Here is a 288,358-nt window from a genome sequence, read left to right as displayed (position 1 = left end):
ATAGCTCAAATGAAACTCTACTATTGCCCGACAGATTGCGTGCTTAATCAACAACTGCTTGATAGCTCAACTCAAACTGAATTCCAACGCCTCTACATTTGCTGCTTTTATACTCTCTGATTTCAACGTTCCCATCTTCTAGGCGCTTCCATTTCCAGAATCTACTATTTGCCATCAGCTCTCAAATTTCTCAGCTGTAACTACATTTGCACGATTTTATAGCTTCTGTCATTGCATACTTTCAGGAGTATCTCAGATATATGCATGTGTTTGTGCATTGATTCTCCGCTGCTCGTATACGTACATGATACATGTGTGTAGACGCAATTATTGTTTCGTTTATGTAGATACATAATGATTGATCTATGGATGTGCATGATATCACTGTTTAGCATCGGCTTAGAGATAGCAGCACCCCTTAGTTTGCTAATATTCGTAACAATATTATACTCACACTATGCTCTTCCAACTGAGATAGTTGTTCTGCTCGCATCCCTTCTATTCTCCTAGATTTGGCATATTCATTTTTCTAGCACAACAAAAATTTAAAAAGCACATCTCATTTTTTGTTAAGACATCGAGGAGTAGCGGTATCAGGTAAATTGGCTCATGCTTTATATGCGTTTTGATGCGGTGAATCCGGATAAGATTTGGCCCAACTGGTCATGGTATGGCCTTAACCTCAAAACACGTAAAAAAAATCACTGCAATTGATTTTTATATAATGTTAGGGCCAAGCCAAGACCTGCTAGGCCAATTCTGTTGCCGGATTGGGATTCGGAGCATCACAGTACTTGGGAAAACATCCGCGGCTGTGACTTATCGAAAGTATGTATGTAAATGAAAAAAATAAACGCATTAAATTCAATTTCAATTATTGCAAACTTAGAACTTGTTCTTATTTTAATCAGAATCAGAATCTTCTGTAATGTTGGGTTCGGGTAAAGCGTTGCCCGCTGGGGTTTTATAATAAGAACGATACTCTTGGTATAACCAGTTTTTCATACATTTTTTTCTTTTCGTTTTGATTCGGGAAGAAGCAACGGCTTCGAATAAAACCTGTTTGCCTTCAATTAAACAACGACCTTTTCTTGGATATTCAGCTATTAAAAATTCTTCGTCGGTATACTTTTTTTTGAAGAATGCATTATACAGCTCATCTTTTGTGTATCTCAACTAGCATATATATCGCATGGGTAGTTTTATAGCTCCCTGGGTAAAATATTATAAATAAAAAAATCGGCATAAAATTGTATGTGAACCTCGAAAAGTTTTGGTGAGTTACTAGCTCCTCTAATAACACAGGCCGACCGCATCTCAGACCCAGAAACCGGACTATATATCTTCGAAGGATTTTCATGCCATGAATCGAAATCTGGCCTCAAAATTGCTCTATCAGCTCTGGTTTTCGAGATATCCTAACCTAAAAGTGTAAAAAATACCGTTTTTGCCCATATTTGAGGTTATGTACCCTTGCATATCTTTTCTTTCACCAAAATAATAGGATGTCATCTTTAAACACAAATCTTCTTCTTTCAAATGGCGTTGAGTGTGCTCAAATATCATTTTGTTTTGCTGAGATATCGCATTTTGAAATTTTCATCTTTTTAAATTTTCCTACACCTGAAAATCGATTGAGATAACATAGACATCATATAGTCGGTTACTAATTTTCTTGAATTGAGTCTTATTTTTCTTAAAATTTTGTCTCACACCATAAGTGTGCTAACTCACCACACCCCTACACTATCTAACCCTCGGGTACCAAGTCACACACAGCCGTAACCCCTCGAAACCACCCCTACCACACCACAAGCAGGCAAACCCACCTGACCTTGGGAACAGCGAGTTTAGTCACATATTTTAAGAAAAATAAGACTCAATTCAAGCAAATTAGTAATCGACTATATGATGTCTATGTTATCTCAATCGATTTTCACGTGTAGGAAAATTTAGAAACATGAAAATTTCAAAATGCGATATCTCAGCGAACAGAAATTAGCTTTGAGCAAACTCAACGCCATTTGAAAGAAGAAGACTTGTACTTAAAGATGCCATCCTACTGTTTTGGTGAAAGAAAAGATCTGCAAGGCTACATAACCTCAAATATGGGCAAAAACGGTGTTTTTTGCAAATTTAGGTTAAGATATCTCGGAAACCAGAGCTGATAGAGCAATTCTGAGGCCACATTTAAATTTAACGCTTTATAAACCTTCGGAAATATATAGTTTTTGTCGGCCTGTGTAATTTGTGCCAACCTTCAGGCACGTATACCGGAACATTCGAAAATACGAATGTGTCCTGTTCTTACTATTTTTCAAAAATTGCTGAGCAATATCAGCGAATGTGTCATACAAACAGGAAAATCATTACCTTGTTACCAGCCAGAAACATGAATGTGCTACATTCATTTTTCTAGCTCAACTTTGTGTGATTGAATTATACATTCGTGAAAATGGCACTGCTTATTATTGGGGTTTCCATGTGTGTAGGAAGTTGATAGATTTAAGTAGAACCTAGAACGAGGCCTATAACACAAAATCGGAATAATTGCACATTCGTGCTTCTGGTTAAGGGTGGACCATATGGAAGTCGCCTGAGAATCATCATCATTGTGCTTTTCAAATCGAATCGAATTCAATTCCATTTTGCAGACTCGTACTTTTTGCGTATTAAGTACATGAAAGGATTTCAAGTCAACAAATTTAATCAACATTTTAAACCCCACCATCTCAATACTTCAGTACATGCGTACATACATACATAGTAATTAGGTGTATATGTATGTGTAGCAAATATTTTAATTAACTCGTCGTTAAACGCTCTTTTTTTTGGCCACACAGCTCGGTCTGGTCCTTAGCTTCGCTCCGCGTCTGTCCGTTGTCATTAATTTACTCTACTTTAAAGCTGACAAAAACAATAAATAATTAAATTTTGAAAGTAAATATTTTCTCAATAAGCAAAGGAACTGTAAAGAATAATAACAACAACAAAACATTAAAAACAAATTTAATAATATCGGTGTGAGGCTGAGTTGGAGTACTCCTCTACACTGCTGCGGTAATTATGTAGGCACATATTTACTTTGATACTTATACATACATACATATGTACATAGGTAAAGAAATATACATAGCTACTTTAGTGTGTAAACAATATGGAACAAGTAAGGAAGTCTAAGTTCGGGTGAAACCGAACATTACATACCCAGCTGTACACTTGAAATGCTGTTGTTGTTTGTTTTGTATGCTAGCTGTGTTTTTTTTTTACATCTATAGACGTTTACGCTTAAACTTTATATGGACTGCTAAGCGGTAAACTTTAAATACACCTCTGAAATTGCTGCGCATAAAATTTGTACTACTAAATTTCAATATGCATTATACTCAAATGCAACTGAAATATGTGTCTATGTTTCACCTCTACACTAATTCTATGTATCACTTCTAAACAGGGGCGTAGCCATAAAATTGCCTTGGGGGGGTTCAAAAAAAAATTTTATTTTTTTTTTTTTTCAGTTAAATAAATAAAGAAATGTTGTCTTAGCTTTAACATTAAAGTACGTGTATTTAGAATATGATATGAAAATTTTACATTAAAAACTCAAGCGCATGCGTCGGCTTTTCTTTGCCATTTTATCTAAAACTTCATCAACGGTAACAATTTGATCACGGTGGATGCTTAGTGATGCACAGCCATTCAATCGATTTTCACTCATCGTGTTTTTCAAATAGTTTTTAATCAGCCTAAGAGTTGAAAAAGATCTCTTGTTCGTTGCCGTTGTTACTGGAAGCGTACACAAGATTCTCAACAACATATGAACATTAGGAAAAGCCACAGAATCGCATTCCTGTAATATTAATCATAGATAAATCGATAAAAAAAAACCGAAGTACCTCCTTCAGGAATAAGTAGAATTCATGCTTTTTGAGCCTATGCATGAGATCTAACGTATACGTATATAAAATTCAAAAGAAAGAAACTGATCGAATAGAAAAAATTTAATTTAAAAAAGTCATATCTACACGGAAAAAACACTAATGTGTTTTTTACATTTTAAAATGTGAAAAACACATTACTTTTCATTTATCAAATAATTTGAATTTTACATTTTTGAAATGTGTTTTTGACATGCAAAAAAATGTAGATATTACATTATAATAATGTGTTTTCCACATGGAAAATAATATAAAATTTGCATTATATTTCAAATAGGAAATGTGTACTTCAAAAAAATGCTGTAAATTTAACATTATTTAAATGTTAAAATTTTTGCCTTTTCATTCCGATGAATGTAATCGCTATTGAGGCAAACGAGCAAACGCCTGAATTGATTATATTCACGCATGCAATAAGTTGGTTGATTTTAAATCAATGACCGATTATGTTCATTTAAGCAAGTTGGATCATTGAACACGATCATGTTGCCGTTGTTGCCGAACGTTGTTGTGTTCGATTTTTGCTGTTCTCTGATATGTATGTAGATGGTCGTTAAGCAAATTTACAAGGAAACTTCTGTATGAAATTATAGTAAAAGTTAACATGTGCATTTGTATATTTAATAAATTGCAGAATAATTATGATTAAAATATATAAGTTCTCACTTCGTACATACATATGCTTGCATATTAAAAATATCATATCACCAACAAAGTAAATACGTAGCAGAATTATAAAGAAATTTATTAGCATAGACATTAAACATCAAATATTTGAATTGTAATGATCTAAAAAATCAAATGATCCGGAGGCAAGGGGTGTTTAAACCCCCAAAACCCCCCCTCGCTACGCCGCTGCTTCTAAAAATGGTGTGTGCCCGCTATTCATCGCAACCGATTCAGCTATAGGTTATACGCAGCCATACAACAGAGGTTTATGTCTCCGCTTTTCGGTACAACATGCTGTGTAGCTATTTGCGGCTAGTTATTTGCCTCTAGATGAGTCTCCTAAGCACTATCTAAGCGAGGATAAGCGTTTTTTTACGCGCAAACTTAAACGTATAAGCGTGTAAAAAAACACGGCTAGTGTTACAAGGCTGCGCAATAATACATATACATATACATATACACATCTATTCTGAACTAATTTTTCTTCGAGTTATGGTTCCAAAATTTCTTAGTCATAAAAGGGGCGGCGCCACGCCCATTTTTCTTTTATTTAAAGTTTTCCTATTTATTGTTATAAATCCACTTGGGAAATGAAATACCATTGATATAAAGCTGTTTTTTGCAAAGATATAGCTTATTTTATTCGTTCACGACCCTTTTAAATATCTTTTATATAAAAGTGGGCATAGTCCTTAACCAATTTCGTTAATTTTTCTTCAAAGCATTCCTTATAGTAAAGGCAACCTCTCTGCCGAATTTTGTTACGAGAGGTTTAACGATTCTTGATTTAAGATTAAATTTTGTAAAATTGATTTTATCACAAGTCAGCGGTGCCACGCCCATTTAAAAAAAAATTTTCAAACTTTTATCGAGAGTCTCAATATCAGTCTACACGTCAAATTTCAACATTCTAGGTGTATTATTTAAAAAATAATCAGGTTTTTTGTGTTTTCCAAAATGTTATATATATTAAAGGTGGGCGTGGTTATCATCGGATTGCGCTCATTTTCAATATAAATCTATTTTTGGTTCAGATAAGCTCTTGTACCAAATTTGGTGAAGATATTTCAATATTTACTCGTTTTACTCGTGTTAACGGACGGACGGACGGACATGGCTCAATCAAATTTTTTTTCCGACACTGATGATTTTGATATATGAAAGTCTATATCTATCTCGATTCCTTTATACCTATACAACCAACCGTTATCCAATGAAAGTTATAATACCTTGTGTACAAGTACAGCTGGTTATATAAATTTGTGTTCGCAATATGTACCCAAATACATACGTCCGTCCGCTTTTTCCTTACGAAACCTATATTTTTTTTCCTCAGTATGTGCATTGGAGTGGGACTTAGATTGAGAAACTAAGTTAGTAGGTTGAAATTTCATTTGTTATCCGCCTTCAATTCCTATTAGTCTAAAAGCCCGTGACTGCCAAATCTTCGTCATTTTATAATAGGTGAAATTTCGTTAGCGCATACTTCCACCTGAAGTAGGAATGTTGGTATACGATGAAGCTGGAGTCACATTGGCTTTATCGTGCAAAAAATTACTGCACATTTTACATAGATCTTACTTTCGTCACTTTCGGCTACCGTGGCGTGATGGTAGCGTGGTCCGCCTACCACACCGTATGCCCTGGGTTCAAAGCAACATCAAAATTTTAGAAATAAGATTTTTCAATTAGAAGACAATTTTTCTAAGCGGAGTCGCCCCTCGGCAGTGTTTGGCAAGCGCTCCGGGTGTATTTCTGCCATGAAAAGCTCTCAGTGAAAACTCATCTGCCTTGCAGATGCCGTTCGGAGTCGGCATAAAACATGTAGGTCCCGTCCGGCCAATTTGTAGGGAAAATCAAGAGGAGCACGACGCAAATTGGAAGAGAAGCTCGGCCTTAGATCTCTTCGGAGGTTATCGCGCCTTACATTTATTTATTTATTTTACTTTCGTCATTTTATTAAAGCTGATTTCCATATATGTACATATCATCTTCGATATTAGAAATCACTAGCCAGCTTGCCAGAGACATTCTAAACTGGCTTTCTCCAGCCACACTGACATGTTCTCAAAGAACTAGAATCATCATAGTTGACATCGATTAAAATATCATATCCACTTTCGTCATATATGAAAAATGGAATATGGAAGAGATAAATTGTGGACGGAAACATAACCTCCACCATGGATCAGCACTCGTAGCGCTTGACTTATCAAAGGCCTTTAATACAGTCAATCACAGCACCTTACTTCAAGGCTTGGAAGGTTCACCATTCGTCCCAGTCTATAAATGTGAACAGCAAATTATCTATGGGTCGTCAGACGACGGTGCAGTTCAGGAATGTAACATCAAACCCCAGAATAATTAAACAAGGGGTACCAAAGGGTGGTGTTCAATCCCCACTTTTTCTTTACCTTTACATATCGAAACTCATTTCCCCACCAAAAGGAGCTACCATTGTGTTCTATGTCGATGACTGCACTATAATGACAACAGGTGCCGGCCCATACATTGATGAGCTATGCTACAAAATTAACAGCGATCTCCCAGTTTTTTCACCTCGCGAAATCTGACACTGTAACCGACCAAAGCCTAGCCTTATTTACAACGTACACAAAGCAAATGTTAACCATATTGGACATCCACGTCGATGGCATTACGCAACCGACTGTCTTTTATCCAAAAATACTGGGTGTGACGTTCGATGAGAATCTAAATTTTGGCGAGCATGTAGTTGGTTCTAAAGTCCAGAGCCGTAAAAAAATCCTCAAGTCTCTTGCCGGCAGCACTTGGGACAAAGATACAGAAATGCTCATGACCAACTAATAAGCAATTCCCGGCTATGCGTCCCCAATATGATCGCCGAGCCTGAAAAGACACACTAGTGAGAAATGCACGCCTCTTAAAACATCGCGCTAAGAACCGCCACGCGATGTCTTCTTGTGTTTCTAGAACATCATCTACACAGTGAGGTGAGAATAATCCCCATAAAGGAGAGAAATGAAATGCTGAACAAACTGTTTTTCCTGAATACCCAGAAACCTGGGTATCCCAACAGACATCTGATTCAATAGGACCAATCTCCCAGGAACTTAAGAAGGCATCTCCGTAAGCAAGTAAAAAGGAGCATGATAAGGCCCTCAGACAAATCAATAAAAAAGCGTTGGACTACTTTGCCAGGGATTGGCCTGAGAACCCCGTTTTTAAAGACAAATACTTTAAAGCCGTAGTTGAGAAAAGTAACCTCCCCAGCAAGAGGCGCGTCACTCTAGCTCAACTTCGATATGAATACTGTAATAGGTTAAATTTTTACTTATCCAGAAACAACCCCGACATATCGAATGAATGTCTCGCTTTTGATGAGCCCCTACATGACACCAACCATCTTTCCAATTTCAGTGTTCAACCAACGCCTTAAACACCATTATTTCCAACAGTGGTTGGAACTGCAAGTTTCCTCGGACTCTCGTTAGAGGATATTGCTGAACATTAGTGACTGGTCGTAGCTATTGGATGGGGCGAAGCACTATTACAACAACAACAACCACTAAAATACCATTCAAACAAACGAAATTTGAGAGAGCTAATAAAGCCCTTGCACATCTTGATCATCTCTGATACAGAACGTGTAAGCAATTACTGGAATTAGGAGCAGGTAGGATGGTCGGGCTGGTGGTGCTTGTTACAGGAACGTACCGGATCTGCATTCGTAAAAGGACGATTAACATCGATAACACTCCACAAGGCCTTCTTGGAGTGTCCTTATCGCTACAACAACAACAACAGCAACAACAACAAAACAAAACGATCGTTTCCTCCTCTTACCCGCACTTCCTACATCTGCTATCATTGACCAAGTCTAATTCAAAGGCATGTGACGCCAGAAGGCACTGTCCAGTCAGAATACCCGTCATGAGTCTACATTCCTCTCTTTTTAATGATAGAAGCAACTTTTTTAGTCTAAGGTTGTAAGACCTACACATAATCTCCGACACTTTACAGCCCCGCGCTTGAACCCACGCCTTTCCCGCTTGGTCGATCATGTTCACCTCTCGCCTTCTCTTAATTTCGCCCAATTTAATTGGAACGTCTACGGAGCAAGCTTTAAGGGATGCGCACTTTTTACCTAGTTCATCCCTTTTTTCATTCCTATCTTTTCCCATATGCCTTGAGACCGAGTATATATGAATGTTTTTCCCCGTCCCGATTCTTTCCAGGGATTGCTTACACTCTAAGACACTTTTAGATACTGTGCTATGCAAGATTATTGCCTTAATTGCTGCTTGGCTGTCGATATAAAAGTTGACACGGCTGTAGTTTAAGCTATTTTTTTCAGTGTTTCTACTTCTTTGGTTAAGGCTACTATTTCCGCCTGAAAACGCTGCTGAGATCTGGCAGCTTGTAGGATCTGTTTATTTCCGTATCAGCACAGTATACCGCAGACCCTACACCTTCCACTACTTTGGAACCATCTGTGTACACATGTATTGCCTCGTCCGCCATTTGGGCACCCTTGCGCCAATCGTCCACATCTATTGTGGCATTAAGAACCACTTCAAAGCGCAGATAGGGAATCAGGTAGTATGTTCGTCTTGTAGGTGATTACGCTATACTACTATGTCCAATTGGTAGTGGTTTTTTACCCAGTTAATTCAAAAATTATGTATGTAACTACTAATTATAGCCAAGCTAAGGGGCGGCTAAAACCAAGAAACAAAAAACACAAGGAAAGCTAGACGTCAAAAAGCTTCAATCACAACAGACTGCCAATGATTTCTCAACTCGACTCTCACACGTGCTCTCTGAGAGCACAACTCATCCTGAAGGAATACAGGAGCACTGGGAGCATATCTCCAAAGCACTTCGTACTGGCGCCGAGGAAAAAATTGGTTACCGGCGGCCACAAAAAAACAACTGGTACGATGAAGAATGCCGCGTTGCAACCGAAAGAAAAGACGCTGCCGACAGAGCTACGTTAAAAGCGGGCGCGACAAGAGGAGTGTGTGAACGCTATCGTGAGCTCAAAAGGGAAGCGAGACGCCTTTTCAGGAAGAAAAAAGCAGAAGTAGAAAGGCGTGAGTGCGAGGAGCTTGAGCTGCTATCCAGCAGGAATAACGCCCGAAAATTTTACCAAAAAATATGGCGACAGACGGAAGGTTTTAAAACCGGGGCAAACTCCTGTAGGAACCAAAACGGCAACCTTGTAACTGATGTTCAGAGAGTACTTAGATTATGGAGGGAACATTTCTGTGCTCTCCTAAATGGAGGCAGCGATTCACTTCGCAGAGATGAAGACCAGATCCCGCAGTCGATGATGATGGAATATATGTCCCCCCGCCCGATTATGACGAAGTTAGAATAGCAATAACCAGATTGAAAAACAACAAGGCCGTGGGCGCTGATGGATTGCCTGCGGAGCTATTCAAGTACGGCGGCGAGGAGTTGGTAAGGCGCATGCAGCAGCTTCTTAGCAAAATATGGGCGGACGAGTGCATGCCCGACGGTTGGAATCTAAGTGTTCTTTGCCCAGTCCACAAGAAGGGGGATAGTGCAAAATGTAACAACTATCGTGGAATCACCCTTCTTGATATCGCATATAACGTTCTTTCAAGTGTATTGTGCGAAAGATTGAAGCCCACCGTGAACCGGCTGATTGGACCTTATCAGTTCGGCTTCAGACCTGGTATATCTACCATCGACCAGATTTTCACAATACGCCAAATCTTAGAAAAAACCAATGAAAAGAGAATCGACACACATCACCCCTTCGTCGATTTTAAAGCCGCCTTCGACAGCACCAAAAGGAGCTGCCTATATGCCGCTATGTCGAATTTGGTTTCCCCGCAAAACTTATACGGCTGTGCAAAATGACGTTGAGCAACACCATCAGCTCAGTCACAATTGGGAAGGACCTCTCCGAGCCGTTCGAAACTAAACGAGGTTTCAGACAGGGTGACCTCCTATCGTGCGATTTCTTTAATTTGATGCTGGAGAAAATTATACTAGCTGCTGAACTTAACCGCACTGGAACGATATTCTATAAAAGCGAGCAATTACTGGCATATGCTGATGATATTGATATCATCGGCCTAAACACCCGCGCTGTTAGCTCTGCTTACCCCAAACTGGAAAAAGAAGCGGTAAAATGGGTTTGATGGTGAATGAGGACAAAACGAAGTGCTGTCATCGAGCAAAGAGTCAGCGCATACGCGCCTTGGCAACCACGCTACTGTTGGCAGCCATAATTTCGAAATAGTAAAAGACTTCGTTTATTTGGAAACCAGCATTAACACTAGCAACAACATCAGCACTGAAATCCAGCGAAGAATCAATCTTGCCAATAAATGCTACTTTGGACTAGGTAGGCAATTGAAAAGTAAAGTCCTCTCTCGGCGAACGAAAATCATACTCTACAAGTCACTTATCGTACCCGTCCTGCTATATGGAGCAGAAGCATGGACCATGACAACATCAGATGAAGCGGCTTTGGGAGTGTTCGAGAGAAAAGTTCTTTGAAAGGTTTATGGACCTCTACGCGTTGGCGATGGCGAGTACCGAAGAAGATTTAATGATAAGCTCTACGAGCTATACGCAGACATCCACATAGTCCAGCAAATTAAAACGCAGCGGCTGCGCTGGTTAGGCCATGTTATGCGAATGAAAGATGATGCTCCGGCCAAGAAAGTTTTTCTATCGGAACTCACCTATGGAAGCATAGGTAGAGGGCGGCACCCACTCCGTTGGAAGGACCAGGTGGAAAACAATTTAAACTCCCTTGGTGTGACCAATTGGCTCCGGTTGGCGGAGCAAAGGAGCGACTGGCGCGCCTTGTTGGACGGCCATAACCGTTTAGACGGTTAAGCGCCAATTAAGTAAGTGAGTAAGGGGCTTCATAATGAATTAAGAATTACTTTACATATTCGCGAAATTTACTTATACGCAATATAATTATGTACTACATTACCGCAGGGGTAAGTTTTTGGCAGAGGAAAGTCCAATTATCGAATAATAAAAACTATAGTATGCACATGACTGTAAATACTTTAGTGAAAGGTCATTGCAAAAAACAATTTAAAGCTCAAAAGCGTAAAAAGTATTTGCGCAAAAATTAAAAAACGGTTATATGGGCATATCACCACCCCCTTATAAAAAATCTGAAATGAAGTTGTGATGTAGAAAATAACACAAATGCTAACTAAAACCAACAACAAAAGTATCTATGCAAAAAAGCATAAAACAGTTAAAACAACATGGCGACATGTGGCAAGCACGCGAACGAATCACACATACATACATACTTATGTACATACAAGCTGCAGAAAATCTTAAGAATATCTAAAATTATGTAGCTGGTGTACGAGTTGAAGCGTTTGCGATTTTCCACGCTCAATTTGCAAGTCAACACTCTGGAACGCGTAACAAAATGTTGACATTTGTGTCGACACTGACGGCTCCGAAAGTTCGTTGCACTTGAAATTTGAATTAAAGCGTGAATAAAAATTTTAATTGAAAATAAAAACAAAAACAACAGAAAAATAAAAATTATAAACTAAAACAAGTAAGGAAGTCTAAGTTTGGGCGAAAGCGAACATTACATACCCAGCTGTACACTTGAAATGCTGTTGTTGTTTGTTTTGTGTGGTTAATAGTGTTACAAGGCTGCGCAATAAATACATATACATACAGTGGCGGATCTAGGGGGGGGTAGGCTATGGGGGCTAAAGCCCCCGCTCCGTTCGAACTAAGTCATTACGTGCAAGGTTGATGTATCATACGTGCGAGTTACGTGCATTTTGCACGTAACGGCATACTGAGGACACACGGTATTGTTTTAAATTTTTTATGCCAAAAATTGTCTATTTATGTTAATATTTTTACCGAATGCATCTCGGATTTTTTACAGAAATTGAATTAAACTCACTTTGTTATGGTTAGAAAGCTCTGAAAGATGAAATAAGTGGCATAGAGGGCTCTACTCGTTAAAAACTTAACAGCATATTGTCAGCCCCGTCCTTACTTGTTATAATTCTATTTACATTTTTTAATAATAAAAATACGTTAAGTAAGCAGTAATTACCTTGTTCTGCCAAATATAAGAAAAAACTTAACGCCGGCACATATGGCTCGTCTTGTCATCGATTGCTTTTTATACTCAGTTGAACAGAGCTCACAGAGTATATTAAGTTTGATTGGATAACGGTTGGTTGTACATATATAAAGGAATCGAGATAGATATAGACTTCCATAAATCAAAATAATCAGGATCGAAAAAAAATTTGATTGAGCCATGTCCGTCCGTCCGTCCCTTAACACGATAACTTGAGTAAATTTTGAGATATCTTGATGAAATTTGGTATGTATGTTCCTGAGCACTCATCTCAAATCGCTATTTAAAATGAACGATATCGGACTATAACCACGCCCACTTTTTCGATATCGAAAATTTTGAAAAACCGAAAAGTGCTATAATTCATTACAAAAGACAGATAAAGCGACGAAACTTGGTAGATGAGTTGAACTTATGACGCAGAATAGAAAATTAGTAAAATTTTGGACAATTGGCGTGGCACCGCCCACTTTTAAAAGAAGGTAATTTAAAATTTTGCAAGCTGTAATTTGGCAGTCGTTGAAGATATCATGATGAAATTTGGCAGGAACGTTACTCCTATTACTATATGTACGCTTAATAAAAATTAGCAACATCGGAGTAGGACCCGCCCACTTTCAAAAAAAAAAAATTTTTTAAGTAAAATTTTAACAAAAAATTTAATATCTTTACAGTATATAAGTAAATTATGTCAACATTCAACTCCAGTAATGATATGATGCAACAAAAGACAAAAATAAAAGAAAATTTCAAAATGGGCGTGGCTCCGCCCTTTTTGATTTAATTCGTCTAGAATACTTTTAACGCCATAAGTCGAACAAAAATTAACCAATCCTTTTGAAATTTGGTAGGGGCATAGATTTTATGACATTAACTGTTTTCTGTGAAAAGGGGCGAACTCGGTTGATGCCATAATTCTATACCAAATACGAAAAAAGGGATGAAACATGGTAAGGTAATTGGATTGTTTTATTGACGCGAAATATAACTTTAGAAAAAACTTTATAAAATGGTTGTGACACCTACCATATTAAGTAGAAGAAAATGAAAAAGTTCTGCAGGGCGAAATAAAAAACCCTTAAAATCTTGGCAGGTATTACATATATAAATAAATTAGCGGTATCCAACAGATGATGTTCTGTGTCACCCTGGTCCACATTTTGGTCGCGATCTGGAAAACGCCTTCACATATACAACTACCACCACTCCCTTTTAAAACTCTCACTAATACCTTTAATTTGATACCCATATCGTACAAACAAATTCTAGAGTCAGCCCTGGTCCACCTTTATGGCGATATGCCTAAATGGCGACCACCTATAGAAATATGGCCCACTCCCTCATAAAATATTCTTTAATACCTTTCATTTGATACACATGTCATACAAACACATTCCAGGGTTACCCTCGGTTCATTTTCCTACATAATTATTTTCCCTTATGTTGTCACCATAGCTCGCAACTGAGTATGTAATGTTCGGTTACACCCGAACTTAACCTTCCATACTTGTTTATTAAATATTGGATAAAAAAAATTCTTTTGTGGCGTTGTATGCAAAATAAGTGTGTAAGTGATGACACTTGATAATCGATTAATGTTTCATTATCAGCTGATTACCAAGCTGCCACATCATCATAACGAAAAAAATAAAATAAAATTTCGATGTCATTTGATACATACATTACAAATTTCACAATCCGAGTTGCCCAAATAGATTTGGAGCCAAAAAAGGGCAAACATTTTAAAGAGGGCCAAAAAAAGGGCTAGGGGCTAAATTTGAAAGTGAAAAAATTTCCAGCCCCCCAGTACCAAATCCTAGATCCGCCACTGTATACATATGGTTCTATTCTAAACTAATTTTTCTTCGAGTTATGGCTCCCGAAACATAGAAAATTGCTTAGTCATAAAAGGGGCGGTACCAGGCCCATTTTTTATATTTATATTCCGCGACCCTTTTAAAAAATCTTTTATATAAAAGTGGGCGTGTTCCTTAACCGATTTCGTTAATTTTTCTTTAAAGCGTTCCTTATAGTAAAGGCAACCTCTCTGCCGAATTTTGTTACGATAGGTTTAACGATTTATGATTAATAATATTTGTAAAATTGATTTTATCACAAGTGGGCGGTGCCACGCCCATTTAATTTTTTTTTTTTTTGTTCAAATTTTTATCAAAATTCTCAATATCAATCCACACCTCAAATTTCAACATTCCAGGTGTATTATTTACTAAATACCTAATCGGGTTTTTTTGTGTTTTCCAAAATGCTATTTATATGAAAAGTGGGCAAGGTTATGATCCGATTTCGCTTGTTTTCAATACCAATCTATTCTGGGTCCAGATAAGCTCGTGTACCAAATTTGGTGAAGATAACGCAATATTTACTCAAGTTATCGTGTTAACGGACGGACGGACGGACATGACTCAATCAAATTTTTTTTCGATACTGATGATTTTGATATATGGAAGTCTATATCTATCTCGATTCCTTTATACCTGTACAACCAACCGTTATCCAAACAAAGTTATAATACCCTGTGTACAAGTACAGCTGGTTATAAAAATGAAGACATCTAAGCTTAGTGAATTACCAATAGGGAAATCAGTTGGCTTTGATGCATTTGACATCACTTTGCTGGGATTTGCTCATATGCTATCCAGAAACACATTTGAAATTGTGATCCTTTGGAACTTCTATTTCGATTTCATCGTATTTGTTTGTTACACACTTCAAAACACCCTTGCCCTGAACACCGCGCAGTAAGTTTTGCTTACTCCAAACTGGAAAAAGAAACGGTAAAAATGGGTTTGATGGTGAGTGAGGACAAAACGAAGTACCTGCTATCATCAAGCAAAGAATCAGCGCATTTGCGCCATGGCAACCACGCCAGTGTTGGCACCCATAATTTCAAAATAGTAAAACATTTGGTTTGTTTGGGAACCAGCATTAACACAAGCAACAACGTCAGCGATGAAATCCAGCGATATGCAATGTATGTCCTGCAGTAATGTGTCCCCTCATGACACCAACCAACTTTTCAATGGTAATCTGAAAGCAACGCCGTTAATACCCAAGTTTCTCTGTTCCAGCCCAATTTAAATTACAAATTCCCGAGGACTCCCTTGAGGATTAGAGCTAGCAACTTCTTGACCATTAGGTATAGGACGAACGGACTACATGGTCCTGGCCTGAGCTTCAAAAGACAGCTTCGGGCAACAATGGAGGCAGAGCGCTGTCGCAAGAGTGTAGAAATGGCAGAAAATACTTTACACTCGTATGCCGATGATTTAATATTAACGGAAGGGGTCGGGTCTGCTGTTTACTCTGTCGACCCAGAAATAAGTAGATCCTCCAGGCGGAAATTGTAGCCGTAAGGAAAGCAGCAGGAATTCTGTCGCGTCAATATATAAATTGGTAGCTGAAGTTAGGCCTCGTCAGTAACAGCAAATATAGGACGAGCGCGCTGCAGGAAGAAACGCTTGAACACGTTCTATGTCTGTGTCTGTGTCCTGCGCTCGCGAGAATAAGTCTGCAGCTGAGTTGCCATATCTGGGAGCAGCAATTAAACTAGGGCCTTGAAAACTTCAAGTATTTGCCAAGAGGTCGCAGTAATTTTTTAACATAAGTTCTGGTACCTAGTTGGGGGTTTTTCGCTTGGTCGTGAGATTTGAAATTTTTATACACCGAACAGTTCAACCTTAACTAACCCGTTAGAGGATAACTATAGGAAATTGTGAGTGACGGACCTATTGTATAAGGTGAAGCACTGCTACAAGAAGAAGAAGAAGAAGAAGAAGGCAATAGACATGTTATGCTCTCCCTGCCCTTTAAAGCCCATTTTTTGGAATGGCTATTATTGCTCTACAAAATTGCACCAAAAAGTAGTTTTTGATAAAAAGGGACTTCGCAGGTTTGCTTTCTGGAGCATGAAACAAAAAAAAAGACAAGCAAATAGTAAAATGGTGAACTAAAACACAAAAAAGGATTCGGTTTTGTGGTCATTTGACGTCATTTGGTGGACAATAAAATATGTTGGCACGGAAGTGTGACAAGTCGAAATTTTTCTGCTACTTTTTCTTTATAATTTAACAATAATATTTATTTTTAAGGCCTTGTACATACATATATACCTGCGTTCATATTTTCCATATGTTCAAACACATGTCTGCATGAATATATGTATATACAGAGAAACCTCTCCTAACGTACATCTTCCTTGGCCGGACAGTTTTTCATGTACTAAGTTTTAGGTAACATTTTTAGAACAAATTACTCCGGTTAGGCGGACACTCTCTTGGTCGGACGCGGACCGTTATTTGCTGGAAAATGGGATGAAACCCCTCTATTGAGCGGACACGAACTTCTTATCGGCGGATATTGAGCCCTGTTTTCATAACAAATCAATCAAAAACCTCTCTTGGACGGACGCGAACTCCTCGTAAGCAGACAAAGTTTGAGTCATGCTAATCAATGTATACGGGGTATTCCATCCCATTTCGACCAATTTTGAACCCGACCCCTTTAGAAATGGCTGAAACTTCTTCTTTTTCTAGCTTACGAATGACGTTTTTCAGAAGTTTTTCAAATTTTTTCATCCAACTCAAAAAAAGTTATGAATTTTTAAAAAACACTGTTTTTGTTTTCAAAATGCTATAAGTTTTTCAAAAATTGGCCGGAAAAAATTCAAAAAAATGTTTAAAGTTTTTTTTGTTAACAATTGTTTTTGTTTTTTATCGGCCTATTGATAAATCATCCAAGGTTCGAATCGAGCTCAAGGCCAGAACAATAATTTTTTTCCAATGATAATTATTGTTAATTTTTAAAAAAAATAATAATATTTAATTCATTTAAAAAAATTCATTGGAAAAAAATTATTGTTCTGGCCTTGAGCTCGATTCGAACCTTGGTTTTTTTTGTTGTAATTTTTCAGTTTTTCGAGATTTTTCGAACTTCGCCTTTTTTTCTCATAAAAAACTTCAAACAACTCTGCAATCATCCCCACTAATCCCGGAGTGGGCCGAGAATTTTTTTTATTTAAATAAAAAAAAAAAAAACTAAAATTTTTTTTGTATTTTTTCCGAAAAGTACATTTAAAAACATATTTAAAAAAAAAAAATGATCCCCAACGGTCAATTTTTGACAAAGTTATAGCATTTTGAAAACAAAAACGGTGTTTGTTTAAAAATTCATAACTTTTTTTGAGTTGGATGAAAAAATTTTAAAAACTTTTGAAAAACGTCTTTCGTAAGCCTGAAAAAGAAGAAAAGCTTTCAGCCAATTCTAAAGGAATCGGGTTCAAAATTGGTCGAAATGGGATGGAATACCCCATACATATGTATGTACCACCGTGTTGTGATGGTAGCGTGCTCGGCCTATCACATCGAATGCCCTGGGCTCACACCCCGGGCAAAGCAACATCAAAATTTTAGAAATAAAATTTTTCAATTAGAAGAAAATTTTTCTAAGCGGGGTCGCCCCTCGGCAGTGTTTGCCCAGCACTCCGAGTGTATTTCTGCCATGCCGTTCGGAGTAGGCATAAAACAAGTAGGTCCTGTCCCGCCAATTTTTAGGAAAAATTAAAAAATGAGCACGACGCAAATTGGAAGAGAAGCTCGGCCTAAAATCTCTTCGGAGGTTATCGCGCCTTATATTTTTTTATTTTTTTTTATGTACTTATGTACCTACATATTTTAAATAATATACCTAGTAATAAAATAGTTTAAGGATTGTGATAGTGTCTATGTAAATAACTAGTAAATCTCCGGATTGCCTGAAGTTAGGTTAGGCTGAACTGGCCAGCCCTCACATAAACTGAATATGTCCACAGTGTTACCAGATATGACGACCAAAACTGAAAATCTCTCCTCAAGAATCATGATCTAGGTACATCATATGTTATATAATAACTACGGGTTGTTGGAAAATTCTAGAACCCAACCGACTAGCTGCTTCTGGACCAGAAAATTTGGTTTGATATAATTTTTGATACCTTGCAGCAACCCTACGTTTGGCTTCACACTTCCTTGCTTGGTTGATAATGTGCAGCTACTGTCTCCCTGTCAAGTTCATCCGGCTTTTCGTTACTATCTGACAGAGGCCTTATAAATATTGTAATCTTACCTGTGTTTCAATCCTTGCAAGTCCCTTTTTTGCACTAATACATCTCAAGTTGTTGTGCTATGCGTGGTTATCGCTACAAAGACCGCCTGGTTGTCAATAAAAAAGTATACGCGACTGCAGTTTCCACAGTTTTCTACCAGCATATCTGCTACTTTGACCATAGTTTCCACTTCCTTCTGAAAAACACTTTAGTAATCTGCCAGCTTGTGCGATCTTCTTATTACCGGATTGGTATACCAGGGAGCATCCCGGCTCCATAGTTTGGTTCCACTGACTTATAGGTGTATCGTAGCTTCCGACATTTTCGCGCCCTTGTCCCTCCCTTCCATATCTATTCAGGTCCTAGGATATCCCCGAAGCACAAGCTTACTTACGTTTACTGAAGTTCACAATTTTTTTATGGGATGCTGTCAGTACTAAATTAAAGCAATAACGAAAGAATTAAAATAGCTACCCCCTCTCGTGAGTGTCCGCCAAGGCCGATTCAAGAGAATTTGTGGCCCTAGGCTAGTTATAATTTGCGGCCCCTTTCTCCCGTATTTATAGAAAGAAATTGGAGATCAGAAAATTAGAGATCAGAAATATTAAATTCAAACTTAGTGTCAACAAAACAAAAAAATATTTCTTTTGCATATTAAATATATCTTTTTTTTCAACAAAAGAACGAAAATATACACACAAAAGTATTTTTAATTATCTTAGAGTTTACCAAAACTTAATTTTCCGCGCCTTCAACTCAAAGAAATTTCATATAATTTTACTTAAATCTAATTTTTGCGCAATTTCCTGCTCTATTGATAGCAATGCTAAACCTATAAGCCTTTCTTGTGTCATGGCCGAACGCAAGTACGTTTTGATTAATTTCAGTTTCGAAAAGCTACGCTCGACACTCGCAACCGACATTTTTTCCCGAAATCAATATTTTCCAGAAATCAGTTATATGAAATATACAAATTATCTAGAAAGTTCTGCTTTGCGGACGATTTGCAGCCCCCCCCTGTGAGTAGCGCCCGGGGCAAGATGTCCCCTTGTGCCCCCTCACTACGCCACTGCCTACCGAACACGAACACAATATCGTCGCTGCGCCAACAAAAAGAGCTATACGTTTTTCAGCAACTTTTCAGGAGAGCAAAAAAATCGTTTCCTGGTGATCCTAGAGAATATTTTTTTCTAGTTTGCATTGTTAACTAATGATACTACACAAATGTAATAGACTTGTACAATTTTTTTTTTACTTTTTTTGACCAACCACTTCGCATGAAGCATTTGCGCCGTTTTACAGCACATAGCTCTTTTTACAAATTATTTCAATTTGCTAGTGGGGGTAAGGAATCGTGAAAGATGTGTATACAATTCTTCGCTAATTCTTGTAAATGTAATTAAAAATATTAAGGTTATAATTTTAATAAGCAAATAATTCAGTTTTATTAGATACATATGTATGCACGTATATGCATACGGGTCTTAACATAGATTTATAGTTTAATAACAGATGCGTAACATAGTCAATTGCATAAAATATTAATACAAAGTTTTTATCGAGGTAAACTATCATAAAATGAATGGAAGTCTTTGTGCATGTATTGTTTTAACGATTGTAGGCTACTTTATTTAGATTGGTCAATTTTTATTGGACCATCATACAACGACTTAGGTTTATCTTGAGTCTGCAAGGCAGGTGGTTTTTGGGGAAACGATGTCCAGCAGTCGGTATGACGCAACTTAAACTTAACTTCGCCATTTATATAAAGTAATCCTCTGATATTGCTGACAGTGGCTTCCCCAGATTTTTTACCTGGTCTTATAGTTGAAAGCTTACTTGGAACTTTTTCATAATTTAAAAAAAAAAAGTGTACTCTAAATAATTAACTATATAAGGTTGTGAAGGCCTTGCCTGCCTCATACGACTTACATAGTCCATTGGTGAATAAATGGGTGGCTTAAACATGCTGTCTAATGTAGAGTGGACGCTGTCAACCTCCATCATAGTATGCCCTTTTACTAAAATTATTTGCTCTACTTCCAAGCCACCTGCTGATGATAGGTTTGCTAAGGCACTGCTAAGTATTCTATTTTTGTTCTGGTACATGCATCCATCGGATATCATGATCACTTTTTTATATGAAGTGCAATATTCCTTTAAAAAGTGTACAATACAACTCGTTATATTGTTAGCAGTTACACCGCCGTCGCATTCATGCCATACGTACAAATATACATCTTTGGTATTTTTTAAATAAATCGAAAAGTTATGTACTGCTAGCTTCATTTTATAGTATTGTTCTGAAACAAGGAGTTTCGGACAGAGCAACACACTCTGCATGTCCATTGTCCATACTAAAGTTTCAGCTGACATCTTTCCTAAAGCCAAATTTTTTGCTTCCCTAGCTTCATTTTTTTGGCAATATGTAATTCATAATTGGAAACGGTAACATTGACCTCTTTGTATCCAACACAAGTGTCGCACTGGTCCTTCCTGGGCTTGAATATAGATATTTTATTGGAGTTTAGAACTTCACAAAACTTTTTTCGCATAACAGCAACCTCTTTATTGCTGCTACACCATTCAGTGTATATTTTATGCATATGCGTTTTAGATTTAAATATATCCTCCACATAAATGCGATTAGACGTTGCTCTGCAATAGTGATTAGGTACCTTTGGTAGTATATCCAGCCACTTTAAAACAGAATCAGACCTTGTTGGTTGGATGAAGGTCTTGACTTCTTTGGCAAGGATACTGTATTATTTGTTCCCACCCAATGAGTAAATACATTTTTGTCTAAATCAAATGTAGCTAGAAAAAACTCTTTACATACACGAAGCTTGTTTCCATTAGATGCTGTCAAAAAGCAATCAAATCCAAATATTTTTCTTTGTTTTTTATGGGAAGGGTTTCGCTTGATTATTTTGCGAGTTCGTACTAATCCATTAAGATAATTAAAAAATAATTAAAATACTTAACTCGTGCATCTTCGTGCATCTTCGTCCATTGCCGAACAAACAAAACTTCGTTCGGTTTTTTTCTGCCAGGTGCTTACATGTTTGTTTCCTGATTTCCCTTCCCTTTTTTTGAATAAATACAACATCGTTTAAATTCTTTTCACTTTTTACTCATTTCAGTCCTTCATATTTTTTTCCTAAAAGTCTCAATCTCCGATTTTTTTGTATTCGTTTCCCCTTCCCTATTTTACCTTCTGACTCAATTTCTTCGCTATCTTTCGGGTTATCCTCTGGTATATAAAATAATCCAGTCTCTTCGTTAAGGAAGCATCCCGTTGCTTCCATATTTTGACCGCTATCACTGTTGAGGTCCTCGAATAAGCCGGTTTCTTCATTGAGAATGCATCCCATTTTTCCATATTTCAACTGTCCAATTCTATGACTCTTTATCTGTTTTAAAGCTTGGATTTCAATAATAGGATGGTTAATATCTATGAATAGTCTTCGGGACACCTGAACTATATGTACATAGCTTTTTTTAAATAATTTTTTTACACAAAAATAAAAGCAGGTTCGCCTGCAATCAAAAACAATTATACGCAAGTAGATGTATAACTGATTTTACAGAGCATTTCTACTACTGAGAGCATATAGCTGTTTTTGATAACTTCTAACCAAAGAAAGATATCAGAAAACGGCAAATGCAGAAATGTGGCTAGCAGATAGTGCTAAATAAATATGTAATAAAAAAAAAAAATTGAAAAAAAAAACATTTAACTCAATTTGTTAGCGCAGCAACGATATATGGCTTTCACAATGCAATCACGATAAAATTTTTGTAGTTGTAACAGCTCCCGAAACAACACAAATGTGCATGTCTGACCAAGTCGAAACTTGCGAGAGCTGGAGAACCACACATGATTGCAAGTTGCGCAGTGTTGTCAGTTGACTTCCAAGTCTTTGTGAAGGCGCGCTGCTGCACATTCTGGAATGTGCGCGAAGATTTTAAATTACGTTCAGTCTCCACTAGCGTTATGTTGAAAATTTAATTTTTTTTATGAAACTAAATATAGGGCCCCTACAAAATTTCTTTTTTTTTTTTTTTTGCAAAAAGATTTTTAGTACAAAAGTGTTTATCGAATTTGGTGCCCCATAGAACTTGGTGCCCTAGGCGGGTTGCGTAGTTCGGGTTATGGTAGAGCCGGCCCTGGTGTCTGCGCATGGGAGGTTTCACTTCATATTTTCCACTGCATGAATATATGAACGGAAAAAAGATTTAAGCTTATAAAATAATAATATGTAAACGTAAAACCATTTTTCGGAAACGTAAGGCAAAAAAAATATCAAAAAGAATCAATTTTGTGCTAACCCAACACGAAGAAAGCATCATTGTTGAAATCTTTAACAGTTGGTTATTGAAGATATGCAGCAATAGTAAGTGAATGTATGCTTCACCGCACCGTTAAACCTGCCTGAGCACGCCAACACTCTTTGCAATGTGCGACAATTTCATGAATATGCATTTTTAACAAATTTCCATGAAGCATACACGCACACACACACACTCCACAGCCACATAAAAACGTAACACACCACCCACTCTAGCTATGCTACGCATGCAAATTAATTTCATACAACATCATGGATTGCGCACGCAATCCCAAGCATACACACACGTGCATGCATTAAACGCCAACCGACATTACACTGCCAACACTAATGCAGTAAAGGCGTTTCCGTTATGCGCTGAAGCCACATCCCATTCTTATCTATGGCGGTGTGTTTCCCGTTAGTGTTATCAAGTATTGCTGTGTTGCTACTTTGTGCTGCCACCATTATAAGTTTTGTTTTTGCAGCGCAGTAACCGGTTTCGTTTTTCTCCAGCTTTTATATATATATATATATATATCTCTTTTGTATTGTTGCTGCGTTGCTCTTACTCTTGTAGCCAAATATGCAACTACCCCTGTATTTAATTCACCACAGTGGTTGGTGGTGTGAAATGTTGAATTTTATCGATTTTTAAGATTTTTCGTACCTCTGCAGAACATACACATACATGCACACAATAACAAATTGCAAATGTGAAGCAGTGAAGTTTTTCTCAAGTTCCGATAAGTTAAATTGAAAATTTTCGATTAATTTGACAAAAGGCCTAATTGTGGTTTTAAGCCAAATCTGCATAATATTAAGTTGAATGGAGTAGAGGAGAATTATTTTGATGCATTAGTTTGCGTTAGCATTGACAGCTGGTGGCTAATTTTGGAAAGCTTTGTAAAGTTTGCACCAAATCCGTACCGATATAGCTACATAAATATGTGTATATGTACATATGTATCTACATTTGAGTGCCTTAAGAATGTTGTAGGACCTCTTATAACATTGGAGACATTATATATTTAATCACAATGATCTTATCTTGCGGATTAGGTAGAGAACACATAGACTCCTGCTGTCAGATAGGAACACGTCCGATCAAACATTATCTCAGCTGGCCATTCATCATCATCGCGAAGTCCGGTGGAGGAACATTAAATCCATCATCCTTGAATATGAGTTCTTCACCATAGAGAAAAGTTTCACCGGTGAATCCATTGCGCGCTTCGAGTGTGGAGTGCATTGAAAACAGTATCAGACGAGTCATCGCTGGCGTATGTATGAATGTACATATCCAAGACAAATGTCGACGATATTAGACATCCACGTCGATGGTATTATGCTACCGGCTGTCTTACATTCAAAAATACCCAATTGTATCTAAAATCCAGAGTCGTAATAAAATGCTCAAATCTCTTGCCGACAGCAGGGAAAAGATAAATAATTGCTTATAACCACCTAAAAAGCATTTTCCCGGCCGCTTGGACCTATGTTACGCGTCCCCAATATGGTGCCGAGGCTAAAAGTTACTAACTGGAAGAAAACACGGGCCTGTCAAAACACCGCTCTCAGAACCGCTACAGACTGTCTTTTTATGTCCCCAGAACGCCATCTACACAGCGAGGCGAGAGTGCTCCCCATTAGGGAGAGAAATGAAATGCTGAACAAACAGTTTCTGTTGAATACCCAGAAACGTGGACATCCCAACAAACATTTGATTTAAAAGGCCCCGCCTGCCAGGGGCTTAAAAAGTCATCTCCGCAACCATTAAGAGGAAATACGGCCACTGAGAACTCAGCCGTATGTAGAAGAAGAACACAAAAATGTCTTCAGTGATATCCACAAAAAGTTGTCAGACCTCTATGCCAGGAAATACTCGGCGAATCCCATTCTTAAATTTTAATACTCTGAACTCGCAGAAGAGGGAAAAAATCTCATCATACATCATGTACATACATATATCCTGCTTGCAGCGTGTCCCCACATGGCACTAACGCCCCTAACAATCTCTCTGGCACGCCCCTGTTGAAACTGCAAGTTTCCTTGGACTAGCGTTAGAGGGTATTGATAACAATCTGTGAGTGGTCGCACCTATTGGATGGGGCGAAGCCTTGCTACAACAACAGTTAGCGCTGGTAATAACAGGAGTGTAATCAATCGACATACAAATGACCCCAAGAAGCGATATGCATGCTCCAGGGTACAAGAAATCCGCATGCAAATCTGGCGGTTGAGATAGATTAACTCGACAAAGGGGCAGTGAACACATTGGTTCATCCGTACTTTGAAACGTTGGCTATCACGAACGCACTGCGAACTGGATTTCTACTTAACCCAGTTCCTAACAGAGCACGGATATTAGAAGAATATCTTCTTCGGTTCACACACGAGGAATATAACTTATGCAACCACTGCCTTAGCAATACAATACAATAGGGCATTTATACCATATCTTTTTTGAATGCCCGAGGTCCTATAGCTCTAGATATAGACTGCGCAGCTTATTTGGAGAAGATTACTCTCCTGGAACATTCATGGATCATATGCGCACATGTCACTTAATGTGGACGGAAGGGGGTAATGTTATCGCAGAAATAGTAAGATGGTGAAGAAGTTAGAGAAGATTCGCCGCAGTAGTAACGATTGGGCAACTGAACTATAACCAAATCACGGATTGGAAAAACTGCCTTTACAACCGCAAAACAAGTCATAGGCCTGATTCTTTCCCTCATAGGCTTAGACATGGATAGGAGAAATGGTATCGTCAACGTCCAAACAGCGAAGTGATGCACACTCCAAGGTACTGGAAAAAATCATATAATATGAACAATATGGAGTGGCATTACACGCGAAAGGTCCTGTTTTCAAGACCTGGAAACAGCAACATAAAATATTTTTAGAAATGAGTTCTTTGAATACAAAAAAAAAAGTGTTCATAGCGGGAACGCTCCTCGGCAGTGTTTTGGCAAACATTCCGAGTGTATTTCAGCCATTAAAATCTTCTCTGCGAGAATTCATCCGCTTGCAGATGTTGTTCGGATTTGGTACGTCCCGGCCCGTCTGTTTGTAAGCAAAATTTAAAAAAGAGAGCGGCGCAAGTCCGAATGAAGCTCGACTTAATTCTACTTCGAAGGATATCGCACCTTACATTTATTATACTCTATGTGAAAAGCACGCTTTGATTGGATAACGGTTGATTAACACGATAACTTGAGCAAATATTGAGATATCATCAACGGACGATAACCACGCCACGCCCACTGAAATGGAAAATGAAAAAAATGAGATAATTCAAAAACGAATACCGCTAAACTAATGGAATTTTGTAGGTGGATTGGTTTTATGAGGCAAAACATAACCTCCAAAAAACTTTTGGGGCTTAGGATGAAAAAGGGTTGGCCTACACAACGCCTTGAATCAATTTGCTATTTTAGTCGCCTCGCGAATAATGCCTAACATCCGCGGCCCATACGAAGCTACCCGTCAGTTATTATCTAACGTAACTAGCTCGATAATATTATATGCAGCACCTGTATGGCACGGATCTATGATGGCCCAATTGGCACCAGTTAAGTCAACCAAGAAGCGACTGGTGCGCCTGTGTTCGACGGCCATAACCGTTTAAACGATTAAACGTCAATTAAGTCAATAAGTTAGCACAGCCTTTAGCATAGTCAGTAGGACTCTCAGCTACAAACTTCTTTGCCATGACAAAAAGAAACTTCCCAAAAGCGTTGAGGACTTCTGGCGGAGTGACAACCTTTTAATGCGCGGTCGGACTTCCCGGAATTGTCCTCTTTATCTTCACTCAAACTCTCTTTTTCACTGAAGGGATAAAACATCAAAGATCTACATATATACCTACATATGTAGTCAATCCGCTTTGCGAGTTCTTTCTAAAAAAAACCACCTAACGACACATTAAGTTGCTGGACTTAACATAATCTGAGAGAGTTGCTCGTTTATAACATATTTGAGAATTGCTTGAACAAGTCAAATCGTCTACTGAAATTTATGAGCGTTAAGATAGGCTTCCGGTACAGTCAGTCATTAGTGATTCAGTCACTTTACTAGTTCTAACTAAGTAATTTTTAAAATTGCGTAATCCCGTATTTTCCCAACATTAAGAGCTTCTCACTTTACTGCAAAGGCTGCTTTCTTAAACCCAGCTTAATGCTGCTAATGGCTAGTAATCCCATAACCGATAGATTATTATTATTGGCATGTCGCTGCATGGTTTATTTTAACTTACGTATATCCTGTCTACCAAATATGCCAATATCGACAACAGCTCGCGGGACGGCAGCTCGCGGGAATTTCCAATCATGGCGCGACTCATTTACCTGCCATAAATGCTTAGGCATTACTCTTAAATAGAAAATCCGGAAGTTAGTAAATTTCCATGTTGCGTCCAGTTTTGTGTTCGTAAGCATAAAATGCAAATTTTTGACTCACCTGCAAAGCATTAACGTTTGTTTACGTCACGATAATTTAGTGTACGTAAAGTGCCACAACCTTAAGCCGTAGTGGCGCTAAGATCCTTTAGTATGTACATTTGATTTGGCGCAATACCTGTAAGTAAAATGTGTAGGATTCTATTTTAGCAGCACTCACGTTATTATCGTGGATTATTGATTAACGAAATAATGAAGTGAACATTAGGGTGGGTCGATTTGTTGTTTTTTTTTACTAATCCAAATAAATCAAATTTAAACCTAATTATATATAAAGCCGCCAATTGTCTTGAAACTCAATATATTTAGCTTCCACTTTGACAGTGGCGAATCCACTGGGAAGAGTTACAAAAATTCACTTAATAAATTGGAGGAAAAATTGGAAACTCATAGTAAGCATCTGTTATGGTCAAGACTAGTTTTGCGATAAAAATTAATAGAAACGGGAGTAAAGAGAAACATTTACCATATTTATTGGCTATCAGTCAACAAATGCACTCTTCCATCTACCACTTTTTATCACAAAAATTCAGTCGTTGTAAGCCCATGGGATGTATTCAACACATCTACAATTAAGCCAATCATTCCGACTTCCTGACGCATGCAGTGTATTCCAAACCGAAGTCTATGCTATAGACAGAGCGGCAAAGCTGCTCGACGATAGTGTGGTCTCCAACACCGACGTAACAATCTTTGTTGACAGCCAAGCCGCCTTAAGGGCATTAGAGTCCAAGATGATAAAATCGGACATCGTGCGGAGGTGTAGAGCCTCTCTGCCTTCTATAAGTCAACTCAATGTCTCCCTTTGCTGGGTTCTTCGGCACAGCGACATTGAAGGCAATGAACTCGCGGATGAGGTGGCTAGGAAAGGTTCCGACTTAGACATAAGTGAGGTGGACAGCTCCGTCCAATCGCCGCTTAGTTATCTCCTAGGGAGAATCGATGAATATGAGAACAAGGCAACGGACTTGCTATGGACCAATATGGTTGACTGCGACGTCTCAAGGTTTTTATGGAAAGGCACCAGCTTCCTTCTCAAACTGAACAAATCTGCGGTGAGGGTACGTACGGGTGTCATCACAGGTCATTGTGCCTATCGCACCAATGCTTCGATGGTGGCGAATACTAACAAGCTCCCTCTGCAGAAGCTGTCAGGATGAGGAGGAAGAGGAGTCGATCTACCAGTAAACTGCGTTGACTTTTACTCCATTTGAATTAGCCCTTAAAGTCATAAAAGTGGCAATTAGTTCTTACTGTTTTAAAGAAATTTCGGCTACAACTTCTTTTTTTAGAATAGTGGAAATGTGTCCAAATATATGCCGACTCGGCCCAATAGATTTTGCAGCTCATTGCTTTTATAACCTTGAGCAATGTAGCCGGGCATTGTATTACGTACCAACTCTTGGCCAACCGCTGAAACATACCCCGCGTAAATCTCCTCAGGTATATCGCGCTAAGTATTTCTTTTCGGCCAAGCGCACAGCAAGCAGCACTACAGTTCTAAATGTCACATAATACTTGATGGGTCAAAAACTTGGCCAAAGCTCTGAATAAGAGAACCGTCCTCATGACGTTAAACTTTTAACAATGTAATCATTTAAGCAACGGGTTTCTCACCCGATTTTCTTTGCCCCGTCTATCGCATACAGATGTATATGGAATGGCGATGCTTTCATCGTTTTCTTGCTGAACACATTAACCAGCAGGGCAGAGCTCAAATTGCATGGGTTAAAATTTTGTCGTGGTCAGCACCAATAGTGGTTTTTGGTTGTTTGCTTGGTGATTTTACATGTTTCCATAGAAAACCAATTGCAATTGGAGTTTTCTTGAAGTTGGGGAGTATGTCACCCTTTTTTGATGAAAACAGTCCCGTTACTGCCACATAGATGTCTAACGGTACACCAGTACGAACGTGTTAGGTAAATCAATCGCTCGGTTGTCTGAGTATAGACATATCCTACCGCCGCTTACATGATTCTCTAATAGGAAACTACACGCAATTTCTAAACAACAACGTGCGATGTATAATGTAGACGTTAAGGCTGTGACACAATGACATTTTTCATATAGATGCGTTTAACACAAGCTTATGCATTCCAATAACATCGCCACAATCAACCAAGATGTTGCATTTGTAAATATGAAGGAACTTCAGACTTGGCAATTGTAGTTTATTACGCCTTTCCAATTCACATACAAAATTTCGCGAAGCACTGTTGTAAACATTCTCCCTATACAACAAAAATACTTGCTAACATATTTGGTGTCGTATTCGATTGTTAATGACAGCTGTCGAGTCTTCCTCCACCTTCTATCATTACATTATGCCCATATCTATAACCTACAAATATTTCATTTGGTGAATTCCTCAACTTTTTGAATATTTTATTTTTTGTTTTGGTTTCGGTTTGACTAAAAGACTTATTATTTGTGGAATTTGTTCGTAATTTGCTGCATTTTTTTCTTTCTTATGAAATTATCATATATTTTAAGGCACCAATAACCGATGCCAGTTGATATGGATAGGGAAAAATATGGTCATGACTTTGGCGTTATGACTATGTCAACTTTGTCAGGCCCTTTATTTACAAATTCTTTAAGCGGGAGTCATTGGTGCCGCATGTCGTATCGCTGTATCCGTATCCCTAACGTAATCAACTGTTTATCGTTACGACGGTAAACCAAAAACCAATTGGTTGGCCACGATACGGTTACGACCTTAGCGGCACCAATAATCGATTGCATTGATTCTCATAAGTTTGGTCGAATCAGCTGTTAAAAGGTTACCGATACGGTTACCGCTAAAGCACCAATGTCTCCAGCTTTAGATAATGGAAAACCAATGTTGCCATACAAAAAAGCCAACCCCAAAGGCCGCCGTAAACTATGACTGAAAAACTGCTCTGTAGTTTAACTGGAGTTTGAATTTGACTAAAGTTTAAGCAAACTCAGTTTAAACTTACCTAATTCAACTACTGAAAAACCGGGCCTTAGGCCGTATTTTTAAGTACCAATTCAAACTATAATTAAAGTTGGCTAGCGTTTAATCTTGCAACTTTGTTCGGTAACATAAAATTTTGCTGCTCATCTCATCTTAACCGATTGAGGTGGCAGGGTTAAACTCTAGTAAATTTTAACTGAAGTTTAAACCTGCACCGAAACTCAAAACCGCACCATATTTTCAGTACAGTAAGTTTACAGTAAAGTACAGTGTGACAAATGCTAAACCTTCGTCAAGTATTCATATTTTTACAGGTTTTAAAAAACATGCATAGCCAAATAATAGTTCTTTGTAAAATTATTTGAGATTATTTTTCGCAAAATTCTCTATATAAATATTTAAATAAATATTTTTCTTGATAACTCAGCAATATTGGCAGCAATGACCAATCAATAGAATTTTGGGTGCCAAAAACCCATTTTTTTATTTACAAATTAAATATTTATTTTTGATTTTTGCAAAGCCAATTATTATTAAATTTTCCCCATTAACTTGTACTTTGTTTACACAAGACGCACAAATCCTACCACCTACCTTATGTACCAATGACATATTTTTTTGCCTTTCATGCACATATCCCTGCACTTCAATTATACCCTGCCTCTGCCACTGTTTTTTCTTAAGTGCGTATATACATGCATACATCGATATGAAGATTTTGTATCTACGGCCGTCAACTGTCAAATAATTGCAAATGCATTTCACCAATAATACCAGGGCCGGATTAACAAGTAGGCAGAATAGGTAGTTGCCAGGGGCCCCCGTTTTTAGGGGGCCCCCTAAAAGTGAAAAAGGCTTCTAAAATTTTCTTACAAACATAAAATTCTAGAGAGTGAAAGAAAAATATAATCAGAACTGAAAATAAATTTTACTCAAATAAAACTGAAATGCGGTCATTCAAAAGGCGACGACCGACAAACTAGATAAGGTTCCTAAAAAGGACCTTTCCGACTCATTTGACAAATTGTATGAGCGTGCAAAGAAGTGTATCGAAGTGAAAGGAGAGTATATTGAATAATAAAAAAGGTTTATAACTTTTCTTCAGTTGGAAGGTCATACTGGTGAAAGTCTAGCGAATCAGACTTTAAAGTTTCTTACTGAAAACTGTGGTTTAGATATTCAAAATTGTAGAGGACAATAATATGGCATCGCATTAAACATGTCCGGAAAGTATAAAGGTGTGCAAGCAAGAATATTGGGTTTGAATGACAATGCGATCTATGTTCCCTGTTCCGCGCATTCCCTTAATTTGATTGGAGAGCATGATGTGAAGTGCTGTTTTTATGGACTAGATTTTTTCGCCATTATGCAGACATTATATAATTTTTTTCCGGTTCCACCTATCGTTGGGGCGTATTAAAAAATAAAATAAACAATGAGAAAACTTTGAAGACATTGTCAAATACACGATGGAAAGCACATTCGAATGCGACAAATGCAGTTTATGATTCATTTGATATCATATTAAAGGATCTAGAAATCATTGCTGATGATGAATCACAAAATACTGATACTCGATATGAGGCGACGTGTATCGCGAATAAAATGCAAAAATTCGAATTTGGTTTCATGTTGATTTTATGGAACTCTGTTTTGTCTGCTATGCGTTCAGTGAATAAGATTGCAAAGGGAAAAAGCAGATTTGCAAAGGTCTGGTTTTTTGTACGGATTATTAGAAGAGAGTTTAGTTTCATTCCGTGAAAAGTTCAATGATTGAGGAAAAAACAAAACACTGGTGTAGTTTATACAGAAATCGTAAAACGTACTCTTCGTAGAAAAAACCAAACTAATGACGGAAATGCTCCAGAAGTCCAGAAGTAGATTTTTCGCCTCGCGATTATTGTAGGACTAAACGTTAACTCGAAATCATCGACAATCTTCACGGTGAAATCAAACGACGTGCGAAAGTGTATATGGAAGTTTCAGAGAGATTTGCATTTCCCATCAACTTTTCTCCAAGTGATGGAGACCTCCAGAAGCTATAAATAACTTAGTTTTTTTTATTCTAGAGATTTGGAAGAATTTTTATTGAAATGAAAGAATTCCAAAGTTACGTGAACTCCAGATACACTGATTCACTAAAAACTCATAGTTATTTGTATAAGATTCTAATGGAAGATCAATTAGCCGATGTATATCCTAACACAGAAATAGCTCTTCGGATTTTTTTAACATTAATGATCACAAATTGTTCTGCCGAAAGATCCTTTTCGCAATTAAAAAGAATCAAAAAGCTGCTGAAAGAGCTACAACGCGACAAGAGCGACTCGAGGTGTTAGGTATACTTTGCATTGAGTCAGATTTATTGAACAAAATCGATATTGATGATATAATTGATGAATTTGCCGAAAAAAAAAATGTAGAAAACGACACCTTTAAAATGTAGATAGTAATTTTATTGATATTATTACATTTTGACAATAAAATTTTTATGAAAGATATAAGTTTGTATTTTTTAATCGAAAAAAGAGGGGAAGGAACGTAAAAAAAGGTTCTCCAAATTGATGGATGCCTAGGGCCCCGTTGAGGGTTAAACCGGCCCTGAATAATACCCTGACCAATTAAGCATTATCCTTCGAAGCGTTCAAAACCTGCTGCCGTTGAAATCTTTTGGCTGCTCTTATGTAAATATTTTCATAATTTTCATATTCGTTTTCCGCACAATTTTCCATTTCCATTGTTGTTTCTACCGTTGCCGTTGCCAGTCTTCTCCTTCGCGGTCTCGTATGTTGCTGTCTCATTTGGTAGGTGCGTACGTAAATATTAACTTTTAAAAGAGATTTAATCCTGATTATCCTTTGACTGTGCATTTTTTCGCATTCTCAACGGTCTCATACAAAATTATTCTGCCTTTTGGCTGCCGCCTATCCATAACTACATATTGGACTTTGGTCGTTTTTGTTGATTTTTCTTTTTTCGTTTTATTTGGAAGATAAGATCAGATCATCTATCGACTTGCTAATGAGCAGATCCGGCTTCGTCGACTTTTTGATGCGATTTTTATTCTCATCTTGCCTGACAATGGCTATATCCGTTGGTCATTTTTGAATATGAATCGGGTGTAGAATCTTTTGACTTTTTGAGATTTTAATTTGTTCACAAAGGTGAGACAATTATGGGCATAATTGGATTGAGTTCCTTATACTTTTTGTATTTTGCTCGTATCCGCTTAAAAGAATTGACTGGTGATCTACGTGTCATTTGGTGTAAACATTGGATAATAAGGATCTGTCTAGAAAAGATCTTAATTTCCAAAAATGAAACTTGTAGCTAGATTCCGGTTGATTCGTGACCTTTTCAAATGACCAGGAGCCAACACCCAATGCATATTAAACTTGTTCGGAATATTGTACCTGATGGCCGCTCACTGGTTGATTTATATTATATTCGCATGTATATATTAGACTGGCATGATCCCCATGTGAAAAAAAAAAAACAGTTACCAAGGACTGACTCTAGGTGAGGTTAGGCTGAACTGGCCCATCAATAAGGATCTGACATAGACTCATATGCACTGACGAGACCTGAATTAAAAGCATGTGACACCAGAAGGAATTGTCTAGTCAAAACACTAATCATAAGTGATTAGAGTACCTTTGTTAGGCTAATGTCGTACGACCTGCACATGATCCTTCCACACTTTGCAGCCCAGACCTTAGTTCCACGCCTTTCCTACTCTTGCCCTTTTTTTGCCACGCCTAATCTGATTGGAGCTTGTTGTTATATTTCATTGGAGTATGGTTTTACGTGGCGGGTCCCAAGCCCAGCGCACAACCCGCTCAGCGGGGGTGAAAATATTACTTGCACGTTTATATAGCGAGCCGCTTGCTCCAAGACAGACGCCCGCTTGCAGCCGCACCTAGAGGTGTACAGACGCTGCCGATGAGATCTCCCCCGGCTAGCCCTTAAACCGATTATGTCAGAGTGGCCTAGCCAGGTTGTCGCCTTCTCACATTAGCTCACCGCTAAACATCCGTTTAGCGGCTACCCAGAGAATACTTGGCCGCAAGCGACCGGCAGTAGTGAGCTGCTTGAACCGCATGCAAAGAATCGCTCTGGTCATTCCCAGGTGAATGGCGGTCAGAATCTTTCCCCACTTTCGTGGACTTCTACACACGGCTCCACCCTCCATTTATGGATCTCTACGCGTTGGCGATGGCGAGTACCGAAAAAGATTTAATGATAAGCTGTACGAGCTATACGCAGACATCAACATAGTCCAGCGAATTAAAACGCAGCGGCTGCACTCGCTAGGTCATGTTATGCGAATGAAAGATGATGCTCCGGCCAAGAAAGTGTTTCTATCGGAACCCGCCTATGGAAGCAGAGGTAGAGGGCGGACCCCACTCCGTTGGAAGGACCAGGTGGAAAACGATTTCAACTCCGTTGGTGTGACTAATTGGCGCCGGTTGGCGGAGCGAATGAGCGACTGGCGCGGCTTGTTGGACGGCCATAACCGTTTAGACGGTTAAGCGCCAATTAAGTAAATAAGTACTCTGATTGGGACTTATGGGGTATAAACTTCGAGGGCTACTGCTTTCTTAGCTATTCCCATATGCCCGGTGACGCAAGATAAATATCAGTTTCTATCTATCCGGATTCTATCTAGAGATTGCTTATGTACACTCTAATACACGTTTAGATGTTGTGTATTGCCACTTGGCTGTCAATATAAAAGTTGGATCGGTTGCTGTTTAAGCCGTTTTTTCCCTATACTTGTATTGCCTTGGTCATGGATACAGATAACAACCAAGATGGAAACACAGTTAGAGAACAGAAGACATATATGGCTGAGCAGATGCAAGCACAAGATACTCGCATATCCTCGCAGCTGGAGGCACAATAAGCAAGGGTATCATCAAAACTTGAATCGCAGGATGCAAAAATCGCACAATTTCAGGCAGAAGTCGATGATTTAAAAGGTCGTATGGAGCAGTTGCAACTAAATCACCCAGCAGTTTCAGCAAACAATCCAAAAGTAAAAACACCATCCTTTGACGGTTCTGTTCCTTTCCAGGTCTTTAAGCTACAGTTTGAGAAGACCGCAGCAGTGAACAACTGGAATGCTGAAGATAAAGTTGCTGCACTGTTCATGGCATTGAAAGGGCCTGCAGCTGAGATTTTACAACCATCCCAGAGGGCGAATGGACTGTTATGAAGCATTGATGGGTGCTCTAGAGAGACGATACGAAACTGAGCATAGGAGACAGGTATACCAAATGGAGTTACTGAACCGCTTCCAGAGGCCTGGTGAAACATTGCAAGAGTTTGCTTCGGATGTTGAAAGGCTGGCACATTTAGCGAATGCGGACGCACCCGTGGAATACACTGAAAGGGTAAAGATTCAGAGCTTTATAAATGGCATACGGGACGTCGAAACAAAGCGAGCTACATACGCAAACCCAAAGCCAACATTCGCAGAAACGGTTTCACAAGCTCTGATTCAGGAAACAGTGTCGCTTCTGTGTAAGCCAGTTTTCAAATCACGCCGTGTGGAAGTAGAAAGGCCAGAGTGGGTAGACGCAATATTGGAGGCGCTGAGAGGATCGCAAAAGCGGAGTGAGAGAGTTATTAAATGCTTCAAATGCGGGAAGCCCGGTCACATTGCACGTCATTGCGATCTTGATCCTAGTGGCTGCAACAGCATGAGTGGTTTTAATAACAAAGCTGGAGGGGATGAGCAAGAGCGAGTAAGATGTAGAGATCGAGAGCTATCTCCAGCTATTGAATGTCCTGTGATATCTGTGTCGTAAATTGGAAGGAAATCAAGCAGTCTTACCTTCAGAGGGAATGTCGATGGCAAGGAGCGTGTACTGACTGTAGATACGGGCGCATCTCATTCCTTAATCCGATCTGACTTGGTCAACAGGAGAATAAAACCGTTACCTGGAGCAAGGTTGCGTACGGTCACAGGCGAGTATAACCAAGTCCAGGGAGAAGTGATATGTGAAGTCTTAATTGGGAAGGTCATGGTTCTACACAAAGTCGTTGTGGCGGAGATCGTTGTTGAAGTCATATTGGGAGTGGACTTCCTGGTTGACCATGACATCAAGATCGATATGCAGAAAAGGGTGATGCGTTATGAGAACCAGGATGTCCCACTTCACTTCATTTTGGAAAAGGGTTCAGCAGTAAGCGAGTGCTGGTGGAGGAGATTCGACAGAGACCACGAAAGTTAAGGAAAGTAGATCGAGCAAAGATTGATGGAACAAATGGTCCAAACAAATCTAAACCGAAGGTACCTGTGAGAGAAACACTGGCATTGAAAAGCCCTAACGGACGCACTAAAACGAAGGAAAGAATTTCGCAGAAAGGATGCAAGGCTGGGTTCAAGCCAGGGCACACTACTATTGTGAAGCGTCGGAACGATACTGATTATGCGAAACCAATCCGTCAAGCGCAAGCTTAACGAAGTAGTTCATTGGCCAAACAAAAGAGTGTGAAGGAACGGCCCAGCGTAATGAGTAGTAAGATGAAACACAGGTACGACAAGGAAAATAATTCGGAAGGTTTCCGGAAGGGATATTTGGTACTGCTATACAACCCTCACCGGCGGAAAGGTGTTCCATCCAAATATCGGTGAAGTTGGGAGGGCCCGTACAGAGTTGTGAAGAGGATCAGTGATACCATCTACCGCATACAAACCATTGGGAAACCACGAAGTAGAAGAGTGGTACATTTGGAGATGCTAGCGGCGTTTAGATCGAGAGGTTTGTCTGATCGGGACGATCAGACTTAGGTGGAGGGCAGTGGTACAAATATTAGCAACACTAAGAGGTACTGTCATCTCTAAGCGATGCTAAGTAGCGACTTGCATGCACATAACCAAATTAATCATTATGTCTACACATATGTACGTACAAGCAGCGGAGAAGCAACGCACAAACACATGCAGATATCTTATTTGAGATACGCAATTATAATTGTGGAAGTGTCGCTCACAAACACACGCGCATATGAGAGCTATACACGTACATCTGTGTTTATAATTATAGCAGATAACCAACTAGTAGATTGTAGAACAGAAGCGCCTAGAAGATGCAACGAGGAAATCAAAGAGTATAAAAGGCAGCAACAACAGAGGCGCTACAATCAATTTGAACTAAGTACGCTATCTGTCGGGCAATAGTAGTGTTATTGTACTTTAGTAAAGGCCATTTTGCATTATTGAAAAGTGGAGTTATTTATTCAACAGTTTAGTTATTCGAACCTTAGTAGAAGATTTGAAATAAGCGAAATTGCAGTAAATTCGTTACAGTATATAATTTGTGATTTATTGTTTATTGTGTTTCATTGTAAATTGACTTGCCCTATTTAGTAAGGCATAGAGGCATTTGTCTAAGAGTATGTTTGTATTTTTTCTTTTTTCAACTTTTGGTTCAAATTCCGCTCGTTGTTATATTTTATATCAATTGAAAACTAGGAAATAACACAGGACTTATGCCGGTCTTACATAGAACAATTTGGTCGCTTCAAGGCAAAAAAGGCAGCAAGGCGTCATTTTCGCAAAAGGGCGTTCAAGAATTTTGTTTTATTTTCTTATTGAAAGCCAAACTTGAAAATTTTTTACTAGAAACTATGTATTTTCCTTTGTTATTTTTAAATTTTTTTTTTTTTGTTAAATTTTCTCCTAGATGGATATCTATTGCAACCATAAATGCCTGCAAGTATTTCTTGGACTCTTGGAGAAGAACTCGTGCGCAGCTCCCCATTCAAATCAGCGGTGTGCACCACTACATACATATGTTCGGTAACCAAATTGAGAATGTGTTAGTATACACGAACGCTTGGCGCGCACCATGGTTCAACTATATACAGGTTGGCTCATCTGTAAAGCAACAAAATATGTCTGTCAAAATTGTCAAAATCTGTGTATTGGTGTTGGTGTGAATGGTATGGAATGGAAACATAAAACTTAGCAGTTTTTGTAAGTGTAAGTAAAATGTTGCCAATGTGTTGGTTTCATTTTGAGTTTGCCATCTGCTTTTGACAATCCCTTCGACCATGCAATGACATAAATGAAATCAGCTGATGAGATGAGCCAACCTGTACATAATTGAACCATGGCGCGCACGAATATCTTATCTGTCAACTATCTGACAGGATATTATGTGGCTACTTTTTAGCGTTTTGACAGGGTGGTCAATATGGAGGCACATATGGCCGGCTATCTTCAGCGGCTGATAGAAACAGATACAGAATGAAACAGCGATAGTATATTACAAATGAGTTGATCCCGGGCAAAACAACATCAAAATTTAGAAATAAGGTTTTTCAATTAGAAGAAAATTTTTGTAAGCGAGGACGCCCCTCGGTAGTGTTTTGCAAGCGCTCCGGGTGTATTTCTGCCATGAAAAGCTCTCAGTGAAATCTCATCTGCCTTGCAGATGCCGTTCGGAGTCGGCATAAAAAATGTAGGTCCCGTCCGGACAATTTTTAGGGAAAATCAAGAGGAGTACGACGCAAATTGGAAGAAAACCTCGGCCTTAGATCTCTTCGGAGGTTATCGCGCCTTACATTTATTTATTTTTATTAGCAGTATCATGCGGTCATATAGAATTACTTAAGTTTTATATTTTTCCCTGCGGATTGTTTTGCGAATAATAAACTCTGCGTAATAACAATTGCTTAATTCTATTGTTATTTAGTCGCTGCTTGAGTAACTTGCTCATTGTATTGGTTCATAGCATAGAAGCGATTTGTTCCTGTGATGAGAGCTATGTTTGAGTCTGTGATTGGTAACTGGAAATAAATGCTGTCACAGGCAATCAGTCACGAATACCCTGCAAAAATCGTTGGATCATGTGGTCCACTGGAGTACTTACCATTATGTTCCACTGTAATGCAGCAATGGACCAACTCTTGTTTCTACACGAACATATTGTAAGCCGATCATTGCTCGTTTTTAACGATTGTAATCACTATACGACGTTTATTGAACTGTGGGTACTCCATGGATTACTCTGATGTAAAGCGGATCTGGAGTATATGGTCCAGTCCTAGGACATCGCAATGTTAATTGGACCATATTTTTTGTATGAATTGTGGTTAATTTTGGTGCACTCGGTTGGTCCATAGCGAGTACTCCATACATGCATGCATGGGGTACACGCGACTTTTGCTGGGTATTCCTTGTAAGCTGTCGCTGAAGTGTGCTGTGATATTTCAGTAGCTGTGACAAAATCATAGGTACACGGATATTTGCCAACTCTAGTATATATGTCATTACTGTAAAGAGTGCTTGGAAGCACTGTTTCGTAAAGCTTGTCAGCAAATTCAATTATTAAATTATTCGCGAAATTAATGCAAAAATACAAAAAACGGCAGCTTTTATAAGCATTTGCAAGGATAAGTAACAATAACCAGTAGTTTTGAAAGTAAAACGGCTTGTTGCTCCACATATTTTACACGCTTTCCTTAATGGGAGTTGGGCAGTTTGGGTACGTTTTGTATTTCTAAACGATGACGAATACTTTAAAATCTAACAATTTTATTCCATTTTTAGGTACATATCGCTTTATCTCTATGGTCTATAGATTAGTTTAATTATCCAATTAGTGTTTGTTTATCAGTGAAGAGGAATTCGCGCCTTTTCGGGAACGCGTTGTGGAGGCCATAATGTCGATGCCAATGAGTAACATAAACAAAGGTGGCTACATGCCGTCTGGGTTTGGTGCTGGATATCCACCACCAGGAGCAGAAGCCCCTAACATGCCTCCAGCACACGGATATCAGCCTTCAGCGCCGGGTGCTTATGTGAGTATGTGAACATGTATGTATTTTTACTAAGAGGGGCGTTGACGCATGTCACTGCTTCAAGGCTGCTAACAACAATAGTAAGATCATAAGAAATAAATAGTTTATCATTTTTATAGTTATGCGCATACATACTTAATTTGAATTGTATTATTTTAGTTATATGTATATATGTTTTATGGGTAGGTACTTGCGATTTTGTCTATAGATATTGTAGAAAATGTATGGGATATTTGTGATTAGATCCGTATATAGAGCAAAAACATAACATAGTCAAGTTAAAGCACTGCAGCATCCTCCATTCATCTCAGGACTCTAAGGACAAGCTCTCCGTTCTCATGGGTAAGCCATGATCTACCTTTTATTTCTTTCCCAAACCGAGTTTTCCTAAATACTATGTTCCTCTTACTTTTGGCAACCCCATTCCCTACGTCTGAATGCTAGTAATCATTATATCTTACTTCATAGAAAAGATCATTACAGATTTTAAATTCACATAGAAAGTTGAAGAGCTCTTCTAAGAAAAGTACAAACCTATGTATGTATAAGGAGTTGCAAACTAAAACGCAATAAGTGACTTATAACAAGTTCCAAGATAAAATATAAGATAGTGTAGCAGTTATAAAAATCAGCCAAATCATTGTCGGACATCTAGAATTGAAGTTCAGTCAGATAGTTGTTCGTGATTATGGTGTTCAAAATCTTTTCGAATTATTGCGTTCGGAAGTGATTGGATTTAGTAGATTTGGCACCATTATTTCAGCTATCCAGGAAATAATTGGTGGATCATCTGTACCATTTTTGTCAAATTAAGATACCAATACGAAGTACATGGCCTACCTCTAGCTTCGCTTGGGAGTAGCCTATTAAGCAATTTTTTGGTAAGTTCTTTCCTGCAATACTCTGCAAGAGTATTCCGATCTGAAGTAGTTGATCCTGGCCTATGAAATCGCAATGTTAATTGAACCACATTTTGTATTCTTAAGAGAATCAGATGTGGAGCACTCGTATACTTAAGAGAGTCAGTTGTGGAGTACTCGTATAATCCTTAAATACTCCTAAAATTACACTTAAGGTGTATACCAGTACGCTACAACTTATCCTAATTCACATCAACATAACATAATTTTCAACTCAAGCAGTTGTTAAGATTTGAGTTATTACCGTGGTTTCCAATATAAATTTGATAAGTCGTACATTCATACATACTTAATATATCACTCATTTGCTGCAACGTCGTCATAACTCAAAAAACACAATTTTCCAGGAGAGCAATTCAAAGGTTTTAACTGCCATATGTTGCGCATATAAAGGCATATTTTCATTTTTAAAACACGTGCTAAGTTTTTAACTGATCACGAAGATTTTTTTATATAACATAGATCATGATATTGGGTACGTTTATATGTTATTAACTCAAAAGTCATGTTGCAGCAAATGAGCGATATGTCCTGCTTGCGCAGTGTCGCCACATGATACTAACCATGTTTGCTTTTATCTGCTATGTCGACTCTTAGGTTGCGAACGACCCGGATAATCATTGGTGCAACCAATTTTTGGGGACAAATTTTTTGTTTTACAATAACATTGTAAATTATCTTAGCAAAACGTTCTTATCAAGAGTCATATACTTCATTACTCTACCTCATATTAATTTGCCAAGTGTATCCGGTTATATATACAGTCATCATTATGTTTTTAAACAGTTTTATTTACCTTGACTGCGTAGCGAGCGCTGTTTACGAATTTTGTATTTGAAATTTAAGTAACTTCCCGATAAGCTACTAGCTTATTTGCTTTTTGTTTTAGTATAAACACCTAAATATTATTTACTTGATTATCCCTATTTGTCCAAAGCAAATAAAAAAATTTTTGATACTTAGTAATCTTATTATTTTGCCTTTATTAGGGATTTGTAACACCACAACCGCAAGGCGGCTATAATCCAGCACCACAAATGCCCCCATATGGAGAGGCGCCACCGAATTATGGCGGCCAACAGCCTCCATATGGTGTTATGCCTCAAGCACAGCAACAGTACAATGGTGGTGGCGGATTCCAATCTGCTTCAGGATATGGTCCACAAGTTCCTATTATGACACAACCAGGTATGCCGCCACAAGGACAACCGATGGGAGCAGGAGGTGAGTTGAAATGTCTATATGTTTTGTGTCCATTGTCAAGAGATGGCATCGCGAAAAAAATCAGTTCATAAGTTTTACATTTTAGAGCCGATTATAATTTCCATATTGATTTATAATTCAAGTTAAGTTTCGATCCTACGAAGGTTTAGGTCTAAATCGGTCGTGTCCGAATGAAAATTCGGTTCCCTTATATACTTTGATCTTGGTTAATCGGTGTCGGGTTGGTTTTTTATTTGGAGTCGTTTGCAGCATAACATTCTGTTCGATTTTGCTTTCAGGCGCGGCTTTGGTTTCTGTTTCGTTTCCTTTTTCGGTTTATTTCTTTGGTTTAGGTTTAGGTCTCGGTTCCAGATTTTATTTCCGGTTCGTTTCAGTTTAAATGTTCTTACGGGTTCGGGTAACGGATCCGACTTCGGTTGTGATTTCTGTTCGGACTTTCAGTCCGGTATCGATAACGGTTTCAGTTCCGGCTTCGATTCAGGTCACTGTTACGGTTTGCTTTCGGTTTCGAATTTCAGTTCCGGCTGCGAGTGCGGCTTCTGTTTGCTTTCTGATATCGGTCCCTGTCCACATTCTTTTTAGGATGGCAGCGTTGTGGAGCATTATTATCGATAATACTCCCTAAAACTTTCGCGGAGTATACAAGAAACATACTACGAATAGAACAGCTAGTGAATTCCAAAAATAAATTATCCCATGTTTGCTGCTAGATAATTTTTATTTAAGTGCGGGTTCGGTTCCAGTTCCAGCGTCGAAGATAGGTTTCACATTTTAAATCTGATTATAATTTCCATTTTTAATTATAATTCAAGTTCAATTTCGGTCCTACGAAAGTTTCGATCTAGATTTTGATTTCGTGCCCGACTAACAAATCTGTTCCATGTTACACTTTGATCTTGCTTAATCGGTATGGTGTTGGACATTTTATTTATAGTCGTTTCCGTTCGATTTCGGGTTTGTTGTTGTTGTTGTTGTAGCAATGCTCGCCCCACCCAATAGCCGCGACCGATCACAAATTGTCATCAATATCCTCTAACGGGAGTCCAAGGAAACTTGCCGTTTCAACAGGGGTTGACCATAAGGAAAGGGGTGTTAGAGGCGTTGGTTCCACATTACAATTGAAGAGATGGTTGGTGTCATGTGGGGACACATTGCAAGCGGGGCATACATTTTGTATGTCAGGGTTGATTCTGGATAGGTAAGAGTTTAACCTGTTACAATATCCAGAACGAAGTTGAGCAAGAGTGACACGCGTTTCCCTGGGGAGTATGCGTTCCTCTTCCGCAAGTTTTGGATAATTTTCGTTAAGTACTGGATTCACCGGGCAATTCCCGGCATAAAGGTCCGACGCCTGTTTATGGAGTTCACTAAGGACCTGCTTGTGTTTTTTCACTTCATACGGCTGGGTTCTCAGGTGCCGTATTTCCTCAAAATGCTTACGGAGATGACTCCTTAAGCCCCTAGGCGGTGGTGTTCATCAATCAGATGTCTGTTGGGATGCCCAGGTTTCTGGGTATTCAACAGGAACTGTTTGGTCAGCATCTCATTTCTCTCCCTGATGGGGAGTATTCTCGCCTCATTATGCAGATGGTGTTCTGGGGACATAAGAAGACAGCCCGTGGCGATTCGGAGAGCAGTATTTTGGCAGGCCTGTAGTTTCTTCCAGTGGGCGTAGCACGTAATCGGCTGGCTAATTGCTTTGTATGTAGTCATGAGCGTTTCTTTATCTTTTCCCCAAGTACTGCCAGCGAGGGATTTGAGGATTTTGTTACGGCTCTGAATTCTCGGAACAATTGCGGCTGCGTGCTCACCAAAATGTAGATCCTGATCAAACGTCACACCCATGATTTTGGGGTGTCGGACAGTCGGTAGCGTAGTGCCATCGACGTGGATGTTCAAAATGGTCGACATTTGGGGCGTCCATGTTGTAAATAAGGTCGCGGAAGATTTAGTCGGTGATAATGCCAGGTTTCGCGAGGCGAAAAAACTGGAGAGATCAGGGAGGTAGCCGTTTATTTTATTGCATAGCGCATCGATCTTTGGGCCTGGGCCTGTGGCCATTATTGTGCAGTCATCGGCGTAGGAAACGATTGTGACTCCTTCCGGCGGTGAAGGTAGCTTAGATATGTATAAGTTAAACAAAAGTGGGGATAGGACACCACCCTGTGGCACCCCCTGTTTAATTCTCCTTGGTTTTGATGTTTCGTTTCTAAATTGCACCGATGCCTGCCGACCACCCAGATAATTTGCGGTCCACCTTTTAAGACATGGGGGAAGGGTAGACCCTTCCAGGTCCTGCAGTAACGAGCCATGGTTGACCGTATCAAAAGCTTTTGATAGGTCTAGCGCTACGAGTACTGTTCTATGGTGGGGGTATTGATTTAAACCGCAATTTATCTGGGTGCTAATGGCATTCAGCGCGGTGGTAGTGCTATGGAGTTTTCTGAAGCCATGCTGATGAGGGGCTAGCTGCAAATTTGCTTGGAAATAAGGGAGCAGAATGGCTTCAAGCGTCTTTGCCACTGGCGATAGGAGAGATATCGGACGATACGACTCACCTATGTTAGCTGGTTTCCCAGGCTTTAGTAGCGGGACCACCTTGGCCATTTTCCATTTCTCAGGTATGACAAAGAGACAGATTGAAGACATGTGCTAAATATTTGAACCCCTCTTTCCCTAGGTTTTTAAGCATCGGCATGGCTATGCCGTCTGGGCCCACTGCTTTGGATGGTTTAGCACGACCAATGGCGTCCTCAACCTCTTTAGCGGTGATGGTGATTGGTGACGCGCTGAATTTGTGTTTATGTGCGCGTCTATTGGCTTTCCGTCTATCTTTGTCGACCGTAGGATGCATTATATATTGTCTGCAGAAAGCGCTCGCGCATTTTTTTGCGTCCGACAGCTCTTTGTCGCCAAAGGCGATGGAAACTTTGTCTTTGTGCTTAGTCGGATTCGATAGGGACTTTACGGTGGACCAAAGTTTACCCACACCGGTAGAGAGGTTACAACCTCTTAGGTGCTCCTCCCATTTCGCCCGCTTGTGTTCATCTACAAGCAATCTGATGCGTTGGTTTATATTCCTTATTTGGGGGTCGCCTGGGTCAAGCTGTCTGATAAGGTCACGTTCTCTCGCTAAGTTTGCGGCCTCCGCCGGGAAGTGGGGCCGAATTTCGGGAATTCTCCCGGCGGGAATGAAATGTGCCGAGGCGGATTTAATGACCTTACGGAAGGAACGCTCCCCTTGGCGGGCATCAGTCGGGATAGGGAGGGCAGCTAGGCGGCTGTCTGTAAAGGATTTATATTCTTCCCACTTCCCTTTTTGAAGTTTATGAAGGTGCGTTTTTCAGTGACGATGAAGTCGGCGTTACGCTCAAACGAAATAAGTATGGGCAGGTGGTCGGATGCCAATGTTACCATCGGCTGCCAGTTGACGCAGTTTACGAGTTCTGCGCTCACGATTGAGATATCTGGCGAGCTGTGACAGCTTCCTACCATACGTGTGGGGGCGTCTCCGTTTATTGTGCAGACGTCGTTTCTTCTATTTGATCCGCCAACATCTCACCCCTACTGTCCGCCCGCAAGTTTGAATGCCATAGATCATGATGGGCATTGAAATCGCCTAAGATAATGCGATTGTTGCCAGTGAGTAAGGCCCTGATATTAAGGCGGTATCCACTGGGGCAACAGGTGGCAGGAGGGATGTAGATGTTGATGATTTCTAGGTTTGCATCGCCTGACCGGACAGATAGGCCTTGACGTTCTAAGACATTGTCCCTGCGGTCGATGCCAGGATCAAATATACAATATTGCACAGAGTGGTGTATGATAAACGCGAGACCGCCTCCATTTCCGCTTTCGCGGTCTTTCCTGTGGACGTTATACCCAGAGCAGGTCTGCAATGCAGATATTGCTGTGAGTTTAGTCTCTTGAATCGCAGCAATGCGGATGTTGTGCCGCTTCATGAAATCGACTCTCTCCGTAATCTTCCCAGTTAGTCCATTACAGTTTAACTGCAGAATTCTGAAGTGCATAAGGGGAGACGTCGCCACTCTGGGGGTAAGTGACGGGTGACTACGCCTGGGTTGGGGAAGGCCAGGACGCAATTGCTGTTGTGGCCCTAGGACTGGGCGTCCTTGGGCAAGCATTGGGGTACCCGGATGATTTGGGTTTGCGGCCTGGCAACATGGCGCGATGAAACCTGTCGGGGAGTTGCCTTCGCGGAGACCAGAACATCTAGGGAAGTGGCACCACCCAAGGCAGGAGCTGCATTGGGCGGATGTCGCAAACATATATATTCTCTGCTGGCAAACGGTGCAAACGGAGGTAGGGACTAAGAGTCTGTTTCCCTGACCTACACGATTGCTGCCGGAAAAGAGGGGGGGAGAAGACGGGGGCAGGGGCTGCTGCTCAGCATTGCTTCTGACTCTACAACGAAGATTGTAGTTATGAGTGATAGCAGCTGTTTGAGTTGTTGGCGCCGTGGGGCGCGAGCAGCAGCGGGTACTTGTTGTGGCTTGCTGAGCAGCTGGGCTGCTGGAAGGTAGTGGGGGGGGGGCGCTTAGACGTAGACTACGGGACGCCCTTGGGCGTGAACAGTATGGAGCCACAAAAGATTTATAAAAGTTACGTGGACGTCGGGTTTTGGGATCAAGCCCAGAACAACCTGTCCGATGCAACCATCCCTTGCACGAGACACACTGAACAGAGTATGACCGTCCTAAAAAGATTCTTTTCCGGCAGATGCAGCAAAACCATTTCTCAGGACCGGGGTCAGGAGACGGACCCGGATTGGATTCGATGCCTTCCCGGAGTAAGAGAATATGGAGCAGTCCTGCTGCAAGGAGCTGCTGGGAGGATGACAATTTGTGGGAGGGACGAAACAAATTAGATGGGGTCACACTGAAATGACAGTCCTTGGTCGGGAAAAATCCCGAGTCGCTCCGGTACATAGAACCGACTGCCTTGGGAAGCGCCTCGGGTTTGTCTTCGGCCCGAGTTCACTTTTAGGTTGGGCTTTGGTTTCGGACCCGTTTCCATTTCCGGTTTTTGTTTTTGTTCGAGTGTAGGCCTAGGTTCCAGATTTTGTTTCTGGTTTGTTCCAATTTAAAATTCCTTTCCGGGGTTGGAAACGGCTTCCGATTACGGCTTCTGTTCTGAATTCTGTTCAGAATTTCAATCCGGTATCGATAACGATTTCAGTTCCTGCTTCGCTTGCGGTTACTATTTCGGTTTGCTTTCGGTTCCGAATTTCAGTTCCGACTTTTTTCATTCAGAGTCGTTTCTGTTCGATTACGGTTTTGTCTTCGGCCCAAATTCGCTTTCTGGTTCGTCTTTGGTGTCGGTTCCGTTTAAATTTGCGGTTTTTGTTTTGGTTCGGGTAGAGGCCTCTACTTTAGATTTTGTTTCCGGTCGTTCAAATCTAAATTTCCGTTCCGGGGCTAGTAACAGCTGTTCTGAATTCTGTCGGAATTTTAATCCGGCATCGTTAACGGTTGCAGTTCCGGCTTCGATTCCCGTAACTGTTTCAATTTGCTTTCGGATTCGAATTTCAGTTCTGTGCTATTTAAACGTTTCCTAAATTCGTAAATTTGTTAAGTCGACTTAGATTATTAGAAAAAAACTTTCATAATTTCCATACAGTAAATACCAGGTCAATGACTATGCTGCACTGAGATCATACATATGTATGTATGAAGGTTTATCTGTGTTAATATATTTTAAGTATTTCATGCCAATACCATCACCTATTATTGTGGTGATTCTTATCGCAAGAAAAGAAGAGATTTGCTTTATTTAGCTTTAAAAATAATGAGCAGTAGTAATTGATTTACATCCATATGTATTGTTGTTGATTGTCGGCCGGTTAATTTGAAAGATTATGGGTTTAAATTCGAGCACAAGGCTTTAACAATTTAGACCTAGTTTACAATACAACGAGATTGTCTTCATTTTCGTACTTTACTTCAAATCGTTAATTAAATAACTAGGTCTCATATATCAATTATTCCCTTTAATAATTGATGATTATGAACAAATTTTACGAGATGCCGATATTTTCGTAGACAAAGAACCACCTCTAGGATGGAACCGATAAGTGAAAACATCGGGTTAAAATATACCCGCGGTAGGTATGCCCAACACAATTGTCAACCTCACCTATCTGTGGCGAATCCTGTTTCATTAACAGCCTAGGCTCTGGTGACCCCGAACTCCTCATGGATCTGGGGGGGTGGGTCATGTCATGTGGTCCTACCAAATCGTTCTCGAGATGGTCGGGCTTGGTACCTGAACGGGATCTGCACCCGACAAAGGATCATCAACATCGATAAGACTCCCCAAGGTCCTTATCTTTTGAGGATTTATTGTATATTAGTGCATGTGAAAACGTGGTCTAAACAATAATTTTTGTGAGTACAATGGGATGCGCCTTATTTAGCAATATTTTTCCAGAAACGTGCGCTTTTGATAATGTAATAAACGCAGAATCCAACAAATAGGGTGTGACCTACTTCAGATGAGGCAATTGACATTTACGTGATAGGTTTGTTTTTGTTCTTGCTTAAAGAGGAATGGCAGCTACCTCAGAACAAGGAATATAATGTAAAATTGGCATATGACACACAAATACTGAATATTATTGGTCTGGGTCGAATAACTCACAGTTTTTAAAGAAATTTGTTCCCGGGGCTAGGAGTAAGTGAAACGGAAGTGGTCCCGAAAAAAAATCCTGAATCTGTATGGAAATAGTTGCAAAATAAATAATAACCGGTAGATGTTCCAAAATGATGCGGGAATGTACCCGAAATTATCCATAAAGGAATACCGATTTTTTTCCGAAAAGCATTAAGCAATCTCAAAATAATTTCGATAAAAGTTACGATAGTCCCAAAGTCATCCGGGATGATCCCGATATCGATCTCGAAATATTCCCGAAATGATCAAAAGATAGCGCGGCAGCAATTCCAAATCGAACCCGCAAATAGTCCTTATATAATCCGGACATAGTACAGAATTGATCCCCAAACCAATATGAAAATCATCCCGATGGCAATCCCGAAATTATCTGGAATCAGTTCCGAAATGATCCCGGAGGCAATCCCGAAATTATCTGAAATCAATTCCGAAATGACCCAGAAAATATCTCGAAATGATTCGAAAATAATGAACCCATAATAGTCCCGGAAATCAAAAATCAAAATTTTAGAAATAAGATTTTTCAATTAGAAGAAAATTTTTCTAAGCGGGGTCGCCCCTCGGCAGTGTCTGGCAAGCGCTCTGATTGTATTTCTGCCATGAAAAGCTCTCAGTGAAAACTCGTCTGCCTTGCAGATGCCGTTCGGAGTCGGCATAAAACATGTAGGTCCCGTCCGGCCAATTTGTAGGGAAAAATCAAGAGGAGCACGACGCAAATTGGAAGAGAAGCTCGGCCTTAGATCTCTTCGGAGGTTATCGCGCCTTACATTTATTTTTTTTTATAATAGTCCCGGAATAAACACAAAACAATCCCAGGATGATCCTTGTATACTCTCGCGGTCCGGGGGTACGACCGAATGTATTTTTTTCAACGTGGACATCAAACGGAAGTTATGGACAGGAGTTTTTCCTACGGTTGTTTTCAATGCAATGTTTTTTTGTCCAATAGGTGCCACCGTGATCGAGGCATTTTTGAAATCGTATTTAATAGCTTCTGTAAAAAAGCGGTTGATTTAGAGTCTGGAGGTAGATACAATGGCAGAGTTAAAGATAAAGGTTGCGGTAAGGGGGTAAAGGTTGAGTTAGAAATATAAGTTGAGATAGTGTTAGAGATAAGCCAAGGGAAGACGAAGAAGAACAAGCAGATGAAGACAGGGACAAGAAGGGCACAACGGCCCGCGGTAAGATACGTCTGTGGGGAAAGGTGACTAAAACTCACAGATCCGAAACATCTTTTAATAAGCATAAGGTGCCGCTATACGTCAAAAAACTACCAACGTCCGTAACTTTCTCTAATGACCGACCCAATTAAATATAATACGTCACATACGTAGCGGAGAAGGAGGAAAGAAACTGCTAAGTTGTCATGCTTTGCCAATATTCTACTTTTTACAAACGTCAGCCCCTCACATATACATATTACTTACTTAACTGGAGCAGTTTAAACGAATATTTCCGCCCAACAAGGCGTGCCAGTCCCTTTTTCGCTGGGTTAACTAGCGAATTGGGGCCGTCCTCCTCCTCTGCTTATATAGGCGGCATGACATAGTCTAGCCAGCGTAGCTGCTGCGTTTTAAATCGCTGGACTATGTTGATGTTTGCATAAAGCTCGTGAAATTTTCTTCAGTACTCGCCGTCGCCAACGCGTAGAGCTCCGTAAAACTGTCGAAGAACTTTTATCACCAAGAAGAAGATTACTTCACAATGGGAATTGTATGAGGCCAGTGTGGGGCGTTATCACCTCTGCTATGGACGCTGGCCATCAACCAACTGCCCAGGCGGCTTACGGCTTACGCAGATTACGTTGCAACTGTAGGAAGTGGAAAGTGTTTTTCAACGATTAGCTCTTTGATGAATAGGCCGCTTGGGGACATTCATACCATCTAATGTCAACAGCCAACGTAGAGAAGACGGATGTGGTCTTGTTTACTTAAAGGTACAAGGTTCCAAATTAAACCAGGTTTAAACTAGGAGGAGTGAGCCTACAGGAGAAACCTTGCGCAAAATATCTAGGAATCATTCTAGACAGTAATTTGTCGTGGAAGCTCAACGTGGAACAGAGACGAAGAAGGCCTCGACAATACGTTAAAAGAATGCTGGGGTGTACGTGGAGTTTATCGCCCTCTCTCTCATTGGCTATTTACAGCGATTGTAAACCCTATCCTATACTTTTTAGGTGGCCAGCCGCAAAAAAAGAACCTTCCCCAAAAATTATAGGTGGCATGCAGGCTATCAATGCTTAGGATTACAGGAGCCCTGTAAACAACCCCGACGGCTGCACTGTATGCTATTCTGTACATTACACCTGTAGACCTGGTAGTAAAGAACATAGTTTTAACAACTGTAACAAAGCTCAATGCCTCGGGGCAGCTTGAGCGCATACCATACGGCCATAGTAGTATAGTACCTGATTCCCTATCTGCGCTTCGAGAGGGCTCTTAAAGCCACAATAGAGGTAGTATGTACTGTGCTGATCCGAGAATAAACAAATCCTACAAGCTGCCAGATCACTGTAGCGGTTTTCAAGCGGAAGTATTAGCCGTAACTAAAGCAGTAGAAACACTGTAAGAAAATGGCTTAAACTGCAGCCGTGTTAACTTTTATGTTGACAGTTAAGCGGTGCCTCGGGCCACACCTTGAGCGCAGGCCATACGGCCATATCCCTATCTGAGCTTAAAGCAATAATCTCGCATAGCACAGCTCTAAAGGTGTCCTTGGTCGGGAAAAATCCCGAGTCGCTCCGGTACATAGAACCGACTGCCTTGGGAAGCGCCTCGGGTTTGTCTTCGGCCCGAGTTCACTTTTAGGTTGGGCTTTGGTTTCGGACCCGTTTCCATTTCCGGTTTTTGTTTTTGTTCGAGTGTAGGCCTAGGTTCCAGATTTTGTTTCTGGTTTGTTCCAATTTAAAATTCCTTTCCGGGGTTGGAAACGGCTTCCGATTACGGCTTCTGTTCTGAATTCTGTTCAGAATTTCAATCCGGTATCGATAACGATTTCAGTTCCTGCTTCGCTTGCGGTTACTATTTCGGTTTGCTTTCGGTTCCGAATTTCAGTTCCGACTTTTTTCATTCAGAGTCGTTTCTGTTCGATTACGGTTTTGTCTTCGGCCCAAATTCGCTTTCTGGTTCGTCTTTGGTGTCGGTTCCGTTTAAATTTGCGGTTTTTGTTTTGGTTCGGGTAGAGGCCTCTACTTTAGATTTTGTTTCCGGTCGTTCAAATCTAAATTTCCGTTCCGGGGCTAGTAACAGCTGTTCTGAATTCTGTCGGAATTTTAATCCGGCATCGTTAACGGTTGCAGTTCCGGCTTCGATTCCCGTAACTGTTTCAATTTGCTTTCGGATTCGAATTTCAGTTCTGTGCTATTTAAACGTTTCCTAAATTCGTAAATTTGTTAAGTCGACTTAGATTATTAGAAAAAAACTTTCATAATTTCCATACAGTAAATACCAGGTCAATGACTATGCTGCACTGAGATCATACATATGTATGTATGAAGGTTTATCTGTGTTAATATATTTTAAGTATTTCATGCCAATACCATCACCTATTATTGTGGTGATTCTTATCGCAAGAAAAGAAGAGATTTGCTTTATTTAGCTTTAAAAATAATGAGCAGTAGTAATTGATTTACATCCATATGTATTGTTGTTGATTGTCGGCCGGTTAATTTGAAAGATTATGGGTTTAAATTCGAGCACAAGGCTTTAACAATTTAGACCTAGTTTACAATACAACGAGATTGTCTTCATTTTCGTACTTTACTTCAAATCGTTAATTAAATAACTAGGTCTCATATATCAATTATTCCCTTTAATAATTGATGATTATGAACAAATTTTACGAGATGCCGATATTTTCGTAGACAAAGAACCACCTCTAGGATGGAACCGATAAGTGAAAACATCGGGTTAAAATATACCCGCGGTAGGTATGCCCAACACAATTGTCAACCTCACCTATCTGTGGCGAATCCTGTTTCATTAACAGCCTAGGCTCTGGTGACCCCGAACTCCTCATGGATCTGGGGGGGTGGGTCATGTCATGTGGTCCTACCAAATCGTTCTCGAGATGGTCGGGCTTGGTACCTGAACGGGATCTGCACCCGACAAAGGATCATCAACATCGATAAGACTCCCCAAGGTCCTTATCTTTTGAGGATTTATTGTATATTAGTGCATGTGAAAACGTGGTCTAAACAATAATTTTTGTGAGTACAATGGGATGCGCCTTATTTAGCAATATTTTTCCAGAAACGTGCGCTTTTGATAATGTAATAAACGCAGAATCCAACAAATAGGGTGTGACCTACTTCAGATGAGGCAATTGACATTTACGTGATAGGTTTGTTTTTGTTCTTGCTTAAAGAGGAATGGCAGCTACCTCAGAACAAGGAATATAATGTAAAATTGGCATATGACACACAAATACTGAATATTATTGGTCTGGGTCGAATAACTCACAGTTTTTAAAGAAATTTGTTCCCGGGGCTAGGAGTAAGTGAAACGGAAGTGGTCCCGAAAAAAAATCCTGAATCTGTATGGAAATAGTTGCAAAATAAATAATAACCGGTAGATGTTCCAAAATGATGCGGGAATGTACCCGAAATTATCCATAAAGGAATACCGATTTTTTTCCGAAAAGCATTAAGCAATCTCAAAATAATTTCGATAAAAGTTACGATAGTCCCAAAGTCATCCGGGATGATCCCGATATCGATCTCGAAATATTCCCGAAATGATCAAAAGATAGCGCGGCAGCAATTCCAAATCGAACCCGCAAATAGTCCTTATATAATCCGGACATAGTACAGAATTGATCCCCAAACCAATATGAAAATCATCCCGATGGCAATCCCGAAATTATCTGGAATCAGTTCCGAAATGATCCCGGAGGCAATCCCGAAATTATCTGAAATCAATTCCGAAATGACCCAGAAAATATCTCGAAATGATTCGAAAATAATGAACCCATAATAGTCCCGGAAATCAAAAATCAAAATTTTAGAAATAAGATTTTTCAATTAGAAGAAAATTTTTCTAAGCGGGGTCGCCCCTCGGCAGTGTCTGGCAAGCGCTCTGATTGTATTTCTGCCATGAAAAGCTCTCAGTGAAAACTCGTCTGCCTTGCATATGCCGTTCGGAGTCGGCATAAAACATGTAGGTCCCGTCCGGCCAATTTGTAGGGAAAAATCAAGAGGAGCACGACGCAAATTGGAAGAGAAGCTCGGCCTTAGATCTCTTCGGAGGTTATCGCGCCTTACATTTATTTTTTTTTATAATAGTCCCGGAATAAACACAAAACAATCCCAGGATGATCCTTGTATACTCTCGCGGTCCGGGGGTACGACCGAATGTATTTTTTTCAACGTGGACATCAAACGGAAGTTATGGACAGGAGTTTTTCCTACGGTTGTTTTCAATGCAATGTTTTTTTGTCCAATAGGTGCCACCGTGATCGAGGCATTTTTGAAATCGTATTTAATAGCTTCTGTAAAAAAGCGGTTGATTTAGAGTCTGGAGGTAGATACAATGGCAGAGTTAAAGATAAAGGTTGCGGTAAGGGGGTAAAGGTTGAGTTAGAAATATAAGTTGAGATAGTGTTAGAGATAAGCCAAGGGAAGACGAAGAAGAACAAGCAGATGAAGACAGGGACAAGAAGGGCACAACGGCCCGCGGTAAGATACGTCTGTGGGGAAAGGTGACTAAAACTCACAGATCCGAAACATCTTTTAATAAGCATAAGGTGCCGCTATACGTCAAAAAACTACCAACGTCCGTAACTTTCTCTAATGACCGACCCAATTAAATATAATACGTCACATACGTAGCGGAGAAGGAGGAAAGAAACTGCTAAGTTGTCATGCTTTGCCAATATTCTACTTTTTACAAACGTCAGCCCCTCACATATACATATTACTTACTTAACTGGAGCAGTTTAAACGAATATTTCCGCCCAACAAGGCGTGCCAGTCCCTTTTTCGCTGGGTTAACTAGCGAATTGGGGCCGTCCTCCTCCTCTGCTTATATAGGCGGCATGACATAGTCTAGCCAGCGTAGCTGCTGCGTTTTAAATCGCTGGACTATGTTGATGTTTGCATAAAGCTCGTGAAATTTTCTTCAGTACTCGCCGTCGCCAACGCGTAGAGCTCCGTAAAACTGTCGAAGAACTTTTATCACCAAGAAGAAGATTACTTCACAATGGGAATTGTATGAGGCCAGTGTGGGGCGTTATCACCTCTGCTATGGACGCTGGCCATCAACCAACTGCCCAGGCGGCTTACGGCTTACGCAGATTACGTTGCAACTGTAGGAAGTGGAAAGTGTTTTTCAACGATTAGCTCTTTGATGAATAGGCCGCTTGGGGACATTCATACCATCTAATGTCAACAGCCAACGTAGAGAAGACGGATGTGGTCTTGTTTACTTAAAGGTACAAGGTTCCAAATTAAACCAGGTTTAAACTAGGAGGAGTGAGCCTACAGGAGAAACCTTGCGCAAAATATCTAGGAATCATTCTAGACAGTAATTTGTCGTGGAAGCTCAACGTGGAACAGAGACGAAGAAGGCCTCGACAATACGTTAAAAGAATGCTGGGGTGTACGTGGAGTTTATCGCCCTCTCTCTCATTGGCTATTTACAGCGATTGTAAACCCTATCCTATACTTTTTAGGTGGCCAGCCGCAAAAAAAGAACCTTCCCCAAAAATTATAGGTGGCATGCAGGCTATCAATGCTTAGGATTACAGGAGCCCTGTAAACAACCCCGACGGCTGCACTGTATGCTATTCTGTACATTACACCTGTAGACCTGGTAGTAAAGAACATAGTTTTAACAACTGTAACAAAGCTCAATGCCTCGGGGCAGCTTGAGCGCATACCATACGGCCATAGTAGTATAGTACCTGATTCCCTATCTGCGCTTCGAGAGGGCTCTTAAAGCCACAATAGAGGTAGTATGTACTGTGCTGATCCGAGAATAAACAAATCCTACAAGCTGCCAGATCACTGTAGCGGTTTTCAAGCGGAAGTATTAGCCGTAACTAAAGCAGTAGAAACACTGTAAGAAAATGGCTTAAACTGCAGCCGTGTTAACTTTTATGTTGACAGTTAAGCGGTGCCTCGGGCCACACCTTGAGCGCAGGCCATACGGCCATATCCCTATCTGAGCTTAAAGCAATAATCTCGCATAGCACAGCTCTAAAGGTGTGTGTGAGTGTAAGCAATCCCTGGAAAGAATCGGGACAGGGAAAACGTACATTTATATTGCGATTAAGTGTAGGTCTTACAACCTTAGGCTAACAAAGTTGCTTCCATCATTAAAAAGAGAGGACTGTAGACTCATGAGGGGTATTCTGATTGGACACTGCCTTCTGATGTCACACGCCTTTAAATTAGGTTTGGTCAGTGATAGCAGATGTAGGAAGTGAGGGTTGGAGGAGGAAACGATCGAGCATGTTTTGAGCTGTTGTTGTTGTTGTTGTAGCGATATGGTTATTTTATAACATAGGTATTGGTTTTTGATAGGGGTTTTCAGTTCGGTCGTTAAACAAACTTCCGGTAACACTACGGAGTCATTCAGTCTATGTGTGGTCCTCATGGACCGGTCAGTTGAACCTAACCTGTCAAGAACACTCCCAGAGCCGCCTTTTCAGATGTTGTCATTATCCATGTGACTGCACCATATAGCAGGACTTGTATTGCTTGGTCAATCAATTTCGCTCCACCTTTATATTTTTACTTCTCATAAATATTTTTGCAATTTCTGTGGGCTCATTCAATTTCAAGACACCCGGTCGGCGCAGGACATGATTATTGATTTCGATGAAATTGTAAATGTTATTCTTTGGTCAAAATAATGAAACACGTGTTTTTTTTTTTTTTGAATTCCATAAAACATTCATTTGTTATTATTTTTCAGTATATGGCAAAATATTTCACTAAACCTCCAATACCGTCACAAGAGCCTTTGCCATGTCCTGTTACAAAATCACTGTAATTCTTAAAAATAACAACAAATGAATGTTTTCAATAATAAATGTGATATTTTAATTAATTTTAAGCATTTGGCATTGATCGCCTTGTATGCTGATATGTAATGCATCAATATATGGCGAAAAAAAGATTAATATTCAAAAATTCATATTTCGAAAACAACAAGTTTTGGCTAATAGGCATTTAGCCAAGTTGAAATATGAACTGTTCACTCAATATAGAAAAAGTTTAAACCACAAAAAAGTAACGTTTTTTGAGAAATTAATTTTTGAAAAAAAGTCATAAATTTTTACTAAATACTAAACAAAATTTTTTTTTTTAAACTATATGCTGTTGTTTATAAAGTTATAGAAAAGTAAATATAATAACAAACATTTCAAAGAAAAAGTCATGAGAATCGGTTAATTTTTGACAAAGTTATTGACAGTTGAAAAAATAGGTAAATAAAATACCGATTGCATTTAATGGAATTCAATTGCCGATAAATCCGAAAAAAAATTGTTTGAGGCAAAAAAAAAAAAAAAAAAACACGTGTTTCATTATTTTGACCAAAGAACAACATATTAAAATTTCATCGAAATCAAAAATCACGTCCTGCGCGGACCGGGTGTCTTGAAATGGAATGTGCCTATGTCAAAATTTAAAAATCAAAGTTTAGCAAGAATATGTCTTTATATAAGGAGACATTTTTCGCTGATTTTTGTCCATTTATATAAAGGAAGTGCTTAAAATTTGTTTATTTTATTTTTATGGACATATCAACTCTTAAATCAATAAAGATAGTCAATGTTTTTCAAATTTTTTTGTATCTACACAATTAAAGATATTTGTTTGCTAAAACGATTAACCTTTTGTTACTACGAATGACTCTTACATTTGAATTTTTCCATTTTAGCGCGCCTTCTCTGCTTAAGATCATAAAGATGTTTATAAAAGTACATATCGTCGCTGCGCTCACAAAAACAGTTATGTGTTTTTCAGTAAATTTTCAGGAGATCAAAAACACATATTTCTGGTGTCCATTCGCAAATTTTTGCAAATGTCGTATTTTTGAAATACTTTATGGAGAGTATGTTATTGATATGTAAAGGAAAAAATCATGTGTTTTAACCCATTACGACGTGATAAATGTTTGCGCCGTTTTATAGCACATAGATGCTTTCAAACATGATTCAAATTTGCTTTTGGCGGCAGGGAAATGTATGAAATTTTTGCCGTATTTCCTCATAATGCTTACGGAGATGACCCCTTAAGCCCCTGGGAGGTGTAGCTTCATCAATCAGATGTCTGTTGGGATGCCCAGGTTTCTGGGTATTCAACAGAAACTGTTTGTTTAGCATTTCATTTCTCTCGCTAATGGAAAGTACTCTCGCCTAATTGTGTACGTAGTGTTCTCGGGATATAAGAAGACAGGCGGTAGCGGTTCTGAAGGCAGTATTTTGGCAGGCCTGTATTTTCTTCCAGTGAGTAACCTTTAGGCTTGGCGACAATATCGGGAACGAGTAGCATGCAATCGCCCGGCCAGTTGCTTTGTAAGCAGTAATGAGCGTTTCTTTGTCTTTATCCCAAGTGTTGGCGGCAAGAAATTTGAGGGTTTTCTTACGGCTGTGGATTTTCGATACAATGCGGTTGAATGCTCTCCAAAATGTAGACCCTGATCGAAAGTCGCATCTAAGATTTTAGCGTGTAAGGCAGTCGGTAGCGTGATACCGATGCCGGGATCAAATAGATTATATTGCACTGAGTGGTGAGTGATAAACGCGAGACCGCCTCCATTTCCGCTCTCGCGATCTTTTCTGTGGACGTTATGTCCAGAGCAAGGCTGAAGAGCAGATCTTGCTGTGTGTTTGGTCCCTTGGATCGCTGAAATGCGGATGTTATGCCGCTTCAAGAAATCAACTTTCTCCGTAATCTTCCCAGTTAACCCTTTACAGTTTAACTGCAGAATTCTGAAGTGCAACGGGGGAGACGCCGTCACTCTGTGGGTAAGTGATAGGTGACTACGTCTGAGTTGAGGGAGGCCAGAACGCAATTGCTATTGTGCCCCTGGGTAAGCATTTGGGTACCCGCTGTAGGTGGGTTTGCGGGCTGGCAGCATGGCGCGATGAAACCCGTCGGGGGTTCCCGTCGCTGACACCAGCACATCTAGTAAAGTGGCACCGTCCAAGGCTGGAGCTGCATTGACCAGATGTCGCAAACATATATATTCTGTGCTGGCAAATGGTGCAAAAGGTGGTAGGGACTAAGAGTCTGTTTCCCTGACCTACTCGAATGCTAGTGTCGGGCTGAGGGAGTAGAAGAAAATGGGGCGGGGGCTGATGCTCGGCATTGCTACCGACTCTACTACGTAGATTGTAGTTATGAGTAGGAGCGTTCGTATGAGCTGGTGGCTCCGTGGGGCGTGAGCAGCAGCGGGTACTTGTTGTAGCTTGCTGAGCAGTAGGGCTGCTACAAGGTAGTGGGGTGCGCTAAGGCGCAGACTACGGGACGCCCTTGGGCATGAACAGAAAGTAGCCACAAAAGATTTATAAAAGTTTCGAGGACATCGGGTTTTGAGATCTAGCCCAGCTGCCTTGGGAAGCGAAATGGTTTGTAATTATTTTTACATTGAAATCAAATCACTTTCGCCAGCGATTAAAAAAATAAATTTTAAACACGTACATAACCGTTTTTCAGATTACTTCTATTACTGTGAGCACAGTCACTTCTAAACCAAAAGAGATATAAAAAAACGGCATATGCGGAAATGTGGGCTCTATATAGTGATAATAAAATATGCAATACAAAAAATTTGAAAAAAAAAACACATAACTGTTTTCGTTAGCGCAGCGACGATATGTAATGATAATAAAATAAGACCCGAGCATTACGTTTGATATTGTAAATTCTACGGTAACGGTACCTTCACATCTTATCACTAAGTTCTTTAATTGACCAAATGAAATGAGAGACAAACGCTGTGTATTACAACAACGTTATAGCGATTGTGATGGTTCTACGGCTTTGTGCGACAAAAATTCGTCCACATCAATTTAGTATTACGGCAGCGGTCCAATTGAATGAACGAAATTTTACTTGTGTGTAGTTAATAAAACTAAGTAAATTAAGAACCAAAAAGACTGAGATTCATATGCAATTAAACTAATTTCGCCAAGTACTATGTGCGAAGCACCATCTAGTAAAAATTTATATGCTTCCACTGTAGAGTTATATGGTTCTGCTGCAGCTTCTAAAAAAACTTGTAACGACAATGACGCCAATAATCACGGTCCGAGTATCGGTAACGTGGGAGCAAATGTGCTGCGCATAATTTGGCATAATTTATATGAAAAATATGAATATTTGCGCAGACGTAGCAATACATTAAAAGTTCTAGTCGAACGTGAGAGCAATAAACCGTTGGCGAAAAAATTTCGACGTTCGTTGCGTTTAAATAAATCGGCAAAAAAGAAAGGATATGCATTTTTTTTAAGTGATGAGGATAAAAGGTGAGAATGAACTACTGAAGGAGACATTGTTCTCGATATCGAGAAAAAGGTTAGAATGCTAATCCAATTCTAACGAATTTCTAATTGCTGTTTAGTGTGAATTTTCAATTGAAGTGCAATTGTTTAAAATCTATTTAAATTTTCATTGTTTTATTATATCAAAAACTTTTAATGGGTTATTATAAGCTTATATAATTTATATGAATATATTTCAAAGGCTCCTTATAATAAATCAGAACATAACTTGAATGATATCATAAGGCCAGTGAAATAGCATGCCACAAGTTTGCTCACTTTCCCCGTTTAACTACTTTTTATTTTTTTTTCTCTTACTACTTTTAATTATCACAAAACTGATTTTGGAACTACCAATGTTTTCGCGCGCAACTTCTCACGATTTTTTATTCTTTTGTATTACAATAGGACAGCTTTTACACATGCCCTCATCTACAATAAATCGTCAATAGATAATCTGGAACTAGATCATTTTTATTGTTATATCGGCCTACTGATTTTAAGATCGCGGGTTCGAATCGAGCTCAAGGCCTAACAATAATTTTTTATCATTATTACTGTTATGATAAATTTTTTCTTAATTGAAAAAATTTTTAAATTAGAATAGAAGAAAGAAAAAATTTTACAAATTCTTTCTTCTATTCTAATTTAAAAATTTTTTCAATTAAGAAAAAATTTATCATAACAATAATAATGATAAAAAATTATTGTTAGGCCTTGAGCTCGATTCGAACCCGCGATCTTAGATCATTTTTATTTTATTTTTTTTTCCAAATTTTCACGTTTCCCTTTGATTTTGTGCTTTCAATTAGAGATTACACTCTAGAGGTGGAGCCTTTTTTATTCAAAAAAAAAAAAATAAATAAAAAATCCGCATCGCTAAAATTTTATCATAATTACCGTTTACCGAAGGGAAAAATTTATATGGGAAATCTAGTTATTTAATTAACGATTACACTATGCGACAAAATCAACTTTTTTCTGGGTATTGGACCAAACCCACTTTTTTGTAGAGATTGAGGCTTAAGTAGAGAAAGTACTATCTCCATTTTTCGAAGTTAGCCTCCAAAAAATAGATATCGGCTTTCGAAGTTCGGAAATCTACATTTCGAAATTTTATTTTTTTTCTTAACGCGTTCAGCAAATTAAACAAGTAAAAATGTGGCCGTCGTCCGCTCTTTTCCCTTATTTGAAGGGCTGAATTCTTTCATGGCTGCACATACTCTCCACTGGAATTGCTCGTACTGTAATTTTTCAAAAAAAGAATTTAGCCATTCAAATAAAAGAAAAAGGCGGACCACGACCACATTTTTACTTTTTTAATTTGGTGAACGCATTAACAAAAAAAAATAAAATTTCGAAATGTAGAATTTCGAACTTCGAAATAAATAAATAAATGTAAGGCGCGATAACCTCCGAAGAGATTTTAGGCCGAGCTTCTCTTCCAATTTGCGTCGTGCTCCTCTTGATTTTCCCTACAAATTGGCCGGACGGGACCTACATGTTTTATGCCGACTCCGAACGGCATCTGCAAGGCAGATGAGCTTTCACTGAGAGCTTTTCATGACAGAAATACAGTCGGAGCGCTTGCCAAACACTGCCGAGGGGCGACCCCGCTTAGAAAAAATTTCTTCTAATTGAAAAACCTTATTTCTAAAGTTTTGATGTTGCTTTGCCCGGGGTGTGAACCCAGGGCATACGGTGTGATAGGCGGAGCACGCTACCATCACACCACGGTGGCCGCCGAACTTCGAAAGCCGATATCTATTTTTAGGAGGCTAACTTGGAAAAACGGAGATAATACTTTGTCTACTTAAGCCTCAATATCTACAAAAAAGTGGGTCCAATACCCAGCCGGCTGTTGCACAATGTTAGGAGTTAAGAACGAAAATGGAGATAAATGCCGTCTTCCAGTGAGTTTTACAGCTCCGGCTCACGCTCACTTCTCACGGGAATGCTCTGGACCATTGAGAGACTTGAAAAGCAGATGTGAAATTTTCGCACACGTGAAATGTGATAGGCAGATGTCGCCGCTGTTTTTCATTTAACTCATACGGCGAAAGGCTAAGCAGCGACATCTATTTTTGAAAAAGTAGGTATACTAAAGGCCGCGTTGCCAACCTAAAAAGAAATAATTAACAAATTATCTGGCTCACAAATTGAACCAGACTTCTATATGGATTTATCTGGCTCAATCCGTTGTTGTTGCATTTACGTGCAAAATTATTTATCTGGCTCAGGATTTGGCCACCGGATGGCGGCAAATATCGTTATATGTCTACGTCTAAGGATGATTGTTCATGCCCTACAAATAATCGATAACTATGACGCCCTCGAATTTCCAGTATTTCTCAAATCGTTCATTAATCGAATTCTAACTAACACCCTTATTATAAACGATAAACGCTTGCAATCTGTTATACCGTATTATGAAATAAATTCTAGCGTGTGAAACCCGATCGTTAGCGTTTATCGTTTATCGTGATATTGCCATACGCTAACTATCGCATCAGCTGTTCAATTTTCTACGCTAGCTATCGTTGATAAATGGCACAAACCTTCAAAATATTTGGGATGGATCACCTATTTTTACGGGCGCGCAAACTGCCTTCTACTTCTGTTAAGACATACTTTGAAATCTATTTATTTACTTCTAGTATGTCAAGTACTTACAGTGTAGAGTTCATTTTAAGAAGATTGGAAGCATCTCTCAATTTTCTTCTTTCTAAGGCCTTTATGCGAGTTTCGTCAATTTGTTCATGTGAGTTTCCATAAAAGGCAACAGAGGTTGCAGAAAACATGTTATTATTACAACTTTTAAAAACTTTTGCCACTTTTACGTACAAGACAATTGAATTTTTAGTATTTGCGTTTTGTTTTTATATCTTTTTCGTATAATAATTTGTAAAAAAAAAAACTCTGCTGTCATTCACAGTAGTACATCTATCGGGCGTGTGGAAATCGCAATATGAAATCTGATTTTTTACGATACGCTAGCAAGCGTTTATCGTTTATCGTATGAAAATTTATAATAGTGGTGTTAGTTCTCTAACCTACTTTTCGATTAGAGGTGCACTGGAGAACTATATTAGAATTCTAATGTAAAATTACAACATTTCTCTAAAGCTAAAAACTGTGCTTGCTTGCAAGGCGTTCTTCAACCAAATTCTGAGATTCGAAAGCGAACGGCATCCAAGATATTCCCCTCAGCCGTCGATGCTTGATAAGAGGTAAAAAGCTTTTTTACACAGTGCCCGTCAATCGAACTTTTCCGTATTCTTCAATACCATAGCACTCTACGACAAAATCACTTGTTTTTTTTGTGTATTGTACTAAACCAATTTTATTGTAGCGATTGATAAATAAGCAAACAAATAATTTCGCCGTTTTTCAAAAATATAAATATTAGCTTTCGAAGTTCGATATTAGACCCATCGTAATAGATTTTTTTGTTGTATATTATATTTATCAAGTTAAAGAAAGCCTTTTTTTTTAATTTCACTAAATTTCTATGTTGCGTTATCAAGACACTCCACTAATCAAGGTACAAAATTTATCGGGTGTTACTCATGAATTATCGAATTTTTAAATTTTTTGATATCGAAAAAGTGGCCTTGGTTATCGTTCGCTTCCGCCCATTTTCAATGCCAATCCCTTATCGTTCCAAATGAACCAGTGTAAAAGACGACGGAAAGATATCCAATTTTGGACGATCGCGTGGGTATGTGAGTGGGTAGGCGGAGAGCATGTAAGTGGAAACGGGAGAGGGGTGATAGCCAATGAAAATGAGAGAAATGGGTAGATGAGAGAGGAGAAGAAATACATGAAATACATGGAACATTTTTTACAGCGGTACCAAAGTAAAGTTATTTAGCTTCAGAGGTTACAGATACATGCGATATGAAAATTTGTACTTTTATACAGGTGCCAAGACCCTTTTTTCAATATGTCTACATATCCACACATTGGCAGATCTGCCTCGTACAGTATTTACTGCGACTTGAACGGTTAAGGTTAATATTGCAGAAATAACTAAATTTGTATGGAAGGTGCCGCACCCCCTTTTTCAATTCCTATTTCTTTGGAAGTTGGAGAATATTGTTATTATTTAGAAACGATGTAATCTCTACAGGAAACGGTTATTATAGCCCTTGCTGCTACAATGTATTACTGATTACTATGTTTCTACGAAAATAAAGTTATCTACGATTTAATTTAAGATAAGGTGCGTTTTAATCAAATACATAGTTGGTGTCGAACCATGAAAACACTTTAGAAGAGTCATGCAATCTACGTCAAAATTAGTACAAACTCCCAAATACGAGGTATGCTCAAATAATATAGGGAATGGTAACTTGCATTTAACGAACACTTAGCTTAGATTTTCAAACGAATTTGAAACGGTTTCCTTCAAAACTCGTGTTTTCAATTTAATTCAGTTATGAACTAAACTAAAAGTTGTTATCAAGATCCCAGTCGGTAAATTAATGCGAAGTCGGATATATATTTCATATTATTTCATATATATTAGTAAGATCTTACAGTTAGAAGTTCAGCTTAGTTGCTCTATATGTAATATTAACGACTTAATTAATTTTTTTAATGCAATACAGCGACCGCCTCAAGGTTATGATGCCACTGATACTTAGAAGCAGTACTCGTATGAATATTCGAATTGAAAAATCTTTGTTGTCCGAATTAGAAAGGTACTCGTATTGCATCGCACACTTTATCACGTATTCAGCTAAGTATGTAAAAGTTATACATGCACATTAATATCTATATTTCTGCAAAAAGTTATGACAAAAGTCGCACAATGGGATATTTTAAAGAAGCTTGTGTTAAGTCAAATAGATTAGCTAATCAGAAATGATTTTATAGTGTAAATATTTCATAATATCAGGATCATTTGGCTTTAGTAAAGGTAGCTGTAACTCAAATAGTAATAAAAAACCAGTAAAGGTGTCTTAAGTTCGGGTGTAACCGAACATTATATACTCAGCGTCAGCTTCAATTGTACATTTCATTTCAGATAAATTACTTTTCTACATAACAGGCCCGTTTAAAAAATGTCTCCACATTTCCTCTTACAATAAAACTTGATAAGTGAAATATCATTGATTCAAAACTATTTTTTGCTAAGTTATAACTTATTATTCTTCTCTACGACCCTTTTAAACTTGTTTTATATCTAAGTTGCCGTGGTCTTTAACCGGGCCCGTCCATTTTTACTAGAAATATTTTCTCCTATAAGGAAAATATGTGTAAACAACTTCATTACGATATGTTAATTTTTCTTCGAGTTATGGCTCCCGAAACATAGAAAATTGCTTAGTCGTAAAATGGGCGGTGCCACGCCCATTTTTTTTAATTTGAAGTTTTTCCTATTTATTGTTATAAATCCACTTGGGAAATGAAATACCATTGATATAAAGCTCTTTTTTTCAAAGATATAGCTTATTTTATTCGTCCACGACCCTTTTAAAAATCTTTTATATAAAAGTGGGCGTGGTCCTTAACCGATTTCGTTAATTTTTCTTCAAAGCATTCCTTATAATAAAGGAAACCTCTCTGCTGAATTTTGATACGATAGGTTTAACGATTTTTGATTTATGATTAATAATATTTGTAAAATTGATTTTATCACAAGTGGGCGGTACCACGCCCATTTAAAAATTTTTTCCAAATTTTTATCAAGAGTCTCAATGTCAGACCACATGTCAAATTTCAACATTCTAGGTGTAGTATTTACTAAATTATCAAGTTTTTTGTGTTTTCCAAAATTTTATATATATGAAAAGTGGGCGCGGTTGTCATCCGATTTCGCTCATTTTCAACACCAATCTATTCTGGGTCCAGATAAGCTAGTGTACCAAATTTTGTAAAGATATCTCAATATTTACTCAAGTTATCGTTTTAACGGACAGATGGACGGACGGACATGGCTCAATAAAATTTTTTTCGACGCTGATGATATTGATATATGGAAGTCTATATCTATCTTGATTCCTTTATACCTGTACAACCAACCGTTATCCAATCAAGGTTAATATACTCTATGTGCAAAGCACGCTGAGTATAACAACCAAACAAATTGAGGAAGATGTATTTATGCATATACAAACCATTAGGGTGGTCCATATGAAATGAACGATTTTTTCAGTCTTCTTCATAAAAAGATACACCAATCTCCTAGGCCGTCCCCTGACCGAAGAACACGAAACTAAATTGATCACCTAGTGATCGACGGCGGACATAGTTCCAGTGTCCTAGATGTGCGCATTCTACAAGGTCCAAATATCGACGCGTACCACTACGTTATGACAGTACACCCCTCTGTCCAGAAAAGAAAGTGCGAGAAGTGGCACAAGGAAGTTTGCCGTCAAAAAGCTGCTCACGAAACACAGCTGATGATTTCTCCACTCGGTTCTCAAACCTGCTCACTGAGAGCAATCTACGGCCTGACTTTGTGACCGAGCAGCGAGGCCGTATTTCTCTCTCATTACGTACCGTCGATGCTGACACCATAGGCTTTCAGCGAGCCCTCAAAAACAACTGGTATGATGAGGAATATCGCACTGCCTCGGTAAAGAAAGATGCGACCAATAGGACAACTCTGCGTACAGCTGCGGTAGCCTGCGCTATGCTGGAGCGTTATCGTGTGGCGAAGAAGGAAGAGAGACGCATATTTAGAAGAAAAACATAACGTGAGCCAGAACAGCGTGAGTGCGAGTAATCTAAGATTCTGGCTGATAGGAATAATGCCGGCAAGTTAAGTTAAGAGGCTCCAGGTAGGAGGCAAAGAGTTGGTAAAGAACATGCATCATCTATGCAAAATATGGTCGGATGAGCGCACGCCTTTAGATTGGAAATTAAGTGTACTCCGGCCAATGAACAAGATCGGCCATCTAGTATACCGCGCCAATTACCGCGGAATCAGCCTGCTTAATATCGCATATAAGGTTCTATCTGGCGTCCTATACGAAAGACTGGAGCCCATAGTCAACAAATTGATTGGTAAATCTACTATCGACAAGATCTTCACATGCGCCATCTCCTGGAAAAGACTCTCGACAAGAGAGTCGACATTCATCATATTTTCGTCGACAACGCGAAAAGAAGCTACTCGTATGCTGCTATGTCTGAATTTAAGTTCCCTGCAAAGTCAATAAAGCTCTGCCAAATGACGTTGAGCAACACCAGCTCCGTAAGGATTAGGATGCACCTCCCTAAGCCATTCGAAACGAAACGGGCTTCAAACGAGGCGAGTTCTCTTTCTTGCGAGAAGAGAAGATAATTCTAGCTATAGAAGTAAACAGTGACATGGTACAATCTATTTTAAGGGCGTACAATTACTGGCGTATGCCGATGTTATTGATATTATTAGCCTAAATAGAAGCGCTGAGAGTTCTGCCTTTTCTGGATTTGATAAAAAGGAAAAAAGTAGTTATTGCGGTAAATGAGAACCGGACGAAGTACTTGCTGTCATCCATGAAAGAAAAGATGCATTCGTGCCTTGGCAGCCCCGTCACTGTTGGCGGATATAAATTCGAGATTTTGAGGGTTTCGTCTGTTTGGAAATTAGCATTAACAGCAATAACAGTGTCCGTTTAGAAATCAAACGGATAGTATTGCTTGCCAACAAGCGCTTCTTTGGACTGAGTAGGCAATTGAAAAGTCCTCTCTCGACGAATCAAAATAACGCTCTACAAGTCGCTCATCATACCTGACCTGATGTATGGCTCGGAATCAGAATCGGACTGTGTCGAGAGTAGATAAGATGGCTCTAGGAGTGTTTGAGAGAAAAACTCTTGGGACGATTTATGGTCCTGACCGACGACGAGTATCGATGGAGGTATAATTATGAGCTGTATGAGCCTTATGCAAGAATGACGATATTGCAGCGTATAAAAACCCAAAGGCTTCGCTGTCTAGGTCATGTTATGCCAATGGACGAAGATGCTCCGGCCAAGAAAGTATTTCAGTCGACACCGCAGTTTCGAAGCAGAGGAAGGGTGAGACATCCTGTAAATGGGGGAGGCAGGTGGAGGAAGATTTGACCTCCTTTGGTGCTCCCAATCGTCGTCAGTTACCTCGAAGCAGGCCAAAATCGCTTAGGCGGTTAAGTGCCAATTAATGAATGATGATGATTTGAGGCGATTGAAGCGTGTCGCCCATAGGTCAAAGTTCAGGTCTCGTAAGGGAGAATCAAATATTAATGTAATTTTTGGTGTGTAGACATCTTTGCTCACATTTTGAGGGAATCCAAAATGTAAGCGTAAAGTAAGAGTGTAGGCGTAGTGTGCGGCATAATTATGTAAGCATAACTAATCACTACAGTGTAGCATAATGTAGGAACTCTATACTTAGTAAAGTTAATATGAGGGAAATCTGACAGCAAATCAAGGCAACGCAAGGCAAGGAAAGAAATGTAAAGGAAATGAAAGGAAAAGAACGGAAGAAAAGGAAAGGTTTATTATATAAATTTGCGATCTATAACAACGGTTTTGCTATCGAGAAAGTAACGATTTATTATTGAAAAGTTATCGATTATTTATCGAGAAGTTTTTGATTTATTATCAAAAAATTACCGATTGGTTATCGAAAAATTATAGATTTGTTATCGGCGTGTTATACAAAAGTTATAATTTGTTTATCTCGGCGTGTTACTGATTTGTTGACGACTCATCGCTTTGTCGTGAAAGAAACCGATGAAAGCTCAAAATAAATTCGATGACACACCTCAAACCCGCCGATAACATTTTGATAACTCGACGATAATAGTTCGCTATCGATAATAAGCCGACAATAAAACAATAGCTTATCGGTACCGGTTGCTACCGTTATGAGGCCGACGAAGCTCTTCTCGAAAATTGCGAAATTATATATTTTTGGTAAAGTTGCCTCTGTTGTCCTGTTTATCTGCTCGAACCCTGCGCGAGCTCTAATAAATATAAAAGCAACTTTGCTAGACATAACTGTATCTGTGTCTCTACATATTGAAATTTACGAGTACTTGTTACTCACACATTTTTTCATCTAATAACCAAAGTCTTGTATGCTAGATGGTCCTCATTCAGTAACATGGACTTTGGCCCCTGTGCGACACGCCTTAACCGCTTCCAACACTTATGTTATATATTTTGCCGTGGTACAGGTGATTGAAGGGGTAAGACAGCAAAAAATTCTTAATTTTATTAAGGACCACACTAACAAACATACAATGGTAACGACGGAGCGAAGAAGCCTCTCTGCACCGCCATCAAACAAACTAAAGTCACATATTGGAGAGTGCGATGAGAAGAAGTATTTCGAGACCCATGGAGACAAGCATACTTAAACCAGGACACAACGATAAAGCTCTTAGCCTCTCATTTGCTCACCTCGATATTCTGGGGGTGAGAACATTGTTTAAAAAGTCCACAACGTGAAACTTTTTAGAAATAATTACTGTTCAAAGCTTTTGTTGAACATGACCAAACAACTTCCTTGTAGCAAGAATCTTACCCAACAAATGAAAGGCAGTACGGTTAGTTCATTCATCATTTGGTGCAACCAAGCATGACGTAATGTTACTGGTCATCTAGGAGGTAAAAAAGGGCTTTTTAATAATTTCAATATACCACAATATCTGATAAATATCTTAAGGGATTACTTAGCTCAACAACGTTAGGTTAGGTTGAACTGGCCGGTCCATAAGGACCTCGCATAGACTGAATGAGTCCGTAGTGTTACCAGAAGTTTGTTTTAACGACCAAACTGAAAACCCCTTTCAAAAACCAGGACCTATGTTATAAAATAACTCCGTCCTCTTGGCAAATACTAGAAGTTTCCTAGGACTTAAGCCACTTGCTGCTTCTAGATCTGACAACTGTATCACTCCTAATAACTAAAGTCTTAGCCTGGCAAGCGCAGGGCGCGAGCACAGAATGTGCTCGATCGTTTTCTCCTCTAGCCCGCACCTCCTACATCTGCTATCACTGACCAAGCCCAACTTAAAGGCATGTGACGCCAGAAAGCAGTGTCCAGTCAGAATACCCGTCATGAGTCTACATTCCTCTCTTTTTAATGATAGAAGCAATTTTTTTAGTCTAAGGTTGTAAGACCTACACATAATCTCCGACACTTTACAGCCCCGCGCTTGAACCCACGCCTTTACCGTTTGGTCGATCAAGTGCACCTCTCACCTTCCCTTAATCTCGCCCAGTCTAATTGGGACGTCTACGGAGGAAGCTTCAAGGGATGCGCCCTTTTTAGCTAGTTCATCCGCTTTTTCATTCCCATCTATTTCCATATGCCCTGGGACCCAATATAGATGTATGCTTTTCCCCGTCCCGATTCTCTCCAGGGACTGCTTACACTCTAATACGCATTTAGATGCTGTGCAATGCAAGATTATTGCCTTAATTGTTGCTTGACTGCCAATATAAAAGTTAACACGTTTTCAGCTTAAGCTATTCTCTTCTAGGGTTCCTACTGCTTTGGTTATGGCTAATAATTACGCTTGGAAAACGCTACTACAGTAATCCGGCAGCCTGTATGATCTGTCAGCAAAGTTGGTGTGTACAAAAGATATTTGGCGACCTATCCCCGAGCAGTGCTAGCCTTAAGATAGTTTGCGGAAGAGACAGATAACACAAAACGCGATTTTGACACCGATAGAAATTACCGGTGATTTGTGCCAAATTTTGAGACAAGTTTTATTAAAATAATCCATAGTGCGGTGTCGTATCTAATTCAATCATTGTTGACTTCTAAATCGCACATCAAGCCACACATTCACGTCTCAAGTTCGTATGTTCAATTTTTGCTTAATTGACGAGAGCGGTTTTAGTTCAAATGGCAAAGCTTTCAATTTTGTTTCTCTAAACTAGCTGAGATATACCCATGTATGTATTTATGTATATATGTATTTTGATTGGGTCATTGTGAAGGTTTAGATAATCAGATAGTTTTAAATAGTAGCAGCAGTAATTGATAACAGTAAATTGTAAATTTTTTGTTTGTCATGTAATTCAAAGTAAACCTTTTTAATTTCTTGATAGTAGTTCTACGCAGTTTCGGGAATGTTTTCGGTACCATTTTGTTAATGTTTCGGGATTGTTTTTGCGATACTTTGGTACTGATTTGTTATTTACCCGATAGATGTGGTATTAATATGGGCCCATTTCGGGCTTGTGTCCGGGCTTATTTATTTACAATTTTATGGTCGTTTCGAGACAACTTTTATTCGTAATCATTTTGGAGCATTTCGGGACTATTCCGAGATGGTTTAAAATTCACTTATGTAGGTGCAGTGTGGGGCCATTTTAGAATTATTTTTAAGACCATTTCGGGATTTTTTAAGGATGGTATCGGGCATATAAATTGGGATAATGCCAGAATCAGGATTGAGTTTGGAGACTATCTTGGGTCATATCGCATCTATATTCGGTTAGTTTTTTGTTCATTTCGAGAAAATATCTCCGGATAACGTAGGATTTTTCTTCGGGTTGATTTTGAGACTGTTCGGAGACATTTTGGTTAGGTTTTGGTATAATTTCGGTATTAATTTCAATAAAATATCTTCGGATAAATTGGAAATTTTCTGCGGGATGACTTGGAGACTGTTTGCAGATAACTTTCGGGTTGTTTTTGGTAAAATTTCCGACTATATTAAAGTTCATTTCAGGATAATTTCGGCCTCAATTGAGAATGTGGCCTGATAAATCCGGTTTGTTTATGGGATAATTTTCGTATAGTTGTAAGAATTATTTTAGGAATAACTTCAAGACTACTTCGAAATCATTTAAGGACCATCTCTGAACTTCTTTTCTTCGTTTAGCTCGTTTATTTTGGAACTCATTCGAGATGATTTGGGGGTCTATTTTCGGAATTATTTCTTATGGAAATTGTTTTAGGAATAATTTAGGGACTTTTTTTGATATGTGTTCAGGCTAGTAACTTTGCCGTCTGTTCACAGTTAACACTGTTTATTATACTCAGCTGAGCAGACCTCACAGAGTATATTAATTTTGTGCACATAACGGTACCCTGTAACGGCATAAACTAATCGAGATAGATATAGACATCTATATATCAAAATGATCTGGGCGAAACAAGAAATTCATTTAGCCATGTCCGATCTCCGTCCGTCCGTCTGTTCGTGAACACGATAACTTTAGTAAATTTTGAGGTATCTTAATGAAATTTGGTATGTAAGTTCCTGGGAACTCATCTCAGTTCGCCATTTCAAATGAACGAAATCGGACTATAACCACGCCCACTTTTTCTATATCGAAAATTTCGAAAAACCGAAAAATTGCGATAATTCATTACCAAGGGCGGATATAGCGGCAAAACTTGGTAGGCGGGTTGACCTTATGACGCAGAATAGAGAATTAGTAGAAGAACCAATTTCAAACTTATAAAATTTGTATGATTTCGAAATGCTGAAATTTTATTTATATAAAAATAAGCAACCAATTTATGAGAATATCATAGATTATAACTTATGATGTTATTATGCAGCTTCGATGCGGACAATAGCCATCTTCCAGTGATATTTCTATTTCCGTATAACGCTGAATTCTCCGGTAATGCTCTAGATCAATGGGTGACTTGAGGAGCAGTGTTTGGTGATTTCTGTACAAATGAGTTGTGATAGGCAGATGTCGCTGTTGTTTCATTTAAAAATTAACAAATTATCTGGCTCACAAATTGAACCAGACTTCTCTGCTGATTTATCTGGCTCAGAATCTTTGTGACCGAATGATGTATAAAATATTACAAGAATCCAGTTATTTAAATGTCACTTATCATATTAATAGCACATTCAAATAATCAATTAAATTTTCGTATATTTTTCAGGCGATTGGATGAGTATACCTCAAGGTATACCGAATTGTCCTCGCGGCTTGGAGTACCTTACGATGGTCGACCAGCTTTTGGTTAAACAAAAAGTTGAATTACTTGAAGCATTCACCGGTTTCGAAACAAATAATAAATTCTCAATAAAAAATGCGCTCGGTCAAAAAGTTTACTACGCTGTAGAAGATAATGATTGTTGTACGCGTAATATGTGTGGTCCAGCTCGTCCATTTGATATGAAAGTTTTCGATAATTTTCGTAATGAAGTTATACATATGCATCGTCCATTAGCTTGTTCGTCATGTTGTTTCCCCTGTTGCTTACAAACTATGGAAGTAACTGCACCACCTGGCAATGTTATTGGTACAGTGGAACAAGAATGGTCGATATGTTCACCATCATTTAGTATTAAAAATCATATTGGTGATACAGTATTACGCATCGAAGGTCCTTTATGCACATTCACAATGTGTGGTGATGTAGAATTTCAGGTAAAGTTATTCTCAAATTATTTGAATTTAATGAAAATAATAAAATTTCTTATACTTTCAGATTCTTTCCCTAACCGGTGAACATATTGGTAAGATCTCAAAACAATGGTCTGGTTTAGCGCGTGAAATATTTACCGATGCTGATTTCTTTGGTATAACTTTTCCTATGGATTTGGATGTGCGCATGAAGGCGGTTTTATTAGGCGCCACTTTCCTAATTGTAAGTATTCAATTGCTAGCTAGTAAATATTTTAGAAAAATTGTTACGACGAGAATAGTTTTTCATTCACATATGCATGCATATATGTACATAATTAAATAATTAAGAGATATGGCGTTAAATTTTATCGTTTAAAACTGTTAAAACGTTGCCGTCGAAGAATTTGAGAACGAAGGTAAGATATAAACTGTTCTGAAAAATTTGAATGTAAGGTAGTGAGCCAGTATATAGATACGGCTCGTTAAGAATACAATTTTTTGGGACCGCTTGGAGCTAGGCCAGAAATAATAGCAATACTTTAAATAGCTCCACGAAAATAAAAGTCGAAGGGATCTACAGTTACGATAAAAAAAGTCCCTACAGCTGCGTAACGAAACTTTTTATACCTTTCATGAAAATGAAATGGTATATTAATTTCGTCACGAATCCCAAAGTTGTAAGTGCTTAAAGGAAAATAGATAGACCCACCATTAAGTATACCGAAATAATCAGGATGAAAAGCTGAGTTGATTTAGCCATGTCCGTCTGTCCTTCTGTCTGTTTGTATGCAAATTAGTCCCTCAATTTTTGAGATATCTTGATAAAATTTGGTGAGCGGGTGTATTTAGGTTTCCGATTGGACATTTGTCGGAACCGGCCGGATTGGGCCACTATAGCATAATACCTCCATACAACCGATTTTTCAGAAAATTGGGATTTTTCTCATATCTTCCTCAATTTATCAGATTGAAGCTTCAAACTTCACTAAATTCTTTCGTATATTGCACATATTGTCTGAAAAGATCATAGAGAACGGTGGTATATATAGTATATATCTCATACAACCGATTGTTCAGATAAAGAACTTTTCGCAATTTCTGCCCCATTTTAACAGCTAGAAGCTTCAAATTTCACCAAATGCTTACGTACATATATAGCATATATTGTTGTCTGATGGATGAGATCGGTCGTATACATAGCATGTATCCCCCACAACCGATCGTTCAGATAGGATACTTTTCGTAATTACCGGCCCATTTTAAGAGCTAGAGGCTTCAACTTTCAACGAATGCTTACGTATATAGCATATATTGTTGTCTGAAAAAATCATAGAGATCGGTGGTATATATAGTGTATACCCCATATAAACTGCCATTTTTGCCCCTTTTTTACGACTAGAAGCATGAAATTTCATCAAAAGCTTACGCTTACGTCATATATTGTTAAAATAAGTGATTCGTGGTCATAGCTTTTACATGCAGACCACAAAAAACGTGATACTTTGCATCCTCACACAAACTACCTATCTATTTTTATACTCAGTTGAGCAGAGCTCACAGAGTATATTAACTTTGATTGGGTAACGGTCGGTTGTACAGGTATAAAGGAATCGAGATAGATATAGACTTCCATATATCAAAATCATCAGGATCGAAAAAAAATTTGATTGAGCCATGTCCGTCCGTCCGTCCGTCCGTTAATACGATAACTTGAGTAAATTTTGAGGTATCTTAATGAAATTTGGTATGTAGGCTCCTGAGCACTCATCTCAGATTGCTATTTAAAATGAACAATATCGGACTATAACCACGCCCACTTTTTCGATATCGAAAATTTCGAAAAACCGAAAAAGTGCGATAATTCATTACCAAAGACGGATAGAGCGATGAAACTTGGTAGGTGAGTTGAACTTATGCCGCAGAATAGAAAATCTGTAAAATTTGGATAATGGGCGTGGCACCGCCCACTTTGAAAAGAAGGTAATTTAAAACTTTTGCAAGCTGTAATTAGGCAGTCGTTGAAGATATCATTATGAAATTTATCAGGAACGTTACTCCTATTACTATATGTATGCTTAATAAAAATTATCAAAATCGGAGAACGACCACGCCCACTTTAAAAAAAATTTTTTTAAAGTCAAATTTTAACAAAAAATTTAATATCTTTACAGTATATAAGTAAATTATGTCAACATTCAACTCCAGTAATGATATGGTGCAACAAAATGCAAAAATAAAAGAAAATTTCAAAATGGGCGTGGCTCCGACCTCTTTCATTTAATTTGTTTAGGATACTTTTAATGCCATAAATCGAACAAAAATTTACCAATCCTTGTGAAATTTGGTAGGGGCTTAGATTCTGGGAAAATAACTTATTTCTGTGGAAAAGGGCGAAATCGGTTGAAGCCACGCCCACTTTTTATACACAGTCGACCGTCTGTCCTTCCGCTCGGCCGTTAACACGATAACTTGAGCAAAAATCGATAATCTTTACTAAACTCAGTTCACGTACTTATCTGAATTGACTTTGTATTGGTATAAAAAATGGCCGAAATCCGGCTGACCACGCCCACTTTTTCGATATCGAAAATTACTAAACACGAAAAAAATGCCATAATTTTATACCAAATACGAAAAAAGGGATGAAACAAGGTATTTGGATTGGTTTATTGACGCAAAATATAACTTTAGAAAAAAACTTTGTAAAATGGGTGTGACACCTACCATATTAAGTAGAATGAAATGAAAAAGTTCTGCAGGGCGAAATAAAAAACCCTTGAAATCTTGGCAGGAATACTGTTCGTGGTATTATATATATAAATAAATTAGCGGTATCCAACAGATGATGTTCTGGGTCACCCTGGTCCACATTTTGGTCGATATCTGGAAAACGCCTTCACATATACAACTACCACCACTCCCTTTTAAAACTCTCATTAATACCTTTAATTTGATACCCATATCGTACAAACTCATTCTAGAGTCACCCCTGGTCCACCTTTATGGCGATATTTCGAAAAGGCGAACACCTATAGAACGAAGGCCCACTCCCTTTTAAAAATACTCATTAACACCTTTCATTTGATACCCATATCGTACAAACAAAGTCTAGAGTCACCCCTGGTCCCGAAAGGCCCACTCCCTCTTAAAATACTCATTAACTCCTTTCGTTTGATACCCATATTGCACAAACGAATTCTAGAGTCACCCCTGGTCCACCTTTATGGCGATATCTCGAAAAGGGGTCCACCTATAGAACTAAGCCCCACGCCCTTTTAAAATAATCATTAACACCTTTCATTTGATACCCATATCATACAAACAGATTCTAAAGTCACCCCTGGTCCACCTTTATGGCGATATTTTGAAAAGGCGAACAGCTATAAAACGAAGGCCCACTGCCTTTTAAAAATACTCATTAACACCTTTCATTTGATACCCATATCGTACAAACAAAGTCTAGAGTCACCCCTGGTCCACCATTATTGCGATACCTCGAAAATGCGTCCACCTATAAAACTAAGGCCCACTCCCTCTTAAAATACTCATTAACTCCTTTCGTTTGATACCCATATTGCACAAACGAATTCTAGAGTCACCCCTGGCCCACCATTATGGCGATATCTCGAAACGGCGTCGACCTATAGAACTAAGGCCCACTCCCTTTTAAAATACTCATTAACACCTTTCGTTTGATGCCCATATTGTGCAAACAAATTCTAGGGTCACCCCTGGTCCACCTTTATGGCGATATCTCGAAACGGCGTCCACCTATGGAACTAAAGATTACTCCCTTTTAAAATGCTCATTAACACCTTTCATTTGATACCCATATCGTACAAACGCATTCTAGAGTCACCCCTGGTCCATCTTTACGGCGATATCTCGAAAAGGCGTCCATCTATAGAACTTAGGTCCACGCCCTTTTAAAATACTCATTAATACCTTTCATTTGATACCCATATCGTACAAACGCATTCTAGAGTCAACCCTGATCCACCTTTATGGCTATATCCCTAAATGGCGTCCACCTATAGAACTATGGCCCACTCCCTCATAAAATACTCTTTAATGCCTTTCATTTGATACACATGTCATACAAACACATTCCAGGGTTTCCCTCGGTTCATTTTCCTACATGGTTATTTTGCCTTATGTTGTCACCATAGCTCTCAACTGAGTATGTAATGTTCGGTTACACCCGAACTTAGCCTTCCTTACCTGTTTTCTTATATGGTCCCCATTTTTAAACGGTTTTATTTAGCTAGACTTGACAGGCCGGCCGTCCGCTCGGCCGTTGTGAACGAATTTTGTAATTAAAATTTAAGTAACTTCCCGATAACCTACACGCTTGAAACTTGGAATATAGTTCAGAACCCGATGACAATGCAATAATACGAAAAAAACTCCGATTTGTGGTCCGAATTGGCTCATATTTGGAACACATATTACATACATGAATAGAAAGTGACATATGAAAAAATCGCCCCAGGTGGCGCAAGGATCGTATTTTGGTCCGAATTGGCTCAGATTTGGATCACATAATACATACATGAATAGAAAGTGACATATGAAAAAAATCGTCGCCAGGTGGCGCAAGGATCGATTTATTCAAAAAAATCGTATTTGTGGTCCGATTAGGCTCATATTTGGATCACATAATACATACATGAATAGAAAGTGACATATGAAAAAAATCGTCGCCAGGTGACGCAAGGATCGATTTATTAAAAAAAATCGTATTTGTGGTCCGATTAGGCTCATATTTGGAACACATATTACATACATGAATAGAAAGTTATATATGAAAAAATCGTATTTTGGTCCGAATTGGCTCAGATTTGGATCACATAATACATACATGAATGGAAAGTGAAATATGAAAAAGCGCCACCAGGTGGCTCATGGATCGAAATATTTCAAAAAATCTTATTTGTGGTCCGAATTGGCTCACATTTGGATCACATATTACATACATTAATAGAAAGCGACATATGAAAAAAATCGTCGCCAGGTGGCGCGAGGATCGATTTATTCAAAAAAATCGTATTTGTGGTCCGATTAGGCTCATATTTGGAACACATATTACATACATGAATAGAAAGTGACATATGAAAAAATCGCCACCAGGTGGCGCAAGGATCGATATACTAAAAAAATCGTATTTTGGTCCGATTTGGCTCAGATTTGGAACAGATATTCCATACAGTCCGGTAGAAGTGACATCAAAATATTTTGGAGTTCGAGGAGGGACAAGCATACGTTGCGCCGAGTAGAGTAGAGCCTTTGGAAGGATTATGTGACCTAGGTCTTAACAAATTGGCAGGAAGGAGTCCTTGTAACAATCAGTCACTAAATGAACTAAATAGAATGAGAAATAATAGGCGATTAAATAAAGAGTGAAAACTTGAAAATAAAACAATAAAAAAAATGTTTAAGTTAAACTGTTTTATTGAAAATAATACTTGCATTAAGTAATAATAATACTAAAAGCTAGAAAATAATTAGGTAGGTCCTAGATACTAGTCATCACACTCCTCATCAATCTTGATCAGACAATTAAATAAAAGCGTTGGACTCTTCAAATTTCTATTGATAGTCATATATAAGACCAACTGAACCTTATGCCCCTATTACCGATTACAACTCAACTCTGGTTGGGTTGAAATTTCGCAATTTGGTATTACAGATTACAACTCAACATGTCAAAAAAATTTCGGTTGAGTTGTCTAGTCTTACAACTTTTTGTGGCATTGCCGTTTACAACCTTGTGTTGGTGTAGTTGTCAAAGACGTCAAAATCTTACAACTGCTTACTAGCAGTTGTCTCATGCAATTTTTCAGTCGTTTTAAAAAAATGTTACGTTTTAGGAGACGGTTTACCACCTAATTTTTAACAAAAATGTTCAAAGTTGGTATCAAAAGACGTTTCGACCTCCGATTTAAAAGAATCCGACAACAAAAATTGTAATTCTTTGCGACAGCATGACACTGGTAATACGCATCCAAAATTATTGAGAGAGGTGTCAAAACACGCGTATTTATCTCGAGAACAAGAAAAGAAACATTTTATCTCTGTCCGGAGATATTTGCAGTTGAAGTTGGCGATTTTCATGTGGTTGTTGTAATGTTGGTGTCTTTTTTCGGTTTTTGTTTAATATCTTTTGAACGAGTTAAAATTTTAATTTTCTGCCTTTGGATTATTAATACTGATGTCAAGACGCATCGTTTAATACCTCTCTCGATATTTTTGGACACGTATTAGCAGTGTCATGCTGTCGTAAAGAATTACCACAAAAATTAAAAATCTAATTTCATGTGGTTGTATTTTGCCAGATTTTTTGTACACAGCAATGCAGAAAGGTGTTGGACCCAACCAGAGTTATTTTTACGAATCGCGGCCAAAGGCCCCCAACGCAGAAAGATGTTCTGTGCAAAAAAACTGTGGAACGGGCCTCATATTTCGGACCCTCTCGGGCCATTTTGTGGGTCTTTGTAAATATCTTTCGAAAGAAATAAAATTTTTAATTTCCGCTTTCGAATCCTGAAAACGGAGATGGAAACCCGTCTTTTGATACCACCTTTGATAAGAGTTAGATGGTGCACGGGCTTATAAAACGTTACCAAAAAAAAGCAAAAAATTTAAAGCCTGTAGTTAAACCTTTTTTAATCAAAAAACAATCAACAATTTTGTACACATTTCTAGAAAAAACATCGTTTAAACGAATTACATTGAATAACTTTTTGACTTTATGTAGCGACATTCCATAGTTGGACGAGGCTGGCCGCAGTTCGGATGCAGCCAAAATAGGTGAAATTATGCGAGTCCCATTGATACTTATCACTACTTCTGGAATCCTATTTGGGTAAAATACAATTTTTTCTGTTTGGGTTTTAATCTACTTCGCACAAGTACGCTCCTCAATAATATCTAAAACCAGTCCAACACCAAAATCATTTCCACATCATATTTGATAGCTGCCGTCAGCAAGGAATCGGAGTATGGCGCATAATTTTAAAATACGAACGCGTATGCGGAAATGGTCCTTAATTTTGTTTAGTACTTAGTAAAATGCTTCCTTTCAAATCTGCAAAATAACTTCATATGAAACTCATTATTTGTCACTTAAACATTTTCTTACTTGGTGCTTGGTAGTTCCAAGGGATTGGAATGATCACGCGAATGTTTTCCGTATTCGCGACATGTAAATCACCAACATTTTTGTCATTATAAAATAGATTTCATATAATATTAATAAAAAAATCACATTTGAAAATGCTTAAATTTCTGCCACAAATTGATCAGCTGTTTATTTATCTGTCAAATCATCACTTTCTGAAGTTGGCAACTCAATTCAATTTCAACTGAAATAAGTTGTAATTCGTAATACCAAACAGGAGTTGAGTTGTCTTAAAGTTGAGTTGTTTTAATTACAACCCAACTAAGTTGAGTTGTAAACGGTAATAGGGGCATTAATTAGGTTAAGCTACGCCTCATATTTTTAGAAATTGCAGCTTTTGGTATTATTATTACTTAATGTAAGTATTGTTTTCAATGAAACCGTTTAACTTAAAAAATTTTTTTTATGCTCAGAGTGCTAATATACTCTGTATTAACTTTGATTGGATAACGTTGGTTGTACAGGTATAAAGGAATCGAGATAGATATAGACTTCCATATATCAACATCATCAGTATCGAAAAAAAATTTGATTGAGCCATGTCCGTCCGTCCGTCCGTCTGTCCGTTAACACGATAAATTGAGGAAATATTGTGATATCTTCACCAAATTTGGTATACGAGCTTATCTGGACCCAGAATAGATTGGTATTGAAAATTAGCGAAATCGGATGATAACCACGCCCACTTTTTATATATATAACATTTTGGAAAACACAAAAAACCTGATTATTTAGTAAATAATACACCTAGAATGTTGAAGTTTGACGTGTGGACTGATATTGAGACTCTTGATAAAAATTTGAAAACATTTTTTTAAACGGGCGTGGCACCGCCCACTTGTAATAAAATCAATTTTACAAATATTATTAATCATAAATCAAAAATCGCTGAACCTATCGTAACAAAATTCGAAAGGTTGCCTTTACAATAAGGAATGCTTTGAAGAAAAATTAACGAAATCGGTTAAGGACCACGCCCACTTTTATATAAAAGATTTTTAAAAGGGCCGTGGACAAATAAAATAAGCTATATATTTGCAAATAATAGCTTTATATTAATGGTATTTCATTTCCCAAGTGTATTTATAACAATAACCAGGAAAAACTTCAAATTTTAAAAAATGGGTGTGGCACCGCCCCTTTTATGACTAATCATTTTTCTATGTTTCGGGAGCCATGAGTCGAAGAAAAATTAACGGATCGTAATGAAATTTGGTACACAAATTTTCCCTATAGCAGGAAACATTTCTGGAAAAAATGGAGGAGATCGGTTAAAGGCCACGGCAACTTAGATATAAAACAAGTTTAAAAGGGTCGTAGAGAAGAATAATAAGCTATAACTTAGCAAAAAATAGTTTTGAATCAATGATATTTCACTTATCAAGTTTTATTGTAAGAGGAAATGTGGAGACATGTTTTTAAACGGGCGGTGCCACGTGTTTGTAGAAAAGTAATTTATCTGAAATGAATTGTACAATTGAAGCTCACTCTGAGTATATACACACCAATTTTAAATATTCTCGCGGAATTTTGCTCTCGCAGATTTTTTTATTCCCGCGGAAAAATTCCTCCAATTCTTTTCTCCCAGGGAGAAGAATAATTGGGGAATAGGAATTTCGAATTTTCGAAGTCAGCTGTTTTGTCAATTGAAATTTCTTTGCGCATTTCTTATTTTGTTTAAAAAATTTAAAAGTTTAATTATTGTTACAAATTTCTTTGAAATTAAGAAATAAAATATAAACAATGCAGTGTTGCATTTCTTGTGGTATTCACTAAAATGAGTAATTAATTGGTGCCACAACAACATCAACAGAGGAGCATACGAAGAAGAAGACGGCGGGATAACACAAATCCGCCGGAGTTGCCTGCTTTCATTCAGTAAAACTATTTTCTGGCGGCCAAGTCGAGTTGAATTCGTCTTTCGTCATATGCCAAAATCTTTTTAAGCCTTCTTAAAAAATCCTTGCGCAATTTCTGGATGGCTGCATCAAATATACGAAGAGCTCTTTCGTTGCTTATGATATACTTTTCGACTTAAAGAATATTGTGGGTGTTGTTGTTGTATTAACAGTGAGAATATTGTGGTAGAATGTAAATACATATTTTAGCACAAATTTGTACAAATAAGTGTTCTTAGAAGAACCAATTTCCTTTAACTCTTTTTATACATTCCCTTTAATTTAACTAGTGAAAAAACTCCTATGAAATGGCGGAGAAATCTCCCTCTCCCTCACATTCATAACACCTACTTTTCTCGCATAACCGGTTTCCGCTTTTTCCAACATTGTACAGAATACGAGGAAAGGGAGTAGCGAAAAAGCTCATAAGAAATTTTTATTTAGAATACGAGGAATGGGAGAAAGGAAAAAACTCGCACGGAATTTTCGTTTAGAATTGGGCTGATAATGTTCGGTTACACCCGAACTTAGACACCTTTACTTGTTTTACTTGTTTTAATAATTTTTTATTTTTCTAGTTTTCAAAACTTGATATTATTATTTAGCTTATGTTCATGCCTTCTATCTTTCTCTTGGGGGGAAGCACATCAGTAACGCTAGTTTGCATATATGTATTTATGTTAAAAGTCAGAATAAAATAGAATGCTGCGCTATTTCCGTACACTCATGTTTATGCAAAATCAAAATTAATTTATTTGTATTATTTTTAGGATGCCATGTTCTTTGAGAAACAAGCAAATCGAGAAACCGATCGACCTGGCATGTTCTAATCATCTCATGGGATATGTCCAACAAGAAACAGCAAAATAATAAGTTCGATTGAAAAATTATAGGATCAAGCATATTATAAAAAAGAAAACACTCGAACAGGTATTAAAATACTAGAAACAGGTAGAGCGCGAAATAAAATAGTTATTATGCAAACCTTTTATGAACAAAACTGAAAAAAATAAACATACACGCTTTTTTGGTAAAGTTATTATTATTTTTTAATCCCCTAGTACATAACATAAACTAGTCCAATTAAAACCAAATTTAAATTAAAATGTGAAGTCGAACAAAATGTTATGAATGAAATAATTTTTTTTTTTTTTTGTATTTTTATTATTGTTGTGAAATCACGAAACGTACTCAGTGAAGAAAAGTGCATAAGTGTATGCATTAATTATGTTAAAATAATAGTAAAAAATATTTGCTAAAAATGTGCATAATAAATATAATTTTTTACTTTATGATATATAGTCTAAAATATAGATATTATAATTATATAATTATAAATAAGTTGAAACTTAAAAAAAAATATTAAATTCAATACACGTTGCCTTAACGCTGATAATTCACATGTACATATGTATGTAAATATGTATTGATAAACATAAAAGATGATTTTTTGTAAAATAATACGACGCGTCCTGACGCCTGCAGTGGAAGATCGCCTTTATACCGGTTGTCCATGCGAAATCGCTTTATCTGAACAAAGATTTGAAGAATGCACTATCTCAGAATTTATTTCAAAATAGCCTATGTAAGCTGAAAATATATTGAAGTTATTATGTTTTTGAAACGAGTTCGCATATTCCGCGATTTTTTAATCAAATATTGACAAAAAACTTTAAGCTAAGGCAGCAAACAGATCTTCCACTCAGTTGTATAAGTAACTACAGAGGAAGAATTGTTAAATAAATATAACCTTTACTTATTGACAAATACAACAAATAAATTGAATATAATCATCTATATTTAAATGGTCTTACCAATGCTATACAAGATACAGTCCAATTCTAAACAAAAATTCCGTGCAATTTTTTTCCCTTCTCCCATTCCTCGTATTCTAAATAAAAATTCCTTGTGAGTTTTTTCACTTCTCCCTTTCCTCCTATTCTGAACAATGTTCGAAAAAGAGGAAACCGGTTATGGGAGAAAAGTAGGTATTATGAATGTGAGGGAGATTTCTTTGCCATTTCATAGGAGTTTTTTCACTAGTTAAATTAAAGGGAATGCATCAAAATAGTTAAAGGAAATTCGTTCTTTTAAGAAAGAACACTTATTTGTACAAATTTGTGCTAAAATATGTATTTACATTCTACGCCAATATTCTCACTGTTAATACAACAACAACCACACTATTCTTTATTTTAAGTCGAAAAGTATATCATAAGCAACGGAAGAGCTCTTTGTATATTTGATGCAGCCATCCAGAAATTGCGCAAGGATTTTTTTAAGAAGGCTTAAGTAGATTTTGGCATATGGCGAAAGGCGAACTCAACTCGACGTGGCCGCCAGAAAATTGTTTTGCAGAATGAAAGCAGGCAACTCCGGCGGATTTGTGTTATCCAGCCGTCTTCTTCTTATGCTCCTCTGTTGATGTTGAAATACAATAATGTGCATTGTTTATACCTTATTTCTTAATTTCAAACCAATTCGCAACAATAATTAAACTTTTCAATTTTTTAAACAAAATAAGAAATGCGCAACAAAATTTCAATTGACAAAACAGCTGACTTCGAAAATTCGAAATTCCTATTCCCCAATTTTTCTTCTCCCTAGGAGAAAAGAATTGGAGGAATTTTTTCGCGGGAATAAAAAAATCCGCGAGAACAAATTTCCGCGAGAATATTTAGAATTGGTCTGATAATCTTTTTTGCTGCAAGGTTTCAACTGCCGTTTTATTGACTTTTATGAAATAATTGAAGAATGAATTAATATATCAATGTTTTTCTTTTTTGTAAATTATACAATCTGGTTTTATTTTAATACAACGAACAAGAGGATATAAGCAACGTATGTATATGCCAAGATGAGTTTCTGTCTAAATTTGTACGTTGAACAAATATCCCTATAGACCGGTACCAAACTCAAATATTCAACATATCTAAATTCAATCTTGTTATACCCAATCTAGGTCCTAGGTATCTCACGCAGATGGATGATGGTGATAAATACGAGCATTGTAGATGTCCTCCTAGATAAATCTGTCTAACACAATTCTTACTTTAGTCTCATTTTGTTCAAACGAAGTGGCTGAGCAGGTGCTTTCATGGCTGGCGTAGACCTCTTAGAGCTCTTTCGCTTAATTCGAAGTGGAATATTGTATATTGGGTAAAACGCTAAAGTGTTCACCTTACTGTAAACTTTATGAAGTCCGACCCGTGACAGTCTCCTTATTAAAAACATATAAATGCACATATGAAGGATGTCACATCCTAATTTGTATGAGCTGGGCTTATTCAGTTCCATTGTCCAGAGGTAATTTTATTTTTGCTTCTTATCTATCTGACGCTATTTGGTGCGCAGTTTCAGTTCGGCTGAAGAGACTAGGAAAAATTTCATTATTTCGCTTGGAGAATGTCGTTTTAGCTGCTATATATGCTGGTAGATGATAAATGTTGCTGCGTACTGCTCCAGTACGCTCAGAAATTGAGTTATGTGCCAGATTGTCGAATTTGTGCCTAAATGATCAATTCAACGATGACGTTCAGTTACTTCTGCATTAAAAACATTTCATGTAGCTGTGTATAACTAAAAGGATAGTTAGGCTACCTAACCGTCCGGCATAATGTGGATCCGCCTCGGACACATACCTCTTCGAAGTCATTATTCAGGTATACAAGGAATTGTGTAGTGTAACCCTTTCGAGGGGTTGCCAGCTAAATTAATAACTTATCCAACTGAATTGCCAGTCTTACTTACCCGTGATGAACTCGTTTTATTTAGCAGGCGAGATGGGATTGGGTGAACGTGGTCATATCAAATCATTATCGGGATGGTCGAGTTCGTTTCTTTATGTTACTATTTTCTGGAACGTAACGGATCTATCCGGCAAAGGCCCATCCACAAGGATAAAACTTCGCGATATAGTCTCTATCGCTACAAATGAAGAAGTACTTTTTTACTATTACATGGATTTGAGATTAAACGATGCAGGGGAAGTTTACCATTAATATCGATTTCATTAAGTTAGGCTCAGCAATAACAGTTCCCATTTTACTATAATCAGTTGAGTCGAACCATATAACATCCGTCTAAATCATTATTGCTTACAAGTATTACTCCAAAATAATCTTGAATTCTTTATGATTATTTTTTGTTTACATTCGAACGTGAGCTATCCCTTTAGGTCATTGTATGCATCCAGATCAGTAATTGTAGTTTACTTAACGTACTTACCGAATGCTGTTCTTGGGGTTGTCTTAGTCCATCAGAACAACTTCAAAATTGCAACCTCGCGGGTTGCTTCAAATTAAATGATATAAGGTGCAGTGATATCTACTAGAAAGATATTTCGCTTACCTTAATTACAGTGCTGCCGGGCCATTGCCGATAGCTACTATCTAAGAAACCTTATATTTCATCGAGGGGTAGTAATACATTTCCCACAGTTATTACATGAACTAGCCTCGCAGTGCACCACATCAGTGATGTTGGCCCCAGATTGCAGCGTTTCAACAGGGAACTTTGCTGCCGGTGAATTAGCAAGGAAGACCATCAAGATGAACAAATTTAGGGGCAGAGGTAAATATAAAAGGCTGATCAGTTCCTTTATAGATTTCCAGCTCTGGGTTGGACACGTATGGACTGTCTGAGTAAGGACTTGGTCGGACTGCTTAGTGGATCAAGGATATTCTTAACTCTTGGCGAGTCGACTAAGTACTTTTAGAGTTTTAGAATCGCATTAAAATACTAATTAATCGAAAGATGCTGTCATCAATAAAGTGCTTCTAAGGCTGCTAAATGTTTATAGGAAGGCTTTCTTATGTATTCTGAAAAGATTTTCTTAATTGGTAGCAAATTAATCCCTTCATAGAGAAAGTTTTTCAGCATACATTACATTCACATAAAAATAGTGTTGATCTAGAAAGGATCTGAGGTTTATTAGTTGACAGAAACTTCAACCTCTGTCTATTGTGTGTTCCAGTGGAGGTGTTTAATATTATTGGAAATAAGTATAGACCCCAGCCGAGGCTGAAAAGTTAAACCGACGTCTAATTACTATCCTCTTACATAAGACTTAGGAGATTATTGCTTACATCAGATATGTGGATAAGATACTCGTCACTCAATAACGATACAAGCTAAAATCGCCATACGCCCGACGTTGCCTTCCTCAGTTAGGAATTGTAGAAATTAACCATTCTGAAGTAATATTTGCGTTCATTCCATAATTAAACGCATACTTACATACACACATATGTATTTATATTCTCTGCCCTCTAAAGACGCTAATAAATAAGCTCAATAAAATCGGCAAAAAATGGGTAAGGAAGTTACGTTGGAGTGAAACCGAACATTTATACCTAGTTGTGAGTTTTTATGAAATATAAAATATTAGATTGAACGGGTAAGGTTGAAATAGCTGGGCCAAAACTTATTAGGCGAGCAACACTTAAGCCGTATATAGTCTTACTACTTGCTATATCATATACCGCAAGCCAAGCGAGTCAACATATTTAACTATCGCTTTTATTTTGAACCAAAATACAATAAGGTTTTTTTAAGGATTTATTTTATACCCATCCCTTTTTCCCAGTCCCCCAGTGTCACCCCAAGTCCCAGTTTCAGCCCGTACCTGTTCCATTTCCCGAAAAGTGTCATAAATACTAATCTAGGTAAAGGGTTACCTATATGCCCAATTTCAGGTAAATCGAACCGACTCCGAACGGCATCTGCGAGCAGATTAATTTTCGCTAATATACTTTCCAGGGCAGAAATACTCTCCGAATGTGTGCCAAACCACTGCCATGCTAACTTATTGGCTTATAGTTTTAATGTCTTGGAAATTTCAAAGTTTAGTCACTCACTCACTTATTTCAAAAAGTTGTTTATAATCGGTTTAAATATTTTCCTTTTATTTTCAATATTCAAGGGCTTTAGGTACTATGAACCAAATTCCATTCAAATAACTTTAGATACACCCTGGTAATCGTGCACGAAGAAGGAACAAGGCTTAATTCATTTAGTAGAAGTCAATAAATTTAATATGTGCGAATATAGGTATTTTACCTTGTATGCTAAGCGCAGCTAGGTATAAAATTAGTACGAATAAAACTGAAAGCATCGAAAGCACGTTTTCTTTAGAGAATCACTACTCTCTAGCTTAACTCACGTCGCACAGTGTGCTTTTTTGGGAATTATATATGTATAACGTGGATAGAGATATACAGCTAAAAAAGGGAATATATCAAAGTGCGTGTGTGTTAACTTCTTATAGAAAACATATCCCAAATGAGATTACTGAAGTGCGAAACTGAAAAGGTTGAATTTGTAATATATTTTGTAAGGTTTCCCGGACATTTCTACATATAAATTTTTAAGTTTTGAAAGCTGAAAAATAACAATTTTCAGATGACATAAAAGTTTTGTTAGTTGACCTAGCAGAAGTAGAGTCAAAAGCCAAGATATTAATCAACCAATGAAAAGGGGGTTTTTGGCCCCAAACTCCAGAGTTTAAGGGCATATTGGAAATACTAAGTATGTAGGGCTTATGTGCTCGACTAGACCTACAAATTGCGGTATATATCGTCTAGAGTACATTTTCACTGTCAATCAACGCAATTGATGTTACATAATGATGCACTAAAATGCATTTTTTTCAAAAAGCGGTCGGTAAATATTTTCGTAAAATTTTATTATTGAGCTTATTTTAGCTCACAAAGTAGAATTCCGCAAAAAATCTGATGTGGTCTGACTTCAAATTAAATCATAGTTTAGGCACCCGGACCAATTTCTTCTCTCGCATGTAGTTGCCACACTTGATTATTTCGAACAAAACTTGTAGTATAAATATTTGACATAAAATTTTAAATAGAGAACTTGTAAGTTATAGAAAAGTAAAGAATCAAATGGCAAGAAGGTAATTCACCACTGGAGTAACTTTACTTTTATGTTGTCGGAAACATCAACATTAAAAAAGGATGTTTTTTATTATCTTATTAGATACGTTCGCGTGAGTGAAAATTCGTAAAAATTTTAACAAAATGTTACTAACATTGGAAAAATCCTGTTCGTTCAAACAAATTTTTGAGAGGGCGTAATTTTGAATTTCCCCCTACCCGACAAATCGGTGTTCCGGTATCTCATAATTTTTTGCACAGTAAATTCAAAAAAGGGTTTTTCGTTTATTATTGATAACTGAAAGTTTTTTTTGTTTCCCCATTTTGTGTGTTTTTTCGATTTGCTGGTTTTCTTATTTTGGTTTTTTTTTTTAACAAGTGGCAACATCGTCGTAACTACAAAGTAGAGAGCGCAGTGATTCTTTGAAATTTGCTCATGTATTGACTGTTGATCGCTGTTGAAATGACCAGTGAGATCAGTACAGAAAAATCAGTTAGATTGATTAAGATCTGTCAATTTTACAGAATATTGTTAACTTAAGAGCGACAATTTTTCTTCTGTTGAATTGACTAAACTAATTTTTTCGCTTGACAAATAACTCGGAACACTAGAATATACAAAACAACGATATCAATCTATTCAAGACTAGCCTCAAGGTTGTAAGAGATCACGAAGGTCACTGCAATGAATACAATACAATTTAATGTTTACAGTGGCGCAAAGCAATACACTGTGCATAGCAAGGTGCTGTAATATTGAGCAAAATATTTATGGAGGGGATGTTCAGCTGGAGAAAGCATTGCGCTCTTACAAGTCTTTGGTGCGGTTGCTAATGAATGCCATTGGCTTCGTTGCATTTGCAATGCGGAAATGAAATTTATGGTTAGTTTTGCAGAAGCGTTAATAATAAATGGAAGTGTTATAATTAGGGAATTATTATTAACGCAAGTATTATTCATAGTCGATTGAGTGGCGATAACGTGTGCATTAAGCTTTTTGTGGTTACATTTTTTTCCCATTTAGGTATAAAAAAAAAAATTATGAGAATCGCTGAGTGATTGGTTATGCTACATTTCACTGCATTGTTTAGTGTTATGCGGCAGTTACTCACAAACGTACGTACCAAAAACGTGTCAGCTGACACGACCTATCTTATGAGTGTGCAATGTAAACGAAAACTCACCGACGTGCAACGCCGGTACGTACGTAGCCCGGAACATAGAAATCAAAACAATTTTAATTTTTTCCGTAAGAACGTGTCAGCTGATCGCTCTTTCACTAGACAGAGTTGCCTAGTAAACTTTTGTGCGCTAATTTTTGACCGTTTGCAATTTTATGCAAAACACCTAATTAAAGTTTGAAAAATTGTGAAAATAATTCGAAATAATTATGTAAAACTGCTGATTATAAATATGTAATCTATTTATACTTATTTAATATGTATTCCGGCCTTTTACAATATCAAAAATTAAATTGGAAAAAGTTGATGTTTCCATAAGCATACATGCAAAATGGTCAATGGCAACAGTGCTTATCTGTAAACAATACACATACAAATATGTTATGTACATGTACACAGACGCACACATTGATTCCTACGGGCTTGATAGTTCGGTCAAACGTGCTTCGTACGACAAACGTCCTTACCATTGTAAATTTTACCAAGTAGCGCAACTAACAGCTGATCGGTGAAAATTCGCACATTCACACGAACAGTTCTCGACTCAGTTTCAAAACAAAACTTACGATTATTTAACTCAAATTTTAAAGTGAGATAATCTTTACGAATTTATGTACATAGATTATATAAGGCGTGTTTGTTGTTATTAAAACAGTAGTTTTATTTTTATTAAAGCTTTTATCAATTTTTTTTTGTAATTTTGAAAAAACTCCGAACACCATTCCTTCATTTTATGACATTCGACTGCCTAGTCCACTGCCTTCCACTCTATTCGCAACATAACCTCTTTTTAAGTTGCCAAACTATATAGTAAACAATGGTCCTTACGTACGGCACACGTCGGTGGGTAACTGCCGCATAAGTGCTTCAATAATACAAAAAAATAAAATTAATTTAGGTACATAAATCCCTATGTTTATATGCGTATAAAAAAGCAATAACAAAAAAGCTAGCGCAGTCTACTTAATCGAGTGCAAGTGCAAGGGCAAGGTAAAATTAAATCAATTAACCCTAGCAGGCGGCTTCGAATGTGGCCGCGAAATGTTGCTGATTTCGTTGATTGTCCATTATGCTGCGGCGCTTTACAAAATCTTCAAGAAGTTCATGTGAGTTTGCAAATACAACATTAATTTATAAATATGTATATGTATATACATTTATATTTACATGCATAGGCGTAGCGAGACTTAAAAGTAAGGTGGAAAAATTCTTTTACAGATCAACCCGATTCTGAACAGATATTTTTTATTCGGGAGATTTTTGCCTTTTCATCATGTATTACTCTTTCCGGGCATGGTTTCCTTTTTTCCCTTCCCCTTATAGCGTAAAACGAACAAACGAGAGCAAGTGGGCACCGTACACACTTTAGGGCTGATTACATTCAACACGGCTTCTACAGACCGCAACCACAATAAACGACGACAGCCGTACCAAAGCAACGAAATAAAAAGGACGAAGCTCAATGGCGATACCCGAAAATAGAATTAAGTTTAGTCTGGCTACAACGGCATTCGTGATTGATCGCTGTACTAGTCTGTGGCGCCGAAAATAACGACCCTCATAAGAACATGTGTAAAAATAATTTGACAGATGTCATTTTGAAGCTGCCATCAGGCCTGATTACATTAACGACGGCGGTTACGAAGCGACATCTATCAAATTATTTTTGCACATGTTCTTATGAGTGTTGTTATTTTCGGCGCGACAGAGCAGTACGACAATCAATCACGAAAGCCATTGTAGCAAGGTTAAGCCTAATTATATTTTTGGGAAGCGACAGTGAGTGGCGTCCCTTTTATTCTGTCAAAAAAAAAAAAACTAAAAGAGAAGTAAAACAGATAACAAGAGACGCTGTATTGAATGTAACCAGCCCTATCGTGTTTATAATCAGGTCCTATGACTGCTATGGAATCGTAACATACGATCACGGATTATTTTCACTCAAGCTATAAAAATTGGACTATCCAAAAACAAATATGTATATATATACATATATATTATGGATTTAGTGAGTACGCGTTGTCCCTAGTTCACAAATTTTATAAATCCGATACACCATCTCGGATCTATTTTGATTTAAAGAACGGCACTCGATCACGGACCGTATATTGCGATTCGGCCTCTCCGCTTCTACTAATTATAAAGGTTTAAAGATGAGGGGAGCACAAGTCACAAAGAGAGGGGAAATAGGGGAAAGTGGGTGATAAGCCAAAAGGAAGCGACATCAAAACTGCGCCGAGACCAAAAGGAGGCAACGCTTCTACTAATTATAAGGGGTTAAAGAAGAGGTGACCATAAGTCACAAAAAGAGGGAAATAGGGGAAAGTGGGTGATAAGCCAAAGGGAAGCGACATCGAAACTCCGCCAAGACCAAAAGGAGACAACGCTGAGCCCGGCATCTTCCAAGAAATAGAGTTTTTTGGCTTCACAAACAGGATTTTAATAGACAATGCAACAAAATTGCGATCTTGCCGTTGTTAAATGAAATTTTTGCAAACTTCCAAGGCAAGGCACAATTGGACAATTTAAGGTGGCGGATAGAGCGCAGATCTCCAATATACCAAAGGAAAAGGCATGTAGTTCATGTGCGGTAAAGTCGAATTTCGCGCTGCACCTTCCGCAGCGTTGTTATAACCCGAATTTAATGACACAGGACTGGAAGGTACTTCACGTATCCTGACCTATGGAGGAAGGTCAGTACTAGCCGAAGGCAGAGGCAGTATTTATGTATCTATGTATCTACGCACCAAGAAGAGAATTCCTAAGGACAACAATAAAATACGCAATAATTTGGCATTAAATTAAGGGGGAAAGAGGAGATCGTAAGGAGCAAACAGCGCAATGTTCCTCCTATTCTACTTTCAATACAGTATATTTTCGTCGATCGAACTAATCCTAAGTATCAGGCTACGCCCATGTCTAAATACATATGTACATACATTCTTGTGAATACTCACGTCAATATGTTTTTTCATATCTCATCGGTTTACTTGACAATCCCATGCTAACCACTTTGGTGTGACTATTTTTATCTTTGCATATTACCTAATTTTGTTGAGACTTCGATTTTTGCAGTAGAAAGTTGTCTGATTGTGCGGCGTGAGTACATATTGGGAGTTTACGGTCTTTCTTTAATATTTACACTCTCTTATTTTGCCCGCTACTGAAAAGTAGGGACGGAAAACAAAAAAACAAGTAAGGGCGAGACTGCTTTGACTCTGTCGAAGACTTCATACCATTCATGGCTGGAGTTGAATAAAAATCTGATAAAAACTCTTATTATTTCAACATTTACTAAAAAGTTTCAAATACATACACAATTGATTGGTAATCCCTAAACAAAGTTTCATGATTCTTGCTATAAATATGAGATAGCTTTGAGGATGACTCCCTTATCTGAAGAGGTGGTTGTATGAGATATGTATGATATATACGATTGATCTTAAAATTTGTTTAGAAAATAATACTTGGGTGCATCTTGTGAAATTTCAAGCTTCTTACTGTGAAATAGCGAAGATAATCTTATCTGAAAATCCGTTATATGGGAGATACCTATATGTATGCTATAGCGGTCCGCTCCGGTCGCTTCTGACAAATGTCTATTCGTACATCAAATTATACCAGCTCACCAAATTTCATCAAGATATTTTAAAAGTTGTGGGAATAGTTTGTGTTCAAACAGACAGACAGATGGGCATAGCTAAATCAACTGAGCTCGTCATACTGCTCATATTTATTGGAGGGTCTATCTTTTTAATCCTTTAAGGTCTTGTAATTTTCGATTTCAGGCAAACTTTATATACCATTTAATATTCATCAAAGGTATGGAAATGTTTACGGAATTATTGTGTGAAATGTTTGATTGCTAGAACAAAAAGAATACTGCTCTGGCGACCCTAACTTCCTCACGGAAGGATGATCTAAAAGGTAGATCGTGGTAATATAAAAGCTTGCTTACTAGTGCTATTTTCCGGAATGTACCGGATCAATATCCGGCAAAGGACCACCAACTTCCGAAAACCGTCGGAGACTTTCCTTATCGCTACACGAAGAAGGAGCAGAAGAAGATCAGTTCTGGCATATATGTGTATCCATTCCGATTTCAGATTTTGATGATGCCAGTTTTTGTGAACGTTTTTCTGACTGTGAATCCCAATTCTTGGCTTACCCATTACTTTTATCAACGTTTGAATGGTTTTTCTGTGACTGCTGTGGAACCTTTTCTTTTTCGTGTCTGAGCTTTCAAATTATATATTGCGCTTTCCGTAATTTTCTGTTTAGTGCCACTAATACATAACTTCTTAAGTCACATAATACACAAAGTAATTCACATACAAAAATAAATACTTTGGATGTTTATTGACAAACCATATCGACAAAACAACGGGCTGACTGTAGGAACATCAAGGTGTTCCTTAAGTGGGTTTCAATATTTTCTTCGTGATAAATGAAATAAGCAACTTTTCTCAGTACCATCGCTTCAAAAGGTAATATTTATTGAAAATTTTTGTCCCGTTTAAAGACAGTTAAAGGGTGCCGCCTATAGCCTCACTGTTGGCGGATATAAATTCGAGACTGTGTTCGACTTTGTCTATCTGCCAACCTACATGAACAACGAACACGTGGACAGCTGGGTGAAAACTCGAGACTCATTGGTGCTCCCAATTGCGACTTGTTATGCCACAACCAAACTCGCTTAGAAAATTAGCACCAGTTAATGATGATGTTGTTGACCTTATAGCAGTCGCTTCTAGCTTTCTTCGGAACACTTTCGGCTTGAACCGTTTACTATTTTTTGCTTTTTACGACATTTTTCCAACTTTTTTGAGTAAGCATGGTAGGAATGTTCATTATTAAATAAAAGAGTATACCATTTTGAAAAACTGTTTCAAAATCGTTGTATAACTGGCTGTTGGGGTAAGGCGGAGGTGGCATTTGGCATGCTGGCAAGCCCCTGCTAGCTCGTCGGGCGGGGTGAGTTTTTGCTTACCCGTCTTACCTACAGTTATACAAACAAAAAAAGACGTTCATGCCTGAAATGTGCATTAAGGAAGGAAAGCAGAAAGGAAAGGCCTGTCCGTGTCAGGTGGAGTCATCCCTCCCCTTCTGCGTAAAACCTTGACGCAGCCTTGGGCGTTGCACTGACTCCGGAACTTTAGCAACGCCCCCTTAGCCTGACATTTCTCTGTACGTTACTGTCCCATGTCCCTATCCAGTCTAGTCAGTCATAGTCTCCTCACATTCACGTCCCCTTTATTGCACTCGTGCAACACCCACACCAACTGAGTGTCTTAGCCTATCATTTTTGAATGGACTCAACCCATGAACCTGATAAATAGGAAAGTATGAATTTTGGCGTAAACATTATAAAAGCTCTTTATTCAATAGTTATCCTAACCAGAAAAATAATATTAATAAAATTCACAATTCAACAATATCACCTATCTTACGGCTAGTTATGGAAACTACTTATACCTAATGTATATATATATGGGTTGCAGAAGTCTAATAATAAGGAATTATTTATTTTCTTTTTTGGCCGTCAGTATAAACAGTTATTTTATATTTTTAAGCTCAAGGCCGGATTAAATAAAACACTTTTAATTTTTTTAATTTGATTTGTTTTATTTTAATTATTTGTCAATATTTCGACTTCACTCTGAAGGCATCATCAGGACTGACTGCAAAAAACAATACGTAATTTTAATAATAAAATAAAAACATTCATTTATGCATCGACACCACTTACATCTTCAAATGCGCTTTCAAGACTAACATTTAACATAACAATTATAAAAAGAAACAGCGATTAAAAATCTAAACAAACAGAGTAAACAAATGAAAAACCGTAATTGTAAACAAAACTATAAAACAACAAATTGTTAGATGTATCGATGTACTATTCGCCGTCTAACAATTTGTTGTTTTATAGTTTTGTTTACAATTACGGTTTTTCATTTGTTTACTCTGTTTGTTTAGATTTTTAATCGCTGTTTCTTTTTATAATTATTGAAGTTAGTTAAATTATTGAAGTTTTGTATCAAAGAAAATCGTTATTTTAAATACAGAGACAAAATATACGAGCAACGATCGGGGATGCCAATGGGATCACCAGCGTCACCGGTAATAGCGGATATCGTAATGGAAGAACTATTAACAAGATTTGAGACAAACCACGATTACTTACAAAGTACGTGGATGATATATTCGCTATAGTAAAAACAGAAGATACAAACAAATTGCTTAACATACTGAATGGATATCACAGATCCATCAAATTTACAATTGAGATAGAAAAATACGGGGAAATACCATTTCTAGATACATTGGTAATCAAAAGAAACAATTTCTTGACTATAGATTGTTATCAAAAACCAACAGCCTCGGGGAGGTTTATAAACTTTCACTCATAACATGAAAAGAGAACAATTTTGAACACGGCCAACAACTTCGTCAGACGAGTTCTATCGATCAGCGACAATATTTATCACGATAAAAACATAAAAACTATCAAAAAGATTCTAGAAAACAACAACTTTCCCATAAAGCTAGCATCGAAAATAATTTGTGATTATTATTCCCGACCCAGTGATGTAGGTAATAAAGAGACTAGAGATGCCAAAATTTACAAGTCTGCAACGTATGTCCCGAAATTATCGGAGAGAATAAAATATTCAAACATGTATGATGAAGAGAACGTGCGGTTATTTTTCACATATGACAACACCCTACGGAAATTTTTAGCAACCTTAAAGATAAAATTTCAACACATGAAAAATCGGATGTAGTTTAGAAGATTCCTTGCAATGGCGACGGGTCCCACGTATGCGAGAAAGTATATGTGGGGACTACAAAAACAAAATTGAAGACAAGGATATCCGCACATATATCTAATATAAAATTAAGGAACAATTTTTCAGACAACAAAACGGCTTTAACATCCCACTGCCAAGAAACAGGACATTATCCAGACTTTGACAATGTAACCATTTTAGAAGTAGGGAAAAATTATAACAAACGCTTCACATTAGAAATGCTTCATATAGTGGACACCCCTAATAATAAGAGGATGAATTTCAAAACGGACTTTGCGAATTGTTCTCACGTCTACCGCAACCTTATAAAAAACAACAAAAGCATGTGATGCATTTTTACACACCCGCACAAACATAAAAAGTTTTCGTCTTCGTTTCACAACAACACTGTAATGCCAAATATATACATATGTATGTATCGATGTTCTATTCGCCGTCTAAAGCGGCAGTTACCCACCGACGTGTGCCGTACGTACGGACGTTCGTCGTACGAAGCACGTTTGACCGAACTCTCAAGCCCGTAGGAATCAATGTGTGCGTCTGTGTACATGTACATAACATATTTATGTGTGTATTGTTTACAGACAAGCACTGTTGCCATTGACCATTTTGCATGCATGCTTATGGAAACATCAACTTTTTCCAATTTAATTTTTGATGTTGTAAAAGGCTGGAATTAATATTAAATAAATATAAATATAAAATAAATATAAATCTGCACTTTTACATAATTATTTCGAATTATTTTCACAATTTTTCAAACTTAATTAGGTGTTTTTGCATAAAACTGCAAACGGTCAAAAATTAGCGCACAAAAGTTTACTAGGCAGCTCTGTCTAGTGAGAGAGCGATCAGCTGACACGTTCTTACGGAAAAAATCAAAATTGTTTTGATTTCTACGTTCCGGGCTACGGACGTACGGGCGTTGCACGTCGGTGAGTTTTCGTTTACATTGCACACTCATAAGATAGGTCGTGTCAGCTGACACGTTTTTGGTACGTACGTTCGTGAGTAACTACCGCATAACAATTTGTTGTTTTATAGTTTTGTTTACAATTACGGTTTTTCATTTGTTTACTCTGTTTGTTTAGATTTTTAATCGCTGTTTCTTTTTATAATTGTTATGTTAAATGTTATGCAGCAGTTACTCACGAACGTACGTAGAAAAAACGTGTCAGCTGACACGACCTATCTTATGAGTGTGCAATGTAAACGAAAACTCACCGACGTGCAACGCCCGTACGTACGTAGCCCGGAACGTAGAAATCAAAATAATTTTGATTTTTTCTGTATGAACGTGTCAGCTGATCGCTCTCTCACTAGACAGAGTTGCCTAGTAAACTTTTGTGCGCTAATTTTTGACGCTTCGTACGACAAACGTCCTTACGTACGGCACACGTCGGTGGGTAACTGCCGCATTAGTCTTGAAAGCGCATTTGAAGATGTAAGTGGTGTCGAAGCATAAATGAATGTTTTTATTTTATTATTAAAATTACGTATTGTTTTTTGCAGTCAGTCCTGATAATGACTTCAGAGTGAAGTCGAAATATTGACAAATAATTAAAATAAAACAAATCAAATTAAAAAAATTAAAAGTGTTTTATTTAATCCGGCCTTGAGCTCAAAAATATAAAATAACTAATAATAAGGAATGCGTTTTTGAAACATAGGAAAAAGAAGCTAACCTGGACAATTAGGAACTCAAAGGCAGATCAATTTACCGAAAGTCAACCGGAAATGTTTATTTAATAGAAAGGTTATGAATGCAAAAAAAAAAACAAAAATAAGAAAAAACAAAAGGAAACTCTATAATGAAACTTGAAATTAAAAATTACTGAATAGAAAATATGAAAAGAGCTTTAACGTAAAAGGAAAAATAATAATTCCAAAATTGATTAAATTGAAAATTATTAAATAACAAAAACTTTAACATGAAACAGAAACTCAACAATGAAAAAAATCTTATTTCCAACTCGTTAATTGTACTTAGCGAGCCGCCACCGGTTGCCAAGTGATTATCACCCTCTTGGCTTACAATACGGTTTCTTTGTTAAAAGGAGAGATATATGTACGTTTGTATACATATATATTTGTTTGATTAAAATGAATAGGGCTGATCACATTCAACACGGCGTCTACAGACCACAACCACAATAAAGCAAAGCTTGACGACAACCGTAGCCAAGCATTGGCTTCTTGATTATTTGAAAGCGGCAGCCACCAATATAAATTACAGCAAACAGTAGTGAAAAATTTAGAAAAAAATATTAATCATGTTTAAAAAATAACCAAAAGAATGATTTTAGCTTTTATTATCTGTTATTTACTTCTATTTTAGTTTTTATTGACAAAATAAAAAGGACGCTACTCACTGCCGCTTCCCAAAAATAGAATTAGGTTTAATCTGGCTACAACGGCTTTCGTGATTGATTGACGGGCTGCTCTGTCGCGCCGAAAATAACGACGCTCATAAGAACATGTGTAAAAATAATATGACAGATGTGGCGGCTTCACCGCAGTTCGCGCAAATGTTCGGCAAAAATCAAAATATTTTAATTTTTGGCGAACATTTGCGCGAACTGTTCCTGCGTGTATGGCGAAATAGCTCATAATCGTAGTAATTTCTGAACGGAACAGACGTGCGCGGAAAAGCAAAATGGACAATACAAAATTTCTGAGTGAATTTATTGAAATGTATAAATCTTTGCCATCATTGTGGCAAGTAAAAAGCAAAAATTATTGTAATGTTGCCTTGCTCATACCAACGTAATTTTTAAAATCATTTTGTGACGTGAATTCCAGTTCTTTAATAAGCTCACTTTGTCCAAGATATGCTCGTTTTTTAAACCATTCTTTGCACCAAATTCTTTTTTTGCGATCTTCTCTCTTTTTTTTACGCTTAATTGCCACAGCGAGCAATATTGCTGCAGCACAATTGTTGTCCGTATTCATCGCTGTCTGAAAGGAAACTAATGTTCGGCCAAAAGTTCGTATGGTGTATGGCCAAAGCTGCGAACAAGATTGCGGAATGTTCGCGGAAATGTTCGTGTCGTGTATTTGGCGCTTAAAGAGATATCACTTACCGAGCATATCCCGCGACGGAGGCGCCTGCTTCGACGAGAGAGAGCGTGGCTGGAAGATCAACATATACATACATACATGAGCATATACCAGAAACGATATAATAGAGAGACATTGCATAGACGAAAAATAGTGTGAGGCAAGCTTCACAAATTTCTAGTAGGTCACATTCACCACTTACCACAGCAGAATTTGTTAAACTACCACTGTCTGTATTTGTTATTTAACAATTATTTGTACACTTTTTATTCATCTAATGTGTTCAGAATTCACATTTTTACTCTCTAAAACTCCAATCAGTGTATTTCTGTGCTTAAATTATGTTAAAAATTGTGTTAAAGTTTTTGGTGTGGTGAAAGTGACCTACTAGAATTTTGTTACGCTCCGCTGCTTTCCACCGAAGTTCGCGCATGCAATATCTTTATATTCCAAAATTTTTGCATATACCTACAAACAAATCCTATGTTGGAACGCCTACTCAGTAATAGGTGGAAGGGGGGATAATGAGAAATTACAAAATTATTCGGGCATGCGGTTGCGGCCCGGATCAAAGGCTTTACGCGCGGCCAAACAAATTAAACTATAAAAAATATATATATATAAATGAATATGAAATGTGGCAATAACAAAAGATTTAAAGTTTAATCTGGAGTTTACGAAGTTTACTATTATCCGGGGTATTGGGAAAACTCAAAAATGTTTAATACTTCAGGCCACAAAATGGAATCGCAAAAAAATCTAAAGTATTAAAAGCATTGAAAAATAATAAAAAAAATTGGGCTAAGTGAAAAAAGAAAGAAACGCAAAGCGTGCAAGAAAAGCCCGAGTCGAAAAGAAGAAGAGTTAGGTGCAAAAAATTGAGCAAACTTTAAATGCAAAAAAAAAGCAAGAACTGAAGCAAAATATGGAAACCCGAAAAATTTAGATATGGAAACGGGGTAATATGAGGTAAAAAGTAAGAAATAAATTGTGCGGCAAATAAAAAAAAAGGGTGAAGAAGTAAGAAGGAATGCACAAGTGGAAATGCTAATAATTATATAAAAAAATCTTAATATTAGGTGCTATAATGACAATTAAATTCATACAAAAATTCTAACCAAAATTCATCCAGGTTTTCAATTATTAACTTAAATTTAACGAAATAGAAAAAACTAAAAACTAGGTCTAAAATTTAACTACCAAATTCCGTTGAAAGGATGATTGCAAATTCAGAAAAATCCAAAAAAATCAAGTTGATAATGGTGGTAGTTTTAACTTAATCTAACTCAAAAGAATTCAAATAAATGGATTGCAACAAAAAAAATTCAACAAAATAAATGCGGCACTGGTTCCTCTCTCCTCTATCGTGGTTTTCTCTGTAGGCGAAGTTTCAAAAAATGCTGCGGTGCCGGGACAGGAGCGCCAAAATGCCCCTCCTTTATACCCTTCGGCGTGGAGTCCGTCACCGGCTCTATGTTTCCCCTCCTGCTGGATTTCAGTTACTACCCCGCTCTTTGTTGATTTAAGCTACTACTCCGCTTTTGATGCTTATGTGGCAAGTGATGTAGCAGTCACTGTTGGTGGCAAGTATAGCAGGTTTAGGCTTTAGAACCTGTAATTTCCTATAGGAACAAAAACGAAACAATTTTTTAGGGGCTAGGGTCATAAAAGCAGTAGGGGACATTCAAGTGCAAGTGAACTTTTTGTTATTTATTCCATTTATTTAATTATGTAGTTATTCTATGTTCAACTTTATTCACTTATGTGGTTTTATTTATTCAGGTGATTGTATTCACATCTGTATTTTATTTTATTTATTTATTTGATTTAATTGATTTTATCTGGTTCGTTGATTTTATTAATTTATGTAATTTTAAATATTTTACTTAATTTTATTGATTTATTTAATTTTACAATTTTAAGTTACTTTTATAATTTTAGTTAAATTTGCTTCACTTTATTTTATTTTTAATTCCGTTGTCTAATTTAGATTAATAATTTAATATAATTTTTTTGTATTTACTTATGTATATCTATTCGTCCAATTTTATTAATTTAGGGTATTTAATTTTATTTATTGCAGGTATTTAATTTTATTTGTTTAACTTAATTTTTACATTTTTTTCCTTATAAGAGTCGACATGCACCATGGACTGGGAAAGGGGGTTACACTAGACTCACCTAGATTACAGTAGTTGCTGACCAGGGTATGGGCTACCGGTTTTCGTTACAGGCCGGTGGATAGTGGGTCCCAAATGCGGTTAGTTAAAACCGTTTAACCGACACCTTTTTTTTCTCCACCTACATAAAAAAATAACACCCAAAAGTACTTACATTCACTGAATTACTTGCGCACTCACTGGCATGTACCTTACATTTGAGACATGCCCTGTCATCGTTTGGCGATCGTACCTCATAGATCGAAAGCCCTTCTTTCCCACCACTTACACTCAAGAACGAAATACACCAATACATACAATCTTATTTTGGCGGGAAACGACAGACATAAACTTTCGCAATACTAATTTCACCCACACTAACAGATACATATTCATACATCTAAATCACGTTACTAACACACATAAGGGTAACTCCGTTGCTGTTAACGCACAGATACAGCAGTGTTCGGACTTTTGCAATGTTGCATTGATCCACAGGCTACCGCTAAAAAATTGATAAAGTTATTCAAAGTTTATTGAAAAAGCAGCAGCCAAATTTTCAATAAAATTTCTTCTCTTTTTAGCAAAATAACTTGGTCAGCAAATTACAAAAGATTAAAATCGGTAACGAATTTACTAGTTGTTTTGCGTTATAATTTGAATAAGGTCGTTAATTTTAAATAAATGGACTTTTAAATGAACATTATTTTCATGGCTATTCCAGAAATATAAATTAGATAGTGATGCAGAACAACGTCAAAGTTGAAACTATCCGTAAAAACTCGGAAATTTAGTGCTAACTGCACAAATATTATCACATTTCAAGCTCAATATTTCTTCACCATAAAAACGTGAAGAAATTTTTCATCAATGCGTACCCAACTGAGATTTAAAGGAATGAAAGCGCTGCGGTAAGAAAATACTGTATTTTTACCCCTAACTCCGAAATTTGGAGGTGCTTAGGAAATTTCCTTTTTAATATTAGTTTTTCATATAATACGGTTGTTTGGCTTAGAACCTAAAATAATAAATATAATTCATAATGACAATTTCATTACTTAATGCCATTGAATACGATGCATTCATTCATTTTGTAACATTTAGTAGGTTTCCAATTATTTATGAAATTTTATGCTGTTCGATGTATGAGTCTGCGAGCAACACAGCTGAACATTATTGGTATGTTCGAAACAACGTGTAGAAACACACCCCTATTTCAATTCCCGATGCAGGGCCAGATTATGTATGGTGCCGTGACGCTTTGCGTCGCAGTCACTGGCATTGACATTCACCACTATATAATCCCAAAAATTTCACAAAGGCAATCAGGTTAACTTTCACTGAATGAATGCTCTTGTATTATACGAATTGTGTTTCACACGAGAAAATGCGACTCGTTGCGTTATATAATCTAATATCTAATATATATTATAAATGGGAAAGTTTGGATGTTAAGATGTTTGGATGTTTGGATGTTTGGATGTTTAGATGTTTGGATGTTTGGATGTTTGGATGTTTGGATGTTTGGATGTTTGGATGTTTGGATGTTTGTCCAGACGTTTGTCTTTGTGACTCAATAACGCAAGAACGGCTGGACCGATTTGGATGAAATTTTGCACACATATAGCCAATAGTCTAGAAGGATCTACTAGCTATATATTTTTCAAAAGGGGCGTGGTCCCCGCCCCCTAGGAACAGTTATAATTTAATTATTATATTTTTTCGTCTTTGCGACTGAATCACGCCAGAATGGCTACACGGATTTTGATGAAATTTGGGACACAGACAGTAGTCTACTAGCGAAATTTTTTTCGAACATGGAAAGAGGGGTGGGGGTCCCACGACCCTTCGAGAAATTATTTTTCATAATTTTTACACATTATAACTTTACGTATACTGGCCTTCACCAATATCACAGACTCAAGGGGTCAAATAAGTCGAGGGCTTACAAAGTAAGCAGTGACACCCTCCGCCCGCCCCCCTTTATCACCCCCTCTGGTGTAAAATCCATAAATTGTTATAACTCAATCTAAATTTTCTCCTAAATCAATAGTTTTTGGTATCTGGTACATACAGAACGAGATCTAGACAATTTTGGAGGAACGATCAGTGGTCCTCTCCTCTACTCCCGCCATCCGCCCTCCATCAATTGTTTTTATTAGCACGCTTTTATTAGCTTTACCTGTATGTTTCTATCTAACTTTTTATTCGCTCAAATGCGCCTGCTGCCTTATTAACATGGTTTAATAATTAGCTTCACCTTATTTGTAATCCCGTAAGGGTCATATCGAGACCCTTCCGGGATCATTTCTGGATGGTTTTCGGGATCGGTCCGGGATTACGCCGGGGTAATTTCGGGACTTTTTCGGGACTATTTCGGGATCATTTTGGGACCCTTCCGGGATCATTTCTATATAGTTTACGGGATCCGTCCGGGATCCCGTCGGGGTTATTTTGGAACATTTTCGGGACTATTCCGGAATCATTTCGGGACTATTTCGCGATCATTTGGGGACCCTTCCGGCATCATTTCTGGATGGTTTTCGGGATCCGTGCGGGATCTCGTCGGGGTCATATGGGGACTTTTTCGGGATCGTTTGAGGGCTCTTCCGGCATCATTTCTGGATGGTTTTCGGGATCCGTCCGGGATATCGTCGGGGTCATTTGGGGACTTTTTCGGGATCATTTGGGGGCTCTTCCGGCATCATTTCTGGATGGTTTTCGGGATCCGTCCGGGATCTCGTCGGGGTCATTTGGGGACTTTTTCGGGATCATTTTGGGGCTCATCCGGCATCATTTCTGGATGGTTTTCGGGATCCGTCCGGGATCCCGTCGGGGTCATTTCGGGACTTTTTCGCGACTAATACGGGATCATTTGGGAACCCTTTCGGCATCATTTCTGGATGGTTTTCGGGATCCATCCGGGATCCCGTCGGGGTCATTTCGGGACTTTTTCGCGACTAATACGGGATCATTTGGGAACCCTTTCGGCATCATTTCTGGATGGTTTTCGGGATCCGTCCGGGATCCCATTAGGGTAATTTCGGGACTATTAGGGGATCATTTGGGAACCTTTCCGGCATCATTTCTGGATAATTTTCGGGATCCGTCCGGGATGCCGACGAGGTAATTTCGGTACTATTTAGGGATCATTTGGGATACCTACCGGCATCATTTCTGGATGGTTTTTGGGATTCGTCCGGGATCCCGTCGTGGTCCTTTCGGGACTTTTTTCGACTAATACGGGATCATTTGCGGACCCTTTCGGTTGGTTTTCGGGATCCGTCCGGGATCTCGTCGGGGTCATTTGGGGACTTTTTCGGGATCATTTTGGGGCTCATCCGGCATCATTTCTGGATGGTTTTCGGGATCCGTCCGGGATCCCGTCGTGGTCCTTTCGGGACTTTTTTCGACTAATACGGGATCATTTGGGAACCCTTTCGGCATCATTTCTGGATGGTTTTCGGGATCCGTCCGGGATCCCGTCGGGGTCATTTCGGGACTTTTTCGCGACTAATACGGGATCATTTGGGAACCCTTTCGGCATCATTTCTGGATAATTTTCGGGATCCGTCCGGGATGCCGACGAGGTCATTTCGGGACTATTTCGGGATCATTTGGGATACCTACCGGCATCATTTCTGGATGGTTTTTGGGATTCGTCCGGGATCCCGTCGTGGTCCTTTCGGGACTTTTTTCGACTAATACGGGATCATTTGCGGACCCTTTCGGCATCATTTCTGGATAGTTGTCGGGATCCCGTCACGGTCATTTCGGGACTATTAGGGGATCATTTGAGGACCTTTCCGGCATCATTTCTGTATTGTTTTCGGAATCCTTTCGGGATCCCGTCAGGGTCATTTTGGGACTTTTTTGGGGCTAATACGGGATCATTTGGGGATCCTCTAGGGGTCGTTTCGTGACTTTTTCTGTTTTATTTCGGGATCATTTGGGGACCCTTCCGGCATAATTTCTTGATGGTTTGCCGGATCCATCAGGGTCATTTCGGGACCATTTTGGGATCATTTGGGGACCCTTCCGAGATCATTTCTGGATCCGTCCGGGATGCCGTAGGAGCCATTTCGGGATTTTTTGTTACTTTTCCGGGATAGCTTTTGGACCCTTCCGGGATCATTTCTGGATCTGTGCGGGATCCCATCTGGGTCATTTCCGGACTATTTCGGGATCATTTTGGGATCCTTCCGGAATCATTTCTGTATGGTTTTCGCGATCCGTCGTTGATTCCCTCGGACCCATTTCGGAATCTTTTCTGGAGTATGTCGGGGTCATTTGGGGACTTTTTCGGGATCATTTGGGGCTCTTCCGGAATCATTTCTGGATGGTTTTCGGGATCCGTGCGGGATCTCGTCGGGGTCATTTGGGGAATTTTTCGGAATCATTTGGGGGCTCTTCCGGCATCATTTCTGGATGGTTTTCGGGATCCGTCCGGGATATCATCGGGGTCATTTGGGGACTTTTTCGGGATCATTTGGGGGCTCTTCCGGCATCATTTCTGGATGGTTTTCGGGATCCGTCCGGGATCCCATCAGGGTAATTTCGGGACTATTAGGGGATCATTTGTGGACCTTTCCGGCATCATTTCTGGATAATTTTCGGTATCCGTCCGGGATGCCGACGAGGTCATTTCGGGATTATTTCGGGATCAATTGGGATACCTACCGGCATCATTTCTGGATGGTTTTTGGGATTCGTCTGGGATCCCGTCGGGGTCATTTCGGGACTTTTTCTCGACTAATACGGGATCATTTGCGGACCCTTTTGGCATAATTTCTGGATAGTTGTCGGGATCCGTTCGGGATCCCGTCACGGTCATTTCGGAACTATTAGGGGATCATTTGAGGACCTTTCCGGCATCATTTCTGGATAGTTTTTGGAATCCTTTCGGGATCCCGTCAGGGTAATTTCGGGGCTTTTTCGGGATCATTTAAGGATGGCTTTCAGGATTCGTCCGGGAACCCGTCAGGGTAATTTCTGGACTTTTCCGAGACAATTTCGGGATCATTTTGGGACCTTCCCAAGATCATTTCTGGATGGATTTCGGGATTTGTCCGGGATGCCCTCAGGGTCATTTTGGGACTATTAGGTGAGCATTTGAGGACCGTTCCGGCAAACCTTCTGGATGGTTTTCGGTATCCGTTCAGATTCCCGTCGGAATAATTGCGGAACTTTTTCGGGATCATTGGGGTCCCTTCCAAAATCATTTCTGGATGGTTTTTGGGATTCGTCCGGCATCCCGTCCAGGTCATTTCGGGACTTTTTCTCGACTAATACGGGATCATTTGCGGGCCCTTTCGGTATCATTTCTGGATAGTTGTCGGGATCCGTTCGGGATCCCGTCAGGGTCTTTTCGGAACTATTGGGAGATCATTTGAGGACCTTTCCGGCATTATTTCTGGTTAGTTTTCGGGATCCTTTCCGGGTCCCTTCAGGGTCATTTCGGGACTTTTTCGGCATCATTTAAGATTGGTTTTCAGGATTCGTCCGGGAACCCGTCAGGGTAATTTCTGAACTTTTCCGAGACTATTTCGGGATAATTTTGGGACCTTCCCAAGATCATTTCTGGATGGATTTCGGGATCTGTCCGTGATCCCGTCAGGGTCATTTAGGGGTGCGTTCGAGATCCCGTCAGGGTCATTTCGGGACTTCTTCGGGAATATATCGGGATCATTTCTGGATGGTTTATGGGATCCGTCCATGACCCCTTAAGGGTCATTTCGGGACTATTAGGTGATCATTTGAGGACCTTTCCGGCGTCACTTCTGGATGATTTTCGGTATCCGTTCGGGATCCCGTCGGAATCAATGCGGGACTTTTACGGAATCATTTGGGATTCCTTCCGGCAACATTTCTGGATGGTTTTCGGGATTTGTCCGGGATCCCGTCGGGGTTATTTCGGGACCTTTTCGGGGCTAATACGGGATCATTTGGGGATCCTCTAGGGGTCGTTTCGTGACTTTTTCTGTATTATTTCGGGATCATTTTGGGACCCTTTCGGCATAATTTCTTGATGGTTTGCCGGATCCATCAGGGTCATTTCGGGACCATTTTGGGATCATTTGGGGACCCTTCCGAGATCATTTCTGGATCCGTCCGGGATGCCGTAGGAGCCATTTCGGGATTTTTTGTTACTTTTCCGGGATTGTTTTTGCACCCTTCCGGGATCATTTCTGGATCTGTGCGGGATCCCATCTGGGTCAATTCCGGACTATTTCGGGATCATTTTGGAATCCTTCCGGAATCATTTCTGTATGGTTTTCGCGATCCATCGTGGATCCCCTCGGAGCCATTTCGAAACTTTTTCTGGAGTTAGTCGGGATAATTTAAGGACCCTTCCTGGATATTTTCTGGATGGTTTCTGAGATCCGTCCGGGAGCCCGTCAGGGTAATTTCGGACCTTTTTCGGGACTATTTCGGGATCAATTTGGTACCCTTCAGGCATCATTTCTGTGTGGTTATCTGGATAAGTCTAGAATCGTGTCGTTGTCATTTCGGGTTTTTTTAGGACTACTTCGGGAACTTTTGGAAACACTTCCGGGGCTTTTCTGGATGGTTTTCGGGATCCGTCCGCGATAGCGTCGGGGTCATTTCGTGGCTTTTTCTGGATAATTTCGTTATCATTTTGGGATCCTATCAGGTTATCAGCTCATAAAGTTCTTTTTTTTACTCAATTACAAAAATAAAATGCATTAGACAGAAAAAAATTGTAAACAGATAACTTTATAAGCAGGCTAACGTGAATAGCCCATATATTTCATTTTCTCCTTGCGGACGTGGCCGCGGGTAAAGGCTAGTATTATATTATAAATGGGAAAGTTTGGATGTTAAGATGTTTGGATGTTTGGATGTTTGGATGTTTAGATGTTTGGATGTTTGGATGTTTGGATGTTTGTCCAGACGTTTGTCTTTGTGACTCAATAACGCAAGAACGGCTGGACCGATTTGGATGAAATTTTGCACACATATAGCCAATAGTCTAGAAGGATCTACTAGCTATATATTTTTCAAAAGGGGCGTGGTCCCCGCCCCCTAGGAACAGTTATAATGTAATTATTATATTTTTTCGTCTTTGCGACTGAATCACGCCAGAATGGCTACACGGATTTTGATGAAATTTGGGACACAGACAGTAGTCTACTAGCGAAATTTTTTTCGAACATGGAAAGAGGGGTAGGGGTCCCACGACCCTTCGAAAAATTATTTTTCATAATTTTTACACATTATAACTTTACGTATACTGGCCTTCACCAATATCACAAACTCAAGGGGTCAAATAAGTCGAGGGCTTACAAAGTAAGCAGTGACAGCCTCCGCCCGCCCCCTTTATCTCCCCCTCTGGTGTAAAATCCATAAATTGTTATAACTCAATCTAAATTTTCTCCTAAATCAATAGTTTTTGGCATCTGGTACATACAGAATGAGATCTAGACAATTTTGGAGGAACGATCAGTGGTCCTCTCCTCTACTCCCGCCATCCGCCCTCCATCAATTGTTTTTATTAGCACGCTTTTATTAGCTTTACCTGTATGTTTCTATCTAACTTTTTATTCGCTCCAATGCGCCTGCTGCCTTATTAACATGGTTTTATAATTAGCTTCACCTTATTTGTAATCCCGTAAGGGTCATATCGAGACCCTTCCGGGATCATTTCTGGATGGTTTTCGGGATCGGTCCGGGATTACGCCGGGGTAATTTCGGGACTATTTCGGGATCATTTTGGGACCCTTCCGGGATCATTTCTGTATAGTTTACGGGATCCGTCCGGGATCCCGTCGGGGTTATTTTGGAACATTTTCGGGACTATTCCGGAATCATTTCGGGACTATTTCGCGATCATTTGGGGACCCTTCCGGCATCATTTCTGGATGGTTTTCGGGATCCGTGCGGGATATCGTCGGGGTCATTTGGGGATTTTTCGGGATCATTTGGGGGCTCTTCCGGCATCATTTCTGGATGGTTTTCGGGATCCGTCCGGGATCCCGTAGGGGTCATTTCGGTGCTTTTTCGCGACTAATACGGGATCATTTGGGAACCCTTTCGGCATCATTTCTGGATGGTTTTCGGGATCCGTCCGGGATCCCGTCGGGGTCATTTCGGAAGTTTTTCGCGACTAATACGGGAACATTTGGGAACCCTTTCGGCATCATTTCTGGATGGTTTTCGGGATCCGTCCGGGATCCCATTAGGGTAATTTCGGGACTATTAGGGGATCATTTGGGAACCTTTCCGGCATCATTTCTGGATAATTTTCGGGATCCGTCCGGGATGCCGACGAAGTCATTTCGGGACTATTTCGGGATCATTTGGGATACCTACCGGCATCATTTCTGGATGGTTTTTGGGATTTGTCCGGGATCCCGTCGTGGTCCTTTCGGGACTTTTTTTCGACTAATACGGGATCATTTGCGGACCTTTTCGGCATCATTTCTGGATAGTTGTCGGGATCCCGTCACGGTCATTTCGGGACTATTAGGGGATCATTTGAGGACCTTTCCGGCATCATTTCTGTATTGTTTTCGGAATCCTTTCGGGATCCCGTCAGGGTCATTTTGGGACTTTTTTGGGGCTAATACGGGATCATTTGGGGATCCTCTAGGGGTCGTTTCGTGACTTTTTCTGTTTTATTTCGGGATCATTTGGGGACCCTTCCGGCATAATTTCTTGATGGTTTGCCGGATCCATCAGGGTCATTTCGGGACCATTTTGGGATCATTTGGGGACCCTTCCGAGATCATTTCTGGATCCGTCCGGGATGCCGTAGGAGCCATTTCGGGATTTTTTGTTACTTTTCCGGGATACTTTTTGGGATCCCATCTGGGTCATTTCCGGACTATTTCGGGATCATTTTGGGATCCTTCCGGAATCATTTCTGTATGGTTTTCGGGATCCGTCCGGGATATCGTCGGGGTCATTTGGGGATTTTTCGGTATCATTTGGGGGCTCTTCCGGCATCATTTCTGGATGGTTTTCGGGATCCGTCCGGGATCCCATCAGGGTAATTTCGGGACTATTAGGGGATCATTTGTGGACCTTTCCGGCATCATTTCTGGATAATTTTCGGTATCCGTCCGGGATCCCATCTGGGTCATTTCCGGACTATTTCGGGATCATTTGGGATCCTTCCGGCATCATTTCTGGATGGTTTTCGGGATCCGTCCGGGATCCCATCAGGGTAATTTCGGGACTATTAGGGAATCATTTGTGGACCTTTCCGGCATCATTTCTGGATAATTTTCGGTATCCGTCCGGGATGCCGACGAGGTCATTTCGGGATTATTTCGGGATCATTTGGGATACCTACCGGCATCATTTCTGGATGGTTTTTGGGATTCGTCCGGGATCCCGTCGGGGTCATTTCGGGACTTTTTCTCGACTAATACGGGATCATTTGCGGACCCTTTCGGCATAATTTCTGGATAGCTGTCGGGATCCGTTCGGGATCCCGTCACGGTCATTTCGGAACTATTAGGGGATCATTTGAGGACCTTTCCGGCATCATTTCTGGATAGTTTTTGGAATCCTTTCGGGATCCCGTCAGGGTCATTTCGGAGCTTTTTCGGGATCATTTAAGGATGGCTTTCAGGATTCGTCCGGGAACCCGTCAGGGTAATTTCTGGACTTTTCCGAGACTATTTCGGGATCATTTTGGGACCTTCCCAAGATCATTTCTGGATGGATTTCGGGATTTGTCCGGGATGCCCTCAGGGTCATTTTGGGACTATTAGGTGAGCATTTGAGGACCGTTCCGGCATCACTTCTGGATGGTTTTCGGTATCCGTTCAGATTCCCGTCGGAATAATTGCGGGACTTTTTCGGGATCATTGGGGTCCCTTCCAAAATCATTTCTGGATGGTTTTTGGGATTCGTCCGGCGTCCCGTCGGGGTCATTTCGGGACTTTTTCTCGACTAATACGGGATCATTTGCGGGCCCTTTCGGTATCATTTCTGGATAGTTGTCGGGATCCGTTCGGGATCCCGTCAGGGTCTTTTCGGAACTATTGGGAGATCATTTGAGGACCTTTCCGGCATCATTTCTGGTTAGTTTTCGGGATCCTTTCCGGGTCCCATCAGGGTCATTTCGGGACTTTTTCGGCATCATTTAAGATTGGTTTTCAGGATTCGTCCGGTATCCGTCAGGGTAATTTCTGGACTTTTCCCAGACTATTTCGGGATAATTTTGGGACCCTCCTAAGATCATTTCTGGATGGATTTCGGGATCTGTCCGGGATGCCGTCAGGGTCATTTTGGGACTATTAGGTGATCATTTGAGGACCTTTTCGGCATCACTTCTGGATGGTTTTCGGTATCCGCTCAGGATCCCGTCGGAATTATTGCGGGACTTTTTCGGGATCATTTGGTGTCCCTTCCGGCAACATTTCTGGCTGGTTTTTGGGATTCGTCCGGCATCCCGTCGGGTTCATTTCGGGACTTTTTCTCGACTAATACGGGATCATTTGCGGGCCCTTTCGGCATCATTTCTAGATAGTTGTCGGGATCCGTTCGGGATCCCGTCAGGGTCTTTTCGGAACTATTAGGTGATCATTTGAGGAAATTTCCGGCATCATTTCTGGATAGTTTTCGGGATCCTTTCGGGGTCCAGTCAGGGTCATTTCGGGACTTTTTCGGGATCATTTAGAGATGGCTTTCAGGATTCGTCCGGGAACCCGTCAGGGTAATTTCTGAACTTTTCCGAGACTATTTCGGGATAATTTTGGGACCTTCCCAAGATCATTTCTGGATGGATTTTGGGATCAGTCCGGGATGCCGTCAGGGTCATTTTGGTATTAGGTGATCATTTGAGGAACTTTCCGGCATCACTTCTGGATGGTTATCGGTATCCGATCAGGATCCCCTCGGAATCATTGCGGGACTTTTTCGGGATCATTTGAGGTCCCTCCCAAGATCATTTCTGGATGGATTTCGGGATCTGTCTGGGATCCCGTCAGGGTCATTTAGGGGTGCGTTCGAGATCCCGTCAGGGTCATTTCGGGACTTCTTCGGGAATATATCGGGATCATTTCTGGATGGTTTATGGGATCCGTCCATGACCCCTTAAGGGTCATTTCGGGACTATTAGGTGATCATTTGAGGACCTTTCCGGCGTCACTTCTGGATGATTTTCGGTATCCGTTCGGGATCCCGTCGGAATCAATGCGGAACTTTTACGGAATCATTTGGGATTCCTTCCGGCATCATTTCTGGATGGTTTTCGGGATTTGTCCGGGATCCCGTCGGGGTTATTTCGGGACGTTTTCGGAGCTAATACGGGATCATTTGGGGATCCTCTAGGGGTCGTTTCGTGACTTTTTCTGTATTATTTCGGGATCATTTTGGGACCCTTTCGGCATAATTTCTTGATGGTTTGCCGGATCCATCAGGGTCATTTCGGGACCATTTTGGGATCATTTGGGGACCCTTCCGAGATCATTTCTGGATCCGTCCGGGATGCCGTAGGAGCCGTTTCGGGATTTTTTGTTACTTTTCCGGGATAGTTTTTGCACCCTTCCGGGATCATTTCTGGATCTGTGCGGGATCCCATCTGGGTCAATTCCGGACTATTTCGGGATCATTTTGGAATCCTTCCGGAATCATTTCTATATGGTTTTCGCGATCCATCGTGGATCCCTTCGGAGCCATTTCGGAACTTTTTCTGTAGTCGGGATAATTTAGGGACCCTTCCTGGATATTTTCTGGATGGTTTCTGAGATCCGTCCGGGAGCCCGTCAGGGTAATTTCGGAACTTTTTCGGGACTATTTCGGGATCAATTTGGTACCCTTCAGGCATCATTTCTGTGTGGTTATCTGGATAAGTCTAGAATCGTGTCGTTGTCATTTCGGGTTTTTTTGGGACTACTTCGGGAACTTTTGGAAACACTTCCGGGGCGTTTCTGGATGGTTTTCGGGATCCGTCCGCGATAGCGTCGGGGTCATTTCGTGGCTTTTTCTGGATAATTTCGTTATCATTTTGGGATCCTATCAGGTTATCAGCTCATAAAGTTCTTTTTTTTACTCAATTACAAAAATAAAATGCATTAGACAGAAAAAAATTTTAAACAGATAACTTTATAAGCAGGCTAACGTGAATAGCCCACATATTTCATTTTCTCCTTGCGGACGGGGCCGCGGGTAAAGGCTATACATAATATGCCTCTTAGTTTTAGAGCATAACTTCGCACGTATGTATTTGTAACTTTGTCTTTTTTTTAACACTCACTTATTTAGTGCAAATTTAGATACTCTTAAAAAACGATTAATACAAAATTGTGTGGAGAAATTGTGTAGAAAAAATCAAAATTATAGAGCACTGTGCTCAACTGTGTGTCAGTTATTTATGTTCATATATTGCTTCCGAATATCGTAGAGAGTACTTTAATACTCACACTATCATTGCAAAGAATGGGACTTTGTAACTTACGATTAGCTCTTTAGTTGAATCATGCCGTGTGCTTTTTACGCTTGCCCTATATGTATGTACGTACAAATGTATATACTTAGATGAGACTTTGTTTCGATTAACCCTTGAACAACGAATGTTTAATTTTAAGAACGTGTATAGTTAAATGGGAAGTCGGTGATGCCCTTTCATTTCGGATGGAGCAATGAGTGTTACCCAAGAACTGGTTTTACAGGTAAATTTAGCAGCAGATTACAGAACCATCGCAATCTGGTTTGAAAGTGGCGAATATGTTTTGTGCTCGTATCTTCTTTTCAAGGGTGTTTTCACGTTGTTGGTGTATGTCATGACGCAATAAAACAAGACAGGTGAAGTCAGTAGTACAGCAACAAAAGTTTGATGCCCCTCATAATCCGAACATGAATTTTAAAGTAGAGGGGTAGTTGGTACTATTTGGCTATAAGAGCCAAACTCGATATATTTTTAAGTGGGGGGAAGTCGGAAAAAGTAAAGATGCTGGTGTATAGATAGAGAAAGTCAGAACAATGTCTGTCGGCTTTTATCATATGATTGGGAGTTTTTCATGTTTGTCTAAACGTTTCCAGGACAAGCCACAGCTCTTTAAAATGAAGTTCTGATAAGCCAACGTGTTTTTTTTTTTTGCAATCAGATAAATCTATAAACTCTCAATTGTCGCAGCATCGTTCCTGCAAAGTCTCTGCCGACATATATTTCTATGTAAGCGACCTCAACGCGTGGTTTACATAGATAAATGTTGGATCTTTCGGATAAATAAATGTTCGACCTTGGGATCGTATATCATCAATACCGCGCTTTCTTAGCGACCGTTTACTCTCACATGGGAATCGAGTGACGCAAATATAGACGGCAATGAAAAAGCGGAGGAACTGGCAAAGGCCGGTGCATCATTAGACATCGCTGAGGCAGTCGCGGTACATTGACCGCTTACATCAATAAAAAGTGACAGTCTTACTATTTTAAGAGACCCGTTTTTTTCAAAATTGGTGCTATATGGGCACATATAGGATCACCAAAAGAGTTTGGGCACATATAGGATCACCTAAAGAGCCGGACTACAACCTATAAAAAAGCAGAGGTTTTACTAAAATTTTCTAGGAAAGTTACATTTAAGCCGACAGCCACAATTAAAAGCCAATGGCCATTTGGTACACATGCAGAAATAATGGGAATCCACTTCGACGGCATGTGCAACCAAGAAGGCTGTGTAGGAAACAGCGGTTTCGTGCTGTCCGATAAAAAAAAAGGTATCCATGAAAATAATAAAAACAACAAACGGGGAAAACTGAAGTTAAGCCTCATATGAACATACAGACGTAGTGATATCCTAATGGTAGGCCTGCGGTATTAGAAATTTTAAAACCCGAGTTCGAATCTCCCTTGGGGAGAATATATTTATAATTTAAAAAGACAAAGGTATCTGAAGAAATCTTTGGGAGGGTCGAAATAGTTATAATATCAGCCAGTATGTCTAATTCCTTTCAGTTTTCCGTAATTATAAAAAAATGCAATAATTTAATAAAAAAAAAATTGTAAAAAAATAAAATTAAATATAAAAAAATTAAATAAAACAAAATAATATAAAATAGAATAAAATAAAATAAAATAAAATAAAAGAAAGTAAAGCAAAACAAAATAAAATAAAAAAAATAAAATAAAGTAAAATAAAATAAAATAAAATAAAATAAAACAAAATAGAATAAAATAAAATTAAGTAAAATAAAATAAAATACCGATGAAGGAATTTAGCAGTTCCCGAAATGGGTCTATACAACGAGGTTTCGAAGTTGTCTAAATTTTTTCTTTCTTCTATTCTAATTTAATAATTTTGTCAATCAAGAAAAAATGTATTATAACAATAAATAAATAAATTATAACAATAATAATGATAAAATAATTATTGTTAGGCCTTGCGCTCGATTCAAACCCACGATCTTACAAATCAGTAGGCCGATATAACAACAAAAATTGTTAAAATAAAATAAAAAAAAATAAAATTAAATGAAACGAAATGAGATAAAATAAAAATTAAATAAAAAAATAAAAAAAAAACAATAAAATAAAACAGAATAAAATAAAGTAAAATGAAATAAAATAAACTAGAGTAATACCACAAGCAAAGGAACATCTATTGACTTTGCTAAAGCTTTCCACAGCGTCCTGACTGCTAGAAGTACTAAACATACATAAGATAGCACCGAATGTTAAGAAACTGCTGTGCCATCACTCGTCCTTGTGGGAAATTACTTTAAATATAAGTCAAAGAAACGGTCTCATAAAATCGGCTCCTATCCCTATTAAAAGAGGAATTTTTCAGGGAGACACGTTAAGTCCACTATGGTTCTGCCTCGCTTTAAATCCATTATCAACCGTCTTAAAAGAAACCAACTATGGGTTTACCAGTAAATCTCCACATCTAACGTATTACAAACTGTCGCACCTGCTATATATGAATGACAAGCTGTATGGCGCAAACGACCGTCAAATTAACACACTGCTGGAGCTTACAGAGGATTTTTGAAATGATATTAGAATGCCATTTGGAATTGATAAATGCCGCAAACTGAGTGTAGAATACGGGAGATTTGTACTGCGAAACGTTCAGCTAAGCAACGGTCAGGCGATAAATGGCATGTCTGAAAGCGAATGTTTCAAATACCTTTGTTTGATTCAGGCCCGTAGGATCCAGCACAGTGAATTAGTGTTGAACACAACAAATTAATACTTGGATAGGGTCAACCTTTAATAGATACGCGATTGTACTCACATAAACTTTCGGAACAATCAAATGGTCGGACACAGAGTTGAAAAGTGTGAAAAGAGCAACAAGCACGCTGCTAACAAAATTTGGTGCCCATCACCCTAAATCTGCGATAGAATGCCTCTACTTGCCACGCCAGGATGGTGGCAGAGGCATGGTAGATATAAAACATCGGCACAAGAAATGTGTTCATAAGCTACGCATATACTTTCAAAACCAACGCAGCCCTCTCTTAGAAACGATATGCAAGGTAGATTTAAAGTATTCCCCACTAAACCTACATGATGTTACGACGCCGATCGAGAGCACATACAATCGCTGATACAAGAGTGGAAAATGAAAACGATTCATGGAAGGCACGTATATGCCCCGGATCATTCAGAAGTGGACAAATCAGCATCCAATGAGTGATTAAGTCACTCTGGTATCTACGCTGACACCGAGGGGTTCATGCTGGCCATCCAAGATCAGGTTATTGCAACAAGGAACCACTGCAAATATGTAATGCGAGCTCCTATTGAAAATGATAATTGTAGACGATGCTAAAGAACAATTCACCACATAACCGGTGCATGTGTTATTGGCGGCTACTGAATATTTAACAAGGCATAAAGAGGTAGCAAAGATCGTACATCAAACACTAGCTCTGCGTTATGATCTAATTAGAGCGGAATGCCCATACTACACATATACCACAGAGGCAACGCTAGAAAACTGCGCCTTTAAAATGTATTGGGACCGGTCTATTCTAACAGATCGTACCATGCCACATTCACCACTTACCACAGCAGAATTTGTTAAACTACCACTGTCTGTATTTGTTATTTAACAATTATTTGTACACTTTTTATTCATCTAATGTGTTCAGAATTCACATTTTTACTCTCTAAAACTCCAATCAGTGTATTTCTGTGCTTAAATTATGTTAAAAATTGTGTTAAAGTTTTTGGTGTGGTGAAAGTGACCTACTAGAATTTTGTTACGCTCCGCTGCTTTCCACCGAAGTTCGCGCATGCAATATCTTTATATTCCAAAATTTTTGCATATACCTACAAACAAATCCTATGTTGGAACGCCTACTCAGTAATAGGTGGAAGAGGGGATAATGAGAAATTACAAAATTATTCGGGCATGCGGTTGCGGCCCGGATCAAAGGCTTTACGCGCGGCCAAACAAATTAAACTATAAAAAATATATATATATAAATGAATATGAAATGTGGCAATAACAAAAGATTTAAAGTTTAATCTGGAGTTTACGAAGTTTACTATTATCCGGGGTATTGGGAAAACTCAAAAATGTTTAATAGTTCAGGCCACAAAATGGAATCGCAAAAAAATCTAAAGTATTAAAAGCATTGAAAAATAATAAAAAAATTGGGCTAAGTGAAAAAAGAAAGAAACGCAAAGCGTGCAAGAAAAGCCCGAGTCGAAAAGAAGAAGAGTTAGGTGCAAAAAATTGAGCAAACTTTAAATGCAAAAAAAAAGCAAGAACTGAAGCAAAATATGGAAACCCGAAAAATTTAGATATGCAAACGGGGGTAATATGAGGTAAAAAGTAAGAAATAAATTGTGCGGCAAATAAAAAAAAAGGGTGAAGAAGTAAGAAGGAATGCACAAGTGGAAATGCTAATAATTATATAAAAAAATCTTTAAATTAGGGTGCTATAATGACAATTAAATTCATACAAAAATTCTAACCAAAATTCATCCAGGTTTTCAATTATTAACTTAAATTTAACGAAATAGAAAAAACTAAAAACTAGGTCTAAAATTTAACTACCAAATTCCGTTGAAAGGATGATTGCAAATTCAGAAAAATCCAAAAAAATCAAGTTGAGAATGTTGGTAGTTTTAACTTAATCTAACTCAAAAGAATTCAAACAAATGGATTGCAACAAAAAAAATTCAACAAAATAAATGCGGCACTGGTTCCTCTCTCCTCTATCGTGGTTTTCTCTGCAGGCGAAGTTTCAAAAAATGCTGCGGTGCCGGGACAGGAGCGCCAAAATGCCCCTCCGTTATACCCTTCGGCGTGGAGTCCGTCACCGGCTCTATGTTTCCCCTCCTGCTGGATTTCAGTTACTACCCCGCTCTTTGTTGATTTAAGCTACTACTCCGCTTTTGATGCTTATGTGGCAAGTGATGTAGCAGTCACTGTTGGTGGCAAGTATAGCAGGTTTAGGCTTTAGAACCTGTAATTTCCTATAGGAACAAAAACGAAACAATTTTTTAGGGGCTAGGGTCATAAAAGCAGTAGGGGACATTCAAGTGCAAGTGAACTTTTTGTTATTTATTCCATTTATTTAATTATGTAGTTATTCTATGTTCAACTTTATTCACTTATGTGGTTTTATTTATTCACTTGATTGTATTCACATCTGTATTTTATTTTATTTATTTATTTGATTTAATTGATTTTATCTGGTTCGTTGATTTTATTAATTTATGTAATTTTAAATATTTTACTTAATTTTATTGATTTATTTAATTTTACAATTTTAAGTTACTTTTATAATTTTAGTTAAATTTGCTTCACTTTATTTTATTTTTAATTCCGTTGTCTAATTTAGATTAATAATTTAATATAATTTTTTTGTATTTACTTATGTATATCTATTCGTCCAATTTTATTAATTTAGGGTATTTAATTTTATTTATTGCAGGTATTTAATTTTATTTGTTTAACTTAATTTTTACATTTTTTTTCTTTATAAGAGTCGACATGCACCATGGAATGGGAAAGGGGGTTACACTAGACTCACCTAGATTACAGTAGTTGCTGACCAGGGTATGGGCTACCGGTTTTCGTTACAGGCCGGTGGATAGTGGGTCCCAAATGCGGTTAGTTAAAACCGTTTAACCGACACCTTTTTTTTCTCCACCTACATAAAAAAATAACACCCAAAAGTACTTACATTCACTGAATCACTTGCGCACTCACTGGCATGTACCTTACATTTGAGACATGCCCTGTCATCGTTTGGCGATCGTACCTCATAGATCGAAAGCTCTTCTTTCCCACCACTTTCACTCAAGAACGAAATACACCAATACATACAATCTTATTTTGGCGAGAAACGACAGACATAAACTTTCGCAATACTGATTTCACCCACACTAACAGATACATATTCATACATCTAAATCACGTTACTAACACACATAAGGGTAACTCCGTTGCTGTTAACGCACAGATACAGCGGTGTTCGTACTTTTGCAATGTTGCATTGATCCACAGGCTACCGCTAAAAAATTGATAAAGTTATTCAAAGTTTATTGAAAAAGCAGCAGCAAAATTTTCTATATAATTTCCACTCTTTTTAGCAAAATAACTTGGTCAGCAAATTACAAAAGATTAAAATCGGTAACGAATTTACTAGTTGTTTTGCGTTATAATTTGAATAAGGTCGTTAATTTTAAATAAATGGACTTTTAAATGAACATTATTTTCATGGCTATTCCAGAAATATAAATTAGATAGTGATGCAGAACAACGTCAAAGTTGAAACTATCCGTAAAAACTCGGAAATTTAGTGCTAACTGCACAAATATTATCACATTTCAAGCTCAATATTTCTTCACCATAAAAACGTGAAGAAATTTTTCATCAATGCGTACCCAACTGAGATTTAAAGGAATGAAAGCGCTGCGGCAACAAAAAAAACTGTATTTTTACCCCTAACTCCGAAATTTGGAGGTGCTTAGGAAATTTCCTTTTTAATATTAGTTTTTCATATAATACGGTTGTTTGGCTTAGAACCTAAAATAATAAATATAATTCATAATGACAATTTCATTACTTAATGCCATTGAATACGATGCATTCATTCATTTTGTAACATTTAGTAGGTTTCCAATTATTTATGAAATTTTATGCTGTTCGATGTATGAGTCTGCGAGCAACACAGCTGAACATTATTGGTATGTTCGAAACAACGTGTAGAAACACACCCCTATTTCAATTCCCGATGCAGGGCCAGATTATGTATGGTGCCGTGACGCTTTGCGTCGCAGTCACTGGCATTGACATTCACCACTATATAATCCCAAAAATTTCACAAAGGCAATCAGGTTAACTTTCACTGAATGAATGCTCTTGTATTATACGAATTGTGTTTCACACGAGAAAATGCGACTCGTTGCGTTATACATAATATGCCTCTTAGTTTTAGAGCATAACTTCGCACGTATGTATTTGTAACTTTGTCTTTTTTTTAACACTCACTTATTTAGTGCAAATTTAGATACTCTTAAAAAACGATTAATACAAAATTGTGTGGAGAAATTGTGTAGAAAAAATCAAAATTATAGAGCACTGTGCTCAACTGTGTGTCAGTTATTTATGTTCATATATTGCTTCCGAATATCGTAGAGAGTACTTTAATACTCACACTATCATTGCAAAGAATGGGACTTTGTAACTTACGATTAGCTCTTTAGTTGAATCATTCCGTGTGCTTTTTACGCTTGCCCTATATGTATGTACGTACAAATGTATATACTTAGATGAGACTTTGTTTCGATTAACCCTTGAACAACGAATGTTTAATTTTAAGAACGTGTATAGTTAAATGGGAAGTCGGTGATGCCCTTTCATTTCGGATGGAGCAATGAGTGTTACCCAAGAACTGGTTTTACAGGTAAATTTAGCAGCAGATTACAGAACCATCGCAATCTGGTTTGAAAGTGGCGAATATGTTTTGTGCTCGTATCTTCTTTTCAAGGGTGTTTTCACGTTGTTGGTGTATGTCATGACGCAATAAAACAAGACAGGTGAAGTCAGTAGTACAGCAACAAAAGTTTGATGCCCCTCATAATCCGAACATGAATTTTAAAGTAGAGGGGTAGTTGGTACTATTTGGCTATAAGAGCCAAACTCGATATATTTTTAAGTGGGGGGAAGTCGGAAAAAGTAAAGATGCTGGTGTATAGATAGAGAAAGTCAGAACAATGTCTGTCGGCTTTTATCATATGATTGGGAGTTTTTCATGTTTGTCTAAACGTTTCCAGGACAAGCCACAGCTCTTTAAAATGAAGTTCTGATAAGCCAACGTGTTTTTTTTTTTTTTGCAATCAGATAAATCTATAAACTCTCAATTGTCGCAGCATCGTTCCTGCAAAGTCTCTGCCGACATATATTTCTATGTAAGCGACCTCAACGCGTGGTTTACATAGATAAATGTTGGATCTTTCGGATAAATAAATGTTCGACCTTGGGATCGTATATCATCAATACCGCGCTTTCTTAGCGACCGTTTACTCTCACATGGGAATCGAGTGACGCAAATATAGACGGCAATGAAAAAGCGGAGGAACTGGCAAAGGCCGGTGCATCATTAGATATCGCTGAGGCAGTCGCGGTACATTGACCGCTTACATCAATAAAAAGTGACAGTCTTACTATTTTAAGAGACCCGTTTTTTTTCAAAATTGGTGCTATATGGGCACATATAGGATCACCAAAAGAGTTTGGGCACATATAGGATCACCTAAAGAGCCGGACTACAACCTATAAAAAAGCAGAGGTTTTACTAAAATTTTCTAGGAAAGTTACATTTAAGCCGACAGCCACAATTAAAAGCCAATGGCCATTTGGTACACATGCAGAAATAATGGGAATCCACTTCGACGTCATGTGCAACCAAGAAGGCTGTGTAGGAAACAGCGGTTTCGTGCTGTCCGATAAAAAAAAAGGTATCCATATATGGCATGAAAATAATAAAAACAACAAACGGGGAAAACTGAAGTTAAGCCTCATATGAACATACAGACGTAGTGATATCCTAATGGTAGGCCTGCGGTATTAGAAATTTTGAAACCCGGGTTCGAATCTCCCTTGGGGAGAATATGTTTATAATTTAAAAATACAAAGGTATCTGAAGAAATCTTTGGGAGGTTCGAAATAGTTATAATATCAGCCAGTATGTCTAATTCCTTTCAGTTTTCCGTAATTATAAAAAAATGCAATAATTTAATAAAAAAAAAATTGTAAAAAAATAAAATTAAATATAAAAAAATTAAATAAAACAAAATAATATAAAATAGAATAAAATAAAATAAAATAAAATAAAAGAAAGTAAAGCAAAACAAAATAAAATAAAAAAAAATAAAATAAAGTAAAATAAAATAAAATAAAACAAAATAGAATAAAATAGAATTAAGTAAAATAAAATAAAATACCGATGAAGGAATTTAGCAGTTCCCGAAATGGGTCTATACAACGAGGTTTCGAAGTTGTCTAAATTTTTTCTTTCTTCTATTCTAATTTAATAATTTTGTCAATCAAGAAAAAATTTATTATAACAATAAATAAATAAATTATAACAATAATAATGATAAAATAATTATTGTTGGGCCTTGCGCTCGATTCGAACCCACGATCTTACAAATCAGTAGGCCGATATAACAACAAAAATTGTTAAAATAAAATAAAATAAAAAAAATAAAATTAAATGAAACGAAATGAGATAAAATAAAAATTAAATAAAAAAATAAAAAAACAATAAAATAAAACAGAATAAAATAAAGTAAAATGAAATAAAATAAACTAGAGTAATACCACAAGCAAAGGAACATCTATTGACTTTGTTAAAGCTTTCCACAGCGTCCTGACTGCTAGAAGTACTAGACATACATAAGATAGCACCGAATGTTAAGAAACTGCTGTGCCATCACTCGTCCTTGTGGGAAATTACTTTAAATATAAGTCAAAGAAACGGTCTCATAAAATCGGTTCCTATCCCTATTAAAAGAGGAATTTTTCAGGGAGACACGTTAAGTCCACTATGGTTCTGCCTCGCTTTAAATCCATTATCAACCGTCTTAAAAGAAACCAACTATGGGTTTACCATTAAATCTCCACATCTAACGCATTACAAACTGTCGCACCTGCTATATATGAATGACAAGCTGTATGGCGCAAACGACCGTCAAATTAACACACTGCTGGAGCTTACAGAGGTTTTTCAAATGATATTAGAATGCCATTTGGAATTGATAAATGCCGCAAACTGAGTGTAGAATACGGGAGATTTGTACTGCGAAACGTTCAGCTAAGCAACGGTCAGGCGATAAATGGCATGTCTGAAAGCGAATGTTTCAAATACCTTTGTTTGATTCAGGCCCGTAGGATCCAGCACAGTGAATTAGTGTTGAACACAGCAAATTAATATTTGGATAGGGTCAAGAGCTTACTTAAGTCGTGCTGAAATAGAAACAACCTTTAATAGATACGTGATTGTACTCACATACACTTTCGGAACAATCAAATGGTCGGACACAGAGTTGAAGAGTGTGAAAAGAGCAACAAGCACGCTGCTAACAAAACTTGGTGCCCATCACCCTAAATCTGCGATAGAATGCCTCTACTTGCCACGCCAGGATGGTGGCAGAGGCATGGTAGATATAAAACATCGGCACAAGAAATGTGTTCATAAGCTACGCATATACTTTCAAAACCAACGCAGCCCTCTCTTAGAAACGATATGCAAGGTAGATATAAAGTATTCCCCACTAAACCTACATGATGTTACGACGTACGAGCTCACCTCCGATCGAGAGCACATACAATCGCTCATACAAGAGTGGAAAATGAAAGCGATTCATGGAAGGCACGCATATGCCCTGGATCATACAGAAGTGGACAAATCAGCATCCAATAAGTGGTTAAGTCACCCTGGTATCTACGCTGAAACCGAGGGGTTGGACATCCAAGACCAGGTTATTGCAACAAGGAACTACTGCAAATATGTAATGCGAGCTCCTATTGAAAATGATAATTGTAGACGATGCCAAAGACATCCCGAAACAATTCACCACATAACGGTGCATGTGTTACATTGGCGGCTACAGAATACTTAACAAGGCATAAACAGGTGGCAAAGATCGTACATCAAACACTAGCTCTGCGTTATGATCTAATTACAGCGGAATGCCCATACTACACATATACCCCAGAGGCAACGCTAGAAAATAGCGCCTTCAAAATGTATTGGGACCGCTCTATTCTAACAGATCGACCTGATATAACGATCGTAAATAAGCAGGAGAATCAGACTTACCTAATAGACATAGGTATTCCAAACACACACAACCTACAGGAGTGCCGTGCGGAGAAGCTCAGAAAATACCAAAGTCTCGCACACGAAATTAAGGAGATGTGGAAGCTGCACAGAGTCGACATAATACCAATAATAATATCCTCAACTGGAGCTATCCCGAAATCACTGAACTGTAGCCTTGAGAAACCTCAACTCACCGAAAAGCGCCGAGCGATACAGAAGGCTGTTATTTTGTCGACAAGCTCTATAATTAGAAAATTCTTAAGGATACACTAATCTACGATGTATTATATAAATTTAAAAACCTGATACATATGTATTTATTTATAGAAAATCTTACCAACAACTGTAAAACCAAACCAATGTAACTAGTTAATAGAATTAAATAGCATTTAGTATATTGTTGTTTATACCGATATTTAATGTAAACCCTCAAAGGAGAAAATTTTAAATAAAGGACAATTAAAACTCGAGTACAAAAATTAGACAAAATAAAATAAACTTAAATAAAAAACATTAAATAAAATAAAATAATTAAGTTTAATAAAACAGAATAAAATAAAATAAAAAACATAAAATAAAATAGAATACAATAAAATAAAATAAAATAAAATAAAATAAAATAAAATAAAATAAAATAAAATAAAAAAATAAAATTAAATTAAATTAAATGATACGAAATCAGATAAAATAAAAATTAAATTAAATTAGATAAATAAAATAAAATAAAATAAAATAAAATAAAAGAACGAGAGAGAAGGAAAACAAAGGATAGAAAAGGAAAGCAAAGTAAGGAAATGAAAAGACCGGAAAGTAATAGAACGTGAAGGAAAGAAAGGGATAGGAAAGGAATGGAAAAGCAAAAGATAAAAAAGAAAAGCACAGTAATGAAAGGAACGGAAAGGATATCCATATGAAATATTTAAAAATTATTTTAAAAATATAAAAGCTTATCACATTCTGAAAAGCATCAGTTCGGGACTAATTATTGTTAATTTGTTCCCATACAAATTGATTCCTATATATAAACACTTCAGAGAATAATCGCAAATTTCTGTCTTGTAGTACTTTTGTCGCTCTTGATATTTTTATTGTTTTCTTTAAAATAGCCAAACATACATACAAAAACAAATACTGATTATCCTTATCAGAGTACGAAAGAGATGATGAGCGTGCCGCTATATTACACAAAACTCAATGTGCGCGTGGTTCCATTGTTTAAAAGTAATTGCACTGCTTTCATAAAAGTTTAGTTGATTTCGAAACGGATGCGAGTTCACGTCAAGAGCTAATGAGAATCTATGAAGTGCTTTGTTATTTTGTTGTGATTTCTAAAAATACGAAAAAGAATATTTGGTGCTGTTTAGCTATTTTAAAATCATTTATACAAATTAAATCGTTAATAATGTTGTGCTCGTTCAGTGAAAAAAGTTTTACATCCAAAGAATTGTGCTGCTTTAGTGTTACTCTTTAATTTTCTTTTAAAACAGGGACATTTTCCAAGAAATAATCATAAAAACTAGCATTTGTCTCTAACTAATAAAGTGTTGTATAACAAAAATTTTGTATTACCTGTCATATAACCAAGAACAAGAAACCTTCTGAAGGAAAAAGTGCATTTAAGCGCCTAAAAGCAATTCTATCCGGTTTTAAGAAATTTTCGTTGTTTTTGTTCACTTGTTTTCGCTACGAAACAAGTGCACTTTGAAATCTATCCATGGAAATGGTAAGCATAATAAATATATATATAAATATGTATGTATATATCAATATGTATAAGTTTATATAACCTCATTTGCGACTGATAGTGAGCAAGTATGATGTATATGAAAACTATAAATTACAATGTAACATAGGTCCAACTGTACTTTGATGAATACCAGCTACAAGCTATGGTGTATGATACATCTTGAATCCATAATATTTCTGCAACAACAAGCAGGGCAAGCTGGTAGCAGACGTTCAGTGCGTGCCCAATAAGAATAGTAGGGTTAATTGGTTAGTTTCAAGACTGACACATTTGACTATTACCTTTGTTCGGAGCCTTACGGCAGACTTGGTTAATTTTGTAAGAAGGTCGTGAACATGGTTGCCACACCATGTTTTCTTTAGGGACAAAAATTCTTCGAAAAAAAGGACCAAATCTTAGAAAAAAAAGAACCAAATTTTTATTTTATTTGATTGTGATACAAGCAATTCACAAAAATGTCGTAGTCGTTGTCAAATATAAAACTTCAGAATGCTTCTATGGTTTCCTAAACAAAATTTTAATAAACTTAGCGAATAGGAGACTTAATTCAAATTTTCAAATTTCTAGGATAAGTCTATGCCTTCACTAAATATACGTTTTGAATGTAGTTTTGCTGACAAAACTCTTAGTTCCAGAATTATGCTGCTAATTGGAAAGAATGTATAGCGCAGTTTGGTTTTAGTAAGAAAAGGCTAAAAAATTTGCGTTTTGGTGTAGCCGAACTATGAGCATACTCAGTAAATCATAAATGATGCTTACTTTTTCCCCTGAACGTTGAAATTTCATACCAACGCCTAGATTTAGTAAGTGTGATTTTTGAAAAACTTCCATTTAGCCCAGACTTCAGATTAAAAATCAAACGTCTTAAAAGTTTCAACTGTGCAATAACGGAACCTGATTACATTTATGTAGGTACTAGAAACCAGTTAACAGCGTTGTTATTGAAATCTATGGGGTTCTGTACCTACGAGAATAAAATACAAAACACTTCTTTCGAAATCAAATCTTTTTACATTTGCTTCAAATTCTGAATATAAAAGTAAATTTGTTCAATCGTCATTCGTTATTCATTTATAAAGTTACCGCTTTCAAGAAGTATTCCTGGCTTACATTGAAAGAAATGGTGCTAGTAAAATCAACAAATCGGGTCTGTTGTTCTTGACTTAACGGAGATTCGCTGAAATTGATCGAATTATGGTTCGACCGAGTTCTTTGTCAAGCGGACAAATTAGTTTAGTCATTTCAACAGAAGAGAAATTGTCGCTCTTAAGTTAACAAAATTCTGTAAAAAATTGACAGATTCCTAATCAATCTAACTGATTTTTTTTTGTAACCACAACTGATCTCACTGGTCATTTCAACAACGATCAACAGTCAATACATGATCAAATTTCACAGAGAATTTTACGCTCACTGCGCTCTCTACTTTGTACTAACGTACGCTCTGTACTATATGTATGCACATATTTACGTATGTATATGGCGGCCGCCGTGGTGTGATGGTAGCGTGCTCCGCCTACCACACCGAAGACCCTGGGTTCACACCCCGGGCAAAGCAACATAAAAATTTTAGAAATAAGGTTTTTTAATTAGAAGAAAATTTTCCTAAGCGGGGTCGCTTCTCGGCACTGTTGGGCAAGCACTCCGAGTGTGTTTCTGCAAATGAAAAGATCTCAGTGAAAACTCATCTGCTTTGGAATTGTCGCAACATAGGTACTTTCTTACAAAGCTGTTACAACAACTTTTTTGTTTATTTGACTACTAAAACGGTTAATTACGAATCAAGGATTTGTGCGCAGTTGATTCAACATCTTGTTGCGATGGATAAAAATTGACAGAAATTTCGGTTGATTTAACCAGCCTTTTTCTTTCAGTGTACTTACAGTTAAAATAGTTCTTATGCCAAGCTACTTAGTTTTTAAGTATTCGGCGTGCCTTAGCACCACAATACTCCTGGAACACCACAATACTCCTGCAATTTTTACATAGGATTTCTTTGTAAAAAATATTGAAAGTGTTACCAAACATAAAATCAATTAGTTTCATTATTTTACATAGTTGTCAATTCAAATTTTAACTCGACGGCCATCGTAATGGGTCCATCAGTGGAAAGCCCTGCCAAATTTGAGAAAAATTGTTTTAGCTCAACTAGTGAAAAAAATCTATCACGAAAAGTGTTTGATAACCGATCGAAATATTTGGATACTAAAACAATACTTTTTTCTGATAAGTCCGTGTAATGTGTTTGCCCTTAGATCCATCACTTTTCTTATTAATGCCTCGCCTTAAATATCTCCTAAGAAATGTTATTGGTCTGCTACATTTTATTGACTGAGCAATTTTTGTGGAAAGATTTCCATACACATAAGTAAATTGAAAACTATATGTGGGTTAATGAAAGTGTGCCAAATGTTATGGGCAGAGTTGTGAATTTTAACCTCAGTGAAAAAGGAAGAAAAGTTCCAAAATCGTGGCTACTGCCTAAAAAGGACCAACATTTTAAAAAAGGGACCAGCGGACCAAATGGGTTTGGAAGGGACCATTGTTGGTCCAAATGGACCAAAAGTGGCAACCGTGAAGAATATAAACACCTCCGCAAAGAGAGCCTGCTCTCTCAATATTTGTGATGTTTTCTCTCATTTCCACTTATAAAATTTCGGATAACAGTTTATATATGTGTCTCTTTTACAGGTTAAACTTACTTACTTAATTGGCGCTTAACCGTTTAAACGGTTATGGCCGTCCGACAAGGCGCGCCAGTTGCTTCTTGTTTCTGCCATCCGGCGCCAATTTGTCACACCAAGGAATTTTAAATCGTTTTCCACCTGGTCCTTCCAGTGGAGTGGGCCGCCCTCTACCTCTGCTTCCATAGGCGCGTTCCGATAGAAAAACCTTTTTGGGAGCGTCATCTTTCATTCGCATAACATGGCCTAGCCAGCGCAGCCGCTGCGTTTTAATTCGCTAGATTGTGTTGATGTCTGCGTAGAGCTTGTACAGGTCATCGTTAAATCTTCTTCAAGTTAAAACTGACTTGAAAAAACCAATTCGGTTTTGCCCGCTTCACTTTCAGTCAAGATTTGCTAACAGGGTGTTTGAGTTATGAGGGGAATGCTCCACCTCTTGAAAACACAACCTTTAATATATAATCTGTTTGTACGAGAGCGTGCTGTCTGATTACCTGGTTGGGCGTTACGCCGCTTTCTCAACGAGATAGAACTCAATTTACACACAAAGATCTTATCAAAGTTCAATAGCTTGTGGTAGAGTTTGGAATCGTTTCTAAAATACGCTAGAGCTAAACATTTCGTGTCTCGTTCTGTATCGTTCACAAAAATGTTAGTTTAAAGATACCTCGAATTTAAAGACACCAGCAATCTTATTAGCTTTGAGTTCATCCCTAGCAAGACATATTACTATGCCCCAGGTTTTTCCCGGCTATCAACTTCATAATTTATATACCCTCGAGGGGGAGTGGGATGGAGAAAACATTTGGGACGAGATTTTGATGTTTCTGTACGGATAGGTATAGGCTGCAAGCAGTTAGAGGTGGCGTATTTTGTCAGAAACTTGAAGTTAGCCAAAAGTTTATGCTACCTGATCACTGCAGCGTCTTCCAAGCAGAAGTCGCCGCTATCAAGGATGCGGACACGTTATCGAATGCGTTTTGTGCTAGAGAGTTAAACATCTAATCGGACAGTTAGACGGTTTTTATGCGCTGACCTCTGAAACTGTGCATCCTGGCAACGCGTATCTCTCAGTCCGAAATCGCTTGTGTAAACTGGAGGTGAGCTCCAGCAGGGTTTCTGTTACACCGTTTGTCCTTTGTAGTCTTCTCTTAGAAAGTTGGGCCTTGGGTTTGATACGCAAACGCTGGACTGACGCCATCTTATGCCGGGTTTCGTTGTTAGCATAGTATAAGGACGTGTGATGGAGATGTGTACGAATAACTGGAAGAACTTGTCGGGGATCAATGTTCGTCTCATGCGAAAGTATGTCGTTGCAGCTCAGCGTTTCACTTAATGATGAGAAATAAGTCATGCCCTTAGTTATTGCGGTATCACAAAGGACCGTAATCTCACTAACTGCTTATCGATAACCGCTCATATATCGACGAAGTCTAACTGTTTGGAAACTAAAGAAAACAAGGGTATTGTAACGAATTTACTGCAATTCCCCTTATTTGCAATCTTCTGCTAACGTTCGAATCACTAAACTGTTGAATAAATAACTCCACTATTCAATAATACAAAATGGCCCTTATTAAAGTTCTTCACAATAACACTACTATTGCTCGCCAAATAGCGTCTTAAATCCAAATGATTGTCGCACCTCTACTGTTGCTGCCTTTTATACTCTGTGATTTCTCGTTCGCATCTTCTAGGCTCTTCCATTCTAGAATTTACTAGTTGGTTATCAGCTATAAAATTACTACGTTTATAGCTTCTCATATGCGCGTATATATGTGAGCACAATTATAATTGCATACTTTTGGGAGCATCTCAGATAAGATATCTGAATGTGTTTGTGCGTCTCTTCTCCGCTGCGTGTACGTACCTATGTGAAGACATAATGATTGGTTTAATGATGTGCATACAAGTCACTACTTAGCATCGGCTTATAGACGATAGAATCCCTTAGTGTTGCTGATATTCGGGACAGTATCATAGAACTGTTCACCAGGAAAATGATTGAGAAGAGTCTGGTAGTCCGCCCTGCAAGGTGTTAGGGGCCAAAGTGACCTTCATTAAAAACCTCATCTTGTATCTTCTAAGCACTTTACAGCAACGAACCTCTCTTCATTTAGCCTAAAAACTTTGGAGAGCTGATTGATCTTAATATTCTGAGGAGGATTACTTGAGAGCCACTGTCAGTATCCTAGAATACAACAAATTTGTTCTGGGCGCCCTTAGAGACATGAAATGGGTTTATGACAATGTCTTCACAGGGGCTTTAAAAAGAACTCTGCTTCTGTGCAAAAGAATCGCGAGAAGAGTATGCAGAGTCAAGCCGCAATCGGGTGGTCTGCCTTCTCTACTCTGTATTGGGGGAGTTAATGAACTGCTGGTAAAACTGGAAGCCAGTGGGTGTCCGTAGTTCGCTACGCAGATGTTCAGGCAACCCTGTTCAGGAGTAAATTTCTGGCCACAATGATCTATATTCAGCAAAGCTCACTGAATGCAGTGAATAAATAGGCCGAGTAATGCGCTGTCAACCCAAGCTAATCGGAAATATGAATTTATTTAAGATCCATATTTAAGCCTCTGTAGGTTGGGGTAGTCTCGATAACATTTTCTGATAAGATTAAGTATCTAGAAATCATACTATATAGTAAGCCGAAAGACTTGGATGCTTTATACTGCCAACTCACCAAGGCTCGAGCAGTAGCTTTACGAGATGGTATTCAATCCGACACTCTTCTATGGCATGCTGGTCTGATGGAACGCATAGATATCAGCGACGCTGTAACAACAACACTCAACTTGATCCAGAATGTAATGCTGAGTATACGTTTGGTGGACATCATTAGATTTTGCGATGAAGGATTTGAGCTACCTAACTTCAGTTCTCAACCGGTAGACCAGTAAGCTGGTTGAAGGATGGGTTGAATTCTATGAGCCTGTTTTTGCTGTGATTTAAAGTCTACTGAAAGTGCCTTATCTCGCTTGGAATTGGTTCGAATTCGATGCCGGCAGATTAGTTGAAGAGCTCATTGAGTGACTTGCAGGCTTGACTGCCTCAAATTTTCAAGAAATAGGAAAAAGTATTTCGACTTTTGTTTACTTAAATTTCCGGTGGATCTATTACTATTACGTCTAGCGAATTGCCTGGAAATAAAACCGCACAATTAGTCAAAGCTGAATGAACCTTATCAAAGTTTCTTCGAATGGGATAAGTCTGACATTGGGAAGGTCAAGAGGGTGCTTTACCGTGCGTGCTATTGATATGTTGCTCTTATCGGTCTTAACGGTGGTAAAATAAACTTACTGATAAACGGCGAATAATAACAGATGGCTGAAGCACCAGCAGATAAAATCTTTGGAGTACTCGAAAGTAATACTCATAGGGAGATTAAGTTACCGTTACGTATTAGTGACGGCGTCCAACAACGACTACACTGTAAGTATGTTGAGCTTCCAGTGCATTGGTAGGATAAGGGGGAGGGGGAAATATTTGTTTTCCTTCTCTTTGGTTTACTATGAGACGTCACAAATCCAAAAAATAAATAAAGACAACAGTAAAAATCTCTCGATTATGCAATGGAACTCAGGAGTTTCGATTGCAAGTTGACGGAAAAGCAATGAAGCAATTAGTAAAGCGAAAATACTTCGATTACAATAAAATGTGGCCTTTTGCAATAAATGAAAGATAAAAAGCTGAACAAAAGCGTGACCAGCAATATAAAGTAACAATGTTGTAATTGTGAGAAAGTTGAACGAAATTTAAACAGGTATGCACAAATGCAGGTTTCCACACTTACTTAATTAATTAATTGGCGCTTACCTGCTTAAACCGTTATGGCCGTCGAAAAAGGCACGAAAGCCGATTATTAGTTGGGTTAACTGGCCACAGGGCCGCGGAGAGGGGGGTGGGGGGCAGCCAGGGCAATTGCCCTGGGCCCGGAAGGTTTTTGGGGGCCCGTCAAGGCAAAGCAGTATGGACAGTACTCTAACTAGGATTTCATAGATACATACATATTTTGTTGCTACAAAAAATTGTTTTAAAATTGAAAATCACTAAACTAAAATCATAAGCATCCAATCAAATACTCTGGGGCATAGTCAGAGTTGAAATAAAATGTGATTTTAAGTTAGATAAACGTTTTTAGCACAATTTTAGAAGCGCTATCGGTTAAAAACGCTTCAATTAACAATATGCCCCTGGATGACTGCCGTGGGCAAGGGTATGATAATGGCAGTAATATGAGCGGTCATTACAAAGGAGCGCAGAGTCATATCCTGAGAGACAACTCCCTGGCAATATTTGCACCTTGTGCTTGTCATAGTTTAAATTTATGTGGAGTGCAAGCTGTTGAAGGTTGTGCAGAAGTCATCACAGTTTTCGGTATTATGCAGAAATTGTATTATATCTTTAGCGCAAGCCCTCAGAGATGGGAAATTCTCAAGGAAAAAACGAATTGCTCCTTGCACAGCATGTTACACATACGATGGTCTGCTCGTGTGGATAGTGTGAAACCTTTCGCAACTCACATTCCCCAAATATTGAAAGCTATTGATGAAATCAAGCTTTTGAATCTGAGTTCAGAAACAATAACGGATTTGAAAGGTATTGAAGCATATATGGGGAAATTTGAGTGTATCCTCTTAGCCTCCATTTGGCTCAAAGTGTTTACGGTAATCAACAATCGAAATCTGGTACTGCAAGCTAGAAATGCCACACTGGACGTGGAAACAGAAAATATACGTAGCCTGATTGATGAGTTGAAGAAGTTCAGGGATCAACGGTCGATCATACTTCAAGAATGTATGGTTCTGGCAGGGAGTATAGGAGTTGTGAATACCTTCGCAGAGAAAAGAAGGATGATAAGAAAGCGCCAGTTCGATGAATTACCTGGCGAATCACCAGAGTGTGATTCCGAAACTCAATTCAAACAGCAAGTTTTTTACGTTCTTTTGGACTGCTTGGTTGGTAACATGACAAGACGTTTCGAAGCCGTAAATGACATTGCGATTAAATTTACGGAAGAAGAGCTCAGAGAAAAAGCAGCGGCATTCTGCACGATTTATGGCATCGATATTTCTACGGATCTAATAGATGAAATCATTCATCTCAAAGCCATCCACTTAGCAAATTTGGGATGTGATTCGCTGCCACCATTTCAACTTCTGAACAAATTTCATGACTTGAAGATGGAAGCATTATTTCCTAACATCTGCATAGCATTAAGAATATATTGCACACTTCCAGTCAGTGTGGCTGAAGGGGAGCGTTCTTTTAGTCTATTGTGTCGCGTGAAAAATTGTTTACGTTCTACTATGAGTCAAAGTCGCTTGACAAGCCTTGGAACATTGGCGTTGGAGTCCAGCGTTGCTCGCAGCATTAGCTTTGCATCGGTAATTTCCATATTCGCAGACCAAAAAGCACGGAAGGTTTTCCTTGGCTGATTCAAGCTCTTAAAATGTACATATTTAGAAAATGTTAATGCAAGCAAATCAAACAATGAAATCTAACATTTCATTTATGTAAGTGCTCCAGTAAATCTTATATTATATGAAATAAAACTGACAATATGAATTGAAACATTTATGTATGTTATGTTATTTTTTTACTGGATTGAGTTTATTTTTTAGGGGGCCCGTAAACGCGAACTGTCCCAGGGGCTCGGCTCGGCTCTCTGCGGCCCTACATATACGTATATTACATAGTTTATTTCGCTTAATTTAGTTTCTGAATTTGGGTATTATATATTGCCTTAAAACTTCGAAATATTTCCTTTTTTACTGCTGGGTTACCATGCACATAAATCCATACATAGCATAGCTAGCAACTATAAAGCATAAAATTGTGAACAAATGATAGATTACAGCATACTTCTAGGCGGCAGAGAGAAATAAAGCTTTTGTTTAACTCGTTACGTGCTTTTACATTCTTCCGTAGGTATGTATGTATATATTATTAAGGTATGTCTTAACGCAGAATAACTCTTGCCAACAAGTGTTCTGCGGAAGATTTATTGTGCTGTATGAGCTTTACGCAGTTATGAAGATAGTATAAAAACTCAAAGGCTTCACTGCTGGCTTATGTTATGCGAACGAACGAAGACGCTCCGGCCGAGAAAGTATTTCAATCGAAACGGCAATTTGCGAGCATAGGCGAGGCAGGTGAAGAAGGCTTTACCTTCCTTGATCAAAGCGGCCAAAATTGCTTGGGCGGTTGGGCGCTGGTTAATGATGATAATGTCTTAACAATAATAAAACGAAGTTCATGAAATCATCATAAAAAGTGAAGCAATGAAACCGAAACCAAATACATGCCCAGGTATTGCCACTTCAAAAAATTTAAAGAGGTGTTCGAAATGTGTTTGAAAGTAACATGAGCTACAACAATGTGGGTTTCAAGGGGTTGTGTAGTGCAACCTCTGCAGCTATCCGTTGCGAACTTTATTTATTTAGCAGGCGAGGCTCTAGCTAACCCAGCTTCCTTACGGAAGGAGTGCGTATGGATGAGCTAGAACTTTCAAAGTGGACATGTCAAGCTGTTCCCGAGATGGTCGGGCTAGTAGTTTAATAATGCAAACTTGTGGAATAAAATGAATCAATAACAATATGGGTGACAAATGAAGAATATTCTTAGTTATTTAATGTGAATGAAGAATATTCTTGTCTATTGTATTGATTGTTACGATCGAATTATGCTATATTCTTGGCTCTTTTTTCTAGATGTTGGCATTAAGAAAAATTTTCTCAAAGGTGTCACTTACTTATTTGAAATTAAAAAATTTTATGAAATAGGTCAGTATGCGATAAAGCGAAAAGAACTCTACGTATTTTTAAGCAAAAATGTGCACATAAAATCCAACGTGGATGAAAAGCTGCTCTCCACAACACAGCATGCGTACACCAAAGGCAAGTCGGTAGACACCGCATTGCATAGGGGGGTAATAAGCATAGATAAATCCCTGGAATATAAGGAGTATGCTCTAAGAGTCTTCTTGGGCATTGCCGGGGCTTTCAATAATGTTTCAAAATGGGCGACTATGGATGGTCTTAATTACATCAAAGTACATCCTGCCTTAATCAGATGGATCGGCTGCATGTTAAATTGCAGAAAGATTACATCACAATGGGGATTGTACGAGGCCACGAAATCAGTGGACAGGGGCACGCCACAGGGAGGGGTGCTATCACCTCTGCTGTGGACGCTGATCATCAACCAACTGCTCAGAGGATTCGATGAGGGACCCGTAAAACTTACGGCTTACGCAGATGACGTTGCAATTCTCATAAGTGGAAAGTGTCTTCCAACGATTAGTTCTTTGATGGGTCGGGCGTTCGGGATATTCATACCTGGGCATCTAACGTCGTGTTGAAAGTCAATGCGGAGAAGAGATACAAGGTCCCATATTGGACCAGGCCCAAGTTAGGAAGGGTGACCTTACAGGAGAAACCTTGTACAAAATATCTAAGAATCATCCTAGACAGTAAGCTGTCATTGAAGCTCAACGTGGAGGAGAGGGTCAAGAAGGCCTCAACGGCACTCTATGCATGTAAAAGAACACTAGGGTGTACGTGGGGCTTATCGCCCTCTCTTTCTCATTGGGTTTTTACAGCGATTGTAAGCCCTATTCTATACTATGGAGTTCTTGTTTGGTGGAAAGCCACACAAAAAACAACATACCTCAAAAAATTAGAGGGGGTATGCGAGCTATGAATATTTAATATTACGGGAGCCCTGAAAATAACCCCGACGACTGCATTGTATGCCATTCTGCACATTTCACCTGTAGACCTGGTAGCAAAGAACATAGCATTAACAACCGCAACTAGGCTCGGTGCCTCGGGGCAGCTTGCGCGCCGACCATATGCCCATTGTAGTATAGCGTCATCAATCACAAGACGAACAGACTACCTGATTCCCTATATGCGCTTTGAGGGAGATCTTAAGGCCACAGTAGAGGGGGACGTTTGGTGCAAGGGAGATCAAATGGCGGACGAAGCGATACATGTGTACACAGATAGTCCCAAAGTAGTGGAAGGAGTAGGGTCTGCGGTATACTGTGCTGGTCCGGAAATAAGCAGATCCTACAGGCTGCCAGATTACTGTAGCGTTTTCCAAGCGGAGATATTAGCCGTAACCAAAGCAGTAGAGACCCTGGAAGAGAATAGCTTAAGCTGCAACATTGTTAACTTTTCTATTGACAGTCAAGCAGCAATTAAGGCAATAATCTCGCATAGAACAGCATTTAAATGCGTGGTAAAGTGTAAGCAGTCTCTGGAAAGAATCGGGACAGGGAGAAGCATACATCTATATTGGGTCCCAGGGCATATGGGAATAGATGGGAATGAAAAAGCGGTCGAAATAGCTAAAAAGGGCGCCTCCCTTGAAGCTTGCTCCGTAGACGTCCCAATTAGACTGGGCGAGATTAAGCGAAGGCGAGAGGTGCGCATGATAGACCAAGCGGGAAAGCCGTGGGTTCAAGCGCGGGGCTGTAAAGTGTCGAAGATAATATGTAGGTCTTACAACCTTAGATTAACAAAGTTGCTTCTATCATTAAAAAGAGAGGACTGTAGACTCATTACGGGTATTCTGACTGGACACTGCCTTCTGGCGTCACATGCCTTTAAATTAGGCTTGGTCAGTGATAGCAGATGTAGGAAGTGCGGGTTGGAGGCGGAAACGATCGAGCACGTTCTGTGCTCGTGCCCTGCACTTGCCAGGCTAAGACTCCAGCTATTAGGCGTGATACAGCTGTCAGATCTAGAAGCTGCAAGTGCCTTAAGTCCTAGGAAGCTTCTAGTATTTGCCAAGTGGGCGGAGTTATTTTATAACATAGGTCCTGGCTTTTGATAGGGTTTTTCAGTTTGTTCGTTAAAACAAACTTCTGGTTACACTACGGACTCAATTAGTCTATGTGAGGTCCTCATGGACCGGCCAGTTCAACCTAACCTAACCTAAGCAAAAAATATTTGGAAATAGAGTTGCCATCTCACCTTAATTATATCACTTATTATATTTATTACATTGCATATACGTTAGTGTATCGAAAAACGATTCCACCGATCTGGATGAAATTTTGTATATTGGAAACGTCCTTCATTGTAATCTCTAAAACTGATAATAATTTTACAAGGCAGCTACCTATTTGAAACTTTATTAAAACAAGTAAGGAAGGCTAAGCTCGGCGGTACAACAAACCGAACATTACATACTCAGCTGAGAGCTTTGGAGACAAAATAAGGGAAAATCACCACGTAGGAAAATGAACCTGGGTATCAAATGCAAGGTATTAAAGAGTATTTTAGAAGGCAGTAGGCCATAGTTCTATAAGTGGACGCCTTTTCGCGATATCGCCATAAAGGTGGACCAGGGGTGACTCTAGAATGTCTGTACGATATGGGTATCAAATTATAGGTATTAATGAGGGTTTTAAAAGGGAGTGGCCCTTAGTTGTACATCGACAAAAATGTGGACCAGGGTGACCAAATCTGTCGGGTACCGCTAATTTATTTATATATGTAATACCACGAACAGTATTCCTGCCATGATTCCACGGGCTTTTGATTTCGCCTTGCCGAACTTTTTCTTTTTCTTCTACTTAATATGGTAGGTGTCACACCAATTTTACAAAGTTTTTTTCTAAAGTTATATTTTGCGTCAATAAACCAATCCAATCACCAGGTTTCACCGCTTTTTTCGTATTTGGTATAGAATTGTAACATTTTTTTCATTTTTCGAATATTTCGATATCGAAAAAGTGAGCGTGGTCATAGTCGCATATCGCCCATTTTTAATACCAAGATAAAGTGCGTTCAGATAAGTAGGTGAACTAAGTTTAGTTAAGATATATCGTTTTTTGCGCAAGTTATCGTGTTAACGGCCGAGCGGAAGTACAGACGATCTACTGTGTATAAAAACTGGGCGTGGCTTCTACCGATTTCGCCCATTTTCACAGAAAACAGTTATCGTCAGAGAAGCTATGCCCTTACCAAATTTCACAAGGATTGGTAAATTTTTGTTCGACTTATGGCATTAAAAGTATTCTAGACAAATTAAATGAAATTTTCTTTTATTTTTGCATTTTGTTCCACGATATCATTACTGGAGTTGAATGGTGACATAACTTATTTATATACTGTAAAGATATAAAATTTTTTGTTAATATTTTACTTTTAAATTGGTTTTTTTTTTTTAAGTGATCGTCATCCGATTTTGCTAATTTTTATTTAGAACACATATAGTAATGGGAGTAACGTTCCTGCCAAATTCCATCATGATATCTTTAACGACTGCCAAATTACAGCTTGAAAAACTTTTAAAAATGGGCGGTGCCACGCCCATTGTCCAAAATTTTACTAATTGTCTATTCTGCGTCATAAGGTCAACCGATTTACCAAGTTTCATCGCTTTATCCGTCTTTGGTAAAGAATTTTCGAACTTTTTCGGTTTTTCGAAATTTTCGATATCGAAAAAGTGGGCGTGGTTACAGTGCGATTTCGTTCCTTTTAATTAGCGAACTGAGATGAGTGCTCAGGAACTTACATACCAAATTTCATTAAGATACCTCAAAATTTACTCAAGTTATCGTGTTTACGGGCAGACGGACGAACAGACGGACGGACGGACATTGCTAAATGAATTGCTTGTTTCGCCCAGCTCATCTTGATATATAAAAGTCTATATTTATCTCGATTAGTTTATGCCGTTACGGCGTACCGTTATGCGAACAAAATTAAAATACTCTGTGAGCTCTGCTCAGCTGAGTATAAAAATAAGTTTTCGATTTGTATACACACATGTTTACACAACGGGCACACATCGAGCTCTTGCTTCCAAGCCTTTCTTGTTCTTTCGTTTTCTTTTTTCATATAAACATAGCTTACGAAAATATTTAGTATAATACAAAACATTGAATTCAGCATTATCAAACTGACTTTCCGTTCTAAAGCATAATCTTATAAGCTTACAAAACAATAATAACATTTGTGTATATAAATATATTCGTTAAGAAAATTTTTGCGCTCAGTATGAATACCTGCACTATCTACGCCAGCATCTAGATAAATCAGCTAATCTCATTTGATTGTTGGTGGCAACTCGTAAGCGTGCAGTTTTGCTATTTATATATTTTTATTTATTATGCAATTGCCGGAAATAAATTGCATTTAGCTATGAGCACGTGAAAGTGTACTTGAATTGCACATACGAGATTGCCAATCGCCGATTTGCAACTAAATTAGGTTTACACATAAATATATACGCAATAAAATATAAGCTAATAAATCGTGACAACAGGGAAAACATACACTTGCATAAAAACCCAGGAAAGAAAAAGTAATTCTTTATATAAGGCTTATATTTTTTTCGTCTTGACTTATTTAATAAGGCCACGTAAATAGTGCATTGACGCAGAGTGGCGTGTTATCACCTCTGCTCTGGACTCCGACGATCAACCAATTGCTTGGGTGGTTTGACGAGTTGCCATTTAATGCCCGACAAGAATTAATCCCTTATGAGTTAAGCATTACGGACAGATGTACATTGCAAACATGAAAACTAAGAAATCTGCTATAGCTTACTACAATAAGCCTTATAATTTTAGACTTGTTTTGTAATATTCTCTAACTGTTATTGCAAAGCAAACAACTTCATAGATTGGTGATATCTACCTGATATATGTATACGCTCAGGCTTACATCATGACGCAATAAAACCGGACAAATCAAGTCATTATTACAAAATGGAGTCGCATTTGACAATACTCGCCCTAATAATTACAAGTGTTGCTTCTTGACTTATCTACAGCATTGGTTTTTTCAGTATCATAAAAAATACTACATTAAAGTCTTTCTGAAATATGAAGTAAATAAAAAAAAAATAAATGTAAGGCGCAATAACCTCCGAAGAGATCTAAGGCCGAGCTTCTCTTCCAATTTGCGTCGTGCTTCTCTTGATTTTTCCCTACAAATTGGTCGGACGGGACCTACATATTTTATGCCGACTCCGAACGGCATCTGCAAGGCAGATGAGTTTTCACTGAGAGCTTTTCATGGCAGAAATACAATCGGAGCGCTTGCCAGACACTGCCGAGGGGCGACCCCGCTTAGAAAAATTTTCTTCTAATTGAAAAATCTTATTTCTAAAATTTTGATGTTGCTTTGCCCGGGAGTTGAACCCAGGGCATACGGTGTGATAGGCGGAGCACGCTACCATCACACCACGGTGGCCGCCAGCCAGAAATATGAAGTAACGTGCAGGAAAACAACGCCTGCGGTCTGTATTTCCTTTAGTCGGAGAGTTTATTTACTTTTCCTGAGTGGAAATGGAAAAGTTTTACTCAACGCAACTAACTAGCTGGATCTTCAGGGCATTCCCTTGTGCACAACTAAGGAATATGGAAACATGCTTTTGATGCAATGAAATGATTACTGACTGGAGCAATGTCATGAAATTGTGAAAGAGTAGCTGGGAGGCTTCTAATACAAAAGGTAGGGATCACCGGTACACGGTCCCGTAACTCAACATTTATCTAAGCAAACGAAACGTTAACAGGTAGGTTCATTGAGCAGAAAATGGTGGCTGGCGTAAAAATATAAAGCGGCAGAGGTTTTACAGCAACGATGTTTCAAGAAATCAGAGCTTATAGAAATTCAATGACAGAAAAAACTGATATGTGGCCTATCAAAACTTTATTTGAAACAGCTCTGTCTGGCCCAGAAAACGTTTGGACAAACATGAAATAGCCGTATGATCAAACCCGACAGACATGGTTCCGAGGTTCTCAAACTATCCACCTACCTTTCTTCTGGCCCTTTTCATTCTCTCTTATCTCCTTTCAACTCTGCATTTTCTAGTTTATCTCCATCGGCCTATTCAACTTTCGTATATCTTTCATTCTTCCGTAAATTTCCCGTCTTCCTCTTACTATTCCTGCTCTTGCTCTTATCCAAGTCTAACCATTACTATTACTCTTAATCTTATCCATATATTATTTTTACTCTTCCTGTAAATCTCTTTTTATTAATTTCTCTCAAACCATTGCCCTTATTCTTACTTTTACTCTCACTCTCCCTCTTCCTCATAGTCTATTTACTTTTCCCAATTCCCTCAAACTTCCTCTACTCTTTCTTCATATTGCCTTTGTTTTCTCATCACTTCTCTGTCATGTTCCTGTTTCCAATGTGTGAAAAATATCGAGATTGATTCTTTTCCGCACATTACATTGCTAAAGTACTAAAAAAGTAGCAAAATAGTACCAAAACTTGTCCTTTCCTACTACTTTAAAATTCATGGCCGGATTATGAGACCCGTCAAATTTTTGTTGTTGTGATAATGAGATCACCTACCTCGTTTTATTGCGTCTTGGGCTTACATATAGTTTTCCTATATATATAAAGCTCATTGCTAACTTAAATGAACGTTGAAATCAGCTCTGCTGGTATTATTCGTATTGTATATTACAGCTTACACATTTGTTGGTGGGTAAATTCTATTTATGAAAACATACATCTTAAAGTGTTTGTCATATGAGTATATAAATTATGTAAGCAATTTAAAAGAAATTTTAAGTAAAAAAGAACAAAAAATGTAATATAAACCAAGGTTTATTAGCTTGTCCGACATATTCATAGGAATACCAATTACTTGTATATTGCTTAAGTTCATAATACCAATTCCACACAGCTAGCTAATGAAGTAATTAAATGATTTTTCTACATTAAAGCGCTTAGGTTAGGTTAGGTTTAACTGGCCGACCTACGAGGATCTCAACGACGAAACTAAAAAACCCTATCAGAAACCAGAAACCTATGCTACTTGCTTGTTCTAGACAGAAGGTAGCGTCCAGTCAGAATATCCATCATGAGCCTACCGTCCCGGCTTTTAAATGATAACAGCAACTAAGTTAATCTAAGTTTCTATTATCTGGTCATGTTCTTCGATGCTTTGCAGCCCCACACTTAGCACCATGCCTTTCCTACCTGCTCCATCATCCGCAGCTTTTGATCCCCGCTGATAGCCAATTTTAGCTATCTCATCCGCTTATCCATATCCATCATTCCCATATGCCAAGGGACCCAATAAAGATGTATATTTCTCCCTAACCAGATACTTTCAAGGGATTGCTTACATACATTTAGATTTTGTGCTTTGAGAGATTATTGCGTTAATTGCTACTTGGCTGTCAGTTGACCCCGACGGAGTTTTGTTCTGGTTTCCTCCAGTTTTCTACTGCTTTAGTTATGGCAACTACTTACGATTTAAAAATACTACACTGATCTGGCTGCTCGTAGTATCTACTTATTTCTGTATCAGCGCAGTATACCGCAGACTCTACTCCGTCCATTATTTTGCAACGACAGGTATGTATCGCCTTGTCTGTCATTTGAGCACCTCTGCGCCAACCTTCCATCTCTATAGTGTCTCTAAGTGGCTCATCGAGGTAGATTGTCTGTTCGTTCAATATTTGATAACGATATATTATTATGGCCCCAATGGTCTGCGCCCAAGCTGCCCCGAGCATTAAGACTTGCTGCAACTGTTAACGCTATGCTCTTCGACTCCAGATATGCAGGTGAAATATGCAGAGCATTGATAGCCTCCATACACCCTCTAATGTTTTGAAGAGGTTTTTCGGCGTGGATGTCCACCAAACAAGGACTCCATAGCCTTACAATCTCTGTGAATACTTAACGAGAGAGAACAAGCAATAGACACACACATACACCTCAACATTCTTTTACATGCATAAAGGGCCACGTTGAGCTTCCATGATCACTTACTGTCCAGAATGAGTTCTTAACATTTTGTACAAGATTTCCCCTGTAGCGTAGCCCCTCCAAGCGCCATTTTCCTCCTCCCTATAGCCTGATTTCTCTCCTACTCCCAGGCACTATCGATACCCCTTTCCTTTTTAATTGAGGGCCAAGTTTCTCGTAGAGCAGGGGCTATTCTATAGCCTAAGGGTCTCACCCTTTATATGGAGCCACAAGTTGTCTTTTATCGATTATGGTAGATAAAACTATGTTTGTGTATCTTACCTTGGTGGCCTCCAGATACCTGATGCGCTCTGGTTTTAATAGGTATTACTGAGTCACTGAAGGCTACGTCCCAGCTAACCTATTTTACCCTATGTTCATTTATGGACTTAAGTTCAAATTCAAATACTAAAACTGAAGCTGAACAGTCCTCAAGAGATAAGGTCGATTCCGACTTTTCGGTGCAAGTCAAAATATCTGTTACCACAACCACGCCGCAGCGGAATACTCCCCCCCCCCCCCCCCCCCCCCATGATGTTGAAATGGCTGATGTAGAGTTTTGACATCCGGTAGAACCTCAATTCTTCTCTTTGAAGGATATACGACTTTGAGGTTCGGACCAAACTTCAAGTACATATCTTTGATTTGGCTGAAGAACTAATTTAATAATGGTGATTTATAATCAAAAAGGATTTGGAATCAAACAACCCAGCACCGCATTTTCGGTATGCAAATTTTACATATTACAGAAAGCTTATTTTCCAAAATATACACTGAACTTTGCTTGACATATGTACGCATTACAAAAACATTTATTATAATTAATTAAGCGTTCAACAAATGTTTTAATAATTGATGGTTTTTACACCAACAAGTTTGCTGTGGGACCGATTCCACTTCTACATTCATTAATAATTATTATATTAAATATTATAATCGACTCACATGTGAATTCTAGTATGCGCATAAAATACAACAACAAAAAAATTGTATGCGATTTATTATAATGAAATTTCTTGTTTACTAATATTATTTAATTTAGCTAATTTGTGTGTGTGTGGGAAAGGGTGTGTGTGATTGTATTTTCTTAATATGATTTTTTTTACAAATTTAGTATCAGACCATCCAACCGAAATGCTAAATATAGAAATTTTTTTTCCTCTTATCTGGATAATAAATATAATTATTCCATCTGCTTAGAAAGGAGTAGTGAAAACCTAGGCTATAAACAAATGCTTTTTGGGCCTTAATGCTGCGTTCGGCTTTCAGCAGAACTACATGTATTCGCACCTTTAGATGTGTCTACTACACGCCCCCTGGCATTCAAAGGGGTCGATAAACGCAATACTTGTCAACCTCATCTACGCGAGGGGAATCCTGCTACAAATATGAATTTATCACACACATACATATTTAGCAGGCGAGGTTCTGACGACCCAAAGCTTTACATGGAACTAGGGGTGTGGGCCGGATGGCCTAGAAGGTGTAATGTGGTCATATTAATCGTTACCGAGATGGGCGGGCTAGTACCGCAATGTTGCTTATTACCGGAACGTACCGGATCTATGAACGGCAAAGGACCAATAACATCGATAGCACTCCCCAAAACCTTCGTGAAGTGTTTTTATCGTTAATAAAACAACAACAAGAACTACACTCCCCTCTTTGTATTAATTGACCATCCACGGCATCTTATGGGTTTCTTAATGGGTTCGTATTGACAGTTTACAGAAGTTTTCTCGATTTTTTATGTTTCGTTACATGAGTCATTGTTAACAAATTCATAACGCGCCGGTAAAAAATCGAAAATTTTCGATAAAAAACCGGCAACTTTTATTAAATTTTGATAAATATTCGATAAAAAATCGACACATTTTTGAAAAAGTCGATAAGTTTTCGATCACAAATCGATAATACCCTGTTATCCCTATTTGCTATAAAAATCGATTATTCGTAGATAACAAATTGATATCACTCCAATAACTAACTGGTAACACCACAATACAAATTTATAACCCTTCAATATCAAATTGATAACTTTTTGATAACAAATCGAGCATTTTTCGATAAGAAGTCAATAAAAATAATAAAATCAACAATAATAATGAAATATTTCAATTACAAACCGACAACACGCCAAAAATAAATTCAATAAGAAATATTCAATTTTTGAGAACATATCGATAACTTATCGATGGTAAAAAGGATAGTTTGTCGATAAATTTTCGATAAGTTACCTTTTGATAGCTTTTCCATAATAATCGATAACTTTTCAATAAAGAACCGATAACTCGTCTGTAAAAAATCACTTACTCATAGATTTATAACACTTTGATAACAAATCGACAACTCGTCTATATCATGGCGATAACTCACCTATAATATATATTACAAACAGGTAACGGTTCTATAACAAATTGATAACACGTTGTGCGGGTATGGTACCGGTTTTGGCTTCAGTTTCGACTTCTAAACTATCCTTCATCTACATATCTTCCTTTCCTTCCTTTCTTTTTGCTTTTCTTTCCTTACCTTGTCTTACCTTTCCTTTCCTTTCCTTTCTTTTCCTTTCCTTTCCTTTCCTTTCCTTTCCTTTCCTTTCCTTTCCTATCCTTTCCTTTCCTTCCTTCCTTCCTTTCCCTTTCCTAACTCTTCTAATTCATATTAACTTATTTGCTGTCTGATTTCTCTCATAACCACTCTTATCCAGCATTACGCTACATTTTATTAACTACACTTACGCTTACATTCTGTACTCTCCCAAACATAATACTAATACTACTTACTATACCAACACTACGCACTACACTTACATTCTGTATTCGCCCATATAGCATATTCCTTCTAAGGACTATACTTGCGCTTGCATTCCGGATTCCCCCATACCGTGAGCAAATATGTTTACACATAAAAAATTATTGCGCATTGAATGGAAAGTAACATTTTTTGGATTCTGTATTGGCTGAACGCTATCCCTGCCCCCATAACCCCCATTCGCGGGATTGAGTGGCTAATTGTGTAGTAGTAAGTTCTATCTCGCCGAATATAAATCACTCCCTATAAGGAGGTCTCTATCTTACTTCTTGCTGATATATGACTCGAAATCATGTTCGTTATCGTGAGAAGGAAGAATGGAATGTCGAGTATTCGCGTCGTGGAATAACGCAGGATTTTAATAAGTTGTTGTAAGATCTTTATTCAGATAAGGGGATTGTGGAGTATTCTAGACCCAAATCGCTGCGCTACATGCGCTTAGTTATGCGGAGGGATAGGAGCTTACTGAGTTGGAAAGCGAAGTTAGAGTTTAAGTTGCCGTCATCAGGGTCTCCAACTTGTGTTATATATCTCTGAGAAGGCATGTTTTGCTGCGCTACAGCCAAAACTGCCTAATTTACTTAGCGCCAATCTAAAGGAAAATGTTTTATAAGTATGTAAACTATTTATATATATCTTATAATCCTTTTTTTACTTACCCACGACTAGAAATATTAGGACGCCAGTTATTTACTAAAAAGTTTTATAATATATTTTGCAATTACTAAGCAAATTGAATACAAAATACCCCCCCACCAACCTTTCCATCCAGCTTTGACCCATCCGTGAACAAGTTAACCGGTCCCATGCCCCAGATAATTCCTCTTCCCCAATCCTCTCTCTCTGGAATAACTGGGGTGAAGGTTGTATAGGGAGCTGTTATCGGCATACAGTAGTCCGTTCTGTCCGGGATGAAGTCGAAACTGGTAAGAAGGCTAGAGTGTTTTTATATATTTGTATTTTGTCAAGAGCTAAATTTAAGCCGCAAGTTTAAGTTGGCTGATCACTGCAGTGTATTCCAAGCGGAAATTGCTGCGATTAAGGATGCGGTGGATGGAATGCTATCCAGTGCTACCACGGTTAGGGAATTTAACATCTACTCTGATAGCCAATCGGCTATCAAGGCCTTGAGCTCAACTACAGTGCGATCGAGGGTGGTCTGGGAGTGCCTGACCTCGCTTGCGATTGCATCGAATTATTTTACAATTAAGATTATCTGGGTCCCGGGCCATAGTGATATCCCGGGTAACTGTCAAGCGGATCTCTTAGCCCGCATCGGTACAACTGAACCGGATGAAGATGGCTGTAGGGACTTCGGGATCCCGCTGGCCACCTGTGGATTGCTCCTCCATAGCTGGGCCTCGAATCAGCTCAGCAAACGTTGGGCGGATACCACGTCTTGCAGGGTAGCAAGATCTTTCTGGCCGAAAGTGGATGGCAGGAGGTCTGCTGAAATAATTGGGTTCACTAAGGCTCACCTATCAATGGTCATTGGGGTTTTGACAGGGCACTGTCCCATGGGTATCCATGCGGTACGTCTCAATATACTGGAAACTCCATCTGCTGCAGCTGTATGGAGGATGATGAGGTGGAATCACCAAATCACTTTATGCTTGATTGTCCAGCTTTTGCCAGAATTAGGCGAAAGTACTTCGGTCGCGACTCACTTGGATCTCCCGAGGATATATCCAAAGTTGAGATCGGTATCATTCGGAGCTTTATCGTTGCTACCCAACGATTCTCTAAGTAGCTGGATCTAGGTCACCGTTATTTTTGGTGTATGTGGTATCACAACGGACCTTCGTGTTGTCCAAGTGAGCTATCCTTATCAGGGCAGCTACCACCTAACCTATCCTATCCTAAGCAAATTGAAAAAAATTCAAAATAAGTTGCTTCTAGAAAATATTATGCACTTTCAATTATATATAATGTTTTGATGTTTAATAATAAAAAATATTACCATCATGATTACTCGACCTTTTTTTTTGTGACGAAGATGCCTTTGTCAATATTGTTTTCAGAGTGATTTATAAATTTTAGTACCATCGTCATCATGACTTGGCATTGGGCTGTCGCCTAGGCGAGCTGGCCTTTTTGTAGCAAGGACGCTAGTCATCCGTTTTTAGCGATAGCATACATTAATTGTAAACACCAATGGAGAGTCATAGACTTCATTCACCTGTTCTACTCAACTCAGTGGATGTCTCCCTCTTCTACTGTGTCGGTGCGTTAAAATGTTTCAGCTATATACAATTTTTTCCCCAGTTTGCAAATTTTTGGTGAAATCCGATGGTATTTTATTAAATCCGCTAGGTTTTCTGTTACCTGTAGGGAGTTGACTTTTGACAGCAAATTCTTCTTAGATTAAGTGTTAACAACGGTAAATTTTAATACAAATTGTTATGGTCTGCTTGGGATAGTCTCTTTTGGAACGCACCTAGTGGCTAGTGATGGCAAATAAAAGGCGCCATGGCAGTTTTGATCGAAATGAACACTAGAGGTCGCCACGGGGTTGAAGCGATGATCTCTAGGAGAAAACACGCTTTTCCGGGAAAAAAATTTGACAGCGCCAACAGGCAGAGAAAAATCGCTGCAAGGAAAAATTAAACATTCCTTCCGAAAAAAAATCATATATTCTCATTTCACATGTGCTACGGATACTGAAAATATTTGATTCGTGTTTGCAGCTGTTAAGGATACAATCCTTCAATCAAATCTGAAGGAATATAATTTGGTCTGAAGTGTATTCAGATGTACGGACAATTTTTGCCATTTTATTATATTCACGATTCCCTTTTCGTATAAAAATTAACTAATTGGGTGCTGGCAGCAGATTTTATAAGCCCAAATTACCGAAAACGAACAAGTACTAAGTTATTAGTGAACCGGCTTGGTACTGCTGTGGTTTTGGTCTTTTTACGCTAAACAACTTGTATTGCGCAGTCCCATTCCGACGCAGGAAAAGTTGAGAATCAGTCATGAGAAGACAACAGCAAACCGAAGTAGCCAAAAGTAACACGACCGCGAGAAAATTAAAAATCAACCACTTTGTATATGCTTGGAATTGTCTGGAGCAAAGTTTAATCGAGGAAATCGGCAATTGGAATAAGTGTTTGTCCAATCGTGTTGAGGTACCATTTTCACGATTGAGTGTATACGGATGTAGGTAATCCCTGTGAACTGCGCCCACTTTGCGCCCTCTACACAGCATACAGTATCTTTGTTAACCTATGAATACATATATGAGCACTTTTGTAGTCAGTGTTATAATACCGAAACAGCGGTGGGGAAAAGGATAGGTGTTCCACATTGATACTCATACCAGCAAGACGTCGTATCGAGCACGACAGAAATTGAGCATAAACAAAAAAAAAAGGCTCCTTAAGATACCCATACTGCTGCCCTCACCACCCTAGAGCGCAACCACCACCAAACGCGCGTTAACACCACCATTGCGTGCAACACCTCGCGCAACCACCAGCGATAGCACTAGCCAACCAAGCGCGCTACCACCAGCTATAGCGCCAACGAAAGCACCGGACGTACCACCAATAACATCTACTTTGGTAGTAACCACCAGCGGGGCCGACCCATATAGGCCGGCCGTAACAGCCACTGGGGCAACAGCAACCAGCAGACCCAGCCGTGACACCAAGACCAGCACGAAAGTGGTGAGTTCGTTCCGCATACGGAAAACCAATTTTTTTTACCTACCTTTAAATTTCATAACTTATGTTAGATTCAGTAGATAATATTATTTAAATTATGCTTAAAATTATGTATATACATGAGATGTAAAGGGGGGTGGGGGATTAACTGCCAGTTATACCCAGCCAGCATTTTGGAAGTGTATCAGAAAGTTGCTTGAAAACGCTCAAATTCGAAACTCAATGTATCGTTGGGAGAAGGGTGTACCCTGGATGGGATTATTCTTGACTAATAAATTGCAAGCCACATTTTCTTTTCCCCTTTATTCGTTTTATCATCATATTTGATATGACATTTTATTAGCTTTCACAATTTTTTTTATCGTATCTAAAAACATTTATCAATCATATGAAATAATGTTTTGGAATCATTTGTGAATATGATTACGATTCATTTTTCCATCATATTTAGTGCGTAATTCAATATTATATTATAAACATATTTCATCAGCGGATGGGAGTATCCGGAAGCTCGAAGGTGAGCTAATTAAAACCTCAGGTAATTGCCGATAGTTAACTTGAACGAGGTGCACACACGACTACAACATCCAACATTATCTATGGACATCATCGTAAATAATGGTAGTGTGATGTTTTAACAAGTGTAACCCATGTAGGATGTTGAAGCCGGAACATATCGAGCTTAAATTACCAGCGGTTCAACCACATCGGAACTTCCGTACCACGGTTTCATACACTGTAACTTTTTTCTTTTTTTTTTGGAAGACGTGTCGGCATAAATGCTAGCGGACATCGTGGTCTAGGAACAGCATCCACATTTCTTTAGGTCTAAACATATTTTTGTATAGCCATAATTTTTTTTTTTGAATTCATTTATTGAGAAGTGTGAGCATAGGAAGGCAATCGGATTTTCAATGAATAGTTGTTTAAATTGTTTAACAAAATCGGTATTTAGTCGCAAGAAATAATAAAAGCGTATTGATATGGAAGTATATTCGTCATCCAGATGCTGGGTGGGTATGAACTCCATTTGAAATTTTTCATGCATAAAATTTAAAGGCGTGAACTAGGGTCATTATAGAAGCGTAAATAATTACGGCATACCCAATTTGAAATCTCGGATTATTCAATTTTAAACTAAGGTTAACATAGTTAAAGAATTAATGTCAACAGCTGAAGCATGATAAATATATTAGTACGTAAATACATACGAACTTTAAACGTAGATTATGAATAACAAGAAAGGAAGGTTAAGTTTGGGTGTAACCGAACATTACATACTCAGTTGAGAGCTATGGAGACAAAATAAGGAAAGTCACCATGTAGGGAAATGAACCTAGGGTAGCCCTGGAATGTGGTTGTATGACATGTGTATCAAATGGAAGGTATTGAAGAGTATTTTAAGAGAGAGTAGGCCATAGTACTATGGATGGACGCCATTTAGGGATATCGCCATAAAGGTGGACCAGGGCTGACTCTAGAATTTGTTTGTACGATATGGGTATCAAACGAAAGGTGTTACTGAGCATTTTAAGAGGGAGTGGGCATTAGGTCTATAGGTGGACGCCTTTTCGAGATATCGCCATTAAGGTGGGCCAGGGGTGACTCTAGAATGTGTTTGTACGATATGGGTATCAAATGAAAGGCGGTAATGAGTATTTTAAAAGGGAATGGGCTTTAGTTCTATAGGTGAACGTCTTTTCGAGAAATCGCCATAAAGGTGGACCAGGGGTGACTCTAGAATATGCTTGTACGATATGGGCATCAAATTAAAGGTGTTAATGAGTATTTTAAAAGGGAGTGATCCTTAGTTCCATAGGTGGACGCCGTTTCGAAATATCGCCATAAAGGTGGACCAGGGGTGACTCTAGAATCTGTTTGTACGATATGGGAATCAAATGAAAGGTGTTGCTGACCATTTTAAGAGGGAGTGGGCATTAGGTCTATAGGTGGACGCCTTTTCGAGATATCGCCATTAGGGTGGGCCAGGGGTGCCTCTAGAATGTTTGTACGATATGGGTATCAAACGAAAGTTGTTACTGAGCATTTTAAGAGGGAGTGGGCATTAGGTCTATAGGTGGACGCCTTTTCGAAATATCGCCATTAGGGTGGGCCAGGGGTGACTCTAGAATGTGTTTGTACGATATGTGTATCAAATGAAAGGTGGTAATGAGTATTTTAAAAGGGAGCAATCCTTAGTTCTATAGGTGGACGCCTCTTCGAGATATTGCCATAAAGGTGGACCAAGGGTGACTCTAGAATGTTTGTACGATATGGGTATCAAACGAAAGGTGTTACTGAGCATTTTAAGAGGGAGTGGGCATTAGGTCTATAGGTGGACGCCTTTTCGAGATATCGCCATTAGGGTGGGCCAGGGGTGACTCTAGAATGTGTTTGTACGATATGGGTATCAAACGAAAGGTGGTAATGAGTATTTTAAAAGGGAGTAATCCTTAGTTCTATAGGTGGACGCCTTTTCGAGATATCGCCATAAAGGTGGACCAAGGGTGACTCTAGAATGTTTGTACGATACGGGTATCAAGCGAAAGGTGTTACTGAACATTTTAAGAAGGAGTGAGCAATAGGTCTATAGGTGGACGCCTTTTAGAGATATCGCCATTAGGGTGGGCCAGGGGTGACTCTAGAATGTGTTTGTACGATATGGGTATCAAATGAAAGGTGGTAATGAGTATTTTAAAAGGGAGTAATCCTTAGTTCTATAGGTGGACGCCTTTTCTAGATATCGCCATAAAGGTGGACCAAGGGTGACTCTAGAATGTTTCTACGATACGGGTATCAAACGAAAGGTGTTACTGAGCATTTTAAGAGGGAGTTGGCATTAGGTCTATAGGTGGACGCCTTTTCGAGATATCGCCATTAGGGTGGGCCAGGGGTGACTCTAGAATGTGTTTGTACGATATGGATATCAAATTAAAGGTATTAATGAGGGGTTTAAAAGCGAGTGGCCTTTAGATGTATATGTGAAGGCGTTTTCGCGATATCGGTCAAAATGTGGACCAGGGTGATCCAGAAAATCATCTGTCGGGTACTGCTAATTTATTTATATATGCAATACCACGAACAGTATTCCTGCCAAGATTCCAAGGGCTGTTGATTTCGCCTTGAAGAACTTTTTCATTTTCTTTTACTTAATATGGTAGGTGTCGCACCTATTTTACAAAGTTTTTTTTAAGTTATATTTTGCGTCAATAAACCAATCCAATTACCATGTTTCATCCCTTTTTTCGTATTTGGTATAGAATTATGGCATTTTTTTCATTTTTCGTAATTTTCGATATCGATAAAGTGTGCGTGGTTATAGTCGTATTTCGGCCATTTTTTATACCAAGATAAAGTGAGTTCAGATAAGTATGTGGACTAAGATTAGTAAATATATATCGGTTTCTGCTCAAGTTATCGTGTTAACGGCCGAGCGGAAGGACAGACGGTGGACTGTGTATAAAAACTGGGCATGGCTTCCACCGATTTCGCCCATTTTCACAGAAAACAGTTACCGTCATAGAATCTATTCCCCTACCAAATTTAAGAAGGATTGGTAAATTTTTGTTCGACTTATGGCATTAAAAGTATTCTAGACAAACTAAATGAAAATGGGCGGAGCCACGACCATTTTGAAATTTTCTTTTATTTTTGTATTTTGTTGCATCATATCTTTATTGGAGTTGAATTTGGACTTAATTTACTTATATACGGTAAAGATATTAAATTTTTTGTTAAAATTTGACTTTAAAAAAAATTTTTTTAAAAAGTGGGCGTGTTCTTCATCCGATTTTGCTAATTTTTATTTAACACATATATAGTAATAGTAGTAACGTTCATGCCAAACTGCATCATGATATCTTCAACGACTGCCAAATTACAGCTTGCAAAACTTTTAAATTACCTTCTTGTAAAAGTGGGCGGTGCCACGCCCATTGTCCAAAATCTTATTAATTTTCTATTCTGCGTCATAACATCAACCTATCTACCAAGTTTCATCGCTTTATCCGCCTTTGGCAATGAATTATCGCATTTTTTCGGTTTTTCGAAATTTTCGATATCGGAAAAGTGGGCGTGGTTATAGTCCGATATCGTTCATTTTAAATAGCGATCTGAGATGAGTGCCCAGGAATCTACGTACCAAATTTCATCAAGATACCTCAAAATTTACTCAAGTTATCGTGTTAACGGGCAGACGGACGGGCGGACGGACGGACGGACGGACGGACATGGCTCAATCAAATTTTTTTTCGATACTGATGATTTTGATATATGGATGTCTCTATATCTATCTCGATTCCTTTATACCTGTAAAACCAACCGTTATCCCATCAAAGTTAATATACTCTGTGAGCTCTGCTCAACTGAGTATAAAAGGTGTACTTAAATATTTTGAGAAGCGTAAGAAACGTTAATAAGCTTAAAATCTATAGCACTTGCGTTGTTCGCAATATATACGGATATGCATACATACATGAAATTACATACGTAAAAGTGCATAGACATGCAAACCTTATTATACATAATATTAAAAGTAGGCAATTTAAAGGCAGTTTCTGAAACTTCTAAACACAGATACAACTACATATTTCAATCAAAATAAATTAGTCATATATGTTCAGACATATTTTTTTTTAAAAAGGCGAATAGAATAAGATAAAATAAAATAAAATAACATAAAACAAAATTAGATTAAATCAAAAGGAAATAAAATGAAATTCAATTAAATAAAACTAAGATAATATAACATACCACAAAGTACAGTAAAATTGAACCAAATATACCCAAAAATTACAGAATCGATAGTAAATCACAATATAATGGGATAACTAAGACTATAAATATCAATAATAAAACCTTTATGTCTTGGCTTACCAATTATCTGTTGGTTATCTACGTATTAAACTATTTTTATACCTTTCATGAAAAAGAAATGGTATATTAATTTCGTCACGAAACCCAAAATTGTAAGTCCTTAAAGGAAAATAGATAGACCCACCCTTAAGTATACCGAAATAATCAGGTTGAAGAGCTGAGTTGATTTAGCCATGCCCGTCTGTCCGTCTGTCTGTTTGTATGCAAATTAGTCCCTCAATTTTTGAGTTATCTTGATAAAATTTGGTAAGCAGGTGTATTTGGGTGTCCGATTAGACATTTGTCGGAACCGGCCGGATCGGACCATTATAGCATATATCCTCCATACAACCGATTTTTCAGAAAAAGACGATTTTTGTCATATCTTACTCAATTTAACTGATTGAAGCTTCAAACTTCACCATATAATTTCGTATATTGCACATATTGTTGCCTGAAAAAATTGATGAGATCGGTCGTATATATAGTATATATCCCCCACAACCGATTGTTCAGATAAGAAACTTTTCGTAATTACTGCCCTATTTTAAGAGATAGAGGCTTCAAATTTCAACGAATGCTTACGTATATAGCATATATTGTTGTCTGAAAAAATTATAAAGATCGGTGGTATATATAGTATATATAGGTTGGTATATATAGTATATATATATATATTTTCGCAATTTTAGCCCCATTTTAACAGCTAGAAGCTTCAAATTTCAACGAATGCTTACGTATATAGCATATATTAATGTCTGCAAAAATCATAGCGGTCGGCTGTATATATAGTATATATCTCATACAACCGATTGTTCAGATAAGAAACTTTTCGCAATTTCTACCCCATTCTAACAGCTATAAGCTTAAAATTTCACAGATTGCTTATATATATAGTATATATTGTTGTGTCAAAAAATCATAGAGATCGGTGATATATATAATATATATATGATGGTATATATAGTATATATATTTTTTTTTGCGATTTCGGCCCAATTTTAACAGCTAGAAGTTTTAAATTTCACCAAATGCTTACGTGTATAGCATATATTAATGTCTAAAAAAAATCATAGAGATCGGTGGTATATATATTATATACTTCATATAAACTGTCATTTTTGCCCCTTTTTTACGGCCAGAAGCTTCAAAATTCATCAAATTTCATCAAATAGTTACGTTTACGTCATATATTTTTGAAATACGTGATTCATAGTCATAGTTGTTACATGTAGACCACAAAAAACGTGAAGCTTTGCATCCTCACACAAAGTACCTGCCTGTTTTTTATTTTATATTTATCTTAAAAATCGTTTAGGTATGTAGATCTGTTCACTATATATTTCTTATCTTATACATCCGATTATTCGGAGATTACGAACGGGATAAGATTATTGTTCAGCCCCATTCACGAAAGGTATGAAGTCTTCGGCACAGCCGAAGACAGTCCCGTTCTTACTTGTTGAATTTTCACCTTGTTCTCTGTCACTGTTCTGACTATTAATATAAACTACTTTTGCCAAATTGTTGTGTTGGGAAGAATTTAATAAAATACAAAACAGAAATACAAATCAAAGGCTAATTAAACTAAAATACCATAAGATAGCTTAATATGCCTCGTATTTGATTATTGCTAGGAATTAAGTCGTACCCTAAGTTTTGTAACCTTCAATTTTTTTTATAATGAATTATAAATAAAATTTGTAATTTAAAATGGGAATGCTGGCTTCCTTAACTATTTAGAAGGCACTTAGGAAACAGGTAAGGGGCCACCGAAATACTGGTGCGTCGGTGGCCATAGATTTGAGGGTGGGATAAGCACCGGGCGTCGCAACAACGCCCGCGGCGCCCCCATGTATATTCGGCCTATTTTCCTTTTCTTTTTCAGCTTTTTTTTTCTTTTCCTTCGTTTTCATTTTCAGCAACTCTTTTTTTTTGTTTTCGATTTTCAGTAATAGTAACCGGTCATTTCCCGTTCGGTAAAATTTTTTTTTGCGTTTATTTTTTTTTTTTTTAATTTGAATTTGAATATTTTAACGGTCTGTCCGTGACATCCGTTTCGGCCGGATGTTATTTTAGTCCATTTGAGCGTTTTGAATTAGTTCTGCGCTTTTTTGTCAGTTGATTTGAATAGGCATGATAGGAACTTTTTCTGTTTATGGCGCAGGACAGCAAGGTTGGCAAGAACCCAACCCAGCCGACATGACTTAGCCACTGTGCACCACTACATCATGCCGACTGCCTTCCTTGCTGCTCCCATAAAAGATGCGAAACCATAACAAAATGAGCATATTAGCATCGAATAAAAATGGTTTCATCATTACTTCTTTAAAAAAATTTATAATGCTTGCTTAGCTGAAATACGCAGTCGGTTATTTAATTTTATAACAATTTTAGTATTAACAACTACAAACAACAAACTAATTACAAAATGCATAAGGTTTACTTATATATAGCAATATAAATTCTTTTTGCTTGACAAATGTTACTAAACAAAAATTATAGCGAAATAACAATTTATGAAGCCAATAATAAATAACAAAAACAATGACTTTGTATTATGAGCAAGTAAAAACAACAAATTAAAGAACAGTGCCAGAGACGCATCCATTAAATTGTATTTAGAGAGTATAAATAATTATAAAGATAGATGTATCAAACAATATGCTATGTTACAATACCCAGCAGAAAATTGTGTGACTAGTCCCTAATGACATCTTTCTGGATATCTATTTTTTTTTTTGCGGGAGAGCTGAAAATGCCTAATGCACCATAATTGCTGACGTCGCAGCAACCGTGAGTCCGTAGACTAAAAAACAGCCCGGTTTTGGAAATGTCGCCCACCCCGGTACCACTTCAGTGTGGCGATCCATATTTCTCATTTTTGAAGAGCCTACTGTTGTCCCTGCTTCCAGGTTCCCGCTATTTGCTCTGAGTGTCGATTTAATCGCCACTGCCTCGCATGCGCATTTCTCTGCGCTCGCTCTCAGCATCCATCAGGCGTATCATGACTATAATGCCATTTTGTTCACTGCAGTCCAGCACTCTTTCCTGTTGCACATTTGTGATACTAAATTTCTCGTGGTAGGTTCCTCTCCAAAGACTCTATCCAAGGCGAATCTTTACTCGTGAAAACGGGGGCAGTGGAACACGACGTTTTCTGCATTTTCTAACTCCGCAGTACACATTGGGCAAAGAGGATCTTCCTCTATCCTGCGCTTCCATAAATACTCTTTGAAACCGTCATGTCCACTCAGTATCCGCGTGAGATGGTAGTTCAGTTCACCGTGCTTCTGCTCATTCCATTGAGCTACATTCCAAACTAGCGTGAAGGTCCAACGCCTTTTACTCGAGGCCCCTCACCGTTCTTGCCACTTAGCTATTGTTTGTGTCCTTGCTCTTTTCTTGGCTTCTTCAGATGGTCGCTCGATATTTATGTTATACAGATCGGCCGTTTCGCTGCGTATAGTATTATTGAGCTGGTTACTGTGGACAACAGCTGGCATGTAGCTTCGCTCGCACCACCATTGTTAGGCATTATTCGCATAAGTACTCCATTTACTTTGGTAACTTTCTCTCACACCGCTCTGAAGTGCTATTTGAAAGTTAACTTAGAGTCAAAGTGCACTCCTAATTATTTTAGAGAATTCTTTGAAGTGATTTGATAATCCCCGACAGTTAAGACTAACTTGTTCGCCGACCGTTTGGAGCTTACTAATACCACTTCCGTATTTTAGCTAGCCAACTCCAGTCCCGTATTGGTCAGCCATTCCTTTATTCTTCCTACGTCGTCAATACATAATGCTTGAAGCAGGTCCAGTTTCTTGGCCACTACTACCACTGCAATATCATCAGCATATCCCACAATTTGCGTGTTTTCTGGTAGATCAATCTTTAGAACCCCGTCATACATTACATTCCAAAGCGTTGGACCGAGAACAGATCCCTGTGGGACGCCTCCAGTGATTTTGTACTCTTTTGCTCTCTGACCCGTTTAAAAAAGAAGTCTGTCTCTGTCTGTATCTCTGTCTTTAAGATAGCTACCTATTTTTCTGTGTAAATAAGCTGGTGTACCGAAGCTTCGCAGCGCTGCCATTATCTGCATACAGTTCGCAGTGTTAAAAGCATTCTTGATGTCCAACGTAATCAGTGCACAGAAGTTCCTTTTAGTTTCTATATTTCCCCAAAACACAGAACTTTCATTCTCGAAGATTATTTCTTTGATTCGATTCAGAAGCAAAACTCGTTCAGTATTTCTTCCTAATCCTGTTTTGTAGCGCGTTGTATGTTTGCAGGATTTAAGTGAAACGATTCTGATAAACGATTACGTTGAAGTAGCTGACGCAGAGGCCTGTATGGAGAGACCCGTTGTCATACCACAAAAAGACAGCAATAACTCTTCTCTTCGAACAATAATGATATTGGCCATCAAGTCCTGGATGTCGAATGTGAACGACCTGAAGTAGATTTTACAGCCCGGCAGCACTAAGCACATAAGGTGGACCACAATTTTTTTATCTTCATCACCTCCTGCAGCATCTTTACAACTTCTACAGCATCGAAGATAGGGTACTCCTAACATTTCTGCAACCTAACCTACCAATAAGGCATTGCCCAGTTAGTAAACATACAAGGGTGGAAACCCAGACATATGGACTAAACGTGACGGGATCATTTAAGATTACATTTGGGCCAGGTTTGCTTAGACGTTCGACAACCTGGGTTTGTAGCCATCCATCATTACCTTGACGGTGGATGTACTCTGTAAGCATGAGCTTGCATGCTTACAAAGAGTTTACATACGCGTTCTTTGTTAGAAAGAATCTGCATTGTCATGACCTGTCTAGCAAGTTTGTCTAAAATATAATATCTCTCAGTCGCACTCTGTACCGGGACAATGTGAGATGTACACGATTCTGTTGGACCATCTCCTGAAGAGATCGGCGACAGTGTAGTGTAAGACAGAATTAAAAGACTACGACCTAAGGGATTTGAAAGCTGCTTGGATGTCGCTAAAAACAAAGACTTCCTTGCAGATAATGTGTTTTCCTTTCCAAACCGCAGCTTCCATGATAGCTGATACTTCTGACTGGAAGACATTACAATGGTCAGTTAGTCTGAAAGAGATCTAGCGGTCTCGATCCTTTGAATAAACCCCTCCTCAAACCCTACTGTTAACTCAGAACCGTAAGTCTATATAAAAAGCCGTCAGCGGCAAAGCCCGATCCGGCTCCAACAAATCATACCTGCTGGTAATATTTACCATTAGGCTGCAGTCTGCAACTATTGTGGTCGCAGAGTCGTATGTGCTTTGAGGAAGAAAACTTTAATTATTCAGTATGCGAGAGCGTCCTGTGTATTTAATACTTCAGCTGGATGACTATCTTAAACGCAGGGCTGATGTTGCACTGTTTGGTATACTGCTAGATCGGGGTAGAATATCAAGAACTGAGATCTTTAGAATAACACTCATACAAAATTTAAGTTTGTCGCTTTGCTCATGAGTGGCGTCCATACGACTAACTCATACAGCATTATAGGTCGAACAATCGCAACATAAATCCGTCTGCATATATTGGCAGTTCGTCCCCATTTTTTTACCAATGCCTCTTTTACAGGCGTATAACGCAACCTTCGCATTCTATTTATGCTGAATGACGTTATCTTTTCGGTTTTTCAGATAACGGTTATTAGAATTAAGTTTCCCCGATGAGAAAAGTACCCACAAAGAACAATACCAATAGCTTATTGCTCATTACTTTGGAAAACCTTATACGAATAGTCTAAAAGAAAGAAATCGTAGGGTCTATAAAATATTGTTAGCGGGAGGGCTGTTACAGTCAGGGAAATCAGTATTCATAATGCTTTTAAGTGAGTCTTCAGCAGTTTTGCTCCCATGTTCCATATGATTTTCTCACGAACTGCATGAAGTGATCATTATGGTGTTCTTTCGACAGAATCTTGCTGAGCCGCAAAGACTTAAGACAATTTTAATCGAAGAGCAGAAGTACCAGGACTCGGTCTAATTTCATGTTGAGTCACGCGACTATAGCGAAAAGTGTTGTTATTTCCCCTGGAGCGCCGTCATGCGACCGGAAAGCAGTTTTATACCCGACGTTACCCGGAAATCGAGATGAGCCATTAGAAATACACCTCCTAAACATACACCAATCGTCACAAGCAGCTTTTTCGGATATCCCATCATTATCTCTGTTCGGTATATGCACACAGGTACAGGAAATCATAGGGTTTCCTTCTAGTTTACCACAGCCTGTGATTCGCTCGTTGGACTGCTTTCGTATGCTATTGTTTAAGCAAGTTTGTAGTTCATCAGTTGCCAGTTGATATTTTCTCAATTCAAACTGCAAAAGGTGTATGTGTTCGCATTTTACTGGAACTAATCACAGATGCATACCGGCCTAATCACATTTTCGACGACACATACATGTCCGTTTGTGTATATGGGGTATTCCATCCCATTTCGACCAATTTTGAACCCGACCCCTTTAGAATTGGTTGAAAGTTTTTCTTCTTTTTCTAGCTTACAAAAGACGTTTTTCAGAAGTTTTTCAAATTTTTTCATCCAACTCAAAAAAAGTTATGAATTTTTAAAAAAACACCGTTTTTGTTTTCAAAATGCTATAGCTTTTTCAAAAATTGACCGTCTGGGAATTTTTTTTTTTTGTAAATGTTTTTAAATGTACTTTTCGGAAAAAATTCAAAAAAATGTTTAAAGTTTTTTTTTGTAATTTTTCAGTTTTTCGAGATTTTTCGAATTTCGCCCTTTTTTTGCTTTTTTTCTCATAAAAAACTTCAATCAATTCTGCAATCATCCCCACTAATCCCGGATAGGATAGGATAGGATAGGTTAGGTGGTAGCTGCCCTGATAAGGATAGCTCACTTGGACAACACGAAGGTCCGTTGTGATACCACATACACTAAAAATAACGGTGACCTAGATCCAGCTACTTAGAGAATCGTTGGGTAGCAACGATAAAGCTCCGAATGATACCGATCTCAACTTTGGATATATCCTCAGGAGATCCAAGTGAGTCGCGACCGAAGTACTTTCGCCTAATTCTGGCAAAAGCTGGACAATCAAGCATAAAGTGATTTGGTGATTCCACCTCATCATCCTCCATACAGCTGCAGCAGGATGGAGTTTCCAGTATATTGAGACGTACCGCATGGATACCCATGGGACAGTGCCCTGTCAAAACCCCAATGACCATTGATAGGTGAGCCTTAGTGAACCCAATTATTTCAGCAGACCTCCTGCCATCCACTTTCGGCCAGAAAGATCTTGCTACCCTGCAAGACGTGGTATCCGCCCAACGTTTGCTGAGCTGATTCGAGGCCCAGCTATGGAGGAGCAATCCACAGGTGGCCAGCGGGATCCCGAAGTCCCTACAGCCATCTTCATCCGGTTCAGTTGTACCGATGCGGGCTAAGAGATCCGCTTGACAGTTACCCGGGATATCACTATGGCCCGGGACCCAGATAATCTTAATTGTAAAATAATTCGATGCAATCGCAAGCGAAGTCAGGCACTCCCAGACCACCCTCGATCGCACTGTAGTTGAGCTCAAGGCCTTGATAGCCGATTGGCTATCAGAGTAGATGTTAAATTCCCTAACCGTGGTAGCACTGGATAGCATTCCATCCACCGCATCCTTAATCGCAGCAATTTCCGCTTGGAATACACTGCAGTGATCAGCCAACTTAAACTTGCGGCTTAAATTTAGCTCTTGACAAAAGACCCCCCCACCAACCTTTCCATCCAGCTTTGACCCATCCGTGAACAAGTTAACCGGTCCCATGCCCCAGATAATTCCTCTTCCCCAATCCTCTCTCTCTGGAATAACTGGGGTGAAGGTTGTATAGGGAGCTGTTATCGGCATACAGTAGTCCGTTCTGTCCGGGATGAAGTCGAAACTGGTAAGAAGGCTAGAGTGTCCGCGGTCAGAAAGTCTATATCCCATATCACGAAGCCTGACCAACGACCTTGCCGCGGCCGCCTTTCCCGCAATATCTACTGGGTATATGTTCAGCATGACGTTCAGTGCCAAGGTAGGCGTTGTTCTGAGAGCGCCACTGATACCGATCAGCGCCGTCCGTTGCACTGACACTAACATTTTGGAGGTGCTCGCCGTGTCCAGTGCTTTCCACCAGACCAGCACCCCATATAGCAGAATCGGTTTGACCACCATCTCATAAAGCCAGTGTACTATTCTTGGCGAGAGTCCCCATCTCTTTCCGATAGCTCCTCTGCAGCAGTACAAGGCAATGGCGGCCTTCCTGGCCCGATCTTCCGCATTGGGTCTCCAGGACAGTTTCTTGTCCAAAACAATCCCCAAATATTTAACCCTATCAGAAAGTACCAACGGTACCCCTGCAATCGAGGGAGTTCTGAAATCGGGCACCTTATATCTTCTTGTGAAAAGGACCAATTCCGTTTTTCCCGGGTTGACCGCCAATCCACATGATTCAGCCCACCTAGCCACAGTATCCAGGTAGCCCTGAAGAACATCGCGCAGGGCGCCCAGAAATTTGCCTCTGACTAGGATAGCGAGGTCATCTGCATAGGCAACCACCCGACAACCATTGGCTTCCAGCTCCACAAGAAGCTCGTTGACTACCACAACCCAGAGGAGAGGAGATAGGACACCCCCCTGTGGCGTGCCCCTGCACACCTTCCTCTTAATTATGGCCCCTCCCCACTCCGCTGCGACAATTCTGCCGCATAGAAGTTTGCTAATAAATTCAACCAGAGCCGCCTCGACTCCTAAAGCCACCAGAGCTCTTTCGATTGACCCCGGTAAGACATTGTTAAAAGCTCCCTCGATGTCTAGAAAGGCACCCAGAGCATACTCTTTGTGTTCTAGGGACCCCTCTATTTGCTTTACAATCGAATGGAGAGCAGTTTCCGTCGATCTGCCCTTGCAGTACGCATGTTGTGAAGCCGACAGTAACCCCCGAGGTATCCTTTCCCGTAGGTACAGGTCAATCAACCGCTCAAACGTCTTAAGAAGAAACGACGAGAGACTGATTGGCCTGAAATCCTTAGGTGATACATGAGAGCTTCTGCCGGCCTTCGGAATGAAAATAACCCTAACCGTGTGCCAAGACTTCGGGATATAGTTAAGCCTGAGGCAGTTAGTATATATGATGGCCAACCAGCGGCAGGAAATCCCCAAAGACCTTTGAAGCTGCGCAGGAATGATTCCATCCGGGCCCGGAGACTTATAGGGCTTGAACGACCCTATAGCCCAGGTTATCTGACTTTCCCGTATTGGAATGGCAGGCACTTCTGCATGGCCAACGACCGCCGACCATGCAGGCGAAGATCCCTGCGCAACTGGGACATCGGGAAAATGATTGTCCAGTAAAAGCCTTAGGGACTCCTCGCTACTCATCGACCAGTCCCCACCATCATCTCTCAGATACCCCATAGGAGCGGGGTTCCTAGAGAGTATTTTTCTAAATCTCGCGGATTCATTGCAGCCTTCTACGTTTTCGCAGAAGCTTCGCCATGCATCTCGCTTGGCTATCCTTATTTCATATTTATAAATCCCCAGACTCACCTTATAGAGCTCCCAGTCCGAGGGTAATTTACTCCTCCTGGCTCTGTTGAAGAGCCGCCGACTGGACGCTCTTAGGTCGTCAAGAGAATCCGACCACCAGGGCGGCTTGCCCTTCCCCCTGTAAGTTTTCAATGGGCAGGACAGCTGAAAGGCGCTATTGCTTGCCGAGGTGAAGTTTTCCACCAGAACGTCTATCTCAGATTCGGACAGGCCCGAACTAATGATAGGCACCGCAGGCAGTAGCTCTCCCAGCTTCCTACAATACAAGTCCCAGTTAGTACTTTTAGGGTTCCTAAAAGATATTTTACCGGGACGTTCTTCGTTCACTGAGAACTGAATATATCGGTGATCAGAGAAGGAGTGCTCGTTGAGAACCCTCCATCCAGATATCCGACCTTCCTGTTCTCTACTAACCAGGGTGAGGTCCAGGACCTCCTCCCTTAACGCAGTAATAAAAGTCGGGTCATTCCCCCTATTACATATACAAAGTCCCTCATCTACAATAAAAGTAAATAAAGACTCACCTCTAGTGTTGGTATCCGAGCTTCCCCAAATGCTATGATGGGCATTTGCATCGGCACCGATGATCACGCCAACACCTCTCCGCCTTGCTTCAGCGGTGATTTCACCCAGTATCGCAGGTGGTGGTCCCACTACGTCCCCGTGGGGCATGTACGCTGAGACCACCCACATTTCATTACTTCCTCGCTCGAGGCAGACCGTGGTTACGTCAGCATTGCTGAAATTAGAGAGAATAAAAGCTTTAATCTCTTTTTTAACAAGCACACAGGATCTAGGCCTACTTGCCTCCGCATGCACCAAGGTGTTGAATTTTCCAGTCCTTAATCCAGAAATCTTACTGCCGTTACTACTCAGCCACGGCTCCTGGACAAGGACTATATCAACTCCGCCTTTTTCAAGGCAGAGCAACAAATTTGCGGAAGCCGCCTTAGAGTGCTGAAGATTGATTTGACGGATTTCCATCAAAAGCGCTCTTCTTCCGCACCCCATCCTTGGCGGATTCGTATTAGTATTGTCCATTCTAAAAAAGTCCCCCCTCAAGGCCGCTATCCGGAGCTGATTGTGTAGTCGCCCTTTAACGATCTCGTGGTTATCTATGCTACGCAGGGAGGCCACGCGAGGGTTGACGCATTACCTTATGAGTAATGCGTTCAGAGCCAGACCGGACGCGAAGCGGGAAAATCTTCAACCGCACCTACACCACCAACTTAACGGCGACGGAGCCGGAACGTACCTTGAGGCCCGCCACGGTTTTAACGGGACGTGGGCAGGTGCAGCATTAGCCTACCAGCCATTTTGGTAGGGTTTCACCCCGACCTACTAAAGTGGCAGAATACCGCACCTACCAGCCCAATGTCATCAAGTCAAAATGTAAAGTGAAATCAAAGTCCTTAAACAGTCCAGTTCGTCACCGTTGTGTACCGATCTTGACTCTCCCTCCCCTGAGCTCGGCACAATGACTCAAGGGGTGCGGGTTTTATCGAGTTGTCCTCTCTAGATCCGCCATTATCAGTAGAAGCAGGGGCACCTCGTGCAGGACGTGATAACTAATCACGCGTGACATTCGTCACTATGGCCGGTCTAAGACTGATATCAGTCCCTGATCCAGAGCCTGAAACCACTTATGATATCCAAGCCAAGTATCTTAGCCCCGACTAATCCCGGAGTGGGCCGAGAATTTTTATTTTTTTGTATTTTTTCCGAAAAGTACATTTAAAAACATTTAAAAAAAAAAAATTCCAAGACGGTCAATTTTTGAAAAAGCTATAGCATTTTGAAAACAAAAACGGTGTTTTTTTAAAAATTCATAACTTTTTTTGAGTTGGATGAAAAAATTTGAAAAACTTCTGAAAAACGTCTTTTGTAAGCTAGAAAAAGAAGAAAAACTTTCAACCAATTCTAAAGGGGTCGGGTTCAAAATTGGTCGAAATGGGATGGAATACCCCATATATATGTCGTATATTTTTCCGGACAACATGATGTAAATATGTAACAACAAAATTAGCAATGAAAACAGAATTAATTGCAACAATGACTATGTATTTGGTAAAGCGAACGGATGCCGCCGACACAGCAAGCTAACGACCTAACAAACCAAACAAAAATAAACAGCGCAGCCAAGTAAATCTAGCCAGCAGCGAGACAGCCTACTAGCCACCGCTTTGTGAATGCTGTTAGCCTCGATCTAGCCGATATAAATAAGAAATTCCGCTATTTGCTCGGATTACTAGTTCAATGTTCTTAACGTAAAGTGCACACAAAGTGCGAGACAAGCGCATGGAAATAAAAGTGGAATACAAATTTAACAAATAAATTGTAGGATATAAATTACAAATAAACATAAATTGTACAGTTGAAAAGTGTAAAAAGAAAGATCACGAAAAGTGAAAATGAGTTTTTTTTGGGAGCTAAGAAATGAGTTTGCAGATGATTTGGGAATAAAAACAAAAAAATAAGTAAAAAAAAAAAAATATTTTAGAAAAAAAAACTGCAATTAAAAGCGAAAATTTTTATTAAAAAAAATTAATAAAGGAAAAATTTCCTTAAATTGTATAAAAGAAGTTTTTGTCATTATATTTATGTTATGATAATAATTAAAAAAAAAATTTAAAAACTATTGAAATAATTAATGGTGGACAGATAGAATTAAAGAAGAGAGCCACAAGTAAAATTAAAAACAAAAAATAGAAACAGGCGTGGGTACGTGTACTTAAATAAGTACAAAAAAAGTGCAATGAAAAGTGAAAATTTAAAATAAAAATTGAAAAAGCGAAAAATTGCTAAAAGTACTTAAGAAAAGAAAAATATATTAAATAATTTAACAAATTTTAATAAATTACAAAAAAAAAACAATACTAAAAACAAACTTAAAAAGTAGTGAATTAATGAACTCATCAAAGTGAGAGCCATAAATTACTGAAATAAATTGTTATCGCTTCGCTAGCCTAAGCTCCAACGAGTGCGAAGCTGCAAAAGGTCAAGCCAACAAAGGCGAGGTCCAAGTTCCACTCACTATGCAATCACAACAAGATACGACAGACGCTGAAGTGTCGAAGCGCTATGGTCATCGACGTACACCAACATTGGGTAAAACAATGCCGGTAACATCACTACTGCTCAATTGTCCGCCACCCACGATGTCTACGCTACGCTCCAGCTGTATGCGCGATGGACGTACACCTGACGAAGAACGACCGCCATTATTCTTTCAATTAGAGTCTAGCAGCGCGAGCGTACCACCACCACAGCTTGAGAAGATTGCAGAGCCACAAATTACAAACGTAAAACCCACAGATTCTGCACACTCTTCAAGTGATGATATCAATCTTGAACAAGAATATGATTTGCTTGTATCAGAGTGTAGCAGTGGTACTGGCGACGGTGATAGACAACGCAATGAACCAAGAATATCATTGGTAGGCAATTCAATCTTTTATACACCTTGCTTGACATGCACCGATAGTGCACCGGATGATATGAGCGCACGCCAGACTGCCATCAATGAAATGTGTCGCCGTTTATGTACCGATGAGTGTCGCTTACGTTTGAGCTTAGCCGGTTTTGAACCACCATCTACGGCGACCTTGAAATCGCGTGAAGCACTAGCGGAATATGTTAAAGAGACAACGTGTCTAAAACAGCAGCGACCACAATACAAACAAACATGCTCTGAGGATACAATATGCGCAGAGCCATTGGCAGAAGGTGTAGCAATGCAAGAGGAGCAACAGAGTGTAGATGATATTGATAGAGTTAGTGTTGCAACAAAAGAGGAGGAGGAGGAGGGGGAGGAGGAGAGGCTTGTAATGTGTTTGCAAACGCAAGCATCCACGAACGCAAGCGCTGTAAAAACGTCTCCTATAGTACGTCCACCCTCGTGCATTGCTATACAGCGCAAAAAGTTTCTTACCGATATTTTAATGATCAATGCCAATGATACCGATAGTGATTCAAGTTTTGCTGATGAACAAAAGGAGATAGCAAAAGTTATGAGCAAATCATTTCATGAGGCGCTCACACTACCAGAGGCAGCAGCACGTGAATCAGTAGAAGATACAACACTAACAAAGCACAGCGACTACAACGTTGACGCTAAACCTACGTGCTCCTCAAAAGTTGATCTACACGAGATGACTATGCTCAACGATTTCCGTGAGAAATTCGAAATTGCGGAAGCATTGGCAAAAACCTCAGCAATGACCTCAACCGTACAAATGAAACAACGTCTGGCGGCGCGACAACTGGAAATAACGAGCGCTAATTCGCATGCAAAAGCGGCAGCAGCAGCAGCAGCACGAACAAGCGAATGTTTGTTGCCAAAACAGAAACGAGAAAAATCGAAAAAAGATAAACTACGCAGACAACAGCAACGAGAGCAACAAAAAAAGCGACAAGTTGTAGAGCAACAACAACAAGAACAACAGTGTATATTACAAAAAGGTGTGCCAGCCAGTTGTGCGCCAGCACTACCATTGCATGACGCATTAACGCACTCCGACAACGCACAAAACAACAAAACAAAATCACATGACGTGAATGTTGCGAGCAGCTGTAAGGAAGGCGAAAGTGTTTGTAACGAAGGTGTTGATAGCGGTGACGACGACAACGACGAAGACGACGACGACGAGTGCGACGAACATAGCGACAACTTGTACGACAATGGCAGTGACAGTGACATGATCAGTGACAGTGACAACGATTTTGATTTTGGTGTAACCGGTATAGACGATGTGTCTACGTCACAGCAACAACAACAATCTCAAGTAAGCACTTCAAATGATTTTGAGCCACCGCGGGACTTGCTTTTATATCTTGTGAGGTAATTTGCCATGTATTTTTTTGGAACTTATTGAGCTTTAGTAATATTTTAAAGGTGAACAATAACTTAATAAAAAAAGTTTGCCCAAGCAGCTACCTGCCCCTTTCGTTAATATGAGTGGGTATTCGTTTGATGATCGCTGGCATGAGAATGGCTATGGAGAGTTGATGTACCCGTGTTTCTTTTTTGTATACGTTATAGGATATTCTTGTACTTAGACCATTTTTCAACAAACAAATATATATGTATGTAGGTTGTTGACATTCCTCCCATTGTCAATAGTGGATTTGAACTAGTGAACCGGGCGCATTACTAGCAAGACCCCCTATCATGTAGAAAGCTTGAATTATCATTTTCTGCATCACTACGATCGTCCTTTTAGTCGGTCGGTACTCACCAGTTCAATTTCCCTCGGGGAGCAAAATTAATTTTTCCTGATTGCTCCGGTTTTGAACTTTCATAGTTGGGTCTGTTATTGCATTTTCCTGTATAAAAGAAAATTGAAAAGCATTTGATATCTCTGGACGCAAATATAAAATATATCCAAAAGCGGTCAAAGAAGTCCCTAGTTATCACAATATGACCAGGAAATCTATCTCAAAACTATGTCGAAAAATGTCCAATAAGATGCTTAAAAAGAGCTGAAATGGTTCTGAAAATAATCTCGAAGTAGTTTCGAAATGATCCTAAAAACAATCCAGAAACTGTCGAAATGATCCCCAAATGAATTATCCTGGGATAGTCTCAAATTGGTATCGAAACTTTCGCGAAAGACCCCGTAATCATCATCAATACAACATAAACATGATGCGGAAATATAGGTGGAATCATATTAAAAGAAATAATCCCAAAAATAGACCCGAAAACAATCCGCAAATGGTTTGGAAAAGATATCGATGTACAAAACTATCCCGGAATCAACCATATACAAAGGTAACAAGTTATTGTTTGGAATCATCCAAACTGTGATCTATTACAAATCTGCCACAAAAATCTTGTTAAAGGGCCAGCTCTATAAACAAATCACAGGTCTGCGAGCATAGTCTATATACGGTAGCAATTGGGTACCCCTAATGACAACGACATGTTAAAGTTCCTAGTCTTTTTCATATCGTTTAGCTAGAGCTGTGGTTAATTTAAAAACGTCAAGCACCAATTAGATAGATTTGTGGTGCGATAGTGCACCGCGACCTATAGGTCTATTGTGTACTCATTTACTTCACTGCCGAGCACCCTAAGGAAATTCAGTATAATGGTCGGCTTTACGGACTGTACGTGTCTATTTTCTATCTATTTTCTAACTCTAGCATACTTAGTATTCTTCTTGTATGGGCTTCTTAGTTGAGGAGGATATCAAGGGGTTATGTATTGCGAACCTTTCACAGGGTTGTCAGCACAATTTATAGATTCCCCAACCCAACTGTCAGCCTTCCCCACCTGTGGAGAATCCTGTTTACTTAACAGGCGACACTCAGGGGACCCCAAACTCCTCAAACCGTTGCCGCAATGGTCGGACTAGTATCTTTACCCAAACCTTTGGGAAGTCTCATTATTGCTCCAAGAAGAAGGATAGTAAGGTTTGCAGTGACGTGTGAGTATGCTTAGTTATGTGTCTCATACTACCTTGGAGATATAGGTCTTGGTTGTATATACATATTTTTCTAATATTGTGTGGGACTTAATTGCAATAGTAGATTTAGGCCAGACTCTCTTCTTGTTCGTTATCATCCACTACTCTGTGTCCGGGGACTAAACGGCTGGTGTTACTAGTCTTTCAGCGGTTCAGCATTTGCTTACGAAGATATTGCTTTCATTGCGATTCGACAGTCGTTAAGTGTAACGTTTCTCTCAGTGGGTATAGGCTATGCATTTTGTTAATGCTGACGAAGCCCTTGATATTGTGTTGCCAATATGTTCCTACAAAGTAGCTTAGTGCCAGAGATGATTCCGAGGTACTTAAATGTGGTCACATTGTTCAATGGTACTCTTTGCAATTAAACTTATTCTCATTTTCTTATGAAGGGAATAATGACCATCTTACTAGGCTTTACACTTACACATTCCTTTGTCGACATTAATGCCCTTTGTACTAAGTCGTACAGGATGCTCTCAAATTTTTGAAATTTCCTTTTGCAATAATTGCGTTGGATTCCTTTTCATGAGCGTATCTTCAGCAGCTCCTCTTCTTCATAAGAGGGATGAGAGGAAGCCCTTTCATGGTTCTATTTTGTATTGTGCCGTCTTTAATTGAAGTTTTCGTAATACTTCCTTCTGACAATTTTCATAATTATGAGCTGTATTGTCAAAGGCATCTAACAGAGCTTTAACATATTCCAATTAAATTTAATTGTAATCATAAGTTACAACAAATATTGCAATCGCATTTGATTTTAATCATGTGTGATTATATTTATGATGATCGAAAAATTACAATCTACAATTTTTTCTGATTATTTGATTGCAATGACGTTTTGATAACAAACGTTCATTGTAAAAACATTGATTGTATAAGAATTACAATCTTAAATCATGTGTATGTATGTGATTACAATCATATTTTTATTACAACCATTGATTTCAAGCATGTCTCGGCTATAATCATTGATTGTACAATAAGTTGTTATTGCAATCTTAAATCATGTGTATGTACATATGTGATTGCAAACACATTTTTGTTACAATCATTGATGGCAAGCATGTCTCGGCTATAATCATTGATTGTGCAATAAATTGTTATTGCAATCTTAAATCATGTGTATGTATGTGATTGCAAACAGATTTTTGTTACAATCATTGATTTCAAGCATAAATTGTTATTGCAACCAATCTCAAAAGCAAAAACGGTACCAGAATGGCGGTTAGTGTACCGTGGTGCTGGGGTCAACGAATCACACACTTTTTTTATACATCTATTGTCATTTAGTGGTAACAAAAAGCGAGTCACGTCGTGAAGAACTCAGTAAACCAGCAAACGAAAACAGACGATCTGCGGCAGCAGAAGACGGCAATAAGCGCAAATCTTGCATTCACTCTGAGTTTCTGCTAATGGTTTCAAGGTAAAATAATCTGAAAATTATAATAAGCCTTACAAGTTAGTAAATGATAGAACGTTATTTAACATAACTTCAAAATCAAAAAGAAGCCTCTCGCGTCGTCTTCCATGACAGCTTGAAATGACTAATGATTATCAAATTCTTAACCCAATGTATTTATTACCTCATTAATCTTTTTTTAACCACAACTTGCCTTTACTTGGGGACAAAGCAGACACCCTCACCTGTAAAATAATTTGAAAACCTATTCTCTATGGCGAAATCAGGCCTTATAGTTAAGTGAATCCATCTTTTCTCGATAATATTTCTCACTTAAGCCGTTTTCCCAATGCGAATATTAGATCAGATTTTGTATTGCTTGGGAAAAAACTTGAAATCTTTGTTACTTGTTACACTTTATTTAAAAATATTCGTACAATTTTATTTTTGTTTCAAAAGATCGGCCTTTTGTTATAAGCGAGTAATTACTACAACTCTATTTTGTTTTTTTTTTTTTGTTTCGCGCTAGTAAATTTCAAATCTTAACAATTTCTGTCACCGCCGTACCAAGCATAGCTTTAACACATAATTGCATACGAAGTATGCAATGTGTAAAAGATTAAAATATGCATAAAGAAGGCAATTGGGAAAGACTTCACAACAGGCATGACGTAGCTGAATGCGTTTACAACCATTTCAACTATCGCAGGGGTGCGAGTTCGACTCCCACTCCCGGGAGAAAAGGCTTTGAAGAGATTTACAAGGTATAATCGAAACAGCTGTCGCCTTGTCCGTCCTGATGTCACGTTGTTTAAATTTTTCCCAAATTATTAAATAAATTTCTGTCAAAATTTGTTTATAAAAGTCAAAGACCTAATCTAATATAATTGAAAATACATAAGTGCAAAAATTCGTTGAAATGACCTTAAAAAAGAATTAAATTTTGTTTTGTTCAGTCTTCGTTTTTTACAAATATGTACGCTAATTAATAATTGTTCCTGACAATCTTTTCGATATACATATGTACAAACATACACATTTATTTTATTTGATATAATTAATTTTGGATACCGCAATTTTTCTTGCTTCGCAAAGGTCATTCAAATAAGGTGATCTCTCAATTACAGATTTGGCATTTTGTTTTTTATAAACACCTATGTCTACTGACATAATTACTATATATTACACACCCAGATCAAAAAGGAGATAACTGAAAAATCTGAAATTTCGAAGTTGTGAGTATTGTAGGCTTCCCAATTCAATACCTACCGGATTGTATATTCGATTTATAAATACCACCACTAATAAGCGAGAAAAGGCTTTATAAAATATAAAAATAAAAATGACGTATGGGAGCGGCTGTAAGTTTTTCGTGCTTTCTAAAAATTTTGATCTTTTGAGTTAGCCGCTGTTTTGATCTAGGCATTCTATATGAAAACAAATATATATAATACGGTGACTTGAGGTGCTTTAAAAATATCCGTAAACTAAGCTTTATTGTTTTTGAATTAAAAAAAAGAAGAGTGAATCAAATTCAAGTTCAAGGTACTTGGTATCGCTGTGCCTACCGTGCCGGAATGGGATCTACCGATCGCTGGTCGCAAAAAAGTAACTGTTTCTAAGAAAGTAGACTGTGGAAGGAAGGGGCTATTCGTTTGGAATTCGTGGTTTTTCGTCCAGAATGAAGTGACATGCAGAAAACAGATACAAAGAAATACAAAAAAAAAAAAAAAATCTTAGAAATTCTTGAACTGAATTTTCCGGCAGCCTTTTAGAAATGAGACCTTTTAAAAAAAAAACTAACCTTTTTCAAAACGTAGCTATTTTCAAAATGTAACCATTTTCAAAAAATTAACCTTTTTCAAAAAATGAATCTTTTTCAAACAAGTAATATTTTTTAAAAAGTAATCCTATTCAAGAATGTAACATTTTTCAAAAAAGCCACCTTTTCCAAAAAGGCACCTTTTTAGAAAAGTTAGTTTTTTTAAAAAACTAACATTTTTCAGAAAAGTAACTTTTTTCAAAAAAGTTAGCAATGTTCAAAAATAAGTAACCTTTTCCAAAAAGTTACCTTTTCCAAAAAAGTAATCCTATTTAAGAATGTAAAATTTTTCAAAAAAGCTACCTTTTCAAAAAAGGTACCCTTTTAGAAAAGTAAACAAATATTTTTCAACAAAGTAACTAAAAAAGAAACATTTGTAAACGTGTGGAACCTCCTTCAAAAATCAACTTTTGGTCTGCTTTTTAGAAAAGTTTATTTGGCTTTAAAAAGTAACCTTTTTCAGAAAAATTACCTTTTCAAAAAAGTAAAAATATTTCAAAAAAAAAAAAAACGTTTTAATTTAACTTTGCACTAAGCAAATAATGGTCAAAAAGCCTGTAAAACACATAATTGACCGGCTATCTTTTAATTAAAAACCTTTTTCATCAAAGTAACCTTGCTCAGAAAAACAACCTTTTTTTTTTTAAATAAGGAACCTTTTTCAAATTTAAATTTTTTTTCTCTAACAAAAGTAAATTACCATGAGTTAAGCGGGAATTGCCCGCATTTATTTCAAGCAATTTTTAATTTTATAATTTATTTAAAATTTTGGAAAATTTTTCTCAAATTATTAAATAAAAAAGTAAATTTCTTTTGAAAAGATATCTTTTTTTCATAACGGTAACGTCTTCCAATATAGCAGCCAAAGTAACCTTTATCAAAAAAGGGTAATTTTTCAAAAAAAGCGATATTATATAAAAAAGGAACCTTTCCAAAAAGTAAATTTTTTCAAAAAGGTAATCTATTTAAAAAAGTAACCTTTTTCAAAAAAGTAATCTTTTTAAAAAAGGAAAGTTTTTCAAAAATGTTAGCCTTTTCAAAAAAGTAATCTTTTTTAAAAAAGTAATCTTTTTTGAAAAAGTTACTTTTTTCAAAAACGTTAACTCTTTCAAAAAAAAAACCTTTTGCAAAAAAGTTTCGTTTTTCAATATTTTAACCGGTTCCAGAAGAGTAATAATTTTCAAAAAATTGATTGCTTCAAACAAGTGGTCCGAAAAAAAGCAACTAGGTCTCAAAAAGTCACCGGCTACAAGATTCCAGTGTCCAATATCAAGTTAAAGGTATATACACTCTTTTAAAATGTTGTCCATTCTTTACATGTTTTCCATTACATAAATTATTTGAAAATTTTTTGTGGAATGTTTTTGTATAAAAGAAGAAAGTGGGCACGCCATGTGGTATGAGTGATATTAATTCACTGGTTAAGGGGCCTTAAGGGCGTGTACATAAAGCAGCTTCCGCTACGTGTCGCGTAGTCGTAGTACATCTGACGCAAATTAGCACTTACCATCGAGATTTAGAGAGCTCGCAGTGGCGAATGGCTAGTGCTATATGCCGTGAAGGACAAAAAAAGAGCGTGATATAATAGTGGGAATCGAGGTCAGCCTAGTGTAACCGAGAACCATAATGCGATGTCTACAAGGAGGATTGCTTTCACACCTCGTGTGAAGTTTTGTGATAGTTGAGGGTCGGTTCGTAGACTTCTGCAAACTGTTATGAGGAAACGTGTATTCTAGAGCCGAAATGACGATAATAGCTTACAGGCACTCTGAGGCTGCAGTGCTCGGACTGAGCTCAGACTGTCACTAATCAATAAACAGCATTTGTCTTCAGTATACGAGTCATGCACACATGTCTTACAGAAACGATAGGTGATAAAGCAGACCTACCAGCTTCTCAATTGCATAAGGCTCTTAAAGAATTGAATACGTTAAAAGTTGAAGCATGCCTCAAGAGTAAAAAGTCTATGATGGCTTTAAAAAGATTTTCGTTCTCCAAATCTAACACATTTACTAGTTAACTAGAAGTATTTAAAAAAAATAATTCAAGCAGAGGTATGCGTCATCCATTACTATGCAGCGGATCCGAAACGTTGCTACGGTATTGAGAAATCTACGATATTGAGCGATAATCAAGCTGCACACATGGCACTATTCTTGTGTAAGATCGAATTCTCTTTATTTTACTGTCAAAAAAGGAATAAATTGACTTTGTTCTACTTGCCTGTAAGGAGTGGCGACAAAGCACATTCAAGCGGTTGTGTTTCCTTTCATGGGGCTTCCAGCGCAGTTTATAGCTTCCCAATTGTCAACCTCACCTACCCGTGACTAATCCTGTTTATTAAGCTGGCGAAACTCTGTTGACTTCAAGTTTCTCATGAAACAGGGGATTAAATCGTTCTCGAGATGGCCGGGCTTGTACCTTAATGGTGCCTCCTGTTACCGAAATATACCGGATTTATATTCGGCAAATCAAGCAGGAAGTCCTATTCCACGGTACTAGGGGATGGGGGCGGTATAGCCAAGAAGGTTTAATGTGGCCATATTAATCGTTCCCGAGATGGTCGGGCGAGTACCTTAATGGTGCTTGTTACCGGAACGTACCGGACTATATCTCGCGAAGGACTATCAACATCTATAGGATTTCGGGGAGTGCCTTTGTCGTTGATACAATAACAACAAATTGCATTGCCCCCGCAAATGGTCGAATAAGCGAAAACTCAAGGCATAACGGGTCTGCTATAATTAAAGCTCTTGCCCGGTGGATAGAATATGACGCTAATTTTAATATAAGGCTAGTATTATAGTTAATATATAGCCCTCTGTAGACCAATGAGCCGCATACGCAGGCTGGGTGGACTGTGAACGAACTCTGTTTGTTCTGTGACAAGGAGGATGGGACTACAGAGCACGTACTTTTCGAGAGATTTGCTATCGTCGAAGGAGAGGAGATAACTTTAGTCCAAAAATACGCTCAGAAGAATTTGATTTTTTATTAAACGGTTTTATTTAGATATTCACAAAAAATCGTATTTGTTGGCCGATTTGGCTCATATTTGGAACACATAATACATAGAAGAATAAAAAGCGACCTATGAAAAAAATCCCCGCTAGGTGGCGCAAGGATCGAGATATTCACAAATTCGTATTTGTGGTCCGATTTGGCTCATATCTGGAACACATAATACATACAAGAATAAAAAGCGACCTATGAAAAAAATCGCCGCTAGGTGGCGCAAGGATCGAGATATTCACAAATATCGTATTTGTGGTCCGATTTGGCTCATATTTGGAACAAATATTACATACAAGATTAGAAGGCGACTTATGAAAAAAAAACGCCGCTAGGTGGCGCAAAGATCGAGATATTGAAAAAAATCGTATTTGTGGTCCGATTTGGTCCATATTTGGAACGCATAATACATACATGAATAGAAAGCGACCTATGATGTCCGATTTGGCTCATATTTGGCACAAATATTACATACAGTCCGGTGGAAGTGACATCAAAATATTTTGGAGTTGGAGGAGGGACAAGCATACGTGGCGCAGAGTCGAGTAAAGTCTTTGGAAGGAATATGTATTAAGGACTTAGATTGTAACAAATTGTCAGGAAAGAGTCCTTGTAATAATGAATCACTAAATGAACTAAATAGAATGAGAAATAATAAGCAATAAATAAAGACTAAAAACTTGAAAATAAACTAGTTAAAAAAAAAAATTTAAGTTAAACGGTTTTATTGAAAATAATACTTACATGAAGTAATAATAATACTAAAAGCTACAAAATAATTAGGTAGGTCCTAGATACTAGTCATCACACTCCTCATCAATCTATGGCGTTGATCAGACAATTAAATAAAAGCGTTGGACGTATCAAATTTCTATTGATAGTCATATATAAGACCAACTGAACCTTAATCAGGTTATGCTACGCCTCACATTTTTAGAAATTTCACGTGCCCAACGCTTTATTTAATTGTCTGATCAACGCCATAGATTGATGAGGAGTGTGATGACTAGTACCTAGGACCTACCTAATTATTTTGTAGCTTTTAGTATTATTATTACTTCATGTAAGTATTGTTTTCAATAAAACCGTTTAACTTAAACATTTTTTTTAAATTATTTTATTAATGGATCTACTAGACCTTGGTATTTGGTGAAATCCCTTTTCGGGAGCACCACGTCGTATGAGCGATATATTTGTTCTTATACATTCATAGCTCAACAATATGTAGCTCATACGACATGGTGTCTCAAATGTTATCAATATAATAAGTAATGACTATAATCTAATGAAAACTGTTTAACTATGTAGTTATAGACGTTTTTAAAAGATATAAAAAAAGTTTAATGATCTTTAAAATATGCATATTAAAGCCCACTATTACAGTCGCAAAAAAGGTTCTATTGTCTTTTATATTTATTTATCTTAATTATTTTTAATTTTTTTCTTTTAGGATCATATGCTAAAACTAAAAATATTTGACATAATGATATTGTCAATGTCTATAGACCTTCATAAAAGTACTTTGTAATAATTAAAAAAGAATGAAAAGCGGAAATTGCACAAATCAATTTGGGTTCGCGTAGTAAGGTATTCCATTATAACTACTGCTGAAAGCCTTTGAGTTAAAAATTTATTCAACGAAATATTAAATTTGGCATTTTTAAAAATAATATGAAATTTTAAATACAAAATTAACTGCTTCAATTAGCTAATTTAATTGAGATACACAGTTAAAATACACACATACACGCACGCTTGTGAAAGTACCCACAAAAATTAAAAATTTTGCAACATGGAATTTTTACTCAAGTCCTCACGACTTATTGTGACGTCACGCACATTTACGCGTCGACGAGTTGCAGTGCCAATACCAAGGTAAGGCTAAATGGATCAATTTATGTGCATACGAATTTTACTGTCTTCCATTATTTCTTATCATCAGTGAGAAACATACATCCAAATATACATACCTAATTATATGAGACACATTTTTGTAAGTGCCTCTAAGAGGAAACAGGATATTTGAGCTCAAATATGTGCGAGTGACTGCGTTCTGTAAAAATTGCAAAACAATTTCTGCAATTCTTATACATCTAAGCGCCCTATCTTAAGTTTTGTTTCGAAAACGCCAGTTCTGAGCTTAAATTCAATACATGACGAGATTATCTGAAAGGTTTATGAAAAAAATTGTGATATAGGGCGTTCTTCAACTAAATTTTGAGATAGAGAGAGAGAGAGAGAGATCGGGTTATGTTTCACCCAGCAGTCCATATGGAATTTTAGATTTGTACAGATCTTTGCTGAGGTTGACAAAGAAAAAGCTCACTGAGTAGCCATCAACCAAATTAGAACAAATTAAAATATGTATAAGAGAAATAAAAGGAGAAAGGGAGAGAGACTAAGAGACGGTGAAAGAGTAGGATAAAAATAAGTTTAAGGGAGAGAATGATATGTGGGGAAAGATGATGATGATCAAGTGCTGCTCCTTCAGATTAATATTGACCTGTTCCATTTCCATCACTGAATGTGTGTAATAATTGGAAAGAAGGATTGGGGGAATTTTTATGTAATGATAAGTTAGGTTAGGTTGAACTAGCCGGCACATGAGGACCTGACATAGACGGTATGTGTCCGTTTTTATACTCAGCGTGCTTTGCACACAGAGCATATTAACTTTGATTGGATAACGGTTGGTTGTACAGGTATAAAGGAATCGAGATAGATATAGACTTCCATATATCAAAATCATCAGGATCGAAAAAAAAATGTTATTGAGCCATGTCCGTCCGTCCGTTAACACGATAACTTTAGTAAATATTGAGACATCTTCACCAAGTTTAGTACACGAGCTTATCTGGACCCAGAGTAGATTGGTATTGAAAATAAGCGAAATCGGATGATAACCACGCCCACTTTTTATATAAATAGCATTTTGGAAAACACAAAAAACCTGATTATTTAGTAAATAATACACCTAAAATGTTGAAATTTGACATGTGGACTGATATAGAGACTCTTTATAAAAATTCGAAAAAAAATTTTAAAATGGGCGTGGCACCGCCCACTAGTGATAAAATCAATTTTACAAATATTATTAAACATAAAACAAAAATCGTTAAACCTATCGTAACAAAATTCGGCAGAAAAGTTGTCTTTGCTAGAAGGAATGCTTTGAAGAAAAATTAACGAAATCGGTTAAGAACCACGCCCACTTTTATATAAAAGATTTTCAAAAGGGTCGTGGACGAATAAAATAAGCTATATCTTTGCAAAAAAGAGCTTTATATCAATGGTATTTCATTTCCCAAGTGGATTTCTAACAATAAATAGGAAAAACTTTAAATTTAAAAAAATAGGCGTGGCACCGCCCCTTTTATGGCTAAGCAATTTTCTATATTTGGGAGCCATAACTCGAAGAAAAATTAACGGATCGCAATAAGATTGGGTACACATATTTTCCCTATAGCAGGAAATATTTCTAGAAAAAATAGACGAGATCGATTAAAGACCACGCCCACTTTTATATACAAGATTTTTAAAAGGGTCGTAGACGAAAATAATAAGCTACAACTTAGCAAAAAATAGTTTTGAATCAATGATATTTCACTTATCAACTTTTATTATACGAGGAAATGGGGAGATATTTTTTTTTTTTAACGTGCGGTGCCACGTGTTATGTAGTAAAGTAATTTATCTGCAATCAAATGTGCAAGTGAAGCTCGAGCTGAGTATATAATGTTCGGTTACACCCGAACTTAAACACCTTTACTTCTTTTATTAGAAGTTTGTTTATGCCAAACTGAAAAACAATATCAAGTAGGTATAAAATAACTCCGTCGTCTTGGCAAATACTAGAAACTCTCTAGGACCTATGCCACTTGCTACTTTTAGATCTGACAGCTGTATCACTGCTAATAGCTGGGGTCTTAGCCTGGCAAGCTCAATGTATGAGCACAAAATGTGCTCGATCCTATCCTCCTTCAACCCGCACTTTCTACATCTGCTATCACTGACGAAGCCTAATTTAAAGGCATGTTATGCCAGAAGACAGTGTCCAGGCAGAATACCCGTCATGAGTCTACAGTGTATTTCAGTGTTAAAAATTTCGAAAAACCAAAAACTAGGGACGATTCAATCGCGAATTCTGGTAAACTATTGCTGTTTAGCAAATTGATTGACCCCGGAACACAATTAATACATTTAGTCAGGTTTTGAAAAAGGGGGTGGCCTTGCTCACATTTAAGAGAAGAAATTTCCCCAACATTTACAAGCCAAAATCAAAAGCCTCTTGAGCCGTTTGGTAGAGTATTGTTCTTACCATTAACTATCCAAAGACCAGCTGAAAATTTCCAAAATCAGTTGACGACCCTACCCATCGGTTCACCCTCGAACTACGAATTTCTAACTTGTTGTATAATGATTTTTTGTTGAAGAAATTGTGGATCAAATATCTTGAAACCAGGCTTGCTGTTATTTTCTTAAACCAAATGTGTTATTAACAAGAATACAACATTAATATTCAAATAAGTATAAAAAATAGTAATAACATCAAGAGTGCTTAGATTATGGAGGGAATACTTCTCTGCTCTCCTAAATGGAGGCAGCAATTCACCGCGCAGAGATGAAGAACCCGATCCCGCAATCGATGATGATGGAATATATGTCCCCCGTCCGATTATGACAAAGTTAGAATAGCAATAACCAGATTGAAAAACAACAAGGCCGTGGGCGCTGATGGATTGCCTGCGAAGCTATTCAAGTTCGGCGGCGAGGAATTGGTAAGGCGCATGCAGCAGCTTCTTAGCAAAATATGGTCGAACCAAAGCATGCCCGACGGTTGGAATCTAAGTGTTCTTTGCCCAGTCCACAAGAAGGGTGATACTGCAAAATGCACCAACTATCGTGGAATCAGCCTTCTTAATATCGCATATAAGGTCCTTTCAAGTGTATTGTGCGAAAGATTGAAGCCCACCGTGAACCAGCTGATTGAACCTTATCACTGCGGCTTCAGACCTGGTAAATCTACCATCGACCAGATTTTCATAATGCGCCAAATCTTGGAAAAAACCCGTGAAAAGAGAATCGACACACATCACCTCTTCGTCGACTTTAAAACCGCCTTCGACAGCACGAAAAGGAGCTGCCTATATGCCGCTATGTCTGAATTTGGTTTCCCCGCAAAACTTATCCGGCTGTGCAAAATGACGTTGAGCAACACCATCAGCTCAGTCAGAACTGGGAAGGACCTCTCCGAGCCGTTCGAAACTAAACGAGGTTTCAGACAGGGTGACCCCCTATCGTGCGATTTCTTTAATTTGATGCTGGAGAAAATTATACTAGCTGCAGAACTTAACCGCACTGGAACAATATACTATAAAAGCGTGCAATTACTGGCATATGCTGATGACATTGATATCATCGGCCCAAACACCCGCGCTGTTAGTTCTGCTTACTCCAAACTGGAAAAAGAAGCGGTAAAGATGGGTTTGAGGGTGAATGAGGACAAAACGAAGTACCTGCTGTCATCGAGCAAAGAGTCAGCGCATATGCGCCTTGGCAATCACGCTACTGTTGGCAGCCATAATTTCGAAATAGTAAAAGACTTCATCAACACTAGCAAAAAAATCAGCACTGAAATCCAGCGAGGAATCAATCTTGCCAATAAATGCTACTTTGGACTAGGTAGGCAATTGAAAAGTAAAGTCCTCTCTCGGCGAATGAAAATCATACTCTACAAGTCACTTATCGTACCCGTCCTGCTATATGGGGCAGAAGCATGGACCATGATAACAGCAGATGAAGCGGCTTTGGGAGTGTTCGAGAGAAAAGTTCTTCGAAAGATTTATGGACCTCTACGCGTTGGCGATGGCGAGTACCGAAGAAGATTTAATGATGAGCTGTACGAGCTATACGCAGACATCAACATAGTCTAGCGAATTAAAACACAGTGGCTGCGCTAGCTAGGTCATGTTATGCGAATGAAAGATGATGCTCCGGCCAAGAAAGTGTTTCTATCGGAACCCGCCTATGGAAGCAGAGGTAGAGGGCGGCCCCCACTCCGTTGGAAGGACCAGGTGGAAAACGATTTAAACTCCTTTGGTGTGACCAATTGGCGCCGGTTGGCGGAGCGAAGGAGCGACTGGCGCGCCTTGTTGGACGGCCATAACCGTTTAGACGGTTAAGCGCCAATTAAGTAAGTAAGTAATAACATCAAGACACGTGATTGATGCAAAGTAATGCCAGTCAAAAATTAAGGCACATATGTATGTACATACATCTTATATATATAAAAAGAAGTGTACATTTTGATTGTCACTCCATAACTCGAGAACGGATACAAAGATTACCATGAAATTTTTAGGAAAGATACAGGAAGGAGAGATGATGCTTAGTTGCTTTTGAAATCCCAAATCGGTTTATCCATTCTGAGTTATGAGTTTTTTTTAGAAAAAATTCTGTGTGTCTGTGTGCTACCTATGGAAACGTATTTCCCACACTTCAATCGTCATCAAATTTTGGCTATAGGTTCCTTCGATCAACACGAAGGTGTTAGGCTAAAAATAATTTCGATATATAAAAGGGGCGTGGCACCTTCCATACAAATGGAATCTTTGGTACTGCATAACTCTGATGGTATATATGACAGAACATTAAAATTCAGTAAGGAGTTATATGAGGTCAATCCCTAACACCACCACGAAAATGTGGAATTGGGAAAAAGCGGGCGTAGCACCTCCCATACATATGGAATATATTATACTGCATATCTCTGGATGTAGTAATGGTAGGATAATGAGAATTGGTAAGGAGCTACATAGATGACGTTAAGTCCTAACACATCCAGTAAAATGTGGAATTGGTAAAAAGGGGCGTGGCACCTTCCCTACAAATGGGATTTTTCAGAATTATGGCTGCCGTACAAACTTAGGTTATTTTAACACCTAAAGTTTGACTGCATTGTTGAGTTTGGCTGTTATTCTTTTTGGACGTTTAGTAATCTGCCGCCGTTAAAAAAAATTGTTAGCTTCAGTCTGTCTACATCCATCTATATATGTATATAAAAAATAAATTCTATGTGTGTGTGTGTTCCCTATGGAAACGTATTTCCCACACTTCAGTCATCCCCAAATTTTGGGTATAGGTTCCTTCGATCAAGACGGGGGTTTTTCATATTACAGAATTAAGAATTTAAAATAAAATTTTTTTTTGGCTATGCGAACGAGCAACCTAAGCTCCGAAAAATGATCATGTATACAAAATCAACGATCGCATTCAAAACCAAATTCCTGGTGAAGTGACGAAATATAAATCGATCGACACAGTTACAGATGAAGATCAAATTGTGAATTATCCAATTGAATTTCTAAACTCTTTAGAACCACCTGGAATGCCTGCGAAATATTTACTTTGAATATTGGCTCACCAATCATGCTTTTTCGGAATTTAGACCCACCAAAACTGTGCAATGGAACCGGACTTTGTGTTAAGAAATCAGCGGTAAAAGCAAAGGTGAAGATGTGCTCATACCACGGATCCCAATGATTCCTAAAGATTTACCACTCAATTTTAAGCTCTTATAGTTTCTTGCACGCCTTGCTTTTGCAATTACAATCAACAAAGCACAACGACAATCGCTTACTGTTGCAGGATTAAATTTAGAGAGTCCATGCTTTTCCCAGGCTAGCTATATGTTGCTTGCTCTAGAGTTGGAACGCCAAAAAATTTGTTTATCTTTGCACCGAACGAAAAACCCCATATGAATTACAATAAGATGCAATAATAAAATGTTTTAAACGAAAATTTCACCAAATATGCGTACAAAATTCAATTCAATTTACAGAACAATAAATTAAATTATCAATATACAAAACAGAAAAAATAACGCAACACTCATTCTATCTCGGGCGTTACAACGTACGCCGGGTAAAGCTAATTTAAAACTAAAATTTGCATGCATATTTATATATGTAAATGATTGGCAGCGTTTCGTAGATTTATCTGCATCAAAATACGCCACTAAATTTTGGCGCGTCGCGAATTTTGCATATTTTTTTGTTATTCTCGTTATCTAAAGCCCGCATCAAAATAAACAAGAAAATGTATATAAATATTTATGAGAATGCGAAAGTAAAAGAGCAAACACGGCAATGTTTCTATGTCCATTAGACTGTAACAAAAAAAGTCACTTCGCAATTTGTGATATTTTTGAAAAGCAGTTTGTAAACAGATGTTCTCTTTTACCATCGCTAATGAGTTGCATTTCGCCCTTAAAGTTGCATTTTTGCGCAATTTATTTAGTCTCATTAAGACATTGCGAGTACATAGGCTCCTTTGATAACAAAATATTTAATTTAAACAATAAAATAATAGATTTTTTTTATAATTTATTGATCTCATGGCCGGTTAAAAAAAAACTTATAAATATGTATTTTATGTTATTTTTCATTAATATTTCGACTTTAGTCTGAATATTTACGAATCTTAAACTGCGCTTAGATGTCCTCTAGCCTTAAGTCATAATCATTAATTCAAACTGTGCTTAGAAGATTCCAGATAATGACTTCACACGGAAGTCGAAATTTGGATAATAATAAAAAATAAATGCAAGATATTTTAGGCCGAGCTTCTTTTCCAATGTGTGCCGTGCTCCTTTTAATTGTCCTTTAAATTAGTGGGCCGGAACCTGCGTGTTTAAAATAAAATAAAATAAACCTAAGTAAAATAAAACAAAATAAAATAAAATAAAATAAAAGAAAATAAAATAAAATAAAATAAAATAAAATACAATAAAATAAAATGAAACAAAACAAGCTAAAATAAAATTAAGTAAATTAAAATAAGATTATAAATTAAAATAAGAATATAAATTAAGTAAATTAAAATAAGATTATAAAAAAAAAAAACAAAATAAAAAATGTTTAAAGTAAAATAAAATTTAGTTCAATTAAAACGAAATAAGATATCTTTAAGTAAAGTAAAGCGAAATGAAATAAAATAAAATTTAAAAAATATATAATAAAATAAAATATTTATATTGGGGAACATTTTGTATCTTCCAAAATTGGTATCGGAGGTTTTACTTTGAGTTATTTTATTTCGGCTTACCTGAGTAGCCGGCATTTTCATTTCGACACTGGGAAGTACTACTAAATACTCAGTCGATATCGTATTCATATTGAAAAAGCTTTTTTTGAGCGATATACTTCCGAGAGAAGTAAGTGCTAGCGTTTTTTTTTTCAATTCGTGGCGCGCAGGTTTTTCATTTTTCAAATTGGTGACCACTACTAAGGTAACTTACTATTTTTGGGCTGAAACAATTTCATAGTAGCAATCTTACACTCGTATAGTTATCCAGTCACTTGATCCGATGACCTTTGTCTAGTTAGGCCACCACACTATACATTCTATCCCATCAATAAGCATTGATGCGCCATCCATACCCTAATGGGAAATGCAGTGGTGTCCATACAAGCTATTAAAAAGAAAAAATGCATGTTCCATGAAATACGTCGACATCAACAGCGAAATTGACATAAAAACCAAGACATTTCGCTCAGTGTACCACGGCGGCCGGAATGTGTCCTTTGCCTTGAAAAAAAAAAAGTACTTAGCTCTAATGTACTTTTTGCATTGAGTATTCATTAAATCGGGACTTTAACTTAATTTTATGAGATATGGGACTAATTTGGGGGAAAAGGTTTTCCATGTGTTCGCAGTACTAACTACTCGATAGTTCAACATTTATGAGAACTTCGATACCACTTTGGAATTGTCAAATTTTTAATCAAACATTTCTATTGGCCATCGGAAATATTTTTCCAATTTATCGATCAGTCTAATATTTATATATACATATGAATAAGCATATGTACATTTTAAAAGCAATGAGTGGGTGCGCAATTTGTAATAATATGTTAAAGAAAAAAAAAAAAAACAAATGTACAAACATATAAATTTTGATAGCCACAAAAAAATCGTTAACCTTATATAAGGCTCACTTTACTTCATTTAAAAGAATTACACTACCTAAAAGTTTTTATAGGTCAAGTACAGCAAAGCTGACATATGAAAGGCCTTACTAGACGGCAGTGTACCCACCCAGTTGGGTTTAAAATTGCGTAAACTCTTTATACTGACATTCATCCGGTATTGACTCAGTAATGGCTTTAAATTATTACCTACTGTCAACTGCTTTGCAAATGTTTGACGTTTTTGCAAAACAAATTGAGATATATTTGAAAGACCAACTGCTTCTTTCTTAAAGAAAAGCATATGTCGTTGGTTTTATTCCCCAATTGGTCACACCAAGGGAATCTAAATAGTTTTACCCCTGGTCCATCCAGCTGAGTGGGGCGGCTCTTTTCCTCCGTGTCCATAGGCGGACTTCGATAAATATACCTTTTTGGCCGGAGCATCATCTTTCTAGGCAACATAGCCGCTTTGTTCTTATTCGCTAGACTATGTTGGTGTCTGTATAAAGCTCGTATAGCTCATAATTAAACGCCCATAAATTTTTCGATGAACTTTTCTCGCGCACACTCCCTGAGACACCTCATCTGATATTTTCATGGTCCATACTTCTACATCATATTACAGGACAAGTACGATTAGTGTCTTGTAGATCATAATCTTCTTTCGCCGAGAGAGGACTTTACTTTTCAATTGCCTCTCAGTCAAAAGTAGCATTCCTTGACCTTGTTGATTGTGTTAATGCAGACTCCCAAATACGCCAAGTCCTTTGCTATTTCGAAGTTATGGCTGCCAACAGCGACTCCATGCTTGATGACAGCATTTACTTCCGTTTGTCTTCATTCACCTTCAAATCCATTTTTACAGCATCTTTTTCCAGTTTGAGATAAGAAAACTTTACGGCGCGGGTGTTCAGGCTGATGATATCAATGTCGTCAGCATGCCGTTATAGAATATTACTCCAAATCGGTTAAGTTCTGCAGCTAGTAAAATTTTCTCCAGCATCAAATTAACTTAGTTGGTGGTGTTGCTCAACGTCATTTTGTATAGCCGTATAGGACATAGCGGCATATACTCTCGAACCGACGAATGGGTGATGTGTGGGTCAATTCTGTTTTCGCGGTTTTTTTTTCCAAGATTTGACACACAGTGAAAATCTGATCGATCGTAGATTTAACAAGTCTGAAGCTGCACTAAAGTGTTTCTATCGGAACCCGCCTATGGAAGCAGAGGAAGAGGGCGGCCCCCACTCCGCTGGAAGGATCAGGAAGCACAAAGAAGTGCACCCTCCATAATCTAAGCACTCCCTGCACTTCGGTCACCAGGTCGCCTGCTGCCTTTCTGCCTACTGCCAAATGTTTTGGTAAAATTTGCGGGCGTTATTCCTGATAGCTAGCAGCTCAACCTCCTCGCAATCTCGTCTTTCTGTCTCTGCTTTTTACTCCAATCATTTTTTCGAAAATGTATCAGTTGAACTTCTTATTATGTCAGGTTAACTCTCAGTTAAGAAGTTTATTTGCCGTTCTGCTATCGGGCCTTATATATCTGGACTGCATCCTTCTTTCCTGTAATCGCACACATAAAATTTTAATGGGTTAAAGTAAGTTTATACATGCATATGTATGCCTATATTTGTATGTGCGTACGTACATTTACATATATGCGCATTAGGGCGGGTCGATTTAAAAATCGCTCATTGCTCTATGAAAATCGTATTTTAGGGATCAAAATAAGAAACTCTGCCGAAGGAACCATACCTCTAAAACGAATTATGATGTCCCCCCCTTTGGGTCGAAGTTTTGGGTAGGGGCAATTTCAATTCTACCTGCTGTGTCTTGTGGTGGCTTAAAAAAAACAACACAAGCAATTTTACGATCTGCAATTGTGTCACAGTGATACCTTGGTTTTAAAAGTGGGTTGTAAAAACGCTCATTTCTAATAATTTTTTTAATTTCTTTTCTATTACTAAGTTAAATTCATTTTTTCATTTACATATGTTCTGACTAAATAAATTTCTAAAGAGAAAAATAAACTCCAAAAAGAAAAAACATAGGCATTTCAAAGTGGGATTTTTCAAAATTTGCCCCTACGGCCCAAAGGGGGGGACATCAGAATTCGTTTTAGAGGTATGGTTCCTTCGGCAAAGTTTCTTATTTGGACCCCTAGAATATGATTTTCACAGAGCAATGGGCGATTGTTTTGCCTCCCTACAAATCGACCCGGCCTAATGCGCATATTTATGATAGTAGAGCATCGGACTTTGAGGAAAGTGAGGCCACACGCTTTTCAAGTCAGATCGTTTAGGTACAGATCAAGCGCAAATGCTTACTTTTGACTGAAAACAGTATGGAGAAGGGGTGGGGGAGGGCGGCGAGTATTTCGCTGATCTTAAAAACATATATTGCCCTCATGAATTGCAGTAATTACAATTATGTCCGAAAAAAATAGGGGCAGGAAGAAAGAATGTTGAATTGAATTAAAATGTTGTTCAGCTTCTAAAATACTGTTATAATATGTTGTAACGAATTTAGAAAATTCCGCTTATCTGAAACCTTCTGCTAACGTTCGAATCGCTAAACTGTTGAATAAATAACTCCCATATTCAGTAATGCAACATGGGGTTTATTAGACTATTTTGAGGGTACTTCACAATAACACTTACTTCACAACTATTGGCGTGTTTAAATCAAACTGATTACTCAGCTTGCGCTGCTTTTATACTCTCCGCTGCTTCATTCACATATTTCTACTAAAGTCTAGACGTTTCGCCTTCTAAAACTGCTGTATCTCCTGCTTGGTAATTGAGCTACATGTATATTTGTAGTTTATGCGTCTCTCATAGTCATATGCGTGTGTATGTGTGAGCAACTACTGATGACCACAAGTGTGTGCGTGAAATATCTCTTGTTGTTCTTGTTGTTGTAGCGATAAGGTTGCTCCCTGAAAGCTTTGGGGAGTGTTATCGATGTGATGGTCCTTTGCCGGATACAGATCCGGTACGCTCCGGTAACATAGCGCCATTAAGGTGCTAGCCCGACCAGCTCGGGAACGGGTTATGTGGCCACATTAAACCTTCAGGCCATCACCCCAAGTTCCACAAGGAGCAAGAGCCTCATCTGTTAGTGAAACAGGATTCGCTGCGGTTAGTTGAGGTTGACAATTGGATTTGGAGAAGCTATATATTGCGCTGGCAACCCGAAGGGTTGCGCTACCCAGCCCCTTGAATTCGGTATTTCAGTCGCCTCTTACGACAGGCATACCTACCGCGGGTATATTCTGACCCCCTAATCCGCTGGGGTGTGAAATATCTCTTCGTTAAGATATATATATGAAATATCTCTTCGTTGCCTTCTATATATGTGTGTAAATGATGATTGATGTGTTCATGTATATATGAGTGGCTGCTTCATGTTCTTATTGTTGCGTGATTATTTATTTAGTATCAGCTTAGTGATGCTAATATTCGTCACGATATTCATTAATTTATATTATTTCAGAATAAACTTAAAGTATATATATTAGGGTGGGTCAAATTTATTGTTGAAAAGGCACATCCAGTTTCTGAATCTATGGGTCATACTGAGTAATATTGTCTATGGGACCATAGGTCTGAAATGAATTTCGAGCCTCCCTAATTTTGTTAGAATATTTTATATCCCAATCCGAATTCGAATTTGACATTTATTTTCATATATTTTATTTGTGAGAGCCGCTATTCGGATTGGGATATAAAATTGTCCAACAAAATTAGGGAGGCTCGAAATTCATTTCAGACCTATGGTCCCATGGACAATATTACCCAGTATGACCCATAGATTCAGAAACTGGATGTGCACCTGAAGTTTTTTTTCCCCATTTTTCCCCATTAAATTGACCCGCCCTAATGTATATGCTTTCAACGGGAAACAATCGATCTTTAAGAATAGACTAAGAATTTTAAAAATCAAATTGAATTGGTTATTAACCGAGATCATTGGCAAGAGTCTAAGTGCAAACTAAGCGCCTACAAAAAGGTGCTACGTCAGACGAGGAGGTCCACATGAACGAGTTTCGGTACTAGTACTGAAAGTGGCTCTCTAAATGTTGTAACCTTTAGTTAGTCTTCAAAGGCAGTATCCGACTTCTGGAAAAAAATCTTGGCCTGTTTTCGGACCCTCAATTCCAAAGCAACTCGCGGGATTAGTCTGTCATGTTCTTGTTGGCTAAACCCAAAATTTTTATAGTAGCCGATATAGTGGCATGAGGAGTCAAAAGTTTTAAGGTCACGTGCTGGAAATCGAGCAAGGTTAACAACTGAAATAGCATTTCACATTGAACTAGCTTTTAATTCGTACCACCTGAAAATGCGCAAATTTCTTAGCATATGGTGATGACGTAGCGATACCGTACGTAGATCAGTTTCAAGAGACGGTGTGTGATCTTTTGCATGGAGGTACTCAGGAAAGTACGCAGGGCCAACTGCGTGTGGTTCTAGTTTATACTCAAACAAGTAAGGAAGGCAAGGTGCGGGTGTCACCGAACATTACATACTCAGCTTGCAAAACTTTTAAATTACCTTCTTTCAAATGTGGGCGGTGCCACGCCCATGTTCCAAAATTTAACTAGTTTTCTATTCTGCGTCATAAGGTCAACCCACCTACCAAGTTTCATCGCTTTATCCGTCCTCGGTAATTAATTATTGCGCTTTTTGGTTTTTCGAAATTTTCGATATCAAAAAAGTGGGCGTAGTTATAGTCCAATTTCGTTCATTTTAAATGATATGAGTGCCCAGGAACTTACGTACCAAATTTCATTAAGATACCTCAAAATTTACTCAAGTTATTGTGTTTACGGACAGACGGACGGACGGACTTGGCTAAATGAATTTCTTTTTTCTCCCAGATCATCTATATATATCTCGATTAGCTTATGACGTTACCGGGTACCGTTATGCGAACAAAATTAATATACTCTTTGAGCTCTACTCAGCTGAGAATAAAAAAAGTGAACAAGCGAACAAGCATGAGGTAGAGACTACTCTATTAGTGATAATCGATTATTTCACTAAACAACTTTTGGTGATCGACTAATCGATTATTCGAATAGTTGATTATCAAGATCTCTTATTCCGGCTAGAAGACTTGGCTTGTAAAAGCACGTTATTATATTACGATTGTAAAATCCACTATTTTTTATGGGTTCGTCTTTGATCTCTTGCTTTTGGGCTCCATCGTTTACATTTTTTTGTGAAAGTTACTACTTAAACAAGTCAATAGTATTATATTACGTGATTCTATATTTTTGTGCATTGCTGTACATACATATTTACAACGAAACATATGTAGATTTATGCTCGCGTAGGATGTGGTCCAGTACCAATCCAGCGTTGGGTTCATAGGCAGTCAGCTGGTCGAACATTCGACTAAAAATTAAAAAATTGGAATAGTTATGTATGGAGTTACATAGATACACAAATATTTGTAAGTGTACACAGTAACCTGTTTCAGAAGTATTTTTTTTTTTTTTGTTTTTTGTTAAAAATAATGAAACAATTTTATTTTAATTTTCATCCCAAGTTTTGTTTGCGGTTTAAAACAGGCTATCAAATATGGTTGCGTTATATTAAGTCGATAGCATTGTCTAATGTTATCGATATTTTTAGATATCGGAATCCTTTCTCTGTGTTCACAAGACTGCTGCTTTAAATTTTCTGACAACTCCGATTAGACTTTTACCAATCCCAGGTGAAGAGGATGGGTCTTGACGTTTTAATAGATGGAAGAAGTGGTTGGCAAATGCATCAAATGTCCATGAAACGATTGAGAAGTTTTATTCTTAATAACCTGGACACGATGCTGCGATTTGTTTTTGAATTTTAACTCGGCTTTTGGTGTAGAGATTTTCGTTAAATTTAAGAGCAGTGGGATATTACTCACATATATACATAGAATATAGAATACAATTGCGAATATGAAATGCATCAGATGAGAGAAGTTAATAAACAGCTAATCGAGAAGGATGTACGCGAAAAGTGTAGACCCTGCGAGAAATAGGCGAACGAAGCAGCCGAGAGTATAAAAGCGGGGCAGTCCAAGTGATAGTCATTCAATTTTTTTTTAACACGCTATAAGTGAAGTACGTGAATACACTAAATTGTGAAGATCTACCACCATAGTAGTGTTGTTAATAAAGCGCATTTTATATACAGAATATTTGAAAGTTTTTACAACAGCTGAAATATTAGACACAGGGCATAGAACTATTTATTTAAAATGTGGTTGCTCTGAAAGTCGAAAATTTCGATGTGGACGCCCTTAAAAGTGTTGTTATGAACTGATATTTTACATCCAAACTTTTTCGCGCATTTCTAAGAAATAAAAAAAAATTCTGAAAGGGCCTAATATATACAAACCAAATATTATTAAAACAATACAAAAATTATGCAAATGATCACAGAAAGAGCAAAAGAATGTGGAAATAAAGAAAAACAAGTAAGAAAATCTAAGTTCGGGTGAAACCGAACATTACATACACAGATGTGCACTTGAAACGCTGTTGTTGGTAGATTATCAGTCAAATGTAGTGCTGAGTTATTGCCAACTTTGTTAAGGTTAGACCTTTAGGAAAAGTGAGCGTGGTCTAAACCGATTTTGACTATCTTCACTCAGTCTTTATAATTTGGCAAAACTAGTGTCTCTGCCAAATTTCAATGTAATATGTTTCACGGCTTTTGATTTATGGCTTGTCAAACTTACAAATTTTCTTCTTAGAAATATGGCTGGTGAAACGCCCATATTTAAAAATTTTTTGGAAAATTTATTTTGCGTCGTAAAACCAATCCATACCAACGTTTATTATCTTAGCGGTATTCGTTTTGAATTATCTCAATTTTTCCATTTTATAAATTTTCGATATCGAAAAAGTGGGCGTGGTTATTGCCTGATTTCGATCATTTTCAATAGCAATTTATTCTGGGTGCAGATAAGCTCGTATACCGCATTTGGTGAAGATATTTGCTCTAGTTATCGTGTTAACGGATGGACGGGCATGGCTTATTCAAACTTTTTTTCGATACTGATAATTTTGATATTTGGAAGTCTATATCTATCTCCATATCTGTATAACCAAGCGTTCTCCAATCAAAGTTATACTATCATGCGTATAACTACAGTCGATAAGTGCTTAACGTGAGTACCTGTCTCCGTATACCTACCTCAAGTCAACCAGCCTTGGTTTGGCCGGGGAGGATTATCCACCCTCCCCTTCCATTTCGGGTTAATGGCACCCGGTTGCACGGCAACTCCACCGCGAGTTCCGTGCTTGTCTCAGTGTCCCTCTTTCATTGATTTGATATCTCGACATCTGATTAACAAGTTAATCAGATTGAGATATTGTGTTTTGTTGCAATTTAGGAATGTGACCAATCTTTCCTGTCCTGCAGTGTTACAACAATGTAAAATACATTGTTGACGACGAAGCTGCTTTTGCTTAGATATTGCTTAAAGGCCGCACTACGTTGACAAACAGAGTGAGCTTGCACCAATTATGCTCCGTCTTATACTCCATCACAATTAAAATCAAGGGATGTGACCAACCTTTTCCACACACAGACCTGTGAGTACCGAGTGCCCGCCTCAGCAATGTCTCTCGACATTGCTTAAGACCACACTACGTTGACAAACATTGCGCGCCATATTGTGCTTCATTTTGGCTTCCATTTTTGCTACTATTTTCTTCACTCCAATTTTCCGTCATTTACGCAACAATTATGCTCCACTTTTCACTCCGATTACACTCCTACCACAATTAAAGGGGATGTGTACAACCTTTTCCGCTCACAGACCTGTAAATACCGAGTGCCTGCCCCCGCAACATCTTCGCATAGCAGTCGGCCATACTGCAGTGATTTGACATCATCAAATCTGCGACATTTTTTGGATGTGGCCATGCATTCTGCGAACACCTCCTATTCGCAACGCAGTCTAAAGGAGCTTCAAACATCTCAAAAGACGAGATGAGCACCGGTCGATTGTTTTCGGCTGACGATAGACATACGTTTCACCATCTTTCAACAGTTTACACTCCGGTTGCCACAATTATGGGATCTGACCAACTCTTTCATCTGCCCCTCAGGGTCAGTTTCTCAATGAAATTGGGTATGCTGTGACAAGCAAGAGACCGAATTCCCATGGGTTTGCACGCCCCAAGGGAAAACAAGTCTACTCAGAGCGTTTCATAAAGTGAACTCTCATTTGAAACCACAGCCCCCGCGATGTTCCCACAAGGGGGCCATCCCAGGACAGGAGATGAGACCTGAATACAAGCATCGTACGATGCAATGCATCAGGGCACAACTGGCTTTTACTGCTCCCGCGGTAGCAGTTTTTATAAGGACCATGCGTAGGGTCCCACAGGGTGATACTCGCGTCCACCCTGCTCCCTTTCGAGTAAAATCACCTTACTCATGGATTGGTTAGCCATGGTATTATGGTCGCCTTTTGCGACCGGTATACCTACTGTGGGCATATTCTAACCCCTAACCCACAGGGGGAGCGTACAACTACAGCTGGGTATAAAAATATACATATAATTATAAACAGAACATAATAAGAATGAATGAAAAGACGCAGCTGCTACACTCACACCATTCGCTATGTTTGTCTTTGCGCTGAGGTAAACTCGAAACAAGATGCCAAGCGTGTTGTCATTGTTGTTTGGCACATGTGAGAATTAAAATCGAAACTTTTGTTATAAAAAAGCAGTAAAATAAGTTATTGAAATACCGGTATTAATATCTAATAAGTCACATTACGGTTTTGTGTCAGTTTCATTGAAGCCGCCCCGATGAACGGATTGGCCAGATGTTGTTTAAGAATTGTTCTAAATAACTGAACAATGAAGTAGAAATTTTGAAACAGTGCACTCTTTTTTTGATATATTTTTTTCTTGAATTAAGTGAATTGTGCATTTTTATTGATCACATTTTTTAAAAGAAAGTGGTTGAATATTGTGTTAAAAAATCGGTTATTATTGAAAGTAAAAGTTGCTATAGTTTACTTAAAAAAACTTAAGTTTTTAAGTTCCTATCGAATATAAATAATTTTTCTCCACTACGACATAAAATTTACAAAATTTTTTTTAAAAATGGATCAAGCGATGCAAATAAACCGCGCTAATAAAACGCCTTGCAAAAATGATCGAAAATCTTATTTGCAAAAGGTGATGTTAACTAGGTAAATAAATATGACTTAGTGTAAAAACAAGCTAATAATCCCACGCAAAATCATCTCAAACTCAAACAGTTAAATAAAAAGAAATAGAAAATTTAAAGCTCCAACTCTTTAATTACTAAATCAATTAATAGCGTGAAGCTTAAACGGTTTTTTATTGCCCTTCTTACTCGTTGGACTACATTCAATCTTAGCTGGGATTTTCCCAAACTCATTGACTCTATTTTACGAATCGAATTTTTGAGGCACTAATTATACTAGTATATTAACTTTGATTGGATAACGGTTGGTTGTACAGGTATAAAGGAATCGAGATAGATATAGACTTCCATATATCAAAATCATCAGGATCGAAAAAACATTTTATTGAGCCATGTCCGTCCGTCCGTTAACACGATAACTTGAGTAAATTTTGAGTTATCTTGATGAAATTTGGTATGTAGTTTGCTGAGCACTCATCTCAGATCGCTATTTAAAATGAACAATATCGGACTATAACCACGCCCACTTTTTCGATATCGAAAATTTCGAAAACCCGAAAAAGTGCGGTAATTCATTACCAAAGACGAATAATGCGATGAAACTTGATAGGTGAGTTGAAATTATGACGCAGAACAGAAAGTTAGTAAAATTTGGGCAATGGGCGTGGCACCGCCCACTTTTAAAAGAAGGTAATTTAAAAGTCTTACAAGCTGTAATTTGGCAGCCGTTGAAGATATCATGATGAAATTTGGCAGGAACGTTACTCTTATTACTATATGTCTGCTTAATAAAAATTAGCAAAATCGGAGAACGATCACGCCCACTTTTAAAAAAAAAATTTTTTTTAAGTCAAATTTTAACAAAAATTTTAATATCTTTACAGTATATAAGTAAATTATGTCAATATTCAACTCCAGTAATGATATGGTGAAACAAAATGCAAAAATAAAAGAAAATTTCAAAATGGGCGTGGCGCTGCCCTTTTTCATTTAGTTTGTCTAGGATACTTTTAATGCCATAAATCGAACAAAAATTTACCAATCCTTGCGAAATTTGATAGGGGCTTAGATTCTGGGACGTTAACTCATTTCTGTGAAAAAGGGAGAAATAGGTTGAAGCCACGCCTAGTTTTTATGCACAGTCGACCGTCTGTCCTTCCGCTCGGCCGTTAACACGATAACTTGAGCAAAAATCGATATATCTTTACTAAACCCAGTTCACTTTATATTGATGTAAAAAATGACCGAAATCCGACTATGACCACGCCCACTTTTTCGATATCGAAAATTACGAAAAATGAAAAAATGCCATAATAATATACCAAATACGAAAAAAGGGATGAAACATGGTAATTGGATTGGTATATTGACGCAAAATATAACTTTAGAAAAAAACTTTGTAAAATGGGTGTGACACCTACCATATTAAGTAGAAGAAAATGAAAAAGTTTTGCAGGGCGAAATCAAAAGCCCTTGGAATCTTGGAAGGAATACTGTTCGTGGTATTACATATATAAATAAATTAGCGGTACCCGACCGATGACGGTCCGGATCACCCTGGTCCATATTTTGGTCGATATCTTGAAAACGCCTTCACATATACAACTACTGCCACTCCCTTTTAAAACCCTCATTAATACCTTTAATTTGAAACCCATATCGTACGAACAAATTCTAGAGTCACCCCTGGTCCACCTTTATGGCGATATCTCGCAAAGGCGTCCACCCATAGAAGAAAGGCCCACTCCCTTTTAAAATACTTATTAACACCTTTCGTTTGATACCCATATTGTACAAAACATTATAGATTCAACCCTGGTCCACCTTTATGGCGATATCTGGAAAAGGCGTCCACCCATAGAACTAAGGCCCACTCCCTTTTAAAATACTTATTAACACCTTTCGTTTGATACCCATATTGTACAAAACATTATAGATTCAACCCTGGTCCACCTTTATGGCGATATCTGGAAAAGGCGTCCACCCATAGAACTAAGGCCCACTCCCTTTTAAAATACTTATTAACACCTTTCGTTTGATACCCATATTGTACAAAACATTATAGATTCAACCCTGGTCCACCTTTATGGCGATATCTGGAAAAGGCGTCCACCCATAGAACTAAGGCCCACTCCCTTTTAAAATACTCATTAACACCTTTCGTTTGATACCCATATTGTACAAACGCATTCTAGAGTCACCCCTGGTCCACGTATATGGCGCTATCTCGAAAAGGCGTCCACCCATAGAACAAAGGCCCACTCCCTTTTAAAATACTTAATAACACCTTTCAGTTGATGCCCATATCGTACAAACAAATTCTAGTCACCCCTGGTCCACCTTTATGGCGATATCTCGAAAAGGCGTCCACCTATAGAACTTAGGCCTACTCCCTTTCAAAATACTCATTAACACTTTTCATTTGATACCCATATTGTACAAACAAATTCTAGAGTCACCCCTGGTCCACCTTTATGGCGATATCTGAAAAAGGCGTCCACCTATAGAACTAATCCCCACGCCCTTTTAAAATACTCATTAACACCTTTCATTTGATACCCATATTGTACAAACGCATTCTAGAGTCACCCCTGGTCTATGTTTATGGCGATATCCCGAAAAGGCGTCCACCCGTAGAACTAAGGCCCATTCCCTTTTAAAATACTTATTAACACCTTTCGTTTGATACCCATATTGTACAAACGCATTCTAGAGTCACCCCTGGTCTATGTTTATGGCAATATCTCGAAAAGGCGTCCACCTATAGAACTAAGGCCCACGCCCTTATAAAATACTCATTAACACCTTTCATTTGTTACCCATATCCTACAAACAAATTCTAGAGTCACCCCTGGTCCACCTTTATGGCGATAACTCGAAAAGGCGTCCACCTATAGAACTAAGACGCGCCCCCCCCCCCCCCCCCATTTAAAATACTCATTAACACTTTTCTTTTGATACCCATATCGTACAAACCAATTCTAGAGTCACCCTGGTCCACCTTTATGGCGATATCTCAAAAAGGCGTCCACCTATAGAACTAAGGCCCACGCCCTTTTAAAATACTCATTAACACCTTTCATTTGATACCCATATTATACAAACGCATTCTAGAGTCACCTCTGGCCTATGTTTATGGCGATATCCCAAAAAGGCGTCCACCCGTAGAACTAAGGCCCATTCCCTTTTAAAATACTTATTAACACGTTTCGTTTAATACCCATATTGTACAAAAGCATTCTAGAGTCAACTCTGATCCACCTTTATAACGATATTCCGAAAAGGCGTCCACCTATAGAACTAAGGCCCACTCCCTTTCAAAATACTCATTAACACTTTTCATTTGATACCCATATCGTACAAACAAATTCTAGAGTCACTTCTGGTCCTCCTTTATGGCGATATCTTGAAAAGGCTTCTCATAGAACTAAGGCCCACTCCCTTTTAAAATACTCATTAACACCTTTCGTTTGATACCCATATTGTACAAACGCATTCTAGAGTCACCCCTGGTCCACGTTTATGGCGATATCTCGAAAAGGCGTCCACCCATAGAACAAAGGCCCACTCCCTTTTAAAATACTCAATAACACCTTTCAGTTGATGCCCATATCGTACAAACAAATTCTAGTGACCCCTGGTCCACCTTTATGGCGATATCTCGAAAAGGCGTCCACCTATAGAACTTAGGCCTACTCCCTCTTAAAGTACTCATTAACACCTTTCATTTGATACCCATATCGTACAAACAAATTCTAGAGTCACCCCTGGTCCACCTTTATGGCAATATCTCGAAAAGGCGTCCTCCTATAGAACTAAGGCCCACTCCCTTTTAAAATACTAATTAACACTTTCATTTGATTCCCATATCGTACAAACACATTCTAGAGTCACGCCTGGTCCACCTTTATGGCGATATCTCGAAAAGGCGTCCACCCATAGAACTAAGGCCCACTCCCTTTTAAAATACTCATTAACACCTTTCGTTTGATACCCATATCGTACAAATACATTCTAGAGTCACCCATCTTTATGGCGATATCTCGAAAAGGCGTCCACCTATGGAACTATGGCCCCTACCTTTTAAAAACTCATTAACACCTTTCATTTGATGTCTCGAAACGGCGTCCACATATGGAAATAAGGATCACTCCCTTTTAAAATACTCATTAACACCTTTCATTTGATGTCTCGAAACGGCGTCCACATATGGAACTAAGGCCCACTCCCTTTTAAAATACTCATTAACACCTTTCGTTTGATACCCATATTGTGCAAAAGTATTCTAGAGTCAACCCTGGTCCACCTTTATGGCGATATCTCGAAAAGGCGTCCACCTATAGAACTTAGGCCTATTCCCTTTTAAAGTACTCATTAACACCTTTCATTTGATACCCATATCGTACAAACAAATTCTAGAGTCACCCTGGTCCACCTTTATGGCGATATCTCGAAAAGGCGTCCACCTGTAGAACTAAGGCCCACTCCTTTTTAAAATACTAATTATCACCTTTCATTTGATACCCATATCGTACAAATACATTCTAGAGACACCCATCTTTATGGCGATATCTCGAAAAGGCGTCCACCTATGGAACTATTGTCCCTCCCTTTTAAAATACTCTTTAATACCTTCCATTTGATACCCATGTCATACAAACACATTTAGGTTCATTTTCCTGCATGGTTATTATCCTTATTTTGTCTCCAATGTTCGGTTACACCCGAACTTAGCCTTTCTTATTTGTTTTTCTCTAGTATGTATCTATAATTTTGGTTTTGAATCCAAACTATTTCATTGATATTTGTTAATCTATGACCAGCTTAAAAATAAAATAGTGACCACCTTAGCGATGTCAAAACTGAGTTAGTGAAGGGCGTAGTTCTTATAGCGAGTGAAATATCGTTAGTTAAAATTTTGACGTCAGTTTACCAACCCTGTGCTATAGTATTCTTTTCATATACAGATTAAAATACCACGTTCATTAATAATATATATACATGTGTTCAAACAAAGTTCGTATAATGTAATTATTTAGTGAAAAAATTAAATAAATTTAAATTGCCTGTATAATTACTTGCAGCTCCCTAAATATTGTTCAAGAAACCACCAAAAGAATCACCCATTATATTTAGTGACGTATTATTTATTACTCGTTACTCATACTTAGAGCAAGACAATGCTTATGAATATTTTTATGTGCTAGACAAGCAAATTACTGGTTAATTAGTTGAATAGTAGAACCAAAAAAAAGCCACAGCTAAGCTGATTAGTTGTTTAGTAGGAAATTAAATATGAATTCGATGTGCTATAAAAATATTTATACAAATATTAATTACTTCGGAAGTAAGCATAAGCGCCTATTACAGATTAAATCTTTGAATAAATGGGATTCATAAACTTGACAGGATTATTATTTGCTCTGTTGCCAGCTTCGGATGTCGTTTTCACTGCACTTTATTGCTAGTCACATAGAGTTCATAGGTGTAGACCAATATTAGGTATCTTTCGAAAGACTTTGTTGAATTCACAGAAAGGATCAAACATCTTTCGAGCAACTTTTCTATCGAACTTCCCAAGCGCCATAATGCCTTCTTCTCTTAAAACCATCCGCTATTACCACCATTAGGATGGCAACTTGAACCGAGTTTTCTCAAATAACAGCCCATAATGGGAAAAAGGCACGACTAATCGATTGTTCGAATAGTCGATTATTTTCAAGACATACGTATAAATATATATCGATGGGTTCAGCGAGGCTAGGCAACTTATTTGAGCTCAACACCAGACTGAATACACTAATAGAATATTGTTTTTATTCAAAGATTTTCCATGATTCGCCTGCAGTTTAAAGTATTTCTTAAACAAAACAAAAGATATATATTTATATTTATATTTATATTTGTATTTATATATTTTGTTGTTTTTGCTAACGGCGTTTCTTTGGCATCCTCGAAACAATTAAATAAATTCCAAAATCAGCCATGTTCCTTTGCCAAGTCATTGGATTTTCCAAAAAAAAAAAAAAATGTTTCATTTGTTTAGACTGTGTGCTTAGATATTTCAATATCTGATTCATTTTGTAATTACTTTGTTAAATAATAAAATTATTTACGAATAGTTTTAAGGGATAGAAGTTAATGAAAAGGCAAAAGACTTGGCGAAGTAGGGTTTAGTATTCAATAAACCAACGGTAGACGTTTTAATCCGTTTGGAAGAAATCAGAATCAGGCAGGAGTTGCATATGATCCATCAAGCATAAAAGCTGTGAACAGAAGCGCGGGGCTGCAAAATTTCTAAGATCTTGTGCAAATCTTTCAGCGTTATATTCACAAAACTGCTCATATCTCTAAAGAGAGAAGAGCTCTTAAGTCTCACGGTGGGAATACTAACTTGACACTACCTGCCGACGACAAATGGTTATAAGTTAGGCCTCGTCAGTAACAACAGATGTAGGAAGTATGAGCTGCAGCAAGTTCTGTGCTCGTTGTCTGTGCCCTCGAGGTCAAGGACCCATCTACTAGGTTGCCGCTCCTCCAAATCTCTGTCCAAATCTCGAACTTCCATTAATTGAGGGTTTTCGTTTGACCGTCAAACTAATTTTTACACAAAAAGACCTATAAATACTCGTTCTTCTCATATCATGCTTGCTTAAGTGTTTTATTACTATTTTATGTTCGACTAATATTATAAAAGAAACATCTTTATCTTTGTAGTGAAACTATGTTCATTGTAAGCCTACGGCATAAACATAGCTTATATATGACAGCTTTATATTTTCGGAAGGTATTGTAAGTACACTTAAATGAAAATATCTGCAATATATCCATAATCTCGATATTCAGAAATCTGACAAGGCATAATTTTAGCAATTTAGAAGTTTCAATCTCTAACTCCCCTTTCATCTCGCTCCTCCCCTTCCTTCTCCTCTCCCCCTTCCTTTAATCGCTCCTCCCTCTCGCTTTATCTTTTCCAGCGTCTGATTCTAAATTCCCGTATTTTTCTCTCCCTAGCTCTCTCGTTCTATATCTTCATATCTCTCCAGCTCCCTCTCCTTTCTCCTTACCCGCTCTCTCTATCTTCATTTCTCTTCTAACTCCATCCCTTTCTCCTTCCTTCGTTTTTCCTTCCTCTCGTGTCCTCTATCCAAATTTCTAGCAATACGCTTCCTAAAAATGTATGCGAAATATTATTATAGACGAATTGCAAAAACTAGACATCTAAATAAGATGCTTTCACATAGATCGGTCGCTAGTACTTTTCCCAGAAAAATTGTGTCCTAACTACCCATAATCTAGGCAAGATGCTGTCAATGTATGCAGCTGCATCTTTAATATAGTTTGTTCCAATTAAGCTTTCTCTAGTTCAGTTCCTGCAAAAAACTTGACAGGAACAGTCTCTGAGTGTCTATGCTATCTTCAAAATTTTAACAAAATCGGCTGAGTATAGTTAAATTTTTTTTATAAAATTTTTTGTAATTTTCAATAAAAGTGTATGTTTTAACAGATGTATGCGGCTTTAATTGGATATATTGCTTAAATGTGTATGTGACACCGAAATAAAAACGATATGAATTGAAAATGCATGGCCATTTTACCATTTGACCTAATTAAACATCTGATGTGGTGTAATGCTCCCGCTGAACGCATGTTTGACAGCGAACACACACACAAACTGCCTTTTTTGGAAAAAAATTCACTTCTGTTTAAACAAATTTGGTTATATTAGAAAGAAAGCAACTTTTTTTTTAGAACAGAATGAAATTTATCCAAGTGAGGGTTATTTCCATCGAATGATTTGTTGTTGATTTATAGGTATACAAACTACCATTTTATGTATTTTTACTACATTTTAGCAAAACCTGCCTAGATGCACATTTTAACTGACTAACGTGCTTAAAAGTAGGCTTCAAAGTTTTTAACAAATTTTGTATGGAGAAAATATCGCAAATATAATACAGCTTAGGGAATAATGACTCAAATGGCAAAAAAAAACATCAAGGAATATGTTTTACTTTCACATTTTTTAAGTTGCTTGGCAATGAAAGAAATCTTACTTGTCCATTTTTTTGTATTTTAAGATGTTTTTAGTTTTTTCCAGTCTTCGAGATATTGTGTCCCTAACGTGCCTAAAAGTAGACTTCAGAATTGCTGAAAAATGTGTGCAAATGAAGTATCGCATACCTAAAATATTTCAAAGGACAATACCTTAGGTCTGAAATTAGGAGCTTTGATTATCCCTAACTTGCGTCACGAAAGAACTTAATTTTATTAGAAAAGAATATATCGTTTTTGAAGGATTCAAGAGGCTCCCTTTCAGACCTAAGGTATTGTCCTTTGAAGTATTTTAGGTATGCGATACTTCATTTGCACACATTTTTTCAGCAATTCTGAAGTCTACTTTTAGGCACGTTAGGGACACAATATCTCGAAGACTAGAAAAAACTTATCAGTTTTGCCAGGTTAATGCGACTAAATCGAATATCACGATGAAAATTACTTTAAAGCTCTCGGCAACAGCTTTCATTTGATATCCATATTACACACACATTCTAGGGGTATCCGGGTCCACGTTTTGGCCTATATCTCGAGACCCTAGTCACCCAGCGGTATAAAAATTAATCTGTACTAAAGCACACATCAACGGCTTCAATTTGATACCCATAATGTAAAAACACATTCTAGTGTTACCCTGATCCACGTTTTGGCCTATATCTCGAGACCTAGTCACCAATAGGTATGAAAACTACCCTGTACTAAAGCACTCATCAACAACTTTCATTTGATATCCATATTCTATAAACACATTTTAGGGGTACCCGGGTCCACGTTTTCGCCTATATCTCTCACCCAGGGGTACGAAAAATAATATAAACCTTCCTCTTCAATCACTCTATCTATTTAAAAAAAAACCGCACCAACATCCGTTGCGTAGTTTTAAAGGTTTAAGCAGTCAAAAGGACATAGGGACAGAAAAGGCGACTTTGTTTTATACTATGTTAGTGATACTTAGGTTTGCAATACTTCTCCATACAACATTTTTCACAAATTTAGTCTATTTTTAGGCACGTTAGCCACATAATAATATCATTTGGGCGGGGTCAGGAAACACTGCATTTTTAAAATAAAATTATGTTAAATTAATGAAACAAGATACTTAAATTAAGAAAAATTGTATCGGCTACTCTTTCTGCTGCACAACTTACAAATTAATTTACGAGAACCTACCTAAAAGTATGTTCCGCATATATGCATATTTGAAAAAGACATATGAAATAAGTATCGGCCCAATTATTGGTCCATGTCGGGAACGATTTGGTATGGTCATGCTGTCCTCCCACCACCTGATCGATGAAGAACTTGGGGTCGCCAGAGCCTCGGCTGTTAAAGAAACAGGATTCGCCACGGGTAGGTGAGGTTGACAATTGTGTTGGATAAGCTATATATTTCGCTGGCCACCCCTTGAAAGGGTTGCGCTACACACCCCCTTAAATCAATTTAATATTTGAGTCGCTTCTTACGACAGGCATACCTGCCGCGGGTATGTTCTAAGACACCTAACCCGCTGGGCGATCAACCTTTTTTCCTTCTGCTTTGTGTTGCTGCCGTTGATGTTGTAGAGCTAGTGCCGTTAGAGTTTTAAAGCCTGCTTGAACTTGTTAATGATAACATTTAATTTGTTTCACTATAGCTGTATTAAACAATCTCTCTTATATTTTTCCAGGATGGGCTCATTCAATTCGGCACCAAAAATCAACAATGTCGATTCGCAAGATGACAGCTTAGAGATACCTAAAGGCTTAAACACTACCGAATTGTTACAGCATGTGAAACATTTGAGAGGCATTCATCAACCACAATTGCTTACAAGATATTTTGTAAAGCCATCGCTCGCGAATGATGTAACAGATGGAATGCGCTCACTAAAATTGGATACAGTTTCTAGAGGTAAGAGCAATGATAAATTATTTATATACAAGTAATGTGTACACATAGTGAACGACTACACAAAGAAGCAAATTTCTGAAAAAAATAGATACATCCTGTCAACGCTTAGCATAACGAGAGCCCTGAAAACAACCACGACGTCTGCTTCCTTATACTTTTCTGCACATACCATGTGTAAACCTGGTGGCGAAGAACAAAGCGTTAACAACTGCAACGGGACTCAATGCCTCGGGCAGCTTGGGCGCAGACCATACTGCCATAGTAGTATAGTGTCAGCAAATATTGGACGAACGTACTACTTAGTTACCTGCCAGCGCTTTGAGGAACTCTTAGAGCTACAAGATATAAATAAATAAATGTAAGGCGCGATAACCTCCGAAGAGATCTAAGGCCGAGCTTCTATTTGCGTCGTGCTCCTCTTGATTTTCCCTACAAATTGGCCGGACGGGACCTACATGTTTTATGCTGATTCCGAACGGCATCTGCAAGGCAGATGAGTTTTCACTGAGAGCTTTTCATAGCAGAAATACACCCGGAGCGCTTGCCAAACACCGCCGAGGGGCGACCCCGTTTAGACAAATTTTCTTCTAATTGAAAAACTTTATTTCTAAAATTTTGATGTTGCTTTGCCCGGGGTGTGAACCCAAGACATACGGTGTGGTAGGTGGAGCACGCAACCATCACACAACGGTGGCCGCTGCAAGAGAGGTCAGGAAAAATGTGCCTGTTCGCACACGGCTGGTGAGTTCGGCTGCATTGCAGTATCACTCTATGTCCCTGTGGTCCGCTATCTATGTGTGGTGTATACGGTTCTGTTCAGCCATTTTTTAAAGAAATCGGCGACATTTTGGTGGTAGTTCATAATTGAACGATTAAGAGCCAGAGATTTGATAGCAGCCTGGATGTCGCTTAAAATAAAGATTTCGTTGCCGATATTTTGTGTCTCTAACCTAACTGCGGCTTGCATGATGGCTGATACTTCTGCTTTAGAGACACTGCAGTGTTCGGGTAGTCTGAAGTAGAGTTTAAGGTCTAGGTCCCTTGAATAGAATTCATCTCAAACTCTGCCGCTTAGCTTGGAACCGTCGGTATATATGGAAATGCTGGCATCAACAGTGTGCTCGGCCCAGTCATTCCTACTGGGAATGTTTACCATGAAGTTGATTTCCGCAACTGTTGTGGTGGCACAAGGAGGAAGAAAGCTGTGCAAGGAGGAGAAAAGCTGCATTGGTTTAGTATGCTAGAGTGTCCTATGTTTTTTTTTTGGTTCCAGTTCGACAACTATCTTTCCTCCTGCGGGCTTGGGGCCAAGAATTTATCCACGGTAGGTATACCGATAGTACAAATAGATCATAATATCATGGAAAGTAAGCAGAGTGGACGCAGTGTACCGCCTGTGCAGCCCTATCACGGTCGTTATGAAAACTGTACCACAGGGAGCAGCACAGCCCAGCTGTGATCCGATACAATGTATCGAAAGATATCTGTATTTAGGTCTAGACTCCTGATTTTGGGTTTTCTTTTGGTTTTAGGCTTTGGTTTTTCGTTAATACAATGAATTCACTTTCGTGGAAGTTGACAATAAAGCATACTTAACGAAGCTATGCAGCCTCTTTTTCACTGGAGTTGGCAATAAAGAATTCTCTTCGAAGTAATGCGGTCATCTCCGATGGAAAGTTGGCAAATAGTTTACTCTTGGTCTGTCCACAAGGTTAAACTGCCTCAATAATGTTCTAAACTAAGCATGAATATTTAAAATACTCTTCTGCGTAAGGTCAAAGAAAAGGTTGATCACATCCCGAAATTGTGAATGTAGATAAAACAGATGAATAAAAGTTTGGAGACTTCTTAGAAGTAAAAGCAGATGCATATCGTTTGTTTATTACAGTCGATAATTTTAAGAGTGGGTTTTTGCTGCGTTAGGCGTTAGCCTATGCTGAACGGTGCCATTTCATCTAAAGTAAATGTGCTAGTACCTGTGATTAATGAAGATGTATCTTAAGGGGGTAGTACCTGTGACTATTTATGTAGCGGCGAGCATGTTATTCATATCGAACAGTAATTTCAAGCCAATAGATCATTATTTCGAAGTAGCTATTCACAGCGAAGGGGCATTTTAATCTTATAGATGACATTGTTGTAATTACTCACAGCGAACGGACATTTTTGTTCATGCTCCAACACACCATGGTTTATCACACTCCCTTAATTGTGAAGCAGGTTTTGTTTTTTTATTATTCCTTGTGCTCCGAACGGATCAATCCCACCCCTAAATACTTGTATTATAATGGTGGAACAGTGTCATGTATCTGATGAGCCCTAGCATTAGAACACGTTACAGCGAAATATTTGTGCTTTGTATGGAAAGGTATTGGATTTCAAGGTTGAGCTGCATTACTACCGGATGCCATTATCCTTCAAATGGTTGGAGCTTAGATAGACTCCATATCAGACCAAGCTAAGAGCTTGTGATTGAAAAGAAATCCGATTACAAGGTAATTTGGTACCAATGATTCTGCTATGAAGTGTTGAAGAAGACAACATGAAGCCGGTAGTTGGGCCACTGATCATGCATACCGTGGGGTTAGGTCTACCAAAGAGAGGTAGTCACGTAAAACATATATCGTAATTGGACAGCTATCTTAAAGGCAGCACTGACGGTCCCACTGCTCGATAATCAGCTAAATCCAATGGAAGAATGTCAAGAATGTTCTGAAAAGCTTTGCTATACAACACGTTTGTTATTGGTTCTAACTCTATAAAATGTTTAGTAGGGCTATATTTTAATACAGCATACCAAAAATCTCTGAGAAACTCAGTTTCGAAAAAATCTGTTGGTTAAAGCTTTTGTGAATTAAGCTAACATTATACAGTAGGGCGGGTCGATTTAAAAATCGCTCATTGCTCTGTGAAAATCGTCTCCATCTAAAACGAATTCTGATGTCCCCCCCTTTGGGTCGAACTTTTGGGTGGGGGCAATTTCAATTCTACCTGCTGTGTCTTGTGGTGGCTTAAAAAAAACAACACAAGCAATTTTACGATCTGCAATTGTGTCACAGTGATACCTTCATTTTTTAAAACGGTTGAATAAAAAACCCACACACCTATGTTTACGACATGCAAATGCATCACAGTGATGCCTTGGTTTTAAAAGGGGGTTGTAAAAACGCTAATTTCTAATAATTTTTTTTAATTTCTTTTCTATTACTAAGTTAAATTCATTTTTTCATTTACATATGTTCTGACTAAATAAATTTCTAAAGAGAAAAATAAACTCCAAAAAGAAAAAACATAGGCATTTCAAAGTGGGATTTTTCAAAATTTGCCCCTACGACCCAAAGGGGGGGGACATCAGAATTCGTTTTAGAGGCATGGTTCCTTCGGCAAAGTTTTTTATTTTGATCCCTAGAATATGATTTTCACAGAGCAATGGGCGATTTTTTTGCCTACCCCCCCAAATCGACCCGGCCTATTATACAGATATCTGAATTTGCATGTTATCTTGTTCTCATAAAAACATATGCAAAACATTTCTTTTTTGACTGAATAATGCAACAACTCAAAAGTTATGTGGAAAATTTTGTGCAAAAAAAATTCCAACGACAAAAATATAAAGAAATTTTATTTTTTTAAATTTGAATATGTTAACTGTTTTCTCTAATTTTGTATTCACTGATGTTGATAATATTCACTGTCCTCTGCTTTCTGCATTCATTACAGACTATAGCATGGCCTCGTCGTTACCAAATCACATACGTGTCTTACAGTGGAATATTTTATCGCAAAGTAAGTACCCAAACAGGATATTCAAATTGTCCGCCAAAACCAAATATGTATGAAAATGTAGCCTAATTTGTTTTTGTATTACATTACTTAACATTTATTTATTTATTTTATTTGAATTTTTTATAATTTTTTCCTTAGCGCTGGGACAAAATAACGACGGTTTTGTGCGTTGTCCAGAGGAGGCTTTAACATGGGAAAGTCGAAAATTTCTTATTGTACAAGAAATTCTACAAAACAATCCTGACGTTATTTGTTTACAGGTAAATGTAAAAATGTACTAACGAGAATTTTAAGAGTGAATAGAATCAATGCTTATAAATACATCGCTAAAAGTGAGGTAAAAGAAAAATGGGCAGTAAACACAGAACTTTCCGTTATCCGTTCAAACTAGCATAACTACAGTAGAATAGGAACTTTTCTTATCTGAGGCCTTAAATGTATTTTCATTGAAGTGTAGTTTTATGTAACGGGTCCCATTTCCAGCGCAGATCCCGCACAGCCCCAGGGGGTTAGTGGGCTTAGAATATACACGCGCCGTAGATATGCTTGTCGTAAGAGGCGACTAAAATAACAAATTGATTCAAAGGTTTGTGTAGCGCAACCCTCTCAAGGGGTTGCCAGCGCAATATATAGCTTCTCCAACCCAATTGTCAACCTCACCTACCCGTGGCGAATCCTGTTTCATTAACAGCCATGGCTCTGGCCACCGTGAACTCCTGATGTATCTAGGGGGTGGGAGGGCTGAATGGCCTAGAAGCTTGCATGTGATCATACTAAATCGTTCCCGAGATGATCGGGCTAGTATATTTATGGTGATTGTTCCCGGAAGGTACCGGATCTGCATCCGGCAAAGGACCATCAACATGGATAACACCCCCAAGGCCTTCGGGGAGTCCTTAACGCTACAACAACAACAACAACAGCGCGAAAGAATCCACAAAGAGGCGTCGGACCTCTATGTGAGGAATTTCCCGGCGAATCCAGTGCTTAAAGAAAAATACCCTGAACTAGCACAGGAGGAATGCACTCTCCCTAGGGAAACGCGCGTCACTCTAGCACAATTTCGATCTGGATACTATAACAGGTTAAGCCCTTACCTATCCAGAATCAACCCCGCTTGCAATTTGTCCCCACATGACACCAACCATCTCCTCAACTGTATTGTGGAAACAACGCCTCTAATACCCCTCTTATTATGGTCCACCCCTGTTGAAACAGCAAGTTTCCTTAGACTTCCGTTAGAAGACATTGATGACAATTTGTGATTGGTCGCACCTATTGGATGGGGCGAAGCACTGCTACAACAACAACAACAACAACAAAATCGCAAAAAAAGTATTACTTGTCCATTTATATAGCGACCTGCTTCCATCCGCAGCTTATAGTGACCAGATGCTGTTGATGAAGTTCTCCAGCTAGCCTTAAACTGCTTATCATGGACTTGCCTAGCTATGTTGTCGCCTTCTCACATTAGCTCACCACCAAATGGAGGTTTAGAGGCTACCCAGGGTATACTTGGCCGCAAGCGACCTACAGTGAATAATATGGTGCGGCATCAGAAAAGTATTATAAAGGTGATGCTTCCAAACCAGTAAGCCTAATCTGTGCAGGCTTCTATGTTACGTGTGACCTTAAATAAAACCTCCAGCTATCAGAGTGAGCCGGGACAGAATTATTTGTGTCCAGTACTCATAAAATCTAAACAGTCAAGCATTAAATATCTCCATGAATTCACCTTAAAATCTGTATGCTCTAAACGTAGTAGCACTGGATAGTGTCCAAACTTTCGTTTTGAAGATACTATAGAGATCGTCAATTATATCAAGATTGAAAATTTCATCATAGCTGCCGTTACATAGGCCCTGATCGAGAGTTAATCCACGTGCTGGTTCGCATGTGATTTTCATAGTTCGCGAACCGTCTTAAGATCACCGTGAAAGCTTCTGATGACACACTATCAATAGCAAGCGATTTGGAAACGCTGCTCTTAGGAAATCGACATGACTGGTCGTATTGCACTGTTAAAGGTGTTTCTTAAGTCCAAGGTTGCAAGGAGGATAACTCGCTTAGATTTGGTATTTCCTTGCTGTGCTGATTCTTTCCTAACAAGGAGATCTTTGATTGCATCTAGAATGCAGTTTCAAAACCTGAATCATCCATGTTTCCTATCTGTTAATCCTCTAGCTTATTCTAAATCATCTGATTTAGGTGGTTTAAGATCTTTTCAATAAGTTTTCCGGCTGTGTCGAGCCTGCTTGGCGGCCGGTATGCTAATGGTAAATTCGAGTCCCCCTTTCTCTAGCCAATTAATCCTTCCTGTACAACCATAGATGGGCTCCGACAAGAATACTTTTTTGGCCGTAGCATACAGTTCAAGTCTATTTCGGTAGTCGCCGTCGCGTAGTGGCCCATACATCTTTCGAAGAACTTTTCTCTTGAATACTCCTAGAACCGCCCAATCTGATATTGTCATGACCCACGCTTCTGCACCATACACCAGGCCGTTTACGATAAGTGACTTGTAGAACACGATCTTCGTTTCTTGAGAGAGGACTTTACTTTTTAATTGCCTACCATGTTCAAATTGGTATTGGTTGGTAAGAGTGATTCCTCGCCGGATTTCTAGACTGACAATGTTTTGGGTTAATGCTGGCTACGAAATAAACGAAGTCCTTTACTATTTCGAAACTATGGCTGCCAACATTGACGTGGTGTCAAGACGCAAATACGCTGACTCCAATTAACCCAAACTGCTGCTTTTTCATGTTACCGGGAACAATCGAACCCTTAGACATACGTTATATGTACATATCTGGCATAACCACGGGATATATTTGCCATTTCTTTATTGGCTTCTGCCGATATTTTGTCTGGCCCTAGGGAAACAATTGGGTTTTTTAAGCTTCTTGCTGCAAATTGTAACTTCTCGGTGGTGAATGGCGGATGTTCTTTGGTATCTAGAAAGGCACCTTGTTTGGTGTTCTATAACCCCTCCTCTCGTATGTATGATGCAATACATTTTGAAAATGCCAATAAATGGTTCAAAATTGGCCCTTGGTGGCCACATCATCAAACGGTATGCCTATCGTAAGAGGCGCCTAAAATACCAAATTGATTGAAGGGGTTGTGTAGCGCAGCCCTTCAAGGGGTTGCCAGCGCAATATATGGCTTTCCCAACCCAATTGTCAAACTTACCTACCCGTAGCGAATCCTGTTGCTTTAACAGCCATGGCTCTGGCCACCCCAAGTTCCTGATGGACCTAGGGGGTGGGAGGGCGTTATGGCCTAGAAGGTTTCATGTGATTGTACCAAATCGTTCCCGAGATGGTCGGGCTTTGCATCCGGAAAAGGACCATAAACATCGATAACACTCCCAGGGCCTTCAGGGAGTGTCATTGCCACAACAACGACAACAACATTGACCCTTCCCATGGAGTGGGCTTCCCTCTTTCATTGCTTTCAAAGGCGGGTTAATTTTATTACCTAAAGTAATTTGAGCTTCGTTGGAGATAAACACTGCAACTAAATAATATTAATTTTTTTTTTTTCATTTCGCAGGAAGTTGATCATTTCAAATTTCTGCAAGCTGTGTTGGGTACACAAAACTATGAGGGCATATTCTTTCCGAAACCCGATTCACCATGCTTGTATATTGAGGAAAATAACGGTCCTGATGGATGCGCCATCTTTTACAAACGTGAAAAATTTGAACTGAAATGTTTTGACACACGCATTTTGGAAGTGTGGCGGGTACAAAGCAATCAAGTCGCAATTGTGGCTAATCTCGCAGTTAAGGCTACAGGCAAAGAGTTCGTTGTGTGTACAACTCATTTGAAAGCCCGCCACGGTGCATTGTTATCGAAACTACGTAATGAACAAGGACGTGATTTGTTGCGTTATGTCAAACAATTCGCTGGTCAACGTCCAATTTTGATTTGTGGTGATTTCAATGCCGAACCAACAGAGCCAGTATATGCAACGGTGTTGAGTGGTGAAGTCCTAAAATTGACTAGCGCTTATGCGGATATTAAATCCCAACGTGATGAATGTAATAACGACAGCGTTGAAGATTTGAAAATAGATAAAACTGAGTTAGTTTCAGTGGACGGGAAAACAGAAGAGCAGGAGACGGTGGAGAATGTGTGCAATAGTAATGTGATTAAGTCAATACAGCGTGAACCTCCTTATACCACTTGGAAGATACGTGAAGATGGTGAAGAGTGTCATACCATAGATTATGTGTTCTACTCACCGGATCAATTTAAGGTATTCATAGTTGTTACATATATTTGCTTGTATAAATACGCATAAGAAGAGAAATATTTATTTTGACGAAGGTTAGGAGACGGCCGTCAGATTAGGCGTGCAGTACACGAACAGAGAACGTGCTCAAATGTGCCTTTCTGTAGCACGCACTTCCTTCTGTTAGTGTCGAGGCCTAATTTATAAGCATGTTACGCCAGAAAGCAGTGTTCGGTTAGTACGCCCATAATGAGCCATAAGACTTCCCACCTTATAGGTATGACCAACTTTGTGGGTCTAACATCGTTGTAAATACACCTTTTCAGACATTTCGCAGCACCGTGTTTCTATCCACGCCGTCCCTATTGATTTATAAATGTAATTTCTGTGCCCTTTTAATGTCTCCTAAGCGGATTGACACGTTTTTAGTATATTCATTGAGTAATACAACCTCCTTTGCCAACTCATCGGCCTTTTCGTTACCTTCTATCCCTATATGACCGGGAACCCAGTTTAGATGTTAACTCCGGCCTGAGCCTATTTTCTTCAACGTTTTCCTTTTTTATCATGGCTACCTATTTCGGCCTTAAATAAACAAATACCGTAATCTGGTAGCCAGTAGAATCCATTTATTTCTGGTTCGACGCAAAATACAGCAGACTCGATCTCTTCCGTTCATTTTTAACAATTTCCGTATCCTTCTGCCAATCTCTATTGTGGCTCCAAAATCCTTTCCGAGGTCCGTAACGGGAAAAAGTAGTATATTTGCCCTAAATTAAATGAGGCCATGCTGCTTTGAGTTATTGCAGATGTTGGTGCAATATCCTTGGCCATTAAGTCTTCGGGCAGGATGTGCAGCATGACATGCAATGTTGCTTTTGAGTAATTTATGACTAAGGCTAGGCTTATTATTGATAATATGCATACCCCACTTAGATGAATAAGGGCATGTAGGTAATGATAAAATGGAAATGAGGACGAAGAAGAAAATGTGAGTAAGGGAAAAACCGTGGCAAAGACAAAAGTTAAGACGAAGACAAAAAAAAAGACAGTGATGGAGGCAAAGTCCAAATTGTTGCAGTTTGCATATGCAGTATGCATATCCATCCTCCGCCCAAGCCTCAAAAACGGTCATCCCTTGGTGAACAAGGAAAACAATTACACACTCTTGTCTTTTCCACCACCGAAGTTTGGCATATAATGAAATAACATCTTGGGCCTTTGTGTGTCTAGCGTCACTGACACTGAGCCGCTCCCTCTTAAAATATATCCACTTTGCGATTTACATATGCTCATATGTAATCTACCAGCATCACGGATGGGAACTGTTTCGTCACCTCCTCTATCTTCCCGGATAAGCTGCAGTCAATTGGCTTCTAAATGATTTTATGGTGCAAGCATCATCGGTATTGCGAACTCTATCCTTCCTATGGCTCTAGTATTGCGCTACTTGCGCCCAAAACTCTCCCAAACCGCGGTTTTTGGTCTCGGCGTTCTCCCATATCTTTCTCTCCACTGGCTGTTGTTCCTTTTACCCCCTTTGGCCTTTTCTCCTCGAACCAGTTGCTGTATCAAAGGCCTTTTAATGTAAAGCTGGTGTGACTGAGTAATATTCGACCTTCTGGCCATGTCAGGCATCTTACTGGCGCATTTCAGGCGCTCGCTTTCCTGGTCTCTTTAGCCGACAACGGCTCTCAAGCGCTCCTTCTGGTACTGTGATTGGGTCCTCTATGACTTTCCATTATGTTTTGTTTCATATTGCTCTCATTATTTAGCCTTGATGGCAGACCTTGCTTCCTCACAGGTCTAATTCACAATGGGCTATTGTCGCTTTTTTGGCCCGACTCTCCATTTATTCTCACATTTTCCCTCTCTTCTTACTTATAACTCCCAATATCCGGTGCTGTGGATTCCTCCTTATCTTGTGGCTCTTGGACTGGGCTTTTGACCATCTAATTTCTGCTTCCTGAACTAATAACCCTCTATTTACCGTTGCCCTTTTTCTCGCATTTGGCCTCTTCCTCTTCGAAACAATTGCAGTCTCGAAGATTACTTACTGTAAAGCTCGTGTCATCGAATTGTCTTCAACCTGCTTCCACCACCTATCGCTCATATCAGGCGCTCGCTTTCATGGACGATTTTACCTCCCACGGCCCTTTCGCTTTTCCCGGTACTGCGATTGGGCTCTATTTCCCTTCCGATTGTATTTTGCTGCTCGTCGCCCTCATTATTCGTTCATGCCAGCAGAACTCGCTCCCTCACTGATTCTCTACTTATTGCACTCTTTTCGTCACAATCTTCACCTTTTATACTCGAAATATCCTTTGCGATGTCTTGGCTATACTACCACATGAACGACGAAGTTGACATATTGGTCTAAAAAAAATATAAGAGAAAATATACATCCTTCGCAGCAGTGCCTCTTGCTGAGTAAGATTCCGTTCAAAAACAGCCGAATATACCTCGGGCTAAACATCATCCAATAGGCACGGTCAGCATAGCTTCTAAGATTGTTGAGGTTGGCAGCTGTTGGTCAACGGCCACCCGCCGCGCTCCAATGAAGTGCAACAGCGTAGGTGGAAGCGTCTAAACCACTCAGCCGAAAAATTGGGCGAGAAGCAAGCGTTAAAGTTTTATAGGAGATCAAGTAACAAAAAAAAATTTATTACGCGGAAATTTATACATATACTAGAAGACCCGTCAGACGTTGTTCTGCCCTAAATTTGGCCTATCTGCATACATTTTAATAAGCTTTTTCCGTCTAACTCTGCCCTCCCCCCCTCTTCACTTTTTCCTAATCCTTTTATTCACTCCTCCCTCCGTCTTTTTCGCTTCATCTATCTCCATCTTCGACTCATTCTATCTCTTTCTCAATCTCCTTCTCTCTTTTCTCTTCCCTCAATTTCTTCTCATTCTTCTGCATCCCTTATTGCCTGTCCCAGAGCGTGGTATCTATTTTATTCCAGTCCCAGTCCCACTCCGAGTCTCAGTCCCAGTCCGTCTCTAGATAATATATTACCCTCTACTAAAGCACTAATCAAGAGCTTTCATTTGTTATCCATATTCTATAAACACATTCTAGGGGTACTCGGGTCCACGTTTCGGCCTATATCTCGAGACCCTGTACGTCGATCGCAACCAAACCTATGTAGTAACCACCCCGTGAGGTTTACGCAACTTGTGTGAAAGTATGAACAAAATCGACCGACGCATCTCTTCAAACACCGGCGACCAACTAACACACATTTTAGGCTTTCTTTTTATATATGGGGTATTCCATCCCATTTCGACCAATTTTGAACCCGACCCCTTTAGAATTGGCTGAAAGTTTTTCTTCTTTTTTTAGCTTACGAAAGACGTTTTTCAGAAGTTTTTCAATTTTTTTCATCCAACTCGAAAAAAGTTATGAATTTAAAAAAAACACCGTTTTTGTTTTCAAAATGCTATAACTTTTTCAAAAATTGACCGTTTGGGATCTTTTTATTTTAAAAAATTTGTTTTTAAATGTACTTTTCGGAAAAAATTCCAAAAAATTTTTAAAGTTTTTTTTGTAATTTTTCAGCTTTTCGAGATTTTTCAAATTTCGCCCTTTTTTTCTCATAAAAAACTTCAATCAATTCTGCAATCATCCCTACTAATCCCGGAGTGGGCCGAGAATTTTTTTTTTTTTTTATTTAATTGAAAAAAACTTTAAAATTTTTTTTGTATTTTTTCCGAAAAAAACATTTAAAAACATATTTTTTAAAAAAGAAATGATCCCAAACGGTCAATTTTTGAAAAAGTTATAAAATGCTATAAAAAAAAAACACACAAAATAAGTTTTAAATATTTTGAAAAATTGACCGTTTGGGATCATTTCTTTTTTAAAAAATATGTTTTTAAATGTACTTTTCGGAAAAAATACAAAAAAAATTTAAAGATTTTTTTTCAATTAAATAAAAAAAAAAAATTCTCGGCCCACTCCGGGATTAGTGGGGATGATTGCAGAATTGATTGAAGTTTTTTATGAAAAAAAGGGCGAAATTCGAAAAATCTCGAAAAACTGAAAAATTACAAAAAAAAACTTTAAAAATTTTTTTGAATTTTTTCCGAAAAGTACATTTAAAACAAATTTAAAAAAAAAAAGATCCCAAACGGTCAATTTTTGAAAAAGTTATAGCATTTTGAAAACAAAAACGGGGTTTTTTTAAAAATTCATAACTTTTTTTGAGCTGGATGAAAAAATTAGAAAAACTTCTGAAAAACGTCTAGAAAAAGAAGAAAAACTTTCAGCCAATTCTAAAGGGGTCGGGTTCAAAATTGGTCGAAATGGGATGGAATACCCCATATATAGATTTTTATTTTTCACACTTCACTATAATATTAAAACGAAATGCAGATTTTCGTTGCTTTTGAAATGCGGCTTAAAAATTGCACATGGAACAAAAAAATGTCATAGTACCTCTAAATCGCGGACCCCCTCAGAAACCCAGGGCCCGGGGCTAATCCTAGTACTCATGCTCAGTAAAAGGTATCGAGTATACTCGATCCAAGTGAGTACTTTGGAATTTTTACCAAAATTGAAGAAAATTTTAAGTAGTCGGTGTCTTTATCCGATTTTACTCAGATCAATATATAATATCAAGGACCATATTTCCGTCAAATTGCAAAGTGATATCAACGGCGTTTGATTTAGGGCTTGCAAAATTTAAAATGTTCTTCTACTTAATGTGGGCGGTGCCACGCCCATTCCGCCAAGTTTTTTTTTATCGTAAAGTTAATCCACTCATCAAGTTTCACCACGTCAGTATTTGTTAGTGCATTGTCCCTTTTTTCCATTTTTGAAGGTGGGCGTGGATATAATCTGATTTCGACCATTTTCAGTAGCAATATGTCGTCAACGATGCTGTAAAACTGCTAAGAATGGAAAGAATGACAATTTAAAAATATTAATATTTTATGGAGTTAGCGGCTTTTCATAATTTTGTTGGACCTAGTGATTCTGGACAATAAACACATAATTTTCTTTTACCACCAGGGGCAGAAATCGCCTGCCATTCCACTCTTTTCAAAAAGTCGTTTTAAGTGAAATACGGAATTTTAACCACATCGCCGACGATCTTAGTTTTTCCTCAAGTTATGTTGTTAAACTTTATTGACCTTAAACATGTAGACCATCGGCACTTGGTAAGGTATCGACGAAAAGTATCTAGGTAAAGTATCGATACTTTACTCAGTACTTGGAAAAGAGCATCGAGTACTCGAATATTTATCGGAAAAGTATCGATACTACTCACTCAGTACACCTATCGTCGCATCAATAGGTGTAATTGGCTGGTTTTTAATAAAACAACTTGCTTATTTTATATGTATTTTGTTATTAATTCAGTTCAATTCAATTCAATTTATTTAAACGTTTTGCGTTCTTTTCAGATTCGAAATTGTTTGGAGTTTCCTCAAGACGATGAAGTTGGCAAGAATCGTACACCAAGTTTTCAATATCCATCGGATCACTTTTCACTTGTGTGCGACTTCGAAATATTAGATAAGCAATAGATATATTTACATACATATTCGATTCTATTGAATGCATTAAATGTGCATTAATAAGCAACAACAAAAATAGCAATAGCGAAGCATTATTAGATTACTCCGATTATGATGGAGCCGCACAAAATTTCACATCATTGGCATTCACGAAATCAATTAAATACTTGTGATATTAGTTGTTAGTTATATATTTTTAGTGACAAATAGATTCTTAACATACAAACTTCATACAGCAAATCAGATAATAAGCTGATAGATTTCTTTTTGTAATACCTGACAGTAATATATATTAATAGTAATAAAGAAATGGTTATACACATTGTGAAATAAACAAGGGGCTGGTTTTTGTTGTGACATAGTTTTATGTGTTTGAAAATGCTAAGAGCCTCCGAATATTTTCTATTGCTCCAGCTCTGACCACGAACAGAGCATAGAGCAGAGCCGCAGCATAAACATGTGATAGCATTTTGCAGGCCCTGCGGAGCACATAGCATAATGTAAACGACGAACAAAATGCTACATGTAATTGTTATCAAGATCTTTGCCTTTTTCGCGATACTACTTATCTACTACTACTTCACCTTTATATAATTGACAACCCCAGCTTGTTGAGGTGGAATCATCCAGTCACTTAGCTATCCAGTCTTTGCGAGGAAGGGCTTAAATATCTCCGTCTGAACGTATTCGGCTCTCCCGATAAAAGATAAGATCGATGTGTGCCTTATTCAAATAGTTTTGTTGTCAAAAAAAATTACACGAGTCTAAAAAAAAAATGTGTTCTTTTTCCTAAAGTTTATACTATAAACAACAACGAAACAAAAACGAAAAGAAAATACTTTTTTCGGAACAAAGTTTGCTACGTAATAGTTATAGTAACAATACTCATGGCGCTAGTGTGATAACTAAACAACGATCAGGTATTTTGTCTCATCTAGAATAACCTAAAATGTCGTCGAAAAAGTGTAAATATTGTAACGAATTTACTGCAAATCAACTTATTTGCAACCTTCTGCTAAGTTCGAATCACTAAACTGTTGAATAAATAACTCCAATATTGAATAATGCAAAATGGCCTCTATTCAAGTACTTTCAAAATAACACTTCTATTGCTCGACAGATAGCGTGCTTAATCGAAACTGATTATCGCTGTTGCTGCTTTTATACTGTGTGATTTCCTCGTTTCATCTTTTAGGCGCTTCCAGAATTTACTTAGTTACTGGTATATAATTATAACTACAGATGCATGTGTGTAGCTCTCATATGCGCGTGTATTTGTGAGCGACACTTCCACAATTACAATTGCATACTTTTGGGAGCATCTCAGATAAGATATCTGCATGTGTTTGTGCGTTGCTTCTCCGCTGCGTGTACGTACATATGTGTAGACATAATGATTGATTCGTTTATGTAGACACATAATGATTGATTTATAGATGTGCATACAAGTCACTCTTAGCATCGGCTTAGAGATGGCAGTACCCCTTAGTGTTGCTAATATTCGTAACACTGCCCTCCACCTAAGTCTGATCGTCCCGATCAGACAATTTTCCTGATCTAAACGCCGCTAGCATCTCCAAATGTAACACTCTTCCATTTCGTGGTTTCCCAATTGTTTGCATGCGGTAGATGACATCACTGATCCTCTTCACAACTCTGTACGAGCCTTCCCAACTGCACCAAAATTTGGCTGGAACACCTTTCCGCCGGTGAGGGTTGTATAGCAGTAACAAATCTCCCTCCCGGAAACCTTCCGAATAATTTTTCTTGTCGTACTTGTGTTTCATCTTACTACTCATTACCCTGGGCCGTTCCCTCACAATCTGTTGTTTGGCCAATGAACTACTTCGTAGAGCTTGCGTTTGACGGATTGGCTTCGCATAATCAGTATCGTTCCCGCGTTTCACAACAGTAGTGCGCCCGGCTTGAAACTACCCTCGTATTCTTTCTGGGAAATTCGTTCCTTCGTTTTTGTGCGTCCATTAGGGTTTGTCAATGCCAGTGTTTCTCTCGCAGGTACTTTTGATTTCTCTTTATTTGGCCCATTCGATCCATCAACTTTTACCTTTGTCGAGTCTTCTCCACCAGTACCCGATTACTGCTGAACCCTTTCTCCAAACTAAAGTTAAGTGGTATATCCTGGTTCTTATAGCGCATAATCTTTCTCCGCATATCGATCCTGATGTCATGGTCAACTAAGAAGTCCACTCCCAATATGACTTCATCAACAATCTCCGCCACAATGAATTTGTGTAGAACCATGACCTCCCCAATTAAGACTTCACATACCACTTCTCCCTGGACATGGTTACACTCGTCAGTAATCGTACGCAATCTTGCTCCAGGTAATGGCTTTACTCTCCTGTTGAACAAATCAGATCGAATCAAGGAATGAGATGCGCCCGTATCGACAGTCAGTACACGTTCTTTGCCATCCACATTTCCTCTGACGTTAAGACTACTCGATTTTCTTCCAATTTGCGAGACAGATATCACAGGACATTCAACAGCTGGAGCTAGCCCTCGATTTTTACATCTGGCACGCTGTTGCTCATCTCTTCCCGCTTTGCGTTTACGGCCACCCAAGTTGGAACTACCATGACCGGTGCTGCAATGACGTGCAATGTGACTTAGGTTACTGCACGTCAAACACTTTATAACTCCGGCATTTTTTTGTTGTAATCCCTTCAGTGCTTCCAAAATTGTGCCTACACAATCTGGCCTTTCCACTTCCACGCGATGAGCTTTGTATGCCGGCTTATTCAAAAGTGACGCTGTTTCCTGAGTCAGTGCATGGGATACCGTTTCAGCAAATGTTGGCTTTGGGTTCGCATATGTAGCTCGTTTCGTTTCGGCATCCCGTATTCCATTTATAAAGCTCTGAATTTTAACCCTCTCGGTATATTCCACGGGTGCGTCTGCATTTGCGAGATGAGCCAATCTTGCAACATCCGTCGCAAACTCCTGCAAAGTCTCATTCGCCTTTTGGTAAAGATTTTGCAACTCAATTTGATATATCTGTTTCCTGTGCTCGCTTTCGTAACATCTATCTAGAGCGCTCATCAATTTTTCATAGTCTTCCGTTCGTACTCCGGAATTGTCTGTAAGATTTCAGCTGCAGGCCCTTTCAATGCCACGAACAGTGCAGCAACTTTATCTTCAGCATTCCAGTTGTTCACTGCTGACGTCTTCTCAAATTGAAGCTTGAATACCTCAAAAGGAACAGAGCCGTCAAAAGATGGAGTTTTTACCTTCGGATTGCTCGCTGGAACAGTTGGGCGGTTTAGTTGTAACCGTTGCTTAAGACCTTTCAACGCTTATATCTCGGCATCAATTTTGTCCCCGATTTGTAAAATTTTTGCATCCTGCTCTTCCAGTTTCGCAAAGAGCTGCGATGATACCTCTTCCGAAATTTTTGTCAACATTCCAGATATACATGCCTCTTGAGCTTCCAGTTGAGATGACATATATGTATGTCTTCTGTTCTTCCAATTGGGATGACATTTGCGACTCCATTTCTGAAATGTGTTCCTCCTGTGACTCCAGCTGAGATGCCATTGTCGATGTTTGTGCAGATATTGTGCTCGTCACTGTCTGCGGTGTTTCGTTTTTTTCTTCCATTTTTGTTGTTGTTTTGTCGCTATCATAATGAAAGACATACCCCTCAGCATTGATTCCTTCAAATAACATAGCTACACTTAGTCGTCTTTGTAGCTGGGATTTATCACCAAAAGTAGCCAAACCACGGACTTCCAACTCCTCCTTCAGTTGCTGGATCGTCAATTCACTCAATTTTGCCATATCCAAGTTGTATTCGAAGTCTTCGATATTTATTCAACAATTCCTCTTCTGACACCAATTGTAACGAATTTACTGAAAATCCTCTTATTTGCAACCTTCTGCTAAGTTCGAATAACTAAACTGTTGAATAAATAACTCCAATATTGAATAATGCAAAATGGCCTTTATTCAAGTACTTTCAAAATAACACTTCTATTGCTCAACATATAGCGTGCTTAATCGAAACTGATTAGCGCGCCTCCCTGTTGCTGCTTTTATACTGTGCGATTTCCAAGTTGCATCTTCTAGGCGCTTCCAGAATTTACTTAGTTACTGGTATAAAATTATAAGTACGGATGCACGTGTATAGCTCTCATATGCGCGTGTATTTGTGAGCGACACTTCCACAATTACAATTGCATACTTTTGGGAGCATCTCAGATAAGATATCTGCATGTGTTTGTGCGTTGCTTCTCCGCTGCGTGTACGTACATATGTGTAGACATAATGATTGATTCGTTTATGTAGATACATAATGATTGATTTATGGATGTGCATACAAGTCACTCTTAGCATCGGCTTAGAGATGACAGTACCCCTTAGTGTTGCTAATATTCGTAACAGTATGAAGCTGATGCTTTTTGGGTAATTTATTAAAGTTCGAGATATAAAAATGAATTAAATACATCTCTCATCCTTTGTGAAACCTTCGAAGCATATTTTGGCTATCCTGTTTGGAATCAAGAAAAGACGTGGTCTCCACATGTTGCTTGTAGTTGTTGTAAAAGATGTATGTAAGGTAAGCAAATTTTATTTAAGTAGTAAATTAAATAAAGTAGATATATTGATTTCTCTTTCTATATTTAGGATAGTATCGAGGTGAGAAAAGATCTTGCAACTAGAGCTTACGAGTTCGAGAAGATATTTCTCGCTAGTCTCGCCTTCTCGGGAGATTCTCGAATCTCGAAATAATCGTAATACTCGCGAGCTTCTCGACTTTCAATTCTCGCGAGATTCTCGAATCTCGAAATACTCGTAATACTCGCGAGTTTCTCGACATTCAATTTAATCGATTCATTGGCTGTTTTATATAGACCTCACTATTTCTTCTGGAGCACAAGCGAAAATTTCCACAAAACCACAACTAAAAACACCGAAATGTATAGAGTACTGCCAATGCAGCGGTTGAATTGAAAGTCGAGAAGCTCGCGAGTATTACGAGTATTTCGAGAGTCGAGAATCTAGCGAGAAGCCGTGTTCTCGATGTATTGTTGAAAAAATAAAATATTGTGCACAAAATTATATGTATAATAAATTTGTTTTGAGTTAAATGTCATTGGAAAGCAATATAATAAAAAAAACGTCACAAGTAAAAAAAACCAAGTGTATAAATACTGTCCATACAGCAATTAAGTTTACGTCGAAAAGCTCGCGAGATTTACGAGTACATCGAGACACGAGAATCTCGCGAGAAGTCGAGTTCTCGATTTCTCGGGTCTCGAAAATCCCATTTGTGTTCGAGAAGATATCGTAAGCTCTATTTGCAACACCAGGAATCTGGCGAGAACCAAAATACCACGTTAAAAACTGCTACTATTGCATTGTGAATCCGAGTAAAGGACGTAGAGGTAAAAATACAAAACCTATCGAATATCCTGATCTTGAATTTTTTTCTGCTCCAGTCGCACACGATCTGACACGTCCAGTACCAGAGCCACCGAAAAAATTATCGCAGAGAAATGGATCATCTCTTAGTTCTTATAAAAAGCAATGCCGATAAGCAGTTTTTACCGACACCAGAACAACAAAACCATCATTTCATCACTACCGAAGATTTTAATGATTTCATTAGAGATTTAAATTTACCAAAAGTAAAACAGAGCTTTTAGACTCTTCTTCGAATAACGTTATCAAGGCTAATATAATGAAAGCATGATGGGAGATTATATTTGGGATTTATAGAGGGATAGTACCTATGAACATAAAAAAAGATATTAAAACTTAAAAATATTTATTTGAATTGTTTCATTTTCATTTAAAAATTTAAATCACAGATTTTAAAAAATTTCGTTCAAGCGGTTTCCTAAATAGGAAAGCAAACTTTTACATACCATATATATTTTTTTTTCGTCAAATTACCACCTAAAGAATTGAAATTTAACGCTTTGAACTCAAAGTAAAATTTTGTGTTGACCCGTGTTATCTGACAGGATGATAAGTTGTGAAAGTTGAGTTTTCTAGCACTTTGACAGCGAGTGACCGGACGAGACCACTATAGTAACTTTAAAACAGGTTACCGCGTCTGTTTATTGCATTTTTAAACTACTGTAGTATATTTTAACATCACACTAACAAAAATCTATGACCATTAATTTGCTTTATACTTTATAAAATCGAATTCCTTGTTATATTCTTTAGGTTTTTCAATTAGAAGAAAATTTGTCTAAGGGGGGTCGCCCCTCAGCAGTGTTTGGCAAGCGCTCCGGGTGTATTTCTGCCATGAAAAGCTTTCAGTGAAAACTCATCTGCCTTGCAGATGCCGTTCGGAGTCGGCATAAAACATGTAGGTCCCGTCCGGCCGATTTGTATGGCAAATCAATAGGAGCACGACGCAAATTGGAAGAGAAGCTCGGCCTTAGATCTCTTCGGAGGTTATCGCGCCTTACATTTATTTTTTTAATGGATAGCAGAATACAATACAAAACAAAGCGCGGTCAGAAAAAAAATTTAAAAATTTGTTGGCTTTCCCAGCGTATATTTTCAATACTGAGAGCTAAATAGATGTGCAGTAGATTTCATATTCTGTAACCATGCAGAGAAATTTATCTGGCAACTTCGTGCTGTCACTTTTGCTTTATATAGCTCCAAACACTCAATAAAAATAAAACTAACTAAACGAAGATAAATTTAGAGGATTTATGGCAATATTGTCATTCTGTTGCAGTGATTGAAAATAATATATGTGACCCCGCCTATGAAAAGGTGGCTTATGACTCCAAAAAGAAATTGCGAGAAACAGCTGTTAAAGATAAACAATGTATTTCTTCAGTTCCTTAGTAGTTTTCCTTTTGCATTATGAACAGTCATGCCCAAAAGGCAAAGCGCAAACCAGTTTCTGACCGATATTTTGGCTCCATTGCCATCGAAAAACATGCTATCAAAAAAATCTGAGGATGCTTCACCAGCCACCAAAGTGGCGTCGAAGGAACCAAAGGCTTCATCGTCTTTCATTTGTGCTCTTCTTTATCTACAATTTTAGTACACTTCTAAGCGATTTAGGACTTTCTAGTTTTCACCACGTGAAAGAGCGTCTCAAAAACTATCGAAACCAGAAAAAAGTGGAAAAATTTTTTTTGAGTCATCAGCCATCTTTTCATAGACCGGGTCACATATATTATTTCTAATTGCTATTTTTATTTATGAACGGGCCCATTTTTCGCTCTTATTAGGAATCCAAATCTATAAATACAGTTTTGGTTGTAAAGATGGAGTTTCGGGCTATTAGCGAGCTTTGGGCAATTTTGGTCTTAAAGCTTTTGTTTAGCTATATTTTATTAAAATAATTTGTTAAAAATAAACGATTGTGAGCACACAAAGAAATCTATTGGTACTATGACACTATTCTGAATATTTCCAATGCATTGCTGGCAGTTGCTAGCATACGCTAGATGGCAGCGCAAGCTGTAAGTTTTAGTTGATTGATATTCAGCAGATTTTTGTTGATATTTGATTAAAAGACTTTTATATTGGTTGCGCAAGATGCGCACGGCTACGTGTTAATGTAGAAAAGTATATAAAGTTTTGTTACACCAGAACTTAGACACCCTTACTTGTTTTTAATAGTTTTTAACAATCTGGTATATAAAATACTGTAATGAATTTACTGCAATTCCGCTTATTTGCAACCTTCTGCTAACGTAACTCCAATATTCGATAATGTAAAATGGTCTTTATTAGACTACTTTCAAAATAACACTTCTATTGCTCGCCAGATATCATCTTAAACCAAACTGATTGTCGTGCCTCTACTGTTGCTGCCTTTTATACTCTGTGATTTCTCGTTCGCATACTTCTAGGCGCTTCCATTTCTAGAATAAACTAGTTGGTTATCAGCTATAAAATTACTACGTTTATAGCTTCTCATATGCGCGTGTATATGTGAGCACAATTATAATTGCCTACTTTTGGGAGCATCTCAGATAAGATATCTGCATGTGTTTGTGCGTCTCTTCTCTGCTGCGTGTACGTACATATGTGTAGACATAATGATTGATTTATTGATGTGCATTCAAGTCACTGCTTAGCATCGGCTTAGATATGATATTATCCCTTAGTGTTGCTAATATTCGTCACAATACTTAAGTTTTTTGCACCACCACCAGTTATATTAAATCAGTGTTAAAAGAACGTTTCGAGTGAAAAATGAATTAGCAGCTTTTACCGCGCCGTCGACAGTGCATTTTATATTATTTTAGTTTTCAGCGTCCCATATAAAAAAGAGTTATTTTTAGTCAGGTTTTTGTACTATCAAAGCCCATATAATTAAATTGAAAGAGTTCATAGAAAACATTTAAAATGTTTTCCCTAACTTGGGTATAAAAATTGTGCTTAAAATTGAGTATAAAAATCATTTACTTAGATATCATATTATTATGTGTATATCACTGGTACAAAGTTTTAGGAAAACAAATCTTATGAAAGAATACATTTAATTCAGTGGTGCACAGCGCCAGAAGAGCTTCGTAAACAAATAAGGGATTTCTTTTCCGTAGTATGTGTGGCAAGGTGAGTGGTAAAAGGAATTTTGAGCGTTGAATTTACGTATGAGGTGTTACTGCTTGAGGAATAAACGAAGATTGATTCACTTCAGCATTGTATGTCTTCCGCCACTCCAAATGCCGATATGAACACATTAATCACAGTTATTATAAAAATGCCACAAATTGTATAATTGCTAACTTTTTCAGCAAGATAAACTTCCTTCTTATTTGCGATATTGTAACGACTGGTTAAGATCAAACCAACACCAACAGCGATCTAAAAATGTTTCAAAATTATACATCACTCTTTAGGAGGAGAAAAACAAACTAAACTTACTTGAAAGCCGATACTGAATATTAGTAAAATTAAACTGACATAAAAATATGGATGTCTTCTGTGGGTCTCCAGCACATAACGTAATTGATTGGCATTCGCTGTCAGTAATGCCAAATCCATCATCCCCTGGGCAAGAGTTTTTTTCTGAGCATACGCTCTAACATTTACAATTGCAATATTTTCAAAGGCATTCCTTTCCTCTGTTAAGGTTATAAATGGAAAATAAAAATTTTAATATCAAGTAAGTTTTCCTTTTTAGTATATATTTTTTTGTAAACAATTTTTTTATAAATGGGCATCGATGGAATATTTTCTTAATATAATTGTATTAGGGGTACTCATAAATCAAGTAACGCATGTTTGCCAGTCTCATCGCTTCATATGGCAATACCTAGGTCAAAAATATCACATGTAAATGTTGGTCCCGATTAAAGGCGGCTTAGGGGTGTCGTGCAGGAGTCAAAGTAAGGATCGCTCCAAGGAAACTCAATAGCTGTACCCTAACCACTATGCGACAACCCTAACCCTTTCTTAACGGGACCGACATTTAGATATGTTGTTGCTGTGTAGCAGGGGTTCGCCCTATAAAATAGGTGAGGTCACCCACAAATCGCCATGAATATCTTGTACCGAGGAAACTTGCGTTTTTAACATGGTTGGACCAATGAGATATCGGTGTCAGAAGCGTTGATCCCACATTGCAAATGAAAAGATGGTTGGTGTCATGTGGGGACATGTTTCCAGCGGGAAAAGTAAGAGTATACAGTATCCAGACCGAAGTTGAGCTACAGTGACACACGTCTCCCTGCGGAAGTTGCTTTCTCCAACTGCTAGTTTAATGTATTTGTCTTTGAGAATGAAGTTTACCAGACATTTGATGGTATAGTACAGCTTTTTTGTGGATATCTCTGAGAGCTTCTTTTCTTCATACGTCTCACTTTTTGAGTGCCAATGTTCCTCATAATGCTTGCGGAGATGACTCCTAAAGGCCTTGGGAGGCGAAGTCTCTTCAATCATGTGTTTGTTGGGATGCCAAGTTTTCCGGGTATTGAAAAAAATAACTAAGAGTTTAATATGTACAGTACCCAGATAGAAGTTGAGCTATAGTGACGCACATTTTCCTGGGTTGGTTGGTTTCCTCAACTACGAGTTTAATATATTTGCCTTTAAAAAGGGGGTCACCGCGAAATTGTTGGCATAGAAATTTAACGAAATTTTGTGGATGTCTATGAAAGTGCTTTTGTGTTTCTGTTCTTCATATGGCCAACTCTTTGAGTGCCGAATTTCTTTATATAGCTCACGGAAATGACCCATTAAATTCCTGGGAGGGAGGCGGGCCTCTTTAATCAGATATCTTTTGGAACCCCCAGGTTTTGGTTTCAAATGTACTGAGCGACCAGAAATTTTCCCGACCAAGATCTAACATTTCAGTGTAACACCATTAAATATGCGCTCCTCCCACAAATTGTTATCCTCCGAGCAGACCCTTGCAACGGGAATGCTTCATGCTTCTCTTGCTGCGGGAAGGTGTTGAACCTAGCCCCGGCTCAGAATAATGGTTTTGCCGCATGTGCAGGAAATAAATCCTTTTAGGATGCTCACACTTATATCAGTGCAAAGGATGTTTTCATCGAACGGTATGTTCTGGTCTAGATCCCAACATTCGTCGCTTAAGTAATTTTTTCGAAACTTTTGTAGCACCTCACCTCCTGTAGTCTTCCCCGTTGCACTTCATAATACTGCAGTTGTTTAAAAGGCCTAGTTATGTCCAGCGCCTAAGTAAGTAATTTACCAACAATGGCATTGGGCTTCAAATATTAAACCAATGTTTACCTGGTACATGTATTACTCTAGATATCTCGTTACGCTTTGTGTCCATAAATTTGTTTTGATCGTTGAGTTGATCTCGGTCCGAACGATCATCGCCCAAATCAATAAAGTCCTGGAATGAAATGCGAAAGTAATTTTATTTTATAGAGTTTTAAAAAAGCAGCTGTTTTAACTATTTATAATGAAAATCTAGATGACTGGCCGTACAAATCCACCACAAAATTTTGGTGTGTACTTTTCAAATTTAAAAATTGATTCTGTTCGTGGGTTTTTGCGAGGAAGATAAGACGAAATGATCTTCGGGAAATTCTGACTTTTTTTTAAACCATTTAATTGAACTAAAAAAAGTAACTACATCGTAAGTGGTCCTTATAAATCAAATAAACGATTTTTCCCTTTTCAGCCCTTCAGAGATTATACTTCAGTCAAAAATATTACATAAAAATTTTGGTATTGAGAGAAATATCGTCCTACTTGCAAAATGAACGAGGAAAAGAAGAAAAAGTTGAGGCAGCAGAAGTGGGCGATTAGAAGTGGTAACGAAAAAGGGCGCAGAAAGTAGTAGAGGTGAATAGAAACTTCCCTAAGCTATTTTAAGATATGCAGGTAAAACCAAGTTAGGAAAACGCATTAAATACTTTTGCGGATTTGGTTTGATAGGGAAGTGGACGGGAAGAAAAATCGAACAAGACACGGCATAGAGAAGGATAAAGTTAAAACCAAAGAGGATAAATTAAAACAATGTTTGCTGATGTTTTTTATGAGGTAGTCGCTAGTTTTTTATACTCAGTTGAGCAGAGCTCACAGAGTATATTAAGTTTGATTGGATAACGGTTGGTTGTATATATATAAAGGAATCGAGATAGATATAGACTTCCATATATCAAAATAATCAGGATCGAAAAAAAATGTGATTGAGCCATGTCCGTCCGTCCGTCCGTCCATCCGTCCGTCCGTCCGTTAACACGATAACTTGAGTAAATTTTGAGGTATCTTGATGAAATTCGGTATGCAGGTTCCTGAGCACTCATCTCAGATTGCTATTTAAAATGAACGATATCGGACTATAACCACGCCCACTTTTTCGATATCGAAAATTTCGAAAAACCGAAAAAGTGCGATAATTCATTACAAAAGACCGATAAAGCGACGAAACTTGGTAGATAAGTTGAACTTATGGCGCAAAATAGAAAATTAGTAAAATTTTGGACAATGGGCGTGGCACCGCCCACTTTTAAAAGAAGGTAATTTAAAATTTTGCAAGCTGTAATTTGGCAGTCGTTGAAGATATCATGATGAAAATTAGCAGGAACGTTACTCTTATTACTATATGTACGCTTAATAAAAATTAGCAAAATCGGAGAAGGACCACGCCCACTTTTAAAAAAAAAATTTTTTTAAAGTAAAATTTTAACAAAAAATGTAATATCTTTACAGTATATAAGTAAATTATGTCAAGATTCAACTCCAGTAATGATATGGTCCAACAAAATACAAAAATAAAAGAAAATTTAAAAATGGGCGTGGCTCCGCCCTTTTTCATTTAATTTGTCTAGGATACTTTTAACGCCATAAGTCGAACAAAAATTAACCAATCCTTTTGAAATTTGGTAGGGGCATAGATTTTATGGCGCTAACTGTTTTCTGTGAAAATGGGCGAAATCGGTTGATGCCACGCCCAGTTTTTATACACAGTCGTCCGTCTGCCCTTCCGCATGGCCGTTAACACGATAACTTGAGCAAAAATCGATATATCTTTACTAAACTCAGTTCACGTACTTATCTGAACCCACTTTATCTTGGTATGAAAAATGAACGAAATCCGACTATAACCACGCCCACTTTTTCGATATCGAAAATTGCGAAAAATGAAAAAAATGCCATAATTCTATACCAAATACGAAAAAAGGGATGAAACATGGTAAGGTAAGGATTGTTTTATTGACGCGAAATATAACTTTAGAAAAAACTTTATAAAATGGTTGTGACACCTACCATATTAAGTAGAAGAAAATGAAAAAGTTCTGCAGGGCGAAATAAAAAACCCTTAAAATCTTGGCAGGTAATACATATATAAATAATTTAGCGGTATCCAACAGATAATGTTCTGGGTCACCCTGGTCCACATTTTGGTCGATATCTGGAAAACGCCTTCACATATACAACTACCACCACTCCCTTTTAAAACTTTCATTAATACCTTTAATTTGATACCCATATCGTACAAACTCATTCTAGAGTCACTCCTGGTCCACCTTTATGGCGATATTTCGAAAAGGCGAACACCTATGGAACTAAGGATTACTCCCTTTTAAAATACTCATTAACACCTTTCATTTGATACCCATATCGTACAAACGCATTCTAGAGTCACACCTGGTCCATCTTTATGGAGATATCTCGAAAAGGCGTCCACCTATAGAACTAAGGCCCACTCCCTCTTAAAATACTCATTAACTCCTTTCGTTTGATACCCATATTGCACAAACGAATTCTAGAGTCACCCCTGGTCCACCTTTATGGCGATATCTCGAAAAGGGGTCCACCTATAGAACTAAGCCCCACGCCCTTTTAAAATAATCATTAACACCTTTCATTTGGTATCCATATCATACAAACAAATTCTAAAGTCACCCCTGGTCCACCTTTATGGCGATATCTCGAAAAGGCGAACACCTATAAAACGAAGGCCCACTCCCTTTTAAAAATACTCATTAACACCTTTCATTTGATACCCATATCGTACAAACAAAGTCTAGAGTCATCCCTGGTCCAGAAAGGCCCACTACCTCTTAAAATACTCATTAACTCCTTTCGTTTGATACCCATATTGCACAAACGAATTCTTGAGTCACCCCTGGCCCAACTTTATGGCGATATCTCGAAACGGCGTCCACCTATGGAACTAAGGATTACTCCCTTTTAAAATACTCATTAACACCTTTCATTTGATACCCATATCGTACAAACGCATTCTAGAGTCACACCTGGTCCATCTTTATGGAGATATCTCGAAAAGGCGTCCACCTATAGAACTAAGGCCCACTCCCTCTTAAAATACTCATTAACTCCTTTCGTTTGATACCCATATTGCACAAACGAATTCTAGAGTCACCCCTGGTCCACCTTTATGGCGATATCTCGAAAAGGGGTCCACCTATAGAACTAAGCCCCACGCCCTTTTAAAATAATCATTAACACCTTTCATTTGGTATCCATATCATACAAACAAATTCTAAAGTCACCCCTGGTCCACCTTTATGGCGATATCTCGAAAAGGCGAACACCTATAAAACGAAGGCCCACTCCCTTTTAAAAATACTCATTAACACCTTTCATTTGATACCCATATCGTACAAACAAAGTCTAGAGTCATCCCTGGTCCAGAAAGGCCCACTACCTCTTAAAATACTCATTAACTCCTTTCGTTTGATACCCATATTGCACAAACGAATTCTTGAGTCACCCCTGGCCCAACTTTATGGCGATATCTCGAAACGGCGTCCACCTATAGAACTAAGGCCCACTCCCTCTTAAAATAATCATTAACTCCTTTCGTTTGATACCCATATTGCACAAACGAATTCTAGAGTCACCCCTGGTCCACCTTTATGGCGATATCTCGAAAAGGGGTCCACCTATAGAACTAAGCCCCACGCCCTTTTAAAATAATCATTAACACCTTTCATTTGGTATCCATATCATACAAACAAATTCTAAAGTCACCCCTGGTCCACCTTTATGGCGATATCTCGAAAAGGCGAACACCTATAAAACGAAGGCCCACTCCCTTTTAAAAATACTCATTAACACCTTTCATTTGATACCCATATCGTACAAACAAAGTCTAGAGTCGCCCCTGGTCCACCTTTATTGCGATACCTCGAAAACGCGTCCACCTATAGAACTAAGGCCCACTCCCTCTTAAAATATTCATTAACTCCTTTCGTTTGATACCCATATTGCACAAACGAATTCTAGAGTCACCCCTGGCCCACCTTTATGGCGATATCTCGAAACGGCGTCCACCTATAGAACTAAGGCCCACTCCCTTTTAAAATACTCATTAACACCTTTCGTTTGATGCCCATATTGTGCAAACAAATTCTAGGGTTACCCCTGGTCCACCTTTATGGCGATATCTCGAAACGGCGTCCACCTATGGAACTAAGGATTACTCCCTTTTAAAATGCTCATTAACACCTTTCATTTGATACCCATATCGTACAAACGCATTCTAGAGTCACCCCTGGTCCATCTTTACGGCGATATCTCGAAAAGGCGTCCATCTATAGAACTTAGGTCCACGCCCTTTTAAAATACTCATTAATACCTTTCATTTGATACCCATATCGTACAAACGCATTCTAGAGTCAACCCTGATCCACCTTTATGGCTATATCCCTAAATGGCGTCCACCTATTGAACTATGGCCCACTCCCTCATAAAATACTCTTTAATGCCTTTCATTTGATACACATGTCATACAAACACATTCCAGGGTTTCCCTCGGTTCATTTTCCTACATGGTTATTTTCCCTTATGTTGTCACCTTAGCTCTCAACTGAGTATGTAATGTTCGGTTACACCCGAACTTAACCTTCCTTACTTGTTTTATACTCAGTTGAGAAGAGCTCACAGAGTATATTAACTTTGATTGGATAACGGTTGGTTGTACAGGTATAAAGGAATCGAGATAAATATAGACTTCCATATATCAAAATCATCAGGATCGAAAAAAATTTGATTGAGCCATGTCCGTCCGTCCGTCCGTCTGTCCATTAACACGATAATTTATGAAATTTGGTATGTAGATTCCTGGGCACTCATCTCAGATTGCTATTTAAAATGAATGATATCGGACTATAACCACGCCCACTTTTTCGATATCGAAAATTTCGAAAAACCGAAAAAATGCGATAATTCATTGCCAAAGGCGGATAAAGCGATGAAACTTGGTAGATGGGTTGACGTTATGCCGCAGAATGGAAAATTAGTAAGATTTTGGACAATGGGCGTGGTAACGCCCACTTTTGCAAGAAGGTAATTTAAAAGTTTTGCAAGTTGTAATTTGGCAGTCGTTGAAGATATCATGATGAAATTTGGCAGGAACGTTACTACTATTACTATATATGTGCTAAATATGTGAAGAACACGCCCACTTTAAAAAAAAAATGTTTTTAAAGTCAAATTTTAACAAAAAATTTAATATCTTTACTGTATATAGGTAAATTAAGTCAAAATTCAACTCCAGTAATGATATAATGCAACAAAATACAAAAATAAAAGAAAATTTCAAAATGGGCGTGGCTCCACCCATTTTCATTTAGTTTGTCTAGAATACTTTTAATGCCATAAGTCGAACAAAAATTTCCCAATCCTTCTTAAATTTGGTAGGGGCATAGATTCTATGACGGTAACTGTTTTCTGTGAAAAAGGGCGAAATCGGTGGAAGCCACGCCCAGTTTTTATACACAGTCCACCGTCTGCCCTTCCGCTCGGCCGTTAACACGATAGCTTGAGCAAAAACCGATATATCTTTATTAAACTTAGTCCACGTACTTACCTGAACTCACTCTATCTTGGTATAAAAAATGGCCGAAATCCGACTATAACCACGCCCACTTTATCGATATCGAAAATTACGAAAAATGAAAAAAAAGCCATAATTCTATACCAAATACGAAAAAAGGGATGAAACATGGTAATTGGATTGGTTTATTGACGCAAAATATAACTTTAGAAAAACCTTTGTAAAATGGGTGTGACACCTACCATATTAAGTAGAAAAAAATGAAAAAGTTCTACAAGGCGAAATCAACAGCCCTTGGAATCTTGGCAGGAATACTGTCCGTGGTATTGCATATATAAATAAATTAGCAGTACCCGACAGATGATTTTCTGGATCACCCTGGTCCACATTTTGGTCGATATCGCGAAAACGCCTTCACATATACATCTAAAGGCCACTCGCTTTTATAACCCTCATTAATACCTTTAATTTGATATCCATATCGTACAAACACATTCTAGAGTCACCCCTGGCCCACCCTAATGGCGATATCTCGAAAAGGCCTCCACCTATAGACCTAATGCCCACTCCCCCTTAAAATGCTCAGTAACCACTTTCGTTTGATACCCATATCGTACAAACACATTCTAGAGTCACCCCTGGCCCACCCTAATGGCGATATCTCGAAAAGGCATCCACCTATAGACCTAATGCCCACTCCCTCTTAAAATGCTCAGTAACAGCTTTCATTTGATACCCATATCGTACAAACATTCTAGAGTCACCCTTGGTCCACCTTTATGGCGACATCTCGAAAAGGCATCCACCTATAGAACTAAGGATTACTCCCTTTTAAAATACTCATTACCACCTTTCATTTGATACCCATATCGTACAAACACATTCTAAAGTCACCCCTGGCCCACCCTAATGGCGATATTTCTAAAAGCCGTCCACCTATAGACCTAATGCCCGCTCCCTCTTAAAATGCTCAGTATCACCTTTCGTTTGATACCCATATCGTACAAACATTCTAGAGTCACCCCTGGCCCACCCTAATGGCGATATCTCGAAAAGGCGTCCACCTATAGACCTAATGCCCACTCCCTCTTAAAATGCTCAGTAACATCTCTCATTTGATTCCCATATCGTACAAACACATTCTAGAGTCACCCCTGGTCCACCTTTATGGCGATTTCTCGAAAAGGCGTTCACCTATAGAACTAAAGCCCATTCCCTTTTAAAATACTCATTACCACCTTTCATTTGATACCCATATAGTACGAACACATTCTAGAGTCACCCCTGGCCCACCTTAATGGCGATATCTCGAAAAGGCGTCCACCGATAGACCTAAGGCCCACTCCCTCTTAAAATGCTCAGTAACACCTTTCATTTGATACCCATATCGTACAAACAAATTCTAGAGTCAGCCCTGGTCCACCTTTATGGCGATATCCCTAAATGGCGTCCATCCATGGAACTATGGCCTACTCTCTCTTAAAATACTCTTTAATACCTTCCATTTGATACACATGTTAACCACCAACTTCCAGGGTTACCCTAGGTTCATTTTCCTACATGGTGATTTTCCTTATTTTGTCTCCATAGCTCTCAACTGAGTATGTAATGTTCGGTTACACCCGAACTTAGCCTTCCTTACTTGTTTTTTTTTTTTTTTTTTTGTGAGATGTGCATTTAAAGTCTTTTATACATTTTTGTGGAGTATTTGCCTTTATTTTTGCTGTATTTAATTAATTAATTACTTCTCTTTCCAAAAATCACATTTGCATAAGGTGCCTAAACGGCATGGATAAATGGGAGTAAATTCAGTCCTCATAGAAAACATTCGACATGCATTTTTTTATTTCCAGCGAGTTACTCACCACTCGTAGCAAACTGGTCGTCTCTTATTATTATTTGTCTTCTTTGGTAAAACTAAAGAGAAACGGAAGATTTCGTAAGCGGACAGGGACGGCGAAAGGAAAAGGCAGAACTATAGGGTGGGGAGGGGGAGATGGAGAGAGTGGGAAAAAGAGAGCTAACAGAAAGATTGAGAGGGATATAGAGGTAAGAGATAAAGAAAAAAGAGAGAAAAATATAAAGATAATTGTGGGGAAAGAGATTATTGGTATGGAAAGAAGGGAAGGAGTGGAGGGTATGAGTAAACGTTGGAACTGCTTATCATAAGATATATGTACATTAACATAATGTTTTTTTGCTTGTTTTAATGGTGTATTCAATTTTTACTTATTATTATGAATTCATGACCTTAACACCAGCTTATAATAATTGAATATTCAATTATTATGTTAATGTTATTAATAGAGACAGAATGTCTCAATTGTGTTGTTAGTGTAGAAATGAGATAAACTGAATTAGGATAGGATAGGATAGGTTGGGTAGTAGCTGCCCTGATAAGAATAGCTCACTTGGACAACATGAAGGTCCGTTGTGATACTACATACACCAAAAATAACGGTGACTTAGATCTAGCTACTTAGAGAATCGTTGGGTAGCAACGATAAAGCTCCGAATGATACCGATCTCAACTTTGGATAAGTCCTCGGGAGATCCAAGTGAGTCGCGACCGAAGTACTTTCGCCTAGTTCTGGCAAAAGCTGGGCAATCAAGCATAAAGTGATTTGGTGATTCCACCTCATCATCTCCATACAGCTGCAGCAGGATGGATTTTCCAGTATATTGAGACGTACCGCATGGATACCCATGGGACAGGGCCTTGACAAAACCCCAATGACCATTGATAGGTGAGCCTTAGTGAACCCAATTAATTCCGCAGACCTCCTGCCATCCACTTTCGGCCAGAAAGATCTTGCTACTCTGCAAGACGTGGTGTCCGCCCAACGTTTGCTGAGCTGACTCGAGGCCCAGCTATGGAGGAGCAATCCACAGGTGGCCAGCGGGATCCCGAAATCCCTACTGCCATCTTCATCCGGTTCAGTTGTACCGATGAGGGCTAAGAGATCCGCTTGACAGTTACCCGGGATATCACTATGGCCCGGGACCCAGATAATCTTAATTGTAAAATAATTCGATGCAATCGCAAGCCACCCTCGATCGCACTGTAGTTGAGCTCAAGGCCTTGATAGCCGCTCGGCTATCAGAGTAGATGTTAAATTCCCTAACCGTAGTAGCACTGGATAGCATTCCATCCACCGAATTCTTAATCGCAGCAACTTCCGCCAACTTTTCCATCCAGCTTCGACCCATCCGTGAACAAGTTAACCGGTCCCATGCCCCAGATAATTCCTCTTCCCCACTCCTCTCTCTCTGGAATGACTGGGGTGAAGGTTGTATAGGGAGCAGTTAGCGGCATACAATAGTCCGTTCTGTCCGGGATAATGTCGAAACTGGTAAGAAGGCTAGAGTGTCCGCGGTCAGAAAGTCCATATCCCATATCGCGAAGCCTGACCAACGACCTTGCCGCGGCCGCCTTTCCCGCAATATCTACTGGGTATATGTTCAGCATGACGTTCAGTGCCAAGGTAGGTGTTGTTCTGAGAGCGCCACTGATCGATCAGCGCCGTCCATTGCACTGACACTAACATTTTGGAGGTGCTCGCCGTGTCCAGTGCTTTCCACCAGACCAGCACCCCATATAGCAGAATCGGTTTGACCACCATCTCATAAAGCCAGTGTACTACTCTTGGCGAGAGTCCCCATCTCTTTCCGATAACCCCTCTGCAGCAGTACAAGTCAATGGCGGCCTTCCTGGCCCGATCTTCCACATTGGGTCTCCAGGACAGTTTCTTGTCCAAAACAATCCCCAATTATTTAACCCTATCAGAAAGTACCAACGGTACACCTCTAATCGATGGAATTCTGAAATCGGGCATCTTATATTTCCTTGTGAAAAGAACCAATTCCGTTTTCAGCCCACCTAGCCACAATATCCAGGTAGACCTGCAGAACATCGCGCACAGTGCCCAGAAATTTGCCTCTGACTAGGATAGCGAGGTCATCTGCATAGGCAACCACCCGACAAACATTGGCTTCCAGCTCCACAAGAAGCTCGTTGACTACCACAACCCAGAGGAGAGGAGACAGGACAGCCCCCTGTGGCGTACCCCTGCACATCTTCCTCTTAATTATGCCCACTCCGCTGCGACAATTCTGCCGCATAGAAGTTTGCTAATAAATTCAACCAGAGCCGCCTCGACTCCTAAACTCACCAGAGCTCTTTCGATTGCCCCAGGTAAGACATTGTTAAAAGCCCCCTCGATGTCTAGAAAGACACACAGAGCATACTCTTTGTGTTCTAGGGGCCACTCTATTTGCTTTATAATCGAATGGAGAGCCGTTTCCGTCGATCTGCCCTTACAGTACGCATGCTGTGAAGCCGACAGTAACCCCCGAGGTATCCTTTCCCGTAGGTACAGTTCAATCAACCGCTCAAACGTCTTAAGAAGAAACGACGAGAGACTTATTGGCCTGAAATCCTTAGGTGATACATGAGAGCTTCTGCCGGCCTTCGGAATGAAAATAACCCTAACCGTGTGCCAAGACTTCGGGATATAGTTAAGCCTGAGGCAGTTAGTATAGATGATGGGCAACCAGCGGCAGGAAATCCCCAAAGACTTTTGAAGTTGCGCAGGAATGATTCCATCCGGGCCCGGAGACTTATAGGGCTTGAACGTCCCTATAGCCCAGGTTATTTGACTTTGCCGTATTGGAATGGCAGTCACTTCTGCATGGCCAACGACCGCCCACCATGCAGGCGAATATTCCTGCGCAACTGGGACATCGGCAAAATGATTGTCCAGTAAAAGCTTTAGGGACTCCTCGCTACTCATCAACCAGTCCCCACCATCATCTCGCAGATACCCCAGAGGAGCGGGATTCCTAGAGGGTATTTTTCTAAGCCTCGCGGATTCATTGCAGCCTTCTACGTTTTCGCAGAAGCTTCGCCATGCATCTCGCTTGGCTATCCTTATTTCATATTTATAAATCCCCAGACTCACCTTATAGAGCTCCCAGTCCGAGGGTAATTTACTCGTCCTGGCTCTGTTGAAAAGCCGCCGACTGGACGCTCTTAGGTCGTCAAGAGAATCCGACCACTAGGGCGGCTTCCCCTTCCCTTAAACTGAATTAAGCAAGGAAACAAATACAAACAGGATAGCCTAGTGGTTAAGGCAACTGCAGTTGCACCGTTTGATTCGTGGTTCGAATCTCGGTGAAACCTTCGATAACATTACGAAATTGCCTTATGATGATTACGTGGCGGTTTACGAAATGGTACCATCGCAATATGCCAGTAAATGTTTCTTTTTTCTTTTCAGTTTCTCTTAGAAAAACATAATAATTGAATATTCAATTATTATAAGCCGGTGTTAAGCTCATGAATTCTTAATAATAATGTTCTTTTTTTTTTCAAATAAATCCCAATGCGAATAATAATGGTCGTATCAGTGCTCAATAAAAATTCGATAGGATTTCTAAAGGGGAATATAAGGTTTGTAAAGCAAAAAATTGGCTATGAATATATGTATATGCTAAGTATCAGGATGCCAGGAAAAATTATTTGTCGGCGGTTTAACAATGCCACTTTCCGTCAGAAGCCAGGGATCTCAATATGTTTTTACACAATGTCAAATATAGTCTTAACACGATCTGGAAAGCCGAGTATAATTATCTGTGCATAAACTATTAAATCGGGACCACTGTGAAACCAATATGGGAAATAGCGAGCACTCTAATATTCCTTTACTATATTTCAAACCTACAATATTATAAAATTTTAAATATTTATTTGAGACAATTGAACCCTAAATCACGCATACTGGCGCTATATGCGCTGAATCGAAAGTGAAGGCCACGGCGTCTCAATAGCAATCAATTTCCAACGGGTTTTATAATTAAGAGTAAAAATAATTATAAATGCAAAGAAAATTGCAACAACATGTTGTATACTATACAAAAAAACTGATTGTGAACGGCAGTATTTTACTGTCGCATAACTTATTTTCTTCCGCTCAATTGCGATAGTATCTCGCAGGCCCTTTTTTTCAGTATAAGTTCAACTCAGTTTGTCAGTTAAACTACGCTTAAAGTTATTCTGCAGTTTTTCAGTCTACTTTAACTGAAGTTTAAGCTTAGCTTAAGCGGCCGATCTGGCAGGGTTAAACCCTAGTTAACTTATCAGTTATTGGCGTCATGTTGTACCGAAAAGCGCAGACACAAACCTCTGGTGGCCATACAGTATAACATATATCTGGATCTGCTGCGATGAATAGTGGACACACATTTTTAGAGGTGATATATAGAATTAGTGTAGAGGTGAAAAATAGACACATATTTCAGTTGCATGTGAGTATTATGCGCATTGAAATTTAGTAGTACTAATTTTATGCGCAGCAATTTCAGAGGTGTAGATAAAGTCTAACGCTTAGCAGTCCATATAAAATTTAAGCGTAAACGTGCATAGATGCAAGAAAACGCAGCTACTTAATAATTAATAAAATAATATTAATGACGTTGCACATAGTTTTACAAAATTTCTCAAAGAATGGTAGTGATTGGAGAATGAAGTTGGATATCAACTCGAGAACTATCTGGTTTAAGAATAATTAAATAATGACGTTGGGTATCACCTCCGAAACTAGATATATATTTCGCTGGAGAATTTTTTTTCCATGTTTCTTGGGTAAACAAAATCCAGCTGTTGCCGTATCTACAAATTATTTAGATAATAAAAAAGCTAACCCTAAAGGCGGCCTTAAACTGTGACTGAAAAACTGCTCAGTAGTTTAACTGGAGTTTAAATTTGGCTAGAGTTTAAGCAAACTTAGTTTAAGTTTAGCTTAACCAACTACTGAAAAACCGAGCGTAAGTAGTATTTTTGAATGACCAGATACATTTTTATACCCAGCTATAGTTGTACGCAGGGTATTATAAATTTGATTGCATAACAGTTGGTTGTAAGGGTATAAAGGAATCGAGATAAATATAGACTTCCATATATAAAATTCATCAGTATAATTTGATTAAGCCATGTTCGCCCGTCTTTAGTGTTTTAGTGAAGATAATCAAAATCGGTTAAAGACCATGCTCACTTTTTCTAAAAGTCTTATAACGCAGCCTTATAACACTATTAATCACATAAAGCCCTAATTAATAATGCATAGCAATTGGTTATGTATTAGTTTAGGTTAGGTTAAGAGGGCGTGCGTGGGTGATACCCACACTTCCACTCGGAGACATTTTTGTCCATTGTGAGTGCCCTCAGTAAGTACAGGTTGGCGGCAAATTCGTTTAGCCCCATTACCTCCTAGCGGTCCTCAACGAACCACTTGCATTCCCTGATGAACCCAAGAAGAAGCGAGATGTCCAACTTCCCAACTTCTGCCAGGATGTCCAAGAAGCACAAACAAATTACCTGACTGCTAACACAATTACAATCCCTGCTAGATCTGAAGTCATTAGACAGGTAACAGTAAACACTGATAACAAAACCATCTTCATACCCCACCAACAACTGGCTGAAGGCATTTTTGTAGCAAACACAATCACAAACAAAGATCAACCTTTCATCAGAATTATTAACACCACACATAAAACACAATTATTCAAAATTACAAAATACATACTGAAAACTTAGATGACTATAATTTAATTAAAACAAACACACACAATAAACAGAGTAATGACACAGGAAAATTAAAAAGATTAACCAAAAATTTCCCAAAATTTGTCAATTCACAGTTAACTTCATTATGCACAGAATTCATAGACATATTTGCACTAGAAACAGAACCAATTTCCTCTAATAATTTTTATAAACAAAAACTACACATGAAAGATGACACACCAGTTTACATAAAAAACGATAGATTGCCCGAGATACAAAAAGGAGAAATAAGTAAACCGGTTAATAAATTGATTGAAGATGACATTATAGAACCTTCAATATCAGAGTACAACAGTCCAATTTTACTGGTACCTAAAAAATCACTACCAGGTAATACAGAAAAGAGATGGAGACTGGTAGTTGACTACAGACAAGTAAACAAAAAATTAGCAGCAGATAAATTCCCACTTCCAAGAATTGATGATATTTTAGATCAACTTGGAAAAGCAAAATATTGTCACGGATATTAGCATCACTAAGTTATACCATCACTAAGGCGATGCTAAGGCCATGCTAAGCGGTATTTACGTCAATAATCAAATTATGTATACACATATATAAGGCAGTCGAGAGATGTCACACACAGATGCATTTACTTATACGCCTATGTGTGTGCGAGAGACTGTAAACTACAAACTCACATACATCTGAGAGATGCTGAAAAGTAGATAATTGTAAACAAATAGCAACTATATGAGTACTATAAACACACGAAATAGTTGGTAAGTTCTGGAAATAGAAGAGCCTAGATGTATGCAGCGTAAACTATAAAAGCGGGGCAAGCGAGTAAGAAGTAGTTCAGTTTGATTTGAGTTGTCAAGCAGTTACGACTAAGACGATATCTAGCGAGTAACAGCAGTATAATTTTGAAAGTCAGTTTCATTTAAGCTATCAGTTTGGTTATTATTCAGTTCACAGTTTGAGTGTTATTGTGGAATATTTTAATAAAGGCCATTTTTCCATTATTCAATATCGGAGTTATTTATTCAACAGTTTAGCGATACGAACCTAGCAAAAGGGCAAATAAGAGGATTTGCAGCAAATTCGTTACAATATTTTTCATGCCTAGACCTTATGTCAGGTTTTCATCAAATATAATTACACCCAGACTCTAGAGATATAACCTCATTCACAGCAGAAAATGGTACATATAGATTCAAAAGACTACTCTAGGGATTAAAAGTAGCACCAAACTCATTCCAAAGAATGATGACACTAGCATTTGCGGGTCTCAAACCATCCCAAGAATTTCTCTATATGGATGATTTAGTTGTACTAGGGTGTTCAGAAAAATACTTGCTGAAAAATTTAAAAGATGTTTTCTCGACTTGTAGGAAGTACAATTTAAAATTACATCCAGATAAATGCCTATTTTTCAGTCAAGAGGTAACTTATTCAGGACATAAATGCACAAGCAAGGGAATACTACCCGACCCAAGCAAATTTGAAACAGTTCAAAACTACCCAACACCAAAAACAGCAGATGAAGTTAAAAGGTTCGTAGCGTTCTGCAGTTATTACAGAAGATTAGTACCGAATTTCGCAGAGTACTCAAGAAAATTAACTACGCTTTGCAAAAAGAATATTTCCTTCGACTGGACAGAAGAATGTCAAAAAGCTTTTGTCTACTTAAAGGAAGCATTAATCAGCCCACAACTTTTGCAATACCCCGACTTCAATAAAAAATTCTGCATAACAACAGACGCTAGTGGGTATGCTTGCGGAACAGTCCTTAGCCAAGAACACGATGGCAAACAGTTACAAATTGCTTACGCTTCTAGAAAATCACGTCGCGGACGCATTGTCTCGCATTAACATAACAAATTTAAAAGAAATGTCAGTGGAAGCATGCAAAATAATGAAAGTCTCAACTAGATCAGCAGCTAAAAATATAAAAAATAACATTAAAATTAAAGAAATTCACACAGAGAACCCCAAAATATACGAAGCGCTAAATAAATTTGAAGTATAAAGACTAGTCGAACTCGTTTTCAATCCTTCGAAATTCTATTTCAAAAAAGGAAAGAAAATTTGTAGCGATTTTGATACAAGCAACCTTATTGTTGAGGATAAGATTGACTTAGGACAATTCTTTATCAGGCTCGAAAAACAGGCCGGCAATTTAGGCCTTGTACGAACACGGTTGTTCTTAGGGGACAAATTGTTTAAAAGAAATTTTACTGCAGTAGGAATATTTATTGAAATAGGAAACAAGGTTCTCGAAAAACTAACAATTGCACTAACCCCAGAGGTTATATATGTGACAAAACCCGGGAAAATTAACGAAATTCTGCAAAAATATCATGACGATCCTATTAGTGGTGGCCACCTAGGAATAAATCGCATGACAAATAAAATCAAGCAGAAATATAGCTGGCTAAACATGAAAAACGACGTAAGAAAATTCGTAAAGAGCTGCATCCACTGTTAGAAAAATAAAATAAATATGCATATAAAAGAGCCAATGACAATAACGGAGACACCTCTGAAGGCTTTTGATATAGTAATGATCGATACGGTCGGACCATTACCGAGATCAATAAATGGAAACGAATACGCAGTTGCCATCATATACGACCTCACCAAATATTTGGTGGCAATTCCAGTTCCGAGCAAACATGCGATAGCAGTTGCTAAAGCTGTATTTGAGCACTTCATTCTGATTTATGGTTGCATTAAAACAATCCTAACATACATGGGAACCGAATACAAAAATTGCTTATTCGAAGAAATATGCAAACTGTTAAAAATTGAGCATAAAACCTCAACACCATACCATCATCAAACTTTAGGCACTGTAGAGCGTAGTCATAGAACGTTTAACGAATATGTACGTTCATACATATCCAGTGATAAAGATGATTGGGATGAATACCTCAAGTATTTCGCGTACTGCTACAACACGACCCCATCGACCGTACACAGGTATTGCCCCTACGAGCTTATATTTGCGAAAAACTCCCCGAACTACGAATTCCTAGACGAGAATAAAACAAGCCCAGTGTATACTCACGAGGCATATGATAAGGAAGTTAAATATAGACTTCAAATAGCACAACAAAGAGCTAGAAAATTAGTGAAAGAAGCTAAAGGAAAAAAAGTTAATTATGATAAAAGTAGCACCAATAAGGAAATAAAATTAGGCGATCTAGTATTAGTTAGAGATGAGGCTAGCCATAAGCTAGACAGTAGATATAAATGACGGTATAAGGTAAAGAGAATTGACAAAAATCACAATTTTACTTGAACACCACATAGAGTAGAAACTGGTAATAGAAACAATAAAGATAAGGAATTAATAATCCATAAGAATAGGCTTAAACACATTTGAAAACCTTTTGATAATCTAAAGCAAATAATCTTAAAATAAGCATTCCACTTTACTCATCGCACATTAGATATCAAAGCAATTGAAAACGAAATTTTTTTTCTCAGCTTCATATTTGTATAAATTTTTATAAATACATAAATATTTTAGAGAATAATTTCTAAAGACAACCGGATTTTAAGTGGGTCGACTCATTTAAAATCCGGCTGTGTAAAATAAGTAAAATAATTTAAAAAAAGAACTTATACAAAACATTAGTCAAAAACAAAATGTAAAAATACCAAAAGTATCAAGGTCAGCATATTAAAAACAAAGTACACAAACTCTAAAACATTTAAAATTCAAACAAGGAGTCTTATACAATTGCCCACAATTATATAAGCCTCTTTTTCTAAGGCGGATGGTGTAGCATTATGCGTCATGCCCACCTATGCAATACATTTGCGGCATTATGCATTATGAACTTACATGCCAATGCATTTTTTATGAACCTGCCACACGCAGTCATAGCGCAGTCATATTACAATATTGTGCTACATAAATTACATTGACCCGACACAGCGGGAAGTCAACATCAATTGAATGCCGAATACGAAACCCTTGTTATTTCACACCTTCATATTTTTGCTTAGTTAGTCACGCCGGTCAATACACGTGCCGATCGGAATGTCCAATTGTCAGTGTTAGTTTGTTAATGTGAATCACCAAAATATTCACACACAACTGTTTTACATTGTTTACTTTGTTAATGTGAATTACCCAAATATTTACACACAAACATTTTACATGGTTTACATAAATAGATCAATGAAGCAATCTGCTGACTTTGCATACCATTATTACAAATGTACATATTTTTAGTTTGTTAGTGTTAGAATAATTATGAATGTGTAGGTTAAGAAATTATGTATAAAAGAGAACGAATTTCTTTAATAAATTCAATCATTATCATACTTCCAAAGTCAAACCTTCTTTGTATTAATTGGAACGTTTCAATGGTCATAAGTACTTTAAGGCTTCCCAGTCAACCCTATTGGTCCACAGCAAGGCCGTTGGCCTGTTCTCTCTTGGTTATGTATTATTCTGCAAATTATTTATAATAAAATATACACTATTAACTCAGGCGGTTGGATGAGGGACTTGTCAAAGTTACGGCGTACGCAGATGATGTTGAAGTTTCGTAGGGATATACGTCCTTACATAGACATCTTCTGTCGGGTTTAGTGCCAACACGGAGAAGACGGATATGGTCTTGTTTACTAAGAAGTATTAGATTGGGACTTGGACTAGTCCTAAGCTAAGAGGGATGACCTTACAGACAAAATTATGTAAAAAATATCTAGGAATTATTCTTAATATTCAGTTGTCATGGAAACTCAACGTAGACGACTGAATGAAGAAGGCATCGATGGATATTTACTGCGATTGTATCCTTCACTATGTAGTCCTTATTTGACAGATGGCCACAACCAAAGACCTTCCCAAAAAAATTAGAGGAGATATGTAAGCTATCAATGCCTAGCATATGGGTAGCCTAGCAAAAACGGCAGCCGCGTCAATTTACATTGACAGTAAAACAGAAATTAAGACAATAATCTCTCATAGCACAACGTTTAAAAGTGAATTTGAGTGAATGCATAATTCACGCCAATTGGGAGCACCAAGGGAGGTTAAGTAATCCTCTACCTACCCCTCTCATTTCAGTTTAGGTCTCCCCAAATCCTCTGCTTCCAAAACGCGGTGTCGACAGAAATACTTTCTTTGCCGGTACGTCTTTGTCCATTCGCATAAAAAGACCTAGCCCGCGAAGCTTTTGAGATTTTGTTCGCTGCACTTTCGTGATATCTGCGTAAAGCTCATATAACTCATCAATATACCTTTTTCGATGCCCGGTGTCAGCATCACGGTCAGCACCATTAATCAGACGGAGAGCCATCTAACTTTTTCTCGAAACCGTCACAGATGTGAGTAGTGACTTATAGGTCGTGATTTTTTTTCGTCGAGATAGTACTTTATTTTCAAGTCGACGGAAAAATGGTGATTGTCGATTCTCTTAACGTGAGTCCTCGTCAGGATCTTGCGCATCGTGATGATCTGGTCAGTAATAGATTTACCAGGTCTGAAGCCGCACTGTTAAGGTCCAGTCAGTTTGTTGACTATGGGCTTCAGTCATTCGCACTGTACGCTAGAACCATAAACGCGATATTAAAAAGGCTGACTCCGCGATAATTGCCGTTCTCACTTCTGCATAGTCGGATGGCGGAATGTGTTTGCCATCATCGGCGATTGGGTTATCAGGTTCGACTTCTCCCTCGCTAGCTAGCAATGAGGAGAAGTGTTCCCTCCATAACTTAAGCATACTCTGAACGTCAGTTGCCAGGTCGCCATTATCCATCTTTCAGGAATCTGTCCCGTTGGCTGCGTTTCCACGCCCATCCTAGCTTGGCCCTATAACCAGCGTCCCTATTTTCCGAGGCAACGTGATAATACTCATCGCACCAGTAGATTTTTTGGGATCGCTGGAAGCCTATGGTCTCAGCAGTGGCGTTATTTAATGAGAGAGAGATATATGCCCTCACTACTCGGTCACATCGTTAGGTCGAATATTATTCTCTGTGAGCAGGTGAGAGGGCCGGGTGAAGTAATCATTAGCTGTCTGTTTCGTCAGCAGCTTTTCGACGGCAAGCTTTCCTTATGTCACCGCGCGCACTTCCTTTACAGCACGAAAGCGTGTACGTATCTTGGCTGTCACAAGGTAGTGATCCGAGTTGATATTTGGACCCCTTGGAGTGCGCCGTCGAGGACACTGAAACTTTGCCTGCCGTCGATCACTACGTGATTGATTTCGGTACATATTCTTTGATCAGGAGACAGCCAATTAGCTTTGTGTATCTTATTATGGAATCTGTTACTGCCTAGCCTTAAAGTTGCCCAATATGTTTTTAATATTAGTTTTTTAATACAAGGAGTCATTGTCCTTTTTGTTCCACTACAAACCCAACACCTTGGCTCCGAATTTTGCCTTTGTTCATATGGCCACTGTAGTAGACGACGCCGGCCCATCCATCCATCATGATTCCTGACAACGACACCAACCAACCGAAACAGCCGTACATGGAGCATTCCAGTTACATGCCCTCAAATCATGGTCTTGAAAATCGTAGTCATTTGAACGTTTACCGTGGTCCTCGTCATAAAAAGGTGTACTCCTCCGAGGATTGTTACTTTGTTTCATTGGAAAGCATAACCCAGAAACGGGGTTTTGATTTAAGTAGACTTTTACGACAGGCATAGATTGGGGCATATTCAAAGCCTCCATAGTCCACAGGAGGGAAAATAAGCGAGAAATACACATCTGTGTTGGGTCCCTGGGCATATGGGAGTAGATGGAAATGAAAAAGCAGATGAACTAGCTAAACAGGACGCACCACACAAGCGCGTGGCTGCAAAGTGTGGAAGATCATATGAAGGTCTTACAACCTTAGATTAACAAAGTTACTTATATCATTGAAAAGAGGGGACTGTAGGCACATTACACTGCCTTCTGGCTTCATATGCTTCCAAAGTTGTAGTTGTTAGTGATAGCAGCTGTAGGAAGTGCGTATTGAAGGAGGAAACGATCGAGCACATATTGAGCGCGTGTTCAGCGCTAGTCATCCTACAACTCTAGCTATCAGATCTAGAAGCAGCAAGTAGCATAGGTACTACAAAGCTTCTAATATTTGCAAGAGGGCGGAGTTATTTTTCGACATAAGTTCTGGCTTCCGATTCGGTTTTCCGGCAGGGTCGTTGAATAAACTTCTGGTATGAACTTATTCAGTCTTTGTGAGACCCTCACAGACAAGCTAGTTCAACCTAATCTTCATGGCCAAATTTTTTACAGTTTCACGCCATATTCTGTTCTTCGCATCGCTTGGATGACGATGATGTAGGATTTTGCCTTCGCATTAAGGAAACGGACTTTAAAGTTGCATAGCCTCAAATCATAGGCCTTCAAATGTTTATAGGGTCGTCATCAGTAGCATGTTGTTTTAAAATCCGACACTTGTTTTTGCTTTCCATTGGAATGTCATTTTACGTATTAAGTCCCAATCCCAGCGATATAAATTATGAAAAGACCCGTTTGTTTTAAAGCTAACACATCCCAAACTTACGCTCAAACTACAGTGGTCTAATATGACGAGTACATATTCACAATATCATTGAAATAAACATTTGCTAATTGTCTTCGTAAACAACGGCGGAAGCCTGAAATACATAACTTCAATGAAAAATACTAACACAAAAAATCATTCCAATTCAATTACCTCTCCCTTTGAGCTGGAGTTGCTGCTTTTTAATTCATCTGTTGGTTGTGTTGTTGCCATTTTTTTTGTGCTTCTGGTATATATATATAATTTTTCGAAATATTTACTTAATTTTCAATTTCGTAATAAGTCAGTAAATTTTGAGTTTTGTACTTTTTTATTTATTTTTTAATAATCTCTATGTTTAGTATATTGACTATAATCGCAAAATATTTGGTTTACTTTTTATACCCGCTACACTTGTACACAGGGTATTATAACTTTGATTGGATAACGGTTGGTTGTACAGGTATAAAGGAATCGAGATAGATATAGAATTCCATATATCAAAATCATCAGTATCGAAAAAAAATTTGATTAAGCCATGTCCGTCCGTCCGTCCATCTGCCGTTAACACGATAACTTCAGTAAATATTGAGATACCTTCTCAATATTTGGTACACGAGCTTGTCTGGACTCAGACTAGATTGGTATTGAAAATGAGCGAAATCGGATGATAACCACGCCCACTTTTTATGTATATAACATTTTGGAAAACAAAAAAACCTGATTATTTAGTAAATAATACACCTAGAGAATGTTGAAATTTGACGTGTAGACTGATATTGAGAGTCTTGGTAAAAATTTGGAAAAATTTTTTAAAATGGGCGTGGCACCGCCCACTTGTGAAAAAATCAATTTTACAAATATTATTAATCATAAATCAAAAATCGTTAAACCTGTCATAACAAAATTCGGTAGAGAGGTTGCCTTTACCATAAGGAATGCTATGAAAAAAATTTACGAAATCGGTTAATGACCACGCCCACTTTTATACAAAAGATTTTTAAAATGGTTGTGGATGAATAAAATAAGCTATATCTTTGCAAAAAAGAGCTTTATATCAATGGTATTTCATATCACAAGTGGTTTTATAACAATATATAGGAAAAACTTCAAATTTAAAAAAATGGGCGTGGCACCGCCCCTTTTATGACTAAGCAATTTCCTATGTTTCGGGAGCCATAACTCGAAGAAAATTTAACGGATCGTAATAAAATTGGGTACACAAATTTTACCTATAGCAGGAAATATTTCTAGTAAAAATGTATAAGATTGGTTAACGACCATGCCCAATTTTATATAAACGACTTTAGAAAGGGTCTTAGGCAAAAATAATGAGTTAAATCTTAGCGAAAAAGAGTTTTGTACCAATCGTACTTTAATTGTTCTGTTATATCTTTATTTTAAAATAAACAGTAGGGAAATCTTTATATCTGAAGGAAAACTGCATTATTACCCGGTCAAGGCCATTGGTGTTAGCCTCTGTATCCTTTTTGCTTCTTTTAAACGAAAAATAGTTCAGAAAAGAACCATATGCATATGTATTATTCCACAGCCTTGTAACACTAGGTTAGGTTAGGTTGAACTGGCCGGTCCATGATGACCTCACATAGATTGAATAAGTCCATAGTGTTACCAGCAGATTCGGAGATTAGCAGGGCCGGTGGCAGCGTATGGTAGTATGGGTAGTACTACCCACTCGGAAATTCACTGAAAATCACGTATTTTGTGGTAGTTGTTCTCACGGTTAAAGCTTCTTCATAGCTTGGTCTTCATATAAGCAGGGTCGCAACATCATTAGCTTGAAAGTAAATAAATACTCCACAAAAGCCACACACACACATGTAACAAGAAATGAAACAATCACTGCTAAATAAGAGAAAGAGCGCAGCCGACAGTGGGAATGCAAAGCAACTACACACACGTAGTTATATACACAAAAAGACAATAGCCGTGTTTTTTTTTACACGCGTACACGTTTCGTTTGCGCGTGAAAAAAACGCCTATCCGTGCTTAGATAATGCTTAGGAGACCCATCTAGCGGCTGTGGTTAAACAACTAGCTACAGCAACAGGGTGTACCGAAAAGCGGAGACGCAACGTTCTGATGGCCATAGGGTATAACATATAGCTGAATCAGTTGCGATGAATTGTGGACACACATAGAATACATAGAATTAGTGTAGAGGGTGAAACAAAGACACATATTTCAGTTACATCTGAGTATAATGCGTATTGAAATTTAGTAGGACAAAATTTATGCGCAGCAATTTCAGAGGTGTATTTAAAGTTTGTCGCTTAGCAGTCCATATAAAGTTTAAGCGTAAACGGATATACGCGTGTTAAAAAACACGGCTAATATGAGACACGGCAAGTAAATAAACAGCAGAAGTTTCTTGAACTAACTAGAAACTAGTAGCAACACAGGAGTCAGACGATCGAGCTATTTTTATACATTGCAACGCACATAATCTTAATCTAGCAGTTCAAGAAGGTATTGAAAATGTCTTGGAAGCGAGGAAATTTATCGGAGTAATTAAGGAATTCATAAATTTTGTGCGAGACTCGCCAAAACGCATTGCACAATTCCAAGAACTTCAGGCCTCTGCCGAAGAAGAAAATGACAAAGATTTGCCTGCTTTAGCTGCTTACTGTCCTACGAGGTATAAATATATTTTGAGGTCTTTGTTAGCATTTATGTGAGTTACAGAACTTGATTTTCCAATTGATGGGTCCTTCGAATAAAATCTTTGAAGACTGTAGCTGCCAACTACGAAACAGTGATGCAATTTTTTCAAAAGCTCACTGAAGATAGAGATGTTGACAGCATTATCGTGGTGAAGGCTTCCGGATTTCGTCATTCCATGGAATTATTAAATTTTTTGTTCCTTTTAGTTACAGTGATCGAAATTTTCCATCGTATCGGGCTGAGCGCGTGCCGCCGGCCCTGGAGATGAGGCCTACCTTCCATTACGAATTAGAACCTTCAGTAATTAGAATATCCGGAAGATATTCGGAGCATATTTTTTTTTTGCAAAATAGATATAAAAAGGGTAATCCCCAATTAATTTACTAGTGTCGCCTGTGGTCGAAATTCGACCAACTTGTATTTTTTTCAACTCAGTTTATGCACCCAGTGTGCAGGGGTAGTGCAATAATGCGATAATAGTTAAGCAGTGAGTGGAAATATATCAAACTGGTCTAACATACTTAAATTTTTCATTAAGACGTTGTAATTTTTATTGTATTTTCTTAAATTTTCTACAAAATTTTCAAATGTAATTATAACGTTTTGGTATGGAGCTCCTTAAACAAAAATATAAAAAATATGTAAAATCAAAAGAAATTGACATAGAATTAAGGTGAAATTACCTGACAAAACAAAAACATTGAAATTATTCAGGCAAACATATTTACTAAAATAAAATTCATTTCATAATTTTAAGCGACATAAACAAATTAGGATTATGGGATCTAAGCATCCGATTAATGGGCATATAATCAAACAGAGTTAGCCTAATAATAAATATAGTGGGTAATATACTGCCTATGCAATACTTCGACCTAAAATCGAAAACGTGTTTGGGTCGTTTTTTTTATACTCAGTTGAGCAGAGCTCACAGAACTATAACCACGCCCACTTTTTCGATTTCAAAAATTTCGAAAAACAGAAAAAATGCGATAATTCATTGCCAAAGACAGGTAAGGCGATGAAATTTGGTAGGTGGGTTGATCTTATGACGCAGAATAGAAAATTAGTAAAATTTTGGATAATGGGCGTGGCACCGCCCACTTTTAAAAGAAGGTAATTTAAAAGTTTTGCAAGCTGTAATTTGGCAGTCGTTATTCAATATCTTTACAATATATAAGTAAATTATGTCAACATTCGACTCCAGTAATGATATTGTGCAATAAAATACAAAAATAAAAGAAAATTTCAAAATGGGTGTGGCTCCGCCCTTTTTCATTTAATTTGTCTAGGATACTTTTAATGCCATAAGTCGAACAAAAACTTACCAATCCTGAAATTTGGTAGGGGCTTAGATTCAAGGACGATAAATGTTTTCTGTGAAAAAGGGCGCAATCGGTTGAAGCCACGCCCAGTTTTTATACACAGTCGACGGTCTGTCCTTCTGCTCTGCCGTTAATACGATAACTTGAGGAAAAATCGATATATCTCTACTAAACTCAGTTCACGTACTTATCTGAACTCACTTTGTATTGGTGTAAAAAATGGCCGAAATCCGACTATGACCACGCCCACTTTTTCGATATCGAAAATTACAAAAATTAAAAAAATACCATAATTCTATACCAAATACGAAAAAAGGGATGAAACATGGTAATTGGATTGGCTTATTGACGCAAAATATAACTTTAGAAAAAAACTTTGTATAATGGGTGTGACACCTACCATAATAAGTGGAAGAAAATGAAAAACTTCTGCAGGGCGAAATCAAAAGCCCTTGGAATCTTGGTAGGTATTACATATATAAATAAATTAGCGGTATCCAACAGATGATGTTCTGGGTCACCCTGGTCCACATTTTGGTCGATATCTCGAAAACGCCTTCACATATACAACTACCACCACTGCCTTTTAAAATATTCATTAACACCTTTCATTTGATACCCATATCGTACACACAAATTCTAGAGTCACCCCTGTTCCACCTTTATGGCGATATCTCGAAAAGTCGTCCACCTATAGAACTAAGGCCCACGCCCTTTTAAAATACTCATTAGCACCTTTCATTTGATACCCATATCGTACAAACAAATTCTAGAGTCACCCCTGGTCCACCTTTATGGCGATATCTCGAAAAGGCGTCCACCTATAGAACTAAGGCCCACGCCCTTTTAAAATACTCATTAACACCTTTCATTTGATACCCATATCGTACAAACATTCTAGAGCCACCCCTGGCCCACCCTAATGGCGATATCTCGAAAAGGCGTCCACCCTTAGACCTAATGCCCACTCCCTCTTAAAATGCTCAGTAACACCTTTCGTTTGATACCCATATCGTACAAACATTCTAGAGTCACCCTTGGCCCACCTTTATGGCGATATCTCGAAAAGGCGTCCACCTATAGAACTAAGGATTACTCCCTTTTAAAATACTCATTACCACCTTTTATTTGATACCCATATCGCACAAACATTCTAGAGTCACCCCTGGCCCACCCTAATGGCGATATCTCGAAAAGGCGTCGACCTATAGACCTAATGCCCACTCCCTCTTAAAATGCTCAGTAACACCTTTCGTTTGATACCCATATCGTACAAACATTCTAGAGTCACCCCTGGCCCACCCTAATGGCGATATCTCGAAAAGGCGTCCACCTATAGACCTAATGCCCACTTCCTCTTAAAATGCTCAGTAACACCTTTCGTTTGATACCCATATCGTACAAACATTCTAGAGCCACCCCTGGCCCACCCTAATGGCGATATCTCGAAAAGGCGTCCACCTATAGACCTAATGCCCACTCCCTCTTAAAATGCTCAGTAACACCTTTCGTTTGATACCCATATCGTACAAACATTCTAGAGTCACCCTTGGCCCACCTTTATGGCGATATCTCGAAAAGGCGTCCACCTATAGAACTAAGGATTACTCCCTTTTAAAATACTCACTACCACCTTTCATTTGATACCCATATCGTACAAACGCATTTTAGAGTCACCCCTGGCTCACCCTAATGGCGATATCTCGAAAAGGCGTCCACCTATAGACCTAATGCCCACTCCCTCTTAAAATGCTCAGTAACACCTTTCGGTTGATACCTATATCTTACAAACGTTCTAGAGTCACCCCTGGCCCACCTTTATGGCGATATCTCGAAAAGGCGTCCACGTGTAGACCTAATGCCCACTCCCTCTTAAAATGCTCAGTAACACCTTTCGTTTGATACCCATATCGTACAAACATTCTAGAGTAACCCTTGGTCCACCTTTATGGCGATATCTCGAAAAGGCGTCCACCTATAGAACTAAAGCCCATTCCCTTTTAAAATACTCATTAACACCTTTCATTTGATACCCATATCGTACAAACACATTCTAGAGTCACCCCTGGTCCACCTTAATGGCGATATCTCGAAAAGGCGTCCACCGATAGACCTAAGGCCCACTCCCTCTTAAAATGCTCAGTAACACCTTTCATTTGATACCCATATCGTACAAACAAATTCTAGAGTCAGCCCTGGTCCACCTTTATGGCGATATCCCTAAATGGCGTCCACCCATAGATCTATGGCCTACTCCCTCATAAAATACTCTTTAATGCCTTTCATTTGATACACATGTCATACAAACACATTCCAGGGTTACCCGAGGTTCATTTTCCTACATGGTTATTTTCCCTTATGTTATCACCATAGCTCTCAACTGAGTATGTAATGTTCGGTTACACCCGAACTTAGCCTTCCTTACTTGTTTTTCATTTTAGTTGCTTTAAAAAAATGAAATCAGAAATAATAAATCAACTTTTGTTCAACCTCACTAAATTTATTTATTTATAACAATTAATTGCAAATTTGACCCAAATGTTTTTTGCATTTCTAGATTTTATGTTCATTTTAGATATAGCACGTCTTATAGCGAACAAAAAATAAATAAATTTGCTACAAAGATATTACATTAAAATTTGTATATTGTCTTTTATGCAAATTTATTTTGATATTTCTTATTTTATTTTATTATATTATCTTTTATTTCAATTTAGTTTATTATTATTTAAATGCAATTTGATTGAATCGAAAAATTTCACGTTGTACATTAAACGAAAACAAGTAAGGAAGGCTAAGTTCGGGTGTATCCGAACATTACATATTCAGCTGAGAGCTATGGAGACAAAATAAGGGAAAATGACTATGTAGGAAAATGAACCTCGGGTAACCCTGGAATGTGTTTGTATGACATGTGTTTCAAATGGAAGGTATTAAAGAGTATTTTAAGAGGGAGTAGGCCATAGATCTATGGGTGGACGCCATTTAGGGATATCGCCATAAAGGTGGACCAGGGGCGACTCTAGAATTTGTTTGTACGATATGGGTATCAAATGAAAGGTGTTAATGAGTATTTTAAAAGGGCATGGGCCTTAGTTCTATAGGTGGACGCCTTTTCGAGATATCGCCATAAAGGTGGACCAGGGGTGACCCTAGAATTTGTTTGTACAATATGGGTATCAAATGAAAGGTGTTAATGAGTATTTTAAAAGGGCGTGGGCCTTAGTTCTATAGGTGGACGCCTTTTCGAGATATCGCCATAAATGTGGACCAGGGGTGACTCTAGAATTTGTTTGTACGATATGGGTATCAAATGAAAGGTGTTAATGAGTATTTTAAAAGGGAGTGGGCCTTAGTTCTATAGGTGGACGCCTTTTCGAGATATCGCCATAAATGTGGACCAGGGGTGACTCTAGAATTTGTTTGTACGATACGGGTATCAAATGAAAGGTGTTAATGAGTATTTTAAAAGGGCGTGGGCCTTAGTTCTATAGGTGGACGCCTTTTCGAGATATCGCCATAAAGGTGGACCAGGGGTGACTCTAGAATTTGTTTGTACGATATGGGTATCAAATGAAAGGTGTTAATGAGTATTTTAAAAGGGCGTGGGCCTTAGTTCTATAGGTGGACGCCTTTTCGAGATATCGCCATAAATGTGGACCAGGGGTGACTCTAGAATTTGTTTGTACGATATGGGTATCAAATGAAAGGTGTTAATGAGTATTTTAAAAGGGCGTGGGCCTTAGTTCTATAGGTTTTAAAAGCGAGTGGCCCTTAGATGTATATGTGAAGGCGTTCTCGCGATATCGACAAAAATGTGGACCAGGTGATCCAGAAAATCATCTGTCGGGTACTGCTAATTTATTTATATATGCAATACCACTAACAGTATTCCTGCCAAGATTCTAAGGGCTGTTGATTTCGCCTTGTAGAACTTTTTCATTTTCTCTACTTAATATGGTAGGTGTCACAACCATTTTACAAAGTTTTTTCTAAAGTTATATTTCGCGTCAATAAACCAATCCAATTACTATGTTTCATCCCTTTTTTCGTATTTGGTATAGAATTATGGCATTTTTTTTCATTTTTCGTAATTTTCGATATCGATAAAGTGGGCGTGGTTATGGTCGGATTTCGGTCATTTTTCATACCAAGATAAAGTGAGTTCAGGTAAGTGCGTGGGCTAAGTTTAGTAAAGATATATCGGTTTTTGCTCAAGTTATTGTGTTAAAGGCCGAGCGGAAGGACAGACGGTGAACTGTGTATAAAAACTGGGAGTGGCTTCCACCGATTTCGCCCATTTTCACAGAGAACAGTTACCGTCATAGAGTCTATTCCCCTACTAAATTTGAGAAGAATTGGTAAATTTTTGTTCGACTTATGGCATTAAAAGTATTCTAGACAAACTAAATGAAAATGGGCGGAGCCACGTCCATTTTGAAATTTTCTTTTATTTTTGTATTTTGTTGCATCATATCATTACTGGAGTTGAATTTTGACTTAATTTACTTATATAAAGTAAAGATATTAAATTTTTTGTTAAAATTTGAATTTAAAAAAAATTTTTTTTAAAAAGGGGCCGTGTTCTTTATCCAATTTTGCTAATTTTTATTTAGCACATATATAGTAATAGTGGTAACGTTCCTGCCAAATTTCATCATGATATCTTCAACGACTGCCAAATTACAGCTTTCAAAACTTTTAAATTACCTTCTTTTAAAAGTGGGCGGTGCCACGCCCATTGTCAAAAATCTTACTAATTTTCTATTCTGCGTCATAACGTCAACCAAGTTTCATCGCTTTAACCGCCTTTGGCAATGAATTATCGCATTTTTTCGGTTTTTCGAAATTTTCGATATCGAAAAAGTGGGCGTGGTTATAGTCCGATATCGTTCATTTTAAATAGCGATCTGAGATGAGTGCCCAGGAATCTACATACCAAATTTCATCAAGATACCTCAAAAGTTACTCAAGTTATCGTATTAACGGACAGACGGACGGACGGACGGACGGACATGGCTCAATCAAATTTTTTTTCGATACTGATGATTTTGATATATGGAAGTCTATATCTATCTCGATTCTTTTATACCTGTACAACCAACCGTTATCCAATCAAAGTTAATATACTCTGTGAGCTCTGCTCAACTGAGTATAACAAAGAATCTGTGAGATAAAGACCTATGCTTTTACGTGTAAGTAAAATTTGTCCAAAAAAATAGGCCGGTTAAGTAATTACTTCACTTTGAAGTTTTTTTGTGCGCTAACAATTATTTTAGAACAATTTTTTAAGGATTTTGGTACAGACCAATATAGGTAATATAGGCAACAATGGGAAACAATATTTTATTTGAACTGAAAATGAATGAAGCATTAGTTCTCTCACCGTTTGGCGGGTACGAATATATACATATGTAGATATGAGTCGTTTATTTTGAAAGTGGCATAAGTCATTTCCAACTCATGGTCTTAAATGCATTGTTATTTTTGAACGAATGCATATATAGATGGTTCTACAATTATAAAATAATAATAAGAAGTGCATCTTTTGGATATTGGACTCTAAAAAATTGGAGGCGAGGAGAGATACAAACAAATTACCACTGAACATAAGCGACATGAAATGACTTATGCCACTTTCAAAATAAACGGCTCATAGGAAACATTTGAGCAACGCGACAATGCAGCATTTGAAGCTTTGTACTCAAGGGGGTTTGTGAACATAATACGTCCTACAGATGGCAATTTCGATAGTTGCACAGATTTTCGAATTTACAAAAAACTTTTTCTATTAATTATAAACAAATAGATTAATATTTGTTAACAAAAATAGGCCTATGCACTGCGGCTGATCAATACGAATCGATTCATATAACTTTTATATGATTTTACGTATCCTAAGTATGCGAAACAGCCTGTCAATTGATTGTATGGAAATTTTGTTAGCGTATTAATATATAGATTACGCTCGGTAGTCGTTGGATTTTCTGCGCGGTTCTGTACAGTTTTTTTAGTTTTTGTGTGAAATTCAATACGGGTGCACGTGTTTTAGCATTGTTTGTTTAAAAGTAAAAGTAATTTGCTGAAATACCAAATACATCTAAGAAAAATACTTTGTCCTTGGAAACCAAAGTTCAGATCTTGGAAAACCTTGACATAGGTATTCAAGGGAAGCAGTTAGCCCTAGAATTTGATGTGACATCATCTGCAATCAGCTATATGAAATCGAGCAAATCATTTAAACGTTGTTTCTAATACCTATCATGAGTAGAGTTGGGATTCTACCGGGTATTTACCATTTTTATGGGAAAATACCCGGAATATTCCTTTTTTTATCTTTTTTTGGGTATTTAAAAATCATTTGAATCGAGGCTGCTTGGAATTAAAATTCAGCAATTAAATTTAGACGTCATGATTTTAAACAAACAACCCAGCAAACACTCGGAGTCAACAATTAGTCCAAACTTTGAATCGTTTGCACTTGTAATGAACTCATTTACGAGCCTGAAGCGAATTCTATATGCTCATATTTTGCCTCTAACATAAGTCCTATACAGGCCTCCTTCCGATATCATATATGAGCCTTATTGGCGTCATATACTGCCAATTTTTAGTCTTTTAATGACACTACTTTAGGAAGAATTTTTTACATATATCCGAAGCGGAAAACATAGGAGAGAAAATTGTTGTGACAAAACTCCCATGAGGATAACATAGAAATGAAATAAGTATTAGTTGAATAAACTATTTATTAGAATAAGTTGTCGCAGAAGAATTTCTGAGTTTTTATTCCAGAGCTGCCTATTTTACTGATTTTAATATTTTTCGTTTGTTCATAATTTCATCAAATTGGAGTCATAAAAGGCTCTAAGGTGATAGCATTTCTGAAGCTGATATTTTTCGGACCCATATTGAACTCCAGAACTCTAAGAGAATGTTTATAGGGTACACATATTTACGCAAACAAAGCTACCCCTCAAACATGCTCACGGCGCTCATAATTTAAGAATCCGAAACGAATCCAAAATAAGTGGGCAATGTAGGAATCAGAGGAGCATCGAAACGCGTAGGAGGGCAAAAGAAAATTTTATTTTTGCCTTTTATTTAACGGCCTAAAAGCTCCTAACATAACATGCAAAAATTATCATTTATCAACTATTTATGTTCGTCACAGCGAGTTTGGAACAAATTTTGAAACTTTGTTATGACAATTTTTCATTTTAATACAAAATGAATTACATTTGTACATTATAGTTACCCTTTCTATTCTTTTTTTTTGTATAAGCATCGACGTTTTTCTGCGCATGGGCGCTTCTCGATATCTTTAATGTGACCGCAAAGCGCCACGCTCTGTTCAGGTGTGTCGAACTATATATGACCCCAATAAGCGCTGACGATACCTAATAAAGAGACCATATAGGTCCCAGATAATCAGAGTTTATTAGAGTTAAAAATGACGTCGGAGAGTTCTAGTAGAGTATAATATGAGCTGTTTAAACCCCTTTTAAGACTTACTTATGACTTATAGGAAATAAATTGGTTACGGCATCCCAAATGAGCACATACCGACTGTAAACGTTCCAATTTAGATTATTTTTCCGACTCTTGTTTGACTTAAAATGTTTACTGGGTAAACTTAAATTTTTGCAACGGATGTATTATTGGCTAAATATTTTTGAAAAACGCTGGATTACAGATTAAAACTGATTCAACCGATGGCGTAATGGCTAACTACCCAACAATATAGGACAAATTGGGTACATTTTGGATTGAATTTGTGTGTTTGTTTCCCAGATTTTCCAGAAGATTATTTTTACCCTTCTTTTGGGTAAATATTTGGGTATTTACCCATTTTTACCATATATACACAATTTACCGGGTATTTACCATTTGGGTATTTACCCATTTCCCATCTCTAATCATGAGGCAAACAAAAAACGTTCAGGAATTAGAATTTTTGAAATTAGAATCACCCTGAAAACAAAGTTGTTCTAATTTGTGAGCGTCTACTGTATACAATATAATACATAGCAGAGGAATACGTCAAGCTACCTTAATTTTTAAGCCACTTAAAAATTGTTCATATATACCAATCTTGGATTGCTACAAGTGAGTATGTGGCTTGCTTATATGTATGTGGCATACTTATACTTGCATTATTTTAAGCATGCAGGCTTAACCAACGAACCGATATCATTTCGTTACGATAAATAAAGTCATTTCGTTTCGTTTATTAACTTTAAGAACGTCAACTTAACGAAATGATTTTGTTTCGTTTTCTGCCATATCAAAACGAAATCAAATTGTTTATGTTGATTATTAATTTCAAACTATGCTGGCAATGCTATACTATCCATTTTGATAGCGGAGTCATTAAAGGTGAAAGCATTAGCCAAGCTGACTGCAACTTTTCTCATGAATTTTGACAGTACGAACATCTCAGAGTATTTTTGACATTACCACCAACGAATTACACAAACAAATTTCATGGAGTTTGTGTGTATGTCCGCTCGCTGTTACCGCCTTACGGCTCCACCATGGCTATAGCATTGCCAGCACAATTCAAACATAAAGTATCACGTTTTTGTTAACGTTTTTAACGTTAACGAAAGCTTTTCGTTTCGGTTAAAAACGAGATACAATTTATGTTGATAATTTCTTTATCGATAATATTTCGAAGTGTTTCAACGGAAACGGTGGAAATTTTTTGATAAACGATTACCTTAACGTTAAGGTGCATCCCTGAGTTTAACCATACGTAGAAGCTCATGCTTGAAATTTTACACATACACCCCCAAGAACGCATTTAGAAGCTTGAAAATTTTCATAGTAGCCTGTCACCTACAGTGTTGAAAAGGTTGACCACATCACTTGATTGTGGTAATCTAAATTGCTTCTAATGAATTCTAAAGTGTGTCGCTCAAATATGGTAATCTATTGCTCGCAATTGTTGTATGGTTGCAGCAATATCTTGGTTCATTAACACTTATTCGCTTCCTCGCCACCACCTTTTTGGTTTGCCTCAAATCGGGGATTTGGATTTGCTTGTTTATCTCTGTAGCTTTCAGAACGTGTTATTTTCTAGTGGATACTCCAATTGCCGCAATTACTCCATTTCGTGCATAGCCTTCTCGTTGCATGGTGTTTGTCCCATTAGTTTGGCGCAATCGAGATCTTCTATACGAAGATCATTCAAAGATGTTACTCGGCTCAATGCTACATAGGCCAGGCCTTTGGCAAAAAGTGCGTTATCCACCGTACACCCTTGCATTTTGTAAACGGTTCAAGCTCAAAACAGTATAATGACCGATCGAAAGACTCTCTCCGTTCCGTACGATTTTTCTAAATATCTCAATCCGTGCGCCACGTAGCGAAACTTTTTGTAATGTGTTCTATACTGTCATCAGTCTCTGAATCAAGTTGGAAATTTCAAGTATCTAGCTCATCGAGAAGTTACTTAAAAGCCAGTTTCAAATTTCCAAATTCTCATCTAATTATTTCAATCCGTGCGCCACCTAACGGAATTGTTTTCCTATCTGTGAAGTTTCACGTTTGTAGCTCAATGAGAAGTTACTTAAAAATCGATTGCAACATTTGTATTGAATATGCGGTGAAACATTTAACCGACTTAATATAAAGGAAATAAAATAGTTGTATATGTCAGGTTTTTTTACTATCACGATGTACATAATTAAATTGAAACAGTTTAACGGAAAGACTTGGAATATTTTCTTTAACTTGTGTATAAAAATTAAGCTTAAAATTGAGTAAAAAATCATTTGCTTAGATATCATATTATTATGTGTATATCACTGGTACAAATTTTTATGAAAACAATTCTTATGAAAGCATACATCCAATTCAGTGGTGCACAGCGCCACCAGAGCTTCGTAAGCAAATGCAGGATCTCTTTTCGGTAGTATATGTGGCAAGGAGAATGGTAAAACAAAATTAGAGCGTTGAATTTACGTATGAGATGTTTACTGCTTGAGGAATAAGCGAAGATTGATTCACTGCTTGCAAAGCTCCACGTGGGTCTGTTGTTGTAGAGATAAGGACTCCACGAAACCGATAACCAGATTTTATTGTACGTCTGGCGCTTCCGCCACTCCAAATGCCGATATGAAAACATTAATCACAGTTATTATAAAAATGCCACAAATTGTATAATTGCTAACTTTTTCAGCATGACAAACTTCCTTCTTATCTTCGATATTGTAACGACTTGTTAAGATCAAACCAACGCCAACAGCGATCTGAAGATGTTTCAAAATTATACATCACTCTTTATATGACTTTGAAGGAGAAAACCAAACTAAACTTACTTGAAAGCCGATACTGAGTATTAGTAAAATTAAACTTGGATAAAAATATGGATGTCTTTTGTAGGTCTCCAGCACATAACGTAATTGATTGGCATTCGCTGTTAGTAATGCCAAATCCATCATCCCCTGAGCAAGAGTTTTTTTATGAGCATAAGCATTAACATCCACAGAAGCAATATCTTCAATGGCATCCCTTTCCTCTGTGAAGGTTATAAATGGAAAATAAAAATTTTAATATCAATTGTTTTTGTTTTTATCGGCCTATTGATAAATGATTCAGGTTCGATTCGAGCTCAAGGCCAGAACAATAATTTTTTTCTAATGATAATTATTGTTATTTTTTAATTTTTCTAAATTTGAAAAATTGTATTTTGTTTTTGGAATAGTAAGTAGAAAATTTTTCAGACATCCTGGCATAGCTGCGCAGATTTTCTACTTACTATTCCAAAAACAAAATACAATTTTTCAAATTTAGAAAAATTAAAAAATAACAATAATTATCATTAAAAAAAAATTTTAATATCAGTTAAGTTTTCCTTTGGGCAATATTGGTCGTATTGCTTTTGTTTAGCTATATTTTTTTTAAATAACTAGAAGACCTGGCAGAAGTTGTTCTGCCCTAAATGTGGCCTAACTGCATACATTTTAATAAGCTTTTTCCGTCTGACTCTGCCCTTCCCCCCTCTTCACTTTTTCCTAATCCTTTTATTCACTCCTCCCTCCGCCTTTTTCGCTTCATCTATCCCCATCTTCGTTGCATTCTATCTCTTTCTCAATATCCTTCTCTCTTTTCCCTTCTCTCAATTTCTTCTCATTCTTCTGCATCCCTTATTGCCTCTCCCAGAGGGTGGTATGTATTTTATTCCAGTCCCAGTCCCAGTCCCAGTCCGAGTCTCATTAAAAAATATGTCAGTACCTCTAAATCGCGGGCCCCCTCAGAATCCCCGGGCCCGGTGCTAATCCCCTCCCCCTCACCTTCTCGGCGGGCCTAGTTATGTGCTATACTTGATATCATTCGCTATAATATTTTTTATTGATAACCACGTTGTTTAATTAAACACCAACCAATTACACGGAAGTATATCCGCACCACCTAAAAATGTGAGTGCCGGTGCGTATACGTAACATTTTATTATTACGTATAAAAAAATAAAAAAACTTGCAGTAAAATAATACTGCGACTATAAACTGAGATATAACCTATCCTATATTTCAAGATAGATCGAACTACATACGGAGTGTAAAACAAATTCAAAATCGGTTCAGTAGTTTGGGAGTCCATCGCGGTTAAACATGGTGACACGTGATTTTTATATATTAAGATTTGTTCAAAATAAACGATCGTGAGCACACAAAGAAATCTATCTGTACTATGGCACTATTGTGAACATTTGCACTGTATTACCGGCTAGATCATACGCTAGATGGCAGCGCAAGCTATAAGTTTTAAATGATAGAACAGCCGATTTCTGTTGATATTTGATAAGAGACTTTTATATTGGTTCCGCAAGATGCGCACGGGTTCGGCTCGTATGTTCGTAATATAATTGTATTAAGATGGTCTTTATGAAATAAATTATTTTTTCAAATCTCATCCCTTCATACGGTAAAACCCAGGTCAAAAATATCTCATATAAACTTTGGTTCCAATTATAAATGGCTAAGGTGTGTCGCAAAGGGGTCAGAGTAGGGATTCCTCCAATGAAACTCGTTAAATTAAAATATGAGCTTTAGCAACTGTGCGACACACCTCAACCCGTTTTTTATCGGGACCAGCATTAATGTATGACATGTTGTTGTTGTTGTAGCACAGTACTCTGCATCATCACTCACAAATTGTCATCAATATCCTCTAACGGCTTCCGAGGAAGCTTGCAGTTTCTACAGAGTTAGACCACATTGCGTGTGCCAGGGTGGATTCTGGATAAGTAAAAGTTGTATCTATTACAGTATCCAGATCGAAATTAATGTAGAGTGATGACCGTTTCCCTGGGGAGATTGCTTTCCTCGCCTGCGATTTTATGGCGTTTGTCTCAGACAAATATGTTCACCGGCCGACTTGTTCCAGATGTCTCTGAGAGTCTTTAATCTCTTCATTGCGCCTACCGAGATGACTCATTAAGTTTCTATTACCCAGGTGTTTGGGTAATTAACAGAAAGCGAAGCGACTCGGAATTCTTTCGACTAAGGACTGTCATTTCAGTGTAACCCCATTTAATTTCTAGCTTTTCTCTCACAAACTTTCACCCTCGGAGCAGATCCTTGCCGCTGGACTGCTCTATGCTTTCTTGTTGCGGAAGGTGTGGAAAATAACCCCAGTCAGATAAATGGTTTTACTGCGTGTGCAGGAAATTAATCTTTTTAGGACGCTCATACTTATGTTAGTATATCACATGCAAAGGATGTTTACATCATACGGGTGTTCTGGGCTAGATCCCAGTCATTTCCTCGGTCTCCGTCATTTCCTCGAAACTTTTGTAGCAGGTGGCTTTTCCCGCTCCAGGTCGACCTCTAGTCTGCGCTTTAGCGCCCCCCCCCCCCCCCCTCCACTCACCCTCTAGCAGAACCGCTCGTGCCCTATGGCGTCACCATCTAATGCGCCCGATCCAACCCATAACTACAATCTCCGTTGCATGGGCAAAAGCAATGCCAAGCACCAGCCCCTTCCCCGTCTTTCCGGCCCCAGCGCACGAGTACTTTGTCACACCGTGCTGCAAAGCCGCGTACATATAAACACCGAGCACTGCATGACTCTCTCAGGCACATCCAGCGACCTAGCGCACAACCTAGGTGCATCGCCCAGGAGACGGCGTTTTCCCCGTTGCACTTCGATATACTGCAGTTAAACTCTAATGGGTTAATTGGGAAAATCACGAAGATAGTCGATTGCTCATGAAGCGGTACACCATCCGCATAGTTTTATCCAGTGCCTAAACTAGAGAATTTCTCAACGAGCACTTGTGTAAGATTTACCAACAATGACATTGTGCTTTAAATATTAAACCGGTGTTTACCTGGTACATGTATTACTCCATCTACTTCGTTACGCTCTGAGTCCATAAATGTTTCATGATCGTTTAGGTGATCTTGGTCTGAACGATCATCGCCCAAATCAATAAAGTCCTGGAACGAAATATGAAAGTAATTTTATATTATAGAGTTTTACAAAAGCAGCTGTTTTAACTATTTATAATGAAAATCTAGATGTATGCTTGTACAAATCCACAATCAAATTTTTGTGTATATTTTTCAAATTTAAAAATTAATTCTGTTCGTGGGTTTTTGCGAGGAAGATGAGACGAAATGATCTTCGGTACATTATGATCTATGTACATTAAATTGGTCCTTAAAAACAAATAAACGATTTTTTCCTGAAATTCCAAATTATGAATATCGTAAGCTCAAGTCCAAGGATGTCCAATTTGTTGTATGGTCAAATCGTCTATGTTATTTCTAATTGATGTTTTTATGTACGGGTCCCTTTTTCTCCCTTATTTGGAATCCAAATCTATAAATAAAGTTTTGGTTGTAAAGATGGAGATTCGGGCTATTAGCGAGCTTCGGGCAATTTTAGTCGTAGTGATTTTGTTAAGCTATATTTTATTAAAATAATTTGTTAAAAATAAACGATTGTGAGCACACAAAGAAATCTATTTGTACTATGGCATTATTGTGAATATTTGCACTGCATTACCGGCAGTTGCTCTCATACGCTAAATGATTGATAGACCAGCTGATTTTTGTTTATATTTGATAAGAGACTTTTAGATTGGTTGCGCAAGATGCGCACGGGTACGGCTCGTTATTTTGTAATAATTGGGCGTGACAACTCGCTTAAAACCATAATCTTGAATATAAAATTTTTCGGAATAATTCCTGACTACTACGAAACAAGTCCGATTTTCTTGACCATGAACCATAACTTTTTATTTGATAACATTGTTTTCTAGAACTTGGCTATGGACCGGGCTTTTCTAAAAAAATCGTATACATGATGCGATTTGTTTGAATGGGTCAGTATTTAGATAATTTTTTTCCCGTTAAATTAACCAGGAACAGAAGAAAAATTAAGGGCAGCAAAAGTGCGATAGAAGGTGGTAGGGAAAACGCTAATAGAAAGTAGTGGTGGATAGAAACTTTCTTTGAGCTGTCTTAATATATGCAGGATATGGTCTTGTTTACAAAGAGGTACAAGATCCCAAATTTGACCAGGCCTAAGTTAGGAAGGGTGATCTTACAGAGGAAAGCTTGCACAAAACATCTAGGAAGGCCACACAAAAAACAACCTACCTCAAAAAATTAGAGAGTATATGCAAGCTATGAATATTTAATATTACGGGAGCCCTGAAAACAACCCCGACGACTGCATTGTATGCCATTCTGCACATTCCACATCTAGACCTGGTAGCAAAGAACATAGCGTTAACAACTGCAACCAGGCTCAGTGCCTCGGGGCAGCTTGAGCGCCAACCATATGGCCATAGTAGTATAGCGTCTTCAACCACAGGACGAACAGACTACCTGATTCCCTATCTGCGCTTCGAGGTCTTAAAGCCACAATTGAGGTGGATGGTTGGCGCAAGGGTGCACACACACAGATGGTTCCAAAGTAGTGAAGGGGTAGGGTCTGCGGTATACTGTGCTGATCCGGAAATAAACAGATTGCAAAAGCTGCCAGATCACTGTGACGTTTTCCAAGCGGAAGTACTAGCCGTAACCAAAGCAGTGGAAACACTGGAAGAGAATAGCGTAAACTGCAGCCGTTTTAACTTTTAAATTGGCCACCAAGCAGCAATCAAGGCAATAATCCCGCATAGCACAACATCTAAAAGTGTGTTATAGTGTAAGCAGTCTCTGGAAAGAAACGGGACATAGAAAAGCATACATCTATATAGGGTCCCAGGGCAAATGGGAACAGTTGGAAATGAAAAAGCAGGGGAACTAGCTAAAAGGGTGCATCCCTTGAAGCTTGCTCCGTAGATGTACCATTAAAATTGGGTGAGATTGAGAGAAGGCGATAGGTGCACATAATAGACCAAGTAGGAAAGGCGTGGGTTTAAGCGTGGGGCTATGAAGTGTCGAAGATTATCTGTAGGTGTTACAACCTTAGACCAACTAAGTTGCTTCTATCATTAAAAATAGAGGACTATAGACTCATGATGGGTATTCTCACTGGACACTGCGTTCGGTCGTCAGATGCCTTTAAATTAGGTTTGGTCAGTGTTAGAAAATGTATAAAGTACGGGTTGGGAAAGGAAATGATCGAGCACGTTTTGTGCTCGTGCCCTGCGCTTGCCAGGATAAGACTCCAGCTATTAGGAGCGACACAGCTTTAAGATCTAGAAGCAGCAAGTAGCTTAAGTATTATAAATCTTCTAGCATTTGTCAAGATAAGACTCCAGCTATTAGGAGCGACACAGCTTTAAGATCTAGAAGCAACAAGTAGCTTAAGTATAAGAAAACTTCTAGCATTTGCCAAGAGGACGGAGTTAGTTTATATCATAGGTCCTGTTTTTGGTAGGGTTTTTCAGTATGGTCGTTAAAATAAACTTCTGGTAACACAACGGACTCATGTGAGGTCCTCGTGGACCGGCCAGTTCAACCTAACCTAATAAATGCAGGTTAATCCAAGCTAGGCCGGACGTTAAATACTTTTTTAAGGAAAAAAAGCATGTACCAAAATTTTCGGCATTTATGGTTTGATAGGAAAGGCGATAGAAAGAGAAAAATGTAGTGGCAAATGGAGATGCTCCGTGCATAGAGAAGGAAATTTAAAACGAAAGAGATAGAGAAAGTATTGTGAGGTGAACAGGGATGGGGAAAGTCAAAGGCGGAACCAAAGGAGGAGAGAGAGAGAAGGAGCCAGAACAACAGAAAAGGTGAGAGAGACATGAAAGGGATATAGGGGTAGAGGAAAAGGGAGAGATAGAGAGAAGTACAGGTATAACGTTAGGGAAAAAGAAACATAGTAAAAAAGAAGAGGGAGAGAGAGCTGCTCGTCATAAGATATAACTAAACATAATGGTTTTTAAACGGTTTTATTTATCTTGACTTGACAGGCTGGCTGGCCGGCACGAATTTTGTAATTGAAATTTAAGTAACTTCCCGATAAGCTACAAGCTTGAAACTTGGAATATAGTTCAGAAACCGATGACAATGCAATTATAAGAAATAAACTCCAATAGGTGGCGCATGGATCAAAATATTTCAAAATATCGTATTTGTAGTCCGATTTGGTTCATATTTGGAACACATAATACATACATGAATAGAGAGCGACATATGGAAAAAATCGCCGCTAGATGGCGCAGGGTCGAGATAGTCAAAAAAATCGTATTTGTGGTCCGATTTGACTCCTATTTGGAACAAATATTACATACAGTCCGATAGAAGTGACATCAAAATATTTTCTAGTTCGAGGTAACAAATTGTCACTAACTAAACTAAATAGAATGAGAAATAATAGGCAATTAAATAAAGACTAAAAACTTGAAAATAAAATAATTTAAAAAAATATTTAAGTTAAACGGTTTTATTGAAAATTATACTTACAAGACTAGAAAGAGACCTATGAAAAAATCGCCGCTAGGTGGCGAAAGGATCGAGATATTCAAAAAAATCGTATTTATGGTCCGATTTGGGTCATATTTGGAACACATAATATATACATGAATAGAAAGCAGCATGTAAAAAAGCGCCGCTAGGTTGCGCAAGGATCGAGATATTCGAAAAAATCGCATTTGTGGTCCGATTTGGCCCATATTTGGAACACATAATGCATACATGAATAGAAAGCGGCCTGTAAAAAATCGCCGCTAGGTGGCGCAAGGATTGAGATATTCAAAAAAATCGTATTTGTAGTCCGATTTGGCTCCTATTTGGAACAAATATTACATACAGTCCGATAGAAGTGACATCGAAATATTTTGGAGTTGGAGGAGGGACAAGCATACGTGGCACAGAGACCAGTAAAGTCTTTGGAAGGATTATGTATTGAGGACTTAAATTGTAACAAATTTTCAAGAAAGAGTCCTTGTATTAATGAGTCACTAAATAAACTAAATAGAATGAGAAATAATAGGCAATTAAATAAAGACTAAAAACTTGAAAATGAAATAATTTTAAAAAATTTTTAAGCTAAACGGTTTTATTGAAAATAATACTTACATAAAGTAATAATAATGTTTTTATTATATCTTTATATTAACTCGCTTTCATGTTTGTCCCCTCATTTCCATACGTATTTTTGACCCACGGAAGTCTTTTTCGCTAAGTTCCCGTTGAACTAGACACTTGCTACTTAGAGCATAGTTCAGACCTGTGAGAAACTACAACGCAAGTGAAAAAAATCCGCTAGGTGGCGCACGGATCGAGATATACAGAAAATTAATTTTAAAATGGAAATTTCACGATCGACTTTTAACAAACTTCTCGGTGATCCAGAGACTTCAAACTTAGCACATAGTTTGCGAGTCGATGACACTACAATTCGTGGAAAACAAAATGCCGACAGATGGCAGACGAATCTATATAAACGAAAATCCTTGAAAATCCCTGAAAAACGCAGGGAATCTTGCGATCGATTTCCCGATGAGCTAGGGGCCTGGAAATTGGGCCGTGAGTCAGAACCCGGTGACAATGCAATATTTGATCAAAAAAATTTCGCTAGGTGGCGTATGGATCGAGATATTAGGAAAATTTATTTTAATTTGGGAATTTTTAAATTCATTTTTAACTAACTTCCCGGTGACCCAGAGACTTGAAACTTACAATTCGAGGCTTCGTGACAATACAATTTGTAGAAAACAAAATTCCGCTAGGTGGCGCGCTAAGTGAGAGGACTACAAATCCTTGAAAGACGAGGGGAATCTTGCAATCGATTTTGAAGTAACTTGCCGGTGAGCTAGAGACTTGAAACTTGGGCCGTGGGTCAGAATCCGGTGACAATGCAACATTTGATCAAAAAAAATTCGCTGGGTGTGGCACGCGGATCGAGATAGTAAGAAAACAAATTTTAATTTGGAAATCTTTCAATCCATATTTAACTAACTTCCCGGTTACCTAGAGACTTGAAACTTGGAACTTAGTTAAAGGCCTGGTGATAATACAACTTATAGAAAACAAAGTTCCGCTAGGAGACGCGCTAGTCAAGATAACTGGAAATCCTTTAAAAACGGGGGGAATCTTGCGATCGATTTTTAAGTAACTTCCCGATGAGCTAGAGACCTGAAACTTGGGCCGTGAGTCAGAACCTGGTGGCAATACAATATTTGATCAAAAAAATTTCGCTAGGTGGCGCATGGATCGAGACAGGCATGCTTAACCAACGAACCGATATCATTTCGTTACGATAATTAACGTTAATAAACGAAACAAAGTCATTTCGTTTCGTTTATTAACGTTAAGAACGTCAAATTAACGTTGTTTGTCGGGTCGTTGGTTAAGCATGCCTGACTTTAATAAAGGCCATTTTTCCATTATTCAATATTGGAGTTATTTATTCAACAGTTTAGTGATTCGAACTTAGCAGAAGGTTGCAAATAAGAGGATTTGCAGTAAATTTGTTACAATATCTTTCCGTTCCTTGAATATGCATTGGAATATTAGGAGCATCTAGTGTTGGTTCGTCATAATCTAAGAATTGTACCAAGTGATCTTATGGAATATTTCTTGTGAATGTCGGTTCATATAGTAAATTATCATCATGCAGATCAATCATATCAGTGTAATCTGAAGCATTAAAGTTGACATTATATTTTTTGTAAACTCTGAGTTTAGTTGGATCAAGTATTTTTTGATAGCTCTATCATGTATGGATTTTCTATTATAAAATAACATTAGCTGTGTTTTTTTTTCTCATCTATATAAGTCTACGCTTAAACCTTATATGAACTACCACCCTGCAAAAATCCCGAGTACTCCATGCATGCATGTATGGAGTACTCGCTATGGACCAACCGAGTGCTCCAAAATTAACCACAATTCATACAAAAAATATGGTCCAATTAACATTGCGTTGCCCTAGGACTGGACCATATACTCCAACTCCGCATTACATCAGAGTAATCCATTGAGTACCCACAGTCCAATAAACATCGTGTTGTGATTACAACCGTTAAAAACGAACAATGATCGGCTTCAATATGTTCGTATAGAAACATGAGTTGGTCCATTGCTGCATTACAGTGGAGTATAATGGTAAGTACTCCAGTGGACCACATGATCCAACGATTTTTGCTGGGTAAGCGACAAACTTTAAATACACCTCTGAAATTGCTACGTATAAAATTAGTACTACTAAATTTCAATACGTATTATACTCAGATGTAACTGACATATATGTCTATGTTTCACCCTCTGCACTAATTCTGTGTATTCTATGCGCGTCCACTATTTATCACAACTGATTAAGCTATATATTACGCACAGAAATATAACGGAGGGTTGTGTTTCCGCTTTTCGCTACACCCTGTTGCTGTAGCTAGTTGTTTAACCACAGCCGCTAGATGGGTCTCCTAATCATTATCTAAGCGAGGATAGGCGTTTTTTTCACCAGCAAACGAAACGTATACGCGTGTAAAAAAACACGGCTATTGTTAATAAAATGTTTTCTGGATGAGCGTAATATGAATTATTTTGGATTACACCATCTACAATATTAAGTAAGTTACGTGGTAGGTATCTTGTCCAACGAATAAACTTTGATAAAAGTACACTGCCGTATAAAACAGAATTATAGTATTTTACATTGAAATACATTGGCACATGAATTCTAATAATATAAACTGCTAGAGTTTTCAAATTTTCCGATAGTGTATTAGTTGTTGCATATAGACGTAATGCTCTGCTTGCTTTGGTTAGCCATCGAGAATGTACAACTGGTCCTGGTTTTATGTTAGCTAAATCAACTGATACAGCTCAATTTGAAATTGCTTTGGACATTTGATATAAATGTTTAACATCTTTAGATAATTCTCGTTCTTGTTAATCACTGATCATACAAATGGAGAGTAAACAAGATTTTAAAAAATAATAACATAACATTACTTTTATTTTGAGAAATACGTAAAAACGGTCAATTCTAAGTAAAAAAAAAAATAATTTTTTAAATAAATTACATTAAAATTATAAAAATTGTGTCGTTTTGCTTATAACTTGAAAATATAGGTTTTTTTTTGGAAATTTTTTTCTATTAAAACGAGTTCGAAAAAAGAAAAACTATCTGAATTAAAGTTATTGGAAATGTTCTGAACTTATTTCAGCTGTAAAGAAAAAAAATTTTCCACAAGAAATTTGTTAAAAATGATAATATAGTAGTTAAAAGTTCATTTTAGGCTAATTTCTCATAATTTAAGCCTGATAAAAATAAAAATAAAAAAAAGCCTGATATCTCTACAAAAATTCAAAAACACTATAGATATTAATACAGATTCTGAAATGTACGTAAAATACCATTAAAGTAAGCCGAATATGATATTTTTCCTATAATTCTAACAGAAGCTATGACGATTTTTTGGCCAAACCCTACATTCATATGGCCAAATATCTATTTTGCAGAAGGCGGGGACTCGAATTTGGACTTAGAGCTATGGTGTGTTCAGCAGTTTTTCTTATAATCGTCTGTGGATTACGTATTTGCTATAATACTGAAAAAAATTTGACCCGCTCTAGTACATGTCCACAATGTTTTTGAAATAAATATTTGTTAATTGTCTTCATATACCGCGGCGGAAGCTTAAAAAAAGAAAATCACCAATTGAATGAGTAAACACAATGATATTAGTCATGCATAACTTAAGTGAAAAATACGAACACAAAAAATCATTCGAATTCAATTACCTCTCCTCCCTTTGAGCTGGAGTTGCTGCTTATTAATCCATGTGTTGGTTGTGTTGTTGCCATTTTTTTATTTATTTTTTTTTTGTGTTTCTTGTATATATGTACGTGTATTAATGCAGTTAAATTATACTAATATTGAATAATTAATTTGTTGAAATATTTACTTAATTTGCAATTTCGTAATAAGTCAATAAATTTAGAGTTTCATACTTTTTTAATTATTTTTTAATAATCTCTATGTTTAGTATATTAACTATAATCGCAAAATTTTTTGTTTACTTTTCTCCTTTTCTTTACAAATAAATCACAAAATTATCACCGGTTCATATCTGCAATCGCCTTCGTAGCTAACAATAAACTGATTTTTAAAAACTCTGCTCAGTACTCAAGTACCTACCACAAACCCAACGACTGCGTATCCCAATGTCAGCCATGTACTGGTACACTCTCGATCGTCAGATATGAGATGTGTAAACATCGTATTAGAACTACATCTCAGCGCTATGCTAAGTATAATTGCAAACAGGGCTGCTGTGGTAAAAAAAAAACAAAATCGCGGAAAAAGTTGCAAACAAAGTCACTGAGAGAGAATCTAACTTTTGAACTTTTATTTAAAAGTTGACCATAAAAGGGCACATGTTCACATTTGGTCAAAAATTAGATTTTGATTGCAATGTGTGCCTTTGTAACACGCTTAGCTTCACTTGTCTGAATGCTTGTTTGTAATTCTCTAGGTTAGGCGCACAAAGGAGGGTTAGACTCATCTAGCGGCGATTACTGTAGACTCGCGGCAGTGGTTAAATATCTCGCTACCAAACGGGTTGTGCTTAATACCGAAGACACGAACCTGTGTGCTACGATGCCATAAACATCAAATATCAAAGTGGATTGTAGATACTTAAACGGCATCATATTTGCGTGTTTTTTGGTTTTTTAAACTATATTCATATTGTGACGAATATTAGTATTACTAAGCGATACTACCACCACTCACCCGATACTAAGGAGTATGTACGTAAACAAATCAATCATCTATACACATACATACAACGCAGCAGAGAGATACTCACAAACGCATGTCATCATCAGCGAAGTATTACTCACATATACACATGCATATGGATACAAACTACAAATATACATGTATATAGCTAATTACAAGTAGGAGATATGTACAGCAGTTCTAGCAGGCGAAACGTCTAAACTGTAGTAGAAATATGCGAATGAAGAAGCATAGAGTATACATGAGCGCAAGCTGAGCAATCATTAATCAGTTTGATTTAAACACGCTATCAGCTACGAAGTGAAGTTAAATTACGAAGTACTTTCAAATTAGTCTAATAAAGACCATTTTGTAATACAGAATTTTTGTGTGTTTTATTCAACAGTTTAGCGATACGAACGTAAGTAGAAGGTTGCAAATAAGCGAAATTTCCCTAAATTCGTTACAAATTATTATCAATGCCTATTTATCGTTGAAACCAGGGGCGGAAACTGTTATTCCTTTTATAATACAATTCCTTGCAAAGCTTTTAATTTTGTACTTTTAATATATTTGGATCAAGATAAAAATTATTTTCGGATTTTTATTAATTTATTATTTTATTCATAAAAAATTTTCTTTATTTCGGATAAGCCGTTTCTTTGTTATCAAGCCGGACTTTTATTTTGGCCTTAAAAAATAAAAGTCCGGATTAACTAGTTCTATCGAACTCAAAAAATCAAAATACAGATTTTTCTTTTATATGTGGACTTTTTTGGAAAAAGTTCGAAAAATAAAAAGGATGCATGATTCGACATGATATTGCTATAGGGATACCTGAGAACTCAAACATTTTCACCTAGGACAATTTTTTGACCCGGACTTTTTCGACTCCGTAAAAAAAACAATTATTATTTTCCGTCCCTGGTTGAAACACCATATATACATCTTTACCCTATATGATTTTATAGGCATTCGAATTTTGCCTTTAACTTAAAATTTTAGAATGTGGACTGATGACTTTTTAACAATTAACGAAACAATTGCAATAAAAATCATCTCTACAACAAAACTATTCAATCCATTGTAAATAATTTGTTGGATATACTAGTGTGTAATTTCGCAGAAGATACTTACCCTCATAACTTTAAAGATTTTTACGACTTCGTGAGATGAATGGGGGGAAATTCTTAATAACTGTGAATTTCCCAAAACATATGTATGTGCATAGACATATTACGCTGATCAAAACACTATATAGGAGAGTTCAGGATTTTTTGCAAATGGTCTAGCATCATTATATTTGCAAACTGTACTGTGTATTATTTTCACACAAAACAGTAACAAATTATATGACCTTAGCATTTGCTACGTCATGGGAAATACGCAACATCAGAAACCATAAAGGTAGTTCAGAGTTTTGTGCATTTGATATTGTAAGTCTGGCAATAGCAAATACATATAAGCTACGGATTGAGAACAACTTTTATCATTTTTAAACTATTCTTTTCACATTTTGTTTTTTATTGACAGTTATCAATTTGATATGCAATGTTGATAAAAAAAACTATGGTTTTTGATGTTGCACATTTACAAAAATACTACACCAGTTTGCTAATACAATGATACTTGACCATTTGCACAAAATCCTGAACTCCCTATGGTTTATATTTTGTTGTTCACAATCCGTAGCATACCTTTGCTATTGCTACGTTTCCTATATCAATTGCAACAAACTCAGAACTGTCTTTAAATTTTTTCGGAGATGAGGCCTATCTTCCACTACAGCATTATTATATTTATATGATGCCTATGATGTCAAACCTAGACAAATAAACACTCACTTATAGAGCTACCAATCCAACGGCTTGTATGCTACGTCCCGGGCCTTGAAGAAATGCATTGGAGGTACATGTCAAAGCAACGCGCTCAGAACTGCAACCGGATATCTTTTTTATATCTCCAGAATATCATCTACACACACAGAAAGGTGAGAATACACCTCTAAAGGAGATAAATTAAATGCTGAACAAACAATTTCTGTTGAATACCCAGAAACCGGGGCATCCTATCAGAAATCTGAGTGAAAGGCTTCACCTCCAAGGAGGTCAACTCCGTTATCACCATGAGAAACTTGGCACAAAAAAATCAGTCGTTTGAAGAAAAGAAGCACTAAAAGGCCCTCAGAGACACCCAAAAAAGTCAAGCAAATTTCTGTGCGAACAAATGCCCGGGGAACCGCATTTTCAAAGACAAATAGACTTGAAGTTGAGGAAAGTTACCCTCCCAGGGAGATGCGCATCACTACAGCGCAACTTAGACCTGGATGCTGTGATAGGTTAAACTATTACTTATCCAAAATTAACCTCCTCATATCCAATATATGTCCCGCTTGTAAAGGTGGCACCACATGACACCAACCATCTTTTCAATTTATATGTGAAACTGACACTTCGAAAACGCTTATACTCAATGGGCCAGCCCCTCTGCAGTGATTTCTGCCATGAAAAGTATCTCAGTGAAAATTTATGTCTTGCAGATGCTGTTCGCAGTCGGCGTAGACCATGTACATTTCTTCCCGCCAATTTGTAGTAACAATTAGAGGACGCACAACTCAAATTGGAAGGGAAGTTCGACCTAAATTTTCTCGGTGGAAAATCTTCTTAAGTATAATTTTTTTTAATCTCTTTTAAGAGAGCCCAGAACAACTATGTATTCTAAAGTATCGTTCAAACTATATATCTAAGTAAAATGCCGTATCTTTAAAAAATTTTGAGACAAGATAAGCAAATTCATATACTTAACCCACACAGAAACAAAATAATTTAATAATTTCCCTTATTTCGGTTTAATTTCTATAGTTTTTATTGAAATGGCAAGAGAGAGGGACGATGGGAAGGTGTCACCTTTAATTCCCAAAAGTGAACAAAGTCCCCATGATTTAGAGAACAAAACATAAAAAAAAACAAGTAAGGAAGGTTAAGTTCGGGTGTATGACATGCGTATCAAATGAAAGGCATTAAAGAGAATTTTATGAGGGAGTGGGCCTTAGTTCTATAGGTGGACGCCATTTAGGGATATAGCCATAAAGGTGGATCAGGGTTGACTCTTGAATGCGTTTGTACAATATGGGCATCAAACGAAAGGTGTTAATGATTATTTTAAAAGGGAGTAATCCTTAGTTCCATAGGTGGACGCCGTTTCGAGATATCGCCATAAAGGTGGACCAGAGGTGACCCTAGAATTTGTTTGTACAATATGGGTATCAAAAGAAAGGTGTGAATGAGTATTTTAAAAGGGAGTAATCCTTAGTTCCATAGGTGGACGCCGTTTCGAGATATCGCCATAAAGGTGGACCAGGGGTGACCCTAGAATTTGTTTGTACAATATGGACATCAAACGAAAGGTGTTAATGAGTATTTTAAAAGGGAGTGGGCCTTAGTTCTATAGTTGGACGCCGTTTCGAAATATCGCCACAAAGGTGGACCAGGGGTGACTCTAGAATGTGTTTGTACGATATGGGTATCAAATGGAAGGTGTTAATGAGTATTTTAAAAGGGAGTAATCCGTAGTTCCATAGGTGAACGCCGTTTCGAGATATCGCCATAAAGGTGGACCAGGGGTGACCCTAGAATTTGTTTGTACAATATGGGCAACAAACGAATGGTGTTAATGAGTATTTTAAAAGGGAGTGGGCCTTAGTTCTATAGGTGGATGCCGTTTCGAAATATCGCCATAAAAGTGGACCAGGGTTGACTCTAGAATGTGTTTGTACGATATGGGTATCAAATTAAAGGTATTAATGAGGGTTTTAAAAGGTAGTGGTGGTTGTTGTATAGGTGGTCGCCTTTTCGAGATATCGCCATAAAGGTGGACCAGGGGTGACTCTAGAATGCGTTTGTACGATATGGGTATCAAATGGAAGGTGTTAATGAGTATTTTAAAAGGGAGTAATCCGTAGTTCCATAGGTGAACGCCGTTTCGAGATATCGCCATAAAGGTGGACCAGGGGTGACCCTAGAATTTGTTTGTACAATATGGGCAACAAACGAATGGTGTTAATGAGTATTTTAAAAGGGAGTGGGCCTTAGTTCTATAGGTGGATGCCGTTTCGAAATATCGCCATAAAAGTGGACCAGGGTTGACTCTAGAATGTGTTTGTACGATATGGGTATCAAATTAAAGGTATTAATGAGGGTTTTAAAAGGTAGTGGTGGTTGTTGTATAGGTGGTCGCCTTTTCGAGATATCGCCATAAAGGTGGACCAGGGGTGACTCTAGAATGCGTTTGTACGATATGGGTATCAAATGAAAGGTGTTAATGAGTATTTTAAAAGGGAGTAATCCTTAGTTCCATAGGTGAACGCCGTTTCGAGATATCGCCATAAAGGTGGACCAGGGGTGACCCTAGAATTTGTTTGTACAATATGGGCATCAAACGAATGGTGTTAATGAGTATTTTAAAAGGGAGTGGGCCTTAGTTCTATAGGTGGATGCCGTTTCGAAATATCTAGATAAAAGTGGACCTGGGGTGACTCTAGAATGTGTTTGTAAGATATGGGTATCAAATTAAAGGTATTAATGAAGGTTTTAAAAGGGAGTGGTGGTTGTTGTATAGGTGGTCGCCTTTTCGAGATATCGCCATAAAGGTGGACCAGGGGTGACTCTATAATGCGTTTGTACGATATGGGTATCAAATGAAAGGTGTTAATGAGTATTTTAAAAGGGAGTATTCCTTAGTTCCATAGGTGGACGCCGTTTCGAGATATCGCCATAAAGGTGGACCAGGGGTGACCCTAGAATTTGTTTGTACAATATGGGCATCAAACGAAAGGTGTTAATGAGTATTTTAAAAGGGAGTGGGCCTTAGTTCTATAGGTGGACGCCTTTTCGAAATATCGCCACAAAGGTGGACCAGGCGTGACTCTAGAACGTGTTTGTACGATATGGGTATCAAAGTAAAGGTATTAATGAGGGGTTTAAAAGGGAGTGGTGGTTGTTGTATAGGTGGTCGCATTTTCGAGATATCGTCATAAAGGTGGACCAGGGGTGACCCTAGAATTTGTTTGTACAATATGGGTATCAAAAGAAAGGTGTTAATGAGTATTTTAAAAGGGAGTATTCCTTAGTTCCATAGGTGGACGCCGTTTCGAGATATCGCCATAAAGGTGGAGCAGGGGTGACCCTAGAATTTGTTTGTACAATATGGGTATCAAAAGAAAGGTGTTAATGAATATTTTAAAAGGGCGTGGGGCTTAGTTCTATAGGTGGACGCCTTTTCGAGATATCGCCATAAAGGTGGACCAGGGGTGATTCTAGAATGAGTTTGTACGATATGGGTATCAAATTAAAGGTATTAATGAGAGTTTAAAAGGGAGTGGTGGTAGTTGTATATGTGAAGGCGTTTTCCAGAATGTGGACCAGGGTGACCCAGAACATCATCTGTTGGATACCGCTAATTTATTTATATATGTAATACCTGCCAAGATTTTAAGGGTTTTTTATTTCGCCCTGCAGAACTTTACCATTTTCTTCTACTTAATATGGTAGGTGTCACAACCATTTTGTAAAGTTTTTTCTAAAGTTACATTTCCCGTCAATAAAACAATTCAATTACCTTACCATGTTTCTTCCCTTGTTTCGTATTTGGTATAGAATTATGGCATATTTTCTATTTTTCGTAATTTTCGATATCGAAAAAGTGGGCGTGGTCATAGTCGGATTTCGTTAATTTTTTATACCAAGATAAAGAGTTCAAGTAAGCACGCGAACTAAGTTCATTAAAGATATGTCGATTTTTGCTCAAGTTATCGTGTTAACGGCCATGCGGAAGGACAAACGGACGACTGTGTAAAAAAACTGGGCGTGGCATCAACCGATTTCGCCCATTTTCACAGAAAACAGTTAAAGTCATAAAGTCTATACCCCTACCAAATTTCAAAAGGATTGGTTAACTTTTGTTCGACTTATGGCGTTAAAAGTATCCTAGACATATTAAATGAAAAAGGGCGGAGCCACGCCCATTTTGAAGTTTTCTTTTATTTTTGTATTTTGTTGCACTACATCATTACTGGAGTTGAATGTTGACATAATTTACTTATATACTGTAAAGATATTAAATTTTTTGTTAAAATTTTACTTTAAAAAATTTTTTTTTTTTAAAGTGGGCGTGGTCCTTCTCCGATTTTGCTAATTTTTATTAAGCGTACATATAGTAATAGGAGTAATGTTCCTGCCAAATTTCATCATGATATCTTCAACGACTGCCAAATTACAGCTTGCAAAATTTTAAATTACCATCTTTTAAAAGTGGGCGGTGCCACGCCCATTGTCCAAAATTTTACTAATTTTCTATTCTGCGTTATAAGTTCAATTCATCTACCAAGTTTCGTCGCTTTATCTGTCTTTTGTAATGAATTATCGCACTTTTTCGGTTTTTCGAAATTTTCGATATCGAAAAAGTGGGCGTGGTTATAGTCCGATATCGTTCATTTTAAATAGCGATCTGAGATGAGTGCTCAGCAACCCACATACCAAATTTCATCAAAATACCTCAAAATTTACTCAAGTTATCGTGTTAACGGACAGACGGACGGGCGGACGGACGGACGGACATGGCTCAATCAAATTTTTTTTCGATCCTGATTATTTTGATATATGGAAGTCTATATCTATCTCGATTCCTTTATATATGTACAACCAACCGTTATCCAATCAAACTTAATATACTCCGTGAGCTCTGCTCAACTGAGTATAAAAACAAAAAACAACATCAAGACGAAGCAAAGTTTTGGCTCAACAGCTGAAGCTTAGAACTCAAAAATAGTGATTTTTAAGCTACCTAATGTACATGTGCATGCAATTAAATTATGTTTGGCTGTTTGTTGGAATTGTTATTTGAAACTGCCAAAACAGCTTAGTCATATATGATATCTAAGGAAAGTCATATGCATAAGGGGAGCCAAAATAAACAAAATAAAAGTAAAAATTCTGGCAAAGCCCACCCACGCATTTGCATTATTTAATTCATTCATTTCATTTCATTTATTTTTATTGAGCATTTTTCTTATACCTATCTATTTACATATGAAGAGATTTAAGGCCGAGCTTCTTTTCAAATTTGCGTCGTGCTCCTCTTGATTTTCCCTACAAATCGGCCGGACGGGACCTACATGTTTTATGCCGACTCCGAACGGCATATGCAAGGCAGATGAGTTTTCACTGAGAGCTTTTCATGGCTGAAATACACCCGGAGCGGTTGCCAAACACAAGCTTAACATTATGAAGTATAAACTAACGAATGCATAATATGTCAGGGCATTTTTTAAGTAATACGAACGTGGCCAAATGGCCACGTAGTAGTCCGCCGTGGCCACGTAGTAATCATAATCTGGCCACAACTAAATTTCGAAAATACCTGAACAACACCTAACTGAAATAATGTTAGAAATTTTCTGAACATACATGATTTCCCCAAAATGTCAAAAAATATATAACTTGCTAATTCTAATGAAGGTTTTTGGTGCTAATCGAAGAAATTTATCAACGAATGAATGATAGTTATACCTATATGACACTACTTTATTTTCGAGTATTTTTTCTTGTATTTTATCTTCAATTTTTTGCGGCACTCCCTCCTAATGTGGCTTCAGTACTGGTGTAAGTGTGCAAACTATATTTTAAAAAACTAACGAAATACAAGAAAAATACAACCTAGTTCATTAAAAACGAACGAGCCAGTTTGTTTTTCGATAGGTTTTTTTGACATTCGGCCGTTTTTTCTTTATTTTTTTCTGACAAATGAAAATTTTGTTTTTAGTTTGAATTGAAATTGAAATTGAAATTTGGTGCATAAAAACACAATTAAAATCAACATTCGTGTGAAAAAAGTAAACCATTAGAGACCGAAATAATTTTCGCGTGTTATTTGCATTGTTTTTATTGTTAAAAATGTTAATGTAAAAATAAAATGTAATACATAAACAAAAACATGCCAAACTCACTAATTATGGGGGAAAAGTGGTATCGCTTTTTCACGATAGAAATTGTTTTTGTGTTTTGAAGTTCCGATAAAGTTTCGTCAGTTTTTTTTAGCTTGGAATCCAAGCAAAATTAAAGTAATGTCATATATGCTTTAGAGATGGGAAAAGGGGGTAAATACCCAAATTGTAAATACCCGGTAAATTGGTTATATATGGTAAAAATGGGTAAAGTCCCAAATATTTACCCAAAATAAGGGTAAAAATAATCTTTTGGAAAATATGGGAAACAAACACACAAATTCAATCCAAAATGTACCCAATTTGTCCTATATTGGCGGGTAGTTATCCATTATGCTATCGGTTGAATTAGTTTTAATCTGTAATCCAGCGTTTTTCAAAAATATTTAGCCAATAATGCATGCCGTTGCAAATATTTAAGTTTACCCAGTAAACATTTTAAGTCGAAAAAGAGTCGGAAAATATCTAAATTGGAGCGTTTACAGTCGGTATGTGCTCATTTGGGAGACCGAAACCAATGTATTTCCTCCTTGTTATGGTCGTCCTATATGAGTCTATTAACGTATATCATTTGAGCCTAAAAAAGAGTCCGACATAAGTCTTAAAAGGCGTTTAAACAGCTCACATTATACTCTAATGGAACTCGCCGGCGTCATTTTTAACTCTAATAAACTCTGATTATCTGACACCTATATGGCCTATTATTAGGCATCGTCAGCAGTTATTGGGATCATATATAGTTCGACACACCTGGACAGAGCGTGACAGTTTTGCGGTCACATTAAAAATGTCGAGAAGCGTCCATGAGCGGAAAAAAGTCGATGCTTATACAATAAAAGAATAGCAAGGGTAAAAATAATGTACAAATGTAATTCATTTTCAACTCGCTGTGACGAACATAAATAGTTGATAAATGATAATTTTTGCATGCTAG

General features: G+C 38.1%; 4 protein-coding genes across 14 annotated transcripts; 2 read left to right on the top strand and 2 right to left on the bottom strand.

Annotated features, from left to right (window-relative positions):
* The first annotated feature begins 39,852 nt into the window (after positions 1-39,852).
* scramb1 (scramblase 1) lies at positions 39,853-84,891 on the top strand. 4 transcript variants are annotated; one of them, XM_067788274.1, is made up of 6 exons: positions 39,853-40,049; positions 40,182-40,365; positions 42,275-42,509; positions 73,545-74,035; positions 74,097-74,255; positions 83,863-84,891. In XM_067788274.1, the coding sequence occupies exons 1-6, from the start codon at positions 40,030-40,032 to the stop codon at positions 83,920-83,922; spliced, it is 1,149 nt and encodes a 382-aa protein (XP_067644375.1). In that variant the 5' UTR covers positions 39,853-40,029; the 3' UTR covers positions 83,923-84,891. The 4 variants fall into 4 exon arrangements, with proteins under 4 accessions (XP_067644375.1, XP_067644377.1, XP_067644376.1 ...); XM_067788276.1 differs by having other exon boundaries at positions 40,168-40,365; XM_067788275.1 differs by having other exon boundaries at positions 40,115-40,365.
* Positions 84,892-90,881: 5,990 nt separating this feature from the next.
* On the top strand, positions 90,882-222,278 carry cu (curled). 7 transcript variants are annotated; one of them, XM_067788271.1, is made up of 8 exons: positions 99,780-100,046; positions 127,962-128,197; positions 180,731-181,155; positions 208,164-208,387; positions 212,108-212,173; positions 212,312-212,433; positions 215,732-216,439; positions 221,828-222,278. In XM_067788271.1, the coding sequence occupies exons 3-8, from the start codon at positions 181,073-181,075 to the stop codon at positions 221,948-221,950; spliced, it is 1,326 nt and encodes a 441-aa protein (XP_067644372.1). In that variant the 5' UTR covers positions 99,780-100,046; positions 127,962-128,197; positions 180,731-181,072; the 3' UTR covers positions 221,951-222,278. The 7 variants fall into 7 exon arrangements, with proteins under 7 accessions (XP_067644374.1, XP_067644372.1, XP_067644371.1 ...); XM_067788270.1 differs by lacking the exon at positions 99,780-100,046 and adding an exon at positions 127,314-127,827; XM_067788273.1 differs by lacking the exons at positions 99,780-100,046; positions 127,962-128,197; positions 180,731-181,155 and adding exons at positions 90,882-91,006; positions 92,062-92,269.
* Positions 222,279-230,313: 8,035 nt separating this feature from the next.
* Positions 230,314-246,093, bottom strand: LOC137233627 (ninjurin-A-like). The gene is made up of 4 exons (XM_067756815.1): positions 245,989-246,093; positions 232,652-232,760; positions 230,819-231,018; positions 230,314-230,758 (listed from the first exon to the last, which is right to left on the bottom strand). Exons 2-4 carry the CDS (start codon positions 232,695-232,697, stop codon positions 230,588-230,590), a joined length of 417 nt encoding a protein of 138 aa, XP_067612916.1. The 5' UTR covers positions 232,698-232,760; positions 245,989-246,093; the 3' UTR covers positions 230,314-230,587.
* A 20,767-nt stretch (positions 246,094-266,860) lies between these two features.
* Positions 266,861-278,832, bottom strand: LOC137233625 (ninjurin-A-like). 2 transcript variants are annotated; one of them, XM_067756812.1, is made up of 4 exons: positions 278,444-278,832; positions 270,619-270,727; positions 267,605-267,804; positions 266,861-267,535 (listed from the first exon to the last, which is right to left on the bottom strand). In XM_067756812.1, exons 1-4 carry the CDS (start codon positions 278,504-278,506, stop codon positions 267,362-267,364), a joined length of 546 nt encoding a protein of 181 aa, XP_067612913.1. In that variant the 5' UTR covers positions 278,507-278,832; the 3' UTR covers positions 266,861-267,361. The 2 variants fall into 2 exon arrangements, with proteins under 2 accessions (XP_067612913.1, XP_067612914.1); XM_067756813.1 differs by having other exon boundaries at positions 270,619-270,729; positions 278,449-278,832.
* Between the last annotated feature and the right edge of the window lie 9,526 nt (positions 278,833-288,358).

The sequence above is a fragment of the Eurosta solidaginis genome, chromosome 5, assembly GCF_040869045.1.
Source record: "Eurosta solidaginis isolate ZX-2024a chromosome 5, ASM4086904v1, whole genome shotgun sequence".
NCBI lineage: Eukaryota > Metazoa > Arthropoda > Insecta > Diptera > Tephritidae > Eurosta > Eurosta solidaginis.
The sequence above is the reverse complement of the archived record's forward strand: the minus strand, read 5'-3'. Positions and strand labels throughout refer to the sequence as shown.

What these genes read in the sequence shown, in the direction of transcription:
- cu (XM_067788267.1), top strand. Translation starts at nt 169,610, where the DNA reads ATGCAATCACAACAAGATACGACAGACGCTGAAGTGTCGAAGCGCTAT. An exon ending in CTGACGTTATTTGTTTACAG is followed by an intron (nt 212,434 to 215,731) that starts GTAAATGTAAAA and finishes TTCATTTCGCAG; the next exon opens with GAAGTTGATCATTTCAAATT. An exon ending in ACTCACCGGATCAATTTAAG is followed by an intron (nt 216,440 to 221,827) that starts GTATTCATAGTT and finishes CGTTCTTTTCAG; the next exon opens with ATTCGAAATTGTTTGGAGTT.
- scramb1 (XM_067788274.1), top strand. Translation starts at nt 40,030, where the DNA reads ATGGGAGTTGGGCAGTTTGG. An exon ending in ATGGGAGTTGGGCAGTTTGG is followed by an intron (nt 40,050 to 40,181) that starts GTACGTTTTGTA and finishes TTTGTTTATCAG; the next exon opens with TGAAGAGGAATTCGCGCCTT. An exon ending in ACAACCGATGGGAGCAGGAG is followed by an intron (nt 42,510 to 73,544) that starts GTGAGTTGAAAT and finishes TATATTTTTCAG; the next exon opens with GCGATTGGATGAGTATACCT.
- LOC137233627 (XM_067756815.1), bottom strand. Translation starts at nt 232,697, where the DNA reads ATGGACACAAAGCGTAACGAGATATCTAGAGTAATACATGTACCAG. An exon ending in TAGAGTAATACATGTACCAG is followed by an intron (nt 231,019 to 232,651) that starts GTAAACATTGGT and finishes TAACCTTAACAG; the next exon opens with AGGAAAGGAATGCCTTTGAA. An exon ending in TATTCAGTATCGGCTTTCAA is followed by an intron (nt 230,759 to 230,818) that starts GTAAGTTTAGTT and finishes AAACATTTTTAG; the next exon opens with ATCGCTGTTGGTGTTGGTTT.
- LOC137233625 (XM_067756812.1), bottom strand. Translation starts at nt 278,506, where the DNA reads ATGGCAACAACACAACCAACACATGGATTAATAAGCAGCAACTCCAGC. An exon ending in TGGAGTAATACATGTACCAG is followed by an intron (nt 267,805 to 270,618) that starts GTAAACACCGGT and finishes TAACCTTCACAG; the next exon opens with AGGAAAGGGATGCCATTGAA. An exon ending in TACTCAGTATCGGCTTTCAA is followed by an intron (nt 267,536 to 267,604) that starts GTAAGTTTAGTT and finishes AAACATCTTCAG; the next exon opens with ATCGCTGTTGGCGTTGGTTT.